This window comes from Pinus tabuliformis, chromosome 9 (assembly GCF_031772625.1).
Source record: "Pinus tabuliformis cultivar Carrire ecotype Pingquan chromosome 9, CPIR1, whole genome shotgun sequence".
Classification (NCBI taxonomy): domain Eukaryota; kingdom Viridiplantae; phylum Streptophyta; class Pinopsida; order Pinales; family Pinaceae; genus Pinus; species Pinus tabuliformis.
The window spans coordinates 224652919-224941276 of NC_142307.1; the positions used below are offsets into that span (position 1 = coordinate 224652919).

The 288358-nt window shown below is 36.4% G+C and overlaps 1 protein-coding gene, 3 long non-coding RNA genes and 4 pseudogenes across 5 annotated transcripts; 5 read left to right on the plus strand and 3 right to left on the minus strand.

The window, feature by feature from the left end:
• Positions 1-27486: 27486 nt before the first annotated feature.
• On the plus strand, positions 27487-35891 carry LOC149147984 (uncharacterized). Its single transcript, XR_016263121.1, has 4 exons — positions 27487-27990; positions 28303-28448; positions 35186-35266; positions 35708-35891. It is a non-coding gene; the product is annotated as an uncharacterized LOC149147984 (long non-coding RNA).
• Positions 35892-65797: 29906 nt separating this feature from the next.
• LOC149147985 (uncharacterized) lies at positions 65798-205651 on the plus strand. The gene is made up of 4 exons (XR_016263120.1): positions 65798-65930; positions 112648-112748; positions 113033-113118; positions 205411-205651. It is a non-coding gene; the product is annotated as an uncharacterized LOC149147985 (long non-coding RNA).
• A 1626-nt stretch (positions 205652-207277) lies between these two features.
• On the minus strand, positions 207278-210720 carry LOC149147986 (cinnamoyl-CoA reductase-like SNL6; annotated as a pseudogene). The gene is made up of 6 exons (XR_016262341.1): positions 209804-210720; positions 209382-209533; positions 209108-209308; positions 208065-208218; positions 207621-207813; positions 207278-207423 (listed from the first exon to the last, which is right to left on the minus strand). The product of XR_016262341.1 is annotated as a cinnamoyl-CoA reductase-like SNL6 (transcript).
• Positions 210721-211186: 466 nt separating this feature from the next.
• Positions 211187-223436, plus strand: LOC149147987 (U4/U6 small nuclear ribonucleoprotein Prp31 homolog pseudogene; annotated as a pseudogene).
• Positions 223437-224481: 1045 nt separating this feature from the next.
• LOC149147988 (U4/U6 small nuclear ribonucleoprotein Prp31 homolog pseudogene) lies at positions 224482-224958 on the plus strand (annotated as a pseudogene).
• Positions 224959-242152: 17194 nt separating this feature from the next.
• On the minus strand, positions 242153-242853 carry LOC149147989 (histone H1-like). The gene has a single exon (XM_089446152.1). It carries the CDS (start codon positions 242735-242737, stop codon positions 242201-242203), a length of 537 nt encoding a protein of 178 aa, XP_089302278.1. The 5' UTR covers positions 242738-242853; the 3' UTR covers positions 242153-242200.
• A 9633-nt stretch (positions 242854-252486) lies between these two features.
• LOC149147990 (pentatricopeptide repeat-containing protein At2g13600 pseudogene) lies at positions 252487-253800 on the plus strand (annotated as a pseudogene).
• A 13999-nt stretch (positions 253801-267799) lies between these two features.
• LOC149147991 (uncharacterized) lies at positions 267800-273079 on the minus strand. The gene is made up of 3 exons (XR_016262896.1): positions 272403-273079; positions 270115-270329; positions 267800-268917 (listed from the first exon to the last, which is right to left on the minus strand). It is a non-coding gene; the product is annotated as an uncharacterized LOC149147991 (long non-coding RNA).
• Positions 273080-288358: the final 15279 nt, after the last annotated feature.

The following is a 288358-nucleotide window of genomic DNA, read 5'->3' on the forward strand; positions in this document are numbered from 1 at the left end:
TTTATCAAGTGGATCAAAGCTTGTATTTCGGAACCCTGGATTGCACCCTTAGTAAATGGCAGAGCAGCGGATTTCTTCAAAGCTTCTAGAGGGCTGAGGCAGGGGTGCCCCCTCTCACCCCTTCTCTTTGTGCTGCAAGCCTCTGTCCTCAGCTTCTACCTAAACAAGAAACAACAAGATCAAGAATTAAATGGACTGTGCATAGCAAGAGGGACTAAGAGCATTAACCACGCCCTCTTCGCAGATGATACCATGCTACTAGGAAATGCAACTCAAATGTCTGCAAATAAATTCAAAGAAGTATTGGAGGACTATTGTCAAGCATCGGGCAGTGATCTAAACAGGGGTAAGTGCCATGTTTACTGCTGGAATATATCAGCTGTCGCTGCAAATACCATAGCCACCAGAAGAGCACAACAGGACCCCCCTTAGCGCTTCAATCATGAAAGTGGGGCCTCGAATAAGAGAAAACGCATACTTGATAACGGCAGGCAAATTAGGCTATGGCACGATAGCATCATGAGCAGACCTCCGTTGGTGAACTCAAACCTTAGGATCGAGCTGAAAGATTGGATGGACGCAGCTAATCTAATTACGCTCTGGGACATCTCAAACTGGAGTGGGGACTGTTGGTTTGGTGATGAGCCCCAAAAATGGATAATTATTTGGGCTCATTCAACCTCCTAATTCGACTTAATCCACCATTCTCGTTAGTTTATTGCATGTTCTTGATTATATTTATGCTAATAGAGTGAATTGGGTTAGTAATTATGCCAACAAGTCTAATGTGTGCTTTGTGTAGCCTTTTTGGTCAATCTGGAGACAAAATTGAAGGTTTTAATGAGCACTTGGCAGCCAAATTCGTGGGAGAACAAGGGAGAGGATTTGTAGGAAGGTGTCCCCTTCATTTATGGGCCCTTACCTCGAATTCTCCACCATCAGCTCGGAGTTCAAGGGCCACCAAATCAATTATCACAAGGGCAGCCAAGCAAGTCAAGTAGGACTGCTGTTAACTACAAGTTTTGGGCAGCCGAGTCCCTAAAGTTTAGGAGGATTGTTGGGGTCCTCAATTTGTATAAATAAGAAGGCTTAGGGCCTCATTTTGGTTAGCCAGTAGTTAGTCATTTTTGTATTCATTTTGTAGTCATTTTGTAGTTCGATTTTTAGGCAGTAGATTAGCTTTGCTTTCAACACATTTTCAAGTTCTCCTTGTGGACAGTTTTTGGAATGTAACGTTTCTTTTGGTCAATAAAGATGAATCCACCTTTGCACCAACTCTAAATCTCTCTTAGGAGGTTGTAGCTCTCGGGGTTGGGCCCATCTCAAGTGCCCAATACCTCCTTTGTTTACTTTCATGTGTCTTTGCTGCATTCTTAGAATAAAATCTGCTATTTAGATTTAAATATTGTGTTGTTGTTTAGGTTGCTTTTGATGATTAAAAAGGTTTTTCATGTTTAGATTTGCTTGATAGGTTAATCATAGGGAAGATATTCAGAAAAAGGCTACCAAACACCTTGGATCTCACCTCCCCCTCAGTGGAATCATGAGCTGGGACCAATGTGACTTCGCTGCCAACAAAAACGTTGTTTTGCTTTGCCACGCAATTCTTAGTGTTGGAATCCTCTTTTGTAGATGTTGATGTTAGTAGTGTTTAAATGATTCAGTTGATGATTTCTTAGTGGCATAAGTTAGTTCACGCATTTCATTTCGAATAAACTGCTGTTCATTTCCTTTTGTTGTTACTTAGGTCAGAATAGAGTAAAGTAACTAGGTCATAGGTTTTATAAGTGTTTGTTTGTTCAGTTTGAAAAACCACTTGGAGAGTACCTATTACTCGTCCTTACCTGCACATACTCCATCCAACCTTCCTGTTTCATCCCTCACTTAGAACCCTTACCTTACATTTGCCTCATTCGCTTACTTTGCCATGATTCTCATCTTCTTGTGCAACATCGTTTCATCCCTCCTTGAAAAAATCTCACCATCTGTGCCACTCCTCGACTCCATCCTCCAAGTCTTGAACTCCCCCACACCCCTATTTCACCTCCATACTCGTTCCTCCACCTTTTTCCTTCCATCCATTCTCCAAAATCCTCTTTTCAGAACATCCTGTAGAAAATTACAGAACATCCTGTAGAAATCTCTGAACATCCTGTAGAACCCCTGCAGACTTCCTGTAGAAGCTCACAAATGAGGTTTCTTGATAGCCAAACTTTGTGAAACTCTCTGGAAGGGTGTTAGGGACTCCTTAGACCCTCTATGAACCTTCTCAACCTTTTCCAAGCATTTCTCCTCCTTGATCCACCTCTGCACAGTAAAAAAATAGTTAATAGCACATGCATGATAACTCTAACAACTTATTCAGAAATACAAAAAGATGTTTTCTTCAGATAGAGGTAGTTTAGACCCATGTATTTTACCTTCATAGAAGTAATGGCATCTCTGTCAGTAGTTTGCATGCTCTCCTTTGCGTCAGTAGGACTAGCTGGTAGAATTAGGGTTTGCTAGGGTTTGCGTTTCTTTTTGGCTTTCAGTTTCTTTCCGCAAGTAGATTAGCTTCCTTTGAGTTAGCTTCAATCCATCAGTTAAAAAGCTTCTTCTAAGAGCTCATAGAAGTTGGCTTAAGCTCCTAGCGGACTTGTGCCAGCTGACCAAGTGGCAGTTGCGGCAAGAGCTAGTACTTGTGCATACAATGTTATAGACAATTTTGTGCCTTGCAGCATCAGGCATGAATTGTCAATAATACAAGGGATCCAAAGTCCCTAAACATGATGTTCCTACCCCTAGAGGAACAAGGTCAGCAAACCAACAGCTCTCAGATCAGTTCTCCACCTGAAAACACTCAAAAACAAGCAATCCTGAAATCAAAGCAGGTGCTCCACTAGGCTTCTGCGCTGAAACTCAACTCCTCCATGGTGTACCTGCGTTGCAAAGCAGGTAGAACAAAGGCCACCTGCGTTGAGGGAGATGGGACAAGTGGCACACTGAGTCATTACTCTGGAATCTTCCAAAAATGACACTTGGATCAGGGATTTCGCCTTGTGATGAGTCAGAGGCTCTGTTTCTCCAAGTGGAAGCAAGGTTCTCCAAGTGGACTCAAGAACTGAAGATCAACTGAAGAGAGAGAGGACACAAGGCAGCTACACATCAGTTGCAAGCTGACTCATCCTTTCTCAATTCATCTATATATTGAGCTCTCTCCTATGAGCTCAGGAGGCTGGAATTTTGTGCAAAGTAATGATATGCTGTTGGTTTCACTATAGAGCTATTGGGTGATTGCTTGAAGGAGGTGAAGAGGAGAAATTCTTTCTGCTGGGAGGTGTTGCTGGATTGGGGCCTTCAATGGTTGTAACCTTCTCAGAACTTTACTTCTTCATTAATAAAAGCTATTGAGGTTCTTCTATATGCACTTGTTTCAATGATGTTTTGTGATAATTGTATATTTGATTTATGCTAATCCGTGAATCAGTTATGATTGCATGCTTCTTGTAGTTCCCTTCTTTGTCATTTTGCAGGATCTCATTGTAGCTGGGCCGGCAAAAGAGCAAGGAGCTAGGAGCAAGCAGCGAAGAGAAGAGTTTGGATTCGACATTAAGCGCAAGGCAATGGTTAGTGCATTTCCTCATTCTCTCTTGCTTTCATAAAGAAGTAAACCTTAAGTAGTTTTCTTTACAGTTGTTGCTGAGGTACTATCACCCTTAGAGTGGGATAGGGTCATCCGAATCGGATACTTTTCCCTACAACAAAATGGCGACTCCGCTGGGGATCGTATCTATTTGATTGTTTGTAGTATTTTGCTATTCATTTCCTGAACAAAAGAGTACCAAATCGAAAAGCTTTTGACTATATCAAAAGCGAAGTAGAGGGCAGCTACTCTAGCTCATTTCTGAGCATGTTCATGATTTGAAGAGCTGATCTACAAGGATCCTTGTAAGCTCTTAGTGGTATATTTTCACCTTCCTTGTCATCCCTTAGTGTGTGCTTGACTGATAGCTTCTGATTTGAGCAAAAACTGTGCATTTTTGAGAAAATTGTGACCCGGAAACTGTGAAAACGTAGCTTTCGTTTTCCAAAGCAGGTAGTACACAGGCTACCTGCTTTGCAACGCAGGTCCTGAAGGGGCTACCTGCGCTGAGAGCCAGACTGGCTGTGCAGCACCTGCGTTGGCCCAATCTTGCCTAGTGCAGTTGGGGTTTCCTCCCTTTCTCTTGCCTGTTTTCACTATAGATTTTGCTGCTAGTTGTCAGTCTTGTGCCTGTTCTGAAACCAACCTTACTTGCCATCATTCCGCCTCTGTTATATAACGAAATTGTACTTGTTCTTTTGTATTTCTTACATCATTTACAATTTCCCGTAACGAAAGTGAACTAGTCTTGCTTTGGCCTCTTAGATCTGAACCTGTGTTAGGCATTTTGCTGGTCTAAAGAGTTAGCTTGTTTGCTGTCCATAGCTGGTTAGTCTTTTTACTTTCGTCATTATGGTTTGATTTCATGTATTTCCAGTGATTAAACAAGTAAATCTTAAGATGTCTTTTGATTTTGGACAAACTTGTTTGTTTTCGCTTTAAATCGAAATCAAAGTTATATAACAACTTTCTTTTTGTAATACATCAACATTAAGAAAGGAAAAAGAAAATACATGCATTGTGCATTTTGCATTTGAAAAAGTTTGCATGATGATTTAGGAGAAAGTGCATTAGTTTGTGCTGTATGAACTGTGTGAAAAGATTTGCCTTTCTTCTCCCTCAGTAGTTAAGATTTTCATCAGTCAAAAAGATTTGAAAAAGCTTACTTCTCATCTTAGGCTGCATTTAAGAATTTGTCATATACATCTCGTGGTGAACCTTGAAAGGCAAACTTTAAAAAGATCAACTTAAAATATACTGAATGAACCTAACAACGCATTGTAACATAACGCAAACATATAGAGGTCTAGGTAGAGACGTGTTCCGGCGTCGTTAAACATAGTGACTGTCGATCTCTACGAAGGTGGGTGATTCCTCCTGAGAGTCGGTGGCACTAATACGGACTTGTGCTCCCACGTACCGTTGCGTATATATTGGGAGACCCCTATAGGAACAAAGCCTTTATCCATAGGAAGCTGTGTCGGCCGCCCTACTGATCGCGATGCAGTGAACACATCATTCACGAAGATCGACCACCCGTACCGTAAAACGTATTCTGTGGTTTCGCGAAAGGTTTGGCACACCCTCTACCTAGATCTCCAGAGCAGTTTCTTTTGGCCCTTTTCAAACTCTATAACTGAAAAGGTCCAACCGAGCATTTGTCACTTCGGGCTCATTAATACATCGAAGGAGACTAGAGTCATCTTTAGCTTTTTCTCGACTCTTAAAACATGAAAAAGCAAGGTTATGTTTAAAAGCGTCTAATAAAATTCATTCAAATCGGAAACACAAATTTTCCCCTTTATATTTTAGTTGATCGAGTAATCCGCAATCGTGGAAGAAAGTCAATTGAATATCCGTCGTTCTCGGAGGTTTGCGAGTCAACCATCTTTGTCTCCGGAATCGAAAACAGTCTGGACAAAGCGAGCTCGTCGAACCAGTTCAAAATCTCCTTTAAAAGTTAGAACAAGTGTTCCAACGACATCTGAGATTCTGGTTACTCCAAACATTTCTGGAACCCCTGCCTCTATAGAAGAAGTTCAACCGCCGCAAAAGGATAGTAATATTGATCCTAGTCTGGGGGCAAATACTTGTATAACTGAACCAGTTCCATCTGTAACTGGACCAGAGAGTTTTGTTCCTCAAACATCTGTCGCTGTTGATACAACCCCTTCTTCGGCACCGGAAATCTATTACGGACCTGACGGTCTTCCTCTTCCACCTGGTCTGATTGCGATAGAGGAAATTATAGAGGAACCGCAAGTATCCACTCCAACTCATTTTGGAGTAGGGGTCACTCTATTTCCTGCTACAACAGAAGTTTGTCCATCACCAGTGGAAGTTCCTGTAGAATCACTAGGCAATCAATTGGATAGACTCAAAATGTCTGAACAACCGTCGACATCTAGGACTGTGTCAAATGACACGGCGACGGCAGAATTACTTGCTGCAAATCCAACAATGTTCGCCGGCATACCATCTGTCCCAACTAGCTCTCAGTCGCTAGAAGGAGTCCACCAAGGGACTATCTCGGCAGTATGGTCTGTTCCTGTTTGTTCCGGAGTAATGTCTAGTAACTCTTATGGTGAGACTCAACAAATTGACCCTTTTGGGAATCAATTTAGGCCATCCAGTCCTCCAGAACAATCAATTGCCTTGAGTTCTGGATTACCACCGTATGGGGGGCAGTATGCCCTTTCATTACCCCCTCCGAGAGGGTACCCATACGGGAGTTCTCAACCTTATTCAAGTTATGGTGGAATTGCAATGAGTAGTTGGGTACCTATGCTATCCCAGCCACCAAGAGTTGTATATTCTATGCAACAGTGTGTACCTGTGACGAACATCCCAACTACACGGGCTATTGTAACCGTGTCGCAAGTTCAAACGATGCTTGTTGTATGTCAACCTCAGATTTCTTAGGTTCTCATGCAACAGCCCCTTGACCCTGCGACCCAACCACAATCGCCTACTGGTGGGGCGACACAAGTACAATCGGGTACAATTAACCCACATCTTGGTCCAATGGTTAGTGTAGCGCAACAACCCATGGTATCGCAACCGTGGATAGTGCAATACCAACAGCCACAATTCCAACAAGTGTACCAAGGTTCTGAACAGCAAATCTTTGCGAATACTGGACAACCATATATCCAAAATGGTCAAAATCAACCAATTTATAGTGGTCAAGTCCATCAACCATATCAGTCATACCAACATCAACTCCATTATGCTGGTATGCAAAGACCAACTGTTCATGCGATTCCATCGTATCCTGGTTACGCTTCACCTAACTTGAATCAACAGTTACCATTCGTGGCGACTTTAGAGTTGCCTGATTTACATCGGTTAACCAATGATCCAATTGCTTACGCCCCTTGGTGGCCAGTGATTCCGCACAAACTTCCATCCGACATTCCTAAATTCAATGGAAATCCAGGCGAAGACCCGTCGAATCATGTGATGACATTTCATCTTTGGTGTTCGTCGAACACTTTAAATGACGATTCAGTAAGGCTTCGCCTCTTTCAGAGGACATTGACAGGTCTAGCGGCGAAATGGTATATAGAATTGCCAAGAGCTTCGTTCGACAATTTTAGCTCCCTTGCCATGACATTCTTAACACACTTTCAATTACCAATAAGGTATGAAACGGGAACAGAGATATTGACTAACTTCAAACAGACAACCGCAACTCATATATCAGATCATATACATGAGTGGTGACGTCGACGAAGAATGGTTAAAACATACGTTCCTGATCAGCTTTTAGCTGAGTGGTTTATAAAGTCGTTACTTCCAGCCATAACGGAAGATGTGGCAAAGGGGGGAGTCGTAACAGAAGAGCAGGTTATCGCTCGTGCACAATATTTGGACTTAGTATATACTCAGTCCGGCACGCTCTATGACAAAATACCAGACGCCCCTAGACCAGAATTTTCAATCCCTCCTCCTCCTAAATCAAATAGTAACTCTCATGCCGGCGATGGCGTGATTGGCACGGCAAACACGAATCCGAAAAGGACCAATCAAAAGAAGGCCCGTAAGGATTCGAATCAAAATGCACATGAAGAAGTTCTTGCTTCGGAAGTAAATGCCGTATCGACAGATAAGGGCAAAGAAACCAATCAACCAGGAAGCAAGAAGAAACAAAACAAAGGGAAGAAGAATAAACAAGGTGAGTCATCTCCTAAGAAAAATTCTTCAAACCCTCCTGGGAATAGGAAACGGTATCCATGTCAAATATGCGATGACAAAGATCACAACACTAAGGATTGCCCATTCAAAGCTGAGCTAAAGAGGTTCTTTAAAAGTCCTCATACCTCAACTGTGTCAAGTGATCAATTTCCTAACCCAGGTCAAAATCTGGTTGATAGTGGAAACGCTTCCCCGTCTCAAGTACTTATGTTGTCGATTTCGAAACAGCAAAATGATGCTTTGATTTCGACAAGGAACAAAGATTACGGGAATCCACAGGTGTCGAACGATAAAGGTAAAGATCAACCTAGCAGTTCGACAACAACTTCGGCAGAAGTTGTACCCCCCATCACGCATGAATTAACGATAAAACCGCCAAAGGGAGTAGTACACAAGTCGACATTTAATCCTCGTGCCAGAGCGGCACAACATTATAACATAGTAGAAGATTTGGCGCAATCGCCATCTGCTATGTCGACTCTTGAAGTACTACAACATTGCCCATCCCAAAGGCAGGCATTGTTATCAGCAATTGGTGGGGTGGATCCTAAAGATTCCAATCTGGTATCCTTTGATCACAAAGGGTATGATCCTCAGTTACCAGCTCAACTAGCTTTCCTCGTCCAAGTGAAAGCCCTCAACCAAACAGTTCATAGAACTATTATTGATGAGGGGGCATCGACATGTATTATGTCGATGAGTTGCTGGAAAAATTTAGGCTCTCCAACCTTATCGCGATCATCGACAACATTAAAAGCATTCGACGGAAGGATATATACCCCTTACGGTATCCTTAGTAACCTGAAAGTTGAACTAGGGGGAAAAACAGTAGAAATAGATGTTGAAGTCATTGATGGCAATCTTGACTATAACATCCTACTGGGAAGACCATGGATTTATGCCATGCAAGCCGTTGTGTCGACTTATTTTAGGAAGATCGCATTCCCCTTTGAAGGAGGGATTACAGTCGTCGATCAACAAAACTTCCTCCCTAATGGTTCACAAGTTACAGGAAGCGTTCCCATGATCCATGGCAGCGACCGGTCGATTCAAGATATTGGATTAGGTCTGTTGAAAGATCCCACTATGATGGGAACTTTCGCGCTACCACCTCCTATTTGCATAGGAAATGTACCATTTGTAGCAACATGCAATATGGTATCCACCTTGAAAGTCGCAGAAGACAGAGTCGCTATGGATCATGCAATGGTTTTGCCACCAACCCCATTGAAATATTGTAGCAATCAATGTTTCATGCATGGGAGGCGAGCCCAAATCAACGCTCGTCGAGCGTTTGGGTAGATAGATCTAGAGAATATGGTACCCCATTAGATCCTTGGTCGAAAGTACATGGGACTGACGAAGGAATCTTACAATCAATGATGATTGAGGGGGCACCATGGAATGATCACCACCATCGTTCCCTTCTTCCGGAATACGAAGAAGATACTCAGAAAGATCTTTACCACCCTTCAGTCTTTGAATTCCTAACAAATACTGTAAACACGGTGGATTCCGAGCGAAACCTATCAAATATTGAAGAGACTATAGCCATAAATATCTCGACAAAACCTGATGTTGTAGAGAATATTCATGTTGGCAAAGGTTGTTCCCCTTCAGAACTGGAAATATATAACGCTCTCTTTCGCGAATTTAGAGATGTCTTTGCTTGGTCGTATGATGAAATGCCAGGCATCGACTCGAGTATCATTGAGCATGAAATTAAAATGTATCCTGATGTCAAACCAGTAAGACAACGGCTTCGACAGGTTCATCCTAAGAAAGCCGCTGCCATTAAGGCAGAGGTTGAGAAACTTCTCCATGCTGGATTCATCTACCCGGTTCCTCTAACCGATTGGGTATCGAATATTGTCCCTGTTATGAAAAAACAAGGGACGATAAGAGTGTGCGTCGATTATAGGGATGTAAACCAAGCTTGTCCGAAGGACAACTACCCTACGCCCTTCATCGACCAGATAATTGATGAATGCGCCGGATGTGAAATCTTTTCCTTTATGGATGGATTTTCCGGGTATAATCAAATAAATATCCGTCCACAGGACCAGTCAAAGACTGCATTTATATGTCCGTGGGGCACATTCGCTTATCGAAAATTACCCTTTGGCTTGAAGAACGCAGGGGCGACTTTTCAGAGGGCTATGAATTATGCCTTCCATGACATCAAGAGCATTGTTCAACCATATCTCGACGATCTTCCGGCTCATTCGCGAAAGCGGACTGATCATCCGCAGCATTTAAGAGCGATATTTCTACGTTGCCGACACTACAAGATAAGACTCAACCCACACAAGTGTGTGTTTTGCGTCGGTTCTGGTCGTTTACTTGGCTTTGTAGTCTCTAAAGATGGGATTCGTCTCGACCCCTGTAAGGTTCAGGCAATCATCAATTTGCCTCCACCTTCGAATTTGCTTCAGATTTAGAAACTCCAAGGGAAAGCAAACTTTCTGAGGAGGTTCATTCCAAATTACGCAGAACTTGCTAAAGGTTATACACGTCTTTTGAAAAAAGATGTACCCTTTGATTGGGACCAGGTTGCGCAAGCTTCCTTTGACGCTTTGAAAGAGTCTCTAGTAAAAGCATCATTAATGTACGCCCCAGATTATCTTAGGGATTTTAACCTGTATCTAGCTGCAGCAGATACAACCATTGCGATGGTTTTAGTCCAAGAAGTCGATGGAGTTGAACATCCTGTATATTATTTAAGTAAAAACTTAAATGATACAGAAAGTAAATATTCTTACGTTGAAAAGCTAGCGCTTGCTGCTGTTCAAGCGGTACAGAGATTTCGACATTATATCCTCTTTAGGAAAACTACCATTCTGTCAGATTGCAACCCCATGACTTATATACTGTCGCGACAGTTGCTGGGGGGCAAGTATTCCAAATGGATAGCGATCCTTCAAGAGTTTGATCTGGAATTTGTGAAATCCAAGTCAAAGAAAGCTCTAGTATTCGTAGAATTATTATGCGATCTCCCATCATCGTCCAACGACGAAACTTCCAAGGAGTCAATCGTGGACGAGACTTTATTTCTGATATCTGCAAGCGATGAATGGTATGGAGATATAATTATCTATCTCCAAACCCAAAAGTTTCGGCCAGACACCTCACACTCCGAACAGAAACGTATACGATACCAAGCAAAAGACTACATGATTGTCGGTGATACTCTTTACCGTCGTGGTATCGATACCGTTCTGAGGAGGTGTCTCACCCATGAAGAAGCCGAAAAAGCCCTGAATGAGTGTCATTCAGGCGCGTGTGGGGGGCATCAATCAGGTTTCGCTACAGCCCAAAAGATATTAAGAGCAGGATATTTTTGGCCAACAATGTTCAAAGATTACATAATCGCAGTCCGAAGTTGTCATTCCTGCCAAATCTTTGATAGCAAAACCAGAAGACCACCCGCACCACTGCAACCAATAGTTGCGGTTGGGCCTTTCGCCAAATAGGGCATCAATTTCATGCAATGTAACCCCACCTCGACCGGGGGGCATGGGTATATTATAGTCGCAGTTGACTATTTTACCAAATGGGCCGAGGCAATGCCTACATTGGACAATACTGGTGAAACAGCTGCCCTATTCTTTTTCAATCATGTAGTCGCCAGGTTCGGCGTACCCCAGGCTATAGTTACAGATCATGGATCGCATTTCCGCAATCACATGATGGTCGAATTAGCTGCCAAACTAGGGCTATCTCACGACAGCTCTACTCCGTATTATCCACAAGCCAACGGACAAGTTGAAGCAATCAACAAGGTCCTGAAGCGTATGTTGCAGAGGATGATCGGAGTTCATAAAAGAAGATGGCACCTAATCCTGTATGCAGCCTTGTGGGCCTACCGAACCTCGGTAAGAAACGCGACCGGATTCACACCTTTCCAATTGGTGTACGGTCTAGAAGCAGTCTTACCGATCCAGTGTGAAATTTCGTCGCTTAAACTCGCAATTGATCTCCTCCCCGGAACTTCGGAAGAAGAGGCTCGTTTCTTGGAATTAATCCAATTGGACGAAACCCGTCGTGATGCCGCTTTGGCTAACGAAGCCCATAAGAAACGAGTCAAGGCTCAGTTCGACAAAAATGTCAAACCCCGTGTCTTCTCAGAAGGTGATTTGGTCTTGATTTATGACCAAGAATTCGATAAATTAGGAGCAGGTAAATTCAATTCCTTATGGATGGGCCCCTATATTGTTAAAATATTGTTAGCAAAAGGATCCTACGAGTTAATAGATTACGACGGAATTCCACTGGCGCAGCCCCGGAACGGGCTGTACCTCAAGCGTTACTATGCTTAAATAGTAACCTGCATGCTTTTGTTGTATTTTGTTTTCGCCAAAGTTCTTGTTCTGGTTGAGTGATTCCCCTTTTCATTCGTTGCAGATGTCAAACCTTATGGAGACATGTGTTGGATATGCCGACGGAGCGAGTCGTAGTTCGCGGAACCTATCCTCCGCAGCATGGGCCATTTTTGATCCAAGTGGCGAGTTAGTAAGTTTTAGAGGTGTATGTATTGGGCAATCAACGAATAACATCGCTGAGTATAGCGCGTTGATAGAACTACTCTCTGATGCCATCACACGAGGCATACGCCGACTAATTGTCAAGCTAGACTCACAACTCGTAATACTACAACTCAATGGTATATATTCTGTCCGTAATCCAGCTATTTATCGCATGTTCCTAAGAGTAAAGATCTTGGAAAGACGATTTGATTCAATTCAATATCAACATATTTCAAGAAATCTAAACACATTAACAGACTCATTGGCAAACTATGTGTTAGATAGACATTTGCAACATTTATAAAAGGACACGTCATAAAAAGTGTACATATGAATCATCCAAATCAACCAGAATGAGACTCGAAAATCAAAATATATATAAGTTGTTCATAAAGTTCATACATAATGTCCTGTAATCGAGACAAAATTTGGTCATGTGACCTAAAAACTCAAAAATTCTAGGGGGCACCCTAGCCTAGTGATGCTCCTGATAGTAAGCCACAGTCTGTGCTATCATGCGCAAAAGACAGGTCCATCGTCTAGGTACACCGATAGTATGCTGCTGCATCGGTAAAGGTAACTCGTCAATCTGTACATCCGGAAGACCACGGGTAAGGTTCTCAACCTGCCCCTGCACAGCTGTAAGGGTCTCAGTATCGCTAAGATCACGGATAATAACTCTCCGAGTAGGTTCCTCTGCCGGAGCAGCAACAGGTGGTCTCAGACGAGCCGCCGGACGAACAGGACCGACATCTGCAAGCACACATGAGTTCAATTAAAGTCTTGATAGAATAAAGCACAAGAACATTATAAATGAAAACAATGAACAGTAATATGGTTGAAATTCTTACCAGTAGCACCCCACTGAGCACCGTCTGGCAGTACCATATCCGGATCACCCCGGAAATCCATACCAACATATGGGTACTCGGAAAAAGCCATCTCCTGGCAATCAAACCACCTGAAGAAAGCGGCATTGAAAGAAATCTGGGATTGACCTGCATGTCTGGACATGTGATCAACCCATCGCTGCATACGTGGCTCGGTAGGAGAAGGCACTCCGAGATCAATGTACTGAGGTTGCATCAGAGGGATCTTCTCCAAGGCGAAGGCAGTCAGAATCGAACCAAAACCAAAGTTCTTCAGCTTCCCGTCCTTCACCTTGTTCAATTGATTTTTCATCTGAGTAAGCACCGCATCACTCCAGTTGAAGATCTTCGGTTGGAGACATTCCAAGGCGTGCTGCATATGAGACCTGTTGGCAACATGTAAAGATGCGCTGCCGGCCATCCTACCAAGAGTATACAGAATGGACCTGAGAGGCCTGCTAGTAACATCATGGATAACCACCTTGCCGTCTCTGCTCGGCTGGGACCCCTCCCTGCAGTACTGGCGGACATAATCTCTCACAGAATCATTCCCCCGAACTGTACCGGATAAAGAAATGGGGGCACCCCGCCTTGACAAGCCAGTCAAGAAATAAATATCTGTCACGGTCAATGGAATAGGTTTGTTCCTAATCTGGAACACTTGGTTAACAGGATCCCAAGCATCAAGCATATACTGCAGTAGAGAAATCTGTGCTCTCATGCTAGAGATACGGAAAAACTTCAGCAAACCACAGTCTCGTAATGCGCCCACCGTAACAGGATCATGAAGGGCAATCATCTTCTTCTTCATGTTCTCGTTCTCGCCATGTTAGGGCCATCTTGATCAAGAATCCCTGCAAAACAAACAAGAGAATGAGTCAGCTCCTGAAATTGATGAAAAACTGGCGAAAATCATCAAAATCTGTAAAAAATTGTTGATTTTATGCCCCAAAGCAGGTGCCCAGTGTACTACCTGCGTTGGGGGACAAGCTGCCTTCAAGCAGCTTGGATCCCAACGCAGTTTTCGAATGGGGAACCTGCGTTGATCAGAGGGCGCCCTGGCAAAACCCCAGAGGCTCAATAGAACAGCAAAACAGGCATAAAACAGGAAAATGAAACCATGAAAATGAAGAGCTAAGGTTTAGCTCCTACCTGGTCCAAACGACGCCGAAAATCGTCCGCAGAATCTCCCGGAATCAGCTGATGAAAATCGAGGGGAAAGAGGCTCCTCCAAAGCTCCAACAAGCAAAATGCAAATGAAATGATAAAATGAGAGGTAAAAACCCTTTTTATTTGCTTTCTTACGTAATTCGAGGTAAAGATTAATGTGTTAATCTCATTTTCAAGTAAATATTACTCATTTCTAACTAGTTTGTTGCAGCAATTTGAAAATGCAGTGCTATCAGTGAAAAAGAGAAACTAGTTGTGGTAAAAAATCAAAAGTAAACCCTATAATCGAGCAGTTTTAGCAATGTTCATGCTCGTTAAAAAATAAACGCAAGAATCGAGAAGTTTTAGCAATGTTCATGCTCGTTAAAAAATAAACATAAGTTGTGAGCAATCTTCCCCTAGAGTTCAAGCTCACCCAGAAAAAATGAACCAGTAAATAACCTTGGTAAATGTAACCTTTGACAGCCATATTAAAGCACTTGGTCGTGTTCTTGCAGTCTCACCTCCATCCGTTCATTTGGCCAATCATTCATCTCCATATGTTTGTTTACCCATTTTGAGGAACAGCTGCGAAGAGTGATTTCACTTAGCCATCCTTGTGACACTGCCGTGATTGGAAAATTCCAACCTGTACCTGGAATCTGCTGCTATCCTTGTTTATCACTCGTTCCTCAAAAGACGAGTCTTCTTTGAGCTCTTTTCACTGACTCGTAAAATATGAAAAGTTTGCCGAGTTTTGGCCTTCCAGCTCGTTAAAAGACCGGAAGAGTTATCCCTCCTCTAGATTTTAATCTTTTTGGACCTGAGGGATTATTGCACAAAAAGATCGAGCGCTTGTTTAGTTCGGCTCGTTAAAGCAATCGAAAATTCATCCCTTCTGTATTGTTTTATACTTTTTCAGACTTAAGGGATTAGATGACGAAAAAGGAATTTTGGAGTTGACTTTATGTACCTTTTCAGACTCTCTAAAAATGAAAAGGACCGAGTTATCCTTGTCGTTAGACTCGTTAAATTCATTAAATAGCGACAAACTTGTCTTTAGACGAGAACGAGTTTCCCTATCGCTAGGCTCGTTAAAACATAGCGATGGGCTTGCCCGAAGGGCAGGTTATAGAACAAGCATATGTTATCCTCCTCAAGCTTGATAAAAATAAAGAGGTACTGGTCAGCAATGACTGGGGAAAAATTGGGAGAACCTCACAGCTTTAATGGTAGCAAGTCGCTCTTGAACATGACACTTTGTCCTCCGTATCACATCGGGTTGGGTTGTTTCATTCACCGGTCTCATCACCATGGTCCTCGCCACACCATCCACATTTGGGGTAATGCTACCAATCCATCACATCAGTGTCGTTATATGTTCAAGAGATGTTGTTATGCAAAGAGTCAACCGTGTCCCATCCACTGCCATACATTGTCTTTCATCCATTTCATGACTGCCACCCTGAATCATACATCACAGTTTGTTTTCACCTCATCACAATCACTAGCTCCGTTCCGTGTCACTGATGTGGGATTCATTAAGGCCCTCCTTTGACGGATCGCTCCTTGTCGACATCAGCTCATTATCCAAGGAGTTGATCTAGGGACACCCCCTCAGTACTTTGAAGCTTGCATGCCTCAATGGCAAGTTTCTCACTTCCGGCGACAGGTATACATCAATGACCTTCGACCAGAAGATTTTGCATGGTGGTCGACGCCAAGTCCTTTATTCCCACCATGTGAATTGTACTGCCGTACCTTGAGGGTCATCATCCTTATCGGTGATTCCTCTCGCGCTTGTTAACGGTTTACATCATTGACCGGTAATCAAGCGATGTCTTTCCATGTTCGACTTCAAGAAATTCTCACATGGATCGACTTGTACATCGAGTGAAGATCGGAAGAGATTGAAGACCCCGGATCTAGTTTCATCCATCCGGGCTGCGATATATATTCAGGATATAAAGACATTTGATATGTACATCATTGCAGCAGATGATCATCCTTCTCAAAGAATGATAATTTCAGCAGAGAATTATTAGTCTATCATCAGACGATCGTCTGTGCTATGTACCAAAATGAATTTATAAAGCTGAGCATGGGAATGCCCGCCTCAGCTAGATCATGAAAAAGTATGAAAAATAATGTATTGTATTGTATCTTATTACAGGACACTTCTCGGCAGATTGAATGAACTTCGGATCCTCCTAATAAAGCATTTCACCCGATAAATGACCTCATACTTTAGGGGGCATCTGTTATAGACAATTTTGTGCCTTGCAGCATCAGGCATGAATTGTCAATAATCCAAGGGATCCAAAGTCCCTAAACATGATGTTCCTACCCCTAGAGGAACAAGGTCAGCAAACCAACAGCTCTCAGATCAGTTCTCCACCTGAAAACACTTAAAAACAAGCAATCCTGAAATCAAAGCAGGTGCTCCACTAGGCTTCTGCGCTGAAACTCAACTCCTCCATGGTGTACCTGCGTTGCAAAGCAGGTAGAACAAAGGCCACCTGCGTTGAGGGAGATGGGACAAGTGGCACACTGAGTCATTACTCTGGAATCTTCCAAAAATGACACTTGGATCAGGGATTTCGCCTTGTGATGAGTCAGAGGCTCTGTTTCTCCAAGTGGAAGCAAGGTTCTCCAAGTGGACTCAAGAACTGAAGATCAACTGAAGAGAGAGAGGACACAAGGCAGCTACACATCAGTTGCAAGCTGACTCATCCTTTCTCAATTCATCTATATATTGAGCTCTCTCCTATGAGCTCAGGAGGCTGGAATTTTGTGCAAAGTAATGATATGCTGTTGGTTTCACTATAGAGCTATTGGGTGATTGCTTGAAGGAGGTGAAGAGGAGAAATTCTTTCTGCTGGGAGGTGTTGCTGGATTGGGGCCTTCAATGGTTGTAACCTTCTCAGAACTTTACTTCTTCATTAATAAAAGCTATTGAGGTTCTTCTATATGCACTTGTTTCAATGATGTTTTGTGATAATTGTATATTTGATTTATGCTAATCCGTGAATCAGTTATGATTGCATGCTTCTTGTAGTTTCCTTCTTTGTCATTTTGCAGGATCTCATTGTAGCTGGGCCGGCAAAAGAGCAAGGAGCTAGGAGCAAGCAGCGAAGAGAAGAGTTTGGATTCGACATTAAGCGCAAGGCAACGGTTAGTGCATTTCCTCATTCGCTCTTGCTTTCATAAAGAAGTAAACCTTAAGTAGTTTTCTTTACAGTTGTTGCTGAGGTACTATCACCCTTAGAGTGGGATAGGGTCATCTGAATCGGATACTTTTCCCTACAACATACAACACTGTCGCTTCCAAGTTTGTTACGAACTACGGAGTTGATAAAAGTAAAGACGGGAGTCCCAGGAGTTGCAACATTATTACTGCAATACTGGAGCCCACCATCTGGCTGGAAGCAGATCAACGTTCCTCCTGCGCTGTAGCCAGATTTCGATGCGTTGCTAGAAATGTTGCATGGTGTGGCTCCTTTGCATGCAAAAAAGAAAGACACAAGAGGCTGGGGACCAAAACAAATTGGTTACACGGTGTCTCAAGGATACTCCAAATTCATGGAGAGGCCTCACGTGCCTCCTAATCCGGCGCCCTGGACAGGTATTTGGAACTCCCCTACCATTCCAAAAATCGATCATTTTTGCTGGTTACTATGTCATCAAAAAATTCTAACAGATGACAGACTCCAGAAGAGGGGATTCCTAGGACCATCACGATGCACATTATGTAAAGAAAGCCTGGAAACTGCACTTCACCTTTCGCTGGCGTGCAACTATACAGGACTGATCTGGCTCGAGCTTCTGGGATCATCGAAAATGCCCATCCTCCCCCACTCTGTCCAGGATTTGTTTGCTGGGTGGCTGGCCAGGTACCCAGGCCCAATCCCAAAAAATAAGACTGTCAAAGCAACATGGAATGCACTGCCAAAATTTATCAGTTGGCAGGTCTGGCTGGAGAGGAACAAAAGGATTTTTAGAGGCAAGGAACAACATTATAAAATTGTAGCAAATACAGTGAAAGGTCAAATAAGCGAATGGCTAAGAGACAAATGTGACGACACAAATTTAAATCAGCAGGACATAGAGTTTGGAGCAGCCCTCAACCTCATTTTTCAAAAATCGAAAGCTACAGCTATAAGTCTCAAAGACTGGCAAATAAGGAAAACTGAAGAAGAATTTAAATCTTGGTTGTCCAAGCAAACAATCCCCACCCTCTTCTTTGACGGGGCAGCCAAGGGAAACCCAGGAATGGCTGGAGCAGGAGGACGCATTATAAATCCAGCAGGAGCACCTATACATAGATTTGCATGGGGACTGGGTCACTCTTCAAGCATCCAAGCTGAAGCCATGGCTCTGTTCCAAGGGATTAAAATGCTCAAAGAACTGGGACACAAAGAAGCAGTTGTTATTGGAGATTCCCAGGTCATCATCAATGCAATGGTGAAGAACGCGAATCTAGCAGATCTTCGACTTGCAAGAGAAATTACAAGAATTAAAGACATGAAAAAGTTCCTAAATTTAGAATTCTGTCATATCTTAAGAAGAAAAAACAAAGAAGTAGACATAGAGGCAAACAAGGCAGTCCAGCTAGGTGTTGGAACTATCCTCAGAGATAATGAAATCTCCTGGGATCCAATTCCCTAATTTTCTATGTTTTACTGTTTTTTGGTAAACCAGTTTGTATGCATTCATAAGCTTGGGAAATCAGCAGCAAGAAGGCAAGTGAAAAATTGTAAAAAGAGGCGATTTATAAGCCTGTGCGACATGACTCTATGGTTGGAGAGATGCCAAGAAACTAGTTTCACCTTTTGTAACCGGAATTATGGCATTTTTCCAAACACTTAATGAAATCCCATAACCGTTTCTGTAAAAAAAAAGAAAAATATCTTAACAATGAATTTCACCAGAATTTCCTTGGGGAAGGAAGAATATATGATGAGAGATTAAGACTCAAGATGATGAGGCTCATGTGAAATTTAATGATGTACTTAGATGATTATACCTATGGTGTAAATGGTCAACTTCCTAGTTGAAAGAAGTGGAAATGATTATTGAAAAAGTAATTGGTATCTTGATGAAAACATAACACTAATAACACTGATGAGATAATATAGATCGTATATGGATGTTGAATAATCTTAATTCATAGTTGAAAGTTTGTAAAGTAAACGAAATTGATTTTTCTGATGAATCATGATAAGAATGCTTATAGAGTATTATTCTATATTCGATGAGTATTGAGATGTTTCTCATATTGATGATGATTCATTATGTGATGGTATGAGGGTGATCATGCACATGTGGTTCATATTTATATAGTTGTTACAATAGTGATGATGTATCCTTATGACGATGATATGCATAGGTATTATGATGTTACGTCAAGGTATATTGAAATATTCATTTACTACGTGATGATAGGTGTTTAATGTTGAATACTCATGATGGATATGATATGCATAACATGGCATAGGAATTATGATGCTATAATATGAGGTTTATTGACATGTGGTTCATTTATTATGTGAAGTCGTGATATATCTTTGATGTAAATATGTTGATGTTATAACTTATGATGGTATTTCATGAGGTGAAGCATGTGATAGTTGCATACAAATTTATGACATGCATGAGCATGCAGTTTGTTATTATTCACAATGTTGCAATTAACAATGATGAATGTTCTCATAATGACATGCAAGACTTGGCATGCGGATTATTTTCTATGATACTATGATGGTATAGCTAATGCATTGGTTGCATGTTGAGGTGTGATGATTCACAGGACTCCACAAATGGGCCGAGAGGGCCGGTTTATTTAATGATCTTATTCGAGCCCATATGCACGAGGGAGAATAAGTAACACCATATGGGCTGGGGAGAAACTCAATCAACACTACATATGCTAGTGGTTCCTTTGTCTTGTGTAGCTCTTGATGGATAGCTTTTGAAGGGCTATGGGACCATCTTGAGGAGGCCAAGTGCCTAATGTTCTATGCTAGGTGCCGGTTATTGGATTGGGATGCCGAAGTCTGGTGGGGGTGTAAGGACTTCGATGCCTGGGGCTGTGCGCCTTAGTAGTTGTGGAGGGAGTGGGCCAACCTTCCGAGATGCCCAGAGTCATTGAGTAAACCGGATGCCTGCCTTGGGGCAGATGAGGTCTGAGTCAAGCGTGAGCCTTGGGGCCAGCCTTGGACTAGGATACACCGGGGAGGCTTATGCCTAGTTCCGAAAGAGGGAAAAAGGACAAAGATTCCTTGAGAGTTTCCGGGTGTTGTGAAACTTTCGATGCCTGCTGGTTATACTAGTTCAACAGAGGGTGTAGGGCAAACATGAAGTAATAAATAACCATATGTAATGTCCTTTAATAATAAATAATAAATAATAAATAATAGATAATTCAACTTAACTTCGGGATGAAGTTCCTTAGTTGTGTAGACCACCTATGTACTTCAACAAAGTCTCAGGTGAGTCTAATAAAATTCCTAGAATCAAAGCTCTTTTCCTAAATTCTTAGGTGTAACCTTGTACACTTTGGCCTTTCAATTGGCGAAAAGTTTGCCAGCTCATCATGGCTTGCTGCATGTAAGCTAGTGGATAGAACTGCTTTTTGATTTTAGAAACAAATTTAATCAAGACAAAGAGAATCTTACCATGTTTCTTCATGTCAGTTTGTGTCCTGCCTTGCCACCATACCAAGGCAATGCCTCCAAGGCGTAGGCTGGCCAACTGAATCTTACTCTTGTCTGAGTCGATGCTTTGCACTCTCCAATAAACATCAATCTGTCTGATCTAATTATCCATCTTCTTTGCATTCAACTCTTCATCATATATTGGTAAATCAAATTTAACATCTAATTTAATCAAAGACGTCTTCTTTTTATGTTCAGGGCTATAAGGAGGTGTGAGAAAGTTTTCTTCTTTCCCTTTGCCTTTTGAGTGGTCATGGAGGAGAGATTCTTCTTCTCCTTTTTCTTTGGAGTGTGATGAATCTACATCTTTACCTTTCTTAAACTCCCTATAAATTTCCTCTACCATGGACCTCATGGCCAGGAAACTATCTATAAATTGGGGGTCTGGTCCCAAGGGACTTTATTCTGACATTTTCTTCTTAGGATAGACTCTTCCAATTTCTGAGTTAGTTTCGATCAACTCTCCTTCTCCTAATTTAAGCTTTAATCTAGTTAGCATTCAACAACAAAATCCAACACAAGCTTGTTTAACCTTAAACAACCTAGGAGCTCTAATACCACTTGATCGTAAATCACTCGTGAATGATTTCAGTTAATTAATGAAGGTATTACAGACTTATGTGATGGGGTGTGCCTATGTTATTTTATGCAATGGATCGATAAGATTGAGAAATGCACAGACACTGAAACTGTAAGAAAACACAGTAAGCAAACACATAAAACACAACAAGCTTAATAAAGAGTTCACCCAATCCTCCTGGGTTACATCTCCTGGTCCAGCCTTCAGTGGTGGCCTTTCTATTGTGTCTTAAAAAGCAGAGTTTTACAACAATGAGCTCAAATTGAGTCTCACTCAACAGATGATGATTAGTAGGACTGTACTTGGATCCCCCAAGTCTCTAAAGTACACAGAATCCCCTTACTGAAACTCAACCTCAACTGGTCTTAGTGGTATGAGTCCAATTTGGTACTCAATACCTGACAATTATACGCAGAAGAGTTGCTTGAACCTCTCAAGCCTTCCCTGGAGTTCACAAACTCTTGGACTCTCTCTGTCTCTATCTGCTCGATGCTGCCTTTGCTCTGCAGGTCAGCTTAACTTCTTTGTTCTCTGCAATTTTGCTTCTCTCTCTCTCTTTGCTCTCATTTCCTGCTTCCCCCTGCTTCCTCTGTCCGTTTGTGGCTTAAAGCCAATCTGCTCCCTGACTGTTCATTTCTACTTCCTGGCTCTCTGGATCTCCTACCTTTGTCCACTGGAATTCCCTTGCTCTACATCATCATCACTGTAACACTTCACAGAGAGGTGGCCACCTGTTTCCTCACGAACTGAGTGTTAGTTCTCTTTGAATGGTCGTTATTTCCATTGCTCCAAGATTGCCTGCGAAACTGTTTCCTTTGCCAACTCATCAGTCATGCTAGATCTCAAATCTTATTCGCCTCAGCCTATTTCCCTGTCGAATCCGATCATCCATTGGATTGCTTCTCCGCCATTGATCTGGGGCCTCCAGATCCTACGGTCTTTGTCCATATCGGGTGGGTAAGTAGCATGCCCTTTACCCGCGCGATGTGAGCGGTTTTCTCTCTCATCTGCTGGATGCGTGTCACCCGTTGTATGGCATCAGGCGGGACTCGGTCGAACCCGCTTACCGCTTGAGGTCCTTCCGATATCCTGCCGGTTTTAGCGCAGGGCCCGCCTTCTGACGAAATCGACGATTTCCGTATGGTTTTATACTTTCCTCGTGATCGAGCGCTCAGGGATTTCCTTCACTGAGGGGGACGCCCTGCGCGTATCAGAAACTGCCTCTATTTTTGGATTTGACCTCGGTTTGCCAATTTGCACCAGCGCACGATTACCATGGGCCAACGATTTGCGCACTTTGACCGAGGGTCCTTGTTGCTCCGTGCTGACCACAAATTGCCATTGTTCAGAGGTTATTTCTAATAAGCTCGACATCCATAGCACTTTGAAACTTCGATATGAGTTTTACAGAGTTCAAGGAATTGTAAGAGTGTTTGAGGATCCAATTCGGATCACAAAATCATGGTTTGCTAAAATGTGTAAGGTGGGTTTAGATTAATTGCGATTAAATTAATTTTTCATTCAATTAAAATATTCAATTTAAAAGTTCCAAAAATGCAACTAAGCTACACAACTTTACTCATTCAATTAAATTTTCAATTTAAAAATTTGTTTTTACTTTACAAAAATACTTTAAATTGAATATTGGTAAAAAGACATTGAAGAAACATTTAGCGTATAATCCTAATAATAAAAAAATAAATATAAATAAATGATAAAAAATAAAAAACTCTCTAAATTAAAAATTAAAATAATTATTACAAAACCTTATAATATTTAAAAAATAATATATATATATATATATATATATATATATATATATATATATATATAATTTTATTTTTAAAAATGAACATAACATTATTTTTCTTATTTTATATATATAATAAAAAAGAATATTTTTTATTAAAATTAAATTTCTTTTAAAATTTTATGTTTATATTTAAAACACATTGCTTTAAAACAACATTTATTATATTTAAAATTATAATATAAAAATAAAAAAAAATTATATTAAATTAATTTCATTTTTCATTTATTCTATTAAAAAAAACACTTCTAGATACTCTTTAACAGAAGGAAAATTAAAATTGAAAAAGCATACCATTAATCATATCATTAATTGATTATAGCAATTCTTGAAAAAGAATACCATTAATCATACCATTAATTGATTATAGCAATTCTAAACCGGCAATACAATTTCCTAATAGCATCTAGCTTAAATGACTTTCACTTTAATCTGATTAGGCTCGGAGAAATCTTTTTAAATAAAGAATAAAAAAGAAACCAATTGTTTGATTTAACTCTCATGATCAAATTATTAAAATTTATGGCATGTATTGCAAATAGCATCACGATAGATGGCAATATTAAACATGATTTATATTATTGTGAATAGCGGATTATGAGTTACAGGCGGAGTTACAATAAATGACCATATTCAAAATGATTTTACTACTCTCAAGAGCTCATTGTGAGTTACGAGTAGAGTTACGTGCGATGGGAGAAAACAGAAACCAGCACATTGAAATCAAAAGGATTTATGATCTTTTGAATTGGGTTATGATTATCTGCCTTCTACCTAAGTAATGGAAACCTCGAGAATCTCAAGATCTCGAGAATCAATACTCCAAAGCAAGGTTGGAATTTGGATTCTTCTTTACCCGTCATACAATTTTTTTTTACGTTTTAGGTCTTTCTGTTGCCCTTCAAGAAACGTTATGTTTAAAATTTTACCCTTCAAGGGTTATGTTTTGATAATAAATTAACCCTTCACTAATAAAGGTTTCATTAAACACACATATCTATCATAATAAAATTGACCATAACACACAAACAACTTATTGAATTCTCAATTTTGTTTGGAAATTGTATGGAACACTCACAATAAAATCTCCATAATTCTGAAATCAAGTGTCCCTTACTCATACATGCCACAAAATTTGTATATATGAGATATTACTAAGGATATCTTATGGGATGTATAAGGTGACCAACAAAGTAAAACTATAAGATGGACTATCCTCTGTATCCTCCCCACGATCATAATCACATGGAATCAATGTGGGTGTCCACCATAGAGAGTTTGTAGTGAATAAAGTGCAATGTATTAAAGTGTTTTAATATTTCATAAGTGGCAGTAGATGTCGTTCTTCATGAGCCATATCTTTCACAACTTTTAAGTGATATGTTGAGAGGCTCGATATATGGTGTAGATTGTAGTCGGAGTGACACTTCAACTATTCCACAGATGACATTGTGACATATGATAACTTTCATAAGTGAGTGGTGAGTCAGTGACATTATGTCAGGCCTCTGGCCCAAATAATCCAATAAAGGTGGATGACCAATACACTCATGGATAGCAAGTGGCAACAAGAAAGATGGTGGTCCAAATTTATTATGACAAGGAAATTTTAATGTTGTTTGCATAAGAGATATATGTGTATTCATTGGATTTCAAGGAAACTATTTGGACATGGATTCTAATCCAACTTCTCCTGATCAAATGAACGACATTCCTTCTAAGGAGTATGAAATAGATATGTTTTCTACCCCTTGTCCCTTCTAGGTGACGCCTATGAGAATTCAATCATACTAGATTGAGAATCTGATGAGATCTCATCATGAACAAGACATTTCAAACCAAGCCAAATTTGTTGTTTTGTGAGCATATATATACATATATATGAATGCCATTATTTGATATAAAGTCTTTGTAGACTAGATGCTTATTGATCACTTAGTTTTGTAGATATATATTTAAGGAAACTAGGTAATAACCTTTGTTGAATGGTCTCATATCCATTTTCCATAGTTGTTTTTCCTTAGGCTATAGGTGCTTTTGTGGAAGTTGTAAGTATCTTAATTCCTACTTTAATACAAATATGTTTTTCTTTCTATGTGTGTGCATATCAGAATTCACTCGGGAGCTCTCTTCAGTTGGCATGGTCCACTCACATGCACCATCAACAAGAAAATAAATCAATCAAAGGTGATAAGGGGCCTAAATAGATTTACCCATGGAAAATTGAAAGCTTGCAATATTAATGTCACAAAAAGAAAATAGAGAAAGACTAAGAATGTGAAGCCTAGGAATAAAAATATGCAAAATTGTTATCTATAAGTCTATAGTTTCTATTTGTAATAATTCCTAAAACATAAAAGAGCCAAAGAAAGGTCGTTTCTAGATGGTTTTATCAAAAATGGTTTCCAAGGCAAGATATCTACATTATTTTCATGTTTACAATTGAGTTCTTCAACAACGTTTCTACATTTATTAATTTTAATAAGTTAATAAATAGTTTCGAGTAATGTTTTAGATTCATTTCATTTTGATGGTCAAATTGTACAATTAACAAATTAGATTTTGGTTTATTTGAATGCTTAAGCCACTTAAAGTATTACAAGTATGTGTTTAAGTAACACCCGTGGTTGGTGATAGATAGAGTAAAACATAAACGACAATAATAGTTAAATATATACACATTTCTTACAAATTTTATAAAATAATTGTGTTTATAAATTGGAATTGTTGATATTTTCCTTTTTTAGTTCTAGAGTATGTCTTAAAATCGCTTTTGTTTGGCTAAGAGTTTGATTTCATGGAATGTAAGGAAATAGATTAGTAGCCCAAATTTATACATTAAAAAAAACTTAATTTAAACCATACAAAACTACAACTTCTTTAAAACATACGATACTTAATTCCAATCCAAAAAAATAATAATTAATATATATATATAGATAACACTTTTCAAAATTTAAATTATATATAATAAACGTTTTTTTAAATTTAAATTTTCATATTCACTCTAAACAAAACAAAATAATAATAAATATATCTATTAATTAAAAAAATCAAAACTAATATTTTTATAAAATTAATATAAAAAATAACACTTTTTCCAATATTAAATTAATAAAAAATTTAATTCTTTTAATAAATATTAAGTAAAATACATTACAAAAAGAGTCTTGTTTAAATTACATAAAATGTAAGCGAATTGATTTAAATAGAAATTTATCACAGTGGTGTTTAGTCTTCAAAATGTTGGAAGAGTTTATTTATCATAAAAACTGAGCTTCAATTTCAAATGTTAGATCATCACTTTCACTGAAGATCAAAAGCAACTCCTACTCAAAGTATAGAAACAATCATATCTCTATTTTTTTCTTCAAGGTCAAGACTTATAATCTATTCGAAGATCGGGAAGTTAGATCATCACTTTCACTGAAGATCAAAAGCAACTCCTACTCAAAGTATAGAAACAATCATATCTCTATTTTTTCTTCAAGGTCAAGACTTATAATCTATTCGAAGATCGGGAAGTTGCCATGGGCTTATGCCAAAACGCACAGAGTTGTCTTCCATACTAAGAGTCCTCTGGCTATACGCATTATACAACTCCACAAATTTTATGGTTATAACCGCAAGACTAGAATAATTAGAAGTTCCTATACTTATATTTATGAGATAAAATTACAATGCAAGTCACATCTGATAAGGGAAGCTTTTCAGAGTTCAAAATTAAGTGTCTTAGTAGCACTTGGTTTGAATTCCAATGTTTTGTAGTAGGTATTTTAAGATTTTGAAATCTGCAGACCAAGGTTCGAAATTAAAGTTTACTAGTCCATAAGATCATTATGGACTTATTAGAGTGTCTGTTCCAGGTTGAAGTGAGAAAATGTCAGTTCGTTAAATAAAATAATAACGTTTTAAAAAGAACCTGGACATCAAAACCTGGACATCAAAAATAAGTTCTGCAGCCTTCCAACCATGTCATGCTGGACGGTCATTTAAAAAATTTCAACGTTTGCCCGTCAAATTCCAACTCTGCTCCAAAGATGAACACATCAACCTGACAAACGCATTCCATGTGACCTGACAAATGCATTCCGTGTGTTCTGTCAAAATACCAAATTAGAGCAAAGAATACAGGTTGCCTGTTTTTGGGAAGAATACAGAGACGGTCTATAATTAGGCTGATAGGCTTAGGCGGATAGACTTTCAACTTCTTCGTCAACACTTTCATTTTTCTTCGGCAACACTTTCATTTTCATAGAAATAACTAAAAAATAGTTGCAGAAAATCTGTTGCACAGAAAACCTGAGAAACCGGGTTGCCAATGTCACTGTTGAATATCTCGGGCATCTGTGCGCGCCGGGGTCCTATAATAAATTCCAATTGATCAAAACATGCCGTGTGGGAATTCATGGGGTTTTCTGTTAACTTTCGGCAGATTTCTTCCGGCCCATGTCAATGGATTGCTTATATAAATTCATTCGTTGAAACCCTTTTCTTCATTCTTCAGGAGGCGTTAAGGTACGAGAGTAAATCCTCGCAGTTTTGGATGACTAAGTGGTGCCATTAATGTGGTTTAATGATCTATGAGACTAAAGGGTTTTAACAGTTGTTGGATAGTGAATTCTGGATGGTTATATAGTTTTTTAACCGATCTTATGGGCTTTTTGGGGTAATTTCAGGGTCCTGGGGTTCATCGCTTTCGAGGTTCTTTCTATGAATGGAGTGGCTTTATTTGCATGTGAATACCGTTTTGGGCAGTGGGATTTATGTTGTTATCATGGGTTTTTGGTTTTCTTGTTTTGTAATTGAATTCTGTTTTGTGCTTGGCAGATTGATTGGGGTTATCATATATTGTGAATTCTGGTAGAGGAGAATTGTCTGACTAACATTAAGTACCGAGAGAAAATTGTTGGGAAAGCAGCATCTCAAAGGTTGTCTCTGCAACAAAGCTGAGTCGCATCTTGCCTCAGGGATAGGTAGAAAGCATTCACCCTCTACCTCTGTTAACATATGTCTATGCTTGCACACATTGCTTGCAAAATTCATATTTTCTGATGTAGCTTTATGAAGCTCAAGTACCATATCTCTCAATTGCTTATCACGTTCTGATTTTTCATCTTGCCTCCTTGATAAATATTCCTTGCAATCAACCACCCAACCTGGAGGAGGAATCACCCAAGGAGGAATCACCTTGAAAAAGAGAACTGCAGCTGATGTGAAAATGCCCCTCACTCCGTAAGGCATAAAATCTGAGTAGTTTGATGTATTTGCATGCGTTAACCCGGCAATGATGATAAACACAAGGACCGCCACATGAACTACAGAGGCGATGGAGTTTATTCTAGATGTAACTTTGGTGCTCTTTATGGCAACAATGCCTGTTATGAAGAGGACGGCAACTGCTATGGGGTCCAAATCATTGAAATTATTAGCCAAATTTGTGTGAATGCGAAAAGCATTAGATTGGCGATTACAGAGTGTGGCGAAGTAGGGTGTCCATGACGTTGCAACTGCTGCTCCACCAATGATGTATTCTAATAGGATGTTGCCTGCCCCTATGAATGCCACAAAGTCTCCCAGTTCCACTCTGAGATAGGCAAATGAACCACCTGCAAAATCAACATAAGTAAATAATTGAAGGAATATAAGGTATTTGAGACGATAGCTGACAAACTTGCTGACTCATACTTCTACATTAGTGAGAACTACACTGATGGCTGAAACAGAGTATTATAAAAAAATCTCTCTTCAAAACAATGCCAAGAAACCAATATATATCATATGTCAGGAAACCAATATATATATTGAAGTGAATTTATATTAGATTGATAAAAATTTAATTCATAAGACTATGTAAAATTCTAATGATACAAAGTAGTCACAAGAGCTTAATTCAAAATCCAATGCATCTGGATATGGATCTTAATCATAATCAAAATACTAAACAAGAAATTCTACAAAACATCCCCAAAAATGAATACGTATTTCTGCTCCAGAAACCTCTTCTATGAAAAAATGATGAATTCTTACCTGCTCTGCAAACCTCTTGTATGAAAAAAGAGAGAAAACCAAAAAGGTAAAATTATCTAAAGAGTGATCCAAAGCAAGGAACACTACGTATAGATTTTCTCCAGCTAACCAAGACCTTAGTATGGCCAGATGAGCTTTTAAGCTATCCAGAAAAGTAATCAAATCCGTAACCACCCAAATATCTTATAGAATGATGAATATGCAGATATAGTAAGTGGCAGGCACAAGAAGAATTTTACATTGTCTGAATGAAAAATTACAGGGATGGAAAAGGCTCAGAGTCGTTAGGCAGTATTATGAAGCATGATAAGCAGAAGATGAACGAGAATCAGAAAGTGTGGAGCCCTTGAAAGACATTCCTGGAAAGATTCCTCAATATTTCAGAAAATATTGTCTTCATACTAGAGGCTGAGAATGATTACAGGGCCTTTTAGACAAAATCCCAACCCGAATAACCTGTAAGTTATCTTTGCTGATTGAAGACAAGCCAAATCTTGAAACTCATAAGTCCTTAAAAGCTTTTTCAGGTACATTAGGTCATTTGCCTACAATGTCTTTTCCCTGCTACTAAGCAAAAGTATTTTCTTGTACTTAGTTAAGAACAACTTGGTGGTAGAAAACAATTTGACTCTCAAAGGAACATAAAAGATATTTTTCCATCGATTCTGTGCTGTGTGCTCTGGCCAGGGATGGATAATCTGATTTTATACAGCAACATAGAATATTGATTCTGGGACAATGGACAGTCTGCATGGGTTACACCATATATGGTATAAAGCGAGATGAAGATATATATAGACGATGCATCCAGTTTTATTGAAGAAATTTATAATATTCTGAACATGTGAAATGATAATCAATCAAATACAACACCTATAAGTATTTTGCAGAGTTGGTTCAAGATACCTCAAGAAGAAACTCCACAGTAACTATGCTCATCATGAGAGGTATTAGGGTGGTTGACTTGAGAAAGAAAAACATATAATAGCATTTGTGTCTACCATGAAACAAAACACCAATAAGAGGACACAACAGCAACATGTATTCTGGGAGGGGGTAAGTTCAGTTCAATGCTTGAAGATGAGATGAACACTGCTGTCCTGAGTTTAACTCAGAGAAGCACTGGGATTCTATTAAGAAAACATCAAAGATATTTAGGGAAAGTTGGATTATGATATTTGGTGACTCATACTTCTACATTAGCGAGAACTACACTGATGGCTGAAACAGAGTATTATAAAAAAATCTCTCTTCAAAACAATGCCAAGAAACCAATATATATCATATGTCAGGAAACCAATATATATATTGAAGTGAATTTATATTAGATTGATAAAAAATTAATTCATAAGACTATGTAAAATTCTAATGATACAAAGTAGTCACAAGAGCTTAATTCAAAATCCAATGCATCTGGATATGGATCTTAATCATAATCAAAATACTAAACAAGAAATTCTACAAAACATCCCCAAAAATGAATACGTATTTCTGCTCCAGAAACCTCTTCTATGAAAAAATGATGAATTCTTACCTGCTCTGCAAACCTCTTGTATGAAAAAAGAGAGAAAACCAAAAAGGTAAAAGTATCTAAAGAGTGATCCAAAGCAAGGAACACTACGTATAGATTTTCTCCAGCTAACCAAGACCTTAGTATGGCCAGATGAGCTTTTAAGCTATCCAGAAAAGTAATCAAATCCGTAACCACCCAAATATCTTATATAATGATGAATATGCAGATATAGTAAGTGGCAGGCACAAGAAGAATTTTACATTGTCTGAATGAAAAATTACTGGGATGGAAAAGGCTCAGAGTCGTTAGGCAGTATTATGAAGCATGATAAGCAGAAGATGAACGAGAATCAGAAAGTGTGGAGCCCTTGAAAGACATCCCTGGAAAGATTCCTCAATATTTCAGAAAATATTGTCTTCATACTAGAGGCTGAGAATGATTACAGGGCCTTTTAGACAAAATCCCAACCCGAATAACCTGTAAGTTATCTTTGCTGATTGAAGACAAGCCAAATCTTGAAACTCATAAGTCCTTAAAAGCTTTTTCAGGTACATTAGGTCATTTGCCTACAATGTCTTTTCCCTGCTACTAAGCAAAAGTATTTTCTTGTACTTAGTTAAGAACAACTTGGTGGTAGAAAACAATTTGACTCTCAAAGGAACATAAAAGATATTTTTCCATCGATTCTGTGCTGTGTGCTCTGGCCAGGGATGGATAATCTGATTTTATACAGCAACATAGAATATTGATTCTGGGACAATGGACAGTATGCATGGGTTACACCATATATGGTATAAAGCGAGATGAAGATATATATAGACGATGCATCCAGTTTTATTGAAGAAATTTATAATATTCTGAACATGTGAAATGATAATCAATCAAATACAACACCTATAAGTATTTTGCAGAGTTGGTTCAAGATACCTCAAGAAGAAACTCCACAGTAACTATGCTCATCATGAGAGGTATTAGGGTGGTTGACTTGAGAAAGAAAAACATATAATAGCATTTGTGTCTACCATGAAACAAAACACCAATAAGAGGACACAACAGCAACATGTATTCTGGGAGGGGGTAAGTTCAGTTCAATGCTTGAAGATGAGATGAACACTGCTGTCCTGAGTTTAACTCAGAGAAGCACTGGGATTCTATTAAGAAAACATCAAAGATATTTAGGGAAAGTTGGATTATGATATTTGGTGACTCATACTTCTACATTAGCGAGAACTACACTGATGGCTGAAACAGAGTATTATAAAAAAATCTCTCTTCAAAACAATGCCAAGAAACCAATATATATCATATGTCAGGAAACCAATATATATATTGAAGTGAATTTATATTAGATTGATAAAAAATTAATTCATAAGACTATGTAAAATTCTAATGATACAAAGTAGTCACAAGAGCTTAATTCAAAATCCAATGCATCTGGATATGGATCTTAATCATAATCAAAATACTAAACAAGAAATTCTACAAAACATCCCCAAAAATGAATACGTATTTCTGCTCCAGAAACCTCTTCTATGAAAAAATGATGAATTCTTACCTGCTCTGCAAACCTCTTGTATGAAAAAAGAGAGAAAACCAAAAAGGTAAAAGTATCTAAAGAGTGATCCAAAGCAAGGAACACTACGTATAGATTTTCTCCAGCTAACCAAGACCTTAGTATGGCCAGATGAGCTTTTAAGCTATCCAGAAAAGTAATCAAATCCGTAACCACCCAAATATCTTATATAATGATGAATATGCAGATATAGTAAGTGGCAGGCACAAGAAGAATTTTACATTGTCTGAATGAAAAATTACTGGGATGGAAAAGGCTCAGAGTCGTTAGGCAGTATTATGAAGCATGATAAGCAGAAGATGAACGAGAATCAGAAAGTGTGGAGCCCTTGAAAGACATCCCTGGAAAGATTCCTCAATATTTCAGAAAATATTGTCTTCATACTAGAGGCTGAGAATGATTACAGGGCCTTTTAGACAAAATCCCAACCCGAATAACCTGTAAGTTATCTTTGCTGATTGAAGACAAGCCAAATCTTGAAACTCATAAGTCCTTAAAAGCTTTTTCAGGTACATTAGGTCATTTGCCTACAATGTCTTTTCCCTGCTACTAAGCAAAAGTATTTTCTTGTACTTAGTTAAGAACAACTTGGTGGTAGAAAACAATTTGACTCTCAAAGGAACATAAAAGATATTTTTCCATCGATTCTGTGCTGTGTGCTCTGGCCAGGGATGGATAATCTGATTTTATACAGCAACATAGAATATTGATTCTAAGACAATGGACAGTGTGCATGGGTTACACCATATATGGTATAAAGCGAGATGAAGATATATATAGACGATGCATCCAGTTTTATTGAAGAAATTTATAATATTCTGAACATGTGAAATGATAATCAATCAAATACAACACCTATAAGTATTTTGCAGAGTTGGTTCAAGATACCTCAAGAAGAAACTCCACAGTAACTATGCTCATCATGAGAGGTATTAGGGTGGTTGACTTGAGAAAAAAAAACATATAATAGCATTTGTGTCTACCATGAAACAAAACACCAATAAGAGGACACAACAGCAACATGTATTCTGGGAGGGGATAAGTTCAGTTCAATGCTTGAAGATGAGATGAACACTGCTGTCCTGTGTTTAACTCAGAGAAGCACTGGGATTCTATTAAGAAAACATCAAAGATATTTAGGGAAAGTTGGATTATGATATTTGGTGTACTCACTGTTTATGGGTAAATTGAATCACAACAACAGAACTCCACTGTTAGATGTGATTATTTTAAAAATAAATAACAGAACAGGAACATTTATTCCAGTAAAAATGGATTTGAGCTACATAAATAAATAACTGCCTATTTAATTATAACATAGCTTATAATTAGAATTAGTTGTGGTTAATATTATTGGGTGGTTGATGGATTGATGGAGTATCATTCAAGAACAAAGTATAACCTACGATGTTAGACACTTTGCAAGTATATTGTTCACACCAGAGACAACCATGTTGACATAGAATGGATTGATGGAGTAACCTAAGATGTTAGACACTTTGTAAGTAAATTGCTCACATCAGAGACAATCATGTAACATAAAATGGATGGACAGAGTATCATTCAAGAACAAGCTATATCCTAAGATGTTAGAATGTATATGGTTTCTGAAAAGAAAATTAATGTTACCATAAAAAGAATGACCACTTATAGTTCTGAAGTTTGAAACTACTTTACCTGGAGCCAATAACAGAAGACATGGCCTCCGAACCAGTTCGAATCAGCTTTGCAACTCCAAAATCTGCAACCGTTGCAGTCATGTCAGAATCAAGCAATATATTGCTAGGCTTAACATCTCTGTGTACAATGGCAGGACGGCAATCTTGATGAAGATAGCATAAGCCCAGAGCCTCAGGTTCCTGGATTCTTAGATACATGTGCTTCTTAAAACTCTGAACAATACAGATATATGAATTTCCACCATATCTGTCATTTGCAAATTTGTGCAACATTAAATATAAATCTAGGCTTCAACTTGGTGTTTTGAACTATGCTCTCAGGTTATTCAATCAGGCTTTGTTAACTTTGTCAGTGGTTTATCCTATGCTTTATGCCAAATTTTGTGCAACATTAAATATAAATCTAGGCTTCAACTTGGTGTTTTGAACTATGCTCTCATGTTATTCCATCAGGCTTTGATGTGCATATTTATATATCCCATGTAACGAAGTACATCCTTATATTCTAGCTATACTCTCAATTACAGAGTATAAGTAGGGTAAAATGTTTTTAAATATGAAGGTCTTACAACAAGGTGGCTGGAAGTTCTTGTAACGAGATCCAATCTTGTTAGCTTTGGAAGTAATTTGACTCATAAAATGTATTTATATATTTTACTTCTGAAATCACTATTTAAGTTTGCAAAGTTATGCATATTTTTTTTTTAGTGTGCAAAGTCATGCATATTCTATCTGTAAATTTGAATTGATAACTTTTGAATGATGCAACATATTTTTTTAACCATCAAATTATATTAAAAGATGATATTAAACTACTTGTTCTCGGATCATCTTCCACGTAGTTTAATCTCTGCTTTGTTATTGAATTTCTCCCTGCCTTTATCTGACAATATCCATTTTTTACTATGTGTGAAGCAGTTGCAAACTAATTTGTAGTTGCTGTTCAACTTTCAGCGTTGAAGGACATTTCTGGACGTTCTCTGTATTGCTTCAACTCCGGTAACAACCTTAATCTCCTTTCCGAGTTTTTGCTTCATTTCTATTTCATCCATGGACCATGATAGAAAATCCTCTTCCATCAATTGTACATTAGCCACTCAGCAACTATAGAGTCTTACTTGCAAGCAGAAAGTGTTTTTCATATATTTAACATTATGTATATTATAGAAGTAAAAGATCAGTCTTTTATCATATTGTTCAAGTTCCTTTGGAGACAATGCTTAATAGTAAGTGGGTATTATGTTAAACATTTTTTTTTGCTGGGGCACCCACATTTGCCTAGGATTTTATAGCATAAGAAAGCCTTTAAATCCCTGCAAAACCTTCCTTGCGAGGATTAGATTGTGTGGATTATGTTGGGTTTTCTTCTCGCAAAGACTATTAATTTGCATAGCAATGTGCAGCTTGTTTTGGTTACTCACACAACAATGTTAAATACAGATACTTTGCCTTGGCCTACTTTGTTTTGTCACTGGGCAATCCAACTTTCAGCGTTGACGGACATTTCTGGGCGTTTTCTATATTGCTTCATCTCTGGTAACAACCTTAATCTCCTTTCCGAGCTTTTGCTCCATTTCTATTTCATCCATGGGCCATGATACAAAATCCTCTTCCATCAATTGTACATTAGCCACTGAGCAACTAAAGAGTCTTATAAATTTCATTCAAAATTATTTTCCGATTGAAATGATTCAGTTATATATATGCTTTCTTGATAATTTAAGCTTTATTCCTTTGTGTTTAACTAATGCAAAGTGGTGCCATCGTGGCTGTCTTGTTTTTTAGTGTGTGTTGATATTATATTCCACTTGTCATTTTTTTTGTCATCCACACATTAAGAAAGCGGAAAACAAATACATGCATGTACATTTACATTTAGAATGTATGTGGTAATTGATTTAGGACTTTGCGTGTGCTCTTTGCTCTATGTTCAAACAGTTTCGCTTCTCTTTCCTTAGTAGCTAGGCTTTTCATTGCAAAAAAAAGAAAGTAAACGATTGTTTATCATCTTAGATTGCATATTTAGGAATTGTATCTGTACATCACGCGATCAACCTTAAAGGCAAACTTCTTAAGAAAGATCAACTGTAAAATACATTTCAATAAACATAAAAACGCTTTGGAACCTAACGCACACCATTTAGAAGTCTAGGCTAGAGATGTGTTCCGGCATCGTAAAACCTGGTAACTATCACTTTCATCGTAGGTTGGGTGATTCCTCCTCTTTGAAATGACAAGTGCCAATACGGACTTGTGCTCCCACGTACCGTCGAGTATATATTGGGAGACCACAGTAGGCTATATCCTTTATCCTTAGGAAGCCGTGTCTGCCGCCCCATCGATCGCAATGCACTGAACACAGCATTCGGGAAGATTGACTGCCGTACCATAAAAAGTATTCTGCAGTTTTGCGATTGGTTTGGTAATCCCCCTGTCTAGATATCCAGAGTAGTCACTTTCGTTCCTTTTCAGACTCCTTAAAAGAAAAGGACCATCTGAGCACTTGTCACTTCAGGCTCATTAAAATTCGAAGGCGACTAGAGTCATCTTTAGCTTTTTCTCGACTCTTAAAAAATGAAAAAGCAAATTGTGTCAAAGTGTCATAAAATTTATTTAAATCGGAATAACCTCACAGGGTATTCACTTTCATTCCTTTTCAGACTCCTTAAAAGAAAAGGACCATCTGAGCACTTGTCACTTCAGGCTCATTAAAAATCGAAGGCGACTAGAGTCATCTTTAGCTTTTTCTCGACTCTTAAAAAATGAAAAAGCAAATTGTGTCAAAGTGTCATAAAATTTATTTAAATCGGAATAACCTCACAGAGTAGTCACTTTCATTCCTTTTCAGACTCCTTAAAAGAAAAGGACCATCTGAGCACTTGTCACTTCAGGCTCATTAAAAATCGAAGGCGACTAGAGTCATCTTTAGCTTTTTCTCGACTCTTAAAAAATGAAAAAGCAACTTGTGTCAAAGTGTCATAAAATTTATTTAAATCGGAATAACCTCACTGTTCCCTCGTTGGTCTTAGGGTAAGAAAATGGAGTCCACCATTCAAGGATCTCCCCATGGAGGAATCCTGCTCCCTTTTCCTCTAGGGGAGATGTTGGTGCACCTCATATGGCTACATTGACCCTTCCAGGCCCAATCTCCGGTGCCACAGCTCGCCATCATCCCGGCTCACCAATCCTTCTGCCTTGCATGCCATTGTTGCGCAGCCATCTACATGCAATTGATAAAGGTTCTTGACTCAAACCCCTATCTTCTGGGTTTCTCCAGTTGTCTTACTGCGCAGGAAAGCCTTTCCCTTGCTGAGACAACATCATATCCCTTGTCTTCTAACATCGCCCCAGAGATAAGATTCTTCTTCAATCCCGGAACATGCATCACTTCCTTCAATACGAAGGGTTTACCAGACTCCCTCTCAAAGGAAATGGTACCTATACCGGTCGCACTGTATCTACCATCATCGCCCATCTCGATGTGCACTCCAAGGTCTTTCTCATCCAGATCAGAAAACAAATCTCGATCTCCTGTCATGTGAAAAGATGCACCACTATCCAAGAACCATATCGATCCCATCACACTTGATACCAAGCATGCAATCAGCGAAAAATCCAGCTCAAACTGTGAGGCTAAGGCCTCTCCTACTGCAGATCCAGCAGCTTGCTTATTTTTCTTCTTCTGCGGACAATTTGTGGCATAATGTCCGTGTTGGTGACAATGAAAGCACTTCACCTTGGACATGTCCTGCTTCTTGCCTTTCGCACCGGAATGAGAAGATTTCTTGTTCTTCCCCTTCTTTGCTTTGGCAGCCAAAGCGCAATTTTCTTCATCAGATGCCTTTGATGAAGATCCGTCCCTGGTATTCCATCAAACTCAAAAGTAACTGTGCAATCTCCAAGGAATGAATTGCTTCTGCATGCAAGAGATATCCTCCAGGGAATATTCCTGCAACTGATAGTACATTGTCCCATCACCTGATCTCAACTAGGTCTCTGACTGAACTGACATGCATGAGTTATTTATGAGAGAATATTTAGTTATTTGAAATGTAGCAGTTACATGCATGCATGCATTAACTAACTGAACTCACAATCAATTCCACAAACTGTTGGAACTAATCTAACTGGACTTAGCTCAGATAACTGAGCTAACTAATTACAACTCTAAGTACAACTCATCTCGATTTCCTTAATCAAGGGATAACTTCCTCAATCGATGGAGAAACTGTTGCATGTCTTCACATAGACTTCATGTTTAATTTCCTACAACTAATTAAATCAAGATGAATTAACTAATTATTCTACAAACAGCTGCTAAGATCAAATTCGAATTTTAATTCTCAATTTTAGTTCAGCGACTAACTAAAATTGGAATGTATCCCGAAATGCTATTTATAGCAGTGCTAATTTTAGCACTTCTATTTTTAGCATTTCTTGTTGCTATTTTCAACACCCCCTCTCAACAAGAAAGAGATTATCAGTAACCCCAATCTTGTCTCTATGGAACTCGAACTTTCATTTTGACAATGCCTTAGTCAAAATATCTGAATCCTGTTCCTCGGTCGAAACATACAACAACAACATGATCCTCTTCACCACACAGTCTTGAAGATGATGGTACAGGATATTAATGTGCTTGGACTTGTCATGAAAAACCGGATTTTGAGAGAGTTTGATACAACTATGATTATCACAGTAGATCACAGTTGGATCCATGCTCTGACCAAACAATCCCACTAGAATCTTCCGCATCCAAATGGCCCCACATGCTGCCTGACTAGCAGCCATGTATTCAACCACTACTGAGCTAAGTGCAATTGACCTCTAATTCCTGCTGTACTAGGAAACTACAGCTGAACCAAGGTTGAATATTCCTCAAGAAGTGCTCTTCCGGTCTGATGGACTCCCTGCCCAATCTGCATCTGTGAAGCCCTGAAGCTTCACTCCCTCTGTCCATCTCTACCACAATCCATACTGATATGTGCCTCTGAGGTATCTCAACACATGCTTCAATGCCTTCCAAAACAGCTTGGTAGGTTGAACCATAGCTTGACTAAGCTGGTTCACGGCAAAGCATAAGTCTCGTTGTGTGTTCATTAGATACATAAGTGAACCCACAAGCTGTCGCTAAATTGTAGCAGCTACTACCTCACCTGAAGTAGCATTCTCCTTCCTCCAGTTACCAGCTAGAGGAGTTTGCATGGGCTTGCACTTCTCCATGTGGAACCGCCTGAGTATTTCATTAGCATACTTGCCTTGAGACACAAAAACTTCCCCATCCTTCTGCCACACTTCCATGCCTAGAAAGTAGTGCATAAGACCAATTTCTTTCATCTCAAACTCTCTTGCAAGGTCCTCCTTGCAACTAATCATAACCTGTCAAAATAAGATCAAACAATGTAAACTTTGAAACGGGAACTATAAACTCAAAACAGGAACTCTGGCCAAAAAACCCCAAAAAAACATCAAAAACAGTGCTAAAAACGAAAAGTGTGTATACTGGAATGATGTTTTTTTTTTAGGTGTCAATTTTGAACGTGTTTTAAAAATGGCAGTGACTACGAAATTTACTACGAAATTTTTGTGCAAAATATAGCTTCAAAACAAAAGTGTTGATACTGGAATAATGATTTTATTTTTTAGGGTCAATTTTCAAACTTTTTAAAAAATGCTAATAAAACCAATTTTTTATGTCTCAAACAAAGTTAAATTTTAAGGAAAAAAACACATTAATGTTTCTGGTAGAATATCATTTTTCTTTCCTAAGTATAAATTTAACATATTTTCAACCACAACATGCTAGATACAAAAGAAATTGAAATTTTTTCAACTATAAAACTAAAAAAACATAACATTATGAACAAATTATATCACTGAATGAATTCAAAAGTCTTTATTTGTATACTGAATATTATACGTAATATTAAACCCAATATTATACGTAATATTAAACCCAATATTAAACCCAAGTGATTAGCATAGTCAAACATGGTTAATATTACTAGTTAATGTGGTTGAATAATTTTTTAATGTTGCATTGCAATGTAATATAACATTACGACAATGTTTGTGACATTGCAACAAGGTTTGTCACATTAGTTATATTTTTGTATCATTTCGATGTCACAATATTATTATTATTATTTTCTTTACCAATCAACTTTATTAATATTACTATTGTTATTATTAATTATTTTTAATGTAACAATTGATTATGAATAATCAAATATTAACATTAGGTAACTGTGGTTGACCATAGTTGACCATTTTAACCACATTGAACAATGTTCACTATCAAACTTTGTCAAACATGGTCGAACATAGTCAACCACATTAGTTACTGTGGTTAACTAATTTTGTAATGCGACATTGTGACATTGGATACATTATAATGTAAAGTAACATTGTGATGTTGTTTGTCACGTTGCAACATTGGATAGATTTATGTAGTATTCAAATGTCTTAACATGTTTGATTATTAATATTAATCAATAATATTAATAGGTGATTATGTTTGACCAAAGTTGAAGAGTGTTGACTATAAAACATACTTAAACATAATTTAACATAGTTGATCACATTAGTAAATGTGGTTGACTAATTTTGTAATGTCGCATTACGACATTAGATAATTTAAAATGTAATGTAACATTGCAATAATGTTTATCGCTTTTGTGACAATGTGGTTTGCCATATTGTGACATTGGATACATTTTTGTACCATTGTGACATCATAATATCAATATTAATGTCATCATTATTATTAGTCAGCTTTATTAATATTGATATTTTTATTGTAAACCCTAATATTACACCTAATATGATTAACATTGCCATTAAACCAAACACTATAAACCATGTTAACTATACTTGATAAAGTGGTTGACCATGGATGTTGAACAATGTTGACTATCAAACTTTGCCAAACATGGTTGAATGTAGTAAATCACATTAGTGAATGTAGTTAACTAAATTTCTATAACATGAAGATGTCATAACATGATTAATTATCAATTTTAATCAATAATATTAACAAGTGATTATGTTTGACCAAGTTAGAATAGTGTTGATTGTTAAACATAGTCAAACATAATTGAACATAGTCGATCACATTAGTAAATGTGGTTGACTGAATTTTTAATGTCACATTGTGACCTTGGATAAATATGCCAGTATGTCCTGAAGAGCATTGTGATTGGAGTTATGAAAAAAAGGCATAATAATACATTGTGAAAAATTGCTTAAATTTGTTCTAAATCCAATAAATATAAAATATGTTGAAAAGTAACCATGGATCTATTTGTCTACCATATACATAAGGTTGCTTCTAATAACTTTATTGATATAAATAATAATAAATTTGATTTTTTTTTAAAACATTATTTTTGATAATCCATAATTGTGTGTAATTTACTTTTACAATCTTCTAATTTATTTATTTAAAATATAGTTAACCAATCCACTTACTAATATTTATATATTATTTGTATTAGGTTAATTTAAAAGCAAAACTTGCGAAAAAGAAAGCCAGGTGGCTACACGATGCCCATGAAGAGAAACGATGGAAATATTGCATTGAAAGTTTGAAACGTGGTTTCATGCTATTTCCATGGATTTATTATATACATATGACAGTCTTGGCAAATCACGAGCTATTTCTGGAGTAGTAGTTTGGGCTTTCCATCTACGAATTTTCTGTGATAATGCACGCATCCATTCATTATGTGGCCGCTAAAAATCACATTTCTGGAATGAAATTGATGCTCATAATCGTACTCATAGAATGAAATGGCTCACATGATAGTTGAAATTAGTGCGAAGAAAAGTAAAAGCATAAGGTTCCCAAGACTGCTAGTCGGGACAGCCTGCAGGGCATTATGATTCAGCGGTCTGTAAATTTAATAAATCATTATTAGTAAGTTTACTATTAAATCTACAGCTCAACTAGTTATCAATTATAACGCCTAATAATACAATAAGCAAACTCTCTTGAAAAATCTTCAAACTCACTTTGTGAGTTTCAACAAATAAGCGTATGTAGACTTGAAACTGCTATGTGATTTTTTCAGATGAAAAGACAGTCAATTCTGGTAGTTCATGGCTTCTTTCTTACACACCATTTCTCAACAAAACAAATGTCGTATAAAAGCATTATTGCCATACTACGTTAGGTACTAATCAAGGACTCTTTTGTTTTTCACTCGTCGTATTTGTCATGATTGTGACCATCTGGTCATGTGTTCTTCCTTTTCCTTTCAATTGGTTATGATAAAGCACGCAAGTTTCAATGCCTTTACCAGGCAATTATTACAAATCTCATGGAAAGAAGATCGGGAAGTCACAAGGCATAGCAAAGTAGTATAATGATGACGTTTGCTATGCCTTGTGACTTCCCGATCTTCTTTCCATGAGCTTTGTAATAATTGCCTGGTAAAGGCATTGAAACTTGCGTGCTTTATCATAACCAATTGAAAGGAAAAGGAAGAACACATGACCAGATGGTCACAATCATGACAAATACGACGAGTGAAAAACAAAAGAGTCCTTGATTAGTACCTAACGTAGTATGACAATAATGCTTTTATACGGCATTTGTTTTGTTGAGAAATGGTGTCTAAGAAAGAAGCCATGAACTACCGGAATTGACTTTTCATCTGAAAAAATCACATAGCAGTTTCAGGTCTACATAGGCTTATTTGTTGAAACTCACACAGTGAGTTTGAAGATTTTTCAAGAGAGTTTGCTTATTGTATTATTAGGCATTATAATTGATAACTAGTTGAGCTGTAGATTTAATAGTAAACTTACTAATAATGATTTATTAAATTTACAGACCGCTGAATCATAATGCCCTGCAGACTGTCCCGACTAGTAGTCCTGGGAACACACTAATTTCATGTTCCATTTCATCGCCACGCTACGGGGATTCTCCCTAAACCTGTTTTTTTCTTTGTTTAAATTCTTATAGACTTTTATTTTATCATAACACCACGGCTGTTATATATTAATGTTTGTTGTGTGATTGCTCTTTACCTTCTGTACATCCAACCCGCCTCCCTTACTCTCTGCATCACAATTCCGCAATCCATCTCCCCGCTTCCCCTGCGGCAAGGCACAGAGATAACACATTCTCTGATTCTTTTTCTCCCACAACTACAAGAAAGCCATGGCAACGGTCACCACAGTAGCAGGCAATGCCACAATCAACCCAGTCATGGTGTTGATGAAGGAAGTTATTAACAAGGAGGATACTCGTCAGATTCTGCAAACTGACTTGACACGTATGGAGAGCTTACTACATATTGCCTTCTTTTTCGGATTTGAACAGAAAGAGACCCTGGAGATGGTGAAGATTTGGTTGCAGTTGCTGCAAAATTCGCTTACGGAGGCAAACGGCCTACTCGATCGCAGGGAGGGATCATGCCAAAGCTGTCTTGACAGTGTCATGTGCAATCCCAGGACACTCTCCGACGAGATAAGAGATTGGAAAGCAGTTTTTGATCATCTCTATGAAGTCTTTCAAACTGACTTTTTTCAGCACTTTGTTTTATCAGGTAACCTCATAAATAGCCATGCGGTCGCCCCAGTCACCGAACTGTTGAAGGATGTTATAGACAAGGAGGATAACTGTCAGATGCCGCAAACTGAGCTGAGGCTTATGGAAAGCCTTCTACAAGATATGGCCACCCTCTTCCGTGATGAGCCCGATATTGCCACTCTCTTCCATCGTCAAAAAGACGAGCTCCTGCAAATCATGAGGTTTCAATTGCTGCAAAGTTGTCTTACAGAGGCAAACGGCCTATTCGATCTCGATCCCACAACACACTCCCAAGAAATAAGAGAATGGCGCGCAGCGCCACCCCCGGGCCGCCCCGCCCCGCCCGATCGGCGGCGGGTCGATTCCCGAATCGACCCCCGGTCGGGCGGGGCGGGGCGGCCCCGGGGTGGCGCTGTGCGCGCACAGCGCCACCCGGGGCCGCCCCGCCCCGCCCGACCGGCGGGGGTCGATTCCGGGAAGCGCACAGCGCCACCCCGGGGTCGCCCCGCCCCGCCCGACCGGCGGCGGGTCGATTCCCGGAATCGACCCGCCACCGATCGGGCGGGGCGGGGCGGCCGGGGGGTGCCGCTGCCGGGGAGGGGGAGGGGTTTGTGCACGCGATTAGGCCACCAGGTAAGGATGATGTTGAAGATTGAATAATGTTGAGAGTCCATGAATCAGACTCGACTGAACCAAGAAACTTTAGAATAATGTTACAAATGTCAAATAACGTTAGAATAATGTTAAATTTTGCCTTAAATGTTGTGAGTACTCAATTTCAAAATCTAAATCATTCTCATTGAAATTTGGAATTAAGGAGATGTATTTTTGTATTTTTTAAAAGTATTTTTTTATTTTTATTAAATTGATATATTTATGGTAACATTGGAAACCAGATTCAGTGTAAAAGTTAATCTTTTTACTGATCAAGATTTGGTTATGCAAGACCGTATGTGATGGTATTAGTAAATTTTTAATGAAGTAAAAAAATAGTATGTTTATGGTTATATTGGAAATTAGGTTATAGTTACTAATTAAGATTTAGTTATGTAAGACAGTATGTGATGGTATTAGTAAATTTTTAGTGAAATAAAAAAATTATGAATCATATTAGGGGGTTTAGTTTATTGCCATCACAATCCAACTGACTTTCCCATTCTCTCGAAAAATGCCATTTGCATTTCTTGTTTTATTGGAAAGGTCCTTGTTGCTCTCATCAAGTAGACCGCCGAAACCAGTAAAACCAGTAAAGAAATTGATGGAATGGCATTCAAAAATTATGCAATTTCTGGAAATTTTGATAGGAATATTAAATTAGCACAGCCACTTAATAAGTGGTTGACATACCTCAGTGTTTATGAGAGAATAACTGAATTTCTTTGGAATATTATGGAATTTTATTGACAGTGCAGTGTGTCTGAGAAGACGACTGAATTTATTATAAATTTGTGGAATATTTTGAAATGAGAACCATATAAACAAAGTTAAAAATATGTTTTATTGTTTATCAAATTTCAAAATATTCTGAAAATATATAATTAAATAAAATGAAAAGTAATAAAAAATATATATTTTTCTCTCCAAATTAAGTTTATATATTGATGATATATTTTATAAAACATTATACTGTTTGATACAATAAAATGTGAAAAGTGAATAAGTTTGTCAATGATATAATGGATTTTGCAATAAGAAGAAGTTGATATCAAAATGGTGGAAGATACCAAAAGAATATATCAATATCTTATCTCAAAATTGAGATTTTTATTATTAGTCATTGATGAAGAGACATTTTTTTTATATCAACATCTTTGATATCTAATCACAAGATTAGAAATAAGAAAAATCATTCTGACGCCTACATAGTGAGGGGAGGATTATGTACTCATCAGAAATTTTATTTAAGAAACTGAAGAATCTTTTTCTATACATCTGCAAAGTTTTGAATATAAAATTTTTCACTTATGAAAATAAATGAAATGATACTTAAAAACTAATTTTCTTAAAAAATAAATATGTATTTTAATGGTTGTGAAATGTGTTGTATAAAGTTTTACGGAGATGTTATTGAATATGTTGTTTCATTGGGATATATATTGAGGTAAAAATGATATAATATATTAAGTGATATATAAAGTGTAAAGGATTTTTATATTGATAAATATAAAAAATGGAGTTCAAAATTAATGAAAACACATAAAAATATAAAAAATGTTAATTAAAAAAAGTATTTAAATTAGGAGTTTTTTAAATTGAAAAAGTGTAAAATTTGTATTAATAAAGAGTTAAATAATGTGATTTTTACAAATATTTTCCAATATATAATCAAATTACGAGTATGAATTAATACGTCATAGGTTCATTTAGTATAACCCAGTGATAATTGGTAATCACACCTACCATAAGTATGAGTATGGTAAACTAGAATATAGCTGTGATCCAAGCAATACCTATTAAACTTCACGAAATTCAAAGAATGAACACAAATATGCGATACAGTCGCATGCTACTGTTCTAGAATTACAACCTGCCTTATATCATCTGCCGTTGCAAACCATGGGTCTGAACCTTCAAAATTGGCCATTCAGTGTTTTCAAGGAGCCTGTGAACTTGTGGCCTTCAGTCTGGGGTAGGGGGTGGCCGGGGGTTGGGGGGGGGGGGGGGGGGGGGGGGTGGGTGGGGTGTGGGGGGTAGGGGGTAGGGGATGGGGGGTGTAGGGGGTAAGGGGGGGTGCGCGGGTAGGGGGTAAGGTGGGGACGGGGGGTAGGGGGTGGCCGGTGGGGACGGGCGGTAGGGCGTGGGCGGGGGTGAGGGGGGGGATTAGGGGTAGGGGGTTGGGGGGGGGGGGGGGTAAGGGGGGGTGGGGCACGGGTAGGGGGTAGGGGGTGGGCGGCGGCGGGGGGGGGGGGTAAGGGTAGGGGTTGGGGGCGGGGGGTGGGTGGGAGTAGGTTACGGGGGTGGGGGCTGGGGAAGGGTACAGTTGGGCGGGGGTTGGAGGGGTGGCCGCAGTGGTGAGGGGCGGCCGCGGGGAGGGGTTGGGGGGTGTAGGGGGTTTTTGGGGGGCGGGGCGCGGGAGTGTGGGGGGACGGTAGGGGGTAGGGTGAGGGAAGGGGAGGGGGAAGCTTAGGAAGCTTCGTTCAAACAGAAAATTCAGCTGAAAACAAACATCTAGCGTGGCATGCAAAGGATGGACCACGAAGAAATACAGAGTTGGCAAGCAAAACAAAGAGAAAACACAGATTTGATGGATGCAGGGAGTACAATAACTTGGTAATCATATCAAGGGATTTGTCATCATCATCATTTTTGGAGATTGGATCAGGCGTGTTACTTTAATTATTAATGTGTAGTGAATCCAGACAAGAGATCTCTCGTGAGAGGAATAAGTTAATGGGGCCGGGGCTTCAATGTAGTCGTCAGGGGGTTGTGGGGGGCGCATGGGTAGGGGCTCGCCCGTACTTGCCTAATTGTGCACTTAGTCTCATTATCCCTCACCTGACCTCCCGCTCGCCCATCGACCCGCCTGCCCGTTAGAGGTGGCTGGGCAATTCCGATTATACAAATAAAAAATTTATGGTATATTTTTGTTGTTAATTTAAGTTAATATGTTTTTTTCTTTACTAATTTATGTGTTTTTTTTTAGGAAAATGGCATCAAGGAAAATTTCTGTGAATCTTTCTGGACCAAAGAGTCTTAAAGGTGTATCTTCAAAAGACATTGGTGAACGAACTCCACCTGAGCTCATGCCTACAAATATTTCAAGTGCTTTAAGTGATAAGAAGCTAATCTCAGATTGGAAAAGTTCAAAAGAGGTGAAATTTCCATCAAGAGTCTGGTATGTGAAAGAAAGAGAGAGCACAACTGTGATTTTCACATTGATTTTTAAGTTAATTATTATTTTTTGAAAAAAAAGGTTGTTATTATTATTTTTTGACATGAAATTCATAAAAAAAACTATTATTTGACCATTTTTAGTTAATATTTTTGTATAAAAATTGTGATTTTGACATGTTAATTCTAGCAAAAAAATATCAAAACGTTTAGTTTTTTTGTTATATTTATGTTAAAAATGGTTATTTTTATGTCCATTATTAAAAAATGTTGTTTTTTAGAAACAATTATTTCATGTGGATCGAAAAATTAATTAAGGATGTATAAATATGTAGATTATCTAAAATTCAAACTATCGACTTTCTAATTTAAAAAAGCAAAACAATAAACCCCCCCCCCCCCAAAAAAAAAAATTAAGATAGAGAACAAGAAAATATGAATAAAATGACGACTTCAAAAACTATCTAATTTAGAAAATAATTTTTTACATTTCACACACTAGAAAATTAAAACTCAAAAAATAGGTCTTTTGAAAAAAGGGTGTGATGCAGAATACTCACTTTTTAAAATCAGCATGAAAATCACTACCATTATAAAACTTGATTTCATCCTTGAACATGAAAAAAAATTAAAGTTCCAAAAACCATGTTCTAAAAAAAACATGTGTATTCTGCATCACCACTTTTGAAAATCGGGTCATTTTTTTGCTATCTCTGCGAAACGGGTAACAGTATCAGTTCTCGTTTCAAAGTTTACATTGTTATCATCGACATAAAGAACAATGATCAATAGCTTACCTTCTACCATGATGTGGTAAAGGTTCGCATCTGCTTCACTCTTGGTGAAGCCCAACCCGATGAAATAGCTGTCGATCCTGGTGTACCAAGCACGGGGTGTTTGCTTCAGCCCATACAAAGCCCTCTTGATTCGGCACACATGCGACTCACGATCAAAGGTCTCGAAACCTTTTGGCTGCTCAATGTACACCTCTTCCTCAATCTTCCCATTGAGGAACGATGTGTTCACGTCCATCTGATGGTCTTCCAACCCATCTGAGCTGATAGTGCCAACATCAATCTGATAGATGGGTACCTTGCTACAAGAGCAAAAGTCTCATCATAGTCGATCCCCTCGACTGGGAGAAACCACGGGAAACAAACCTTGCCTTATGTTTCTCAAAACTGGCATCAACTACCTGCTTTACCTTGTAAAGCCATCTAGAACTCACCACTGACTTGTCCTGAGGTATTTGGACAACATCCCAAACATAGTTCTGAACGATGGAGTCATACTCCTCCACCATTGCATCAACCCAGACTGGTTGCTACACTGCCTCCTCGAATGAAGAAGGCTCGAACTCTACACACTCCCCAACTAGGGCCATGTAACTAGTGTACCGCTCAGGTGACCTACTCTGTATATGCTCAGAAGATGGTTGTCCCACATTCTCCCACGCATCCAACATCACCATGTCAGCTTCCCTTGAGCGTTTTTGCCCATCTCTGGAAGACTCAGCATGAGTGGATGTCTCCACTCCCCGATCCTTTGCATGCGGCTACTCCGCATCAATCTGAGGTTCCTCCTCCTTAGGAACTGAAAGTTCCTCCTCTGCATGCAACTTGAGTTCCCTCTCAAGTGATACTCGCATGGCTTTCTGCTCATCGAACTTCAGATCTCTGCGTACCACTGTCCTTTGACTAGTAGGCAGGAACACTCGATAGTTGTTGGGTGTATCAGTGTACCCCACAAGTATCCCCAACTCAGCTGTTGGATCTAGCTTCTTCCAGGCATCTTTGGTCACATGGCAATAAACCGATGATCTAAAGATCTGGAAGTGACTCACATCTGGTTGCTTCTCGGAAAAGGCCTCCATAGGTGTCTTCATTCCCAGTACACGGTGTGAGCTTCTGTTCTGCAAGTATAATGTTGTATTGCATGCCTCAGCCCACAAATGAAGTGGTAGGATTTGGTCATGTAACATCACTCGAGCTGCTCCCACAATCGATCTGTTCTTCCTTTTGGCCACCCCATTCTGTTGTGGGATATGGGTTGTCGTCAACTCCCATTTAATTCATTCTGCAACGTAGAAGTCCTTAAACTGTTGGGAGACATACTCTCCACCATCGTCGCTATGCAAGGCCTTTATTTTCTTTCCAGATTCTTTCTCTGCTAAGGCTTTAAACTCACAAAACCTCAAGAAGGTCTGATCCTTCTTTTGCATAAAGTAGATCCAACATCTACGAGAAAAATCATCAATAAAAATACATAGTACCTTTGTTTAGCGGTGGAGGCTGTAGAGAATGGTCCACAAACATCTGTGTGAATTCGCTCCAGGATTGCTGCAACTCTACTGTCCCGATCCTGAAAGGAATATTTCACATACTTACCCAAGGTACAACCTTTGCATGTATCCGTCTGCTCTAGTTTTCCTTGGGGAAGTTCGGTAGAAATCTGCTGCATGATCTTCAAGGCTCCATGGTGCAAGAGGCCCAATCTTCTATGCCATAGCTCGCAAACATCTTGGCTCTGCAGCAACTCAACTTTGGATCTCAATGCAACGTAATTGTCTACCTCCAACTTGTAGAGATTCTTAACTCGAATCCCAATCCTCTTGGTCTGTCTAGTGCCGATATGCCTCAGGAATACCTTTCCTTTACTAAAGACTACATCATAGCCCTTATCTTCTAGCATAGCAACGGACACAAGATTCTTCTTTAGACATGGTACATACTTTACATTAGTCAGGGTGAGAGGAGCTCCATGCTCCCCCTGAAACATAAGCGTACCTTCACCTGAAACATGGTACTTTCCATCATTTACCATCTCGATCCACATATGGAGATCCTTCTCCTCCAAGGTACTGAAAATATTATTGTCACCGAACATGTGGAATGAAGCTCCACTATCCAGGTACCAAACACATCCCACCATGGATGAAACCATGCATGTGATGAGAGAGAAATCCAACTCAAACTGTGAGGCCAGTGCCTCACTATCTGATCCCATGAGGATCCCTTCTAGGATTTCTTCTATGGATATTTTGTAGCATAATGGCCCACCTCATGAAAATGAAAGCATCGCACTTTTGATTTGTCAAACTTCTTCCCACCATGGGAAGAACTGTATTTGGAATGGGACGCCTTCCCTTTCCCTTTCCTCGCCTTACTTGCTAAGGCTAGATTTTCGTCATCGTCTTGATTTGATGAGGATCCATCTCTGGTGCTTCTTCTTATCTCCTCCTGCATCAGATCCGACCAAAGTCGTTCCCAATCTGGCAGTTTCTCTCTTCCATTTACCGAGTCTTGGTCGCTATGCCATCTCTTAGGAAGACCGAGGAGAGATAGACTCACCATGTCATCATCGACTGTCGTGATCCCTACACTTCCAAGCTCATCCCTGCAGGTGGTGAGCTTGTTCAGATATGTAGAGATCGTGCCACCCTTTTCAGACTTGATTTTTCGAAGCTTGTCTTTTAGCGCCATCTTCATCTGATCGCTGTTATTCTGAGATAGATCTTTCAATGTTTTCCACATTGAAAATGGTGTCTCCTTCCCATGGAGACTCGAGACTATGTGGTCTCGAACTCCCTCCAAAAGGATTCTCGTTGCTCTAACCACACATTTCTTCCATTCCGCCAATTTTGTAGCATTAGCTGTTGCTGGCTTGGGGGCTTCTTGATCAATGAAGTCCTTTAGACCATTATCCTCTAATACTGCTTCCATGCGATCCTTTCAGGCTATATAATTCGAGCTACCATCAAGGGCATACTCGAGTCTTAAACCGTTGAACGCCATTGGTGAAATTGAGATGTGATAAGAACTCAATTTCCATATTCAGGAACTTCAAACTTCAAACTTCTCCCTTCTTGTATATTGTTCTTCGCTTTAATCACCTTTGCTCTGATACCATGTAGAATTTCCCACTGTAGATCAACAGGTTATGCAATATACTAAAGCAAAATACAAGATCTACTTCTACAATAAACTTGCGGAAGCTTAATCGAATATGAGCAAGATCAAATAGAACACATATAACTGAGAATGAGAAAGAAATCACACATGAACACAGAAGAATACTCTGGGGAAAGCCTCAGCCTAAAACCCCGATCTTCAAGGATAATTTTAGGGGCGAATGTTCGCCCTTTGGCGAAATTAAGGGGTTTTAAATTTTTAGTGGGCGAATATTTTGTATCATAGTACATTTTTACAAATCACCTCAAATAGCCCACCTTATTTTAAGGGAGAGGGTAAAAAAGGTAAATTTAGCCCTTGAAATTAGGACTTACAACCTTCCATTCGCCCATTTTCAAGAATAGGTTTTATTTAAGTGAATCCATTCGCCCATTTTCATGAATAGGTTTTATTTAAGTGAATCCATTCGCCCATTTTCAAGAATAGGTTTTATTTAAGTGAATCCTATGGGCCAAATACCATATTTATAAAAGAGGTATGGTAAATTAATAAAAATATAAATAAATGAGAGGTATGGTAAACAAATAAAACATTTTTTATATTTACTCCATAAGTCACCTTATATACATGTAAGGATGTAAACAAATAAAAATATAAGTAAAGTGGAGGTATGGTAAATAAATAAAACGTCTTTTTATACTTACTCAAAAGGTATGGTAAATAAATAAAAATATAAATAAACTAGACGTATCGTAAATAGATAAAACCTCTTTTTATATTTAGTCCATAACCCTCGTTCTATTTATGAAGGCTCAAGAAAGAGGTTTTATTTAAGTGAATCCTATGGGCCAAATACGATATTTGTAAAAGAGGTATGGTAAATTAATAAAAATATAAATAAACAAGAGGTATGGTAAACAAATAAAACATTTTTTTATATTTACTCCATAAGTCACCTTATATTTACGAACACTCAAAAAATGGGTTATATTTAGGTGAAACCTATGGCCAAAATACTATGAGACAAATACCATGGACTAGATTGTTATTAATACCATGCAAAAAACCATTATTAACGCTAATATTAGAATTAATAAAAATAAAAATGGCACATGGTATTGACCCATGGTATTCACCAAAAGGGCACATGGTATTGACCCATGGTATTCACCTGGAATGTAGCCTATTTAAATGGGGGAATTAAACCAACATGTAGCCTATGCTAAGATTCACTAGGACTTTACAAAGTTTTATTATTTAGTGAAAGACTCGCCAAGATCTTACAATATTTTATAATTGAGTAAAATATTCGCCATGCCTGGTGAGAGATTCGCCAAACAATTATATATACATATTATATTATTGATAAAATCGCCTTCCATTTTTCCTATATACCATGGAGATTCGCCCATTTATTATATTTATAAATTTAGGGGGCGTTCTTAAAATTTTCCCTGCCGATCTTTGTAATATTACACAAAGCTTCAGCTCACAAGCCATCCAGCTCTCAGTAGAATCGAACAATACAGCTCATAGACTGAATAGACACAACATATGCCTTCCTCCATCCCTCCAAGCCTCCTATTTCCTTACACAATTTCTCTTGGGGTACAACGCTGCCACCTGTGTGAATTGGCCTCATCACACAACCATCAAACTCAAAATAACTGCACAATCTCCAAGATATGAATTCCTTCTGCATGAAAGAGATATCCTCCATGGAATATTCCTGCAACTGATAATACACTGTCCCATCACCTGATCTCAACTGGGTCTCTGACTAAACTGACATGCATGAGTTATTTATGAGAGAATATTCAGTTCTTTGAAGTGCATTACTTACATGCATGCATGCATTAACTAACTGAACTCACAATCAGTTCCACAAACTATTGGAACTAATCTAACTTGACTTAACCCAGATAACTGAGCTAACTAATTACAAATCAAAGTACAACTCATCCTGATCTCCTTAAGCAAGGGATAACTTCCTCAAACAATGGAGACACTGTTGCATGTCTTCATATAGACTTCATGTTTGATTTATTACAACTAATTAACTCAAGATGAATTAATTATTTTACAAACAACTGTTAAGATCAAATTCGAATTTTAACTCTCAATTTTAGTTTAGTGACTAACTAAAATTGGAATGTATCTCGAAATTCTATTTATAACAGTGCTATTTTTAGCATTTCTTGTTGCTATTTTCAACACAATATCGAGCTCCTACAAAGCAAGAAAATGGTGTGTAGTTTTTAAAAATTTGCATAAGTTTTGTTTGAAAAATCAGTTTGAAGTGATATGAGAGGCATATTGAAGCATAAATATTATTGTTTGATTCTAAAATGACATAAATAAATAAAATGGAAACACCTAGCAATCAACCGGAAAGCTCTAATGTGACGCATGAAGAAGAGGAAGAAATGCAACATGATATATCAAAATTAAGAGACCAAGTGCAACAAATTTTGCTCTCGCAAAGAGTAACCAAAAAATAAAATGGAAGATAATATGGATGGTTTGAAGAATGGTTTAAAATCATATATGGAAGATTTTAAGGATGAATTAAAAGTGGACATGGAAGGTTCAAAGGATGGTTTAAAAGAAAACATGGAAGTTTTGAAAGAAGGTTTGATAAAGTTTCTGTAAGAAATGCTTCCTAATGGAGAAAAGATATTAGATGAAACTCACGATGAGAACAAAAGAATTGTTAATCATGATTTCATAGACTCTAATATTGGATTGAAGACCCACCATATTCCAAATATTGATATGAGGAAGATCGATGGAAAGGATTCGGTAACATGGACACTACAGATGGAACAATATTTTGATTTCCATAATGTGCAACACACACAAAGTGTGCTCATTGCAACTTTATATTTAGAACCCAATCAGTTTGTATGGTATCGATGACTTTGTTCTCGTAAACCACCTGTCACTTGGTCAATTTTTACATAGGAAATGATAGCACATTATGAGGATACAAAGAGCAACACCTTCTTTAGCCAATTGATAAATCTAAGAAAAAAGAGGTTCAATGGTGGAGCACATTGATGACTTCCAAAAATTGAATAAATGATATTCCAGAGGATAATAACATTGATGTCTTCATAGGTAATTTAAATGATAACATGCAACATGAGGTTTTCCCTTGGAAACCTGATTAATTGGACAAGGCATTCAGGGTGGTAAGAAAAGTTGAAAGAAAAATTATGGCAATAAGGAAGTTTACCACTCAAAACTACAAAGATGAAAGTGTTGTTTCTCCTATCCTTCCACAAACTACAAGGTTGACACCTATTGATGGTGCTGGACCCACCAACATGTCAAGGGATCTCCCCAGTAAGATGTCCCAATTATACCTCAGATCGTTTGGTGTAGGAGTCCCAGCAGTTGTTCGTAAGGTAATGCCTTGACTGCAATGTCGCACAGAGGCAAGTAAGATGACTCTGTTAGTAGCAAGGGTGTGATTGCTGCAATGAGTCAAGGAAGGTGAATGAGAGGTTATGACACATAGGGGGTGAGATGAGTGCGCCCCTTGGAAACCGGTAGCAGTACTCGGCTGAGAAGGGAACACGTGATGGTCAAACCAACAACACATTTGCAACAAGATTCATATAATCACATACGAAGCAGTTCATACACAACTGAGTAAGTTAAACAACATACATTGTTAAGGAACTGGAGTAGTCCAACTACAATAACAACATATGCATGAAAATGTGTTGGCTCTTATTATATGAAGAAGTGTAATTCCCAATCATACAATACATCCATGTATACCTGCTAGCCCCAACATTGGAATGTTACAGCCACATCCGTGCAATGGAGAAGCCAAGGCGTGTTACAATAATGTCCAAGCTTTCTCCAAGATAGTCTTATCAAAAGTTTGGCTGACCAAAATCCTATACAATGAGTTATGAGGGACTATTTATAGCAAAGGGTGGGGTGACCCTTGACATTCCCCTTTGTGACAGTTCATCTACCCTCATGACTCTTCATCTACTCTATGACTGTTACATCCAACTGTTGACACTTGACTTACACTTGACATGACGTTACATTACAATGCACATGTACTCATGTGAGACAACATGGCTTGAGCAAGCCATGCAAGACATCACTCACACTTGGTCTGTTGTAATGAGATCAACTCTTTGGCATGCTTGTGATGGTGAAGGTGGTGAGCTGATGCCAAGCTTGGTCGTCCATGATGGTATGCATGCACCTCATGGTGACATCTTGTTGAAGCAAACTCTTGCCTCCGTTGCAACTGGTGCATTGGTTCGGATCCTTCATCCAACTTGTCTGTTAACATGCACATGGTCTTCTTGGGTGTGGTTGAGCCGGCAACACACTAATGTATAGTGTCCATGCTGATCTTCAAGTGTGTGTTGGTGGTCATGTGGATCAACTTGCTGAAGTACATGTTCAGCTCCAGTTGGACTTGCTTCTTGTCTTCGCCTTGGTGAGTGTGTTGAATGGGTTGTATTGCATGCCTGTGCACAATGACATGCATGCTAATGAATCTCTTGCATGTGATTAATAACACTGCTCACCATGTCTGCTTTATGTCAGCTGCTAGGATGGATCTTCAATTTGTACGGGCGCTGTTTCATCCGTGAGTGCATGTTGCTCCCACTGTTGTTCCTGTTTCTTCTGCTTCTTATTCGTATATCTATATAGCTTCATGTTCTTCCTTGAGTTGTTGCTTCAGCACATGCAACTCCTTCTTTGTTCCATTCTTTGTCTTCGTGCGATATTCATGTCGTCGTCACTGTTGTGGGGAAAAATGCCTATGCAGGACGATCCTATCCACCTAAGGTGTGACAGTGCCTTAGCAACAAACAGAAACAACCATTCTAGTATTCGTTCTTTATGAATTAAGAATGAAGAGAGATGGATGGACTAACCGGTGTCTTCCGTTTGTCCCTCGATCCGGTTTCTCTTCTCTTTGAGAGTTCCCAACTAGTTGCCTTCTCGCTCGCCCAGCTTCAACAGGTTCCTGCAAGATCACAAGAAGGGAACACTACTGAAAGACATAGATTCATATTCATAACTAGTTCAGGATTAGAAATAAACTAAACATACTAATGCAATCATACATCAAAGATACATCAATATATAGGAGAAACCAAGATAGCTTTATTGATGAATAACAAGGTTCAGGAGGAGATACAACCAAGAGAGTTCCAATCCAGCATCTACCTCCCAGCGAATGAAATCCTTTCTTCACCTCCCTTCAAAGCATTAAGCACCCAATGATTCCAATCTCAAACCAACAGCAATTCTTTGCAATAACAAAATTCCAGCCTCCTGGATCTCATGGAGGAGAGATCCATATATAGATGTTTGGAGAGAGGATGAGTCAGCTTGAGATCTGACTAGTGTCCTCTCCCTCTGTCAGTTCTTGCTTCCACTTGGAGACTAAGAGCCTCTTACTCATCACTTAGTCGAACTCATCAAGGCAACTGTCATGGAGGAAGATTCTGGAAGCTTCCACAGTCTTTACACCTCGCACAAAGGACCCTGCCATTTGTCATTTCCCGCTCAGCGCACCCTGGTAGTGCTTCCACCTGCGTTGCAACGCAACTAGTCAGTGTAGCCTCTGCATTTCAACGCAGGCAGCTAGTGGAGCCTCTGAATTGATTTTGAATTGACTTGTTTTTGAGCAGTTTCTGGTGTGAATTGCTATGGTTTGTTAGCCTTGTTCTTATAGGGGTAGGAACAACATGTTTAGGGACTTTGGATCCCTTAGATTATGGACATTTCATGCTTATAGCTGTAAGGCACAAAAATGTCTATAACAGTCACCTCATAGCCTGCGTCTCCAAAGTTGCTTTCATCATTAGTGGATCTGCTTGATCATGCAACTTTGTTCCGCCTCTGTGTTGTCAACAACCTTCCTCTTGCATTCATTGTATTCGCTGAATTCATTGCGTTCGCTGCGTTCGGTATGCTGCCTTCTGCTACTGTTCATGATGCTTCTCACTGTGATATCTTGATGTTTTTGTCTACGAACAACTTGATGTCTTCATGAGTAGGCAAGCTCATAGACATTTGATCGATTGCATCTCCAGGTGTGCTCTTAGCGGTTTCTTTGACTCTGCCCTCTTGGAAACCATTGCACCTACACTGCTTAGAGGCAGATGAACACCTGCAATACCTGGCGACATGGAAACACTAATGGCAAGCAATCTGTTAGTCGAAAACCAAAAGGAACTTGAGAACTGACTTGCAACAAACCTGTGTGACTGATCATGAAGGTTGGGAAATTTTGACCGGGAGGTCGGGAGTGCCCCACTTAAATCTTATCCTGCAAATTCTTTTAATGTTTACATTATCTGAAAATATTGAGAAATATTGGTCTCATATAAAATTCACGATTTCCATTATTCAAATTCCCCACTTACCTTCTCAAATTGAATATTAGGTAGGATATGGTCTCTTTCCATTATTTCAAATAATATATGTATTCATATCACATTCCCCAATGTACCCTCACATTTACTAGGGAGAAGATATGGTCCTCCCCATGTAATTACATCTCACATTCCACAATGTACCCTCACATTTACTTGGGAGAAGACATGGTCCTCTCCAACTCATTATCAATATATATATTCATTTCACATTCCCCAATGTACCCTCACATTTAGTAGGGTGAAAACATGGTCCTCTCCATGTAATTACATCTCACATTCCCCATTGTACTCTCACATTTACTTGGGAGAAGAAATAGTCCTCTCACATTGCACACAGGTCTAGGGTGAGTGGTTCACCTTCCCCCTTCCCTTGTGATACCCCATGACGGTTATGGATTCATTCCATGAATGATTCGAAAGAGAAAGTGCCTTGTTCAGCTTAAAATAGAGAAACATATTTGAAGCTGAAAGCCATTATGTTGTAATCTGAAAGAGGAAGAAAAAAAATGGGTAAAAAGTAATTTCAACAAGTAGATTGAATATAAATCTGGAAAAGGTAAAGGCTGTTCTTGAGTGGCCTTCTCCCAAAAATAACATAAGTGAAGAGCTGCCATAAATTTGTGAACCTCTACAAGAAGTTCATTAGAAATTTCAATGGCATTAGTGCACTATAACATATTGTACAAAAGGGAAAGTATTCATGGGCCAAAGCAGTTAAAAGAAGTTTTGAACGACTGAAAAAGAAGGTAACCAAAGCTCCAATCCAAACAGGTCTCCTTGTTGCAGTCCTATACATTTGTTGTGAAGCATCAAAGTGGAACAACAATGTCGTGGCCAATGCATCAAGTCAGAGGCATCATAGCTTAGTCACCATGAGAAATGGAGATAGTTGGTTTGAAGAAATGAAGGGTGAATATACTGCTAATCCACATTTCAGCAAGGTTTATAAGGATCTCAGTGCCTCAAGAAATAACTTATTTGAAGACTATGTATTGGCTGATGAGTTCCTATTTAAAGGTATCAGTTGTGCATTCCCAATGGATCTAGAAGGTAAGAGCTAATTTCAAAAATTGCACTCAGGAGGTTTAGTTGTACACTTGGAATGGATAAGACCGACCTATACTTTATTAAGTGAAGTTTTTTTTTTTTTGGCAAAAAAAAAGGTGAAATGCCAGTAAATTTGTTACTACTTGTCAAATTTGTCTGTTTGCTAAAGGAGGGAAGCAAAATATCAGGTTATATACACCCATACCTGTGCCTGAGAGACCATAAATAGATGCTTCGATTGAGATTGTCTTGGGGTTGCCACAAACTCATAGAGGTAATGACTCTATCTTTGTAATTGTGGATCAATTTTCTAAAAATGGCTCATTTCCTTCTACACAAGAAAACTAGTAATGGTAAAAATAAATAAATAAATAAAATAAATAAATAAATTTATTTTATTTTCAAAGAGATTGTGACCAAGATACTAAATTCCTTAGTCACTTTTGGAGGACCTTGTGGAAGAAATTGGACAACAAGTTACAATTCAGCTCAATATATCATTCCCAAACAGAGTCAAACAGAGGTAGTAAATAGAAGCTTGGGTAATATGTTAAAAAATCTAGCTTCTGAAAAGCCGAGGCAATGCGATCAAATTGGCACAAGCTCAATTTGCATACAACTCCAGTGCTAACAGATCTACACGTACATCTATTTTCCAAACTATTTATGGAGATAATCCCAAGGGGTAGGTAGATCTACCTGATTTGCCTGAGAGGATAACAACAATCAGGAAAGAGAATGTGTTTCATGAAATAAGAATGAGCTATAGTGCACTTTGGAAAGGAAAGGTACCCTAAGAAGAATTATAACAAGCTAAAACCTAAAAAGATTGGGCTTTGCCCAGTTTTCAGTCGAATCAATGACAATGCCTATCTTTTGAAGTTGACTGAAACTATAGATATTAATCACGTTTTCAATGTTACTAACATTCATCCTTTTCAAGTTGGAATAAAGGATACAGAGATTACCTAAGTACGTGAATTTAGTCAAAGTCTCAAGGTTCATATTTTAAAGCATTGGGGAGGATGATGCATTCCCAGGCCCAACAACTATGAGATATTTTAGAGATTGCTTGCCCACCAATTTATGCCAAAAATAATTTCGCTTCGCTGTCGAGGTAGATAAGATATTTCTTGAGCTTTCGTTTAGCTGCCAGGATATGTTTCTAGCCTTTTCCTCCATGCGCAACTGACAGATTTGTAGGAAATGATCGATGATTATAGCAAGCCTTGTTTTTCAAAAGAAAATTATTGAATATCTGTAGCATAGGACAAATAGCGCAGTTGGAGAATCTTATCCAGATTATGGACTGCATCATATTACGCATCTTTATTTATTTTATGAGTTCCTGAAGGAGAAAGAGTTTTTTTTTAGTATCCCAGGTAGTAGGAACAGGTCTGTAATTGGTAGCTTTCTTACGAAGAGAAAATAGCTGTAACTGAAATTTGTGTGCTTCTTAACCTCGCTAACTGTAACTGTCCCCAGTATATTGATGTATGTTGAGTGTCTTTACAGGTTTAAACTCACAATCTGGAGGGTTTTATGCTACTAGAACAGAGACATTATAGCAGAACTAATATACTTGGAAAATATTTAAAATAGAACTTAAACTTCCCTTCTGCATGCTTCGTTTAATGGATAAGGTATAAAGTTATTCGGTGTTGTGCCCTCCACCTGTGCAATGCAACTAAAAGTTTCACTAGATAAGACTTAAGTTTACAACCCAAATGTATGTCAATCACTTTCTCTAATGCACCTGCTGCAAACAACAGACAACTTTAACTAGCACTGGGAGTGTATGCACACCTCCACTCAAGCTTGTATAAACCTTTGATGTGCAAAGAACAGATCAGACAAAGGTGCCACTTCTCCATCACCATATGTACATCACATGCTGTCATGCAAAGTCCTGATGATGCATGAGACAACAAATGCAACATTGACTTCAAAGTATAAAGGCGACAACAATGAAGAAGTTGTGGGAAAAGTGGCTCACTGTAGGTAATGACCTCTTGCTTATAAGTTTCTTGGTAGCTACCCGAAAGTGCCAAAGGAAAAATCTCTTCTTCTGCTGTTACATATATCTCTCGAAAAAGATCTACAGGAGTAGCCCCTAACATGTGCCTTTCCGTTGGGTGTAAGCTACAAGAGAGTGCCTAAAGTAAGTTCCTTCAATACACAAGGATTTTGACATTCAGATTGAAGGCACTGATGAAAAGCGCACCCTCTTCTTGCTGCCATGATGATGAAGACCATTCTAGAGAGCACATGTGGCAGCATCCTTGTGTTGGTTTGCATCAATCTTCACAAATCAAATCCTCCCTGACAAATAAGTGTGCCTTCTTTGTGTTCTGGTATACCTACTTGAACTGTTCTCCAAGTTCCCTTCATCTATGGGCATAGGATAAGACAAAAATTTTAACATAGCAGTTTATATGAAGCTTAGATATACCAGTCCCATACCATTCCTCCTCGTTGCAAATGTGTCCCAATCTAAAAAAAATAAAAATAAAAATTGTAGTCAGTTCTATTTTATATACGAGGGTGGCTTTTAATTCTGTTGATAGTAGATTATCATTATTCTTATTTAAGATATAGTAGATTTTCCATTAGAATAGTAGGATTATCTTTCAGATAGTATATTTGTCATTCTTCATGGAGGAAGTCATAATAACAAATCTCGAGTCTGAGAAGTAAACGACTATGAAGCAGGGGAATTTAGATTTGGATATGTTGAAATATCTTATATGTCACATTAATGATTATTCTACGGGTGGTGGAATTTTCTAGTAAAAACATAGATTGAATACCATGGACTTGTGTAAGGCTTACTGTGATAGTTGTTTTTAATGATCTTAAATTAAATGAGAAGATCAATTCGTAGAGAGTTTGGGATTTTAAAATGGAAGCTTATTTAGTCAATAAAAGACTAGTGAAAATATTATAATACACTCTTACCCTTATTCTAGTGTTGAATAAAAATGCCGTGAAAAATAATGTGTCTCTAGTTTTGGATGAAAGGACCCTCAACTTTCTTTGCAACTTTTGTGGTCACTAGCCACTTGTGAAAGGAGTAGGCATCTATAGAGATGCGGTGCCATTGAGAAGGGAAATACTAATAGCAGCAGGGCAAGGGAAATTATTCCATTCGTTTAATTATTTCTCATTTGTTTGGTCATATTGTGAGTTGCATTATATATCATGAAATTGTATATATGAGATATGGCTACAGAAATATTGTGGGACATATAAGATGACTAACATAGTAAAAATTATAAAAAAAAAACTCTAGAATAGAGTAATTAACATGGTTTATGTTGTGATTTACATAATCTAATATATACTATTGGATCTAAAGATAAAGTATGCATTTTACCATATATATTTTAACATTGTTTTGGATAATGAGAAATATATTAATACCTTAAGATGCAGAAAGATTTGATCCCTTTTGGTAGAGTTAGAGTTAATATGGATCTAGACTAGTTTAATTCCCCCCTTTAAATAGTTTATATTCCACATGAATATCATGGGCAATACGTGGGGTTCTCATAAACTTTGAACTCGAAAACCACATAACTTGACCTAGTAAAGTTTACCTAACTACCCAACAAAAATCAATTAAAAAAATAATAACATAGAATTTTTATTTTAACATAGGGTTATTTTTATTTTTATTTCAAATTTACCTTAACTACCCAACAAAAATTGATTAAAAAGAAAATTAACTTCAAATTTTTATTACAACATAGTGTTATTTTTATTTTATTTTGAGTCAAAATGTTTACATAACATAGGACACAACAACATCTCTTACATACAAAGCTTGTTGGAGAGTGTCCCTCAACCCAATTAACAAGATTGAATACATAGTATTTAAACTTTTTAAAAATTAAAAGACTAAACTTACAGTAAATGAACATTGTGGATCTCTTAACATCATGTTATATGTTATAGAATTATGTTATGATTTATTTCTATATTATTAGATTCTAGAGAACAAACACTTATAAGTATTAAATGTGGTAAAAACATGCTATGATCAAATCCTTCCTTCTATTTATAACAAAATGTAAAAAAAATATTTCAAACTAATGTTTTGCATTATTTTCTGTAAGATAAAAATCTAATAGATAATAACAAAGAAAAAAAACCTTGTTGCATTTAAAAAAAACATGAAAATTTAGAAATCTTAAATTGAAACTCTCAATGCTTAGACATAATTTCTTATAAATTATCTCCAATTCTCAAGGTATCCAGTGATTGTGACAATTGTTCATCATAGAATATGAAGATTTAAAATGCATAATTTCATTCCACTATTTTTTTTTATAACCCAACTAAAAATTTCTAAATTTAAACACTTAAGAAAAATAAAACTACTAAAGTTAAAAATTAAATTATGCATTAAGGATTTTTTAAAACAAGTAAAGGTTTACATAAACCAAACATAGCAAATATCTGTTTTAATCCGTTGAAGGGCATAAGATTGAAATTATTAAAGAGTTAAGCGCATATTTTATATTAAAAAAAACTTCAATTTATTTATTTATTGATGATATGCATAATTAATCCGTTCCCACTTCCATATGAGACCGCCATGTAGGTACACCCTGACTTGATCAAAGATGAGCAATGGGATAACGTATGCGGTCGAATGACTAGGCATCCGAACTGTGTACACCTTATTCCGACGGCAAGGTAACTGGCACACTATAGGGCATTAAATGCCCGATTACATGCGTCTTCATTAGCTCTTTAATACGTGTGGGTGATAGATAAATAAAAAATACTTTTGTGCTTGTTAAAAAGCTAACAAGGAGGCATGTAGCAAGTCATTTAATGCCCTATAATATGCCTGTTAACTCTTGCCTTTATTCTACAACCACTTTTTTGACTGGTTATAAGAAAGAGATAATGCTTAAAACTTGTCGTAGAACTATTTTTAAATCATTACGTTCAAAATTTAAACTAAAATGTTTAGTAAATTATAATTTAATGGTAAAAATTATAATTTATTATAAGTTAATAATAATATAATCTTTTAATTATAATTCAAATATACTAAAAATAATTAATCATAATTTTTATTTATACCAGGAATAATAATAATCATTCATACTTTAATTACCATAACCCCCTCTCGCTAATCTCCACGACTCAAATATTACGATGCAATCACAAATGTTGGAAATGCCAGCGACCAAAAATGCCATGTGGGTATTAAATCTCGATGCAACGTCTTTTTTTCTGCATTTGGTATTGTCTTGATGAGCCTGCTGGTGCGTTCCATAATAGAAATGAACGAGGCAGACTATTACAAACAAATAAATTGTTGTTGGGATTTCACGTCGCATCGTAGCATGCCGAGAGGAGTAAAGAGCACCAAAAGGTGATTTCCTCAAAAGTTGCTCGTTCTGGGTTTGAAATGGTTGATTAGAGCTTCGCCACTGAGCTGTATCAGTGTCCTCGACGAGGTGTGCTCTCTTAAAGTCCTCGTTTGATGGTGATAAGGATGGGAGGGGATTCTTTAGATCTCAGAGAATAGCTTTTCTATGGAAATCAAGCGGCAAGGCTGTCTCTTTATCTTTTAATTTGTGCAGGGTTTTTTACCTATCCATCAGAAAGAGATCTATTTCTGTGAATTTTTGGAAATATACTCGTCTCTGCTCAGAACGGGGAAAAGGGTGCTGCGCGAAATCTTGGTACAGACGGAAACGTGGCGGGTGAAAACCTGAGAACTGGACGAGTTGCTACGTCGCCCCTCCGAGGATAGGATTGGAAGAACATAATTTGTATGGACGTCTTGATGTAAGGTATGACGGTTTTACCATACTATTTTGCTTCTTCTAGTCAAAATTGTATACCATAGTGTTTGCATTCCACGAATTGGCCTTCTATTCCGTTTGTGTCTGTCCTCTGAGTTTTTTTCCTAACAGGATTTAATTTTCGTCTTCACAAAATTTAGAGGATTCATGCTTTTCTGTAAAAATTTCACAAATTGCATGTCTTAAGTTCCCTATCTTCCCGATCTTTGAACCATCCATAGTCCATCATTTCTGGTTTTGGCTATCTGAAATTTGTATTATTTCCCGTCCATGCCAAGGTTTCAAGTTCAGATTAGGGAAATATTGGTGTAATTGCAATGGATGTTATTGCTGCTGCATGGTTTTCTAAATTATAGTCGGAACGATATGGAATACTGCTTCTTCGTTGTGTGTTTAGTATCCCTTTTCTGCATGAATCTTCCCTTCCTATCTCATTGCTGTTCTTGAATTGCATCTCTGGTTGTCATTTCCCGCCCGGCATGAATGTCACTGGTTTTCCCGGTGACCGGAATTAGTTTTCAGGCGTCGTGTTATTTTAAACTTTGTCGGGAAGGTGAACGCGTGTGGGATGTTACAGGCCACATGGGAGGCTATGGTCTTTGTCGCTTTTCCCAAACTGAGACCGCCAGAAAGTTTCGTCCCACTCCCTATTCTCATATCTGACATTTCTCTATCCTATTCAGGAAGTTTGTAGTGCGGATTGTATACGTGTTTCTCACAAATGCATATGGCGGTGTACTTGAACAATAAATAATTAATAGTCTGTCAGAAGATATATTGGAATTTAAATTATCATATCACTCCGTCCCTTAACATTTAATTATCCCTGTCAGCCTAATCTCATCACACATGTTTCCTATCGTCCGGATCAAAACATTCCCTTCTCGACATATCCTGGCTTTTCAAATAAGCTCTATTTAAATTTTAAAACTTTAAAATCACATTCATAATCTTCACCACGTAGTAACGAGGTCCCAGAACAAGTTCGCGTGGAACGGCTTCCCACCAAACGTCTCGCGTTCGATTCCTACGGGGGCTACAACATGGACGACAAGCGGCCGACTCCTGAAGCAGGTACCGGTACCCTTGGCCTGTAACATAACCTGTTCCCTCTGTTTTTACTGATTTTCCATTGCAAGAATTTCTGTTTCTTGTTACCCTTGGCCTGTGACATAACCTGTTCCCTCTGTTTTTACTGATTTTCCACTGCAAGAATTTATGTTTCTTGTTATTTGCGTTTAAATAATGCCGATTAGGAGTGCATTCCGTAGACAGTTGTGTTTACTGTCCATTAAAGCTTGCACATGAATTATGAAGGGAGGACTTCCAAATTCAGACGAAGTACTTTAAATCTAGTGAATTTAAAAAGATTTTTACTGATTTTCCATTGCAAGAATTTATGTTTCTTGTTATTTGCGTTTAAAAAATGCCGATTTGGTGTGTGCATTCCATAGACAGTTGTGTTTACTGCCCATTAAAGCTTGCAGATGAATTATGAAGGGAGGACTTCCAAATTCAGACGAAGTACTTTGAATCTTGCGAATTTAAAAAGATTTTTACTGATTTTCCATTGCAAGAATTTATGTTTCTTGTTACCCTTGGCCTGTAACATAACCTGTTCCCTCTATTTTTACTGATTTTTCATTGCAAGAATTTATGTTTCTTGTTTTTTGTGTTTAAATAATGCCAATTAGGGGTGTGCATTCCGTAGACAATTGTGTTTACTGTCCATTAAAGCTTGCAGATGAATTATGAAAGGAGGACTTCCAAATTCAGACGAAGTACTTTAAATCTTGCGAATTTAAAAAGATTAGTGCACAGTAGCTGCACATGTTTATTATTGATTATCTTTTCCATAGTTGCTCAGCCATGATTATAATAAGTTATTCATCTGGCCACCAGGTGTTAAGCCATTCTTAGCGCTCAGCCATGATTATAATAAGTTATTCATCTGGCCACCAGGTGTTAAGCCATTCTTAGCTAACCTATTTAGCTTCCAAAATTCTTTATGGGCCAAGGCAGGAGTAAAAAGTCTTCTATTATGCAGGAGGTTTCCATGAATTGATATCAAACTGTAGGGATCTAATGTTTCCATAATCTTCCCATGTAGTTAATAGGAGCCTTGTAAAGCATAGAATGTGTGGTAATTAGTAAATACAGATTTAACATGAACCTGGAAATATTTTTATGAGCCAATATTATTTAAATGTTTTGAATATTTATTTATTTTTTCTCTTCTGTTTTTTTGTTTGTTTTGTTTTATTTCCTTTGTTTCTTTATTTTTAGACTTCTAATTTTAATTTTTATTGGGTTCTTTATTTTCGTATGGTGTTCATTTTGAAATGAACACCATACAAAAAGGATACAAAGACTCGGAGTTTTGACACTGTCATTATTTAAATGTTTTGAATATTTATTTATTTTTTCTCTTCTGTTTTTTTGCTTGTTTTGTTTTATTTCCTATGTTTTTCTTTGTTTCTTTATTTTTAGACTTCTAATTTTTATTGGGTTCTTTATTTTTGTATGGTGTTCATTTTGAAATGAACACCATACAAATGGTGTTCATTTTGAAATGAACACCATACAAAAAGGATACAGAGACTCGGAGTTTTGACACGGTCATTTTAATGAGCATCATACACAGTATCAGAGTTTTGATTCAATATCATCCATTTCTGTACCCTTTTTTCTGCTGGAAAATATGATGATATTGAAAATATAAAAATCACCTGCACAAGTAAGAATTTTTGTATTTTCAATATAAATTATCTTTCTGCCCCAGTAAAAAACAATACAGGAAGAGATGATACTGAGTCAATATTTATTGGTCAAATTTCATAGGTAAACTAATCCATTACAAAATCAAAGCCATTCGAGCTGTCTACCATGTTTATTTCCATATGTATCCCAATGTCTACTGTAAAAATAAGACAAAAGCTAAGCATTACAAAATCAAAGCCATTCGAGCTGTCTACCATGTTTATTTCCATATGTATATCCCCAAGAGAACTCAGTAACAATTGGTGGGATGGTATCCCCATTTGAGCTGTCTACCATGTTTATATTTCCATATGTATCCCAATGTCTACTGTAAAAATAAGACAAAAGCTAAGCATTACAAAATCAAAGCCATTCGAGCTGTCTACCATGTTTATTTCCATATGTATATCCCCAAGAGAACCCAGTAACAATTGGTGGATGGTATCCCCATTCCAGCTGTCTACCATGTTTATATTTCCATATGTATCCCAATGTCTACTGTAAAAATAAGACAAAAGCATTACAAAATCAAAGGCAGCAAAGCAGTAACAAGGGGTGGGATGGTATCCCATTCTAGCTGTCTACCATGTTTATTTCCATATGTATCCCAATGTCCACCGTAAAAATCCGTAAAAATATGACAAAAGCAGTAACAATTGGTGCAATGGTATGGCCATTCGATGGTATCCCCATTCGAGCTGTCTACCATGTTTATTTCCATATGTATCCCTGTAAAAATAAGACAAAAGCATTACAAAATCAAAGGTAGCAAAGACTGGCCTGTCGGGAGAATCTTTGCCATGAGATTTTGAAATATTTTTGGAATTTTATGTTAATCAAATAATTATTTTGGTTTTTGTGATTTTAGAAATATTTTAAACTCTATTATAAATTAAATTTAATTAAAAAAATGATATTAAAAAATAAGATGAACCCATAAAATAGATTAAAAAAACAAATAAAATTCATGAACATGAAATTAACCCCCAAAACCATGCAAAGCTCACATTAGATGGAGATTAGAGTCCACTGCCCAGGAATTAATAAAGTGTTTGCATTTAGATGTATAAAGGTCATGACTAATGGTGTTTATAATACGTTCAATATAATATTGGATAATAATTATAATTTAATAGAAGTTATAATAAAAATAATATTTATTATTAAAATTATTAATTAATCAATTTATGTGTCATTTGAATTATTTATATAACAATTTGGTTCAGTTTAAGATATGTATAATTTAATAATAATTATAATTTAATAGAAGTTATAATAAAAATAATATTTATTATTAAAATTATTAATTAATCAATTAATGTGTCATTTGAATTATTTATATAACAATTTGGTTCAGTTTAAGATATGTATAATTTAATTTTAAGTAGAGTGTATAATTGAATTTGGAGGCTTATTTTAAAGTTTGTATGAGTGGATGTGTGAGTTTGTTGGTTGGTATGTGTTTTTTAAAATAAAATAAAAAATAAAAAATTATGTTTTAAACAGAAAAATAATGTTAACTATAATTAAAAAAGATGAGTAAGTTCTAAAGTAATTAGAAGTAAAAAATGTGTGAATAAGATGTTTAAATATTATATTTTCAAAAATATTTTAACAAAAAATTTAAATAAATGATTTGAATATCTATGTTAATTAATTTATATCCATATTAATTTTATATATATCTATATATAGAAAAAAGGGAGCAAGGTTAAAAATGTGGGAATAAGATGTTTAAATATATACTTTTCAAAAATATTTTAACAAAAAATTTAAATAAATGATTTGAATATCTATGTTAATTGATTTTTATCCATATCAATTTTATATATATCTATATATAGAAAAAAAGAATTTATATCCATATCAATTTTATATATATCTATATATAGGAAAAAAGAGCAAGGTTAAAAATTTTGTTTGATACTCTATTTAGCTTTTAAAAATACAATTTAAACAATAGAAAATAATACATTGTATTTTACACAAAAAAAAAGGTTAAAAATTTTGTTTGATACTCTATTTAGCTTTTAAAAATACAATTTAAACAATAGAAAATAATACATTGTATTTTACACAAAAAAAAATTTACACTCGAAAAAATTTGATCCGGCTCATATTAAATCCATACTTAAAATAAATCTGTACTAATTATTCGTAAAAATAATCTATTTTATTTAATATATACCTTTTTCCATATAAAATTAAAATTTTATATAAAAAATAATTTTAAAACTAATAAAGCGTATCGGCATAAATGCAAGCGATCGGCATAAATGCAAGCGATGGGCCCGAAAATAATCGTGCCTTACTACTGTAGTTCTCATCTCCCAGAGTGGAAAATGAAGTCACCTTCCACTTAGATGTTTTTATGCCCCTTATTATTTGTACATTTTTAGTAATTCGTTGATTTATACTTAGTTTTTATTCTGAATTATAAAAATCCATGGCCTCAAATTATGAAAAATACTATTGGTATTTTGTTTCGTGTCACTTTTTATGTGTAGTGTGTGAGAATTCTTTGAGATTTTTTTAAATATTTATTTTACATTCTTGAATATCGTCTATTCTTCAATATGGTGGAGAAATGACTTTGTATATTGAGATGGCATTTTTTATAAATGTATTATTTGTATTATTAGAGGACATTTTTTGTTATGAGATGAGATTTCATAATTGAATTATTTATTTTTTGAATTTTGTATATTAATGCAATAAATAGTAAAAATACTTTTATTATTAATTTTAACAAAATTATTTAAAAACAAATAAAAAATAGTTTATTGATATTATCTAATATAGAATAGAGAACCGAAAAAATTATTATTAAGAAAAACTATTCTAAATCTACAAAGGTAATGTTTAAAAATTGTTTTTATTTGTTTTATGGTTTATAGGAGCTAGATCTTTTTTCTTTAAGTTCATCATTGATGAGGCTACATCTTGATCATTTCCAAGAATAACACGCAAATAAGGTAGGGAATTGAACGGGTGACTTAACATGTGATGTATATCCAAGATCCAAGCTCCATCTTAACTTCATACAACTTTTTAAAATTATTTTTATTTAATGTTAAGACATCACCATTTTAGATCCATGTGTACATATCTTTCAAATACAACACAACAAAGATGAGGGAAACTTAAGATTGAAGATCAATCTCAATGTTAAAGAAGAAACCACCATGCCTCCAAAGGAAATGACCAAAAATTGTTTTTTTCAAAGAATTTTATTTATTTCAAGCTCCATTCGAGTGTCACATTAACTTTTAAAGGAAACAAAACTATTTAAAATATTGATTTAATGTCAAAATATCACCATATACTTTTCAAATACATTAGCAAAGATTAGGAAAACCCAGATGATTTTATCACTCTTGGCCTTAGATAAACTCATTGTCCATGTCTTGATCTTGAATTGAAAAAATAAAAATCCTAAACTCTAAACAATAGTAGACAAACAAAGAGGGCGTCAACATAAAAGCTGTCATAAAAGCTGTCTTGCCCCCTAGAGATTGCCCCCTAGAGATCTAGGGGAGGAGAGAATGAGTGTGCTCGGAAAGGCCAAATCCAAGAAAGCATAGTTCTATCCAAATCTACTCAATTAAATTAAAACAAACTTCATCAACATCGAGTAATGCATATTGTGGGGGTACTTGTAGCTTAATGCAACTAAGTGCTTCCAGTGATTTAATGAGCTCCCCAATCCCACGAAGCACAAGACGACACTAATGTTTAGTAGTAGCTGGCGCCCACTTTGAATGGGTGAGTGCAGTGTTGAGTGAGTTTCTTAGGAGAAAAACATCATGAAATATTTTGTAAAGCTTGATTAAACCCAAATAAATTTAATTTGCGTAGATACCTTCTTTAGAATCACCTAAATTTGAGTACTTAGAGGAAGGAGGAGTTAGATCAAGGTGGGTTGGTCCTTCCTCCAGATGTGCATAAACTACGTAGAGGGAAAGTTTCCAATTGTGATGGTACCTTTGGTGTTGGTTCTGCAACAATAACTTCCTCTTATCCATGGAAAGAGAACATGCTAAGGGTTATAACAATCTTCCTTCATACACTATCATTTTGCTAGAAGTCTCAGGGTGCTTGATGCCGTCAATGGCCACCTCCAACTTGCATGTTATCTACATGACATGTTTACTCCTACTACAAACATTGCATATTGTCTAGCTCCTTCTCGTTAGGACCATTTATTGTTGCTTAACATGTATCTAATTGGGAGGAGGCTCCCATGTTGCATCTCTTATTTTCTAAACAAATTTATTATTTGAAGCCTTGTCTAAATACAGACAATGGGAATACATAGCGATGGGTTCGTACGTCTCACTTTAATTATTATAAAATTCCTATGCTATCATTTTGCTAGAAGTCTCAGGGTGCTTGATGCCGTCAATGGCCACCTCCAACTTGCATGTTATCTACATGACATGTTTACTCCTACTACAGACATTGCATATTGTCTAGCTCCTTCTCGTTAGGACCATTTATTGTTGCTTAACGTGTATCTAATTGGGAGGAGGCTCCCATGTTGCATCTCTTATTTCCTAAACAAATTTGAAGCCTTGTCTAAATACAGACAATGGGAATACATAGCGATGGGTTCGTACGTCTCACTTTAATTATTATAAAATTCCTATGTCTACTAAATTATATTATTCATACTTTATCATGTATGGTGACTGTCACGATAAGTCCTTTTCTAGGAAAAAGTACTCCACTGATGTTACATGTCCCGTTTATGATGCCTCCATTACACTTTGGCGTTGGCGTTGTCTATTGAGGTACAAAATGAATTTGACGGGCAAATTACCTGTCAATGGGTGATTTGACCGTTATATATAGGTAAGAAATTTACAAAATCGTCAATTTTTTTGGTTAAAATTATAAACACTGGTGGCGAAAACTGTCAAATTTGATAAGGGAGTAGTCTATAATGCGACTTTTTGAGATTCCCGGTCGCCATTCTTAGGCTGATTCTCTGGCCGATGGGATGTCGCTGTCATCCCTTCCACCATAATTCCACCATAAATAAACATGGTATGCCGATGACCATATCCCTGCGTCTGAATACGGACGATGTCGATGACCATAGACCTGCGTGCGAATACAAAGGAGGCACTAATTATGGATGTGCATAGAGAAATTTTTTGTTGCCTCAGTCTCGGCCTTGATCGCAACCATCGCCACCAGAGAATTCGAATGTTAGGATGCAATATATAGAACGTACGCATTTAATGGCAGACAGATTTGAATTTTAATTTTGAGCTTGAATTTAAAATCCCGCCCAAAAAAAATCTAATTTCTATAACCATAACTAGTCAACCGATGTTCTTTCTTCAATTGCTATGGTGATGCCGGGAGGGTGCAGATTCTCCGGCCAATGGGACGTCGCTGTCATCCCTTCCACCATAAATAAACATGGTATGCCGATGACCATATCCCTGCATCCGAATACGGACGATGTTGATGACCATAGACCTGCGTGCGAATACGGACGAGGCACTAATTATGGATGTGCATAGAGGAATTTTCTGTCGCCTCAGTCTCGACCTTAATCGCAACCGTCGCCACTAGAGAGTTCGAATGTTAGGATGCAATATATAGAACATACGCATTTAATGGCAGACAGATTTGAATTTTAATTTTGAGCTTGAATTTAAAATCCCACCCATAAAAATCTAATTTCTATAACCATAACTAGTCAACTGATGTATTTTCTTCAATTGCTATGGTGATGCCGGGAGGGTGCAGCGAAAGGTTTCCATTCTCGCCCTCTGTACAAGTTTGGTATGAAAATCATGGAAGAGGCACGATTTGGACATCTCGTCTATGGTTTCGTTGCACACATTTACGCCATGCAGCAATAGGTAACTTAAATGTTCACTACTTGAGAAAGTTTATACAATGTGTACATGTCGATAGCGTTTGCAGATGCATTTTTTGTTTTTTATATTTGCAGAGATTTTCTTGCAAATGCATTTTTTGTTCTTTATATTTGCAGAGATTTTCTGGTTCTTTATATTTTTAGAAATAGGTTTTGAAGGTGTCTCTGGACTCAAGATATGTGTCATGAATGTATTACATGCTGCAAGTTTGCAGGTGGAGTTGGCATTCATGCAAGCACAACTGCCGAGCCATGTGTCAACGAGATCAGCATCGGCCTCCGCAATTTATCATGTCATGTTTGCTTCATCGTATAGGCAACATCTACATCAACCCCCTGCACCCTACCATATGATCCCCAAGCCATATAACCCTCGAGTCCTTAGTGTGAAGCAGGAGAACGCCTGTGGTTTCGCTAATTCCATGGATTGTGAATTTTACGTGTCTCCCAGTGATAATTCGTCGCCACAAATGGAGGTCCTCTAAAGATACAGAAATCTTGACAGAACTGGAGAAAATAGCGAAGAGTTGAAGGCTCTGGCCCGTGCTCTTCTTTTGAGAGGTTAATCTTTTCCAAATTTAGCAAACAATAATAATTTCATTGGGTCGTTGCCAAATTGCGTTAAGATACATTTGGATTTCCTTTGGTTTAGCTTTCTTATGGCAAAGGAACTACGAAGAGTGCCAATCTGGCGATGAATTTGGAGGAAGATACTTCGATGGTAGGTGGTTTTGTGTAAAAGGAATATGGATAGATGGCGACGAATTTGGAGGAAGATACTTTGACGGTAGTTAATTTTGTAAAAGGAATAGGGATAAAGGGAGTAAGTTTATAGGTAATGAAATGAAGGGATGTACATGTAAAGCCATATACCAACCATGCAAAGGAGCGGGAGATGGAATTACGCATTACGTTTGTGTAATATATTTTAACCCAATTAACATTTCGGTCTCTATCATCTTTCACGTCAGTTATTTATTCCTCTAATTCAATAGCATTCAAATATCTCTTTTTCTGTTTGTGCCCATTGAAATGAAATTATTGTCGTAGTTTGTTTGTTACAAGTTTTTTCATATTTTTTAATTAAATTTGTTAAAAATTATGGAGGGATTTTTGAATATTTTGTAGATATATTTTTCAGTTTAATTTGTTGAGAATTTGAAGAGATTTGTTGAAATCACAAATTTAAATTATAAATTTTTAGAAATGATGGTGAATATATATATATATATATATATATATATATATAAAAGATATTTTAAATAACAAAATATTACAATTAAAAAAAATTATTAAGCCACAACTAAAAACTCTAAAACTTATAATATTTACACAATACCAACCAAAATTTACTTTAAAAACCTCTGTCCAATAGATGGTCAATTTTCGTGGATAACTATAAAGTTAACTATTACCAAGCTATTAACTCTGTGGTTGACCCTTGGATGAACGAGAAAGAAAATCAATAATATAATCAATAAAATATTCCATGCATCTTCTATCAAACATAGATCGACCAATAGAAATTTAATGAATGGCTTTAAGCTCTGCTTGAAGATTTTGATTGATGGCTTTAAGCTCTCCTTATAGAGATTTTGTTGAGGTGTTTGTATGCCTAACCCAAGTTAAACACAATCAAACTCAACGTTGATTGGATTTAAGTGTCCTCTTTTTTTGTGCATATGTTTTGAATAAAAAACAAATCTATGAAAAAAAATTCATCTTTGGACAACAACTAATAAAATCAAATTCAATTAGACACTTCTTTGAATGTATTATGGAATTCAAATTTGATATTCATCCTGACATTTTTGAAAGATACAACCTATGTCGTTTTCAATATTACAGATATATTTATATGGTATAACTCTATAATATTTATATGGTATAACTATTTGAATTATGTTTGGCACTATGCAAATTGTCACAAAAAGTGTTGTAGTAAATTCAAATTATTTTCTAGATTATCATACAATAGTAAAACTATAAGTTGCATAGTCAAAATAGTTGATCTTTCTTCTCAAATCTACATTTGCTTTGTGTTTCCAATAAGTTTTGATCCAACACTAATCCCCTAAAGAAATTTGGTTATCTCTTCTTATAAAATCTACGGTTACCTTTTCTTATAAAATCTACATTTGTCTTGTATTTCTAATAAATTTTTATCTATCACTAATTCCCCCAAGGCAAATTGGTTTATCTCCTTATAAAATTTACATTTGCCTTTTGCTTTTAGTGAGTTGGTTGTAGTTTCCCTCGAACCTATTAACGGACTTCCAATTAGAGATCATGAAACTCAAGTAGAAGCGAGATTAGAATTCTCACGCACATTTTTGGAATTTTATTGTTTAGAAATGTAAAAGGTTTATATTTTATTGCATAGAAATGTAATAAGTTTATATTTTATTGCGTAGAAATATAAAAAGTTTATAGGAAATCTAAATAAGCCTATCTTAATGGATGAAGTTCCTTGGGATGTCCAAGAGATGCCTAATTGTAGGGCACCTGGCCCAGATGGCTTTACCATTGATTTTTTTTAAATCCTTTTAGGAAGTGGTCAAATAAGTTGTTTTTGAAGTTGTGGCAGACTACTGTGACTCAACCATTATCCTTAAATCTTTGACTCCACGTTTATCACTCTAATCTCGGAGGAGGAAAAATCTAGTACTCCAGAGAAGTTACGACCGATAGCCCTATGTAAGGTTGTATATAAGATTATATCGAAAGTTGTAGCCAACCACATTAAAATGGTTCTTCCTATCCTGATCTTAAAAAAATAGTATGGCTATGTTGAAGGCATGAAAATATTGGATAATGTTATCCATGACCATGAGATAACCCATTCATTTAAAAGTATGGGGAAGGAAGGAATGAATGTACAACTAGACCTATCTAAGGCATATATGATAAGGTCAGTTGGAAGTATATGGAAGCAATTTTAAATGCCTCTGGTTTTGATAATTGGTGGATCAGTTGGATCATGTCCTTGGTCACCTCCCCTAGTTTTTCAATTTTAGTATATGGAGCTCCTGCTAAACCCTTTCTTCTTTCTCGACGATTTCGTTAAGGGGACCATGTGTCCCACTTTTTGTTTCTTATAATAATGGAAGGTCTAAGATCTCGGACTGTTTTAAACAGTTTTTGCTTTTCCATAACATGTTTAACTCTGGTTTTGCATATATATCTCTGAGTCTGATCTCTTAAGCTGGTGGGGAACAACCAAAAAATTCTTCAGAAGATTTATTATCATTTCCAAACCATGCTCTGATTTTCGTTTCAGAATTGGTTCATGGTGGTGCGTGTTTGAGTTTTTCTGTTGCTGCATTGTATGTTCGGAAGTGTCTTCCTGAAGGTTGTCTCACAACAGGGGTCATCTGCTAGTGTTCATATTTTTCTGCTGCCGGAATTTTCTGGTTTTCCTTTTTCTGTTGGTGGAATTGCTAGGACATCTTCTCCTCTGGTCTCTGAATTAATGTCTGCAGCGACTTCCCTAATTTTTACTGATGATTTGTCCCGCATTTATCTCCATGTCAGTAGGGATGTTTCTGGTGTATGATGTATTGTGTCAATGGCAGACATTCCCTTAGGTTCCCTTTGAGCCATTCTTTTCCAGACTATCCTGTATTGCTTTCTCTGACTATTTTTGTTCTTTTTCCATTTTGATATAAAATCTGGATGTATTTGATTGTCAGCATATCTCCGAGGATCCAAATTTTCGGTTCTCGAAAATTAGTATCTGTCCTTCTGCGTGGACCTTCCATTAGACCAATCCGTGGTTTCGGCATTGGTTCGAGCAACCATTGAAGCGGAAAATGTACATGTAAGTCAGTGTGCTAAATCTGAATGGATGGCCAAGCTGGAAGCTGACATCATTCCTTCGTCTCAACAGGGACAATCCTCTAAGGGTGATGGTCCTGGTTCACGTCTGAAACATAGACCAAACTGGCCGGTTAAAACCTCCTCACTGCTTGATTCCATTAATCTTGATGGGCCTTTTTTTATTCCATAGAATAACAAGCCTGCAAAAGAGAGCTCTAGTGGGGTGCTGGTTTTTTCCGACCATGGAGGAGACACAAATTAGAGCCTGGATTTCTGCCAAATGGGCTCCTCTGATTAGTTACTCACCTATTATTGTCAGGCTTATGAACAACTGGTATAGTTTCCATTTTCTACGAGATCGTGACCTGGAATACATTTTCTCAAAGCTTAACTGGTTGATGCAAAAAAATGAGCATTTTAGCCATGATCGAGAAAAACTGCTGCAGGCTTTGCGACTGTATGGTGCTATTGAAATTGTGGTTTACGTTGATTTTCATACTATCTCTATCTCTGCTACTAACTCTGCTGCTTCTGGATCTACCACTTGATCATTTGTTGGATCAAGTGTTATGGACGTATTCGGATGACAAATTCAAAAATGTATATAAAATGTGAAAATAAGATGACAACTTGTATTCAATAATGTTTATTAAATTCATATATTCAATGAAAAACAAGTTTCGTGAATAACTTTTACAGTTTCTGATTCTCTCACAAGTGAGGGCGGACGTATTTGATGGTTGTTCAATAAAATAATTTAAATAATATATTTTTTTAATAAAAAAATAACTATTATAGAAAATAACTAAATATAATTGTTTTATATAGGTGGTACATTGATTTTAACCCCTTCACGAGCAAACAATTATATTATAATAGTTATTTTTATTAAAAAATATATTATATAAATTATTTCATTGAACCATCAAATACGTCCGCGCCCTCTTGTGAGGGAATAAAAAACTGTAAAAGGTATTCACGTAACTTGATTTTCATTGAATTCCCGAATTTAATAAACATTGAATACATGCTGTCATCTTATTTTCACATTTTATATACATTCTTGAATTTGTCATTCGAATGCGTCCATAATTCTGGATCCATCAAATGATCCAGTGGTAGATCAAGAAGCAGCAGAGCCAGTAGCAGAGATAGAGATAATGTGAAAATCAGCGTAAGCCACAATTTCAGTAGCCCCATACAGTCGCAAAACCTGCAAGGGTTTATTGAAAGTGAATAGACTGTGAGTGGCTTATTTCCATCTCTGTTCGTTTGTTCCTAAAGGTTGGTGGAATGCTGTGAGTTTTTAGTCAAAATGTAGACGTTAGCTTCTGACTGATGTATAGTTTTTTTCGCTTGTTGTTTGAAAGGAGACGCTATTAGCTAACCAAATTTCTTTGCTTTTCGATTGATCCACACTTTGTTGCCCAATCCATGCAGTGGGCTGCGTGTTTTATTGCAGTTCTTGAATTTGTCATCCGAATGCGTCCATAACTCTGCGTGTTTTATTGCAGTGCTTGAATTTGGACGCATTTGGATGACAAATTCAATCAAATATAATTGTTTTGTGGGGTGCTCCTGAGGGGGTTAAAATCAATGTACCACCTGTATAAAGCCAAAAAACTTAGATCATGAATCTGTTGCTTTGAAAAAATGTATTTCAAGTTACGATCTCATAGAAAATGGAAATTATACCAGTTGTTCTTATTGCAGTGCTTGAATTTGGACGCATTTGGATGACAAATTCAATCAAATATAATTGTTTTGTGGGGTGCTCCTGAGGGGGTTAAAATCAATGTACCACCTGTATAAAGCCAAAAAACTTAGATCCTGAATCTGTCGCTTTGAAAAAATGTATTTCAAGTTACGATCTCATAGAAAATGGAAATTATACCAGTTGTTCATAAGCCTGACAATGGTAAGTGAGTAATCAATCAGAGGAGCCCATTTGATAGAAATACAGGCTCTAATCTGTGTCTCCTCCATGGTTGGAAAAAACCAGCGCTTCATTAAATCTCTCGTTTACAAGTTTGTTATTCTATCGAATAAAAGAGACCCATCCAGGTTAATGGCATCAGGCGGTGATGAAGTTTTAACTGGCCGGTTTGGTCTATGTTTCGGACGTGGACCAGGACCATCACCATTGGATGATTGTTCCTGTTGAGACGAGGGAATGATGTCAGCATTCAGCTTGGCCATCCATTCAGATTTAGCAGACTGATTGACGTGTACATTTTTCGCTTCAATGGTTGCTCGAACCAATGCCGAAGCCACGAATTGGTCTGATGGAAAGTCCATGCAGGAGGACAGATACTAATTATCGAGAACCGAAAATTTGGATCCTCTAGAGATATGCTTACAATCAAGTACCTCCAAGGTTTATATCAAAAGGGAAAAGGAACAAAAATAGTCAGAGAAAGCAGTACTAGGGGAAAAATAGTCATTGAGAAAGCAGTGATGATAGTTCGGAAAAGAATGGGCTCAAAGGGAGAACTAGGGGAATGTCTGCCATTGACATAGGACATCATACAACAAAAACATCCCTACTGACATGGAGATAAATGCGGGACAAATCATCAGTGAAAAGTAGGGAAGTGGCTGCGGGCATTAATTCAGAGACCAGAGGAGATGTCCTAGCAATTCCACCAACAGAAAAAGGAAAACCAGAAAATTTTGAATTTTCTGGGAGCAGAAAAAGATGAACTCTAGCATATGACCCCTGTTGTGAGACAACCTACACGAAGACACTTCCGAACATACAAGAGACAAGATACCAAAGTTTATTGCATGTCTTTTATCTTAATGGGTTTTCTCCATCACCCCAAACAAACTAGATCTTCGATTGTTTTAAACAGTTTTTCCTTTTTTCCATAAAATGTTTAACTCTGGTTTTGCATATATATGTTTGAGTCTAATCTCTTACGCTGCTGGGGGACATCCAAAAAATTCTTCAGAACATTTATTATCATTTCCAAACCATTCTCTGATTTTCGTTTCAGAATTGGTTCATGGTGGTGCGTGTTTGAGTTTTTTTGTTGCTGCATTGTATGTTCGGAAGTGTCTTCCTGAAGGGTGTCTTACAACAGGGGTAATCTGTTAGAGTTCATCTTTTTCTGCTGTCGGAAAATTTTGAATTTTTTGGTTTTTCTTTTTCTGTTGGTGGAATTGCTAGGACATCTTCTCCTCTGGTCTCTGAATTAATGCCCGCAGCCAGTTCCCTACTTTTCACTGATGATTTATGCCCCGCATTTATCTCCATGTCAGTAGGGACGTTTCTGGTGTATGATGTCCTATGTCAATGACAGAAATTCCCCTAGTTCTCCCTTTGAGCCCATTGTTTTCCGGACTATCCTTTATTCCTTTCTCTGACTATTTTTGGTCATTTTCCCTTTTGATATAAAACTTGGAGGTACTTGATTTTCAGCGTATCTCCGGAGGATCCAAATTTTCAGTTCTCGAAAATTAGTATCTGTCCTTTTGCATGGACCTTCCTTCAGACCAATTCGTGGCTTCGGCATTGGTTCGAGCAACCATTGAAGCGGAAAATGTAAACGTCAGTCGGTCTGATAAATCTGAATGGATGGCCAAGCTGGATGATGACATCATTCCCTCGTCTCAACAGGAACAATCCTCCAATGGTGATGGTCCTGGTCCACGTCCTAAACATAGACCAAACTGGTCGGTTAAAACCTCCTCACCGCCTGATGCCATTAACCTGGATGGACATCTTTTATTTGATAGAATAATAAGTCGGAAAAAGAGAGCTTTAGTGGGGCGCTGTTTTTTTCCGACGATGGAGGAGACACAAATTAGAACCTGGATTTCTACCAAATGGGCTCCTCTGATTGGTTACTCACCTACCATTGTTAGGCTTATGAACAATTGGTATAGTTTCTATTTTCTACGAGTTCATGACCTAGAATACATTTTCTCAAAGCCATGTGTTCGGGATTGAAGTTTTTTGACTTTATAAGGATTGGTTTGATGGAAGGTCCATGCAGGAGGACAGATGACCCCTTTTGTGAGACAATCTTCAAGAAGACACTTCCGAACATACAAGAGGCAAGATACCAAAGTTTATTTCATGTCCCTATCTTAATGGGTTTTCTCCATCACCCCAAACAAACTAAATCTTGGACTGTTTTAAACAGTTTTTTCTTTTCCATGACATGTTTAACTCTGGTTTTGCATATATATTTCTGAGTCTGATCTCTTAAGCTGGTGGGGGACAACCAAAAAATTCTTCAGAAGATTTATTATCACTTCCAAACCATGCTTTGATTTTCGTTTCAGAATTGGTTCATGGTGGTGCGTGTTTGAGTTTTTCTGTTGCTGCATTGTATGTTCAGAAGTGTTTGCCTGAAGGTTGTCTCACAACAGGGGTCATCTGCTAGAGTTCATCTTTTTCTGTTGCCAGAAAATTTTGAATTTTCTGGTTTTCTTTTTTTTGTTGGTGGAATTGTTAGGACATCTTCTCTTCTGGTTTATGAATTAATGCCCACAGCCACTTCCCTACTTTTCACTGATGATTTATGCCCCGCATTTATCTCCACGTCAGTAGGGATGTTTCTGGTGTATGATGTCCTATGTCAATGGCAGACATTCCCGTAGTTCTCCCTTTGAGCCCATTCTCTTCTGGACTATCCTGTACTGCTCTCCCTGACTATTTTGGTCCTTTTCCCTTTTGATATAAAACCTGGAGGTATTTGATTGTCATCATATCTCCGGAGGATCCAAATTTTCGGTTCTCGAAAATTAGTATCTGTCCTCCTGCATGGACTTTCCATCAGAGCAATCTGTGGCTTCTGCATTGGTTCGAGCAACCATTGAAGCGGAAAATGTACACGTCAGTCAGTCAGATAAATCTGAATGGATGGCCAAGCTGGATGCTGACGTCATTCTCTCGTCTCAATATGGACAATCCTCCAAGGGTGATGGTCTACCAATGCTAAGAGCCACTAATCCTTCCCGGCTGCTGTTGGTGGTGCTGCTGGATCCACTGCTTCAACCGTATCTGGATCTGGCTCTCGATCTTGAACATCAGAATCTGGATCACGAATTGGCTCTTCCCGCTGCTCTACCTCTACCACTGCTACCCTTGTTTCTTCCTCTGCTTATGGTGGTGGATCGACTGCTCCTGGAACAAGGTAAACCGCTAATGGGTCTCGATCTGGATATGGGTAGACTACTGTCTCTCCTGCACCTACCTATGCTTCTGCTACCTAATATTGAGACAATCCTCCAAGGGTGATGGTCTTGGTCCACGTCCGAAACATAGACCAAACCTGCTGGTTAAAATCTCCTCACTGCTTGATGCCATTAACCTGGATGTGCCTCTTTTATTCGATAGAATAACAAGCTTGCAAAAGAGAGCTTTAGTGGGGCGCTGGGTTTTTTTCGACCATGGAAGAGACACAAATTAGAGCTTGGATTTCTGCCAAATGGGCTCCTCTGATTAGTTACTCACCTACCATTGTCAGGCTTATGAAAAACTGGTATAGTTTCCATTTTCTACGAGATCGTGGTACATTGGTTTTAACCCCCTCAGGAGCACCCCACAAAATAATTATATTTGGTTGAATTTGTCAACCGAATGCGTCCAAATTCAAGAACTGCAATAAAACACGTAGAGTTATGGACGCATTTGGATGACAAATTCAAGAACTGCAATAAAAGACGCAGCCCACTGCATGGATTGGGCAACAAAGGATGGATCAGCCGAATAGCAAAGGAACTTGGTCGGCTAATACCGCCTCCTTTCAAACAATCGACGAAAAAAACTATACACCAGTTAGAAGCTAACGTTTACATTTTGACTACAAACTCACAACATTCCACCAACCTTTAAGAACAAATGAACGGATGGGACTAAGCCACTCACAGGCTATTCACTTTCACTAAACCTCTTCTCTCTATTTCTGAGTTATTTGCCCTGCCTAACCAGATGAAGCAAAGGAAGGAGCATCTTAGTCATTATCGAGAAGAGATGTTGTAGGTTTTGCGACTGTATGGTGCTATTGAAATTGTGGCTTACTCTGTTTTTCACACTATCTCTATCTCAGCTAGTGGCTTTGCTTCTTCTGGATCTACTACTGGATCATTTGCTAGATTAAGAGTTATGAACGCATTAGGATGACAAATTAAGAATGTATATGAAATGTAAAAATAAGATGACAATTTGTATTCAATAATATTTATTAAATTCGGGTATTTAATGAAAAAAAGTTGTGTAAATAGCTTTACAGTTTTTGATTCTCTCACAAGGGGGCAATGACGTATTTCATGGTTCAATAAAATAATTTAAATAATATATATTTTTAATAAAAAATAACTATTATAAAAAATAACTAAATATAATTGTTTTATAGAGGTGGTACATTGGTTTTAACAATCTCAAGAGCAAACAATCATATTTTGTTGTTTTTTATAATAGTTATTTTTATTAAAAGAATATATTATTTAAATTATTTTATTGAACAACCATCAAATACATCCGCGCTCCCGTGTGAGGGAATAAAAACTGTAAAAGGTATTCACGTAACTTGTTTTTCATTGAATTTCCGAATTTAATAAACATTATTGAATACAGATTGTCATTTTATTTTCACATTTTATAAATTCTTGAATTTGTCATTTGAATGCGTCCATAACTCTTGATTCAGCAGTAGATACAGAAATAGCAAAGCCAAAGCCAGTAGCAGAGAGAGATAATGTGAAAATCAGCGTAAGCCACAATTTCAATAGCACCATACAGTCGCAAAGCTTGCACCAGTTCTTCTCGATCATGGCTAGGATGCTCCTTCCCTTGCTTCATCTGGTTAGGGGGGTAGATAGCTCTGAGACAGGGAGAAGGGGTTTAGTGAAAGTGAATAGATTGGGAGTGGGGTTAAAACCAATGTACCACCTGTATAAAGCCAAAAAACTTCAATCCCGAACCCATGGCTTTGAGAAAATGTATTTCAGGTCGCGATCTCGTAGAAAATGGAAACTATACGAGTGGTTCATAACCCTGACAATGGTAGATGACTAACCAATTAGAGGAGCCAATTTGGCAGAAATCTAGGCTCTAATTTGTCTCTTCCATGGTCGGAAAAAACAAGCGCCCCACTAAAGCTCTCTTATGCCGGCTTTTTATTCTATCGAATAAAAGATGCCCATCCAGGTTAATGGCATCAGTCGGTGAGGAGGTTTTCGGACGTGGCCTACGAGATCGTGACCTACAATACATTTTCTCAAAGCCATGGGCTTGGGATCGAAGTTTTTTGGCTTTATACAGGTGGTGCATTGGTTTTAACCCCCCCAGGAGCACTCCACAAAACAATTATGTTTAGTTGAATTTTTCATCCCAATGCGTCTAAATTCAAGAATTGCAATAAAACATGTAGAGTTATGAACGCATTCGGATGACAAATTCAAGAATTGCAATAAAACGCGGCCCACTGCATAGATTGGGCAACAAAGGTTGGATCAACCGAATAGCAAAGGAACTTGGTCGGCTAATAGCGCTTCTTTTCAAACAACCGATGAAAAAAACTATACACCAGTCAAAAGCTAACGTCTAATAAGAAGTTTGCATGCTACAAATATTTCCTAAATTTAATAATCACTCATATTCGAAATCCATAAACCACGTAAAACACAACTACATTCAATTTATTTATACTTTTATATTAATAGAAAATATATTTAATTAAAATATATTATAAAATATTTAAATTATTTTATAAGTATTATTTTTTAATTAACATTTTCAATGATATTAATTTATCATTCAACAAATCACTTGAATATAATATTTTATTGATAATTTTTTATTACATCAACAATATGTTGACTCAAAAAATAACTTCCTAAGTGCTCAATATGAATACACCAACATAGATCCATCTTAAGCACAAATCTAACATGAGCTTAAGAGGGATTAAATTTCTTCGGTGCAAACTTATTTTAGAGTGAAAGAAAACTATATGTAATTTTTCATTGTTTAAATTGTATTATTGAATGATATATATTTTCAAGTATATGTTAATATAAATTCATATTACTACACAACGTTTTCTTCCGAAAGAAAAAATATAAATTTTTAAGTATATGTTAATATAAATTCATATTAAAATATTTTATTCATAACCTACGTTAGATATTTTATTATGTACAACATAAAAAAAAATTACATTTTTTTCTTATATGTCTATACATAAATAGATGAAGTTGATATGGAATACTGCTTTTTTAATTTATTTAATTCTTTCTTCGTTGTTATTTTATGTGACTTTCTTTGTTGTTGTGTTTAGTATCTCCTTTCTGCATCAATTTTCCCTTCCTATCTCATTGTTGTTCTTGAATTGCATTTCTGGTTGTCATTTACCGCCCGACATGAATGTCATTGGATTTTCTGGTGACCGGAATTAGTTCTCAGGGGTCGTGTTATTTTAAACTTTGTCGGGAAGGTGAACGCGTGTGGGATGTTACAGGCCACACGAGAGGCTATGGTCTGTCACAAGATATATTGGAATTTAAATTAACACATCAGTCTTTCTCCTCGTGGCAGAGGGCTCCATCCTTAACATTTAATTATCCCTATCAACGTAATCTAATCACACATGTTTCCTATCGTCCGGATCAAAACATTCCCTTCCCGAAATATCCTCGCTTTACAAGTAAGCTTTATTTAAATTTTGAAACTTTAAAATCACATTCATAATCTTCACCACGTAGTAACGAGGTCCTAGTGTCACTGTGGAAAATGTATGGAAATGTATCATGTACCCACCAGGGTTTAAAATTGACGCTCGTTTGCCTGTTTTTTCTGGTTTTAGCTATACAATACAATTAATTTCTAAATAAACACATCATTGTTCATTGGTTAATTATTTAGAAAAACGTCAAATAATGGGTAGATAAAAAATCGGAAGTTTCAAATTTTATGTATATATTTTATATATTTATTTAAGTTAATTTCTAAATAAACACATCATTGTTCATTGGTTAATTATTTAGAAAAACGTCAAATAATGGGTAGATAAAAAATCGGAAGTTTCAAATTTTATGTATATATTTTATATATTTATTTAAGTCAGTCTAGCACTGGGAATCACATTAATGCCATTTTTCAAAATCTCTATGGATTGGTGGCTTTTTTAATACATGTTGCTGGAATTTTGAATGAAATTTATTGTCCGGAATCTCTTTGGAGTGTCGTGTTGATCGCTCCCGTCATTGTTCTTGTTTCCTTCTCCTTTTCCTCTCGCTGTGGTGTTTTGCATATCCTACTACAACTGTTGCATGCATTGGTTTATTCGGGTGGAAACCCTATGGTGGATGTTGGGGTTTCCTTCACGAACAACTTGGTTTTTGTTAATAGTTTTTGGCATGAGTGCATGGTTTTTGTTAATAGTTTTTGGCATGAGTGCATTGTTTTCATGTTGTTACCATTCAGAGAACTTGAGGACTCTGCACAGCCAATACACGGAAAATAGTTTTTCTGATCCATTTGTTACCCTGGTTCAAGATTTTCCATTGCATGTAAACTTTGTTGTCATCGAAGGATGCTATTAAGCAGGTAATGCTTCTATTTCCTTTTGTTGGCTACCAATTAGAACTCCAAATGTCTATAAAAGAAAATTTAAATGCCTTTTTTTTAACCACAATGGAAAACTCTGTTACTTTAGATGACCAGAGACAAGATACTAAAGTTTATTGCATGTCCCTCTCCCAATGGGTTTTCTCCATCACCCTAAACAAACTAGATCAAGGCCAATGTACACATTTTTTGCATTTTCAGTACTATTTTTATATTCAATTAAGTCCGAGGGAGGTGTTGTTTTGCACAATCGATTTTGAATTCAAAATATGTAGGTTAAAATTACCTCTATTTACTACATTTTCACTGGCGTTTCCCCTTTTCCCTAGATTTATGGAACACGGTGATGGATATTTTTAAAATTGGGGTTTCCTAGATGAATTTACAACTAATATTCCTCAATGTTTATTTCTTAGATGCAGAAGTAAAAATTAGCATGATTGGTGTAGATTAATAGGGGAATTTAGCAAAAATCACTTTGAGTAAATAAAAATAAAATCAACAAATCTTGGTTCTATATGGAGAAAAAACCTTATTCAATGTACATTGTATTAGTTTCGCCAAATAAATTTAACTTGCAAGAAATCTACGTTGTTCCGACCAGTGCAAGAAACCATGGGTTCTTATCCAAATCATGATTGTTTCTGGGAGTTCTTAATCCAAGTGCCTAATATGTCCAATCTTGCATAAAATGGCATAACGTGGAGAAAACACAGTAATTCATAGTTCTTTTTTAATTATCAATCTTAATATTAAGGGAAGCGGTAGCTAAAATAATGTGAAATCTGGGATATTTGCTACAAGGATAATTGTAGTTCATGAAGGATGCCAGCGAACATACCCGCTAAGCAAAAGAAACTAATTTGCATCGTGTTTCCATAGTACTTTTCGCCTCTGGTTGCTTTTTTTGAAAAATATTATGCAGGGTAAAAGTAAATATTAAAAGTCACACGAAGGGCGGTTTAAAAGTAAAACTGTCACAAAAAATATTCATTGATGGGTAGGGGGACTCGTCAAATTTAACCCCTAGAACCCACCATTTTACTCCATGGAAATTGCTGTCATGAAGGTACAAGATTTGCATGTGTCAACTTGCTCAATTTTACCTTTGGGACGCCGTGTAGATATCTGTTGCATTATTTTCAAAGCCCCATGATGCAAATGGTCCAACCGCCTATTCCACAACTCGCAAATGTCTTGGCTTTGCACCAATTCTGCTTTAGTACTCAATGCTGCACAATCATCTACCTCTAGTTTATAGAGATTATTCACCCGAATCCCTATCCTCTTGGTCTGACCCGTGGCTATGTGTCTTAGGGACGCCTTTCCTTTACTGAAGACAACATCGTAGCCTTTGTCCTCCAACATCACGACTGATACTAGGTTCTTCTTCAGTCCAGGCACATACATCACATCTGTCAAGGTGATAGGAGGTCCATGCTCCCTCTGAAAAGCAACTGTGCCTACTCCTGAAACACTATACCTTCCGTCGTCACCCATTTTTATGCGCATCTTCAGGTCTTTCTCCTCCAAGGAACTAAATAAACTTTTATCACCGGCCATGTGGAATGAAGCTCCACTATCAAGATACCAAACACAATCCATCATCGATGACACCATACGTGTGATGAGAGTAAAGTCCATTTCGAACTGAGAGGTTAATGCCTCACCTTCCGATCCTTCCCAGGATTCCTTCTTGGACTTCCTCGATGGGAAATTAGTCGCATAATGTCCCATCTCATGACAATTAAAGCATCTCACTTTAGACTTGTCACCCCTCTTCCCTCCATGAGAAAAATTCGATTTGGAATGGGAAGCCTCGCCCTTCCCTTTCCTTGCCTTGCTAAGGCCATATTTTCTTCATCATCATTCTTAGATGAAGAACCATCTTGTGTGCTCCTCCTGATCTCCTCTTGCATGAGATCCGACCACAGTCGTTCCCAATCCAACAGTTTCTCCCTTCCATTTACAGAGTCTTGATAGTTATTCCAGCTTTTTCGAAGGCCAAGGAGAGCAAGGCTCACCATATCATCATCGACAATAGTTATTCCCACGCTACTAAGCTCATTTCTACCGGTGGTGAGCTTGTTCAGATATGTGGAAATAGTATCGCCTTTCTCCATCTTGATTCTTCGAAGCTTATCCTTGAACGCCAATTTCCTTTGGTCGATATTGTTCTGGTAAAGGTCCTTCAATGTCTTCCACGTTTAAAATGGAGTATTCTTCCCATGGAGACTCGAGACAATATGCTCTCGAACTCCCTCAAGGATGATCCATCTCACCTTCGCCACACACTTCTTCCACTCGACCAACTCTTGTGCATTAGTTGAAGCTGACTTTTTGATATTTTGATCAATGAATTCCTTCAAGCCATTGTCTTCTAATACAACCTCCATTCTGTCTTTCTATGCTATGTAATTCGGGCTACCTTCTAAGGCATACCGGAGTCTCAAGCCATAGAATGCCATTGGCCAACCTTGAAGTATGATATGAATTCGATTTGCCCCTGCAATCCCAAACTTCAAACTTCGAATTCTCTTCTTAGTATACTATTCACATCTCCAATAAACTTGGCTCCAATACCATGTAGAATTTTCTCTGCAGATCTTGCTCTGATACCATGTAGAAAATCTGCTATAGGTTAACTCGATAATGCAATATAAATCAAAGCAGAATACTATAACCTACTAGTATCAATTTGTGGAAGCTTAAAGATCGAGCTGAATCGAGTTGAACAATATAACAAGAAGAAGAAGAATCAATGCACAATACACATGAAAATACTTTGGGGAAAGCCTCACCTAAAAACCCCACTATCTGTATTATCATACAAGGTGGAAATACATGGGAATTATAGAAAGCCTTAGCTCTTACAACTAGCCAGTTCTCAGTACAATCCTCACAGATGCTCACAGGCAACCCTGGCTTCTCACAAGCCTTCCTCTCTGCCCTCCAAGCTCCTATTTCCTTGCGTAGTTCCTCTGGGATGATCTCATTCAACCAAGTGGATGATCTCCTGATCTCACACATTGTCAGAACTGTGCAATCCTCAAGGAATTATTCTTCTGCATGCATGAGTTTTCTTTGTAGGAAAACACATGCAACTGATAGTACACTGTCTTTGACTTTAATCTTAACTGGGTCTTTCTCAGAATAGACATGCATGAGTTTCTGATGAGAGAATATTCAGTTAACTGGAGTACACTAATTGAGTGCATGCATGCATCAATTGATTGTTAACTCTCTATTAGTTCCTCAAACAATTTGGAACTAATTTAACTGGGCTTAACTCAGTAAACTGAGTTAACTAATTACAACTCAAATATAACTCAATTTTATCTCCTTAATTTAAGGCTTATCTCCTTAATTTAAGAGATAAATCTTGCATGACTTTAGAAAGACTTCTAACTTGAATTTATACAACTAATTAAGTCAAAATAACTTAATTAATTATTACCGAGTAGCTGTTAATACTAAATTCGATTTTAATTCACAATTTTAATTCAAGGACAAATTAAAATTGGAATATTCTTGTTGCCATATTTCCACGCAAGTGTTGGATATTTGGAGCATCATCCCCATGCATGGTCCTGTTGAAGCCTCGAAAATCGGGTCTACAACAAGGTGGATACCCACCCGGTTCGGACCTTGGTTAGCAGCTCCTTTTCCGTTTGGTATAGTGGGTCTGACTGGGGATATGGGACCAGTTTCCCAATTTGTGTGCGTGTTGAGAATTGATATTTCCTTCCCAATGATTTCTAAATAAAATGCTTTATTCTAAATCTAATGTAATTTTATTCTAATGAACAGAAATATTTAATTCTAAAACTAACCTGTGATTTAATCGTTATACGATCTAAAATAATTTCAAATTGCAATTGGTAATAAAAATCATTCAATTGCTATGAGAAAAGAATTAAATGAAGATAAACCATTTCGTATAAAAAGTTAGACGACACATTGTGAAAAACATATCGCATAGTAAGTTACTCATATATTAAGCATAAAATAGAATATCTATCACTGTAAAAAAGTGCCAAATGATAACTCAAGCATTCATATATAAATAACTGAACATGAATATCATTTTAACACATAAGCAAAAATCGTTTAGAGATAAAAGTATCATTTATAACTAGTTCTACTCATGAGCTTCAGCAATAATGATTTATTTCTTCTTAATCCAACATCTACTAAGAGTACAAAAGTGCAATTTCAGTAGTAGATATTAAACGCAGATACCAATAAATTTTGTTCCATTCATTCATCAAAACTTCCTCAGAGGGTGCAAAAGTGCATGTTTTGAATCTTATAAGGATCATATCACTTTCTATCAAATAGAGACAGGTTTAACTGATGCTATTCAAACAGGCATAGGTCAATTAAATGGTCTTACTATCGCACTCGGAGTTATGGATTTTCAGTTCATGGGAGGTAGTATGGGCTCTGTAGTAGGTGAGAAAATAACCCGTCTGATCGAGCGCGCTACCGCGGAATCTCTTCCATTAATTATGGTGTGTGCTTCCGGAGGAGCACGTATGCAAGAAGGAAGTTTTAGTTTAATGCAAATGGCTAGGACAAGTTTTTGACAAATTTTAGGACTTTTCTCTAAATGCATGAGAAGGGTTTAAATAATACTAGCTGAATCTAAAAATAATTTATTACAAAAATGTAGGATGCGGTTTAAACAACCATCCATATTTTAGGCAAAAATAAAGTAAAACTAAAACTAAAACTAAATCTAAAACTAAAATTGGCAACTAACTTTTTATGTATCTGTTCCTCGTAGTCGCAAGCGTTCATCATTTGCTTGAGGAGAGTTGGCTGGCCGACCTCCGACTTTCGTTGTCCTACGAAAACAGAATCTGCAAGTGCTGGTGCCATCTTTTCGGCAGAGTTAATGATACATTTGAGAGTCATGCACTCGCTGTGTGGTTTTACCAAATATGTCCAGTAAGAATCCCAATTCAACTTGGTTACCTTTTGATGGACTCTGCTTTTTCTTGAGCCTTTTGTGTCCAGTGTATCTGTAAATGTTGTACATTCGGTAAATATTTACATACCACTTGAGGATATCCTCGATAAATACCACTGGTTTTAGAGTTCATGTTTTGCCTTTCGCCTTTAGCACTTTTTCCTACAAATTTTCGGGCTTAGAGGCGATTGAGCGATTAGAGGATTTCGTTATCGAGGGGTTTTGCCCAGTGATGGCGCTAATCGCGCATCGAAAACTACCTTTGTTTCTCGATCCGGGTTTCCCTGGTGCGATTTTTGCTTGTTGCATGCTTTTTGTTAGAGGATATAAACCTTAAATTTTGTGGAAAGAACAACTCCATGGGTTCTTGGCTTTGAGTTTTAAATTGTCGGTCTGCTATCTCAGCATTATCCAATACCGATTTGACCATGTCTGTGTATGGAAGAATTTCAGGCCTCGCCGCTATCCGGTGCAAGGATGAACATGCTAGCTCTGTAATAGATGCCTCAAACGACCTGTGTGAGTCTGCAGTAGTTGAAACTTCCATTGATCTGGGATTTTCTTCCTCGAGTAGGTTGTCCATGCTTTCCCAAGTAGTAACATCGGCATCTTTGTTGCAAGTGGTGTCTGTGTACAAGGGCGTCATTTCTTTATCTTCAGAACTCAGAGCTTTACCCTTCTTTCCCTTAATATTCTGAACACTGCTATGTATATTTCTCTGATCTTTGCTCCTGCAGTTTACAAATGAGGGAAGAGTAATGATAAGAAAAAGGTGACGGGAAAGCTTTAAATGCCGAAAGCATATAAAATATATCACCCTACGTGAAATGGCTCTTCGATCAGATCAAAAGCATATTACATTAATGATTACCAACTAACTGACTAACTAACATTAACGCCCACAATTTGGGATCAGTTTATGGAATTTTTTTTTCGAATGACGAGCCGTATAGATCTGCGATAAGGCGATTTTGCGAGAAGGAACACTTGGGAAGCTTGCGTAGGAGGAAGGGGATGATGAAAATCAAAACCCAAGATAACAACCACCAAGAGACAATAGAAAGGAAGCTCGCAAAGAACCAAATGTAATATATAGTACGTAGAAAAAAAATCCAAGAGGCAATAAGAGGTGACACAATTAGGGAGGCTGGATGCCTAAAGATAGGAGAAGTAAAGGGAGGCCAGGGTGGAAAGTTGGAACCGACTTGAATAGAAGGGGGAGGGACCAAAAGAAAAGGTTTGGAGATGGAAGAAGATATAAGAAATTCCAAAAATTCAAGCCTTAATGTTTCCTAGTCATTGACCAACTTATAGGAGAGAAGATACAAAAAACCGAAATCATTTCTAAATTTCATGAGAACATTACCAAAACCATGGATATTTAAAGAGAGAATGGAGAAGGAGGCTAGGGCTTCACAGATCTACGACTATCTGTTTCTCGATGCAGTGAGACAAGGCCCCATCTCAAACACTGCTTTCGATACCTAGTGCAGAGATAGACTTCAGGATTACCTTGACTGCAAGGACTGATCCTCCCTCTCACCATTGTTTTCAGAGGATCGACACACTTGGTTGCCAAGTATGTATGAAAGTTGAGGGATCCTACAGGGAAATAATGCGCTGAAAAAATGAAGAACAACGAGGATTCATGGATATCAATATGGTGGGATTTTTTGAGTGGTATGTGGTTTGCAGAAACCCCAAAGTATCTGCCTCAACCTCACTCATCGCAGTGAAAGAAAATCATGCCCACAAATATGAAGAAGAAACCAAATACTCTTGGCACATCAAGGACGATGAGATGGAACAGATGCAAATATTGGGGAATTCCAAGAGAGGGTTTTCATTACCATAGAACCCCAGAGTGTTTTTAACCTGCACAACATCAATCGATCTAGATAGGGGAGGGTGGATGGTCTTCACTAGGCAATATTCCTCTGGATAAAAAATCTGATCTCACTCTCTCTCATTGGATCTTGCGATTTACTGAAGAAAGGGATCTTCAACAAACAAATTAATGCCAGATTTGCATACCTTCAATCAAACATAGACACTAAACCTATGAATGTGTTATAATCAATAGATCCTAACATGGGTTATACAAAATAGTATTATTGTACCTCTCAGCATCAGATCTGTGAATGTTATAGCAAAGGTGCACCATATATATCGTGGGAGGCGCGAGACGGGCGTGGTATTTCCCTTGATTCACACTAAGAAGTGAAGACAGACATAAGGTGTCAACCAATTGTAATTAATAAAAGACTCGATCTTGAAGATCAAATACCACATCCAACTGAGCAAACTTTGATCCAAATATTTATCAGAACATTGGAAGGGAAATCAGTTTGTATGAGAGTCTGGAATTGGGAGTGGATAAAAATGCTCAAACAAAAGATTCAAGACAAGATGAGTATCCCAACTAGCCTACAAAATCTAATATATGCAAGGAAAGTTATGGAAGAGGAATAAAAGTTGCAGGATTACGACATTGGTCTCCACTCAACCATCATCCTTAACATGAGACTTCCAGGAGGATGTATTGGAACCAACTCAAAAGGCCTAGCTTCATTCAAAGATGTAGTCAAGGGGAAGGTTAGCCACAAAATAACCATAACAGTCTCCCACTATTCCTAGTCTTTACATTGTGGAGAACATGACCCAAGTGCCAACCTTGACAATCAACTTGCTTGAGGTAAGTGAGATTCATTGCGATTTCCATACTAGAGAAGTTATATTTAGATTCAATGGTTTCTGACCCAAATCAGAGGCACTACATCAATGGATTTATTCTACTTCGATAGAAAACTGTGATATCCATTTATATTTTAAAGGTTTTTTCATTGTCAAGTTTGATACAACAAAAGACAAGGATTATGCATTAAACGAGGGACCTTGGTTTTGGGAAAATCGCGGGTCTATTCATGATACCATGGATCCCAGAATTTGACGCAAATACCATGGTAGTATCCAAAATTCCTGTGTGGGTAAGGTTACATAATCTACCACTTCCTTTCTTTCATCACAAAGTACAAGTAGGAATTGGAAATTCTCTGGGGAAATTTTTAAAGATAGATGCAAATCGATTCACGAAAGGAATTTTCACCTTTGCTAGAATCCGTGTAGAGGTAGAGCATAGTAAAGGATTACTTGATCGTATCTTGCTACTTCACAACAATCAGAAGTGGTCTTAATCCATTGACTATGAGAATAGGACCTTCTGTTTCCGTACATGTCTTCATATTGATCACCTACAAAGTGCCTTTCCTCAACTTAATAGGGAAAGAAAAGAGCGACAATCAAAAAGGCCAAAAGGATGGTAGTTTACAAAAACTCAGGAAGCAGAAAAAGAAGGATCAGAAACCATCGACAATATCACAAACATAAATGTACATAACACTTAGGAAACTGCACTAAAGGACGGGACCAAGCATAAATCCGCATTATTTCCACTGCCTGCGGAACAACAACAATAACAGATTGAGATGATAACATCTGAAAAAGAAGTAAGTGGTACCAAACAAAATCATGCATCATAAAGTTCAGACTCTGACAAAGAAACCCCAAGTGTAAAAGAGAATCAAATGACTATTGTATCATCCACGCCCAAGTCTAATGGTTGGCGGAAAGTGGAAAAAAAGAAAGGTAGGAAAGAGTAGAACAAGGCAACTCTTTGATGAGTTTTTTATTGATCTTGATTACCAGGATCTGTGTTTTTATGCATATGCTTCTTAACATCTACAATATGTATTTTTTTTTATGAAAATGAATAAAAGTGTGATTTTTTCCTTAGGAAAAAAAAACATTACCAAAACCATGTCGTCGTAGTTGTGTATTGATTGAAACAACTTCCTCTATAAGTCAAAATTTCATCTTTGCAGGAAGTTTTCTAGCAGATAAAACTATGTCTGGGGCAGGTTGGGTATCCCACCATCCCAAAACCACCTTAGTCCCTTTGTCCTCCAACCTCACCAACCCTTGCGAAGTTCTATCCACCAAAAACAACTCTACATATTGTTGTAGGATGAGTGCCATGAATGATATCGCAATGATTATTACCGTCACATGAATGATACTTTGATTATCACACATACCAAATGTCAACCAACACAATGCCAATAGCATAATCTTTAAGGTGTGGTGGGCCATTATATTTTCACTTCTATTATAGTATAGTTCCATTAAAACAATCTTAGGGGTATGCAGCCACATCCCCAGATCCATTGGCTAGGTGGGACATGGCAGCGTGTCCTCGTTCCTCCTAGTAAGTCACCCCCTTTGGGTAAAATGAGACAAAAATTATTATCTCATATATATTAATAAATTAAAAGAAAAAATATTTAAAAAAATTTAAAATTGATTTTTAATTTTTAAAATATTCGATTTAATATTTAACTTTTATATATAATAATAAACTTTAAAAATATTAATTTAATTTAACTATAGAGTAATTACGAAGCCAGATATTGGAGAACTCTGTGAAAACCCTAATGGCATCAACAATCACAATTGTTGCAACACTTTTCTGATTTACCCTGATACGAAATCTACAAGTCATTTCTTCGTTGACCACTTCTCTTCCCATGGGCCACCTTGCCATTGGATCCAAATCGTCGACCATTTATCCCAAATACTTGATCAATACTCTTCCCATGGGCCACCTTGCCATTGGATCCAAATCGTCGACCATTTATCCCAAATACTTGATCAATAATGGCGCTGAGGTTTTTCTTATCAGTCATCTTCTAAATACCCTAAAGTCTTCATTCGTCACCCTGTCTCTAGGATATTTTAGTGCCATTACCACATATATGTTAATCCGGGTGAATTTTTTTAATTTCCTTTACAGTGGGATTCTTCCCTCCTCCAAAGTGATGTAATCACTCACAATCCCTCAATTTTTTCAGTCTTCATGAGGCCGATCTCAAGGGTTACCCTCTATATGTATGTGAAATATGTGGACTTTGTCTCTACACTCGCAACCAAAATTGAATATCAAACATGAAACACATACATCTTAATGCAAATCCTATATGGGGGAAGGTAGCTTCAGGGAGGGAATTTTCTTAAAGATTACAGTATATCCAAGGATGCCTTAATATTCTTAGCTTGACAATTAAATGGAGGATCCAAAGTCTAGGATGCAACCTCTTCCTCTCAGACATGATCCTTTAAGGATATTTTAAAGGCAAGGCTCTTGCAACCGACTCCCAAAGATCTCTCAAGACCAACATTCATTGTTGAACAAGCAAAAGATATTCCAATTCTAGAGGTGGAAGACTCCCAATCCGCTCTTTCTTGCATGGACTCTGAGTGGAATGCGATAATTTGTAGCTTTAACGGGTTTTGGCCATCTGCTTCTACACTCCAGGAATGGGTACATCAAACTTCGTACTCGAATATGGAGCTATATATTTATTTTAAGGATTTCTTTATGGTTTATTTTCAAAATCAAGAGGATCGTTAAAGGATTTTTTTATTAAGATCCCTGTTTTTGGGGCATCTCTTCTTGCTTTCAACTCTCTATCCATGACAGTTCTAGCCACTCCAGTTTGGGTAAGACTTCCTAATATGCACATTCATTTGTTAAATTCAGATATCTTAGCTTATGTCAGAAACTCTCTTGGCTATTTTATTAGGATAGATACAAATAGGCTGAGGATAGGTATTGTAACCATTCCATGCATTTGTGTCGAAATAGGTCTCAACAAAGGTTGACCTGATAGAATCATCATAAATCGGAATAGTCTATCTTTTTCGTAATCGGTGGACTATGAAAACACAACTTTATGTTGTAGGTCCTGTCAACAGCTAAGTCATCTCTAGAATGCTTGCCATTTTTTTTCAAGGGCACTCTCACCCCCTTGATGCCAAGAAAAATAATAGAGGCTGGAAAGGCCCAAAAGTTACAAAAGTATCTAAGAATTCCTTACCTCACAAGCAAGGCAAATTGCAACATCAACAAGCTTCTATAGCCAAATGTTGTCCTTTGGCCCCAGCTCAACCCCACACAACACCATCTCATCCCTCAAATTATGGGGCCCCTCCCCCTCTGTTATAATCTCCCCACTCTCGTTGGGTTCCCTCAAATGGAAAAGAAAGAGACACAACCACGATCCTGATCTCATCCACAAATAGGCATAAACGTCTTCATGAATCAAATCACTTGGACAATGATAAGGAAGCAAACATTGTTGCAAAACCTAAAAAATGAGATTGACTCAAGGAAATGCAACCAATGATTCAACATGCACTTTTCTAAACTTTTTCATGAGATGGATTGATGTTTGTAAGAAGAAAGGAAGAAAAGGTCCTCAGAAAACCCCATGATCATTTTTGGCCTCAAAGACCAGATCTTTGTGTGTGTGTGTGTGTGTGTTTTCAATCTCAATTTGCTTGTCTTTATAGTTAGATTGGTTGGATTCCCTTGTGACCAACTAATATGTATTTCTCAACTTTTAAATCTCAGTGATTTGCATCAAAAGACAATAAGTGGTAGCTAGTGGGTTTAATTCCTAGTCCACTTGGGTTCTATTATTGAGATACATGTTAGCCTATGTAGCACATGTTGAAAATTGTGACGGTTAATTCCTATAAGCCCCAAAGAGCAGGAATTTTGAATATATTCATATTGAGGTGAATAGTAGTAGTTGGTTGTGATTATGCATTGTGTTAGTTTTTCTTTTAATATGATTTGGTTAGTATAAAACCTCACTATTTAAATCTTAACAATTCATACTTGACATGCATTGTGATTATACACTGTGTCACATACCCTAGAGATTGGTGACTGCTACGTTTATGGAATATTTGTACCAGGAAAATCCATGCAAAGGGATCACTACCTACTGGCTCAAACACAAAGCCTGACCCTGAGAGTGTCGAGAGAATTCAACCCATGAAATTTCAATAACAAAGGTGCTTAAACAATGGGGTCTCGACCAATTGAGCTAAGCTCGAGGTTATACGTTGTGTTATTCTTTCTGTTAACACGAATTGTGATTGCGTTGAGAGGCGTTCTCTAACCCATTATTGTAGAGATGTTGTAATGTAATGTCTTGTTTAACATTTTGACTTGTTCAAATTACACAAAAATAAAAATAAAAATAAAATAAAAAAGAAACATAAAACTAATAATTATAATTATCAATAAAACATGTTGACTAGGTCAAATTACATAAAAATAAAATAAAGTAAAACTCATAAAATTAATAATTATAATTAATAATTAAACAAATCTAGATCCATCTTAATTGTAGATATAACAAGCACGTAGAGGGATCAAATCTCTTGAGATGCAAACCTTTTTTAGAGTGAAAAGAGATTTTATCCCTGCCCTTGGTAGGTCTGGGGTTAAGATGGATTTAGGCTAGTTATACGTTGTGTTATTTTTTCTTTTAATATTACTTGAGTAGTATAAAAACCAACATATTTGTTGTTGATATGAACTTTGTACATTATTTTTTACTATTTTAGAAAAAAAGGATATTTTCTCGCAAATTAAATAAAATGAAAAAGTTGGATAGGATCATCTCATTAAATGTATAAGATGTAAAATTAGTTTAACAAACATTAGATCATTGATCTTGTCTCCCTTCGTTTTTATCATAAAAATAAAATATTAAAGAGTCACAATTAATCTCTTTCTTTCTTAATCATCATCATTGTTAGGTAATAATTTTTGAACAATTGATAAGGAAACAAATTCTTTGTTTAGAATATATTTTTAATTAAATTTAAACTGAAATAAAAATTATCAATTCATATATATATATATATATATATATATATATATATATATATATATATATATATATATACGCCTAGTCTAGTTTATAGATGAAATGATTTTTTTTCCGTAACATTTTTTGAGGTTAAATTTACCAAAATATGGCAGAGATTTTATGTTGTTTAATTTGTAGAATTCAAGTGCCCCATGGGTTTCTTAGAGTATTGAATCCATTCATGATTGCATTTTAAACGACAAATAATTGCAATCTTGCTTAAATTTATATTGTTGTGTTCTAGTGAGAAACCATGCCCTAAAAATGTTTCTACTTGGTGAAGAATTCGTCTTTCTTGGACGTAAGGAAATAGGTTAACGGCCCAAGACCCAGAGACATCGTGCCCAAGACCTAGAGACATCTCGTAAGAGTGAAAGCCTGGCGTGGTTTTCCTTGAATAAGGCTCAGTTATTCTAGGTGTAGTTTTCCTTGAATAAGGGTCAATGAGTGGGTTATTCCAAATGGTGTGGTTTTCTTTGAATAAAGGTGATGAGTCAACTTGCATTCAAAAATAGCAACCATAAATAATTGTTGTCCTCACTACCTGTTTAATAAACTAAGTTATGACAGATTTTACCACCCTGAAAAAAAAAATATTTTATTTATAAATTAAAATACACTTCTATATATATATAGTTATTTATTTATTTTATATTAAAAAATAAAATAATAAGTAACATTAATTAATTATAGAAGTTTTTCGTTGCATATCCCTATAAAATGTTGTACATTGAATTGAAACTTTAAGAACCGACTGCCTCATTAATGTCACGCCTTTTAAATTTTCACGTGGGTCACAATAATGATAGTTTAATATACTTTTGACACTAGATGGGTCTGGGTAACATTCTATCTCCATGAAAATTCAAAGATTTATTTATATGGCGTACTTGAAACCCCATGCCCATCAAAATATTAAAGAAGATGGCAGACCCCACAGAGCACCCGTTTGATTTCATAATTAACCTAACTAATTTTTTTGGTGGTGGCTAAACATGTTACTATGGATTTTTTACTTGGAATTTGTTGAAAATTTCGATTAATTTTTTTATGGTTTAAAATGGGTTTTTATTTTATATATAGATTTAACAACCTGAAATATGTCAGTCAAAAATTTTTCTTATGTGATTTCTACTTAAAGACTTTGCTTAACCTGAAATTTCTCTTATGTGATATCTACTTAAAGACTTTGCTTAACCTGAAATACCCTGGGACACTCAAATTGTGGAGAGTTTTTAATGAGATTCCAAAAAATTCTTCCTGGCTTATTTTGCGATCTAATTTGTCTGATAGGGATTCATTGAAATCACGAATTTGTCTAGAAACTGACAGTGTTTCATTGAAATCACAAGTTCGACAGGTGAACTTTTCACAAGTGCCCCAAGGGTTTTAATTTGTCGGATTCACAAGTGCCCCAAGGGTTTTAATTTGTCTAGAATCCAACCTGGATTCATTGAAATCACAAATTCGACATGTGAACTTTTCACAAGTACCCCAAGGGTTTTTGAGAGCGTTGAATCCATATCGCGAGTAAAAATCAAGGGTAAACAACACAAATCAAAATTTACCACAATTTTTTAGTGGCATTGCAGTGAGAAATATGTGTGAAACTGCAAAAAGTCTCACATATAGAAAACTTAGATTTTAATGAAATTAGACCTAAGAATATACACAAGTCGACAACATTTTTTTTTATAACATTTCATAAATAACATATTTGAAAAATAATTTACTATATTAAAAATATTTTAATTTAATTTCTCAACTTTAATATAGCTTATTTTCTGATGGTAGTTTAGAGTAATAAATTTATTTATGCGTTTGAAAACACATTTAAACAATTAAAGATCACAATCATGTCTAAAATTTTATTGTTACAGCTAAAAAGTAGAAGAGTTAAACAAAGCAAAAAAATGATAAAAATGCATATTTGATTAATTAAAAACATTGGAAATAGTTATCATAAACTTAACATGTCATAGGAGGTAATTGAATTTGAGTTGACACTATAACAAATTTCTCCATCCACCTGAGGTAATACACCCTATCACATTTATTCGCTGAGGCTCGAGAGGGTCGAGGATCACACCCTTTTAACTTATTACCAAAGCCTAACGTCGAGGGTTAGTGTCGAGAACTCAACCAACTCAACTAATCCTAGAGATTGTAACTCCAATTGAATTGTTTTTTTATATATTAATATAATGAATCTCTTATAATGTTTATACTTGACCTCCCATTAGCGAGGTGATTTAGCGACGGGAACTCGACCAATTGAGCTAACCCTAGAGGTTGTAACTCCAACTAAATTATCTTTTTATATATCAATATCATGTATATTTTTTACTGTTTATTAAAACAAATGAACAACACATATTATTTAATATTTCTTAGAATATTTTCATTTGATTGAATATTGTGAATTCTTGAAGATTCACTACATATCTACAATGAAAACATTTCTCTGAAACCCAAGCTGCAACCTGTCTTCAGTAATGACTTGAAGCTCAAGAGGGTATGCTCCTTCTCGCGTCATCTTGCTCTTGACATAAATTTCAATGCTCTAGTAGTAGCCTTCCCATATGTGCAAAAGGTCAGGCCTACCCAATTTCTGAAGAAATTAACCAATATTCCAAAGATATCAGTGAATGTGAATTAATCTCGAGCTATGGCCTTGGAATTGGCAAAACATGGTTTGATAGGACAATTTGCAACGATGTGGCCCTTCGATAGGTCCCTAAATCTATGGATCAATAGGAACTAATGCCCTCTAATCAAGGGACAATATTCAGTTTCTTTCTGGTATGGTCAAGGTTTTTTCACGTTTCTCTTTGAGGAAAAGGTAAATCGAGACCTCGTATTTTGCAACTAGCTATATTTTATGGGCGCCCAAGAGTATATCTAGATAGGTGGAGCTCATATTTCAACCTTGAGAATGATGTTTCTTCAATAGTTCTTGTATTGGTGAAGTTACCCCACTTTCCACTTCATTTATGAAATGAGGAAACATTTTAGAACATAGCAAATGCTTTAGGACAATATATTGATTGCGCCAAACCACAAAAAGGGACATTTGCATGTGCATGGATATGTGTTGAGATTGATTTAGATAAGAGCCTAGCTAAAGTAGTGTGTCTCAATCTATATGGTTGGACTTTCCTCCAACAGGTTTGATTATGATCAATTTCCTTTTTAAGTGCAAATCATGCCATGAATATACGTAATTCGACAGGAATTGCACAAAGTTAGAAAATAAACAAAAGCAACTTGAGGAGGGTGAAAAATGATAGCAACTAAAGTGAGAAGAGGTCCAAATTATCAAAATTCAATAGTGAAAGGCCCCTCCCTTGCCCAAAAAAAGAAACAAAGGTGTACGCTTCTTCCTTTAGTAATAATAAGGATCCAGGCCCTCAAGTTAATAGCTTTATAACACTGGAGAAGAAGGGAGAAGATGAAAATTAGATTAAGCAAAATGAGGAGATCCCCTAAGAACCATCCCCCTAAAAAAATGTTCATGATAGAATTGATGATATCTGGCAGTTGGAAGATGTGTCAATCAATGAAAGAATAGAAGATGAGGAGGAATCCAAAGAGGAGGTTTTCCACTCCCCTAAAAATCCAGGAAACCTATAGGGGTCCTTTTCCATTGGATCAACATATGAAAATTATAAAGGAGAGCGAGCCTCGCCAAGGAAATACATCTAAAAGAGTAAAGGAAAATCTAGATATTTAGAATCAGCAGGAAAACACAGACAAAGTGATGGGAACACAACAAATTCTAGAAGTAGATACGAAGAGGATAGAGGAATATTTGAAAATCAAGTGGACCAACCCCTACTCAAAGGGGGATTCCAAAGACCACCAACAAATGATGAAGATATTCTCCTAAAATTGTAGGGGATTAGGATCATAAAGGAAAATGTTAGAAGTTAAAATTCTATCTAAGAAAGAAAAACCCCTAATCGTCCTCCAAGAGATGAAAATGGGGGGGGGGCAGTAAATCTTTCGAGAAAGTGGAAATTTATAGTGAGGTTATGGGGCATTGGCTGTAAGCTTTCATGGGTCCTCATGAGTGTTTTATACTCTTTGGTCCACTATTGTTTTTCAACTAGTGTCAAAGCTCAAATATTTGCATTAGATAGAAGTTCACTTACTTCATATCCCTAGTCAAATGGTATATGGCATTATTAATGTTTATATGCCTTTGGTTTATCAAAACATTTTCTTTTAACTTTTAGAGATCAACTTTGATTAATCTTATGGAATATAAGTATAAGAATTGTAGTATTTATGGGAGGGACTTTAACACAATCCTTCACTCATGGTAAAATGTTGGGGGTAGTGCAATTCGAGATCCTTTCCAAGAGAAGTTAGAGGATCTCATTGCTACTCCAGCACTGATAGACATTAAACTAATCAATAATAATTACTTTGAGAAATAAATGAGTGGTGCCAAGTCATATTTTTATGAGGCTAGATATAAGATCGAGTTGGTGACATGCAAAAGTCTAAACCTTCCATATAAGTTGCGTAACTAGAGTATAATTTGATGTTGCAACATCTTGTCATTCAAATACAAAGCACAATCACTAGTATCAATAGGATCCAATTGACCAAGCTTGATTTTTTCTGTACCACACCTAAGAGGGTATGATTCAACGAATGCAAAAACATCAAAAGGATATCCATAGTCTTCTTAAATGAACATCTCATCATGGTATAATGTTAATACAATTGATACTATGATGAGCAATAGCCATCAAATGACCTTGATATGTCATTGTGTCACATAGAATAGAAATATGCATGTACTTCACATATGACCCATCAAAATATATCACAACTTGAAGCTCATCTAGAAGAACCTTCCTTACCACCTCAATTCAAATGGTTTGTTGTCATGATCTTTGATGTTTGGATCTAAACCAAAGGCTGCACAAAAGTGATGAACTTCCCTAATTTAGAATAGCATCCTGAACAAGAAGAGCTAATTCATGATTTTCTATCTTTGGTTCTACTTTTTTTCTTCTCCCAACTTGGTTAGGTTTTTTAGAGAACCTTTGTCCTTTGATTTTCCTAGGAACCCACGTCATACCACTTTTTTAGTCTCGTGTTATATGACCAAATATGTGACATTGATTACAATCTACATTGAACCTGAATGGTGGAGTAGCTAAATTGTAATAGCCATTGAGGATATTGTCTTTCCTGATAGCAATCTTCCTTCTAGGGTTTTGATGATAACCATTCCAATCATCCTTGCAATGTGCTTTACAATATCTAGCTTTGTGACAAAAAGTAGTGTAGGAATAACAATAGCCAATGAAAATCCTTATGTCCCTGAATGAGTAACATTCTCTTGATGATATTTTGGAATTGTTCTGCCTTGGAGGAGCCTCAGAATTATGCTAATCCTTACTGTTGCTTGCATTGTGTACGATTCCCTTGAAATTATCTTCATATCTTGGTGAAGTGGTTCTTCTAAACTCATATTTCTTTCTTTTACTGGTACTAGAGCTTTGAAGAATATGGCTCTCAGTTTTTACCTTGATTTTTATTTTAGGTGATTTAGATCTTTCATCATCTTTGCATGATGTCTTACCTATATAGACAAGACCTGATTTGTTGAATGGCGACCTTTGGAAACTGATGATGTTATATGATAGCTGAGAAAAATTCAAGTTCTTATTGAGATTGTCAATTTCATTTCTCATGGAAAAAATATCTTCTTCAAACCTCTCACAATCTTCTTCTTTCTTCATCAACTAGATCTTCATTACTTCTTTTGCTCTCTTTGCTTCCTATCACTGAACTTTTTGAACTTTTAGGGAGTTGACTTCTTCTTAATGTCTCTTTTCTTGTAAATGAAACTTTGCTTCAATCTTTCTAAAGTGCTTGGTTCTATCTTCTACTAGGAGCCTTAAGAGAATGACTTATTCCTTTGTATTGTCAAGGTCTTGATATTTCTTCTATTCAAGATTTGTTTTTTCTTTTGTTAATCTACTTATTTCTTTTAGAGTAGCCATTATTTCTCCTTCAAGGTTTATTTCAGCCTTCACTTCAATGTATTTTTCATCCTCATTGTTTTTGGTGCATTCATCCATCTCCTTTAGTCAATGGTCCTTGTTTTTTTCTTTATCTAGTTTTGCTTCAAAAATGACATGGCTAGATTTTTCATTGAGTTTTTGTAGTTTTTCCTGGTCTTTTAGCAAAAGAGCATTTCCCCACCTTACTTTTTACAAAATTTGATGGAATATTAAAGATTGCTTCCATTTCTTTTTTAGTGTATTCTTTGACTCCTTGGTAGTTGTTTCTTCTTTAACAACTGATTCTCATACCTCATATCCTAGGGCCATCAAATAGAACTCCATACTTTTTCTCCATAGTACATCATTCTTTCCATCAAACAAGGGCGCTTTGCTAACCTAATTGACTTTTGATTTCATGACAGAGTAGATATATTTAGAAGGTTTGGGGCCTTTTCTTCTTGACTTTTCCATTTGTGTTCATAGGATCTACCTTCTAGTTGTTAGGTTGCGCTTGAAGGTACTGTCTCTGATACCAATTGTTGGAAACATTGAGAGGGTGGCTGAATTAGTATTTCTTTCAAGTTTTGGATTATGTCAGTTAAGATATTTTCACAAATTACTCTGGAACAAATCACATAGAATAATAAAAAGTACTTTTATTAATAAAAATAGTGAGGAGTCCAATGCTCTACAATAATTTAGGCTTCAACTAATAAAAAAAATTCTAACTTATTTAAGGCCCCAACCCTGAATGAGGACCCTAATTCTAAAAAATCAACCCAAACTCCAACTTGGTCTCCATGACGCTCCAACCTCGTATGAGGACTCCAAACCTCCAAAGTCAATATAGGCTCCAACCTAATCTCAATGAGTCTCCAACCTCATATTAGGACTCCAATCCTCTAATTTAGGTTCCAACCTTTAATTGCTTCAGAATAAAACACTTTTCCAAAATCTTTTCACAACTGCTTCAATAGTTCTTCAAGAATTTGTTCCAAGAAACTCTTCAAGGTCCACACTTGTTTTATAGCTTCAATCCTTCTTCAAAAGTTTGCTCCAAGACTCTACAAATCTGCTTCTAAAACATAATTCAAATGTTTCTCTCACCTAATCCTCAAGATCTGCTCCAAATTTTCTCCCTGATTAGCTATAAGTATTTCCAAAAGATGCTACAATGATTGCTAAAAGAAAACCTTCCAAACGGTACTCCAAAGCTTCAGGATTAGTTCAAAGATCATCATAATTATCATCAAAGGCACCTTCAAATATGGTTCAAAGTAAGACACTTCAAATATTGCTTTCAAACGACAACTTACAAGATTGTTTTGAATCTCTATTAAGTCTAGTCCAAAGAAGGCTTCAATAATACCTCAAAACTTGCTTTAAAAACCTCCAATAATGTTGCTCTAGATTCTATTACAAGTGTTATTTAGGAGGCTCCTCAAGGTTTGTTCTCAAGTCACTTCAAAGAAAACTCAAAAACATTTTTGTAGAAGTATTTTTTGTGGAAATTTCTTCTTTGGTGGACATTTCTTCCTGGTTGGACGATGATCAATGTAAGTGTTGAGAATTTGGTGAAGTGCTAGAAAAAATGAAATTGAAAATGTGTTCATTGGAGCGATTATTTTTTGGATGATCTCCAAGTAATCAAGAAGAATAGGATTCAAGGCGATGAATATTGGTTGAATATACCTATCCTTTCTCTTTCCTAATGGACCAAAGATAAACATCTTTTGTTTGACCCTTATTCACAATAAAATTTCAGGAGCTAAAAAACTCATAAAAAAGGAATCTATGGACCTTCTTGGTAGCTCTTTTTTTCAAAATAGTAGTGAATCTATCAATAATCTATTTGTAGAGTGCAATTTTACAAAATTTTTTAAAATTGGAAACTAGGGCCAAACTCCATGTGGGTCGCCTTATGTATGGCAGCTGATATTTTTCCTAGATTCCTTTTGTCGAGAGATGTAGGATTGATCTAAAGATCATCCGATTCCGACCAACAGCTAAATGTCAAGGTCGACCAAAAGCTAAATGTGTGGCACACATGCTCAACAAATCATATAAGTACAAGTGAGGTTGATTCATTATCAACTCAACTCATCTCACTCATTCTTCTCTCTCTCTCTCTCCTTATCTTTGGGTTACACAAGGAGCAGCTCACAAGTGGGAAGAAGGAGGACGCAGAAGGGAAAGGAAGACACAGAAAGAAAGATGCAGAAGTTGTTGAAGGTCTCTTTGACTAGCGTTGATCAATCGTCGACTTTAGAAGAGTGTGGTTTTGGTGTGGTTGTCTCTCCTAGGCAGGATGCTAATTTTGGCACATAAACCAAGGGAATATGACCTTTGGTTTGACCAACGTTGACTGCCCTATTTTGGGGCAACATGTTGACTTTAGTCAACAACAGTTTGACTGTGTTTTTGGGGTTGTTTTGGAGGTCAATTTCATCTCGTTTAACTAAGTTTGACTTTGCTGATTTAGGGTTTGCTGCTGCTGATATAAAATTATAGAATTTTGATTTTGTACTATTTCTCTCTGGTGAACTATTGAAGATAAAAGAATATTTTATCAAAGGGTTTCCCGGCATTAGGGCTTTTCCCTGGCTAGCCGCAAAAATGATTATGCTAGAAAGTATGGTTGGCTAGAAACAAGTTATATTTCATGAAAAAATAAATCATCCTTAATTAATATATTTTTGTGCAATCTTATTGTTCCCAAAAAAATGTTGTTTGATGCCTCAAACTGCTTCTGGAAGGCTTCAAACCCAAATTTTCCAAATGGGGTTTCATTGAAAAAAATGGTATTGTGAGATGATTCCTCCACTTTCAAGCCTATGAAAGCATTGAGATGGATGAAAAAAATATAATTATCCAATATGGATCAACATCAAAGGATTGGCCAACATTTTTATTTATGTAAGCAAGATGAATGACGTAGGTGTAAAATAATGTTTGGAAAGGATACCTATAGGATGGGTCAAGGAGCAATGGTATTGTTGAGGGGAGTTTAGATTGGAAATTTGGATAAGTTATTGGTAAGAACTCTTAGGGATGGGTAAAATAGTTCCATTGTTATTGAGAGTGGAGTAGAATATTGAAAAACTCCTACATCTTCTAGAGAAATGACTATGTTGTGGCATCAAAGGCTAAGACATATCAAAGAGAAGGCCCTTTGATTATTACATAGTAATGGTATGGTTGAAGGCATGTCCAACTGCTTTCTAGATTTTGATTTTTGTGAAAATTATTTATGTGGGAAGCATAGTTTATTCATAAACTTCCATGGATATTCCAATGGAGAATTAGTCACAACAAATTTGATAGATTATACTAAAAAAAATGAAATCTACATTATTTCTCTTTAGATTTATGGATATGTAAATTATTTTTTATTGCTTATGCATGCAAATTATAATTATGCAAAAAAAGGAAAAAAAAACAAAAAACAAAATAAAAGCTCATAAACCATGATTTTACACAAAATATAACGTGGGAGACCCTTTTAGGAGAAAAATCTAGCTATAAGGTGAGGCCTCTCTGCTCTCTTTCTCTGAATATAAAATAGTTTTGAGTACAAAGAAGTAAGCCATGTGGCCCATGAGCTACTACATTGAAAAAATTCATTTTTTTGATCTTTCCTTGCCCCTCTTTGCTATTGTGCTCATTTGGAAGAAATGCACGCGAAAATAATGCCACCCATTTTCATCCTTGTGGCCTGATTATGACATAGTCGGATAACCTACTAGTGGTTAGGTTTGAAACCCTCGACTTTTAACCGGAGTTACAATATCGAATTTTCTATAGTTTTCTTCATCATAATCACATGTCTAGCCCCTTTTCCATGATTAATTGGGGTTATCGTGGCATCCTCTTGAATTATGGTGGTTAAAACAGGAAGGTCAACTTTTGAGTGGCATAACTTTTGCATACAGACTTTGATTGAGGTGATTCTTGTATTGTTGGAAAGGTATATATGATTAGAATAGGGAAAGAAGTTGAATCACTAAAGCAACAAATTTATACCCCAAAAAATTGTCAATTGATGCCTCAAAATGCTCTTGAACAGTTTCAGACACCAATTTGTCAAACTAGGTTGTACTGGTAAAAATGGTCCTATGAGGTTATTTGCCCACCTTTTCGACTATAAAATCATTTATATGGATGATAAACAATACCATAGTCCAATCCATATCAAGAATCGGGTAAGATTCTCCTGTAGTTCTATGGGGTCAAAGGGAACATTATAATTGGTGCACAATGATGTATCTAGACATGTGTTGGTTCCAGTATTAGGTAAATTTGTATACGATGTCTCATTTATAGATGAATTTGCAAGGAATACATGGGTTTATTCCTTGGGAAGAAATATGAAGTCTTTAACAAGTTCAAAGAGTTTAAAGCTCTTTTGGAAATTCAGACATATAAGAAAACTAGGGTTCTAAGGATAGATAAAGGTTGAGAAATTTATGGGTATGAATTCAAACGATTCTGTAAGAAGTGCAATATAGAAATACAAAAGACTACTCCATACACTCCTCATAAAAATGGAATTGTAGAAAGGATGAACAAGACATTGATAGAGGAAGCAAGGAGCATAGTGGCTCTGATACCACTTGATTTGAAATCACTCGTGAATGATCTCAGTTAATTAATGAAGGTATTACAGACTTATGCGATGGGGTGTGCCTATGTTATTTTATGCAACGGATCGATAAGATTGTGAAATGCACAAACATTGAAACTGTAAGAAAACACAGTAAGAAAACACATAAAACACAACAAGCTTAATAAAGAGTTCACCCAATCCTCCTGAGTTACATCTCTTGGTCCAACCTTCAGTGGTGGCCTTTCTATTGTGTCTTAAAAAGTAGAGTTTTACAACAATGAGCTCAAATTGAGTCTCACTCAACAGATGATGATCAGTAGGACTGTACTTGCATCCCCCAAGTCTCTAAAGTACACAGACTCCCCTTACTCAAACTCAACCTCAACTGGTCTTAGTGGTATGAGTCCAATTTGGTAGTCAATACTTGACAAGTATACGCAAAAGAGTTGCTTGAACCTCTCAAGCCTTCCCTGGTGTTCACAAACTCTTGAACTCTCTCTGTCTTTGTCTGCTTGATGCTACCTTTGCTCTGTAGGTCAGCTCAGTTTCTCTGTTCTTTGCAATTTGGCTTCTCTCTCTCTCTTTGCTCTCATTTCCTGCTTCCCCCTACTTCCTCTGTCCGTTTGTGGCTTAAAGCTAATCTGCTCCCTGACTGTTTGTTTCTGCTTCCCGGCTCTCTGGATCTCCTACCTCTGTCCACTGGAATTACCTTGCTCTACGTCATCATCATTGTAACGCTTCATAGAGAGGTGGCCACCTGTTTCCTCACAAACTAAGTGTCAGTTCTCTTTGAATGGTTGTTATTTCCATTGCTCCAAGATCGCCCGCGAAACTGTTTCCTATGCCAACTCATCAGTCATGCCAGATCTCAAATCTTATCCGCCGCAGCCTATTTCCCTGTCGAATCTGATCATCCATTGGATTGCTTCTCCGCCATTGATCTGGGGCCTCCAGATCCTACGGTTTTCGTCCATATCGGGTGGGTAAGTAGCATTCCCTTTACCTGCGCGATGTGAGCGGTTTTCTCTCTCATCTGCCGGACGCGTGTCACCCGTTGTATGGCATCAGGCGGGACTCGGTCGAACCCGCTTACCTCTTGAAGTCCTTCTGATATCCTGCCGGTTTTAGCGCAGGGCCCGCCTTTTGAGGAAATCGACGATTTCCGTATGGTTTTATACTTTCCTCATGACCAAGCGCTCAGAGCTTTCCTTCACTGAGGGGGATGCCCTGCGCGTATCAGAAACTGCCTCTATTTTTGGATTTGACCTCCAGTGTGCCAATTTGCACCAGCACGCGGTTACCATGGGCCAACGGTCTGCGCGCTTTGACCGAGGGTCCTTGTTGCTCCGTGCTGACCACAAATTGCCATTGTTTAGAGGTTATTTCTGATAAGCTCGACATCCATAGCACTTTCAAACTTCGGTATGAGTTTTACAGTGTTCAAGGAACTGTAAGAGTGTTTGAGGATCCAATTCGGATCACATGGTTTGCTAAAATGTGTAAGGTGGGTTTAGATTAATTGCAATTAAATTAAATTTTCATTCAATTAAAATATTTAATTTAAAAGTTTCAAAAATGCAATTAAGTTAAGTTAAACAGACTTTACTCATTCAAATAAATTTTCAATTTAAAAATTTGTTTTTACTTTACAAAAATACTTTAAATTGAATATTGGTAAAAAAAACATTTAGCTTATAACCATAATAATAAAAAAATAAATTTAAATAAATAATAAAAAATTAAAAACTCTCTAAATTAAAAATTAAATAATTAATACAAAACCTTATAATAATAATATACATATAATTTTATTTTTAATTTTTAAATATTTTTTTTAAATAGAACATAACATTATTTTTCTTATTTTATATATATAATAATATATATATATTTTTTTAATTAAATTGATTTTTAAATTTTATCTTTATATTTAAAAGACATTGCTTTAAAACTACATTTATTATATTTAAAAAAATTATAATAATAATTATTAAAATAAAAATAAAAACATTTATATTAAATTAATTTCATTTTTCATTTAACACTTCTAAATACTCTTTAACTGACTGAAAATTAAAATTGAAAAAGCTTACCATTAATTGATTATAGCAATTCTAAACCAGCAATACAATTTCCTAATAGCATTTAGTTTAAATTAACTCCCCTTAATTTAGGCTGCGAGAAATCTTTTTAAATAAAAAATAGAAAAGAAACCAATTGTTTTATTTAACTCTCATGATCAAATTATTAAAATTTATGGCATGTATTGCAAATAGCATCATGATAGATGGCAATATTAAAGATGATTTATGAACTATGTTGCCTATTTTGTTTTGCAGATGGTGTGGGAGCTGTGGGCGGAGCCGCGTGCTGAAAGCAACCAACCAGGTCGCCACAGCCATGTCTTCACATACAATCTCAGCCTATCAAAGCCCAGCAGGTATGTGAGAAGCTTATGCATGCTCTCCAGTTTTGTGAGAAGCTTATGCATGCTCTCCAGTTTTCTTCCACCTTGCACGCACCCTGGTAGGTCTTACCGCCCATGCACACCTGATGCTCGACGTGCTTCCTCTTAGCCACTTGTCAGCAAACGACTCTTTTCCTCTACATGTTCATCTATAGAATGACACGCTCAATTCCTTTTTCCTCCGGCCTCAAATCCATGAAGCTTCTATAAGACCTCATTTTGTGGTGGAGTTTTTAGCCAGCTTTTTGGACGCGCAGGGCTCGGGTGTCTTTTTGCGCTCTGGTTTTGGTCTTGCTGGAGGTACAAGGACGCACTCCCCTTGGCAGGCAGGCAGCTGGAAAAGGTCAGTCTTTCTATTCTCTTACAGTTTACAGTTTCTAAGTCTGGATATTTTTAGAAATTCATAAATGAGATGAAAGTCTGGGTGTTTTTAGAAATACATAAATGAGATGAAAGACTGGATAAAATTTAAGTTTTTTTTAGTCTCCGGAGTGAACTTTTACTTCTGAAGCAGAACAGACACACTGCTCTTTTATTTTTCTCCATCTCTATTTTGGCTCCTGGAATACTGTTTAAAGTTCGATCAATAGCATAGCAGTCACCGTTTATTTGGACTACTGAAGCACTCCCGGCTTGGCTTTATCCTAAAGAATATAATATGGGTGAAAATTATGAATTAAAACTCGGCTATCCTCAGTGTCTCTGATCAGAATTGGCCTTAGCCAGCATGTTTTAGATATCTGTTTAGAGTATGGTTTTAGTCAACATGTTCTGGGCAATAATTCACAAATTGAAGAAGTCTGTAGTGATCTACAAGCCCTGTTCAGATTTTCCTATTAAGATAGGTGAGTGGTGGTGCATTTTTGAATCTTATTGTTGCTGTATAGTCTGTCAAGATCCACAATCAAGCTGAAAATATGCAGGGTGCTAAATTCTATCACTGAATGCTTCGTAGAATCCTTCGTCAGGGCCGGTCCTGCCATAGCTCACAGAGCCTGCTCCTGAACTCTTACCACCTTTCCAGCATTACTGATTTTCCATTGCAAGAATTTATGTTTCTTGTTACGCTTGGCCTGTAACATAACCTGTTCCCTCTGTTTTTGCGATTTTCCATTGCAAGAATTTATGTTTCTTGTTATTTGCGTTTAAATAATGCGGATTAGGGGTGTGCATTCCGTAGGCAGTTGTGTTTACTGTCCATTAAAGCTTGCAGATGAATTATGAAGGGAGGACTTCCAAATTCAGAAGAAGTACTTTAAATCTTGCGAATTTAAAAAGATTAGTGCTAAGTAGCTGTACATGTTTATTATTGATTATCTTTTCCATAGTTGCTCAGCCATGATTATAACAAGTTATTCATCTGGCCACCAGGTGTTAAGCCATTCTTATGTAACCTATTTAGCTTCCAAAATCCTGTATGGGCCAAGGCAGGAGTAAAAAGTCTTCTATTATGCAGGAGGTTTCAAACCTCCAATGTAACCTATTTAGCTTCCAAAATCCTTTAAAGTCTTCTATTATGGAGGAGGTTTCCATGAATTGATATCAAACTTTAGCTTCCAAAATCCTTTAAAGTCTTCTATTATGGAGGAGGTTTCCATGAATTGATATCAAACTGTAGGGATCTAATGTTTCCATAATCTTCCAAACTGTAGGGATCTAATGTTTCCATAATCTTCCAAACTGTAGGGATCTAATGTTTCCATAATCTTCCCATCTAGTTAATAGAATGTGTGGTAATTAGTATAAATTTATTTTAAATACAGATTTAACATGAACTAAAAAACCCATGTAGTTAATAGAATGAATGTGTGGTAATTAGTATAAATTTATTTTAAATACAGATTTAACATGAACTAAAAAACCCATGTAATTAATAGAATGTGTGATAATTAGTATAAATTTATTTTAAATACAGATTTAACATGGACTAAAAAACCCATGTAGTTAATAGAATGTGTGGTAATTAGTATAAATTTATTTTAAATACAGATTTAACATGATGTGTGGTAATTAGTATAAATTTATTTTAAATACAGATTTAACATGTGGTAATTAGTATAAATTTATTTTAAATACAGATTTAACATGAACTAAAAAAACCCATGTAGTTAATAGAATGTGTGGTAATTAGTAGAAATTTATTTTAAATACAGATTTAACATGAACTAAAAAGGATCTGTAGAACTAAAAAGGAAGGATCTGCAGAACTAAAAGGGATTTAACATGTTGTGTGGTAATTAGTATAAATTTATTTTAAATACAGATTTAAAACATGTTGTGTGGTAATTAGTATAAATTTATTTTAAATACAGATTTAACATGTGGTAATTAGTATAAATTTATTTTAAATACAGATTTAACATGAACTAAAAAACCCATGTAGTTAATAGAATGTGTGGTAATTTGTAGAAATTTATTTTAAATACAGATTTAACATGAACTAAAAAGGATCTGTAGAACTAAAAAGGAGGAGGAAGGATCTGCACAACTAAAAGGGATCTGTAGAACTAACGACAATAGTAAACTTCACTCTCAGTTCGCAAGAATGCTGGGGTCAATGCACTTCCACGGACAAACTGGCTGACAAAATGCGAGGGGAGCTTCTAAAAAGAGACATGGTTGACATCATCCCGGATCCTATCGCCCCCACATGGGACAACGGCAGATTGGGTCATGCCTTCATTGCAAAGAGAATTGACCGCTTTCTGCGGTCGTCAGTCATCATTGAACAATGGGGGATGCCCATTGCCAAAACTGGAGACGCCACCACTTCTGATCATAAGCCCATCTCCCTGGAATGGGTGCGTGAACATCAAAGAAAGGGCTATTCTTTCAAGTTTAATTCAGTTTATCTACAGGACGAATCTTTTGCTGCCTTCGTCAAATCCAGCTGGGGTCATATCAATAATTCAGAGGAGGCTCCCTTCCTCACTTTTCGTGAAAAAATCAACAAGCTTCGGGAGGGAATCAAATCTTGGCAGATCAAGAAGAAGCAAACAGACTCACAGGATCTCAGCAATATCAACCTCGAAATAAATTTGATCTCTTCAACTATTCATCTTCATGGCCTCTCTCTTGACAAAAAGGTTCACCTTTGGTCTCTGGAAAAAAGGAAACAAGCTCTCCTCCTAAAAGAGGAAGCATCCTGGAGGTTGAAAAGCCGAGCTATATGGCTCACACAGGGCGACAGGAACACAAAGTTTTTCCATAATTTTGCAAGTGCCCGTAGAACGAGGAATGCGATATGGCGAATAGATGATAGCAGCGGAAACCCCCTCTACTCCCAGCTCGATATCTCCGCTGCGGCCACTTCTTTTTTCAGTGCCCAATATAAGCGTCAACATAATGACATCTATGACATGTTGTGGGCGGTTGACCATCTTCCGATTATGTTTGATGATGCTGCTAATGAAGATTTCCTTAAACCAATCTCAGAAGGGGAGCTTACAGACATAATAAAAAGTTTTAAAAAAGATAAGAGCCGGTGGAATTCTACACTCATTTTTATGATCTTTTCAAAAACGACCTCCTCAATATGGTGGACGCCTCTCGCCTGTCAGGGAGTATCAATAGCGCTCTCTCGGCCACCTTTATCGCATTGATTCCAAAAAAAGAAAAATCCTCATCTTTCGGGGATTTCAGGCCTATTGCCTTATGCAATGCACTTTACAAGATTATCTCCAAGCTCATTGCAGAGCGAATGAAAAAAACCCTCATCTTCAAGCGGTTCTCTCCCAACTCGCAGTCTATTGGGGCCACCTCTTCGTCCTCCCCAACAAAGTCATCAAGAATATGCAGTCAATCGCTGCAAATTTCCTGTGGGGTGGTCATTCTTATCAATCAAAAATACACCTTGCAAGAATGGATAATATTACAAAATCAAAGAAGAAAGGGGGATGGGGCCTTTTAAACATGAGGCTCTTTGGGAATGCGCTGATCTGCAAGTCTATGCACAGGGGCTTTTTCGGGAACAGCCCGTGGTCCGCTCTCATCAAGCAAAAGTATCTGAAAGGCCGGAACTTGGGACACTGGCTCAGAAGGTCATCTCTCGGGATCAGGCACGGTTCTCCTATATGAAGTATTTGAAAGGCCGGAACTTGGGACACTGGCTCAGAAGGTCATCTCTCGGGATCAGGCACGGTTCTCCTATATGGTGCAGCTTCAGAAAGAATCAACGGTTCTTTATGAACAATCTTAAATGGACATTTTTTTCAGGTTCATCTGTCCTCATTGCCTTTGACCCTACCTTATATGATCTAGAATCTCAGATCCCCCCGGCTCTCCTCACCTTCTTCCACTCTAGGGGTATTTTCACCTGGTCCAATCTCATTGATTCATGGTCCTCACTTGAGCCCATTTGGAAAACGGAACATCAACTTCATATCCCCCCCTCCACCCCTTTTGGTCCTCCGCCACCCTTTCTTTCTCCCGCCGGAGGATCCTACAACTTGGAACAAAGGACGAACTAATTTGGTCCCCGGACTCCTCCATCCACCCCATCACTGTCCGTCGTCTTTTTTCCGCCCTTTCATCTCATCTCCCCCCCCCTTAATCTCTATCCTCTCAATTTCTGGAAGGCCTCCTGCCCTCTTAAATCTATCCTTTTCGGCTGGCTCCTCTTCTACAACAGGAACCTTGCCTGGTATGTTCTCCAAAAGAAAGGGTGGCACGGTCCGAGTCGTTGTCATCTCTGCCTTGCCGAATTGGAAACGAACATCCACATGTTATTTCAATGCGCGACATCTTCAGCGATCTGGAACGAGCTATCCTCCTTTTTTGGTTTTCCCATTGGTATCTTTTCCACGGTCCCGGACTTTTTTTTCTGGTGGTCCTCTCAACGACCCACCTGGCTCGCTTTATTTCTCCTTTCTGTATGGCATATCTGGAAGTGGAGATGTCGTCGCGTCTTTCAGGATTCCAACTTGCTGCTGGTCTCCATCATCTCGCTATCTTTTCCACGGTCCCGGACTTTTTTTTCTGGTGGTCCTCTCAACGACCCACCTGGCTCGCTTTATTTCTCCTTTCTGTATGGCATATCTGGAAGTGGAGATGTCGTCGCGTCTTTCAGGATTCCAACTTGCTGCTGGTCTCCATCATCTCGCTGATTACAGGATCCATGCCTCTGGACTAGTGGACTAGCTTCCATCTGTCGCTGGCATCTCTATTTTCTTGCGCTACTGTTATTTTTCAGCACATTATGTTACTTGCAGGTTGTCATTGCTCTATTTTTTGCACATGCCGGCTCTATGCGACTGGCGTCTCTCTTCTGCCTGTCTACTCATTCTGAATCAATATGTCTCACTATGCTCTCATTCTGCTGATCCACAGATCGATTGTCATCACTCATCTTTGTTTTGATCATGACCTTTATGGCTTTCTATTGCTATGTATTTTTCAGAATATTATATGATCTTAATATAATCTATATAGATTTTTTTTCTCTGAAAAATATATAATGGATATCTCGAGTAGGCTCGGCGATGCGAAGAGACTCTTTCGGGAAAGGCTGGATCAAGTGGTAGCGGTCTCGGGCCTTGAAATATCGATCGACCATTTCGTCCATCGTTTCTTTTATGGCGGCCTTCATTTGAAGGGTCCGCAAGCTTAGGCCCCCACAATTTGAAGGAACGTAGTTGTAGAGTGAAATGTTAGGCTCGCCCCCTCCCATCCCCCCCTACCCCCCCTTCCTCCCCAGTTCTCTGGGCCTCATGATTCTGTGAGAAATTCATTGGCTCTTGCTCTACATTATATGTGTGAGAAATTGTGCCATCGGCTCTTGCTCTACATTATATGTGTCATTTCGACCAAGTTTCGGCACGGCGAAGCGCTTGAGTTCTAGGAACTTTGGGAGAAGCGCTCTCTCGGCGAAACAGCACTCCGTTAGAGCTAATGTCCTCTTAAGTGAGAGTCAGGATGGTAACTTTCTTTCCACCAGAGGGAGAAACTAAGATCAACTTCGAAATCAAGAATAAGTCTTTCTTTTTGATATGCCTCTAGGGAAACTAGGGAAACCCTAGATGGTGAGATCTAATTTTTTCACCTGGAAATTTTTATGAGCCAATATTATTTAAATGTTTTGAATATTAAATGTTTTGAATATTTATTTATTTATTTTCTCTTTTATTTTTTTTAATTGTTCTTTATTTTTGGACTTTTAATTTTAATTTTAATTTCAGTATACAAAACTGATAGTTCTGTTTTTGGACTTTTAATTTTAATTTTAATTTCAGTATACAAAACTGATACAGAGACTCAGAGTTCTGACAGGGTCATTTTAATGAGCATCATACAGAGGATCAGAGTTCTGATTCAGTATCATCCATTTCTGTACCTTTTTTCTGCTTGAAAATATCAAGAAAATATGATTGATAGTGAAAATATAAAAATCACTTGCACAAGTAAGAATTAAGAATTATTTAAATGTTTTAAATATTTATTTATTTTCTCTTCTATTTTTTTAATTGTTCTTTATTTTTGGACTTCTGATTTTAATTTTAATTTTTATGGTTCACCATACAAAACTGATACATAGACTCAGAGAGTTCTGACACGGTCATTTTAATGAGCATCGGATCAGAGTTCTGATTCAGTATCATCCATTTCTGTATCCATTTCTGTACCCTTCTGATTCAGTATCATCCATTTCTGTATCCATTTCTGTACCCTTCTGATTCAGTATCATCCATTTCTGTACCCTTTTTTCTGCTGGAAAATATGATTGATATTGAAAATATAAAAATCACCTGCACAAGTAAGAATTTTTGTATTTTCAATATAAATTTTGATTTATATTGAAAATATAAAAATCGCCTGCACAAGTAAGAATTTTTGTATTTTCAATATAATTTTTTTTTTTCAATAGGTAAACTAATCCCCAAGAAAATCTATTAATCCCCAAGAAAGTCAATATCTATTAGTCAAATTTCAAATTTCAATAGGTAAACTAATCCCCAAGAAAATCTTTCAAATTTCAATAGGTAAACTAATCCCCAAGAAAATCTTTCAAATTTCAATAGGTAAACTAATCCCCAAGAAAATCTATTAGTTAAGAAAATCTATTAGTTAAATTTCAATAGGTAAACTTTTTTCAATAGGTAAACTAATCCCCAAGAAAATTCAATAGGTAAACTAATCCCCAAGAAAATCTATTAGTTAAATTTCAATAGGTAAACTAATCCCCAAGAAAAAGCAGTAACAAGTAAACTAATCCCCAAGAAAACACAGTAAATCTATTAGTTAAATTTCAGTATGTAAACTAATCCCCAAGAAAACGCAGTAACAAGTAAACTAATCCCCAAGAAAACGCAAGTAAACTAATCCCCAAGAAAACACACTAAATCTATTAGTTAAATTTCAGTAGGTAAACTAATCCCCAAGAAAACGCAAGTAAACTAATCCCCAAGAAAACACACTAAATCTATTAGTTAAATTTCAGTAGGTAAACTAATCCCCAAGAAAACGCAAGTAAACTAATCCCCAAGAAAACGCACTAAATCTATTAGTTAAATTTCAGTAGGTAAACTAATCCCCAAGAAAACGCAGTAACAATTGGTGGGATGGTATCCCCATTCGAGCTGTCTACCATGTTTATTTCCATATGTATCCCAATGTCTACTCTAAAAATAAGAGAAAAGCATTACAAAATCAAAACGCAGTAACAAGTAAACTAATCCCCAAGAAAACGCAGTAACAATTGGTGGGATGGTATCCCCATTCGAGCTGTCTACCATGTTTATTTCCATATGTATCCCAATGTCTACTGTAAAAATAAGAGAAAAGCATTACAAAATCAAAGGCAGCAAACACATTTTGAAATATTTTTGGAATTTTATGTTGAATCAAATAATTATTTTGGTTTTTGTGATTTCAAAAATATTTTAAACTCTTATAAATTAAATTTAATTAAAAAATAAGATAAACCCATACAATAAATTAAAAACAAATAAAATTCATGAACATGAAATTAACCCTAATACAATAAATTAAAAACAAATAAAATTCATGAACATGAAATTAACCCCTAAAACCATGCAAAGCTCATCTAAGCTCTCATCTAAGCTCACGTTAGATGGAGATTAGAGTCCACTGCCCCAAGGAATTAATAAAGTGTTTTGCATTTAGATCTAACTAATGGTCTTAAATTTAATTAAAAAATAAGATGAACCCATACAATAGATTAAAAAACAAATAAAATTCATGAACATGAAATTAACCCCTAAAACCATGCAAAGCTCATCTAAGCTCACGTTAGATGGAGATTAGAGTCCACTTTCAATATAATATTGGATAATAATGAATTAATAAAGTGTTTGCATTTAGATCTATAAAGGTCATGACTAATGGTGTTTATAATACGTTCAATATAATATTGGATAATAATTATAATTTAATATATTTTATAATAAAAATAATATTTATTATTGAAATTATTAATTAATCAATTAATGTGTCGTTTGAATTATTTAGATAACAGTTTAAGATATGTATATTTTAATTTTAAGTAAAGTATATAATTGAATTTGGAGGCTTATCTCAAAGTTAGTCGTTTGAATTATTTAGATAACAGTTTAAGATATGTATAATTTAATTTTAAGTAAAGTATATAATTGAATTTGGAGGCTTATCTTAAAGTTAGTACCAGTGGATGTGTAAGTTTGTTGGTTGGTACGTGTTTTTTTAAAATAAAATTAAAAATTAAAAATTATTTTTTAAATAGAAAAATAATTTTTACCATAATTTAAAAAGATGAGTAAGTTCTAAAGTAATTAGAAGTAAAAAAATGTGTGAATAAGATGTTTAAATATTATATTTTTCAAAAATATTTTAACAAAAAATTTAAATAAATTATTTGAATATCGATGTTAATTAATTTATATCCATATCAATTCTATATATATCTATATAGAGGAGAGCAAGTTTAACAATTTTGAAGTAAAAAAATGTGTGAATAAGATGTTTAAATATTATATTTTTCAAAAATATTTTAACAAAAAATTTAAATAAATTATTTGAATATCGATGTTAATTAATTTATATCCATATCAATTCTATATATATCTATATAGAGGAGAGCAAGTTTAACAATTTTGTTTGATCCTATATATGGTCTATTTAGCTTTTAAAAATACAATTTAAACAATAAAAAATAATATAATTTAAATATGGTCTATTTAGCTTTTAAAAATACAATTTAAACAATAAAAAATAATATAATTTAAACAATAAAAAATAATAATACATTGTATTTTACACTATAAAAAAAATTACATTCGAAAAAATTTGATCCGGTTCATATTAAATCCATAATTAAAATAAATTTATACTAATTATTAGTAAAAATAACCTATTTTATTTAATATATACTTTTTCCCACCTAAAATTAAAATTGGATATAAAAAATAATTTTAAAACTAATAAAGCGTCTCGGCATAAATGCTTATTTGTATAAGCGATGGGCCCGAGAGTAATCAACAACAGATTGGAAAATACCGTTTAAATGGGTCCAGGTAAAGCTTTGATGGTGCCTTACTGTAGTTCTCATCTCCCAGAGTGGAAAATGATTTGTGAACGAGAAACATACATTGGGTACAAATTTGAAGTCACCTTCCACTTAGATGTTTTTATGCCCCTTATTATTTGTACATTTTTAGTAATTCGTTGATTTTTACTTAGTTTTTCATTCTCAATTATAAAAATCCATGGCCTCAAATTATGAAAAATACTATTGGTATTTTGTTTTGTTTGGTGTCACTTTTTATGTTTAGTGTGTGAGAATTCTTTGAAATTTTTTTAAATATTTATTTTCCATTCTTGAATATCGTCTATTCTTCAATATGGTGGAGAAATGACTTCAATATGGTGGAGAAATGACTTTGTACAATATGGTGGAGAAGAAATGACTTTGTTTGACTTTGTACACTATGGTGGAGAAATGACTTTGGAGAAATGACTTTGTATATTGAGATGGCATTTTTTATAGATACATTATTTGTATTATATTTATTTTTTGAATTTTTGTATATTAATGAAGTAAATAGTAAAAATACTTTAATTATTAATTTTAACAAAATTATTTAAAAACAAATAAAAAATAGTTTATATTTTTTGTTATGAGATGAGATTTCATAATTGAATTATTTATTTTTTGAATTTTTGTATATTAATGAAGTAAATAGTAAAAATACTTTAATTATTAATTTTAACAAAATTATTTAAAAACAAATAAAAAATAGTTTATATTTTTTGTTATGAGATGAGATTTCATAATTGAATTATTTATTTTTTGAATTTTTGTATATTAATGAAGTAAATAGTAAAAATACTTTTATTATTAATTTTAACAAAATTATTTAAAAACAAATAAAAAATAGTTTATCTATATTATATAATATATATTATATAATATAGAATAGAGAACAGGAAAAATTATTATTAAGAAAAACTATTCTAAATCTACAATTTATTTTTTAAATTTTTGTATATTATATAATATAGAATAAAGAACATGAAATAGATTTATTTTTTAAATTTTTGTATATTATATAATATAGAATAAAGAACATGAAAAATTATTATTAAGAAAAACTATTCTAAATCTACAATTTATTTTTTCAATTTTTGTATATTAATGAAGTAAATAGTAAAAATACTTTTATTATTAATTTCAACAAAATTATTTAAAAACAAATAAAAAATAGTTTATCTATATTATATAATATAGAATAGAGAACCGAAATTATTATTAAGAAATTTTTTTTTGTATATTATATAATATAGAATAAAGAACATGAAAAAATATTATTAAGAAAAACTATTCTAAATCTACAATTTATTTTTTCAATTTTTGTATATTAATGAAGTAAATAGTAAAAATACTTTTATTATTAATTTCAACAAAATTATTTAAAAACAAATAAAAAATAGTTTATCTATATTATATAATATAGAATAGAGAACCGAAATTATTATTAAGAAAAACTATTCTAAATCTACAAAGGTAATGATTAAAAATTGTTTTCTCAAAAAAGTTTTTATTTGTTTTATGGTTTATAGGAGCTAGATCCTTTTTTTTAAGTTCACCATAGATGATTAAAAATTGTTTTCTCAAAAAAGTTTTTATTTGTTTTATGGTTTATAGGAGCTAGATCCCAATGTGGAACTCCCTAAATAACATGTTCCTATCTGTATAGCTCTTTTTCCTATCATGTGTTGCCTTTATATTCTTCTTCATTACTTGCATTTCATGTTCCATGTTTGCCAACATGTCTTGTCCAATCAACACCCTGCTAATTGGATCACTCCAACTAATAGGAGTATTGCAACTCCACCCATACAATTCCTCAAACAAACACATCCTTAAGGATTCATAATATCCATTATTGTAAGTGAACTCTACCAGTGGAAGATATTCTTCCCACTTTCATTGTTGATGCATCATATACGTCCTCAACATGTCCTGCAATATCTTGTTGAGCTTCTATGTCTGTCCATCAGTCTGCGGATGATAAGTTGTACTGAAGGCCGACTCCATGCCCAAACCTACAAATAACTCCTTCCAAAACATGGAAATGAACTTTGCATCCCTACCTGACACAATCTTCTTCATAATACGATGCAATCTAACCACATCTTCATGAATACTTGTGCTACATCGTTGGCTCATAATGTAGACTTCACTGAGATGAAGTGTGCAATCTTTGTCAACTTGTCCACAATAACCCTGATGGAATCATGTTGTCTCACTGTCCTCGGCAAACCTGTCCATGGGAATTACTTCCCATTTCCACTCTGGAATCGCAATCGGCTGTAGCAGTCCACCTGGATGCTTACACTTTGCCTTCACACGTTGAAAATCAAAACACCTAGCCACAAACTGTGCTACATCTTTTTTCAAATTTGGCCAATAATAAAATCTCTTCATTGTTGTTAGTGTCTTCTGATAACCTGGGTGACCTGAATATGGTTTCGCATGAAACTCCCTCAAGATCACCTTCTTGACCTCACTACTATTTGGCACATATATCCTATCATTGAATCATACCAATCCATCTGTTATAAGGTAATAGAACACATCCTGTGCATCTGAACTTATGCCCCTACCACTACCAATACCTGTACCTACACATGTACCTGCATTTGTCCCTATATATGTACTACCACATGTACCTATAGTTGTATTGTCACCTATATCTATAACTATACTCTTCTGCAACTTGTGCATAATCTCCATATATATGACATCATGTTAACCTGCCTGCAAGATCCTATCCTATAAGTCCGTCCCATAGGAGCTCATAGCTGCCAAGTGACTATATCTGCCTGCTAAGAGCATCTGCCACCATGTTCTCTTTACCTTTGATATACCTGATCTCATAGTCTAACTCACTCATCGTAGGCAACCATCGAGCCTACCTACCATTCAGATTCGGTTGGTCAAATAGATATCGCAAACCACTGTGATCACTCATCAACACAAACCTCCTACCCAGAAGATAGTGCCTCCACATCTTCAATGCATGTATGATCGCTGCCAAATCAAGATCATGTGTGGGATAATTCTTCTCGGGCTTATTCAGTTTTCATGACTCATAGCATACCACTTTTCCATACTATATAAGGACTCCACCAAGTCATTTCTTGCAAGCATCTATGCATACTAAAAACTCTTTGTTTGGATCTGTAATCTTTAACACTGGTGCATGTGTCAATAACTGCTCAAAACTAGCCTCACACTCCTTTGTACATTCAAACTTCTTACCCTTTCTCTGCAATGATGTAATAGGATAAGCAATCTATGAGAAGTTCCTGATGAACCTCCTGTAATACCATGCCAACCCCATGAAATATCTCACCTCATCTACATTCGTAGGAGCTACCCACTCCATGATGGCCCTTCCTTTTTCTGGATCTACTGCAATGCCCTCCTTGGAGACAACGTGCCCTAAGTAATGTACCTCAGTCTGAAAGAAAGTACACTTGCTGAGCTTACCATACAACTGATGTTCTCTCAACAATCTCAACACTGCTGCTAAATGCTCGACATGCTCTTCCTCGTTTTTAGAATATACCAATATGTCATCAATGAACACAATAACAAACTTATCCAAATATAGACGCAACACACTATTCATCAAACACATAAATGTAATTGAGCATTAGTCAAATTGAATGGAACTACAACAAACTCATAATGTTTGTACCTGATACAAAAAGTTGTGTTGTAAATGTCCTCCTCTTTGATGCATAATTGATGATATCCAGATCTCAAATCAATCTTTGAGAATATTGCTGCTCCCTTCAACTGATTGAACAAGTCACCAATCCTCGGTAATGGATACATGTTCTTGATGGTTACTTTATTCGACTGCCTGTAGTCAATGCATAATCTAAGAGTATCATTTTTCTTCTTCACAAACAATATCGGTGTGCCCCATGGTGATACACTTGGCCTGATGTGTCCCTTGAACAACATTTTCCTTCAACTGTAGCTTCAACTCTCCCAACTCAAGTGTGCTCATCCTGTAAGGTGCTTTTGATGCCAGAGTTGCCCCTGGCACCAACTCAATAGAAAATTCTACCTCCATGTGAGGTGGAAACTCTGTAATGTCCTCATGAAATACATCCCTGAACTATTGTAGAATTGGGTATATGCTCAAAACATATGCATCCTCAACTTCCTTACCTTTTTCACTAGAAATATGCTCTGCAAATAACATACACCCTTTTTTGCGACTGCGCTTTGCTTGCATAACTGTCACCATCCTAATTTATCCAACTTTCTTCTTTCCTTGCAACACTCTTGGTTCCCCATTGTCATCCAAGCACTTAATAACTTTTTCCTAACAATCCACCTTGGTTCTATGCAAGTACAACCAATCCATACCCAACAACATATTGTATGATCTCAAGGGTATATGCTCAAAACATATGCATCCTCAACTTCCTTACCTTTTTCACTAGAAATATGCTCTGCAAATAACATACACCCTTTTTTGCGACTGCGCTTTGCTTGCATAACTGTCACCATCCTAATTTATCCAACTTTCTTCTTTCCTTGCAACACTCTTGGTTCCCCATTGTCATCCAAGCACTTAATAACTTTTTCCTAACAATCCACCTTGGTTCTATGCAAGTACAACCAATCCATACCCAACAACATATTGTATGATCTCAATGATAATACATTCAAATGTGTTGCAGTAAGCATACCATTCAAATCAAATGCACAAGCTCTTACCTAATGGTGAACTCACTTCTTTGTACCTGTAGCCAACTGCACTATCCAATATTTTGCATGCAATTCCTTACTCTAGCCACACTTATCCACCAAGTTAATACTAACATAGGTATAAGTGTCAATCAATATGGAAATAACTTAATCACAAAGCTTACCATCCATCTCAATGATAGATGCATGATGGTCTACCTGTTTGTTATCCAATGTTGCATAAATGCGAGGAATACTTTGACCAACATCCCCAACAGTCTATACGTCCTATGCACTATAGATCTGAGGCCTACCACCTTGATACTGTGGACAATCTCTCTGTGATGATCCCCTCCACAAGTCCAACATTGTACGAGCTCCTTATTCTGCTCCTCAGATCAATGTCCCTATCCTTTATTTTAATGCATTGAACTTAGATGGTGCATAATTCTCTTTATTATATGTACCTTGAGGCCTTGCTCACTTCTTGTCTCATTTTCCTTTGTTCTTTGCATTAACTTTCAAATTTGGCTTAGTCTCAAATTTGTGCTTCGATTGCTCATAACAATGCCTTAACTTTTGAATGGTTTCCTCCAATAATTTAGGCTCATCAAACTCAATCATGTATTTAAACTCTATTATGGTCAATGGCTCTCCTTCTAAAACTTTTCTTCCCTCTAGAGGCCTCAGACAGGGGGACCCACTATCTCCCTTTCTCTTCATCCTTGTGATGGAAGGACTGGGTCGATCTATCAAACATGCTAAAGAAGTCGGTAAGATCAAAGGTCTCCAACTTTCTGACAGGGGACAGGCTTGGACGCATCAATAGTTTGTGGATGACACCATGCCGCAAGGAATCCCCACCGTCAAAGAAGCTCATGCATTCAAACAGATCCTAAATGAATTTGCCAAGGCTTCAGGTATGGAAGTTAATCTCTCCAAATCTAAGCTTTTTTCTTCAATACTAATATTGCCATTCAAAGGAACATTGCTAAAATTCTGGGCTTTCAAAGAGATTCTCTCCCCTCAAAATATTTGGGGATTCCACTAACTGCTAAGCCTCTACACAAAAGCATCTGGGAACTGGTGATCAATAAACTGCAAGACAAAATAAGAAAATGGACGATGAGGTCCTTAAACCTGGCTGGCAGATTAGTGCTCACAAAGGTTGTTCTACAATCAATCCCAGTTTTTATGCTTTTTGCTCTCCCAGCTCCTAAAGGAGTCGTGCAGCTTTTCAAAAACATACAAAGAAACTTTATTTGGGGAAAGGGGGCAGAAAAGAAAAAATGGGCCTTGGTAGCCTGGGAAAAAATCTGCAAACCCAGAAATCATGGAGGCCTAGGACTAGATGATCCTGAAATTTTAAGCAAAGCTCTAGAGGCTAAATTATGGTGGCGATGGCTAAAAGAACCAAAGGCTCAGTGGGCTACAATTTGGAAAGAAAAATATGCCCGTTCATGGCCAAATGAGGATCATATAAGAATGGATGGTAATATTAAGGGATCACACATATGGAACAAGGCCTGGGACAATAGAGGTCTAGTCCAAGATAATGGCTTCTGGGAAATTAGAGAGGGAAACTTAGCTCTGTTTTGGGAGGACAGATGGCAACAGGAACCCATTCTTTTGAAAGAGGAATTGAAGGAACTTAAGGCAGAGGCAGATGCTAAAGGATTAACCAAAGTTAAGGATTTCTAGGATCAAACCAACAGTGTAGGAAAGTGGAGAAAATGGAGGAAATTTGATCTCAGGGATGACAACCCTTTAAAAGACAAAGCTAAAATGCTAATGCAAGAGTTAGATCAAAGGAAAATTCTAGTTTCAGAAGGGAATGACCAGCTAAGATGGGGCAATAACAATGAAGGCACCTTTAATCTTAAGGATGCTAAAATCATTCTCCTTGGTTTGGCTTCCTAGGCTCCAGACAAAGCATGGCAAAGACTTTGGAGGCAACAAGGTTGGATGAAAATTAAACTCTTCATGTGGCTAGTGACAATATTAGGAAAATGGGTGTTTTGGGGCCTTCCAAGTGCCACTTATGTGAAGCGCAAGAGGAAATAATGGAGCATCTTCTCAACAACTGCTCCTTTTCCTCCAAGTTGTGGGATTCTTTTGCCTCCATCTTCCAACAGGCGGATAGGGACCAAGGAAGCATCATCAACACCCTAAGCAAGTGGAGAAGCAATTGTACAAATAATGAAGTTCTTAGCATTGCTTGGGCTCTAACGCCAGGCTTCATCATCTGGAACACTTGGAAAGAAAGGAATAATATGATTTTCAAGGAGGAAAAACAACCGCCCCTTTACCTTTTTTATCAAATATTAAAATAGCTTCAAGAGACTGTGTGTTCTATTGTCCGAAATCTCCCTGAGAATCCTCCATCGGCTCCTGATTGGAGGATTCTCTGCTAGTTAGGATTACAGGGTTTTACTCCTCAGAGCCTGGGCGAGAAGAATCTCTTTAGAGACTCTGAGCTTGATTTTTGGCAACCTCCCCCCAAGGGTTTTTTGAAGTTCAATATTGACGGAGCCTCAAAGGGCAACCCGGGCACAGTGGGTCATGGCAGAGTTTTAAGGGATGAAAAAGGGAACATCCTGCTTATTTTCCATGGTCACCTTGGAAAAGCCACCAACAATTTGGCAAAAGTTCTAGCTATGGAACATTGTTTAGAATTCCTACTTCAAGATAATCGACACAATGTGATTGTTGAAGTTGATTCTGAGTTAATCATTAACTCAGCCAAGAGAATCAGCTGTGGTACGGCGCCGGAAAAAGTCATAAAGAATTGGAGGCTCATCCAGATCTTTCAACAGATCTACAACCACCAGCACTGGTTTGACGTGCGATCAGGAGCAGGGAGCCCTTAGCGCCCCCGTCAACCTTAACCTTTCGCCTCCGAGCGGATTTCCTTTTCCAAAGCGGTTTTGGGGTGATCACAAGCCCCACGAGCTGGAAGCAGTTTCACCTTCTTTGTAGTGATCCCATTCAGTGAATAACACGTGGCAATGGGACTGTTTGGAAAACCGACGTGATTGCATGTTAAAACGCAGCATGTGGGGTTGTGCGATTTTCATTTCCGTCGTTGGATCTATTGATTGAGATCAACGGTCAGGATTTTTCAAGCATTTTTGTGGGGCCGGGGTGTCGAGTTCAGTTAGCCATTCCTGGTTAGATGTTCATCTCCGTCGTTGGTTTAAGATGTGGATTGGACCACATCTTTTTTGGCATATTTAGTGAGTGTTGTTGCGGACAACTTTTCGTTAAGCTTTTGTCTGTACGATTTGGGTTGGTTTCCTTTCGGGTCTGTCGTTCATTTGTTTTGGGTTATAAGTTCGTACCATTGGTAGATAGCACCTTGGTTTTGTGTCCACTCTGTGCATGAGTGGTTGTAAATTATGTAAGTTATTTTTTGAATTAATGCTATAGAAAGTTCGTCTCTTGCACCAGCTAAAAAAAAAGAAGTATCTTCACCCATAGGACCATGCAAGGGATGAAGATATTGGTGTAGCGTTAAAACTACAGCCAAGTTGAGTTAAAGGTTTGCTAGGTTTGCTCAAAAAGCCATTTAGGACAGTGGAAATAATTTTGGCAACAAAAGTTGACTGCAGGACCATCATAGCAAAGATAAAGAATAGTAACTATCGGAATGGAAAAACCCACTGATAGATGATGTCATGTTAGCCATTAAGGCCAAACTAAAAAGACTTGCGCCAGAGATGGTGTAAGAATTTCATCGGAAGATTATATTTCTGTTTTGAATCAGAAGGTTCATAACTTTCCAACAAAGAGAGCGTGATGCAGAAGCATATCCAATTTCTTCTTAGAGCAGGATGAATCATGGTTACCAAGTTCAAACTTTGAAAAGTCTCTTGGTTTCAAGCGGGAGAGATATAGAAAAGTTCATGATTTCAAAAAAGGCTCAGAAAGAGTTTAGGAAATATGGAACATATAAAATTTTACATATTACTCAGAAATTCAAATAAAACAGAAAATGCATAAACATTTTTTTTTTTTTTCAGAGAGAAAAAGCAGTATAGATTATATTAAGGATATATAAAGATCAAATATACATAGGAGTTCAAAATCCTCAGCCATAATAAACAGAATCATTATGAATAGGGAAAAACAGATTCCCCAAATAAGTTCTGTAGAAACTGTCCAGAAATGTAACATAAAAGTTCTGTGGAAACCATCCAGATAGTGGCATATAGATTTTACATAATGCAACGCATTGCTGGAACATAAAGAGAAAGATAGATAGGGGAACAAAGAGCTTTAGGAGAGCCCGCTTAGTCCAGAGAAGGCATGAACCCCGAAATTGTAGTCAAGATGGAATCAAGTGGCAGACAACAGCCCTGAAAAATACGACCATTCCGCCACTTCTAGAAATGCCAGCAGGTGAGGATGAAAAGAGCAAAATGCATAAACATACACAATCATAAAATAATAATTCAAAATGCAGACATACATAAATCTCAGTGGCATTGTTGTCAATTGGTTCTACCTCCGGCAGTTGAGAGGAAGAAGAGTTATCCTTCCTAACCAGGTTCAAATCACGACTGCGATATGTTTACACTTTGTGAGCCATGAGAATCTCACCCTTGCCTACGGGCTTTCAGGGTGGGGTGCATAGTCTCAGTAACCTAATTACCTTTGCTAGATTCGGAGAATCGAATTCGGAGTCTGGCCAAACTCAGTAACTATAGAATGAATCTAGGGGATACATGCAATCAAGTGGTGATTTATAGAAGACTCGGATCAAAATTTCCTGCAATAGTGTGCATGGTTGGATTCATCGTTCTTTGTTTAGTACAAACAAAACAAGTTCAAAATACTCTAGTCTGATGAACTTGGAAATTAAGAGTGCTCACCCCAGAAGAATACAAGGATGCGTTAACTCCTCGAAAACGGCACCAAATTAGTACACGTGGTATTAGCATTGGTGCATGCTACATCACGTTAACTGAACCATTCCACGGATATTGAACTCGTAACCAGAAAATGACTCGCGCTTAATAGCAAATATGCATTGACCAAGATGAAGTATCATCAAATCCCATCATAAAAATAAGGAATGGCAGAGGAGTTCACATATCATTTTCACTCAAATTAAACCGGATTACTACAATTGATTTTCCACAGGCGTTCAAGATAGCCAGCTGTGAGAATGCACTTTAAAGGTACTGGACATAGATGAAGAGAAAAGTGAAGACTAGACAAATCTGTGGTGAGGTAAAGAGATGATTTTACATTCGAATAATATGCAGACAGAGATCGAATCTGGGTCTGAAAATAGCGTTCACACATCAAATTTTACGAAAAGATAGAGCATTGGAATCAATTCAAATACCTTTCTTCCTGTGATTGGCTTGTCTGGGGAAGAAGAAGATGTCGTGTGGACATGAAATCCAATCGCCCATTGAAAATATGGGCTGCCTTTGGTCGATTATCTAGGGGGTTTTAAAATAGGGTTCGTGGGATTTTGACTGTGACTATCGATACGACCTTTTTGCAGTATATTTCGGAAACGCTTTGCGTGGTCACTCATTAGTCTTTTTCTTTCTTTCCTTTTTTTTTTTTGTTATATTCTATGTGTGGTCACTTATTAGTCTTTTTTTTTCTTTCCTCTTTCTTCTTTTTTAGGGTTTGTTTAGAAGACTTAGCATTTATTGTGAAGCTTCACAAAAAAGGGCCGAATACATCAAGCAGATGAAGAAGCAATCTGTCCCATAGGCTATCTTTAGCCTCGTGGACGTTAAAATAATTTCTTTCTTTCTTTCTTATTATTATCGGGTAGATTGTGGATAATTTTTTCATATTTTATGAAGCTTTGATTTCTGTTTTTTTTGATAGAAAGTTAGTTGTGGGATTTTAAATATAAGTGGATTTTTATTTGAATATTTTATTTTAAGTGTTAGTTTATTTTATATAATGACATAAATAGAATTGGTATGGTTTATAAATAAAAATTGTGCAGAGTTGTTTTATAGTTTAGTATATAAAAGAGATGAGTTACTAAAATATTAAAATAATAAATTAAAAATAGTAATAACAAAGGAAATTAATGTTGGTTATAATTAAAATATTTTAATTCTTTAATTTTATACAGTCGTATAAAATAATTCGAAGTAAAAATAATAATACTTTGTACCTTAATTTTACATAAAAATAATAATAAGTTGTAGCTTAATTTTCATAAAAATAATAATAATAATAGTAATTAAAATACGTCGGTTTACATTTTAATTTAACATCATTTTATATAAAGGTATAAAGTAAAAATAACAATAATTTACCTTTTAATATTCAGAAGAAATATTTCAATACCAAGGTTGAACAAAAGATTTTAACATGAAACATATATAGAGAGAAAAATTGAGAGAATTCTTATCCTATTAATAGTTGCTTTCTAATTCAATGTATGAGGGATATTTGTAATTCTTTCAATGTTTAATATGGATTTGATCCCTCTTTTCTCTTGGTAGATGTGGAGTTAAGATGGATCTAAACTAATATATATATGGATTTAATTTAATTTTAAATAATTTAATATTGATGCCTTCTTTTTCTTTTAATATTTAATAGATTTAAGATTAAGATGAATTTATATCAATAGTTTTAATTTTCTTTGGAATTGACTTTCAGATTAATCACATCATTATTATTTGTTAAACGTTTTGAACCCTCTAATGTGATTCATCCTCACGACCAAGATTAAAAAAAATCGATCTATCCTTAAGATTAAATAGCAAAGATGCATTAGCCATTTAAAAATATAAATTATTTTAATCAACATAAGAAAGTTAAGAGATAAGATAATATAAGATAATTATATTTATGTCCAACTATTGACCACAAAGTAGGTCAAAGGGACTATTGAGTACAATGATGTCCATACAATGCAGGAGAACCAAACGGTCTCCTATAAAAAAATACAATGCATGAATATAAAAGGTACAATGCAGAAACATAAAAGATACAATGCATGGAATGTTATGGGGGAGAAGAACCAAGAATCCTCAGACCCATCTCTCTTAACATCTGAGATTGATGAAGAACACTAAAGAAAACTCCACAAACCCTGTTGGCCCGATGAAGGGTCGGTGGAAAGTGTGGAATGTCCACTAAATCGTTGCTTGGGGGATTTTGTGCATTGATGAGGTTTGGAGGACCTAGTGTATCTCCCAGGAACGGATCTGAGATGGATTCGTTGTTGAAATATTGTGTGGTAGGGTGAGGTCCCACAGATCCTCACTGATCTAGATTTTGGATATGAACTAATATCAATCGGTCTCTTGGTGTCCTTGTCTGAAGGTAGTACCTTGAAAAATGTCATGATCCTCTATCTGCAGTCTGGTCTTATAGGAGGCTGAAGAATATGGGCTTAAAACCTGAGACCCTCCTGCATAGATGGGGTCAAACATCTCTGATAGGGATACCTAAAAAATTCGGCGAGGGTCTGACAATCTCTAAACAAGCAATGAAACCTTCCCTTGATCTCGTAGTAGACAGGGCATCCAACAATGAAGTGCACCTCAGTCTCCACTTCCTATAAATGGCATACCTTGTAGATTCTGTTTGGTCTATCAATCCAGTGGTCCGTCTCTACCCGAAGTATATGAGAACCTACTATGAACTAGCCTATAGGAATGTGAAGAGTGTGCATCTAGTGGAAAAATGTATATTAGGGTCAAACAATGAGCCAATCTCGCAACCTCAATAGGTGCTCAACGTAGAAGGCCATATTTGGGTGACCCAGGTGACCTGGATGAAACGCATGTAGATGTCCTTCCTGGTGATCTTATTCAAATCCTATCTCGTAGGTAAAAGGTGACCAAGGGCATCTAAGGAATATCAGAAAGGAGGGAGATGATCCAACTGAATGCCCATTGACTCTAAGAGATCTGAAACTCCTGTAAACCAACATGTAACTCGACCTAAGGGAGTAGAATGGGCAATAGTCTATTAGTGTCTATTGAAGGTATGCAACATGGGGACTCGGATGCAAAATTAAATTATGCATCCAATGAGAGTTTTTCCATGAAATTTAAGTAAAATCATAGCGAGATAAGTTGAACATACAAGTTGAAAAAGTAGTTTTTCCTTTTTTTCCCTCAAAAACTTGACGAGGTAATCTAATCTTATTTTATTATTTCCACTATCATTTTATATAATCTTAGGAGGTCCCTTTTAGACCTCAAAACTTCTCTAATTGGGGGTTGGCGCTCCTTCCATGCCCTAACTTGTCCTTTTGGCCGACCACACTTCGTCTTGACTAAGACTAGGTTTCGAACTCTTCCAGGCTAAGTTTCACGTTGAATTTATTTTGTGGCTTGATGATCACCAACCTCTCAGAATTTGCAAATGTTGTTCCTATTCTTTTTCTTAGCCATAAATTCTTTTCAACATTTAATGAATATTAACTAAGTGGTTTCACGTGCAACTCCGTAACAGTGTGGATGATTCACGCTTAATTCCCAAACTAAACCATTCATTTCAAAGTGGTTCTACATGAATAAAACCATTCAAATAATTGGTACTTTGACCTCATAAACACAAATGGAAACAAAATGTAATTACAAAGGAAAATCTCCAGAGCTTCTAACACATCTAGGAGTACTCCATTCTCTCAATTTTCTCTCATCCAAATCGATGCTCGTTTTGTGTGTGGGGTTTGTGATCCCAAGTTGGACTCACACAAATGATTTACATTAAATTAAAGACCACAACATATCGGGAGAGAACTCTTCCAGACATCATAATAACCTCACATAATTTTTCCAGATCTTGCACCTCTTTGCCAAGTTCTAAAACACAAATAAACAAAGGAAATAGTGGCACAGAGAAACTAAATTAATTTTCTATTGCGCAAAAGAACAACATGTTCAGGGGGTTCGTTGCACTGACTTCTACTCTATCTTAGCTATGTTCCTCAAGTTTTTCTCTCTTATGTCTACCATGAGAGTCTCCCTACTCTCCTCTCCCCAAGAGCTCTCTATTGAATTCTCTATATTGAATAAAAGCAAACACAATATATCTTGACAACATTAACGAGTGGCACACCTACCCCAATAATCTAAACTTCCTAATTCCTAAATTTGACACTTGTTACAATTTGCAAAGACCCACTTGGCCCAAAACACCAATTCATAAAAACAACCTAACAACTATTTTCTAAAGTTTTACACTAAAATTCTTAAATTTATATTTTATACAAATTTACATTAAGCAATTTCTATGATCCTTTTGAGTCAAAGCAAAATGGATTGGCCCTAATTGAATCACCTCCATCCTATAACTTTTTAAGGGACATTTTTTTATATAGTACTCTCTAAATGAAAATTTATATTCAATCAAGTTTATGTGATAAGTAATTCATCTAAAACTTTTAGAATAATGATCATTTACTATTGTAACATGGAAATATATAAAATAATAATAAGACTAAACATGATACAATTTCCCTTCTTTATTGTAGCATGGAAATATATAGAATAGTAATAAGACTAAACATGATACAATTTTTATTTCTTATGGTTAATATCATCAAAATTATTTCTTATTGTGAACATCATAAAAAAATTAGACTATTTTGAATTATTAACAAGATCATTTAAAATTAAATTTAAATTTAAATGTAATCTTTATTTTTCAATTCTATCAATTTTATGTTTTTTTTTTCAAATTTTTACATAAAAAATTATCACTTTCCTAAACTTAACATTATAACAATTTGATTTTTTATTTTTAACATAATCTCAATCCAAGTAGATAAAAAATATCAGTTTTCCAAACCAAACATTATGAGATTTATCAGTTTTCCAAACTAAACATTATAAGATTTCGACTTTTTACTTTCTAACATCATTTGAAATTATAATTTTGAAGTATGAAAATCATTATTTTGAATTTAAAATTAGATTTCAACCCTTCACAATTTTGCAATAGTAATTATTATTTATAATTTTAACAATATATATGATTTTTTTAATATTTTAAATAAAAAAATATTGTTTTCTCTTTGGGTATTACTATCTGCACTTTTGTTCGTTTAAATAATTTTTTTTGAGATTTCATTAATAAAAATGTTAATTTTTTTCTTTTATAATTTGAAATAGCTAAAACATAAAATTTATAACATGTTTAAATTGCAATACATTTTTTTAATAAATAATACTATTATGTTAAAACATAAAATTTATAACATGTTTAAATTGCAATACATTTTTTTAATAAATAATACTATTATGTTAAGACTTATGATAATTTAGTATAAGGTAGATGTGTAGGCGTTAGATGTTAGATGTGTAGGTGATAGATGTGAAATATGTAAGAGTTAAATATGTGAATATTTTTTAAATATTGGGTTCATCAGTATACATTTGTTGTTATGTAAACATTTTTATTTCATCAAATTACATTTAAAAAATAATAATAATTTATAATTAAAATAAAATTGAGATTAAATAGTAAATTTATGGGAGGTTTTTGGGCTCCAAGTCTTCACAATCCATGGTTTTACCTATGGTATTCTTTTCTAATGTTCAAATGACATTATATTAAAAAAAAAAATGAAATAATAAATTAATGGTTAATAATTAAAATAAAATTGAGATAAAATAGTAAATTTATGGATGGAAGCTTTTGGGCTCTAGTTTTTATCAACCCATGATTTTTCCCTTGGTATTCTTCTCTAATATAGCTTATTTAAAAGTATTCTTCGCTAATGTGAGGCATTCCTTACAATAAAAGATTTTAGCTAGATCAAAATAAATCCTAATTTCCACAACAAATATCATAACCCTGAGCAATTTTCTTATTGAATTTGGCAAAGGAAACCACTCCATAATGTCACATTACACAAAGACTTTATAGCTTTGTAGTTACATGTATTCCATATATTACTTAGGAAAAACAACCTTTCTCACTTTGTTACATAGCCTTCAAAGATTAGATTTTTCCACGTTATTTTGTATGTTATTCATTTTATTTTATATGGTTGAAATTTTACTCTTGAGTGTGAAGAGAAACACAAGCATAAAAAAAAATATGGTACACACAATCCTACATTTTGTTTAATTTTTTTTGTTCACATTAAAATTCATTGGAGTTGTTGAGTATAGACTGTGTACCATTATTTTTAACTTCCACATCAAAATTCGCTCAAATATGTCTATTCATAACAACTTAGTTTGGATACAATTGTTATTGCGTTTTATTTAGGAGATCTAATGATAGCATAAAAAATAAAATTAAACTAAGGATAGCTAATATTCTCAACTAATGCAAATACAAAGGCATATATTTTTATAAGGTTTTATGGTATAGTAGAGAAGCTTATTAGGTCTTATAGTCTAACAAAAAAGCTTCAAGTATATTGTCTTAGCTACAAAGGTTATATATATATATATTCATCTTAACTCTGGATTTATTAAGCACCGAGAGCTCAAATCTTTCGAGGTGCAAACATCTCCTCAAATTTTGCACTAAAAAAAGATATGCATTATGAAAGATTTGATCCGTCCATAATTAAAATGGATTTAAACTAATTTTTAAAATTAAAAAAATTAATTAAAAATTAAAAATTATCTCTAACTCAAACATAACTTAATAATATATTTAAATTATAACACACTCTCTTTTATAAATAATATTAATTAGATCAAAAAAAATAAAACTCTATCTCTAATATTTAATAATATAAACCCATCTTACTTTTTTTCCTTTCATATTATTATAATAAAATTGGTTTTCAATGTATTATTCTTACTTTTTTTCCATATTATTATAATAAAATTGGTTTTCAATGTATTATATTATGTTGATATCATAACTCTATTCTTACTTTTTTTCCATATTATTATAATAAAATTGGTTTTCAATGTATTATATTATGTTGATATCATAACTCTATTTATAAATAGGATTTTAATTTTAATGATTTTTATTATTATTATTATTATTTTAATTTAAAATATAAATAAAAAATAAATTTTATTTTCAAATTTTATAAACATATACTATTATTATTTTCAAATATATATATATATATATATATATATATATATATATATATATTTCCATTTATACATTTTGATTTAGCCCAAACAACCTTGTAAATATAAATATAAGGATTCGATTCTATTGGATATCTGTACAGCATGGCTAACTCTGCTTTGCAAGCATTGCATTGGCTTTTTCATCTTAAATTCATCGTTTAGGATATATTCAAATACTCCAAACCTATTTATATCTCCGGTATTTTAATTTTTAAGGTTTTAATTTTTGGATCTAACTAACTTACCACATGAAAGCCATTCTAAATCTTTATACTCTATTTTCACGCTGATTTTTTTAATTTTTTTTATCCTAACTAAGGAAGGACATAAACGGGATTAGGTTTTTCTTTTTAATTTTTGGATCCTAACGAACTTAGGACATAAATGCGATTAAATTTTTCTTTTTAATTTTTGGATCCTAACTAACTTGGGACATAAACGCGATTAGATTTTTTTTCGGGATCTTAACTAACTTAGGTCATAAACGCGATTCTCAATCTTTATATTCTATTTTCATGCCGATAAGGAATGTGTGATATTTTAGAAATCTTTTTATTATAAATATTAAAGGTATATAATATGTTTGGTTATAATAATTGAATGGAAAATGTTGCTTTTAAATTTGTGAAATTATTTTAAATAAATATTTGTGGTTATTTATATGAAATTATTTTAAATTTTAAATATTCTTACTAATTTTATTGCTACAACTATATTTTTTTGTTTTATCTCTCTTTTAAACCTTTCTACATGAAATTATTTTAAATAAATATTTGTGGTTATTTATAGGAAATTATTTTAAATTTTAAATATTCTTACTAATTTTATTGCTACAACTATATTTTTTTGTTTTATCTCTCTTTTAAACCTTTCTACATGGATCAATGATTTGCTTTATAATTAATTAAATAAAAAGTCAACCATAAATGGGTGATTTTAACTTTATGACTTAGTTAAATATAAATTCAACCATAAATATACTATTTATATATATATATAACTAAATGAACAATGGCTTAGCTTAATGTTTATTATTATTTTTTTATTAAGTTTGGCAGGTCCATCTTATTTTCTATTATATAATAAGCAAGTTTACATCACACAGATTAATCAGGTGGCCTCAACTTGCCCCGAGGGGAAACCAAGTCTGTTGGCCACCAGTCAACGTTATAAGCCATCCAAAAACAATGGCTTAGCTTAATGTTTATTATTATTTTTTTATTAAGTTTGGCAGGTCCATCTTATTTTCTATTATATAATAAGCAAGTTTACATCACACAGATTAATCAGGTGGCCTCAACTTGCCCCGAGGGGAAACCAAGTCTGTTGGCCACCAGTCAACGTTATAAGCCATCCAAAAACAATACTGTCTTAATCTTTCCAACTAGGCTAGATACATCTCTATCTCATGTCCATACACTACATAACTGTAAAAACTGATATTTGCAACATGAAAATTAAAAGCTAACCACTTAAGACAAAATTATGCATGGGTATGAGTTTAATCCCTCTGATTCTCCGAGGTAGATGCAACGTGAGTTGGATCCTTGGTTGATGCGTACGACTCCAGAATGCAAGGGATGTGGCAGTCGATTTTGTCCAGCCTAATATCATGTTTATGAAATTGGAATAGAATTTTCTCCCTATAGTGCCACCGCCATACCCACGGATATATGCTCCATCGCCTTACCTAGTAAACTCTTCATTAACCAGTACAAGTACAATTTTTGCTTGAACTACGTGATTCTCCGACGGGGGTTACCTGGATCTAGAACTAGAGTCCTCCAATTATCCATCTCTTCCTCCTACTCACTTCCTTGTTTTACCTACTCTTCCCATTCTTCTTGCAATTTTCAAATGCCAACATTCGTCCCCCCACGGTAAGTCTCCATTGCTTCAATGATGAGGTTTTCTACTGATTTCTAGCCCTTGCGTGTTTTCGACGTGCTCGGTCCCTTATCTTTCTGCGGAGTCGGATCTCTCCTACCACTCCCACAACCTCTCGCAGTACGAGCCATGACCTGTTTTCCAGAACACCGATGACACCCAAAATAAGTTAGAATAAAACATAGAATTTTCGTAATATACCACCTTTCTTATTCATGATTCTTCTCTCCACCATTTCTCACTGCATTCGTTCTGGGGTAGGTCGAAGCCCTCAACTCCCAGAGGGGAGGTCCTTGTCCCTCACCCCTTGGCTCGCCTTTGTTCCCTTCCCCCTTACTAGTGTTTGTGTGCAGGTCATCCATCCCCGGCTCAAGCCGAGCCCGCAGACCCTCCTTGATTCTAACAACACGCCTGTGATAGTTCCAGTTCCTTGCTCCCTCAGCCAAAAGATAAGTGGCTTTGCCTCTCAGATCCCCCTGATTGGGTTTACACTCAGAATTTCTGGCCTCGCCATCATTCCCGTAAGGTTTCCAACTGCCTCAACAGTTGCTTTGCAAGCCACAGGCGTGGTTGCGTCCCCACCCCCTACCATCTGCTTCCCCCTACCCCTCTCTACAAACCTATGCCCCTCGTGAATTGTGGTGCGACTATCAAGCTTTCCCTCGACCTTATTTACAAAATGCAGAGCTTCCCAACCTCGCAGCAAGCGTTTCCCCCCCAAAAATAATGGGTTTTACCCATTTGGCAGAAGGTATAGACACAAAACCAGGCTATGGCAAGCAACTGTCTCCCCCATTGCCACAAACAGCGTTCTATTCCCCAAATTTTCAGACTATTCCCCACCTTTCCCCCAGCAAGCGTTTCCCCCCAAAAATCATGGGTTTTACCCATTTGGCAGAAGGTATAGACACAAAACCAGGCTATGGCAAGCAACTGTTTCCCCCATTGCCACAAACAACGTTCTATTCCCCAAATTTTCAGACTATTCCCCACCTTTCCCACAGCAAAACCCCAACCAGAACATAATTGCAATGTTGAAGCAAAGCCGAATTACATACCCGGAGTCTGCAAGCGTCCGGCTTTGGCCTAGGTTCCTCCCATTCCAGCGTCCTCCCATTGCATTGTCTCGCCACCATTCACGACAAGCTTTCATTCTAGTGATGCACGTCGAATAACCTCTCCTGCCACTATACCCAGCCTTATCTCTTGTCCCGCCACCTTGCCCACTTCCCCAGCATGCATTCATGCCAAGGGTCACCGCACGCCCTACCTTGATCATGTGGGGGATGACAGTATTAAGTGCCCAGGTACTAAACATGACTACACCCAGGTTGTCCCAACTGGCGGCCCACATCCCGATCGGGTTAGCTTTATGTTCATTATTGAATGAATGAGTTAGTTAAATAAAAATTCAACAATAAATATACCTAGCTTACAGAGTCAGATTTTTTGGAAGTTTTTCTGGTGGGTTTTTCTGGTCTAATTTCCTAAATTCAAGCAGGAATCTATTGACATCACAAGCTTGATAGTAACCTTTGCACAATCGAAGTGTCCTAAGATTTTTTCACTGTGTTGAATCTATATATTATATTTTGACTTTGCTTTATGAATACATTATTTTCAATTTAAAAATAAGTTCAACTTTTTATGATTTTGCAATGTTTACTATTATCATTTACAATTCATTCTTTTAAAATTTCAAATGAAAAAATATTAATTTCTCTTCCACTATTATTAGTTACAATTTTATTATCTTAAATATTTTTTTAAGCTTGGTTTATAAAAGGGTTATTTTCCTTTTCAATGCTTTTAAATGGCTAGGTCACAAAATTCACAACAGATTTAAATTACCATATGAGCTTGCTTATAAATAATGCTAAGTAAATTTTTTAAAATGATATATTTAATATTAATAAAAAATATTAATCTGTAAATTTTATTATGACCTTTTCATATTATTATTGGAGTAGTCATGGTATAGCTTATCCTCTCCCCTTTTTGGTATGTACATTGATAAGCTAGAAGAGTGTTTGTATGCACATTAATAAGCTAGAAGAGTGTTTGGAAGATGATGGTTGTATTGACCCTACATTCACTCGTATGGTCATAACTCTTTTCTCTTATGTTGCTAATGTTGTTCTTTTGGCAAAAAACCATTACCATCATGGCAAACAACTTAGAATCCTCCAAAATTTCTACTCAAAGAATGGTATGATTGTAAACACTGGAAAGGCTAAATTCATTATAATTAAATCCAAAAATATCACCTATGATAATTTTAGTTAGAATAAGAGTTCCTTCGAGGAAGTTCCTTCATACAAATATATGGAATTGACATCCATATAAGTTCATTTGAAACTATAACATTCAGAAAAAGATAAATGGAGGTTGGAAAGGTAATGACGGGTTTGAAAACAATTGGGTCTTTGGATTTGCAATAAAATACCTCTTCTTTGAGAGTCTTGTTACTCCTATTATTTTATATGGATGTGAGAATATGCAATCATGAGCATGATTGGTATAAGAAGAAGTTGTACAACATGGATGCCAAGATGTTTCTTAAAAGTGCTTTTAACTCTAGTAAAAAACACCACACTTTCAACTCAAATGAAAGGCATAAGGATGATCGGCCTTGATTGAACAATTCCATGAAAGCATGAGTATCACTGGTATAAGAAGAAATTGTAAAAACATGGATGTCAAGATGTTTCTTAAAATTGCTTCTAACTTTAGTGAAAAACCTCAAGGTTTTGACTGAAATGAAGATAGAACATTGAGGAATAAAGGTAGAAATCATCTTGAAAAATTCAAATAATATTAAAAATATTATTTTTTCCATATTTAGGGAGAAATTGTGGGGAATTAAAGAGTTGAAGGAAAAACAAAACTATAATATTATAAGGAGGAGACCGACCCCAATATTGAAAACCAAAATTATCTCTTTCTTCACTAGTGTTAAGAAGAAAATGAACACTTTCGTGAGTAGAATTGATTCTCATGAGCTTCATAGTGAAATTGGGCTCCCAAAACATCATGCGACGAAGGACACGGGAGGAAGGACTTTTTCACTTGTGGAATCTTAGGAGGGTTGAAGGTGAAAATCACTTTCTCTTAGATTGTCCATCATACATTCACACTAGATTTTCCAAATATTTGTCACACTACCAAACTTCTTAACTCTTTAACTCAATGAAATTATGGTAATTTGGGAGAGCTTTTCTCACTTCTTTTTTAGCATAATATTTAATCTCCTACTTCCATAAAGTCCTATAAACTATATAAATCTTAATACACGTTAATCATCATTATCAAATATCTGTAAATATATTATATTAACAGCGTAAATAATTTTTTTATTTTAATATTCTTCTACTTTTAAATATTATTTCATTTTACCTTCTATATATTTAAAATAAAAGTGAATTAATCTTTTTTTTTTTTGTTTTCTTAATTTTCTATTTCTTAAAATTAAATAAAATACTTCAAAACAAATTTTATCCACAAATTAAAAATATTTAAAATTATAGAATTTTTTAAATTAGATTTATTAAAATTAAATAAAATATACACTAAAATTTTATTATCAAATAAAATTATAATTTCCAAATCAGAAAGAAAGAAAATAATAATAATAATAATAATAATAATTAAATTTATACCATTTTGAATTAATTTTTAAACAACCATCTAAATATAAATATAAAGATTTCATTCGATAACCCATACAACACGGGTAAGGCGGTGTCATTCACGTTGAGCATCTGTTTATCCTTCTTTCACCGATTTATAAGCACACTGAATACCTGACATTCCAAAACGCCCGCTTTGCATGAAACCTTGCATTAGCCGATGCATCATAATTTGCAATATGGTTAGAGTCTGATCACAACAAGCAATATGGATAATCAATGAAATTTTACCAAAAAAACTTCTAGAAGTTAATAAATATCATTAAAGCTTAGAAAAAATATAATAATAATAATGAAAAATCTATTTTCCAATAAAAATTAATGAATAGTAAGAGAGAAAGATTAAAACAATATATGTGTTCATAATAAATATACAACCATATATATAATTAAAAATAAAGAAATAATGGATGAAATTAATTAATTCATATAAATATATATCCATGTATTAATAAATAAATGTATATTTATATATTTCATTCATTGATTCATATAAATATGTATAAATAAATGTATATTTATATATTTCATTCATTGATTCATATAAATATGTATTTATGTATTAATAAATAAATATATATTTGTGATGTTTTATTGTCTAAAATGTCATTTTCATTGTATAAATGGATTAGGAATTTTGAAAAAAAAAATGAAGCATTAAATTGTGAAGAATTTATCACTCAAAATTGTGATTTTAACAAATCAAGTTAGATTATGACTAAATTCCATAAAAAAATATGCTAAAAGAACTCCAAAATTTATAACAAGTATTTGTTAAAAAAATTAAATTACTCAAATAAAATATCAAAACAAATCCAAATCTTTCTGACTTATGAGTAATTAACTAATTTCTGTGTTGTCTTCCACGTAACAACTTATTTGTAATTTTTGAATTCTGTTTTCACTGTTATTGCTACGAAACTCACCACTAAGTAAGCAAATGTAATTTGTCCAAAGAATTAAGAATTTGTAATTTGACTTTCCCTAAACTTACAAATACTCTCAAAGAATTAAGACGTTCACAATGGCTTGACATTTTTCTATTCAGTTTCGTTGATGAACAGACCTTGAATAAAGACGATATTGCTTCAAAATAATTGAAGTCCCATATTACAACCCCAGTTGTTAGATGCAGCAGTTGTGTAGGCATAGTGATTCCTCAATCATAATGCTCATTCGCCATTTAATTTTAGAAGTGCCCATGGTCCAATATTTAAAAAGGGCCTAAGATAATTAGAACTTCCAAATTTATTTATATGCATATTTTTTTTCTAAAGGATATTATTATTTCATAATATAAATAATTTTCGTGATTATGTGATATTCATTAGATACAAAGAAATTGGAAGAGCAATTATGGCACATAGATCATACACGGCACTAATTTGTATATGTTATTTTTAAAAACAAATTACAAGCCACATAAATAGTGTGTATGAGATTCAACAAATTCCAAACAAGGAGAATATTGTTGGGAAAATTTCTCAACAAATTTTAACAACCAACCAACTTAATCTATCAATTTATTAATGTAAGTTGTATTTGTAAGTCGCCCCTTTAATGGTTACATTACATCATTACGAAGATTAAAATACAAAAATGAAAAATTACAATTCACATGTCACATTTGTCTCACTGGTCTATAAATTACAAGCCACATAAATAGTGTGTATGAGATTCAACAAATTCCAAACAAGGAGAATATTGTTGGGAAAATCTCTCAACAAAACAACCAACCAACTTAATCTATCAATTTATTAATGTAAGTTGTATTTGTAAGTCGCCACTTTAATGGTTACATTACATCATTACGAAGATTAACATACAAAAATGAAAAATTACAATTCACATGTCACATTTGTCTCATATAAAATACATTATCTATAAAATTAAATTTATACAATGATTTATTTCTTAAACAACCTCTAAATACAGAAATTCCACTGGATAACGTGTACAACACGACTAAGGCGCCATTCACGTTGAGTATCCGTTCATCTAGACATTCCAAAATGTCCCCAGATGTCCGCCACTTTGAACGAAGCGATGTATTGGCCGTGCATCATATTTTCAATGTGAATGATATTTTTTTATTTTAATTTAATTTTTGGATCTTAGCGTATTACACAAACACAATTCTCAATCTCCACGTCTTAATTTTATGCAAATAGACATGCTTATGATCTTTTTAATTATAAATATGGGAAATTTATTTTTTATTAAGAATATTATAAATGTTATATTTCCAAGTGTTAAGATTTAATTGAAAAAGTTGTTATTAAATTATGCAGATAGACATGCTTAAGATGTTTTTAATTATAAATATGAAAAATTTATTTTTTATTAAGAATATTATAAATGTAATATTTCCAAGTGTTAAGATTTAATTGAAAAAATTGTTATTCGCTTATTTACATTTAACAAATATTTATACACATTTATATTAATACAAGATTTTTCTTTTTGGTTATATACATAGTTTTCAATCTTATGATTTAGATTATTGCCAACCTATTGTCACAACGGTTTTTTCTCAGTTATCTACATTCATCAATATATCAACAATAGAATTAATTAATAATTCAACCATAAAATACCCACCTGAGCTTATATACATACAACTAGTTATATTGTATGTGTGGATTTACCAATTATGTTTATCACTGAATGAATGGATGACAACTGGATGAAATATTCGCACTTTAACGCGTCAGATATTTTCAAATCCTCGTCATCTTTTTAAACTTTTCTGTCTAAAAAGGCGCCCCTATTTTTATTTTTATTTGTTTTGGTTTCTGTATCCTAACTAACTAACTAACTGAGTACACTAAGGCGAAAAGGGATTACGGCATAAAAATCCAGCAACTAAAAAATAAAAATAGAAATAGAAAAAGAGGCGCCTTTTTCACATAAAAGTTTAAAAAGATTCGGAGGATTTGAAAATATCCAACGCGTAAAAAACAACATTAAGTATCGCTATTATGTTTTCCGAAAACTAGAGTATAAATATTCCATAGACTGCGAATATTCCATCCAACTGTGATCCACACATAATGCATTCAATTATGAACATAATTTGCAGACCCACACATATAATACCTCTAGTTGTGTGTATATACATATCACGTGGGTATTTTATGGTTGAATTATTATTTAATTATCTTATTTATGTAACTTAATATATTAATGAATGTAGAAAAACAATAAAACCACTATGACAATAGGTTGGTAATAATCTAAATCATAAGATTGAAAATTGTGTACATAATAAAAAAAATCCATAAATGTGGAAAAATATTTATTAATTGTAAATAAATTTAATTACAATCATTTCAATTAAATCTCAGCACTTGAAAATATTACATACATATTTATAATATTAGTAATAAAAAATAAATTTCCGATATTAAAAATTTTCTAAATCATAAGATTGAAAATTGTGTACATAGTAAAAAAAATCCATAAATGTGGGAAAATATTTATTAATTGTAAATAAATTTAATTACAATCCTTTCAATTAAATCTCAGCACTTGAAAATATTACATACATATTTATAATATTAGTAATAAAAAATAAATTTCCGATATTAAAAATTAAAAAAATTATAAGGATGCATATCTGCTTAAAATTAAAAGGTGAAGATTGAGAATTGCGTTTATGTAGTACGATACTTAAGATCAAAAAAAAAATTGAAAAAAACAAAAATACCAACTGTTTTTTTGGGAGGAAAATATCTTTTGCGTTGAATTTATGATGTAACGGCCAACGCAACACTTTGTGCAAAGCGGAGGACATTTGGGTACGTTTTGAGATGTTGGGATGAATGGATGATCAACGTGAATGGCGCCTTAGCCGTCCTGTACACGTTATCTAGTGGAATCTTTGTATTTAGTGGTGGTTTAGAAAGTACATCAAAATTGATAAGAAATTAAAAAAATTAAAAATTAAAGAAATTATCTAACTAAATTTCAATAGTTTTAACTAAGTTAATTAACCATTTAAAGTATATAATTGTGACTTTGATTTTGCAATCAAATTGTATAAGATAATACTCAACTCAAATGCTCCTCGTTAAATATACTGAACAAATACCTATGTTTTGAGACAATTTTATTCTTACTTCACTTCTATCTCTTAGTATATGGAATTTGGAAATAATGTTTACATTAGTAAATTGATAGATTAGGTTGGTTGGTTATTGAAATATATTGAGAGATTTTCTCAATAAGATTCTCCTTGTTTGGAATTCGTTGGATCCCCTGAGCACTATTTATGTGGCTTGTAATTTGACTTTGAAGGTAATATATACAAATTATTTTTGTTTAGCTTTGGGCTAGTGTTTGGAGACTGTGTGGATCTATGCTTTGTGAGGTCCAAATCATGGTAATAGTGTTGTGCTAAAAGGGGGGGAGGATAATAGAAGGTCTGGTGGAGATTCTCAAAGAATCCATGCACCTAATGGCTAACATTTTTGTCATTTTCAAGACTACTATAACTTCCTGCATCAAGTTTGTTTGTTGCCACCTAGATTTTTTTGAGATGTGTGCAATTTTTTATTCTATTTGTAAAAGGTGAAGAACCAATAAATGAACAAACTAGTATGATGTAAATTGTGGTTCTCCTTAGGTGCTAAGAGAACATATTGCTAGTTTTATTGTGTGAGTTTGTTATATGTTGATGGGTCTTGTTGTGCTTTAGGCTTCAAGAGCGTCATTTATAGGTTATGTTATGAGATTCATGTGTGTAGAAAGGTTGCTTGAATAATTTACTTTTGGATACAGTCCAATATCGATATTGTCCTTCTGGAGATTGAGTTCTCGTTAATTATACAAAATTCACCAAATATTGTTAGAGATTATGTTTTAAATTAGTTGAATATCGATATTGTCCTTCTGGAGATCGAGTTCTCGTTAATTATACAAAATTCACCAAATATTGTTAAAGATTATGTTTTAAATTAGTTGAATGAGAAGCTCGAAGATTGTGGTGGTGAAAAGATTGTTTTCTCTGAGATTTCAGAGTGGAGACAAGTGCCAAGGAAGACCAGTGAGACAAATGTGACATGTGAATTGTAATTTTTCATTTTTGTATTTTGGTCTTTGTAATGAAGTAGTGTAACCATTAAAGGGGCCACTTACAAATATAACTTACATTAATAAATTGATAGATTAAGTTGGTTGGTTGTTAAAATTTGTTGAGAGATTTTCTCAACAATATTCTCCTTGTTTGGAATTTGTTGAATCTCATACACACTATTTATGTGGCTTGTAATTTGTTTTTAAAAGTAACATATACAAATTATTTTCGTGTATAATATGTGTGCCATAATTGTTCTTCCAATTTCTTTGTATGTAATGAATATAACATAATCACGAAAACTATTTATATTATGAAAGAATAATATCCTTTAGAAAAAAAATATGCATATAAATAAATTTGGAAGTTCTGATTATCTTAGGCCCTTTTTTAATATTGGACCATGGGCATTTCTAATAATAAATGGAGAATGGGCATTATGATTGAGGAATCACTATGCCTACACAGCTGCTGCATCTAACAACTGGAGTTGTAATATGGGACTTCAATTATTTTGAAGCAATATCTTCTTTATTCATGGTCTGTACATCAAGGAAACTGAATAGAAAAATGTCAAGCCATTGTGAACGTCTTAATTCTTTGGGAATATTTGTAAGTTTAGGGAAAGTCAAATTACAAATTCTTAATTTTTTGGACAAATTATATTTGCTTTCTTAGTGGTGAAAACAGAATTCAAAAATTACAAATAAGTTGTTACGTGGAAGAAAACACACACAGAAATTAGTTAATTACTCATAAGTCAGAAAGATTTGGATTTGTTTTGATATTTTATTTGAATAATTTAATTTTTTTTAGCAAATACTTGTTATAAGTTCTGGAATTTTTTTAGCATTTTTTTTTTTTTAATGGAATTTAGTCATAATATCATAATCTAACTTGATTAGTTGAAATCACAAATTATATTTGCTTTCTTAGTGGTGAGTTTCGTAGCAATAACGGTGAAAACAGAATTCAAAAATTACAAATAAGTTGTTACGTGGAAGAAAACACACACAGAAATTAGTTAATTACTCATAAGTCAGAAAGATTTGGATTTGTTTTGATATTTTATTTGAATAATTTAATTTTTTTTTAGCAAATACTTGTTATAAGTTTTGGAATTTTTTTAGCATTTTTTTTTTATGGAATTTAGTCATAATATCATAATCTAACTTGATTAGTTGAAATCACAAATTTAAGTGATAAATTCTTCACAATTTAATGCTTAAAGTTTTTTTTCAAAATTCCTAATCCATTTATACAATGAAAATAACATTTGAGATAACAAAACATCACAAATATATATTTTCATATATAAATATACATATATATTTATTAATACATAAATATATATTTATATGAATTAGTGAATGAAATATATAAATATACATTTATTTATTAATACATGGATATATATTTATATGAATTAATTAATTTCATCCATTATTTCTTTATTTTTAATTATATATATGATTGTTTATTTATTATGAACATATATATTGTTTTAATCTTTCTCTCTTACTATTCATTAATTTTTATTGGAAAATAGATTTTTCATTATTATTATTATTATATTTTTTTAACCTTTAATAATATTTATTAACTTTTAAAAGTTTTTTTTGGGTAAAATTTCATTGATTATCCATATTGCTGTTGTGATCAGACTCTAACCACAATGAAAATTATGATGCATCGGCTAATGCAAGGTTCCGTGCAAAGCAGGCATTTTGGAATGTCAGGTATTCAGTGTGCTTATAAATTGGTGAAAGAGGGATGAACGGAGCACCGCCTTACTCGTGTTGTACGGGTTATCGAATGGAATCTTTATATTTATATTTAGATGGTTATTTAAAAATTAATTCAAAAGGGTATAAATTTAAATATTTTTTTTTTTAAATTTAAATTTTATTTTATTTATTATTTCTGATTTGGAAATTATAATTTTATTTTTATTGGAAAATAGATTTTTCATTATTATTATTATTATATTTTTTTAACCTTTAATAATATTTATTAACTTTTAAAAGTTTTTTTTGGGTAAAATTTCATTGATTATCCATATTGCTGTTGTGATCAGACTCTAACCACAATGAAAATTATGATGCATCGGCTAATGCAAGGTTCCGTGCAAAGCAGGCATTTTGGAATGTCAGGTATTCAGTGTGCTTATAAATTGGTGAAAGAGGGATGAACGGAGCACCGCCTTACTCGTGTTGTACGGGTTATCGAATGGAATCTTTATATTTATATTTAGATGGTTATTTAAAAATTAATTCAAAAGGGTATAAATTTAAATATTTTTTTTTTTAAATTTAAATTTTATTTTATTTATTATTTCTGATTTGGAAATTATAATTTTATTTGATAATAAAATTTTAGTGTAAAATATTTAATTTAATTTTAATAAATATAATTTAAAAAATTCTATAATTTTAAATATTTTTAATGTGTTGATAAAATTTGTTTGGAAGTATTTTATTTAATTTTAAGAAATAGAAAATTAAAAATAAATTAAAGTAAAACTTTAAAAAATAAAAAAAGATTAATTTGCTTTTATTTTGAATATATAGAAAGTAAAATGAAATAATATTTAAAAGTAGAAGAATATTAAAATTAAAAAAATAAAAAAATTTATGTTGTTAATATAATATATTTACAGATATTTGATAATGATTATTAAAGTGTATTAAGATTTATATAGTTTATAGGACTTTATGGAAGTAGGAAATTAAATATTATGCTAAAAAAGAAGTGAAGCTCTCCCAAATTACCATAATTTCATTGAGTTCAAAAGTTAAGAAGTTTGGTAGTGTGACAAATATTTGAAAAATCTAGTGTGAATGTAAGATGGACAATCTAAGAGAAAGTGCTTTTCATCTTCAACCCTCCTAAGATTCCACAAGTGAAAAAGTCCTTCCTCCCATGTCCTTCTTCACATGATGCTTTTGGAGCCCAATTTCACTATGAAGCTCATGAGAATCAATTCTACTCACGAAAGTGTTCATTTTCTTCTTAACACTAGTGAAGACAGAGATAATTTTGGTTTTCAATATTGGGGTTGGTCTCCTCCTTATAATATTATAGTTTCGTTTTTCCTTCCACTCTTTAATTCCCCACAATTTCTCCCTAAATATGGAAAAAATAATATTTTTAATATTATTTGAATTTTGCAAGATGATTTCTACCTTTATTCCTCAATGTTCTATCTTCATCTGAGTCAAAACGTTGAGGTTTTTTACTATAGTTAGAAGCAATTTTAAGAAACATCTTGACATCCATGTTGTACAATTTCTTCTTATACCAGTGATACTCATGCTTTCATGGATTTGTTCAATCAAGGCCGATCATCCTTATGCCTTTCATTTGAGTTGAAAGTGTGGTGTTTTTTACTAGAGTTAGGAGCACTTTTAAGAAACATCTTGGCATCCATGTTGTACAACTTCTTCTTATACCAATCATACTCATGATTGCATATTCTCACATCCATATAAAATAATAGGAGTAACAAGACTCTCAAAGAAGAGGTATTTTATTGCAAATCCAAAGACCCAATTGTTTTCAAGCCTGTCATTACCTTTCCAACCTCCATTTATCTTTTTCTGAATGTTATAGTTTCAAATGAACTTATATGGATGTCAATTCCATATATTTGTATGAAGGAACTTCCTCGAAGGAACTCTTATTCTAACTAAAATTATCATAGGTGATATTTTTGGATTTAATTATAATGAATTTAGCCTTTCCAGTGTTTACAATCATACCATTCTTTGAGTAGAAATTTTGGAGGATTCTAAGTTGTTTGCCATGATGGTAATGGTTTTTTGCCAAAAGAACAACATTAGCAACATAAGAGAAAAGAGTTATGACCATACGAGTGAATGTAGGGTCAATACAACCATCATCTTCCAAACACTCTTCTAGCTTATTAATGTGCATACAAACACTCTTCTAGCTTATCAATGTACATACCAAAAAGGGGAGAGGATAAGCTATACCATGACTACTCCAATAATAATATGAAAAGGTCATAATAAAATTTACAGATTAATATTTTTTATTAATATTAAATATATCATTTCTAAAAATTTAATTAGCATTATTAATAAGCAAGCTCATATGGTAATTTAAATCTGTTGTGAATTTTGTGAGTTAGCCATTTAAAAGCATTGAAAAGGAAAATAACCCTTTTATAAACCAAGCTTAAAAAAATATTTAAGATAATAAAATTGTAACTAATAATAGTGGAAGAGAAATTAATATTTTTTCATTTGAAATTTTAAAAGAATGAATTGTAAATGATAATAGTAAACATTGCAAAATCATAAAAAGTTGAACTTATTTTTAAATTAAAAATAATGTATTCATAAAGCAAAGTCAAAATATAATATATAGATTCAACACAGTGAAAAACCCTTAGGATACTTCGATTGTGCAAAGGTTACTATCAAGCTTGTGATGTCAATAGATTGCTGCTTGAATTTAGGAAATTAGACCAGAAAAACCCACCAGAAAAACTTCCAAAAAATCCGACTCTTTAAGCTAGGTATATTTATTGTTGAATTTTTATTTAACTAACTCATTCATTCAATAATGAACATAAAGCTAACCCGATCGGGATGTGGGCCACCAGTTGGGACAACCTGGGTGTAGTCATCTTTAGTACCTGGGCACTTAATACTGTCGTCCCCCACATGATCAAGGTAGGGGTGCGGTGACCCTTGGCATGAATGCACGCTGGGGAAGTGGGCAAGGTGAGGTTATTCGACGTGCATCACTAGAATGAAATCTTGTGGCGAATGGTGGCGAGACAATGCAATGGGAGGACGCTGGAATGGGAGGAACCTAGGCCAAAGACGGACGCTTGCAGACTCCGGGTATGTAATTCGGCTTTGCTTCAACATTGCAATTATGTTCTGGTTGGGGTTTTTCTGGGGGAAAGGTGGGGAATAGTCTGAAAATTTGGGGAATAGAACACTATTTGTGGCAATGGGGGAGACAGTTGCTTGCCATAGCCTGGTTTTGTGTCTATACCTTCTGCCAAGTGGGTAAAACCCATGATTGCTGGGGGGAAAATGCTTGCTGCGAGGTTGGGAAGCTCTGCATTCTGTAAATAAGGTCGAGGGAAAGATTGATAGTGGCACCACAATTCACTAGGGGCATAGGTTTGTAGAGAGGGGTAGGGGGAAGCAGATGGTAGGGGGTGGGGACGCAACCACGCCTGTGGCTTGCAAAGCAATTGTTGAGGCAGTTGGAAACCTTAAGGGAATGATGGCGAGGCCAGAAATTCTGAGTGGAAACCCAGTCAGGGGGATCTGAGAGGCAAAGCCACTTATCTTTGGGCCGAGGGAGCAAGGAACTAGAACTATCACAGGCGTGTTGCTAGAATCAAGGAGGGTCTGCGGGCTTGGCTTGAGCCGGGGAGGGATGACCTGCACACAAACACTAGTAAGGGGGAAGGGAACAAAGGCGAGCCAAGGGGTGAGGGACAAGGACCTCCCCTTTGGGAGTTGAGGGCTTCGACCTACCCCAGCACGAAATGGTGGAGAGAAGAATCATGAATAGGAAAGGTGGTATATTACGAAAATTCTATGTTTTATTCTAACTTATTTTGTGTGTCATCAGTGTTCTAGAAAATAGGTCATGGCTCGTACTGCGAGAGGTTGTGGGAGTGGTAGGAGAGATCCGACTCCCTGGAAAGATAAGGGGCCAAGCACGTCGAAAACACGCAAGGGCTAGAAATCAGTAGAAAACCTCATCATTGAAGCAATGGAGACTTACCGTGGGGGGACGAATGTTGGCATTCGAAAATTGAAAGAAGAATGGGAAGAGGAGGTAAAACAAGGAAGTGAGTAGGAGGAAGAGATGGATAATTGGAGGACTCTAGTTCTAGATCCAGGTAACACCCGTGGGAGAATCATGTAGTTCAAGCAAAAAATATACTTGTACTTGTTAATGAAGAGTTTACTAGGTAAGGTGACAATTAAGTTTGTCTCTGTTTATTAATCAATGCCAAGATTCCACCAAGGTATGATATATTTTCTTATTCAATGCCCTGTTGTGCTTTGGCTTCTTCTAGTTCAATTCAGAGGACGTTGTACCTGGGCTGAACCAAGCTTATGCCCTTCTTGGACAGGGATTCTCAGATCATTCGCTGGCGTCAAAGGGGTTGGAGTCTTAGACTGAGTCTCCTTCCTAAAATTGGTTTGACATTTCCCTCTCCTACCCAACTCTTCCATTGTTAATAGGCAGGTATGCTAATCAGAGTCAGTGAAGAGGAATGGGAATGGCAGGCGCCACTGTACTCTCTGGTGCTTTCTAGACAATGGTACAAGTTACTTATCATCTAACAGGACATTGACCATACAGTTAAGAGCAATTGCTCTGCAATATTGTGTAATAAGCTAGGGTAATTTTATGCTACGGTTCTGTCGGACTTTAACAAATTTTCTTCTAGTACATAAATTAATTCAACATCAGTGACATCCTCTGCTATAAATAGTGCTAATTGTTATAATAAACTGGAACAGAGCAATAAGTTTTTCACAACAATTAATGTTTCAGTCCAACGTATTATTTGTATATTCACACCAATAAAACACAAAATTACAATGTGTTCCATGTTCAGTAACCTGAAACGATTTGTCTAATCCTTGATGAGGTATGAGTATGTTAGGTTAATGCACATACTCAGACTGCAGATGCCAAGCAAATACTTAATACAACCAGGAATCAAGAAAAAACCAGGAAAATGAGAGAGAATGGGATCAAAAAACCCATTTTTGAGAGCACTAACCTGGAACCTGCGCAAACAATTTCTGCATAGGAAAACAGAGCTGTACCTACCATAAAAAACCCATAAGAAAACAGTGGACTAAAATTAAAACGTTGGAAGCAAAATGAGAGAGAATGGGATCAAAAAACCCATTTTTGAGAGCGTTGACCTGAAAATTGAGCAGGAACAGTTTCTGAACAGTAAAACGGAGGTGTAAAAAGTGTATACTTGAGCACCTGAGTGAACAATTTCTGAACAGTAAAACGGAGGTGTAAATAGTGTATACTGAATAACAGAGGGCTAGGTCGTGCACAACAGATTGCACAGCAAAAACGGGACACATTATTGCAGCAGTAAGTGGAAGAGCACAAAAACATTATTGCAGAGGGCGTGGAAGAGAACAGGAAGAGCAGAAAACGGACAGATATGGTGGAAGAAAACAGGAAGTTCTCCGAAATTGCTGAGAAGAAACAGAAATTGCACGACACATGTGAACAATTTGCCCACTGAATGTGCATGCCAGCCATCAAGCTTAGAAACAAAAGGGCGACGAAAGGCTCACTCAAAGGAAGGCCTATCGGCCTAATAAGGTGGGTTAATTATAAATTGTAGGCTCAATTAAAACATTGAGACCTCAAATAGAGGGCTGACACATGGCCTCAGACAACTAGTCCAACATTGATAACTGATAAGTACAATAAGGTGGGTTAATTATCAATATGTAGGCTCAATAAAAACACTGAGACCTCAAATAGAGGGCTGACACATGGCCTCAAGTGTATATTAGCCATAATCTCAACAACAATAAGTGTACCCTTACTGCTGTTGTACCTGGTCACTGACTGTGCCGTGCTACTCTAGAGAAGACTGCTAGAGCAAAACAAGGTCAAAATTAAAAAAAAAATCAATCTAACTATATTCTATTTCATTCCATGGTTTGTCATAAACCTGCAACAGTTAAGCATGTTAAGTGGAACTACAAGATTGACAGAGACTTCCCAAGTACCCAGATTATTAGTTCATTATACTTTAAACATATTTGAACGGTTCGTGTAATTATAATGGTATTTGCAGTTACAAATGCATTGTTGCAATCAAAATTAGATGGTAAAGAGTCACGAGATTGATAACCCAAAAAATGACATGCACTGTCTAATTTCTGAGCTGTGTATGTCCCTTCTGCAAAACAGAACAATCGTTAATGTTACAATACTTTTGCTAGAATATCATACAAGAATCTAGATTTGTTAGATTATATACAAACTTATTTAGTTCAATAAAAACAACTCTAAAATCGAGACCATGGTAAAAGCTCAAGGTCCTGAAAATATTGGAGGCTTAGATCCCTAGACTACTGGAGTGCATCAAACATATTTTGTTCTAACTCTTAACCAATAAATGGTATCGCACATAGATCATTACAGTACGCCACTTTCTCAAGTATTGTGCAAGGGAAGATAGAACATCAAACCTTCTGCTTCCCTGGCTCCTCAACTAATTTTGCCAGAAATTTTTCAGTTTCTATTTGAGTATCCAGCAAAAAGGAAAATTTTAGTCTATGTGCATAACAAAATGACTATGCCAACACTTTAAATTTGATACAGAACTTTGAGGAAGCAATCAAAATATTTTGATTAGTTTCTTCTCCTAAACTCATATGAACTTTGGAATCATATCATGTAATATCAACTACATATAACAACTGATGACACTTCAAGAAACATCAAATCTTTGAGATCAATCTCCCATTACAGAAATACACTCAAACTTACATTGAAGTTTCTTATGAAAAATTATAAATGCCTGACTTACATAAAATGTTAATGGGGATTATGTCATTCAAAATTTTATTGGCACTATAACTAATATCAAACATTTGGATTTAATTGACACTACCTTTCTAAAAACATTAAGCATACAAAATATGTTTATTTCTGTTTAAATGATTGAATTTAAACATGATAATGAGAAACCAGAGAACAAAATCTAAACAGTTGGTCTTATAAGACATTACTCGTTTGTTCCTAACTGAAAGACTACCTTACTAGTTGATTGGGACCTTACTGTCTGTAAGGACCCTACATAGATTTTGGCTTAAGGCCTTGAAGACACAGTGTTAACCAGAAGCTTGTTTATGCCATGTACAGTTTATGCTGGGCAATGAAGAGTTTGATAAGTGATAGCAGCAACTCTCATTTTTTTACCATTCATCACACAAAAGCCAATTGAATTGTCTATCAACTGTTTCTTTTCACCATCCAATTCCCTGGTATAGCTCAAAATTTCTGAGCAATTGTGTGGGCCCAACTACAGCCCCTAAAATAACAAAGGGTCAATCCTTCCTTCCTGTTGTTAAGTGTTCCATATGCATAACAGTTGTGAAACATATGTTTTATAAAGCATACATGCACCAAAAGGTTTGTCAATCTGGAAGCTGACTTTCAGATGCAAGTCCCCACGTTGATGTAATAGTATCCTCTGGGCTCCCACACTAGGATACTAACATTATCGATGATGAAATCATCTTTTCCTTGCATTTATTATCTATGGGCTGTTGCATGCTATCTTACCACATTGACATGTCGATGTGTTGAAGGGCCTCCTATTCACTAAACCACCAATGATAGTCAGCCCCATAATCACATGAAACAACCATTTGTCAATTGCCATCCATAAGACCAGTACTGCCATAAAAACTACAAATGATTGGCTGTAAGAAGAAAAAATGAGAGTGCTGCCCCGAGGGAGGGCACGAACCCGCAGAATAACCCCCTTGTATCTGCTGAAAAAACACATATATTCTAGTAAATTTTGTTTTACTTGTCCTTATACAATCGTTTCACAGAATACAGCGTAGAACAAACAGTAAACTAAATAAAACTTGTAATTTAAATAATAATGGGAGATTGCCCTTAAAAAATATTTTCTTGTTTAATGCCTGAAAGAAGTGGGAAGTAATGAATTAACTCAAAACAATGCTTCGAAGAGATGACCTATAGTATCTCCAATGCAAATTATTGCAGCAATGATGATTTCCATCTTGCTCAAATTCACATTCTCCCATTTCAAAACGGGCTATTCATACAATCTCGAGCCAAGTGGCTAGTCTAGCAATACTTATTGCAGGCCTTATCATTAGGACAGTCTGGCATAATATGCCCAGGCAAATAACACTTCTTGCAGAGTGTGTATTTTATAAGTCCTACCTCGTGAGTAGAACATTCCTTTGCCATGTGACCTGTTTTACCACAAATGTTACAGACAGGCTCATTGCGGCAATCAGCAACAAGATGACCAAGCTTCTTGCAATTCCTGCATAATTTCTCTTTTGGACACTTCGATGCAATGGGACTGACCCTGAAAATGTCTTCTGGTGTTAAACCTGAATTCTTTGTTATCATGCCTACTCCAACCATTATAGCACATTACACATAGACACATAGACATTTCCCCACCAAGACATGCAATACCTGCACTTTCCAAACAAAACGATAGTAGACTACCCCTGCTGCCATGGAAGTGATCCCAACACTAGAAGCAATCACAGGAAACAAATATTGGTTGAATTAGGTTTGTGATGGTAGCCATGTAACTGTAATATGACAAGACATAATGCTAATTGACCTAGAGTCTGTAAGAAAAGAGCATCAATCTGTTCAAGGTACACATTACTCTGAAACGCTTGATTAGCTTCCCAAGTACCCAGTTTATTAGCTCATTATACTTTAAACACATTTGAATGGTTTGTGTAATTATAATGGTATTTTCACTTACAAATGCATTGTTGCAATCATGGTAAAGAGTCACGAGATTGATAACCCAAAAAATGACACGCATTGTCTAATTTCTGAGCTGTGCATATGCAAAACAGAACAATCGTTAATGTTACAATACTTTTGCTAGAATATCAGACAAGAATCTAGATTTGTTAATTATATACAAACTTATTCAGTTCAATAAAAACAACTCTAAAATCAAGACCATGGTAAAAGCTCAAGGTCTTGAAAATATTGGAGGCTTAAATCCCTAGACTACTGGAGTGCATCAAACATATGTTGTTCTAACTCTTAACCATTAAATGGCATCCCACATATATTATTACAGTATGCCACTTTCTCAAGTATTATACAACGTAAGAGAAAACATCAAACCTTCTGCTTCCCTGGCTCCTCAACTAATTTTCCTAGAAATTTTTCAGTTTCTATTTGAGTATCCAGCAAAAAGGAAAAGTTTAGTCCATGTGCATAACAAAATGACTATGCCAAGACTTTAAATTTGATACAGAACTCTGAGGAAGCAATCAAAATCTTTTGATTAGTTTCTTCTTCTAAACTCATATGAACTTTCGAATCATATCATGTAATATCTATTATCAACTACATATAACAACTGATGACATGTTGGGTCCCTATAATACTAGTGATTACCCCATTACTATTGTAGTTATACCCCTTATTTATATTGTTGTGCCACTATTACCCCCATATTGTTATTTCTGTGCCCCTTAGAATCCCTCTATTGTTATTTTTGTGGCTTTATATTATTATTGTTAGGTCCGTTGGATTATATTGTGACTCCTTAGACTCCTATATATAGAAAGGAGGTTTTGTCATTTGTATCATCCAAGAATTGTTAATTTATGTAATGTAAAGGAGGTTTCCCCCTCGAAAACGCTGAATTCTAAGGTGTGGATCTCTCTTTTCTATCTTTTTGTGAGCTGGTTTTATAACATTTGGTATCAGAGCTTTGGAATCTAGGGTTTTGCTGCTCCAAACAGGCCATCGTGGCATTTTCGCTATAACTTTTTTTCTTCTGTGACGTTTCAGAAGTCGCAAATAAAACCCATTTGAGAAGAACTGGCGCTGAACCTTGGGTCCGAATTTCAGAGCTTTTCGCGCGATATTTTCGGAGCTATGATCTGAGGAAGTTGGCTTTTTTGCAGACTCCTGAATTACATTCAAAACAGGTGACCTGGGGAAAATCGTCATAACTCTCTCTCTGAGGATCGGATTGAAATTTCGTAGAAAGGTACAGAAAGAGGACGGATTGTAGTTTCTTGTATGTGTGTTTCAGATTCAAATGTTGAAACAGTGACTCGTGGCACGTCGTACAAGTTCGCTCTACTGAACTAGTCTGAAAGCAAGTCACTGTGGGAAATTTCACATAACTCTTCCTTGGAGAATCCAATTTGGCTCAGACTTGTGGCATTGGAAAGAGGACACAGAAGGCTACTACAGGTAGCAATTTCAGAATTGGATGATTCGAAATTACAGAGGTACATCAGATTCAATATCCGGCTTATATAAAGTGAAAAAAGGTGTGTATTTTTTTTTAATTTTTTGTGTAAGCTTGGTTTAACGGAATTCAAAGGGCATAGTAAAGCATTATTATCGGTAACTGATGCCCCGAGGAAAGAAAATGCAAACACCTAGTAAGGAACCTGAAAGCTCTAGCATGACCCATGAAGAAGAGGAATAAATTCTACATGATATATCAAAATTACAAGAACAAGTGCAACAAATGTCACGCTCACAAAAGCTAACAGAAGCTAAGATAAGTGGCGTGGAATCTAAGATAAATGGTGTGGAATCTAAGATAAAGGGCATGGAAGATAAGATGGATGATTCGAAGACAGATTTGAAGAGAGACATGGGAGATTTGAAGATAGATATGAAGCCAGACATGGAAGAATTGAAGAAGTTGCTACAAGAAAGTGTCACTAATGGTGAAAAGGTAGTAAAGGAAACTCATGATGAGAACAAAAGAAATGTTAATCATGATACCATAGATGCTAATGTTAGATCGAAGACTCACCATGTTCCAAAAATCGATAGGAGGAAGTTTGATGGCAAGGATCTCGCCACATGGATATTACAGATGGAGCAATTCTTCGATCTCAATAATGTGCAAAACACACAAAAGGTACGTATGGCAACTTTATATTTGGAACCAAATCAGTTTGTATGGTATCAATGGCTTTGTTCTCGTAAACAATTTATCACTTGGGCAATTTTTACGGAAGAATTGATAGCACATTATGAGGATACAAAAAGCAACACTTTTTTTAGCTAATTGGTAAGTCTCAAACAAAAGGGTTCAATAATGGAGCACATTGAGGAGTTCCAAAAATTGAACATAAGGGTAAAAGATATTCCAGAGGAGCATAGGATTGATGTGTTCATAGGGTCTTTAAAGGATAATATCCAACATGATGTGTGCCTTTGGGAACCTGATTCATTAGAGAAGGCATTCAAGTTAGCAAGAAAAATGGAAAGCAAAATTATGGCAACTAGGAAGCATACCATTCACAACTATAAAGACGGAAGTGTTGTTGCCCATAGTCTTCCACAACCTACAAGGTTGACACCGCAACAATTGGAAGAAAAAAGAGCAAAAGGGCTTTGTTACAATTGTGATAGCAAATACACAAAAGGTCATAAGTGTGCTGAGAAGAAATTATTCTACATAGATTGTGAAGAGGAAGAAGAAAAGGAGCAAGAAAGGTCAAAAGAAGAGGATATATTCCAGGGGCAAAGCCTATATGAAGAACAAATAAATCCGACCATATCTTGTAATGCATTGGCGGGAATTACCACTCCTCAAACCATCAAGATAGAAGGACAAATCAAGAAGAAAAAGGTAATAGTGTTGATTGATTCAAGAAGCACCCACAATTTTATTCATTGTAGGGTAGCAAAAGAATTGAATTGCTTCCTATATCCAGCACCAGAGTGTCAAGTGATTTTTTTTTCCGGGGGAAAAAGCAACTTTTTATTAAGATAATAAAAGTTTAGAATCGATGATTCTTAAGCCTCGCTGGGCTCATTGATACATATACAGCTCAACCCGTAGGGAGCATTTTTGCTGATTGTAGCCTGAGGGAGTCTTCCTCCCGAGAGGAGGATGTAGATCCAAAATAACAAAATAAAACTAGAGTTTTCCGGAGTCTCCAAAAAGGAAAACCACTCCATAAACAGTCAAAAGAAAAGTCTACCGACAGTATGGATGTTACAAAAATATAATATGAAAGGTCTGTGTGCTGTGTGCGGACAGCCGAGGAAAAGAAAAACTTCTAAGGAGGAATATATACAATATATAAAGAAAAACAGTGTATAGATATAAACTATAAAGGAGCCGACACAAATGGAGCGGATCAAAAACTGATGTTATAGCTGCTGATTATAAGGAGGCTGGTCAGTTCTGAAAGACTGTCCCTGATGTATCTCTTCTATCGCCCAGTTGTCCGGATCCTGTTGTAGACCAGCCTTAGATAGCTGATCTGCTTCTTCATTCCTTTCCCTGTAGATATGGCATAATGAAAACCTGTTAAAGAAAGTCTTCAGATATAAAATCACTTCAACAATTGTCATCAAAATTTGATTTTGGCAAGCAGCTAAACCATTGATCCAATTTATAACATTAAGAGAGTCCCCAAATAACTGTATAGAGTTGATGCTTTTGTGATGTAGCCAGCATAATAAGAGACGTAAAGAAGAGAGTTCTGCAAAATTGTTTGTTCCTGTACCCAGCCCAACCGAGGCTTTTAGGATATGTTCTGAATTTATATGAATGCTCAAGCCTGCGCCAGCCCGATTGTTTTGAGAGGCTCCGTCGAAGAAACCACAAGGGATATCCTCCTTAATTATGAAGTTATTTTGTTTTGTTCTGGTTTTTTTTTCTTCAGGGGGAGGCAGAGCGGAATAAATGGCTGTGATATTAGAGGCAATGACAGAGGACGGAGTGTTTTGGTCTTGGAACAAACTCTTATTTCTCGCGAACCACACACCCCAGCAGAAGATGATAGGCAGATTCCTCATATTCCCTTCCGGATAAGTTTGCCACCACTTCCTCCAGGAGTCGCCCAACGGCTCATTTCCCCACTGTGCAATAACCTTGAGAAAACCAGTGACCTCCTCCCAAATCTTTCTCGAGAAAGGACAGGTGGTGAATAGATGATTTGTTGTTTCCTCATCTGACTTGCACAGGGGACAACGCCCTGGACCAGCTAAAAACCTAGATTGTAGGATTTCCCATGTTGGAGCCTTCCTTCTTAGGATACACCAGAGAAAGAGCTTAGATTTTGCAGGGCTTTTGAGTTTCCATAAAGCTTTGGACCACCAATCCGGTACTCCCCAATCTTTCTTTCCCAAGAGAAAAGAATATCCCTCCTTTGGAGAATATCCCCCCGTTTTGCTGTGAGCCCACATTAACCTGTCAGGTTCCTCCCTTATCCTAACATTGGATCGTTTTAGTTCTTTGATGAAACCTGTCCATTCATTCTTCCATCTAACATTTAACCCTAGTTCTTCATCATTCTTCCAGGCCTGTCCCCAAATAGATGTCTGCGCAATTCTAGCCACCTGATTTAATGAGGTGATATCTTTGGACTCAAGATGTTGGAGGAGCCCTGGCGATAAGGCGTAAGCTTCATTACACCCGACCCAAGGGTCTCTGCCAATCCTTAATTGTCTGCCATCTCCCACTTTCCATGCTAACCCCTGCTCAATCACTGAGAATGCATCCACCGTGGCCTTCCAAATTACCGAAGAGTTTTTTGTCTTCTTGTTCTGGCTCCGTATCCAATCTTCCAAGGGCGTTGGGTCAATGTACTTCCTTTTAACCACCCTTGTCCATAGGTTTTCTAAAGTTATGAGTCTCCAACCTGACTTTGTTGCTAACGAAGTGCTGAACTCGGGAAGTCTTTTTATCCCCCAACCTCCCCACTCTTTTGATCTGGCCACTTTGTCCCATGCCACCCACGGTAGACCGGAGGAGTCCTGAGAGCTTGCCCAAAGAAATCTGCAACAAATTCTTCTAATTTTCTCCATTACTCCTTTAGGAATCCAAGTAAGAGCAGCCCAGTAAACAGGAATGGCTAGCAAGACCGATTTGATGAGTGTTAACCTACCTGCTCTGGACAGCCATCTATAGCTCCAATGTGAGATTCTAGCTTCAATTTTTGCTATAATCCAGTTCGAATCTTCTTTTCTGTAAGCATCTGGTTTTAGCCAAAAGCCCAGATATTTGAAAGGAACATCCAATGATTGGCTAGGAAAAGGAAAAAGTTCGGCCAGAAGACTCCTTTCCCTTCTATCCACATCTGCCAAACAAACTTGTGATTTCACAGAATTTATCTGCATTCCAGATGCTTTTAAAAAAAGATCAAAAATGCATTTTATCTCCTTTAATTCGCTGTAATTACCATTTGTAAAGATCAATATATCATCAACGAAAAGGAGATGAGTGATATAGAGATTTATTGCTACCTCTATACCTTTTACCTTGTCCTCGGTTCTGGCTTTATGAATCAGTCTGCTAAGGCCTTCAGCCACTAGGAGAAACAGAAGAGGAGATAAAGGACACCCTTGTCTGAGGCCTCTCTGGCTAGAGAAAAAGGAAGAGGCAGCTCCATTGACCAAAACTGCAAAGCTGACATTTGTAATACATCCCATGATCCAGCTGACAAACGGATAGTTGAAACCCACATGAGTAAGAAGCATTCGTAGATAGAGCCAGCTTATCCTATCAAATGCTTTGGAGAGGTCAATTTTGAGAACAGCACCTTTCTTTTTCTTTACTTTGACACTATGGATTGCCTCCTGAGCAACCCCAATTGCTTCATGGATTTGTCTGCCATCCAGGAACCCAAATTGTTCCATAGATATGTTCCTTGCCAAGATTGGAGCTAATATGAGGGAAATAACCTTTGAAATAATCTTATAAATGCAGTTGCACAATGAAATTGGTCTGAAATCTTCAAAACTTTCCGTGTCAAGTGATGATTGCAAATGGAGGAACAATAAATTGTTCCGGGAAGTGCCATAATATCAAGCTATCCATGGGAGAATATGTATTGACTAGCCCAATGCTTTCCATTCCAATGGGAGGTGTTGATGTTGTACTAGGAGTCCAATGGCTACAATCCTTGGGTACAATAGCTTTTAATTTTCAAGAACTTTTCATGAAATTTTCTGTGGAAGGAAAGGAAGTTGAATTAAGGGGTATTGCAGGGAAACCAGGAAAGATAATCAGCTCTAATGGCATGACAAAGCTTCTAAAAAAGGAGCAAAGAGGTGTCATTGCACAATTATGTTCGCTAGATGTTTCCACATTGGAATCATCTATTTCTCCAGATCTCCAAAAAGTCCTGGACAATCATTCCAAGGTATTTGAGACTCCCAAAGGTCTCCCACCTATGCGCGATCATGATCATGCTATTCATCTGATTCCAGGAAGTGTTCCTCCAAACATCAGGCCGTACAGATATCCATATGGCCAAAAAAGTGAAATTGAACGTATGGTTGCAGAAATGCTAGAGGCTGGTATAATTCAACCGAGTCAAAGTTCTTTCTCAGCTCCAGTAGTATTGGTGCACAAGAAGGATGGATCATGGCGCATGTGTCCAGATTATAGGGAGCTCAACAAGCTCACTATTAAAGATAAGTTCCCCATTCCTGTCATTGATGAATTACTAGATGAATTGCATGGATCAATTTACTTCACCAAGTTGGATCTCCGTTCAGGATATCATCAAATCAGAATGAAGATTGAAGACATTCCGAAAACGACATTTAGAACTCATGAGGGTCATTATGAATTTTTAGTCATGCCTTTTGGCCTTACCAATGCACCTTCAACATTTCAAGGTTTGATGAATTCAATTTTCAAACCATTCCTTAGAAAATTTGTGTTAGTATTTTTTGATGATATACTAATCTACAACAAGTCTTGGAAGGAGCATGTTGAACATGTTGACAAGGTGCTACAACTATTGGAGGAGAAACAATTATATGCAAAAAGATCCAAATGTTTCTTTGGAGTCCAGGAGGTGGAATATTTGGGTCATATTGTATCTCATGAAGGAGTTAAGGTAGACCCTAACAAAATTAAAGCCATTAAGGAATGGAAAATTCCCACATCCATAAAGCATCTGCGAGGAAGATTATTGAAGAAAGATTCATTTTCATGGACTCCGGAAGCAACAAAGGCCTTTAAACATCTTAAAGAGGCAATGTGCCAAGCACCGGTCTTAGCTACACCGGACTTCACAAAAACCTTTATTGTGGAATGTGATGCTTCAGGAAATGGAATTGGTGTTGTTTTAATGCAAGATGAAAGACCCATTGCTTTTGAAAGTCGTCCAATCAAGGGAAAGTTTTTAAAGAAAGCTATTTATGAGAAGGAAATGTTGGCAATACTCCATGCACTTAAGAAATGGCGACCCTACCTAATGGGAAGACACTTCAAGGTAAAAACGGATCATGATAGCCTTAAATACTTTTTAGAACAAAGATTATCCTCTGAAGAGCAACAAAAGTGGGTCACAAAGATGTTGGGTTATGACTTTGAAATCATCTACAAAAAAGGGAAGCAAAATGTGGTGGCAGATGCACTCTCAAGAAAGGATGAGGATATGGAAGCATTGTTGTGTGCCATCTCTATTATCCAACCAGATTGGATAAACAAAGCAAAGGAGGAATGGAAGAATGACGAAGAAGTGTGGGCACTTATTCGAAAGCTACAACAAGATTCCAATACTTCTCATACATTTAGCTGTCAAAATGATTCGTTATGGTACAAACATCGCTTATACCTTTGTAAGAATTCCCAGCTAAAACAAAAGATTCTTATGGAATTGCACACTTCTCCCTTAGGAGGGCACTCGGGATTTTTAAAAACTTACCACAGGGTTAAGAAGGAATTTTTTTGGGATGGCCTTAAATCAGATATTCAAAAGTTTGTGGCGGAATGTTTGGTTTGCCAACAAAATAAAGTTGAAACAATTAAGACACCGGGTCTATTACAACCTTTATCCATTCCAAGCCAACGTTGGGAGGAGGTTTCAATGGATTTTGTCACAGGTTTACCAAAGTCTGAGGGAAATAGTGTCATCATGGTGGTAGTTGACAGACTTACCAAGTATGCACACTTTTGTGCATTATCACATCCATTTAAAGCCAGTACAGTTCTACTGCATTTATGGAAGCAGTTCAAAAGCTACATGGAAACCCAAAGATTATTGTAAGTGACAGAGATCCCATTTTCACTGGAAATTTTTGGACAAAATTATTTTCTTGTCTTGGTACTCAGTTATCTCATAGCTCATCTTATCATCCTCAATCTGATGGGCAAACTGAGATAGTAAACAAATGTTTGGAAGGATATCTTCGTTGCTTTGTATCTGATAAACAGACACAATGGGTCAAATGGTTGCCTCTGGCTGAATGGTGGTATAACACTTCCTTCCATACAGCAACAAAAATGACCCCATTTATGGCACTTTATGGGTACCAACCACCATCAATCACATCATATTTAAGAGAAAATTCTAAGGTTCAGGCAGTGGAACACCACATCGAACATCAACAACAAGTCCTCCAACTCTTAAAGGATAACCTCGTGTTGGCACAAAATAGAATGAAACAACAGGCAGATCAACATCGCAGTGAAAGAAGTTTTGATGTAGGTGATTGGGTATTCCTACGGCTACAACCATATAAGCAAATGTCCCTAAAGCAAGCTAAGAAGGATAATAAATTATCACCAAAGTATTATGGTCTGTACAAGGTGTTGGAAAAGATTGGTACTATGGTATACAAATTGGAGCTTCCTGCAGCTTCTCGATTGCACCCAGTTTTCCATGTTTCATGTTTAAAGAAGGTTATAGGTGACAAGCTCCCAGTTCAAACAATATTGCCAGAACTTGATGAGGAAGGAAAAATTATATTGGAACCGGAAGCAGTCACAGAAACAAGAACTCGACAGCTGCGAAATCGATCAATTTCAGAGTATCTTATCAAGTGGAAGAACTTATCCGTTGAAGATTCCACATGGGAGGATGAGAATTTTATGCAGAAGTATCCAGAACTGCTCAAGTGTTGAGGACAACACTTTTTTGAAGGAGAGGGGCATGTTGGGTCCCTATAATACTAGTGATTACCCTATTACTATTGTAGTTATACCCCTTATTTATATTGTTGTGCCCCTATTACCCCCATATTGTTATTTCTGTGCCCCTTAGAATCCCTCTATTGTTATTTTTGTGGCTTTATATTATTATTGTTAGGTCGGCTGGATTATATTGTGACTCCTTAGAGTCCTATATATAGAAAGGAGGTTTTGTCATTTGTATCATCCAAGAATTGTTCATTTATGTAATGTAAAGGAGGTTGCCCCCTCGAAAAGGCTAAATTCTATGGCGTGGATCTCTCTTTTCTATCTTTTTGTGAGCTGGTTTCATAACATGACACTTCAAGAAACATCAAATATTTGAAATCAATCTCCCACAATAGAAATACACTCAAACTTACATTGAAGTTTCTTATGAAAAATCAAACTACATTGAAGTTTCCTATGAAAAATTATAAATCCCTGACATAAAATTTTAATGGGGATTATGTTATGAAAAATTATAAATCCCTGACATAAAATTTTAATGGGGATTATGTCATACAAAATTTTATTGGCTTTGGATTTAATTGAAACTACCTTTCTAAAGGCAAGCATTTGGATTTAATTGAAACTACGTTTCTAAAGGCAAGCATTTGGATTTAATTGAAACTAACTATCTAAAGGCAAGCATTTCGATTTAATTGAAACTACCTTTCTAAAGGAAGGCATTTGGATTTAATTGAAACTATCTCTCTAAAGGCATCCAATGCCAGATTGCCAAGGCCTATCTAGCCACAAACAAGATAGCAGTGGCCTTCCTCAAACGTGCCCTCCTCTTGCTAAGAAAGGGCCTCGAGGGATTTGGATTGGGTATCTTATTTAATAAAGCCACTAAATAGATAGATGTGGCCTTCCTCAAATGCACCCTCATAGCAGTGGCCTCCCTCAAACGTGCCATCCTCCTGCTGAGAAAGGGCCTCCTGGGATTTGGATTGGGTATCTGTTGTTACCAGTGTTGTTACTACTGGTGCTGTCGGTGCTGTTGTTGCTGAACTACACCCCCTCCTCCTCTTGCTCCTCTAACCGTAAAAGCTGCACACAGTTTTTCCTTCATTTGGAATGGATATTCTATATACCCATCTGGATAGACATTACCTTAGATTGTAAAAGCAGCAAAGGAACTGGTAGAAGTTGCAGGCGACACATTATTTCTGGTGGTGTCTCTGTCCACAGATGCCCCCAATTTCAGAGCGGTTTGTCCTCCACAGCCCATTATAATTATTCCCATACAACACCTGAAAACCCTTTGATCTCTGCAACGCTTCAACAAGTGAGATTTCTTAAGAGAAGCACGAGCCCCATGGCAGGAAATTTATTCAGAGACCCACGAAGGAGTTATGAATATGTCTGCAACCTTTCATTAAATGAGATTTCTTCAGAGAAGCACGAGCCCCATGGCAGGAAATTTCTTCAAAGCCCCACAAAGGATTTATGAAAACTGAATAATATTGAAACGGAATGATGGACAATAACATGGTGACATCGTTTTCAATTATTTAACGGTGAATAACAAATCCACCAATGATGACAAGGGAGTTGTTTTCAAAGGGAAACGCCTTATGGATTATAAGATTCAAAATGATTTACCTCACAAAAAAAATCTTGTAATAATATAAATATGGACAAATATTTATTAAATGTAAATAAGTGAATAAATTTAATCATCACCTTTTCAATTTAATCATCACATTTTGCAAGAACATAACCTCCTCGATTCCTCAATGGTCTAGCCAACTTTGAGCAACCTTATGCCACCTTCGTTTAAATTGAAAGTGGGGGTTTTGATTAGAATAAATTTTAAAAACCTCTTGAAATCTAATACAATGGACATTTGATTATCACATTTGATTATCATTGGTTCTTGTGGCACTCTCCAATATATTTCTGGATTCTTCTAAGTAATATTTTTTCACATGGAACATTGGATAATGCTTTGTACTTGGCTTTAGTGGATGATGGTGAAATAGTATGTTGTTTTTTGTTGCTCCACAAGATGGCGCCAGATCCTATATTGAACACATTTCCAAAAGTGGACCTCCTATCCTCTGGATTTCCAACCCAATCTCAATCAATATGACTTGTTCACTCAACATTATAATAATTAGTATATTCAATCCCAAAATTAATAGTTTCATTGAAATAATAAAGGACCCTCTTTGCAACACTTCATTGGAAAACTGGAAATTGGAAAACCCTTCCTAAACCTGGTTAGTTTCAGATTTACTCATTCAAGCAGTTGCAGAATTTCAAGGAAATTCTACAGTAAGGATTAAAACAATGCAAGTGAAATGACTCAATAGATTTTGCATTCAATCGAAAGGAGGCACAAGAAAACCTTCACAGCCAAAGTAGACATATCCAAAAAAAATCACAAAATCAACAAGACAAATCTTCATCTACTTCTCATGTAGGTTGAATTCTCTTCCTCCCTTATTAACTAGATAGAGACTTGTAACGATTCTATTTCATATGCAATTCTAACAGATGGCTTGACCACTCAATTTTTTTCCATCTCCTCTGCCTCCTCCTCTTGCTTTTGCTCAACTAAGGTTTAATAAAACTAATACTTGATAGACTCAGTTCAAGGACCATAAGAGGCATCAAGATAGTAGCAGGGGTGAAAACAGCACATTTAATGACTACATACAACCTCTTGTAGTTTGGTAATGGTTCTGTGGTAGAAATAAAGGTATGTATGACCATAAAATATGTTTTGCAATGCAACTAGGATGAAATTTGAGGAAATCCTACATGTACTTCAACAGAGTTAATCAAATGCACTGAAAGATAGTGCTTGGATATCCAAGATTCGTTGTTCAACCATTTCAGGACAATTTAATGTAAATGGAATTCTATTCGAAGCCAATATTGTTTTTGACTTTTGAGCAAAATGCAACCATGAATCTAGCCAAGGGAGGATGAAAGCTTTAACATCAAAGCACAACCTTTGGCAACGCATCTTGTATTACAAATACATATATACCAAGAAAATAGAGGAATGGGTGTGATTCCCTAGCAAACACACCAGGGGAGGCTCAAGCTTGAAGAAGACCCTCATTGAGTCACTCGACATTATTGGTAATTACCTTTACTAGAAAACCAAAAACATCAAATTAATTCATCTAGGTAAGCACAAAGGAATATGGAAGGAAACAACGTACAAAATGACCATAATCCTACATTACTCAGGGTTTGACATCTTGAGTTCATCTCAAATGTTGTTATTGCATTAACCTAACCATTCATGGACTAGATTTGGCTCAACAAAGATGAAATGAGATTCACAAGAGAGACAACAAATCAACGAATCATTTTCAGAGTTTCACTAGTAAAAACGAGTATCAAGTTAGGGATGAGAAGGATATACTTCTCTCAAGTTCCAATTTAGTCAAGGACTCTTGTACCTCTTGATACACTGCCATATATACCAAAGAAATTTATAACACAATCACAACCCGTCCAAAACAAAAGGTAAGAAATAGGTCCCACAAGGACTTGTATCATGCTAGTATCAAGAGAAGGAGCAATCATGTAATCAAGGTTATTTCTTTGCCAAAATTGATATGAAAACATAAGATATCCACCATCAAATTCATTACATTTTGTATATTGAAATAAAAGAAGGATGGATGTAGGATTATGCTTTGAGGAGAAAATCTCGAAGAACACAAATTTCATCCAACAGGGAAACATATGCATGATGACAAAAGGAAGATGATTGACAAGAATTTATAAATAACATGGGGAAACAAGGCTAGTTGCTCAACTTGATGCTTGGGATTAGCCACAAAGTATCTGCCCATGCTATCAACAAATCATATCAGGCTAGGTGCTTTGTGTGGTTCCAAGTATCATACACAAAGGATTTGTCCATGCTATATAAACAAACCACATGTTTAGTGCCATGTGGAAAAAGCATATGATAGGACCAAGATTTTATTATATTTGATGCTAACTTTAGGCAGTTGTTACCAGTTATTGTCACAAAATAACTAAAATGCCCACTACGTAATGGAAATTGTTGCCATATCCATGCCATGCCAAGTGAAAAATTAAACTTAAAAGAGGAATTTCAATTTGAATAGGGCACACATCAAATCCACAAGTTGATCAATCTCAATTTCAATATGATCTAGTTGTAATGGGGAATCGAGCTTGAAAAAGGAATTTTAATTCATTGACACAACCATACCCAAAAATATATAAATATTCTATGCATTCCTTATATACATATGATATAGCATTCAACATACAAGAGTTTTCGTGGTAACTCATTGTGTGATAATTTTGAGATAAAATGTTACCTCCACAGAACATGGGCAATGGGGATAGGAACTCACTACCTAATCACAAACTATCGACACCCATTTCTTTCTTTATACATTTGTCTCTCTTGAGCCAAATTCTAGGGCGTAAGGAGACTGCTTCAAGCACAAAGCACAAACTGTCGATTGATATAGGGACTTCATTGAAAAATATTTCCCTCTTGTTCCATAACCTTCTTTTCTCCTAGCCTATGTGTTTCCTTTGCATTCTGGCCCCGACGGGTATAAGGAGGATTTCTTAAGTCCCACTCCCACTAGCAGCTTGTCCATTTTTTCCAATTTGTCCTAAAACTTATGGACCAATCAAATGCAACCCATTTTTCCTTTGTCCGTTTTTTTTTTTGTTGGTTAGCTTGTTAGCCTTTGTTTTCATGTTTCTTTCATGGTCTTGTAGACAACTCACCTCAACACCACTTGCCCCATTTCTTGACACCAGTTAATCTTTCGTTCCATTTATCCCTTGAGCAAAGTCCATCTCAACCCTAGAATCTGTTGTCCCTTTTCCTTGTGTGCCTGTGTTTTCTTTCTGAATATTACACATTTATAAATGGACGGTCTTGTAGACAACTCACCTCAACACCACTTGCCCCATTTCTTGACACCAGTTAATCTTTCGTTCCATTTATCCCTTGAGCAAAGTCCATCTCAACCCTAGAATCTGTTGTCCCTTTTCCTTGTGTGCCTGTGTTTTCTTTCTGAATATTACACATTTATAAATGGACGGAACTATATACATTAAGTATATGCCGAATCACGATAAAAAACGTGTGACCTTGTTTCCACAAACGTTTCACACAACTTCATCGAATCAGACTACAACATTAAATGATGCACATACATCCATTCCTCTGTGCCGCATAAAATGGATGGACATATACACACTGTTTATATACCAAATCCCGATATAAAAAACGTTTGCACCTTGTTTCTCTAAACGCCTTACACAAACCCATCGAATCAGACAAAAAAATTGCGATATTCTGAAATAGACAAAATCTTAGACTAAATATGTACTCCTATTCTCAATACAAAGACCTCATAAGATTTACAATACAACCTATCCCACAAGAGTAAACTGACTTCATTACAACGGAAAAAAACATTAAAAAGCCCTCTCGACAGAAAGCTCTTAAACAAAGACAAAAAATATAACTTTGAAAGATCATTACATCCTAAGATAGCATTGTTTCCATGTAATATCCACGAATTCGAAACAAAATAGATCAAACTTCAAAACTTTAACAGTCGAGGGTTTCCAACACAAGCCATCCGCGCAACGTTAAGATAAATCTCGGCTAAAAAACTGATCCTGGACAAATATCTTAACACAAGATCCCGCAATAAGTGCCCCCGCAACAGTCATGAGATTTAAATTCCTCAGCCGAAGAAAAAGCAACTGACATTAAAAGAAGAAGAATAGCAAAATGAAAATAGGGCATGCACTTACCTGGTGTATTAGCCACTAAAGCCCCAAATTCTCGAAGCTTGGAACCAGGTATAGAGCCTCTGAGAGCAGTGATGTTGTGTTGTGTTTGGCCACTTCTTGCGACTGTACGTTTATAGGAGGGAAGGCGTAATAGGAATGAATGGAGGGCGCCGATAAAGGGTGGATCCCTTTATCCGCGCCCTCCATTCATTCCTATTACGCCTTCCCTCCTATAAACGTACAGTCGCGAGAAGTGGCCAAGCACAGCATAACATCACTGCTCTCAGAGGCCTTATACCTAGTTCCAATAACATGCACCATGTCTATAGTCCCGATCCCCCGGCTAATTCCAAGCGACTCGACCGCCTTCCTATTCCGGTAGGGTAATAGCTTGTTGTACTTGATGCTGTTAATAAAGGTTGGAGACAAGACTCCCCTGACTCCTTTAGTGCATATGTAATTAACGCAGGTACATTTTCACTCATGCGTTCAATATTTCAAATTGAGCACTCCAGCTAGAAAATTTTGATTTTTTTTTTAAAAGAGCTTATAGTGGGTGGGATGGATTACTACCGCTGAACAACGTGAGAGTAAGCGGAAGTTGTTGTTCATGCAACGGAGTTTCTCAGATGTGCGCAAAATTGAAGACGCTTCCGAGGCTTCCGCCAAGATTAACTTCAGCGGAAAGTCACTAATAACTTCCATAGAAAGCTCAGATTCGGTTTGGATCTATATATGAAAGCATTTTGAAGGGTATGGCTACCAGCCCATCGAGGATGGAAATATTGGTTTCCATGCAAGGGAGGCCTGCGCAAGTGTGTTTGGTAGATAGTGAAGATGTTCTCAACGCGCTCATACTCATGCATTCAAACTGACTCATGTTTTTAGTAATAGTATACCTGTCATTGCCTTGCCACTGCAAGAGTCATCCATGTGCAAGACATCCGGTAGAGGCAGATTTTGTTTTTTTGTATTGGAATTACTTGCTTGTTAGTGTTTGATAAAGGTGAATAGAGTGCTTTTGTTGCCATGAATAGGGAAGTTCCATCTAATGGAAAAAGTGGGTCTAGAAATAATTTTGAATACTCCAATGATCCAAGTAACTTTGCCGGAGGTAACTAATCTACACTCTATCTATCCACAAATGCTGTTATATGTAGATTTAATGTGTTCTGGCCGAAATCCGACGCCCTGCATCAATGGATTCTCACAACATGGTCACTTGACTGTGAAATTCACCTATGCTCAAAAGGGTTTTTCATAGTTAGATTCAACACAGAACAAGAACGTGACAATATTATCAATCAAGGACCTTGGTTTTGGGGCAATGTTGTCCTCTTCACCACCCCCTGGTTTTCTGATTTTATTGCAAATACTATAAAATCTCAACAATGCATGTTTGGGTGAGGTTACATAACCTCCCTCTACACTTCTAGCATCACAAATTTTTAATAGCCATTGGAAATTCCTTGGGGAAATTCCTAAAAATACATAGAGATAGAGTTAACCAGGGAATTTTCACATTTGCCAAAATATATGTAGAAGTGGACCTGAGTCAGGGGCTACCTGATCACATGAACTATAATAATACACTGAGGACACAACCGCTTGACTATGAAAATACAGCATTCAGATGTCGTAGCTGCATGCAAACAGGGCATCTTCAAAACACCTGTCCATTGACTAGGAAGGACCCCAAAGGGAATAATAAACAACAAAAGAAGCGCAAAGGATGGCAGCATACCGATTGGCGGGAAGAAGAGGACAAGCAGGCAGAACCTACAGGGAACCAATCAGAACCTGACATACAAATGGGACAGAAATACACACAGGAAGAAAATATGCCAGATACACATTTGGGGCCTGACAATATGAAATAGCAACAAGATTTTCAGCTAGAAGTAAGCGGCACCAAACGAACTCATGGATCTGAAGGATCGGAATCTGACAAAAAAGACTAATAAACACAATGGGAAACCAGCTTGCTATAACTATACCCACTTCCAACTCTGAAGGTTGGCGAAGGGTGGAGAAGAAGAAGGGCAGGAAAGTATAGGCCAGCAGAGATTTTTTTTTCTATATTGTAATCTCTGTTCTCCTGTGATTACAGGGACATCGAGCTACATATGCTTAATGCATCTACAAAATGTAATTTTTTCATATGAATAAATTTACGAATTTTTCCACTGGTAAATAAAAAAATAAAAAAATAAAAAGAAAAGAAAAGAAGAAGAAGAAGAAGAAGAAGAATGGTTTTAATGTGATATGTTCATTGTTTAAGACATTGATGCTTGATTTGATATTGGAATTGTTTAGTATGAAGCAACGAGTTATATTGATTAATGATAAATTTGCATTCGGTGTGGTTGGAGTGCAAACTTGCTCGCTAATCAATACATTCAAAATCTCCTCGATTTCTTTAACATATGTATGCTTTCAAACTCACTACGTTATATGTATGATTTCAAACTCGCTACGTTAGAGTCCTTTATATATTAATATTCTTTCACACACTACGTGTTAACGATTTTTAAATCATATTTTTATTTTTTTTGCAATAATGGATAACTTTTAAATTGAATTTTAATTTGAATTGTTACTGTATATTTGTTCTTAAAAGAAATAAAAAGATTTTGTTTTTAAAGAAGAGAAGTATACATGCTAGGTTGAACTCCAACCATTTATCTAGATTTTTTTTTTTTTTTTTTTTGAAAGACCAAGATATTATTTGATGATAAAAAGAGATAAATAAATAAATTAGGATTGTACTTTTATACAAATTACAGTGAGAAATTACACCAGAATCTGAAATCTAAGATAGACATATCCTCCCATACAAACAACATAGATATAGCCAAAATCTACATCCTGATATCAAAGACTTCGATTATGGAGCCATCACAAAACATTTTTGAGTAGTTTATCTGTTGTGTGGTGGTTGTGTGTTGAGTTCTTTGACAATGGATTTAAAAGAGAGTCAATCAAAAGACATCATAGATTTTGAATGATTTGTAGAAGAAGCCTAAAGTCAAATGCTTAATCATGATTTGAAAACTAGTTTATTCGGTTATTAGTTGAGAATCACCAAAAATTTAGACTTCTCTTCTTTTTTTTTTTTTTTTTTCACTACCTCCATTAATAACCAAAACCCAAAATCTTCACCTTACTGTTAGTTCCTTTGCCATAAAGTTCTCTAACCTGAATTAGACTAATTTTGCTTTAAAAAAGACATCTCCTTAACAAACACCATCAAAATACTCCATCGAACAACAAAATCTATATTCACGACAACTAGCCATCTAGACTTTCTATATCTTAATAAGCAAATTGAGCTTTTGGATCTTTAAACTTACTTCATATTCCCTAACCTTTTTGCAAAGGGAATTATTATTTTATGGTTATAAATATTATTGGTTAAATTCTTTTGTGTTTTTTAAACTTATTATTTTAAATAAAATTTAAATTTTTGAATAATGTAAATAAAAATGTGAAAATATATTTATATTTATATTCTAGGAAAGAAAGTTATTTATAATTAGGAGTGAAAAATAAATATTATTAATTAGATTTTATTCTTATTTTTCAGATTTAATATTTTGCTCAGTCATTTTAGATTAAATTTTCATCTTTTAATAATGTAAATAAGAATATGGAAATATATTTATATATCACGGAAGGAATATATTTATATTTAAGATTGAAAGAAATAAAAATGAAATATATATAATTCAGATTTGAAATTTGGGGTTGCCAAAAAATTTATTATTGTATTTGACCATTCAATTTAAATGTAAAATATTGAAAATGACATTGGATAAATTGCAAAATTTTATTAAAAACATATATTAACATAGTCCATCCATAATTAGCATCTAAACACTGTGACACATGTCATGGTATCAATTTAATTTAACTACAGATCTAGCAAGTGTAGAGAGGGATAAAATTATATGAGGCACAAACCTCTAAAAGAATAAAATTATATGAGGCACAAACCTCTAAAAGAGGGATAAAATTTCATGAGGCACAAACCTCTTTTTAAAGTACACAATTTAAACATGAAATTCCAATAAATTTTTTATGGAATTTACACTCGATTGTAATATCAACTTGGCATTGATGTTTTATAATACTTTTAATCAAATTAATCAAATATGTATATTCGTTTTATTTTTTCTATATGGTATTTTAATTTAGAGAATATTTTATTTTTAATTTAATAGGAGCATAAAAATCATAAAATTATTATTATTATTATAATAAGTTAAATATATATGCATTTAAATAAATATGTAACAAAACATTTTAAGGATTAAATCTCATTTTATCATGGAGATTTTTAATTTGTAAATAGGTTTTTTTAGAATACCATGACTTTTTGACATTTTAATTTAATTAAAAGGAAAAAAAAATGGAATAACTACTTTGAATATAGATTCCAACTTTTGATTTGTGAATATTGCTAAGAATATTTCATAGAGATTAAATTCTTACAATTTAACTCACAATTATTGATATTTAAAAAGAATTTCTCAAAATCCTATTCCAAAATAAACAAATCTACTCATATAATTTGTATAAAGAAGCCAAAACATAAGACATAAATTTGTAATAGATTTTTAAATAAAATATCATTCCCAACATGGAGGTTAAATGTAGAAAAAGAATTCTTAACAAATTAAAAATTATATGTTTCAAGTTATATGAGATTTTCGTCCACTAAAAATTTAAAATCCCTTAATTTGGCCTAAGGGAGAACATTCGCCCCTAAAATTTTCCATGGTCTTCTTTTTTTTTTAATTATAAGCTTCACACGCAAGGTGGATCCGTCGGTGGAGTGAGAAGAAGAAACAATCGTGGCTTTGGGGTGCACCGCCTTGAAGGGCTACGGGCTAGAGTAAGCGCCAGGTGTTGGGATTCCCATATGCTCCGTTGCAATAATAAGTAGAATCTTAGAATCAGACAGACGAACCATTCAAATCTTGGTATAATGAAGGGGGCATCGTCGATATCTCCTTCCACGAAGATGAGTAAAGCCAGTGAGTTTTTCAATCTCCCAAATTGCAGGCATCCTCATATCATGCCCTTGCACAAATCTTGGATGGCTATGCTCGCTACCACCAGAATTCGTGACCCATAGATGATTAAGTCAGGCACAGATTTTTGAAATTTCTGCATAGTTTTTTCCATATTGCATTCCCTTCGCATTTCAATTTTTTGAATTTGTCGCGAGATCTAACCTTGCTCCTCACCTGTTTCATTTCAATTTTTAAAAATTCGCAGTGACTAACCAAGTTTGAAATATAATGGGAAGCAACATTGTCATTCAATTCATGTTCCACCAACTTTCTATTCACATTAACAAAAGATGCAGAGTGTCAGATCAGTGTAAGTCGGAGTGGTGTTGTGTGCGGACATTGGAGTGATGGATCTGATCGGAAAGTGAATGCTAATGAAATATGGTGGAAAGGTGACGCTAAACTTAGTTAAAAACCATTTACGGAGAAAAACCATTCTCGACTTTGGCGTGTGAGAATCTCCATGGGTATCAGATATTGTTGCTTTGTTATGGAACCAACAATCCAGCACAAAGATCCATTGTCATAAAAAAAAACGCAGTCAGGTACTTTGCCACCAAAATTGTGTATACAAGTCCAAGCTTTAAGTGGCATTGAAAACCAATGATCTCATGGATGAATAATATTACCAGGAAGTGATAGGAATGAGGAAGTGACATTGCAAACCACACATTAAGAAACAAAATTAACTCTGCAAATTTATCTATAGAATTGGGATGAGAACGATTGTTCAATTGTCAAATGGCTGCAGCGATTTGTGTGTGGAGGGAATGGTGAGAATGGATCCAAACAATCCACCAATGCCCAACCAGGGACTCCTCGTCCTGCTGTTCCCAACCAAGGACTCCTCGTCTTGCTCTCCGCCGTCTCCATCTCCATCCTCCATGGGCTGGTAGACATACCCTTCAAAATGCATTCCTATATAGATCCGAACCGAATTAGAGATTTCTGCTGAAGTTATCAGCGACTTTCTGCTGAAGTTAATCTTGGCGGAAGCCTCGGCATCGTCTTCAATTTTGAGCACATCTGAGCAATTCCATTGCATGAACAACTCCATCCGCTTACTTTCGCAGTGTTCAATGGTAGTAATCCATCCCATTCTTGCAGTGCTCATCGATAGTAATCTATCCCACCCACTATAAGTTCATTGAAAAAAATCAAAATTTTTTGGCGGGAGTGCTCAGTTCGAAATATTGAACGCGTGAGTGAAAGTGCCTGCATTAATTACATCTGCACTAAAAGAGTCAGGGCAGACTTGTCTTGAACCTGCATTAACTGCATCAAGCACAACGAGCTGTTAATAGGAAGGCTAGCAGAGGAATCGAGACTATACACATGGTGCATGTTATGGGCATGGTATGGTGGAGCTACTATCGAGTGCATTAAATTCCTGATAGCAGGTTGGTTAGCTTTTGCCCTTTTTCTTCGGTTGAGGAATTATATCTCATCACTATTGCGGGGGCGCTTGCTGCAGGATTCTATGTTAAGATATTTTAATAAAGATTTTATTGGTGAAAGGTAAAATTTTAAACATAATGTTTTTTGACTGGTTGTATAAAAACCCAAAACGTTTAAAAGAAATTGTATGACGGGTAAAAAAAATCCAATTTCCAACCCTCGATACACCCATACATATAATACAACTAGTTGTTTTTATATACATCTCGGGTGAGTATTTTATTGTTCAATTTCTATTTAATTATCTTACTCATAATTAATTTATGGTGATAAGCAAGAAAACAACTATGACAAGAGGGTTGGCAATGATCTAAATCATAGAATTGAAAATTACATACAAGTAAAAAGATTACATACATATAATATTTGTTATAGAAAAATTACATAAAAATAGAATATAAAGATTTGGAAATGGGTTAGTTAGATAGAACCAAAATACTTTCTGCGTTTAAAATGATTTGGAAGATTTGAAAATTATCATGCAAACCCCACATTTTGGGATGTCACGTATTTAGCGTGGATTTTCGGAAAACGCTCAACGTGAATGGTGCCGCCTTACCCGTGCTGTAAGATTTATCCAATGGACGTTTTGGAATGCCAGGTATTCACCATGGATTTCCGGAAATGGAGATGAACCGATCCTCAACGTGAATGGCGCCGCCTTACCCGTGGTGTAAGCGTTATCCAATGCAGTGCAAAACTTTAAAAAAATTGAAAAAGATTAATTCATTTTTATTTTAAATATATAAAAGGTAAAATGAAATAATATTTAAAGATAGAAAAATATTAAAATTAAAAATTTATTTACAAATTATGTTAGGATGCTAATACAATATATTTATAGAACTCATTTAATTATTTTGATAATAATGATTAAAGTGCATTAAGAGTTATATGGTCTAAAGGACTTTATGCAAATAGGATATTAAATATTATGTCTAAAAAAGAAGTGGGAGAACCTCTCCTAAATCATCATAATTTTGTTGAGTTAAAAAGTCAAGAAGTTTGGTAGTGTGACACATATTTAGAAAATTAAATGAGTGTGAATTTAAGATGGACAATATAAAAGAAAGTGTTTTTTAACTCTCCTAGGATTGCACAAGCCACAAAGTCAAGACAAAGAGATAATTTTGGTTTAGATACTGAGTTGGTCACTTCTTTATATTATTATAGTCTTATTTTTCTCCCTATTTACATTCATATCATTATTGGAGTAGAAATTTTGGAGAATTCTAAGTTGTTTTCCATAATCGTAATGGTTCTTTGTCAAAAGAACAACATCATCAACTTAAAAAAAAAGAGTTATGACCATACAAGTGAGTGTAAGGTCAATGCAACCTTTATCCTCCAAATATTCTTCTAGCTTATTAATATACATACCCAAAAATGAAAGATAAAATATACCATGACTTGACTCCAATAATAACATGAAAAAGTCATGAACAAAATTTATGTAGATTAACATTCTTTTATTAATATTAGCGATATCAATTTCTTTTAATTAAATTGGCATTATTTATAAGGAAGTTTGAATGGTAATTTAAATATGTTATGAATTTTGTGAAAAGGAAAAAATCCTCTTTTTTAATTAAATCTTTAAAAAAATAATTAAGATAATATAAATAAAATTGTAATAACATGAATACATGGAAGTGAAGGTCATTTTCAACTAAGAATATAGTTGAAGATGAGCTAAGATGGAGAACGAGAGGAATGGAGGCAGAGGCGATGAGGGTTAGGGTTTGAGGTTGAACCACTGCGAGCAGATCGAAATCGAAGACCAGGTGCAGGGGAGGCCTGCTCCTCTTGCACTTGACCAAATCATAGATTGTAGATACGGGCGAAGGGTAGGAGGCAAAAAACTAGGGGATCTGATGGTGAAATGGAAACTGAAGCGGGGAGGGGAGAGATCCCCTCCTACAAAAACATAGCAGCAGGGGAGTCAAATAGAAACGGAGCGCAAAGCGGTTTAGGGAAAAAAAACAGAGATACTCCGGTAATGGGAGCCCGATGTCAAGCGGGATTAAGCGGTAAGTGTCTCCCAAGGGCATCGAAAAAACCCAGGTTTGTAATTCCGAACAATAAACTCGAGGATTTGTCCAAATGGATATAGTAGAGGTGGAACCTAAGGGGCATATAGATTTAAAATTGGGGGCAAAGGGTTTTTTCACAGTCATATTCTCTAATCTGGAAGATAAGGAAAGGATTTTTGAGGGAGGAACCTACTTTATACACAATGCTGGTCTATTCCTGCGGCACTGGGAGGACTGCTAACCCAGACAAGGAAAAAATGTTAGCAACACCCATTTGGATCAGACTTTTTGGACTACCAATGGAGTTTTGGGACCTAGAGATCCTAAAAGGAATAGGCAATACAATTGGGACATTTGTTAAAGTAGCTCAAACCACCAAAAGAGGGAGATACACATCCTATGCAAGATATCTATATACATGAATATAATAGAGCCGCTTCCGGAGTTCATAGAGTTAGAATACCATGATGAGGTTTGGCAGCAACCAGTGGATTACGAACACATCCCATTTCGCTGTAGAATATGCCATGAATATGGCCGCCTCTTCAAACAATGCCCCTTAAATACCGCAGAGGAATCAACTGAAAAGAAAGAAGAAGAGAAGAAGGCAACATAGGCAACTGGAGGGACGAACGAGGGATTTAAAGAAGTGCCCACCAGAAGGAAATCTGAAAAAGGATCGCCCCTGCTGCAACCACTCGTCAAAACAGCGCCATTGGAAAATTAAAACAAGTTTAAGGCCCTTCAGGAAGAGGAAATGGAGATGGAAAAGGAAGATAGTGATGATGAACCTATGGAATTATCAAAAGAAACAAAGGAACATGACACAATTCAGATAAACATGGAACAAGGAGGGGTAGAGGATAACACGGACTTTGCTAAAAGACCAAATCCAAATGGAGGTAAATCCTCAAAAAGACAGAGGAAGCGAAGAGGAACCAATAATGAGGAGACTGTTACAGGAATGGAGATATCTAGATGAGAGATTTATACCAGAAGAACAAAAGCAATTATATAAAGAGATGTTCCAAAAATACAAGGAGAAGGTAGGAGTACTTTTGGCAAGTCAACCAGAACAACTAGGAGTGCAAGGAACTCAAAGTATTAGAATGGGCAGTACTAGAAAAGGAGGAAGGAAACGTGGTAGGCGCCCAATGAGTGGGACCATCCAAGTGGTAGGGGAGATGCTGGTGAATTCAGGAAGATTTATACCTCTCTCAGAGGTATTTCAACAACTGTCAAAAATATTAAAATGATAATCACAAGCTGGAATATCAGAGGTCTCAATAGCAGGGGAAAACAAAGGTATCTGAGGGATAAGTTGAAAAAAGATAAACCCAGTATAATGATAATTCAAGAAACTAAGATTAGTACTGAGAAAATGGAAGAAATAATGAAAAGATTCAATACTCACTATGAGATAATGGGTCAGGATGTGGCAGGCAGTGCAGGAGGTCTAGCAGTCCTATGGAATCCTAAGGAAGTTCAATTCGAAAATTGGGTTAACTTCCCTCGAATTCTTTCCGGAACTTTTAGAATGATAGGTTCGTCGGAATGGTTAATCCTTAAAGGGGTATATGGCCCGCATTTATCAAGTGAGCGCAAAAGCTTTCTTCAAAATATGGGAACAATTTGAAGACTGTTCCCAGATATGCCATGGATTGTAGGAGGGGACTTTAACATGATTACAACCATAACGGAAAAACGAGGAGGATTGAGAAGAACAGAGCAAGACATGGAAGCCTTTGGTGACATGATATCGGAGCAAAGACTAGTTGATATTCCCATAATAAACGGGATCCATACATGGAACAATAGAAGAGGGGGCAAAAATAAAATTGCTTTGAGATTGGACAGATTTTTAATATCGGAGCAAGTCATAAATAGAGATATATTCATAGAAATAATGATCCTTCCAGCAATGGGCTCAGACCACTGGCCAATCAGGCTAGAAATTGACATTAAAACGAGCCCAAAAAGATGCCCTTTCAGGTTTGAAGCATTCTGACTTAGGAATCTGCAGTTCATGCCAAAGGTAGAGGAGTGGTGGACCTAGAGCCAATGAAGAGGATGAAGCAAGATGCAAACTTTCTAGCTAAAACTAAAAGAACTTAGAGAAAAAATAAAAAAATGGAACAAATATGAATTCGGGAATATATTCATGGAGCAACAACGTTTAGAACAAAAAATGAGAGTACTGCAACAAGAAATTATAACAGAAGGAAGAAGTGAGGAAAGAAGCAGAGAAGAGGGCATAGTGATAAGCCAAATTGAGGAACGAAGAAAACAGGAAGAGATATTATGGAAGCAAAAGTCTCGAATAAACTGGCTTCGTGAAGGAGAAAGGAATACAAAGTTCTTCCACCAAGTCATGATCCAGCACCGACAAAGGAATATAATATTTTCCATCAAAAATGAGAAAGGGCAACATCTAACCCAGCATAAAGAAATATAATAGGCTCTAGTCGGACACTTTAAACACATCCTTACTGAACCCCAAGTGAATAACGAAGAAGCTATAGGAAGGATATGCAACGAAATCCCAAGAATGATCACCAGGGTCCAGAATTTAGCTCTGATGAGGGCAACTACCCTGGAGGAAGTGGAGGAAATAGTGAAAGGGATGAAAAGAAATAAAGCTCCAGAACCAGATGGATTTATAGTGGAATTTTACCAAGTAGGCTGGCACTTCCTAAGGCAAGATATCCTGGAGGTGGTAGAGGAATCATGTAGACACTAGAAGGTATGGCCTGGCCTAAACTCAACCCTTTTATCTCCTATTCCTAAATCTGCTCATTCAGAAACGGCTCAAGGTTTTCGTCCTATTGCTCTTTGTAATGTAATATATAAGATTATTGCTACTCTAATGGCTAACAGATTGAAACCAATTCTATCTAGTATTATCTCCCCGGAACATACTGGGTTTGTGGAAGGGAGACAAATTCTAGATGGCCTAGTGGTATCTCAGGAAGTGGTTCATTCTTTGAAACAAAAAAGGAAATGGGAATGGTGATAAAATTGGATCTTTCAAAGGCGTATGACCGTCTAAATTGGAATTGCCTTAAAACAATTTTAATGGCATTTGGCTTTTGCAATAGATGGGTAAACTAGATCTATGATATGATATCCATCCCTAGTTTCTCCATTCTCTTAAATGGATCACCAACTTCAACTTTCAATGCCACAAGAGGATTGCAACAGGGGGATCCTTTATCCCCATTATTGTTCATCATAGCAGCGGAAGGACTGGGACGATACCTCAAAAACGAACTGAGGGAGAGAAAAATCAAAGGATTAAGGCCATGGGGAAACAACTTACCAGTTACTCATCAGCAATTCGTTGATGACATTATGCTTTTTTGTGCTGTCTCACTAAGAGAAGTTAAAATGGTTAAATGGATTTTTGGATTCTGGACCTCTTTATGGAAGCATCAGGCACAAAAATTAACAAAGACAAATCATGCACATTCCTCTTCAATACACCAGATGCGGTCAAAGCCCACCTAACCAACATTCTGGGTTTTCGCTCTGGAGAATTACCTACAAAATACTTGGGAAATCAATTAGCTTTAAATCCGTTGAGGACAACAAATTGGTAGCAAACCATTGAGAAACTCAAGAACAAACTGGCTAATTGGTCCTTCCGATCTCTGAATATAGCGGGAAGACTAGTGCTTCTTAAATCAGTTCTTCAAGCAATTCCTATCTACCCTCTCTCGGCAATGGCAGTCCCTAAAGGAGTATGCACAAAAATGACGAATATATTCAGAAAATTCATTTGGGGAGGACCAAAGCAACAAAAGAAATGGGCTTTAATATCATGTAAGGGCCTCATAAAAAATAAAAAGGAAGGGGGACTAGGTCTCAGAGACCCGTATAATTTGAACCAAGTTCTAGGAGCGAAGCTGTGGTGGAGATGGATGAGGGGTGGAGAGGATCTATGGAAAAAGATATGGACCCAAAAATACAATATGCCCTCAAATACTGAAGGAATTCTTAGACTGGAGGAAGTTCCAGGAGGATCCATAATATGGGACATGATTAGTCAAAACAAAGATATTATAGGCAAACATGCATTCTGGGAAATAAGGAATGGAAATGCAGCTAAATTTTGGGAGGAACCCTGGCAGAAAAGAGAGAGAATGATAGAAATACAAGACATGAAAAATAAATATTAGAAGGCTACAGCGGAGGGGTTAAATTATGTTGGTGAATACTGGAAGGAAGAAAGGCAATATGAGACGTGGCGAACCTGGTAGAAGCTGGAAGAATGGGATAGCAACATTAATCCTGAACATAAATCTCTATTTGTAAAGGAAAGGGAATCAAGAAGAATTAAAATCAGAACAGACCCAGATATACTTCGATGGGGTAGATCCACAAAGGGAACTTTTACGGTAAGGGAAGCCTATTATCTAACCACCTGACAGGAGCAGACGAAGATACACTGATGTGGAAACAAATATGGCAGAACAATTGGTGGCCAAAGGTAACCTTGTTCATTTGGTTAGTAGGAAAATGACGAATTTTGACTTGGGATCAGATACAAAAGTGAGGATTCCATGGACCTTCCAGATGTAGCCTTTGTAAACAGGATAAAGAAACGTAAGAACATCTCTTGAACTCATGCCCTGTTGCCCAGTAGCAATGGGAAGAAATCAGGAACCTTTTTTGGAGGACAAACAGGGATCCTCATGACATTAAACAAACCATTTACCAATGGGGGAGAGGTCAATTCTCAAGCCCAGTGGTTAAGAGAGCGTGGAGTATAGCAATGGGGTTTAATACATGGCTAATATGGAAAGAGAGAAACCAAAGAATATTTCAAGACAAAGACAACCCTCCAGAGATGATTTGGAAGCGAACCCAAAAATTTATAAGGGAAACTATCCTAGCGGAAGCCTGGGCGCAAGAAGACTGGAAAACAACCTCAGAAGAAGGTCGAATCCTAACAAGTCTAAAACTAGAACAAGGCATGGCTTATCCTCAAAAGCAAAAAAATCAGAGCTTCATAACTAGAGCTCAACCAAGTTCAAATGTCCTCGCGAAGACTTCATCAAACCAAATTTTGATGGGGCATCTAAAGGAAACTCGGGGCCAGCAGGGTTGGGTGGCATTTTTAGAGATAATCAAGGATGGACCAGATGGGTTTGTGCTGATCGGGGAGGTATAATGAGCAATAACGAAGCTAAATTAATGGCAGTCTACCAAGGCATCAGAATAGCAATCCGAAACGGGTATACCAAGTTGGAAATTGAAGGAGATTGGAACCTAGTAATAGAGATGCTTAGAAAATTGAATAACGGTAAGGATTGGGAACAGGTAGCGAAGAGTTGGAGGACGGCCGGACTAATTCAGGACCTGGTAGAAATAATGAAACGCATTGACTACAAGATCATCAACCATGTTAGAAGGGATGGTAATAAGGCCGCGGATTTCCTAGCTAACTGGGGTTGCAATGAACAAGATGGAAAGGTAGACAATATATGGGCAATTCATTTGGAAAAGTCACGATGGAAGACCTTCAATTTAATCATTACTTAGGATAATGATGAGATTACAGGTTCAAGATAAAGGTTACAGATGGTCCCTAATCGGGGTGGACGAGGTGGCGACGTGTGAAAATATGATGAAGGAAGGAAGATGGCAATGCAAGCCACCACTCAACATAATAATTCCACAGGATGTTGGGGTGGCCTGCAGGCATGGTAGAATCTCGAGGTATGGAGGCGACAGGGAAGTGGAGGAAGAAGTAGGAAGGAACAGTGGCGATCGGACGATGGGACGTCGGGTAGGTGGCATAAGCTTAATAAGGGTAGGAGAGGGCAAAACCAAAGTTAGCATGCTGCAAAGGAAGGAGACGAAGGGAGCTCGAGGCAGTCTGGAGTTCTCTACAACTTGTCATAGAACGTGGTATGTATTTGTAAAACCATTCCTTGCCTTCTTTGCAATCTCCAGCAATATTAAGGAAAAGGGAAGGGGGTTAGTCGTTGCAGAAGGTAAACGAAGGGAAAGGGACGTAGAATGCTCCCCTGTTATTAGTAGTCAGAAGATAGAGGGCGGGAGAATGAGAAAAGCTGGGGTAGAATCCAGCAAGGCAGGGTGTTGGGCAGGTCAAGACAAATTCATGCAAGGATCAGGGTTAGATACTGATCAGGGACAATTGGAGACGGAAAAACAGATGTTTTGGGAGGAAGAGAAGACACTCGAAAACATTTACCAATTTCATTCCAGGAGAGGAGGGTCGGAGAAGGCCAATTTTTTTTGAAAAAGAGCAGCAAGTGGAGGGCACGAATTTGGAAAAGAAAGCCAAGGAGCCTGGAGCCTGGAGGCGAGGAACTCACAGAGAATGCATCTTTCGTCTGTATGTTAGAGACGAGGCCGGAAAACCATGAGACATATGGTGCAAGAAGCTAAAAAATCCTACAACGAAGGAACTGACGCAGATATCCGCAGGATTATTCAAGAATTAGAAGCAAATGCAATGCAGGAAGACTCGGAACCAGAGATGGAAGACTGGGGCAACCTTATTCCTGACTCGGGCAAAACCAGGGGACGCCTGTCCTTATACAAGCAGGCTTTACATGTATATTGGGTGTTGAAGAGATATCTTGCAAAGGCAATGGAGCAGGTTGCAGTGGAAATGGCAAAGATGGTTCAGGGTATACCCAATTTAAGGCGAGAAATGAAAATCTCCAAATCACTATGCTCATGCAGGACAGTAAGTTGGAGGAAATTCAACAACAGCTGAAGAAGCTTGCTCCAGCAACAAGAGATGAAGACACTCCTCCTGAAATCAGGTTAGATTAACCTTTCTAGTTGTTCCAATGGTTTTCTTTGTTAGTTATTTGAGAACAATCTCCCCTCTTTCTGTTTATAGTTTCTAATGACGGTAGGTGTTGAGCCCTGAAACTACATCTCTTCTACACACTTTCCTAGACTTTTTCCCCTCAGCAGTACCTCATAAGCTATCAAACATCATTACATATTGATTCTAAAGTAACATTTAAGTGGTTTTCTAACTATGTTTTGTGTTTGTTGTTTGACTTAGATTTTGCTCATTAGCTGCGGAATGCTGCCACTTCTCGCAGTTGATTCAACTTTCCACAGTTGTTTTTGTTAATCTCTAGGTTACAGGTGTCATCAAGCAAAACGAGGCACGTGGGCAAGTTAGGAATGATCTGGACATGGATCAGGTCCTATTGGTTTAGCCAAATTCGCAGAGGAACCCCTTGGTCAAACGGTGGTCAAACGAAGAGTTCTACGGCAAGCAGGACTCTGTTTTCAAACAAGTGAAGTATTCGGAACCGTTTCGAGATCCATGGGTTCATTTTGACAACTGTAGACTGCCCCCACGACTCAAATCCAATAACCACTTTTGATAGACTGGATGATCTTGACAACCATCATGCTGAGCTTACGGATGTTGTCTTTTTACATGTCCTTAGTTGAAGATGTTTCATAGGAAAACAGTTATGTAATCTCCCTTATAAATTACGCGTTTCAACACACATAGAACTAGTTAGTTTTTGCTGTCGTTTTGCTGTTAGTCATTGTACTGTGCCGTGAACTAGTCCTGCTGCTATAACGAGAGGATTCTTCCTCTGTTTGCAATATAACAAGACTCAGTTTTATATGATTGTGTGAGCGTAATTCCAAACTGATAGTGTGTTGACTAAGGCTGTGCAGACGGCCCCTGCTGGCTGAGGTTTTGTTTTCTTTATTTCTGTAGAGTTTTTATGTGTTGTTTCCTTATTTCCATTGCACATATTTCATAGTTTATCCACCTATGTATATTTCCCTAGTTATGATGTTAATATTTCATTCCTGTACATGATTTTTCAAGCATTGTATATTGTTGCTAACACTAATCAGTGTGTGTGTTTCAAGATAGGCTAGGCCTAGGCATTTTCATTCAATTTTTGCAATAACTAGTGACATGAGATTAGCCTCTATGCTGACTTTGCTTTTCTTAGTTTTTTTTTTTCAATTTCAGTTATGCTTTGATTTTAGTCTTATTTACTTGCTTTGTTAGCTAGTTTAGATATCAAATTCCTCATATCATTGACGTTATCTCCAAAGCCATAGCTTAACCCCGAAAAGACTACCTGGCGAGCTATATGACTATGAATGATGTGATTTGATTTTAGTTTTATTTTTCTGCAATTAGATATCGAATTCCTCATATCATTGACGTTATCTCCAAAGCCATAGCTTAACCCCGAAAAGACTACTTGACGAGCTATCAGACTATGAATGATGTGATTTGATTTTAGTTTTATTTTCTGCAATTAGATATCAATTTCTCATGTTATGACGTTATCTCCAAAGCCATAGCTTAACCCCGAAAAGACTACTTTGCAAGCTATCGGACTATAAATGAAGTGAATTGATTTTACTTTTATTAGTTTGCAATTTTTGACTTGTTTGAGTGCAGTAGCTTAACTTATTTTTTCTGTATTTAGATGAGCAGTAGGGATAGTGATTTCATGATCAGTAGTTCATCATTTGTTTGATTTCAATAGCAGTACATTTCCATTCTTGTTTAAGTGTTAGTTTCATTACATAGCAGCACATTTCCGTTCTTTTTTAAGTGTCAGTTTCATTACTGGTATGTTTTGAGATCCTCTGAAGTGTTAAGCCCTGGAAATCATCATAAAGGACATAATTGCCTTAAAATCTATATCCATACTTACCTTCTAAAGTATTCTTAAAACTCAGGAATAGGATTTCCATTCACATTAGGAGATAAACGAAGATAAAACCCCCAAAACAAAACAAAAATTGAAAACAATAAAAAGTAAGAAAGAGGTTGTCTTGCACATATAATGCACCACACTTCATTATTTTATGAATCCCAGATTGATAATTAATGTAGCAATTTAGGACATACTAAATTGGCTAAACATTTTGGCGCCGTTGCCGGGGAAGTGTAACTAGGTAGCCGATCTCTTACATAAAAAAAAAAAAAAAGGAAAAGAAGGGAAAAATTGATAACTTCTTGAAGTATGCTCTCCTCTTGCACCTAGTGTGATCTGGAGGATTAGAAAAGAGAATTATTAGTTCAATAATTTCTTGATTATGCTCTCTTCTTGCACCTAGTGTGATATGGAAGATCAGAAAGAGAATTATTAGCCCGACTTGAAAGAAAGATAAAAATTTAAAAAATGACATGCATAGAGCAAAAGATTCTAGGGGAAGGTTTATAGCCAGAACCAAGAGTTCGATTTTCACAACTCCAGCTACTTCAAGGCATAGACAAGATTGACCTCTATCTACTCCCAGCCTTAGGATTCCTGGAATTCAAGGAGTAGCAGCTGAATTAGGAGATTCTCCCACTATCTAATAAATATGATCTAGGAGAAGAACCTTTCTTCACTTCTACAGGGGAACATATTGTAATCAAAGAAGTAGAATCACTTGAAGAAGAAGAAAAGGGAGAAACTCTCTCTCATCCACCCTTGGTAAAAGAACCAGAAGACTCTGAGGAAACTTCCATGACGGAGGAAGTAGTAGATGGATTTGGAGGAGCGGGTAGAGGTAGAGGAAGAGTAAATTATGGAGGCAACAATGATGGAGGTAGAGGTAATAATGGAGGAAATAGGGAAGGAGATAACTCATTTGGGTTCCCTATAGCTAATGAGGAAACTCATACAACAATGAAAAACATTTCACCATCTGTCCTCCCAAACTTTTATGGGTTGCGAAGTGAGGATTCTGAAACATTTCTATTTGAGTTTGAAGTCTATTGCCGAACTTATGACTATATGGAAGACTCTCAAAAACTCAAACTGTTTCCTTCAACATTGAAGGGAGTTGCTTTGAAATGGTTCATGGGATTAGTCACTCAATCTATTAGGAATTGGAATGGTATGAAACACATATTTTTGGATAGATACCTGGACTATTGTATGCCCACCAATCATAAAGATGAGGTATTCAAAATGATGTAAAAAGAAGATGAAAACTTGGAGGATTTACTTGAAAGATTTCAATACAACTTAAAGAGAGCAAAAATGAGTAATTTAGACGAGGAAACCTTGAAAGCCCTTGTATTGAAAGCCACTAGAGATGAATGGATAGATATTTTAAACATGATGGGGCAGGGAGACATTTCTCAACTTCCACTTCGTGACATAGCAGAACTATGTGTCCATCTCTTGAGGGGAAAATATAAAACGAGAAAAGGGCTTAGAGATCCTTCTCTTATTAGAGCAAACAAATCTGTAACTGGATCAGTAAGTAGGGCAGAGATTGGCAATCTGCTTGATGAGTTCAAAACTGATATTCTAGGGAGCCTTAGTGAACAACTAGACACCCTTAAAATACAAAACAAGCAAAAAGCAGAAGCTTATGCCTTGGCCATCTTTTGTCCAAAATGTAGGAAGAAACATGCTCTAAGGGAATGCCCCTTGGATGCAAAATTTGTAGAAACATGTATGATTTGCTCAGAAAGTCACGAGACCAAGGATTGTCCTTCAATTCTTGGGCTCAAAGTTGTCTTTCAAGAAGATCCAAATTCAGTAGGGTCCCTTTGTTTTGTTTCAAGAAGACCTTGGCAGGGGCAACAAAATCAAGCATTTAACAACCCTATGAACTTTCAGCTTCCGCCAAATTGGAATTCTTGGAAAAAACCTTGGCCCCAACCTCAAAATTCATATCAATCATGGGCACAAAGGATGCAAAATCCTTATGGGAGATTTCCTCAATTTTATCAATATCCTCCATCTTTTCAAAATCAACAAACTCCACAACTTCCAAGTCAAAATCCACAACTTTCATTGCCATTTCCACAATAACGACCTTCTCAACAAAATCCAAATCCTCAACTCTTGCTTCTATTTCAACAAAAGACAAATCAACTACCAGCTCAGCCATTGCCAAATCCTAACAATAAAAATCCTCAGAATGCTTACATGGTAGAAGGACAACAATTTCCTACCTATATGATTGTTCCTCTTAATGATGTACAACCCAGATCTGGTAAAGTTTTAGAAAAACCTTCTATAGATGTTCAAGAGCAAGATACCTCTGAGGAGGATTCTCTTAAAGTCAATAAAGGTTCTGAGGAAGCATCTCTTCAAAACCCAAACATTCAAAAAGAAAAAGAAAAAGAGTCAACCCCCACAACTCCTATAGTTGAGCAACCTGCATCTTCATCCACACCTCCTTTCCCTGAAAGATTACAAATTGACAAAGGGGTGGAAAAACAAATCTTGTTGCCTAACTATGATTTTCTAGATGAATCAAAGAATGCCTCTATCAAGATTCCCTTGCTACAAGCCATTAGAGAGATTCTTATTCTAGCAAAAGCAATAAAAGAGTTGAGTCTCAAAAGACCAAGAAGGAAACCAAGAGATACAAGAAGAATCCACCTGGTAGCAAAAATTGTAGGTATCATGATGGGAAAAATTACCATGCAGAAATATGTGGATCCAGGTAGTCCAATTGTCAAGACACATATAAATGGGATAGAAATTCTAAATACTTTGGTTGACTTAGGGGCTGCTATAAACATTATGAGCAGACAGACTATGGAACAACTTAAACTTCCTAATCTTCTTTTTACACCTACCTTACTGCAACTTGCAGATAGATCAATAATCAAACCAGATGGTGTATTAGAAGATATTCCAGTATCCTTAGATTCTTGGGAATATCTAGTAGATTTCATGATTTTGACCCCCAAGAGTAATTTAGGAGGGCACCCACTCATCTTAGGAAGACCTTGGCTAGCCACAGCTGATGCTTTCATTAGTTGTAGATCTGGGGATATGTACATTTCTGGTGGTAGTTCGACAAAGAAATTCAATTTGTATCCTCCAGCAAAAGCAATTACAAAATTAGGAGACAATGAATGGGTCGATGATGAAGACATTATACAACCTGTCTTTACTATTTTCTGAAATTAGTGAAGATAGTCAAATTCTGAACACATTAGAAAATTTTGAAACATCTTCAGAATATGACCACACACAATTTCAGTTAGATTCTGATATTGAGTATTTATCATCAAGACAAATGTCTCTTTACTCTATGGAAGAGTTCGGTAGTTCTACCATTGAGATTTTTCCAGGTAAAACATTGAATATCAACAAAAATTTGGAAAAGTCACAACAGGAAGAACTAACCAAAATCTTGCAAAAACATTCTACTGCATTTGCATGGGAGTATACTGATATGAAAGGTATTGACCCTAAGACTTGCATCCATCATATCTATATCGAGGAAAACAATAGACCAATCAGACAACCTCAGAGAAGGATGAATCCAAATCTTAGAGAGATAGTGAAAGAAGAGCTCCAAAAACTACTCAATGTAAACTTCATTTACCCAATTTCATATAATCGATGGGTTTCTCCTTTGGTTATAGTACCTAAAAAGAATGGTAAATGGAGGGTATGCATTGATTACAGGGAATTGAATAAAGCAACTTTAAAGGATCATATTTCAGGGGATGGGATTACTGACGGTATTGTTTTAGGACATCATATTTCAGGGGATGGGATTAAAGTTGATAGATCAAAAGTTGAAGTCATCTTCGAGTTAACTATTCCAAATTGTCAAAAAGATGTTAGAAGTTTTCTGGGATTTACTGGATATTATAGAAGATTTATAGAAAACTTCACCAAAATAGCATCTCCACTTTTCAAACTGCTTACAAAAGACTGTAAATTCAAATGGGATCCTAATTGCCAATCAACATTTGAAATTTTGAAAACATGAATATCTGAAGCACCTATCTTGAGAGGACCAAATTGGAAACTTCCTTTTCATATTTCTATAGACGCTTCAGATACAACTCTAGGAGCTGTGTTGGGACAAAAAGATTTAGTTTCTTATGCCATTTACTATACCAATAAAAATTTAACTCCCACTGAGTTGAACTATACTGTGACTGAAAAATAGTTCTTATCTATGGTTCATGCAATCAATAAGTTCAAACATTATATAACAGGCTATGAAACTTTTATTCATACTGATCATTCTGCAATTAGATATCTAATGAACAAACCCATTACTAATGGCAGAGTTACAATGTGGCTCTTACTTTTACAGTAATTCAATATTACTATGTTAGATAGACCAGGGAAACAAAATACAGTAGCTGATTTCTTGTCTAGGATTCAGAATACTAAAGAAGATTCTCCTGTAGAGGACAAGTTTCCTGATGAATATTTATTTGCAGTAATTACTAAGACCCCTTGGTATGTAGATATAGCTAACTATTTGGTTACATCGAAACTACCTCCACAATTATTTCTTGGTGAAAGAAGAAATATTATTCAGGAGAGTTCAAAATATTCATGGATTTCTAACGAATTGTTTAAAACAGAGCCAAATCTTGTGATCAGAATATGTGTTAGGGAAGATGAAATACCTGACATTCTCAAAGCATGTCATGATGAACCATGCGACGAACACTTTGCTGACAAAATGATAGCGTATAAAATCCTCTCCTTAGGATATTATTGGCCATCCCTCTTCAAAGATGCAAAACAATATGTCAAAAGGTGTGACAGCTGCCAAAGAGTAGCGAAACCTACCCTCTCAAATGAAATGCCATTGCAGCCACAGGTACTCATCGAACCCTTTGAAAAATGGGCTTTAGACTTCATTGGACCTATTAACCCACCATCTAAACAAAGAAAGTATATATTGGTTTGTACTGATTATTTCACTAAATGGGTAGAAGCCAAAGCACTATTTTCTGCTACTAAGCATTCAGTTGTTAGTTTTCTTTATGAGGATATTTTTACTCGCTTTGGTGTTCCAAGAGAAATTGTGATAGATCAGGGAGGTCAATTCACAACCAAACCGGTGGAGAAGCTGATGGAACAATACAAGGTCAAGCACATAAAATCTACTCCTTACCATCCGCAAGAAAATGGTCAAGTGGAATCTACAAACAAAGTTATTGAAGGCATCATTACCAAGACTATTCATCTGCACATAAGAGATTGGATAGAAAGGCTTCCCGAAGCCTTATGGGCCTACAGAACTACATGGAGGAATACAACATGACATTCTCCCTATGAGCTTGTTTATGGGAAAGAAGTCCTGCTTCCTATTGAGTTGCAAATTAATACTTTCAAGATGACAGTTCAGTTGGGAATGGATCTATCAGAAGCCCAAAAGCATAGAATGGAGCAGTTGAATGAACTAGATGAGATCAGACAAGAGGCAATCCTAAGAACTGATCTAGTTCAATATCAAAGAGCTGAGTGGCATGACAAATACATCAAGGAGAAAAAGATTCAAGAATGAGATTGGACATTTTTGATTCCAAGTTCAAAGATTTCAAAGGTAAATTTCAGACTCATTGGCTTGGGCCATATGAGATCAACAAGGTCTTTAGCAATGGAGCAGTAAGAATCAAAACCATTGATGAATACCAAACTCCTCTTGTCAAAGGAGGAATTTGTCAAAATCTTTTACGATAATTCTGCAATAAGGTTGGTGAAGAAGAATCCTTCTTCTCCACCAGCCTAGTCCTTGTCATTTTCTGTTTAAAAAAAAGAAAAAAAAAAGTATAAGCCTGAAAACCAATCACTGATTAGCAGTCTTATATAGAAAATACAGGGTGAAAATCAAAACCTTCTGACGCCCTATATTTTCCCAAAAAAAAGTCTCTCTCCCATTTCATAGTTTCATGTCATTTCACTTCATTTCACTCCATTTCGCTTCATTTCACTTTCAGTCATATGATCATTGTGTCAGTTTCCGCAGCTGAATCATGTTTCCGTAGCTAAAAACTGATTCCGCAGCTGATTGTTGATTTCCAAGCTAACACTCTGTTATTCAACATTGACAGTCAGATGTTAGCCAAATAATAATAAGAAACAAATGTAGGTATGACAAAGGAAATATTTTGAAGATATAAAGCACCTAAAAGCATCAACAAGAAGCAGCCAATCAAAGGTCAGTGGACAGAAGTGGTAAATTTCTAAGGTATGAGCAAAGCTCATTTCAAATAGCATTTTAAAGCACATTTTATATAGTTATGAAACCATCGGCTCCATTATATGTAATGATTCGCCTTGATAGCTTTCATAACCACTCCATAGCCTTTACATAATTCCACCACGAACCTTGCATTAATTTTAACGGCCTCATGATCCGTCTCCAAATTTAACTCGTGTTTGATTGTACTTTGACACTCCACCTGTTAAACTGGGTAATTATGGGGAGGTAATCGATTTGATCACAACTCTTTCCTGCCGCACAAATTCCGCAGCCATTTTGTGAGCATGCCAACGTCTATTCTGCAGCCATCTAGTTCAAAGCTCTGCCGAGCTCACTCTATTTCCATACTGTCCCATTGGAGTTGTATTTGCCCTATTCACATAAACTTGCGCTTTGTGAACTCATTCTCGCTATCTATTCTCTCTTCTTCCGTTTCTCGTAGTCCTTCTCCATCTCCCGCTAACACAACCATTTCACCTCTGTTAGCCCATTACTCACAGTCCATCAGTCACATACGTATTTTTAAGGCAGAGGAAAGAGTGGGCCTACCAGTGCGAACAGAGCCGGACGGGCCTAACTTCATGGAGGGTTACCCACAATTGAAAATTGTATTAAAGAAGGCACGGTGGCTTCAATTCATCCAGAAATTCAGAGGTCACAACAAGGAGGTTACAAAGACATTTGCAAGGTCTTTTGATGGCGTGGAAGTTGAGGTCGGAGACCTTAAATTCTCAGTCATGGAAGCATCTATCGGGGCAGCAAAAGAACTCTCACAAGAAGGGGAGCGGTGGTTCAAAAAAAATAAAATTGATGAGAAATCCTGGAGGATTATGTTGTGTAACCCAGGTATGGATATCACTGTCTTCAAACGTGGAATCCCTGTTTCTACTCTAGAGGAAAAGTGGACTAGTTCATTATTGATAATCCAGAAGTTTATTACATGTGAAGGACGGTTTGGGTCCATGTACATGTACCACACCCGACTGTTAATGAATTTTCTAGAAAATCAGACTATCAATTTGCCCTATTTTCTGTTGAATAGCCTGAAAAAGATGTCCACAATTGTACAAAAGAACTTGGATGACATAGAGCCCCACCTATACCATCACGGCCTTGTCAAAATTTGAATTGAAAAACAGTTGAAGGAAAGAAAAGATACCTGGGAACAATTTTTGATTCGAAACTTCTTTCACGACCCACCTGAAACTACTGAAAGTAGCTCAGCAAGGAAGAGTAGGAGAAAGAAAACAAGTGTGAATATTCAAGACACTCCTACTAACATAGTTAAAGAATTTCAAGCAACAAGAGTTCAAGCAACCAAGGAATTTCCATAGTTTTCAGGGCAAAAACATTGCCTCTTTAGAGATTTGGATCTTGATAGTATAAGATATTTGTCAAATATTTTATAGTAGGTCCTTGGAACTTGTTTTAAACCATAAAGAGATGTAATCAACCTAAATACCAAATGCTCCTTAACTTGTAACCTGGAACCCCTGTGTGTAGCGTACCAAGTACCCTTTCTACTCCATTGAGGTTACGGGTATCTTTCCAAGTACACACACAGTCTCCTTTTTATAAAGAGTAAGGGATGCATCTAAGCTCATGTCATTGCTTTTACATCAATACCTATAGCAGTCATGAAAACAAATTGAAGAGATATAATTCCATTCTCCATTATACCTGGTAGACTTCCCTGGTCAGTCAGAGCTGTCCAGAATGGCTACAGTCCAAAATGAAGCCTGAGGTTTCAACTTATTGAACTGATAGCCCATAGCTATCATTCCAGTGCAAAGACTCAGAGTGGATTTGTGTTTCATAAGTGGATTTTGCTTTGAAAGTTGTCTGAGGAACATTGCATCGAAGCCAAGGTCACCTATAGACTTATAGACTCTGGAGCTAAGTATTGGCATGAGCTAGACTGGCCCATACACCAGGTGATCACCTCTACAAATGCAGGCTCCCATAAAACCATGAACCCTGAAGAAAGTTCACCTAAAGCCCTTCAATGCAGTTAGGGACGAAAGTGACCTCAAGTGGAACTTAAAGGGATAGGGTATGGTCCGACCAAACAATTGAATACAAACTTAATAACAAAGGCACAGGTCTAGAATGCCTAATACAGGGCCTCAAATGGTTTTTACATAGCTCTGACATGTGACCTTGGGCTTACAATGGTGTGAATGCTGCACTGAATAGTATATGAACCCCAACTAACAAGTGGGATAATAGAACCCAGCCAGATTCTAACTTGTGATCTAAGGCCTCATTGTTGGCAACATGTCTTGGGCAGATGGTTGAACTAATTGAGCAACCCTCGGGGCTATTTGCTCTTGTAGTCCTACAGCATATGCTCAAACACTTCAATCTTTTATTTATTCTTAAAAGAATTGAGGATCTTTTAAAGTAGTCTTAGTGTCTTCTTTTAAAGTAGTCTTAGTGTCTTCTTTTAAAGTCAACTCTGCCCTAGAGTAACTATGACGTTGGGGAATCCAAAAAGGTGCACCAGTGGCATTTAGACAAGGGATAATGGTGGCCAATGCATTCTACATGCCTGTTGATACGCTGAATGTTTCTCTTATTCATGCTTCTAAAGTGCAATGCCTATGTTGACATATGTGGAAGATGTGGTGATTAACTTTTATTTTAATTTATATAAATGCTTTTCTGGTCAAGGCACAATGACTTCAATATTGTACTATTTCATACACAGAAGGATTGTAGCATCCATAGTCATCAATGTGCCAACATTTTTTTACATTCACTTATAGCAATGCGCAGAGGTTTTAATGATATACTTTCAAGGTATAGGCAACATGCGATTCGCTGCAGACCAGGAAGGGTTGTTTTAGAAAACATAACTTAGTTTATGTAGAAGAAAGCAATAAATATTTATGGAGAAGTCACTGGGGAATTCAATTTGTTTAATAATATGACAACATCTCCAGGAAAGCACCTCCATGAGCAATTCACAATGGAATGGGCATACTACAAAGACGATTGTTGATTTTTTTTCTATGAAAAGGGAAAACTCAATGCCTGTTATTTCAGACGTAATGTACAGATCTCACCACATGAACAATTGACAATTTTTATCCCATTAAAAAAGGTGTTCAATATTTTATATTTCAAATTTTAATAAGTTTACAAATAAAAACTGGGCTTTAAAATACCCATCTCAGTCTAATGTCTTTTGAGGATCAGACATCAGACCATAGATTGGGCCTTACCCATGTTTGATAAGGCTGACTTTTACAAGTACTAAATTCTGTATATGGACTTTAATATTTAGAGTAGCAAAAATACAGATGATAAGTTTTAAAATTTTGTTAAATTATCCAAACTGGAACCATCTGAAGCAGGCTTGAGAAATCCTGCTCTAATGCATTCAGCTTAGCTGCCTGAAGAAAAACTGCTGCTACTGCTTTCGTATTCTCATTTACAATTATGATCTTCTCATGGTAAGTGTGGACTATCTCAAAATCTCCAAAATGTCCTTAGTTTCTGCTGGAGAATAATTACCTGTAAGCTTCAATGTACGAACAGTTTCCAGTTTCCCATTACACTACCGATCTGAAGGTTCCCCTAATGAGCCAACTGAATCATACTTTGTTGTTGGTGATCTTTACAGATGCTTATTATTGCTAACACTTCTATCATTAACTTTTACCATTCAAGTGTGGTACCCATGGATGCTCTTCATTTTTTGACAACAGTTTGAAATTCTAAAGAGTAATTATAAAAGGAATGGTTGATCTAGATCTGATTAAGATGAAATTCGAAAACAATGGAAGCTCATGCATAGACCGCTACAAAGCATGAATAAACTAGGCGCAGATATGCGAAAGTAATATTCAGTAATATATAGCTAAACTGAGAAGAATGTCTTCCTATGGCTTGTGTAACTGTTAAAGATATCTTTCAAATCATTTTCATATAGAAATATCGGTGGAAAATTTTCCAAATTGTCCATTAAATTACCTGGAATGGGTTATGTGCACAGTGGAGTAAGAGGCTAGACAGAGTTTGTAACTACCCCCATACCATCAGGACGCTCTCTGGAGTTCCTAAACCTGACCTCTGCCCCATGAATTGCTGTTATGATAAGGAGTGTAAACTCCGCCATATACCTCTTACCATTGTCTTGCTCTGTCATAAATACCCAGAATTCCTTTCCATAAGAAGATGTGAGCTTCGTGAAGACCTCTTCCATTCACCTAAGGCCCTTGGATGCACCCCTTTCCCTAGACAAATTGTTGTCCCACCTGATATAGATCCTTGGTGCATGTAACTCCCTTGTGATATCCCTAGGCAACGACTAGTTCACATCACCTCTTCTCCCATTCTATTGTCATATATTTTCTCACGTGGTGGCATTAGGAGAGTTGTCAACTTTATAAGTACTAGGCTGTATGCTGATGAGGAAGACTTGCAGGTTGAGTTCCTCAAGCATGGTATTCACTCTCTCAACTTTCACATTGCTGATTTCTTTAATCATGTTGTATTTTTAGGTCCCATTTTAATGTCCATATGATTTTCAAATCTGAAGCTGCTTCAAATTAATTATAGGACCATCACGATTGGACAATTTTTCCAAGATTTATTCTACAATCTTGCATTTGCGACTATCAAAATCCAGATGAGCTTGAGTAGAATTACCTTCAGGCCAGAGGATAGGCAATATTCAATGTAGAGAGTCTTAGACCATTGATCATGTCTTTGCACTTAATGTTGTCAGTTAAGAGGCCTACCATCTCTATTAAAAAATCTCATGTTATTTTGTGGACTTTCAATAGATGTTTGATTTGGTCGTAAGAAAGGCCTTGTTTCAGAGGTTGCATGACATGGGCATATCAGAAACCCATTTGGTTGCCATCATAAGGTTTTGACTCTTGAGTTGGTTCTTGGTTGTCTTTGCACCCCCCACAGCCTCCTAGACTTCATCAGAAGCACTATAGGGTTCAAATAGAGGTGCTCAATCTCTATGTCCAATCTCATTGAATCTTTTTCAAATTTTGCATTGATGTGTTGGAATCCTTTTTTTGAGAGCACCTAGAGGATGGGGATGGTTGTCTTCTACACCATATCTTGATCTTCTTGTGTCTATTTGTCAATGATGCGATCCTCTTGGCCTCCTTGCTAGAGGGGTTGCAAAGATACGTTGAAGCCATATCCAATTTTTGTGATCTTTGAAAGTTGATATTTAACATTAGTAAGATGAAGATTATGATTTTCAATGCATCAAAAAATGCTCTTTTGAATGATCACTTCCTCTTTTGAGGAGAAGATATCATGATCATGGGGTCAATTCTTAGGGACTCAATTCAGTTTGAGATGTGCTTTCTAGCCTCAACTTAGCAAGGGATATGGCTCCCTTGCTACTTGAGAGTAGTGTTTTTAATCATGGCTTGTTTGGTCTTGGACTTGGTTGAGTTACCTCCTAATCAAGTCAACTTGAGATTGTACCACTTTGGTGACACATTTTTGATGTTTGAAAAAATGAATTAAAAAAACAAAACCTAATTCCTAGCACCCTAAACCATAGGGTGACACATTTTTAAATGAAAAAATCAAATAAAAAAACTAAAACCTAATTTCTAGCACCTTAAGCTCTACATTTGGAGTTTTGGAGTTTGTTAACCAGATTCTTGTATCTCATTCCAAGACATGTTAAAGTTAAAATTGCCCTTATTTAATTCTCTCATGAAATTTAATTCTCTCATGAAATTGGAGAGCTGAAATCTGTGTTTAAAGTTTTGTACTTTCAACCTTTTACTAGTACCCTAAGCCCTACATTTGGAGTTTGGGAGCAATGTTGAAGAGTTGTGATTTAGAGTGAGCTTGGAGCTTGTTTGACATTTCTCTTGGGCAGTTTGTGGTAGATTCCATCTTCAAGCATGTTGGAGTTGTAAACCGGATTCTTGTGTCCACTGCTCATTAATCTCATTCCATGCTAAAGTTAAATTTGTCCTTATTTAATTCTCCCATCTTCAAGCATGTTGGAGTTGTAAACCGGATTCTTGTGTCCACTGCTCATTAATCTCATTCCATGCTAAAGTTAAATTTGTCCTTATTTAATTCTCCCACGAAATTGGAGGTCTGAAATCTGTGTTTTAAGTTTTGTACTTTCAACCTTTTACTAGTTTTAAGTTTGGAATTTGAACTTTGCATATTAAAATAGGGTTTGCGATGTTGCGTATTTGAATTGGTAGATTTCTTTCCATTTAAATTTTACCAAGGCCCCAAGAGTCAAAAGCAGTAATGGAGGAGATGTATTGCAGATATTGCACGAAACACAAAGTTTTTTTTGGGGGGCGGGGGGGCGCAAGGAAAAAAGAGATAAATGCCAAAATAGGGAGAAAGAGTAATGCCAAAATAGGGATAAAGAGTCAACTTACCACAACCAAATTCTGGTGTTGAATTTAAAGGATCTTCCTCTCTCCCTTCTAACAATTTTAGGGTCTCCTTTCTTTATGTTCCTCCTCACCATGAAAGTGAACGGTGAACCAAGAGAAAAGGAACATTCAAAATTATTTTGCACCTTGCCACACATTTGCCAATGCCTCTTAACAAGGCCACCTTACCATTGGAAGAAGCAGTATGAAGATGTTGCTTTGAATACATAGGTAGATAGTGGTATGATGTAGATATTCCATTCAATGCTACTCACTCACCTTATTACCAACCTAATAAAATCATGACTGCAGATTGATTATGAAACCATAACGGAAGACAACTTGAAGGAGGATCAGCAAGTATACTCTATGAGGGAAAAATTTATATTTTCTGAAGAGAAAACAGACTCAGCAAAGCCTAGCAGTGGTGTCGTTGTGGTGTCGTTGTTGCAAGCTTCATCAAGCTTCATCAAAGCCCCTGCGTAAAATTGGTATCATCACCAAAGTGCAATATGCAACGCAGTGTAAGGTTCATGATTCATAATTATCAAAAGAGTGCTGTAATAACATATGTACTGCCCTGACAGTGACCTTTTCAGGTCGTAAACCAATTCTAATGACAAATTTCATTAGTTGTTTTAAAACGAACATTCACACTATAATGTATGTAAAGTCACAATAATGAGTTACAAGTCTTACGTTTTCATTTGTCAAGATTGACCATATAATATTATGGTATGTGGTAAATAAATTTTTTATGAACTTTTATTAGTTAGTAGATGTGTGACAGAGAATATCTCTAGAGTTTTTCTTAATCAGGACACTTCCCACAAAACTGGCATATATAAAACCAATTGCAAACACGAGAGAAGCATTTAAAAGCGAGAAGAATCACTTTTTATGAACTTCTATTAGTTAGTAGATGTGTGACAGAGAATATCTGTAGAGTTTTTCTTAATCAAGACACTTCCCACAAAACTGGCATATATAAAGCCAATTGCAAACACGAGAGAAGAATTTAAAAGCGAGAAGAATCACTTTTCCACTTATTACAATCCTATATACAAGTGGGAATTTCTGTGGAGTCAGGACACTTCCCACAAAACTGGCATACATAAACCACTCCTTTGAACTTTAACCAGCTACAACATATTAAATCATTAAAACAGGATATAAAAATTATTTGTTTAGCGTTTTTTTCCTTTTATAATGATAATCCACCATTTTACAAATGTCAGTGATTTATTCAAATAAATTATTAGTTGATCCAAATGCATTTGGCAGAAATGGAAATCTACTCTTTCCTGCCAGATGTTTGTGGATTATTCAGATAAATGGTTCAAGGATTTTTACATAATAATCCAATTAATTAAAAATAATCTTTTCTGCTTCTTTAAAAATAAAAACACACTCAAATATATATAAATATTAAAACAAAAAAAAACAAAAACATCATTAAAATGATGGCTGCAAATATAAGCAAAAGGCCTTACGTAACAAATTTTCACATATAAACCAACATTACACATTCCATTCATTCATAACACAACTCATGATAAGGGAGAGTGCAAGCTATGTTAAGGAAGAGTGTAACTGCCCATAATGGTAAAACAAACAGGAGGAACTTTCATAATGATAAAACAATTCCAGAGTGTGAGGTATCCACTTTTTATTCACACACCAAACAGCCCATCAACAAAGTTTGCTTGCACTTCTTTTTTTTTGTAAGCTGGGGTGGGACTCTCCGATTTACATGTCCATTATGTACCCCTCTACGGGGGAGGGGTAGCCCAAGATTTGAACCCAAGAATTCCGGTTCGGTGAGACTTCATTTCCACGGCCCTCGCCGCTTGAGCTACCCCATGTGGACAAGTTTGCTTGCACTTTTGCAAGAAAGCAGGAAATAGATTTTACTTCAGCAATTAACAAAAAAAAATGCGCATGGTTGAAAGCCTTAGTGACAGGCTAAAACTTCATTGCTGGTCGTTATGGAAATCGAGTTAGGGCTGTTGCCAACTATCAAATGAAGGTTGAGACTTTAATGCTCGTCGTGAAGAAAATCGACTTATTGCCAACATTCCAACGAACCTAAAAGGGAAAATTACATTACATTATGTACAAAAATGGATATAGTTTGAACATGTAAACTCCCCAAGTTTTCTTGTGCCCCTCATTGATGGCTGCTGTTAAGCTATAACATGGGGAAAAGCTCCCCCCTTCCCTTACAGTTCGCTGCTTAGGGTTGCACGGTTTCCATATCCAACCATTAATCCAGTCAGCTTCTTATTACTCAGACGCTCTTGGCAAACCGTCGAGTCTTCAAATCTGTTACCAAATTATGAAAAAAATCAAATAAATAATGAATTCATGACTATCTTTGGACAGTATCTATGTATGATTAATTTCATTGTGACATAATAGCTAAGATAAAATATCATTAGGTAAGCAAACCCATTTCAAATCTTGAAGATACAGAATCTTCAGTGATTTTAATATCTGAAGAATAATTAATTGCTCTGTACCTATCAGGGAACGGTATCAGGTGTTGCAAACTCTGTGCTAAATTGACAGCATCTTCTGCATTACTGACTATTTGATTGAAACATATATATCTCCCATAGGCAGATGGATCTTCATAAGCACATATATGTGCATCCGCTAGAAACCTTATGTCTACACTAGCTAAAGTGCCCTTCTCATACATTTGTGCAGCCCCTGCAATCACAAAGACCTCCACCTGTAAATAAACTAGCTTATGTACTGTGTATTGCACTTACAGAGATTAAATCCTTTTTGAATATTCCATATTTATATGTGCTGCCCCTGTGCTACAAGGACTCGCAATTGTAAGCAAACTAAATTATATATTGCACCTCTATGGATTAGATCCTCTCCAAGGGATTACTATACCATATTTGTACGTTCTAGAGCAGAGTCTATTTGATATGCAGATCTCTCACCCTCACCTTTAAGATATGCAATGGTAGATCCTGAGCTTTTGTATGTGATACCAGGTCCCACAATCAGAGATGAGTTGATTGTCACCATATTCAACCCCCTGTCCATGGCCATCGCCCATGCAGCCTTCTCTGATAGTGTCTTGGCTAATGCGTACCACAACTGTGAACAGGAAATATTGTATAATTAGAACAGAATACCACAGATCACTTCAAGGTTTGGAATACTGTTATTAAACTGGGCAGGCTTTGAACTTTATAATCTTTGAGAAACTCCCAAAGTTTATACATATACCCCGTGAAAAAATGATGAATACCTCACCCCAATACATATAGTTTCTCTCTGTAAAATATATATATACTTAGCACAAAGCCATTTTAGCCCTGCTCTAATATGCACCAAAGATTTAGAAATGGTTGCATATGTAGATTCTCTCTTATTTGATGCATTTATAGCCTGGGCAACTTCAAAAGGGCGAAAATGAATTGCATATGGATTGTTGCATATAGAGAAGATAGATGCACTCTATTGTCTAGAATGTGTTATCACTTCAGCAATCTTAAGAGGCAAAAGATCAATTGGATATGGATTATTGCAGGGTTATCTGCAATATGTAGCATGTATTATCATTTGAGCAATTTCAAAAAGCCAAAATCTAATTGGATATGGGGACTTAGAGAAGCAAGATACACTGTATAGCCGAGTAGAATGTGTTATGATGTTGAATAAACTAAAATATGACCCTGGATAAACTAAAATAGGGCCACTTTGGAAGGAGCAATTATGTCTCTCCTCACCCAGATTCAATTCCCACTAGTGACATGTTGAGCTGATATCAAATATATTACTATCATGGCTTCCATCCTATTGCTGACTGGAATTGTAAAACTGTAAATGCACACTTTTAAGTTACTTATTAGATTTAATAGATTAAGTAACTAATCTGATCAAAGCAAATCTAGATGCAACATTGCAAACTTCTGAGTTACTTACTTAGATTGCATAACCAAAACCTAACTTTTTGACATATACAATAATCACACATACAGACCTTCAATTTCCTGCAAAGATTTGCATCACTCCAATGCCTCTCATCAAGGGCATTAACCTTGTAGTCTCCATCTTCTCTCCAAATTGCTGCAGCCACAGAAGAAGTGAACACAACTTTCTCAATGGTCTCAGTCTGAGCACACGCTTCCAGTGCATTGTGGGCTGCTTGTACTTCAATTTCCTGTATTACACAAGTTCACATCTATCAAATATTCAACCCTCCAATACAGATACCAAAATGCCCACATCTTTAATTCAAAGGTTCACTAACTTACATCATAACCTGCAGCACTCTGAGGGTGTTCAAAGGTATAGAACAGACCAGAACAACCCTTGAGCGCATCAGTAATGCTGTGATAATCCAAGACATCTGCATAGAAGATCTGCAATCGATCCCCATGCAATTTTCTGAGAGACTCAACTTCGCCTGCCACCATTTAAAATCATCAATGAAGAATGCCAACATACTATAAGTTCAATCAAAAAGAAATGTGAAAACCTTCATCTCAATTTCAAAGTGACTGGGAATTCAAAATAGGGATGGAATGGGGCAACTTCCCTATTTTTATCCTTAGGGTTTTGAAAACAAAAACACATCAAGCTTGGTTTAAAATCTTAGATTCATAGAGATTCATCTTAACCTGAAATTTATCAAGAAACTAGAAAATCTTGTTCTCTTTTCAATAAATAAACATACCAGCGTCTCTCTGCACAGTGGCATGCACTGAATAGCCTCGTTGCAGAAGGCCCTGAACAATCCACAAGCCTACATAACTGGACGCATCCATGACACAGACGACCTTGCCATTACCCTCAGAGGGGTCCAGACCAGAAGGAAACACCGACATGGTTGCTATTTCCACAAACTTACTTCTGTCCTCTCGTTATTGATTTTGAAATTTTCCCCAATTGCAACGCTGCTCCTCCTCCTCCTAGCACTGCACGAACAACTCTGTGACCTGGAATGAAGGCCAGGGAGGGGCTTTAAAAGGGAAGATCTAACAATTAGGAATGAGTTGGGGATCGTCGACATGTTTAATGCGTGTCGTAGGTGCAGGTGGGAGGCTTAAAGAAGGACCGGTGAGCAATGCAGGAGTTCATTCAATTTGGCTTAGGGTTCCGTATGGGTTCCGTGGCGACTATGCATTGCAATCTTGGTCAGGGTCTTTCATACAATTGCAACAGGGTTATGATTATGCATTGCAGCGTGGGTGAGAATTAGCTGTTCCAGAAACCTATCGGAGTATATTGCAATCTTGGTCAGGTTCTTTCATACAATTGCAACAGGGTTATGATTATGCATTGCAGCGCGCTGTTGACAATTCGAATTGGAACCGGAATAAGGAGCACCCCGAAACATTACACCGCGGCTACAATACCTCGTCCCCGACCAGAGTAGTTTGTCAGGGGATGTCAGGCCCCATTCCCTGCGATCCGAATCCGATTTTTCTTAAATATAAAGAAAAGGCGGGCCCTGGGTTAGCTGAAATGGTCATTTTTGCAGATGTTTTCGGCCTAGTCTACCTAGGCGGTAGAGTGGCCTGTTTTCCGTTATCGACCGGAAAATCGTCCGGCTCAGGCCACTGGGAATGTCTCCATCCTACGCCACCCTCTGAGCTCCGCCACCCTCCTTCTCCGCTTCTCCGCCACTGCGCGAGGAGATGACTTCTGTGTGGCGGCCTATTTATAGGAGTGGATCCATTCAAGACATCATTAAGAAAAATAAAGCTCTGTGCTCAAGCGGCTTCAGAGAGAGTTATCAAATACATCCTCGTGCCCAAGCTGCTTCAGAGAGAGTAATCAAATACATCCTCGTGCGCCAAGCTGTTTCAAAGTGTAGAGTCGGGTATCTGGAATCCAGAATTCGTCGACATTTTGTTGGTATTGTTGAGCTCATCATAAAGGTTTTTAATTTACACATAATGTTTTTTTCAGAGAAAATTTACAGATAATGTTGATTCCAGTTTCTGTAGCTCATTATGTTCATGATTTTCCGTCCACAACACCTTGCTTTAATTGATAGTTGAGTTGGAATTAGATAAATGCATTTTTCGGGTAATAAATTGTGTCAACTGTTGTTATGGCAAATCAATTCACCATGTCATCAATTGCTGATGGCGAATCAACCCAATTAGGCATCCGGCGCCATTCCGCGGCCACGACTCGCTTGGGCTCCACGGTAGTACTCGATGTCCCGGAGAATGAAACAGTGGCCGATGTTATTCAAGGTGTGGAGTATTGGGATCGACTAGGTGTGGTGTATTGGGATCGACAGATTTCCGAGGTAAAAGTCGACTACTACAACCATGGTGATTATATATACAAGACATTTACTATTTCTGTCGGTTTCTGGCATTGATTATGAGTGCCATGCTTTCTTGCGCAAGGCAAATAAAGGAGTCAGTTGGGTGTGATGGGTGGTGGAATAGGCATCTTCGGTCTGCAACCTAGGAGAGTTTCCTGGAGTGCTAACAGATCCCTTAACAAATTTACAGTTGCATCTCTAATATAAATCGGTGACCCTAAGATTTCTATGTGATTTCTCCGAATGATCTTGGCTTAAATCATAAATCACAAAGGTATCCAATCTAAGCAAAGTTGGTTATATTTGCTTTCCCTAATAACAATTACTTATAAAAAGTTAAAATAATAATTTTTTTAGTTAATTGATTAAAAAAAATAGTTTTTTTTTTTTTTTTAATTTAAATTTAAATTTAAAAATATGTATTAATAGTTTAATTGGTTGTATTTTAAAATTATTTTATAAAATATATATATTAATGTAAATGAAAATATTTTTAACAAATTATATATTACTTATAAAAATAAAATAAAAAAATAAAAAACTTTATAATTTTATTAAAAAAATAAAATATAGATAATTGCATTAAATATATTAATACTTAGAAATTTAAAAGAAACCATGTTACATAGATAATTACATTAAATATATTAATATTTAGAAGTTTAAAAGAAACCATGTTATAAATTAACTATGCGCCATAAAGATAGTTTCCTCTCAAGCCACTTGCTAACATTCAATGCCCTAAAAGTGCATTAAGGATAGTGGCCTCTTAGGGCAGGTGCATTATTGGGTGATTGGGTCAATTCATATTTAATATACCAAGATCTAGAACTATAAGTATTGAGTCATAGGGATTATGACTTCAAGTATCAATGACTAGGTTCAAAACAATAATTAAGAAATTAGTATGGAGAGGTTGTTGCTAGCAAGTTGAAATTACCAACTATACAAAATAATAAGAAAAATGATTTCATATTCCTCAACAAAGATGTATGGAATAAAATCACAAGAAAATTTATTTATTTTTAAGTAAATTAATGGTTACTTACTTTTTTGAAGAACTTGTTAGTTTTTGTGAAGATATGTTAAAAACAACATATGGTAGTTCTTCTCTTGAAAAGGAACTTGTTAGTTTTTGTGCATACATGTCCAAAAAAAGTAATCTATGTTTTCAAAATTAAAGACCCATTAATCTACCTATTATGTAAATTGAATTATTTAATGTAAATTAAATGATAAATAATTCAAATGACAATCTTATTTCTATTTGTTGAAATCTTTCCAATGATATATTCTTTGAAGTTATAAATGATAACGTTATATTTTCACTTACTAAATTTCAGTCAAATACATTTTTATATTCATATGTAATTATTGTGAAGATAGCTTTATGTTTTCAATGATGAAGAACACGTTTTCAAGGAACATATGAAATGCACCATAATTAATTAAAATTTCAAAAGAAAATGAAGGTGTAATGTAATGGTCCACTCCATTAAGAATTAATGACAAATTCTATTAAAACCTGGCATTTTTTATTTAAAATTAGAAAGGAAAAGATGAAACATACTATTTAAATTAATGTGAAATAAAAGATGTAATATTAGATTATGCTCTAATATATATTATAAAGTGTACATCAATGAAATTGAATTTAACATATCAAACATTTCTAATATCTAAATAATTTAGCACAAATCAATATAACAATTACATCACATATTATTCATTCATAATAGAGTCTAATCTTTGTTGTTAATTTTTTTTACAAATATTTATTTATTTGCAATAATTTCACGATCGTAATGCACCATTTTAAACAAATTAAAAGATAACCTCTTAATAAAATCTCTATGTAAACTATACTTTCCGTTTCTTAAAGGTATAATACTACATAAATTCAACATATACCTAAACATTATTATCACTTAAGTCATTTAATCTTTTTAATGGAAATCATTTAATTAACCATAAAAATTAATATTATTAAAAATTTTGAACACTCCTCGATCAAGGTGTTGGAAGTAGTGTCAATCGAGGAGGAGGGGATGGGTGAGCCCACCACCTCACTTCCTTCCATCACATTTAAGTGGGGTGGATGGTGTGGCTATCCCACCCCATGTAGCTACACATGTTAACCAGTTTTCATTCCTTTCACATTAATATGGAAACTTGTATTTTGTTTGCAAGCTCTTGCTTGGGTAGCCTCAACTCTACGCCCTTTTTTGGCTCCTATGACATTCCCTTGCTACAGGTGGGATATTTCCTCCACAACATTCACTTTATGGAGTCGAAATTTGTTTGTCACGACCCTATGTTCTACGATAATATGTGTGCCTTGTCTCTGATACAAGGAGAAGATATCTCCCATGGCGCCAGTTCTGTGAGAAATTTATGACATGATGTTGTTGGCTCATGGGAAACTGGTGTTTAGTTCATGCACATATTGCCAACCATTCACGTGAGAAGCAAGGTAACAACGACCAAGGAGGTGATCCCTTAGACATTGGCAAAGAGGATAACAGAGGAGAGAACAAGGGTGAGAGGCAGCTAACAAAGATTTATCCTTTGCTTAAAGAATTTTCAACCATGGTAGGTCGGTCGTTACAGGGTAATTTGTTTTCTGTCCAAATTATATAGCTCTTTCTATAGAAAATCGGATGTAGGTTAACCCAATAATGCAATATAAGTCAAAGCATAATACTATAACCTACTTCTATTATCAATTTTGTGGAAGCTTAAATATCGAGATAAACAAAATAACCACAAGAAGAAGAATCAATGGTACAATACACATGAAAATACTTTGGGGAAAGCCTCAGCTAAAAACCCCACTATTTGTATTATCGTACAAGGTGGAAATACAGAGGAATTATACAATGCCTTAGCTCTCAGTACAATCCTCACAGATGCTCACAGGCAATCCAGGTTTCTCTCAAGCCTTCCTCTATGCCCCCCAAGTTCCTATTTTCTTGCGTTGTTCCTATGGGATGATTTACCTACAACCAAGTGGAACACTCTGATCTCACGCACTGTCAGAACTACGTAATCCTAAAGGAATGATTCATTGACTGCATGCATGAGCTTTCTTTATAAGAAAACACATGCAACTGATAGTACACTTTCCTTGTCTTTAATCTCAACTAGGTCTTTCTCATAATATACATGCATGCGTTTCTAATGAGGGAATCTTCCTTAACTGGAGTACACTAGTTGAGTGCATGCATGCATCAATTAATTGTTAACTCTCTATTAGTTCCTCAAACAGTTTGGAACTAATTTAACTGGACTTAACTCAGTAAACTGAGTTAACTAATTACAACTCAAATATAACTCAATATTAGCTCCTTAATTTAAGGGCTAACTCTTGCATGACTTTAGAAAGACTTCTAACTTGAATTTCTCCAAATAATTAATTCAAAATGAATTAATTAATTATTTCCAAGTAGTTGTTAAGGCTAAAATTGATTTTAATTGACAATTTAATTCAAGAATAAATTAAATTGGAATATTCTTGTTGCCACATTTCAGCACTCCCTCTCAACAAGAAAGGGATTATCTAGCACCCCGATCTTGTTTCTATGGAACTCGAATATACACTTTGATAATGCCTTTGTCTAAATGTTAGCATCTTTATCCTCTGTCGAAATATACTGGAGCAACATGATCCTCCCATCATCATCAGCTTGCTTTACCTTTTTTAGTTCTTGGTACTCACAATTGACTTGTTCTCTGGCCTCGGAACCACATCCCAAACACTGTTACGAACTACAGAGTCATACTCCTCCACCATAGCATCAACCCAAATCAGTTGTTGCACTGCTTCCTCAAAGGAATATGGCTTGGTCTCAACACATTCCCCAGCAAGGGCCATGTATCCAGTGTACCTCTTACGTGACCTCCTCTATTTGCGCTAAGAAGATGGTGTTCCCACATTTTCTCTCACATTCTCCAACAATCTGTCAGCTTCTCTTGTGCGCTTCCATCCATCTGTGGAAGACTCTGCTTGAGTGGATGTCTATACTCTTGGAACCTCTGCATGCGGCTGCTCCGCATCAGTCTGAGGCTCCTCCTCCTTAGGAATCAACATTTCCTCCATAGCCTGTAGTTGAAGCTCCCTCTCAAGGGAAATTCGCATGGCCTTCTACTCATAAAACTTGAGATCTTTTCGAACTACTATCCTCTGACTGGTAGGCAAGTACACCCGATACTTGTGAGGTGTATTAATGTACCTCACGAATTTGAGATCAGAAGCGGTTGAGTTTTGAGCTGGTGGAATTCAAATTTGCAGCAGTGTTTTCTTGGTGTCAAATTTGAAATGTCTTTGAACGGATTGCGATTGGAGTATGCCCTTGAAGGCAGCTCGAATTATATTGCATGGAATGACAGGATGGAGGAGGTGTTAGATAACAATGGGTTGAAGAAGTTCATAGAGGTTGAGGTCCCAAATCCTACTAATGCTGCTCACGTTGAGGTTTGGCAAAAGAAGATAGCAAAGTGTCGCAGGATTCTGTTGGAGGGTGTGAAGGATCACATTGTATCCAGTCTGCATGGAAAGGCTTCTCCATACTTGATGTGGAAAGCGTTGACAGATTTATTACAAAGCAAGAGCGACCAGAGGAAGTTGGCGCTAAAGGATAAACTCAGAAACATTAAGTGTGAGAATGGAGACAGTATGCCCAAGTATCTCAAGAAGCACACCCAATGCCGGGATGAGCTGGGAAGTGTGGGGGTGACTGTCGATGATGAGGACTTGGTGAGCTTGGCTCTCCTTGGTCTTCCGAAGAGTTGGCATTCCTATCAAGACTCTGTCAATGGTTGGGAGAAATTTCCAGGATGGGAGAGACTTTGGTCTGATCTTGTGCAATAGGAGATCAGGCGGAATACCAGGGACGGATCTTCATCAAAGGCATCTGATGAATAAAATTGCGCTTTGGTTGTCAAAGCAAATAAGGGGAAGGAGAAGGGTTCTCTTTCTGAATCCAGTTCTTAGAATGATGGGAAGAAAGTTGACAAATCGAAAGTGCGATGCTTTCGTTGTCATGAGGTGGGCCATTATGCTGCAAATTGTCCACGGAGGAAATCCAAGAAGGGATTCGGGGAAGGATCTGAAGGTGAGGCACTTGCTTCATAGTTTGAGTTGGATTTCACACTCTTCGCATGCATGGTTTCATCCATGGTGGGAAGTGGTTGGTTTCTTGACAGTGGAGCTTCTTTCCACATGACCGGTGACAAGACTTTGTTCAGTACTTTGGAGGAGAAAGATCTCCAAATACTCATAGCGATGGGTAATGATAAGAAGTATAGTGTCTCAGGTGTAGGCACAGTTATTTTTAAGAGGGCGCATGGAGCTCGCCTTACCTCGATCGATGTCAAGTATGTACCAGGACTGAAGAGAAACTTGGTGTCGATCGCGATGCTGGAAGACAGAGGCTATGATGTAGTCTTTAGTAAGGAAAAGGTTTTCCTTAAACACATCATCACTAGACAGGTGAAGCAGATTGGTTCACGGGTCAAGAACCTTTATGCTCTTGAGGTTCAAGATGCATGCAAAGCCTTGAGTAGCGAGGCAACTGATGGAGACTTGGTGGTTGAGAGGGAGCGTATATTACCTCTCAACATGCAGAACCAGAAGAAGTCTCAGACAATTGTGGAGGAGCCACGATTGGTGCAGCAGCTTTAGGAGGTTGTGGAGCAGCCACAACAAGGGAAGCTGAGAGGAGATCGAGTAGAGACATCTACTCATGTAGAGACCTCCAGTAGGGGGAAACTTTGAGTGAGGTGGGATGATGGATCACATGCAGCCATACCTCCAGATAGGAGGTGGGGTGATGTGGATTGATCGTCCCAAGGAGGAGGGGCAGGATCCTTGAGGTACCCAACCTCTTGGATGAGACCTTGCTACGGGAGCCCCGATGTGGAGTAGCAGGAACTGACTGATTCAGTAGAGATAGATGCGGATGGAGCAGCAGAGAGAGCGACAGTGTAGGGAATCCTAGGACGGCGCATAGCTAGTAGGTTGCATCAATGCGAGAGGCACAAGTGTTTTGCACAGTGCTAGGTGGCACAGAGAGGTGTGCAATGGTGCGAGATGCATGGAGATGTTGCAGTAGCGTAGATGTCAGAGAGGGAGCACTTGTTAGCAGCAGGTAGAGCTTCAGCATCAGAGTATGTTTCTAGCCCAACAGAGTGGTCAGTTGGGAGTGTTTTTGTTCCAAGCGTTGTTGGAGCAAGTGGACCGGACAAATGTGTTGCATGCAGAAAATTCCAGAGTTGCAGGATAGGGGTTGCAGATAATCCATATCTTGTTGAGAGGGAGTGTTGAAAATGCAACAAGATGATGGAACTTAGTGAAAAGAAGTCGCCTTCACTAAGTGTGCCCGCAGGCTATTTTTGGCGCAAAGTCTATTTTTAGACATATGGATCATGGTCTATGAGTTGCAGGATGCTATTTTTGGATGATTATTCATGTTGGTAAAAATAGATGGACTTCCATTTTTAGACATATGGGCGGAGTCTATTTTTAGACTGCCAGGCTAAAAATAGAACATTCAAATATTATTAACTATTAATAATATCTGGACTATAAACATTATCTTATCCTCTTGGATAACTTCAGTTCAAGCTACGGATGTGGCACATGCAACTGCCAAAAGGAAATACTCTTTTCTTATGGGTTAGTTGAGCTATTGCATCATGGACTTTAGTTAGAACTCAAGTGATTGAGTTTGGTGGAGTTGATTGAGGAGTTGATGGAGTTGTGTTCAGTTTGACTTGGTTGAACTAGTTGTATTTAGTCTAACTGCAGAATACACTAGTGATGAGTGATGTGAATTAATTATTAATTAATTCACTAATTATTAACTCATAAAGCAACTAAAGAATACATCAATTAACTTAGTGCATGGGCAGTTCAGTGGAGACAAGTGTTAGAGGTGGGTGAAAGGGTGAGTCTGCTATCAGTTGTGACTATAGCTATGCATGAGAAGGGAAAGTTTTTAAGCAAAGCTATTTATGAGAAGGAAATGTTGGTAATACTCCATGAACTTAAGAAATGGTGACCCTACCTAATGGGAAGACACTTCAAGGTGAAAACGGATCATGATAGCCTTAAGTACTTTATAGAACAAATATTATCCTCTTAAGAGAAACAAAAGTGGGTCACAAAGATGTTGGATTATGACTTTGAAATCATCTACAAAAAAGGGAAGCAAAATGTGGTGGCAGATGCACTCTCAAGAAAGGATGAGGATGTGGAAGCATTGTTGTGCACCATTTCTATTATCCAAACAGATTGGATAAACAAAGCAAGGGAGGAATGGAAGAATGACGAAGAAGTGTGAGCACTTATTCGAAAGTTACAACAAGATTCCAATACGTCTGATACATTTAGCTGGCAAAATGATTCGTTATGGTACAAAGATCGCGTATACCTCTGTAGGAATTCCCAACTAAAACAAAAGATTCTTATGGAATTTCACACTTCTCCCTTAGGAGGGTACTCAGGATTTTTAAAAACTTACCATAGGCTTAAGAAGGAATTTTTTTGGGATGGCCTTAAATCAGATATTCAAAAGTTTGTGGCGGAATGTTTAGTTTGCCAACAAAATAAAGTTGAAACAATTAAGACACCGGGTTTACTACAACCTTTATCCATTCCAAGCCAACATTGGGAGGAGGTCTCAATGGATTTTATCACAGGTTTACCCAAGTCTGAGGGAAAGAGTATCATCATGGTGGTACTTGACATACTTACCAAGTATGCACACTTTTGTGCACTATCACATCCATTTAAAGCCAGTATAGTTTCTAATGCATTTATGGAAACAATTCAAAAGCTACATGGAAACCCAAAGATTATTGTATGTGACAAAGATCCCATTTTCACTTGAAATTTTTGGACATAATTATTTTCTTGTCTTGGTACTCAGTTAGCTCATAGCTCATCTTATCATCCTCAATCTGATGGGCAAACTGAGATGGTAAACAAATGTTTGGAAGGATATCTTCGTTGCTTTGTATCTGATAAACAGACAAAATGAGTCAAATGGTTACCTATGGCTGGATGGTGGTATAACACTTCCTTCCATACAGCATCAAAAATGACCCCATTTATGGCACTTTATGGGTATCAACCACCATCCATCACATCATATTTAAGAGAAATTCTAAGGTTCAGGCATTGGAACATCACATCGAACATCAACAACAAGTCCTCCAACTCTTAAAGGATAACCACGTGTTGGAACATAATAGAATGAAACAACAGGCAGATCAACATCACAGTGAAAGAAGTTTTGATGTAGGTGATTGGGTATTCCTACGGCTACAACCATATAAGCAAATGTCCCTCAAGCAAGCTAAGAAGGATAATAAATTATCACCAAAGTATTATGGTTCGTACAAGGTGTTGCAAAAGATTGGTACTATGGCATACAAATTGGAGCTTCCTGCAGCTTCTCGATTGCACCCAATTTTCCATGTTTCATGTTTAAAGAAGGTTATAGGCGACATGCTCCCAGTTCAAACAATATTTCTAGAACTTGACGAGGAAGGAAAAATTATATTGGAACTGGAAGCAGTCACAGAAACAAGAACTCGACAACTACGAAATCGATCAATTTCAGAGTATCTTATCAAGTGGAAGAACTTATCCACTGAAAATTCCACATGTGAGGATGAGAATTTTATGCAGAAGTATCCATAACTACTCAAGCGTTGAGGACAACACTTTTTTGAAGGAGAGGGGCATGTTGGGTCCCTATAATACTAGTGATTACCCCATTACTATTGTAGTTATATCCCTTATTAATATTGTTGTGCACCTATTGCCCCCATATTGTTATTACTGTGCCCCATAGAATCCCTCTATTGTTATTTTTGTGGCTTTATATTATTATTGTTAGGTCGGCTGGATTATATTTTGACTCCTTAGACTCCTATATATAGAAAGGATGTTTTGTCATTTGAATCATCCAAGAATTGTTCACTTATGTAATGTAAAGGAGGTTGCCCCCTCGAAGAGGCTGAATTCTAAGGCGTTGATCTATCTTTTCTATCTTTTCTTGAGCTCGTTTCATAACAATTATCTATTAGACACTGTAAGTACCACCATCCAGCACAGAAATTGCTATCTGGAACCAACGGCCCAATCTAAACAAGATAAAACTTGTATTCTGAACCCATAATAAAGTGAAGCAAAACAAAAATGCAGTAATACACTCTTCCAAATAAAAATTGTATATAGTTTGATCAAATATTCAACATCTGCATAATAGAGTTTTTTAAGACTGCAATTCAAATACACTATAACCCATGACAGCTATAATGAAAGTTCAAAATAAGATCAAGTTATGGTATTCATGCTTTGGTAAAGACCTAGCAGTCCTCTGATTATTTTAAACCCTTTATCAGATACTGTGCCCTCTGATGTTCTTTTCTTTTGACTAAGGAGGTCAATCACTGAAAGCTCTAGTTTGCTAATATTGAATTTTCTAACCTAGAACATGCTAAGGAATCCCGTCACAAGTATTTACCATGTGTGAGATGAACAAGAACTAACTATTAGTGCATGGAAACCATTAATACGATTTATATATTAAGCAATGAGAGGTAATTGAAAAGAAGTTAAAACATTTAAAACGGTCTTGTTAATGCTTGACAACATATAACAAAGAAGTTCACTGGGTCATTGGAAAAAACCCAACAAACTTTGTGAGGCAAAGTTGTCAAGTTTGACTTGGCTACTGAATATAGGCAAGCACAAAAATATTTAAAAAAAAATCACACTTTGTGTTTAAAAAATAACTTTTGTGGCTTTACAGAGAGGCAAGCAGGTTTTCCTGACTGGGCAATGAGTCAAACTCATTAACAACCCTTCAGACACCAGCACGTACTCACTGTTCAAACAGTTCCTGCAAAGTCAAAATTGCTTTGAATCACGAAGGCCTTCAAACAGCGGGCCAGGTTTGACCCGCAACACCACGCTAAACTCAACAGGTCTGTTAAAACTGTTTGTTACAGTAGATTGAGATCAATAAATTAAATCTAGAAATTTGAAGGGCTAAAACAGAATATTTGTTTCTGCCATGATCGCTGCTACATAATTTCTGCTGGAATAAGGATCACAGGTATTAATCCTACAACTAGACTTCTATGAGTAAATGTTCATTGTTATGTGTAACATGGAAACAAATTGCCAAAATGACGGCCTTCACACGAGTACACAGAAGGTTATCAATTCAGATTGCTATGACATGACTATACTAACATACTCTAAACAATTTGATATGTGGATAGCTTCAAGGATGTCTCAGCCAACCCCTGGCACAGGTTCTCAGAGCATTGTCAACCTAATATGTAATGTAACTCTGCTTCATCTTCTATATCAGAATCCCTGTGGAGAGAGGGCTTCCATCATGGGAATTCAATGTGTTCCATTCTGAATTCTGACTGAAATGATATTATGGTTTTTAGTAGAAGGGGCATTTGAAGATGTGTAGCAAATTATGTTTACTACATTCCATCTTAATTGTCTGTAGTCTGCAGCAACAATGCTTTGATCTCCTCTGTTGTAACATCTTCCCCAGTTGATTGTTGATCACAGTGTGGAAAATAATAGAGTTAGACTAGGAGCTATTGCAATTTAATGGGTAATCAATTGAAACATTACATTACCTCTGCTCCAAATACATCTAGTGAAAATCCATTGAGGCGACTTAAGATTGCCTTCTTAATATCAAGACCAAGTCCATCCATAGCCTCGATTGGGATAGAAGCAATACTGACTTATTGGAACAGAACATGTGAATGTTTAGGACCTTCCCTTCTCTTCTACTTACCTCTGCCTGCATTTCCAAGGAGAGGATATCAAAAGGGATTCTCTTTTTCAACCAATCACCATTGATTAGATGGTTACCTAAAAGAACTCACAAAGAAACCACCAATGACCGAGAAGCCTTGAAGCTTGAAAACAGAAAGATATTGGGTGGCAACTATGACATTCCAATGTGATCAACAATAGAAGATTTATAAAATTTTATGAAGGGTAATATGAAAACTTGAACTTGCTAATTGACAGAATTTCATCTAAGTCACAATGGTCTACCAGTGGGCCTGTCTAACCCCAACAAATGTGGCCAAGTCTTTTCTTATAAAATGGTCTCACCTTGTTCACCACACATCTAGCTATGCCTATGCACTTCTTGCCTTCATTAAACCACCAACTCCAACTTCACCTCAATTTCTACATTTTCCATTAATACAATTATCTCACATGTATTGTTGTCACATGCCAATCTAAAGTTGTCTCATGCATTATGGGCATGCAATCACTACCACACCAAATAATTTCATACTCAACTAACTTATATGAGTCTTGTGCCAACAAACTCCAACCATAATGCCCCCCAAACCCCTTGTCACACCAACAACCCAAATGCAACACCTAATCCAATGTATCTCACCTAGTTAAGCAATTAATTCATGACAAGATAAGTAGAACCATCGTAAGTCATTACACTCATGGTTATCCCTTTACTCATGGTTGAAGTTTCCCAAGTTAGAATCTCTTGTACACCATCAAATTGATTATGCTCCAGTTGTAAAGAAAATTGGAAATGAGATCGAATTAACTCTGGTTGATCTTGAGGGTCTTTTACCTTCAACAACCATTATGGTTGTTTCTATCACTGCATCTACCACTAGTGGTAAGCCTCTATCAAAAGAAAAGTTGCAAAAGACTTTAGATGCATGTAATGGAGCGATTGCACTTGATGCAACAAAAAAGAAGGTTTTGGATTTTGTTGAGAGTAGGATGGGATACATTTCCCCCAATTTCTCTACTATTGCAGGGAGTGTGGTTGCAGCGAAATTGATGGGTACTGCAGGGGGTCTCTCTTCACTGGCCAAAATGTCAGCTTGTAATGTGCAGCTTCTAGGTGCAAAGAAAAATAATTTGGCAAGATTTTCAACAACAACTTCACAGTTTCGTGTTGGATACCTTGAACAAACGGAGATTTTCTAGAGCACGCCACCTGCTTTGAGAATGCATGCATGTCGATTGTTAGTTTCTAATTTTTTTTCCATGAAACAGATGATCCAGAGACTTTGCATTTCCAGTTTCTTTAAACTTAACAGTTCAGGTACATAACTCGTGGACTGCAATGAGAAGATATATGACACCCGAAAGTGGATCTAAACTTTGTAGCTAGATACTCCCAATAGGAATCTACTTACCTCTGCCTGCATTTCCAGGGAGAGGATATCAAAAGGAATTCTCTTTTTCAACCAATCACCATTGGTTAGATGGTTATCTAAAAGAACTCACAAAGAAACCACCAATGACAGAGAATCCTTGAAGCTTGAAAACAGAAAGAGATTGGTTGGCAACTATGACATTCCAATGTGATTAAGAATAGAAGATTTGCAAAATTTTATGAAGGGTAATATGAAAAACTTGAACTTGTTGATTGACAAAATTTCATCTAAGTCACAATGGTCTACCATTGGGCCTGTCTAACCCAAACAAATGTGGCCAAGGCTTTTCTTACAAAATGGTCTCACCTTGGTCACCACACATCTAGCTATGTCTATGCACTTCTTGCCTTCATTAAACCACCAACTCCAACTTCACCTCAATTTCTACATTTTCCATTAATGCAATTATCTCACAGGTATTGTTGTCACATGCCAATCTAAAGTTGTCTCATGCATTATGGGCATGAAATCACTACCACACCAAATAATGTCATACTCAACTAACTTATATGAGTCTTGTGCCAACAAACTCCAACCATAATGCCCCCCAAACCCCTTGTCACACCAACAACCCAAATGCAACACCTCATCCAATATATCTCACCTACTTAAGAAATTAATTCATGACAACATAAGTAGAACCATCATAAGTCGTTACACTCATGGTTATCCCTTTACTCATGGTTGAAGTTTCCCGAGTTAGAATCTCTTGTACACCATCCAATTGATTATGGTCAGTTGAAAAGAAAATTAGAAATTAGATTGATTTAACTCTGGTTGATCTTGAGGGTCTTTTACCTTTGGCAATCATTATGGTTGTTTCTGTCACTGCATCTACCACTAGTGGTAAGCCTCTATTAGAAGAAAACTTGCAAAAGGCTTTAGATGCATGTGATAGAGAACTTGCACTTGATGCAACAAAAAAGAAGGTTTTGGATTTTGTTGAGAGTAGGATGGGATACATTGCCCCCAATTTATCTGTTATTGAAACGAGTGGGGTTGCAGTGAAATTGATGGGTACTGCAGGGGGTCTCTCTTCACTGGCTAAAATGCCAGCTTGTAATGTGCAGCTTCTTGGTGCAAAGAAAAATAATTTGGCAGGATTTTCAACAACGACTTCACAGTTTCATGTTGGATACCTTGAACAAACAGAGATTTTCCAGAGCACGCCACCTGCTTTGAGAATGCATGCATGTCGATTGTTAGTTGCTAATTTTTTTTCCATGAAACAGTTGAACCAAAGACTTTGCATTTCCAGTTTCTTTAAACTTAACAGTTCAGGTATATAACTTGTGGGCTGCAATGAGAAGATATATGACACCCAAAATTGGATCTAAACTTTGTAGCTAGATACTCCCAATAGGAATCTCCTAGAAAATCACCTTAACAAGTGACAAACTCCTTTTGTTCGTTGAATTTAAAGCAAAGTGGCCACTTCTTAGGATCAAACTCCTCTACTTGATTTGGAACAAAAGAAATGAAGCACTTCGTAGCAAGGCACAAACTGAACATTTTTTTATAGTTATGTCTGTACTCTGATCTATGTAAATATTTACTTGCAGAACACTGTCCAAATCCAAAAGGTTGAAATGAAAGTGGCAGACTTGTGCAACAAGGAGCCCCCTAATCACTCTATTTTCCCCTTAGCTTATTCTAGGCAATCGCAATGCTTAGAATCAAGGCACGAACATTGGGTTTGCTGGGTTGTTCAACAAAGAAGGACATGAGAAGAATGGCATCACAGTTAGCCTCCTTGCTTCGACAACGCACTGAAAAGTTCCTTCAACTAGTTCTCACTTTTTTTGAAGCCAAGAAACACCCAATCCCAAACAAGGGAAATATGGATGGGAACCTTTGTACCATACCTTGAACAAGTCATTGTGAGAGAATCACCAAATCAAATATCAACAATTTTAGATGTACCTATTTGAATGCTTAATTTTGATTTCCTAAGTCTTGCTATCATACTTTTTATTTGTGTTCATCTTCATCGATGTCATTGTCTACTTTTGGAAACTATTTTAAACAATTGAACACACATGCTTTCCCTTTTATCAAATAACACTTGGAATGTTTCTTGTGCTAATCCAATTGCTTTGAGCTCGATTATTTAACACAGATTCTGCTTTGCAGAACACTGTCCAATAGCTTGTTTTAGTATAGACACATGAATTTTATTTTAGAAAATACCACAAAAAAACTCCATCCTAAAGAAATATGACCACTGATATTATATGTTTATCTAGCCATTTTGATATTTTATCAAAGTGTTGGTTTACACACTGTGGTAGGTGACTGTTTGAGCTTTTATCTACAAATAGGAAGATACAATGAACATATATGCCAAAGAGACTTCAATATAACACAAATAACATAAAATCCATATGGTAGAAAGATTTTTGAACATGCCAAGATCACTTTTATTAAAGATAAAAATACACATACCACTGATAACCCATGGGGCAACCAACAATTGTGGGATAGATTGAGAAATATCAGCGAGCAAATAAGAGATATATGACTACATATAAGTGTTGCTTTAATTAAGATAAAATATCAATAATATCAGCACCTTCCACATGGGCAATGCATACATAGGAGTATGCATATGTCACCTTCAAATGTTTGAATTTGCCCAGAAATTATGTACAGGTCCAGCAACTCGTTTTAGTATAGACACATGAATTTTATTTTAGAAAATACCACAAAAGAACTCCATTTTGAAGAAATATGAGCATGCACAGCAATAACCATTAATAAATGTATTGGTAAAGTTGATTTATTTTTAAACCAAAAACAAAAAAAGTGTTGTCAAAGAGACACATCTTCAAGTCTACATATACCATACATATCAGCTACTTCCCTTTTATATAAGAAGTGCTTCAGGTGCAAGAGGCATTGCAGTCTTTGTTGTATATAATGATTTATTGCATTCTGTCATGTGAAATTGTCATTAAAAAAAAGTGTTGGAATTTTACCCAATGAAGAAAGAGAAGACAAGCTCATAATCAAATATGAAAGTACTCGATTATTGGACCATTGAAACACTTTATTTATATAGAAAATATGAAGTACATGTACATACTTGCAACTTATCACAAGTTGGAACAATTTCAAACCCTAGCCAGCGAAACCAAGAAAACCCTAACAACCAACTCCTCATATATAAGAATCACACCTAACAAAAGCTGGTCACTACACCAAGAATCCTCAACAACCTAGCATCATCAACTGCAATGAAATTCATGACACGAATGCTGGTATGTGGGAGATTAAAGAAGAAGAAGCTGAATTTTCTCTCACAACTTGTTTGAGAAGCCTACAAGTTGGTTAACCTTTATGTCTTTTCCTCAGCCCTGCTGGTTTATTCTGTGTCCTGGTTCAATATGCAAACATTCAGACACCATATTAACAATGGCAACAACAACCACTACACAATTTAAGAGCAAACTAAGAGCATAAACATGGAAACAAACCTGGAAAATCACCAATTTGGATGTTGTCAATGAGTCAATAATGTTTAGATGGAGGTTGATCCATTGAAGAAGTTTTTGTATCTATAAGATAACAATGCAATTTCCATCAGACCAAATAATATCATGTGAATTAATACAGGCATCAAAATACAAACTATATCAATTAGGGATCCCATTAAATGCACCTTGACTCATGTGATCAATAGAGTGATGGTGCTTCTGTCTACATGCTTCAAGTGAAGGCACAATATGGGGATGGTGCACCCCTACAAATATTCAAAGACTACATTAACAACATCAACAACAACCAGTGCACACAGATAAGAGAAAAGGCATAACAGAAAACCTGGAAAATGACCAATTTGGGTGTGTCAATGAGCCAATCATGTTTGAATGGAGGGAGATCCATTGAAGAAGCTATTGTATCTATAACATAACAATGTAATTTCCATAAGAGAAAATAATATGATGTTAATTTATAGAGGCATCAGAATACAAACTACATTAATTAGGTGTCCCGTCAAATGCACCTTCACTGATGTGATAAATAGAGGGATGATGCTTTTGTCTATGTGCTTCAAGTGAAGGCACATTATTGGGATGGTGCACCCCTGCAAACATTCAAACACTACATTAACAACATCAACAACAACCAGTGCACACAGATAAGAGAAACAACATAGCAACAAACCTAGAAAATGACCAATTTGCGAGTTGTCAATGAGCCAATCATGTTCGCATGGAGGGAGACCATTGAAGAAGCTATTGTATCTGTAACATAACAATGTAATTTCCATCAATGCAAATAATATGATATTAATTTATAGAGGCATCATAATACAAACTACATCATTAGGTGTCCCATCAAATGCACCTTGATTGATGTGATAAATAGAGGGATGGTGCACCCCTGCAAACATTCAAACACTACATTAGCAACATCAATAACAACCAGTGCACATAGTTAAGAGAAAAAGCATAGCAACAAACCCGGCAAATCACCAATTTGGAAGTTGTCAATGACCCAATCATGTTCGGAAGGAGGACGATCCATTGAAGAAGATGTTGTATCTGTAAGATAACAATGTAATTTCCATCAGAGCAAATAATATGATGGTAATTTGTAGAGGCCTCATAATACAGACGACATCATTAGGTGTCCCATCAAATTCACCTTGACTCATGTGATAAATAAAGCGATGGTTCTTCTGTCTACGTGCTTCAAGTGAAGGCACAATATTTGGATGGTGCACCCCTGCAAACATTCAAACACTACATTAACAACATCAACAACAACCAATGCACATAGTTAAGAGAAAACACATATCATCTAATCTCTCTATAGAACTTACTTGGGACAGTAGAGGATGCATTGTTAGAGCGAGGATGACCACGCTTGTTGAGGTGTTGAAATTGAAATGGTTCATCTTCAAATGCAAGGACATTCAAATCAATATCCAAGCTGGCATTTTTTTGCTTCTTTTATTTTTATTTTTAGGACTAAGGAAACTCTTCTTCCTCTACAAAGATGACTCATAAGCACCCAACCCAAGGGTGAAGTCATAATCCATAATATGAAGATCATTAACATCATCCACAATTTTTTTAGCCAAATCAATCAATTGTTTCGTCTTGCTCACAGTAGAACGAGGACTATTCCAAAACAGGTCTAGATAGCCAAACAACTCCTCTCTCAACAAATTAAGGTCTTCAACATTTTCATCATCCATAATAGTTGTGCTAGTATCTGCATCAAGGTTTGGTGCCTCTATACCCATCTCAGGAGGGGAATTCAATGTATTAGGTGTGGTATCAAGATCCAATAAAGGGTCTAAATCAATTAAGGAGGAATGTAACCAATATACCTTTATGGCATGCTTGCAAATGTTTCCACGAATAGACCATGGGCAATCACAAGTGATTAAATTTGTGTGATGCCATATGATAAGATATTTCTTATTAGGTTTACTTTGACTCCTCACCCAATAAGCGTGAGATATGCTCTCATGAGGCCTGCAATCACTGTCTGGAATTCTTCTAGCCTTTTCCATTGATGATTCAAGTTGCATCTCTTTCTTGTGGTTGTTCAAATATCCTTCTTTTTTGAGAATTTCCTTAAATCGATAACATGGCTCAACATTTTTTATTAGAGTATAGAATAGCCAATCCATCCTACGAGAACATTTATTTTGTCTATCACATAGAAAGGTTGTGTTGAGATAACCGTGATATGACTCCACAACATTATTTGTCTCCTGATTTGCATGAGTAAAATCTTAGCAGCCTTTAACCCACATCCCTAAATGTAAAAATCAAACTAATAAATATATCTTCTTGTTTAAAAAAAAAAAAACGTATCAACTAAAAAAAATAGTATGGGAACTTACGCATCTTTTCACCAGCAACCCAATTCTTGTGGAAATAGTCCAAAAACCTCTCCTCGGTTGCAAATTTGGTGAAAAAACCATTGATTACATTATCCACTTCATCATTAGAAACATTTTTCATGATATAACCAAGTTCATTGAACATCTCTTTCGCTTTTTCTGAACTCTTGGCCAACCGATTAACATTCTTTAGCCATGCCCTCCTTAGATGCCAAATACACAATATCACTTCACATCTGGTGATTCTCCTACCAAACTTAATTCATTTTAAGTGAGAAATATTTAAAATGAATGCAACTTGCAATGTCAACTAAGAATATTGATGTTACCTCAAAGCAATGATTTCAGCCAATGCATCATCAACCATAAAGGCATTGACCTTCCAGTGAGGACGAAGCTAAAAACACTTATGCATGAGGTTCTCCAACCATACCACTATATCTTGTGATGTATTACGTGACATCACCACCCATGCGACTGGAACCTCACTTTTTTGCTCATCAAACACTGCAAGCATGCACAATTGATACTGTCATATAAAAAAATGAAGTTAATTTTAAGTCAATAATCATATTGAATCAGTATAACCAAAATGATTCATTAAAGCTACCATTGCAAAAATACTCACTCCATATTTACTTGTACTGAATGTTGAGTCCATGGCTATCAAGTTATTATGGGATAACTTGACCATAGTTTCCAACATCCATTTTGTTTGTATTCAAAGGATAAAAGGGATCTCTCCACCATTGGGCTTCTCGTAGAAGAAGAAATCATTATGGTGTTTTTAATACCAGAGATTCACACTCATTTCATCTTTGTTATGCAGTTGGTAATTTTCTTTTGTCAGACGATTATAGATGTTTACAATATCTTTTCTGTGTAAGAAAAAATCCCTAACCCGAGCTGTGGCATGTATGTCAACATTTTTCTTAATATGCATTTCACAAACAGAGTCAATTGGCACTTGAAGGAAAAAACAACTTTCTAAATAAGAAATCATGTCCCTTGAAATTCTTGGCTTCCTCTAAGGACCATCATGTTAAAATTAGCAACTAGGGCCAAACTCCATGTTGGTCATATTATTTATGGCAGCTGATATTTTTATTAGATCCCTCTCATTGAGATGTGTAGGATTGATCTAAAGATCATCCAATTACGATAAGTATTTATGAACTTATGAATTTATTTATGTTATGGACAAATTCTTAAGTCGACCAACAATTTATGTAGGCTCAGAAGCCCAACAGTCATGTCTATTCAACCTCTATGTTTTAGTATAAATAGAAGAGGACTTCAAGTCATTTCGACACACACTTGGATCTCTTCCTTTTTCTACTTGTCTTTGGGTTTTAGTAGGAGGAGAGATCCTAAGGAAAAGCCGGAAAAGATGGAACTGCTGGAAAAGCCAAAAAAGTCGGAATTGCCAAAAAAGCCAGAAAAGATGGAACTGTCGCGACTGCCGAAAAAGCCAGAAAATCCAGAACTACCGGAAAAGTCAAAACTGGCATAAAAGCCGAAACTGCCGAAAAATCCGAAAACGCTGAAAAAGCCGGAAATGCTGGAAAAACCGGAAATGCTGAAAAGCCGGAAATACCAGAAAAGCCAGAAATAATGGAAAAGCCAAAAAAGCCAGAAATGCCGGAACTGTCGGAACTGCCAGAAAAGCCGGAAAAGCCAGAACTACTAGGAACTGTCGAAACAACCAGAGCATCTGTCTCCGAAGGAAGGCAGCATGATGCATGAGATTATGGGCAGCATAATAAGCAGCATGATGATATGAGCATGGGCAGCATAATGATGCATGATGATACGAGTATGGAAAACATGATGTATGAGATCATGAGCAGCATAATAAGTAGCATGATGTATGAGATCATGGGAAGCATAATAAGAAGCATGATGATATGAGCATGGGCAGCATAATGATGCATGATGATATGAGCATGGGCAGCATAATGATGAATGAGATCAGGAGCATGGGTAGCTTGATGATGAATAAGACCATGGAAGATGCAACATGATGAGCAGCATTAAGATGAGAGCAGCTCAGTCATCAAGGTTCAACACATGTGACAGTACAACAAGGTGTCACACAGTAATGTGCAGCAAATAGACGAGATGCAACACTATGATAGGTGAACGAGTCACCTTAAAGAATCAGTTGAAGCAATATGTCTTCAACTGATCTCATGCTGATATCAAAAGTCAAAGTGATTGACTTCTATTGTAAATGTATTATCTCTCTCACTTTCTCTACTGAACTTTGAAGAACATAAAAGAAGAATTGATCAAGGGTTTCCCCACATTGTGGGGTTTGTCCCTGGCTAGCGCCACATCTTGTGTCCTCTTGTCTTGGCTTGTTTTCTGTGATTTATATTTATGTTCTATCTGCAGTTTACTTTATGCTGATGTGATTGCTAATGTGGAAAAGAAATTGAAATAAATTGCTCTAACATAGAACATACCTAAAATTAACATGGTATCAAAGTTGAGGTGAAGACAATGCCCAAGCAAGAGTGAAAGAGAAATCACCAAAGACAATAGGGAGAAGAGAAAAGGATCAATGAGTTCCAGATCTCTCTTCTAAGTTCGCTGAGGGTGAAGTGGAAGCAGAGAATATTATCAGAATGGCACAGCGGAAGATCACTTCATTGGGAATTTTAGATCTAGGGGTGGAAGGAAAGGCAGATACCTTGGTTGCAATAAGTTCGGACATCATGCAAAGGAGTGTCCGAATAGCAGAGACACATATCTTGATGAAGATAACAATCATTCCAGGGACATCTTCAATGATCAGAGGAATGATAAGTAATGCAGGTTATGAAGGAAATGGTCAACTCTTCAAAAAAAGCGAGGAACCCCAGAATCTCTTTTATGTACCTGATCGTAAGAAGAACTAGGTGTCCATCTCGGAAATGGAAGTTTAAGGTTTCAGGGTGGCACTCATCGACGAAAAGGTACATGTCCGAAAATAGATTTTTCAAAGATGTTTTAGAGTTAAGGGTTATATCAAGTCCACTGGGGACCATGTCCATTGACTCAACACCAGAGGTCGATGAGTCAGATGGTGACCAGGATGCCTGAATTCAAAAAGAGCATGAAGGTACATGTTTGAGATGTACCAAAGGAAAATCTTACAAGGGGACCATTCCCCTCATGTAGCAGGTCCACAGGTTTGGAAAAACCCGTGGAGTTTGAGATTCATGAATGGGAATCTCATGTATACAGGTGGAAGAAATCCCTCTATGGCTTGAAGCAAAACACCCCGAGCGTAGTATGAGAGGATTGATAGTTGTTTGATGAAGCTGAGATTCACTAGGAGTGAAACTGATCCAAACCATTACCCGAAGGTTGTGGATGATAGACCTCTCATACTGGCAACTCATAAGGACGACCTATTTCTGACAGGTACGGACCCTCTCATTTATAGAAGTAAGAGGGAGTTGGATTCCGAATGTGGAATGATAAACTGCAAGCATGTGACTTCCTCGAGGATATTAACTTTCAGAAGTTATATGGTAGTGATGTCGGACCAGATTTGGGAAATGCCTCTCAGTTTCATAAACTCAATCACGTTGATGTTCTTGGTGAACTCCGAACATATGTTTTGCAGTTAGCATGGTGAGCTCATATTTGGTTGAGCCTCATTGGATTGGTGCCAAGAATCCTCTGAGATATCTTTGAGGCTCAATCTCTCATGGATTGAGATACACTGCCGGAAATATGAAAACTGCATGGTTATTCGAATGCTAACTGGGCAAGCAGTGTGGAGGATCACTAGAGCACTTCCCAGTGCTGGTTTTCTTTGGATTCTGCTTTGATATCATGGATGAGCAGGAAGTAGAAATCGGTTGTTATAAGTACCGCCGAGACCGGATAATAACTACGAGTGTGACCTCGTATGAAGTTGCTTGGTTGTGGAAACTCTTTAGTGAGTACACATGATGAATACCACTATGATTCTCTGTGACAACTAGAGGTGGGATTCGATTATTAAGGAATCTTGTATTCAATGATTGCTCCAACAGATAGACATCAAATACTGCCTTATCTGGGATATGGTAAGTCGATGAGCAAGGAGGCTCCATCGCATTGAGATGATGTACAGGTCGCTACACTTTGTCAGAGCCCCGAGGAAAGATCAAATTTGTGATTTTCCCGAATGACTTGGATTCGTCGAGAGACCTTGTAAAAGGGTCCTGCATGTTGCATACATTGAGCTCTGGGAGCTCTGGGGGCTTGCGGTTCTTACTAGAGCAACAAAGGACCACAGGGTGACTCACCCTCCCCTGGTGGTGTGCATTGGGACAGGATGACTCGCTCTCCTGTGGACATGATGATTCGCTCTCCTGTGGACAAGATGATTCGCTCTCTTGTGGAACATGATGATTCACTCTCTTGTGGGATAGGATGATTTGCTCTCCTGCAGACAAGATGATTCGCTCTCATGTGGGACAAGATGATTCACTCTCCTGTGTAGCAGGATGATTAATTCTCCTGTGAGGTTTGGATGATGTGTTCTCCATGACAATTGTGTAGCAGGATGATTAAGTCTCCTGTGAGGTCTGGATGATGTGTTCTCCATGACGATTGTGTAGCAGGATGATTAGTTCTCCTGCGATGTCTGGATGATGTGTTCTCCATGACGATTCTATAGCAGGATGATTAGTTCTCTTGTGAGGTCTGGATGATGTGTTCTCCATGACGATTGTGTGGCAGGATGATTAGTTCTCCTATGAGGCCTGGATGATGTGTTCTCCATGGAAATTGTGTAGCAGGATGATTAGTTCTCCTATGAGGACAGGATTGATTAAGTTCTCTTGTCAAGGCATCCTACCCATGCAGTCTGGGACTCATGGGAAGTACCTCTCATCTGATCAAGGAGCAGGGAAATGAGGATAGGGACCATAGTAGTACCGATGGATGCATCGCTGTATCTACCATACTCCCTATGCTAGGATGACCTTCATTGATCTGGGATCAATGATACTGGTTTGGGACCAGTGGTAGGAGTTGTACCCACTATGACACTGACTTCGTGTTGGTTGAGGACTGGTCTGGGACCAGTGGTACATACTCTGAAACTGACTTCGAGTCAGTAGAGTACTGGTCTCGGACCAGTGGTAGGAGTTGTACCTACTATGACACTGACTTCAGGTCGGTCGAGGACTAGTCTGGAACCAGTGGTACACACTCTGAGACTGACTTCGGGTTAGTGGAGAATGGTATGACACATTCTCGATCAATTCTTCTTCTTCATGGTTCAGCAAAGCTAAGTTAAGCAGAGCAGAGCTAGCAAAGCTGAGCAAAGCTGAGCAGAGAAAAGCAGAGCTAGCAGAGCTGAGCAGGGCACTGATGGCAGAGATAGTACAGTTGGACATATGGATCAGCGGATGGAGTTCTCCATAGTTGAGAAGGAGTGTTAAAATTGGAAACTAGGGCCAAACTCCATGTGGGTCATATTATTTATGGCAGCTAATATTTTTATTGGATCCCTCTCATTGAGAGGTGTAGGATTGACCTAAAGATCATCCGATTCTGATAAGTATTTATGAAGTTATTAATTTATTTATATTATGGACAAATTGTTAAGTCAGCCAGTAACTTATGTAGGCTCAGAAGCCCAATAGTCATGTCTATTCAACCTCTACGTTTTAGTATAAATAGAAGAGGACTTCAAGTCATTTCGACACACACTTGGATCTCTTCCTCTCTCTACTTGTCTTTGGGTTTTAGTAGGAGGAGAGATCCTAAGGAAAAGTCGGAAAAGTTGGAACAGTCGGAACTGCCGAAAAAGTTGGAACTGCCAGAAAAGCTGTAACTGCCGGAAAAGTCGTAACTGCCGAAACTGCCGGAAAAGCCAGAAAAGTTGGATCTGCCGAATTGCCGGAAAAGTCAGAATCGCTAGAAATACCTGAAAAAGTCGAAAATACCGGAAAACCAGAAAATGTTGGAACTGTCGGAACTGCCAGAAAAGTCGGAACTACAGGGAACTGTAGAAACAGCGTGAGCATCTGTCTCCAAAGGAAGGCAACATGATGTATGATATCATGGGCAACATAATAAGCAGCATGATGATATGAGCATGGGCAACGTAATGATGCATGATGATATGAGTATGGGCAGCATGATGTATGAGATCATCGATAGTGTAATAGGCAGCATGATGTATGAGATCATGGGCAGCATAATAAGCAGCATGATGATATGAGCATGGGCATCATAATGATGCATGATGATATGAGCATGGGCAGCATAATGGTGAATGAAATCATGAGCATGGGCAGTTTGATGATGAATAAGACCATGGAAGATGCAGCATGATGAGCAGCATTAAGATGAGAGTAGCTTAGTCATCAAGGTTCAACACAGGTGACAGTACAGCAAGATGTCACATGGTAATGTGCAGCAAATAGACGAGATGCAGCACTATGATAGGTGAACGAGTCACCTTAGAGAATCAGTTGATGCAATATGTCTTCAACTGATCTCATGCCAATATCAAAAGTCAAAGTGATTGACTTCTATTGTAAATGTACTATCTCTCTCACTTTCTCTGTTGAACTTTGAAGAACTTAAAAGAGTTGATCAAGGGTCTCCCCACATTGTGGCGTTTGTCCCTGGCTAGTGCCACATCTTGTGTCCTCTTGTCTTGGCTTGTCTTCTGCGATTTATATATATGTTCTATCTGCAGTGTACTTTATGTTGATGTGATTGCTAATGTGGAAAAGAAATTGAAATAAATTGCTCTAGCATAGAACATACCTAAAATTAACACATCATCACCTAAAGTGTCGTGTTTGCCATGACAAGGCCATCCTTGCCCATCTTCATGATCATACATGTTGTATGTCATTATTGCAACATCGGGATCTTGAACCATGACCTTTATAATAAAATGGCATTGACAACCCTTTTTTTGACAATTGAACGCCTTGGTTTTGTTTTCCATTCTTCTCTTTTGTCCTCTGGGCCATATGAGCAAGTATAACTACAAAATAAATTTTGAAATGTCAACACATATGACAAATGATAGAGCATTGTTAATATCAAGATGTAAACAAGGCTTTTCTAAAATACTTACAGTTCCCATAGTAAGGCAGCACTAGGCATTGAGCTTGGAGTTTTGCTTTTTCAACGCTGGAAGGAACATGAAGCATCTGGATTCGATTCCTCTGCTTGAATAAAATCATTAATTCTTAGTTTAGGAATTTTTGCAACACGGTCAATATTCATGTTCGTCTTGTATACTTCAAACCAAACTAAATCTTTACTAGAAAATATGATTTTCTCTTTAGGGTCTTGCACCTTAAGGCCCATAATAGTCTTCCATTTCTTTTCCATGTTGTCTCAATGTCTACAAAAAGTGTGGAAACATATTAGGAAGTTGAATCTAAAAACTGAAGTATTAAAAGAGAATAAATTGTTGCATTTACAAGTAGACTATTGTCGTGGGTCCCCTTCATTGAAAAATATGGAAGAAAGAAGGTGAAATGTCAAAAGAAAATATTCTACACTATTTATTGAGCTAGGACCCCACATTCTTCTAGTTTGTAGTACAAAAACAGCAATGACAAAGCTCACCGCCCCGTGGAAATGATGTTGTGAACGTTGTACAAATTTGACAATGTAACTGTGGGCCTCATGTTGTCATATGATATGATATGTGAATCTCCAAAAAGTCGTATATCATCACGCAAGAATTTAATGAACAACCAAGTGTTTGAATGACACTTGTCCACGGAGCTGCCAAATGTTTCCAAGGAAATTTCAAACTCTGGAGTAGAACTGCTAAGTTCACAAGTGTCAAATGGTTGTCCAGGTGTGAGTTGATCAATATGATAGCCCAATACACAACGGTTCCAAGATTACTTATCTAACGCCATAATTTTTCAAATTTGTGCCAACAAATTTGCAAGAATGTATACAGAAAAATTATCAAATCAAAACAGGAATTTGATGATTTGGCCTCATATAGAGAAGCTAGATGCTAAATGATTGTCACTGAAACAATAATCAGGTATTGTGTGCTAAAGTTTCAATAATTTTATCTTTGTGTAATATTTCATATATAGAGAGATTTCTCACATAATAGGTGAGATAATTATCTAAGTAAGAAATTCAGGAAGCAGACAAGGGTTTCGAGGGAATCTACATAGGGCACCAGGGATAGAGAAACATTGCATACAAACAATGAATGCTCAATTCTTGAAGTTCTCCAATTTAGAAGGGATTCACATTAAAAAGAACAATAAACATCACATTTTAGGCCAGCCAACTCTTTAGGACAAGCAGTGACAAACAATGCTCAATATTCTTAAAAAAATGGTCTTAGTACCCCTACTCAAAGGATTCAGTGTGACCTTCAAAGAACTAGTCAAGTGAAGAAAAAATTGTAAATTCATAGTTGGTTTTATTTTTGTACTTATTTCTTATTTTTCAGTTGGTGGAGTTCTTGCAACTCTTTTAATTATCATCACAGTTTTTTGGGTTAAATTTACATATGGAGTATATTTTCATGTTAATGGTTCACTCGCAAATTGGATTAATCTTCCTTTCACATTTTTTGAAGGAGATGGGTGCAAGTTCATGTTAACAAGAGATCGGTTGGCATCAATTTGCAAGTTTTCTCTATTATTTACTATCTGAAACTGATAGAATTCAAGTCTTGATATTTGTTAGCTTTGTTGGAGTAAGAATAAAGGATATTGAATCAGTAGTCAAAGGATTCAATTGGCAGAGTATTATGAGGCAGAAATTTGTTTCCATATATGAAGGAAAGAAATCAACCAACAAAAGTCAAATCCAACAATTTTAGGGTAATGTAAATATATGTGGCAAAATTGGGGCATTTTATGGAAAAGAAATAATAGATTGAAGATTTATTTGAATTCAAAGGTATGAAGATCAACAATTAAGGGAGAGATGGAGAGAAATGGCAGAAATCCCAATTTTCAAGGCAAAAAATTAATCATTATCTCAACTAATACCTAATTCGAAGACTTCAACAGTTCTATAAATCTTGCAAAGACAATTCTATTTTAGTACACATTTAAAATATAAATCACACACTAGAAATTTCATGTTGCTTTGCATGGTAGATGAATTACTTCAGCATGACTCTTGCCAAGATGAATGAGAAAGTAATGCATTGCATTAAAAAGGGCAGAGCTAGTTGCATACATTGCAAGAGAATTGGTGTAGAGTTCAGCTTGGGCCATAACGAATGACAACGTCGTGAAATTGTGTTCTATGCTAAAGTGCTCATGCAGTTTATGGATTTGAAAGAAACTCTTTATAATGATTTAGTACCATAAATAATGGATGAAACTGTTAATTATTAGTTGTTATGTAATCAGCTGAGTAATGAGTGTATTAATCAGCTGAGTAATTGCATGGACTTCGAGTTACAGCTCCACAAAATGCCAGAGAAAGAGAAAATATGTTATTACAAAACAAAAATGCTCTGTTACTGGGAATACAGGCTTGCATTTACTCTTTTGCCTTTAGTCTGAGCAACTCGCATAAGAGATACCTTAAAAACATTAGAAACTTCTATACATCATGATAAATAGAATTTTGTGTAGCTGTAGAATAAATTTTGGATGCAAACTTTCCTGACCTTTAATGGCGGAAAATTTGGACGTTCAAACCTCACGAAGATGATGGCGGAGTAGTTATTCTGATTTGAGCAAATGTGGAGGAACTCAACATGAAGTAATTCTTCTGACTTGAGCAAATGCAACGGAAATTCTGGGTACAGGCAGAGTAGCAGGGGATGCAGTGCCGCGGAGGAAAATTCAAATGGAGTTGGCGCGGTGAAGCATGGTGAAGAGTTGGTGTGGTGAAGCATGGTGAAGTTAATGCTGGGAGTTGGCAGTGACTACACGAAGTTAATGGAGGTGGGAGCCGGCATCCAGGGACAGTGACGGAGGTAACAGACTTCACGTTCTAGCAAGGTGATAGAGATGGAGGTGAGGGAAAAGCCGGTTGGGTGATTGGCCGAAATAATGTGCTTTTCGGATGATTGGAATCTCTGAAAAGTCGCATTATAGACTACTCCTTTAATAATAACCTCCCTACCTGGGTTCCAATTGTTATTGCGACATGAAACATTGACATCAGATGACGCAACCATATGTAACATGATGTAAATGATGGGATTAATATGAACCACGCTTCTTCCAGGAGTCACACCCCTTTTAAAAAACTACAGGAATGCTTCCCTGCAGTCAATATTACAACAAAAACCCTCTTGAACTTTATGTATAATGTCTATGTATGCAACCTAGCCATTATTTAGCTCATTATGTCCTAGCAAAACTATTTTGAAGGCTAGATTCATATCTACTAGTTATATCTCAGAGGTTAAGTGCTTTTGAAGGCTAGATTCAGATCTACTAGTTATATCTCAGAGGTTAAGTGCTTACCCATTTTGGATGAGTGCCTTGGATGGTTAGTTGAATTTCCATTGATAAGCTTGTCAAAAAATGGAAAGATTTTTGAACAACTAAAAGAGAAATTAAGCAAACTTGAAGTTGGAAGTTGTATCCTTCTTCCCTCAAAAGACCATTAAAATTAAAAAAAAAAAGTTTAATTGATTATGAAAGGATCCAATCTAACTTCCATAATATTACTGAGTATAGATTCATGGTGTAGATTCAAAGTTAGTCAGTGATTTTAGTTATATCTATATCAATGCGTTTGTAAACCACAATAACATAACCTTTGTTCACTAGCAGTCAAATTGTACAAGATGGCATTCATTCTATTTCAAAGGCTCCTTGCTAAACACAGTGCTCAAAGAACTGTTACAATACATTCCTATATTTTGACACTTTCATTCTCAATATTACTTCAGTTTCTCAGTATATGCAGCGTGCATGAGATAGTAAAGAAAGAAGATTGTTTACATTCTGAGAGAATGATATCTTTTGATAAATTTGAAAGTTAGAAATATATTATGCTGGACCATGGGAACTTCTAATGAAAACTGAAGAATGTCCATGATGATTGAGGAATTGCTATGTCTACAAGGTTGTTGCATCTAACACCTGGTGCTGTTACCTAGGACTAGAAACGTTACTTTGAAGCAATATTGACTTTTATTCACCATCTGTCCATCATGGAAACTGAATAGAAAAATGTGAAGTAAATCCATTATCATCTTTGGGAGTATTTGTAATTGTAATTGACACTTGTTTCTGCCTAAAAAGGTTAAAGACTGAAAAATACATTTGCTTTCCCTATGGTGAGTTTACCAGGAATAATAGTTAAACACAATTCAAAAATAACAAATAAGTTGCTACGTTTCGAAAAAACACATAGAAATTTGTCAATTACCTACCAATCAGAAAGATTTGGCTTTGTGCTGGTATCTTATTTAATAAAATAAAGTAGGAATAATTTAGATTTTTTAAATCAGTAATTTTTTTGGAGTTTTGGGTATTTATTTTTCAATAGAATTTAGTTATTATCTGACTTGATTGATTTATTAAAACTATAAATTTGAATTCTTCATATTATAATACTTCAAGGCTTTTTGGAATGCTGAATATATATTTACAATTAATACAACATTTACAACAACAAAACATCTAAATTTAACATAAAAATGGTTTTATCGGATTCCAACTAAAAATTCTAAAATATAAAATAAACGCTTTATTCTTCCACTGCCATCTTTTTCAAACTATGACTCCCAGTGATAGTTTTCTAACATAAGAAACACGGGGATTCCAACTGTAAGTGCCTTTTTTATGTTTTCCGAAATCTGAGTTTAAGGATTCCATAGACTGTGGATATTCTATCCATCTGCGATCAAACAGAGTTAGAGCTTCTTCATATGAACAACCACAACAATGTTTCTCTGCTATCAACCTTGCAAAGACCCTGCCATTTTCAAGCGCATAAGCTAGCACATTAGCGAATTATATCAAATTGAAAAGGATCTAGTAGACTAACTTCTTCATATGAAGGACTACAGGAATGATTCTCTGCAATCAACATTGCAAGCGAAACCCTCCCTAGTTTTGTGGATTATGTCTTATGCATGCAACCCTGCCATTATTTAGCCCATTGTATCCCACTGAATGGATCTTGTAGATAGGCTTCAGATCTAATAGCTATGTGTCAGAGACTAAGTGCTTACCCAGTTTGGATCAATGCCTTGGATGATTACTTGAATTTCCATCGATACACTTTTCAAAAGATAGAAAGGTTTTTGAAAAACAAAAACAGATATTAGGCTTTCAAAAGATAGAAAGGTTTTTGAACAACAAAGACAGAGATTAGGTGAAATTTTCAACCTCTAGAAGTTGGAAGTTGTAACCTTCTTCCCTGAGGTTTTTCAACATGATTTCAGAAGTCTCATTACAAAATAAACCTAGTTAAGAAACATTTGAGGATGCTTTGCTCTGCCATGTTTTAAAGATTTAGTTTACATAATTAATTATAATACACAAATATTTATAATATAACAAAAGAACAAAACGTATTTTGTTTTCTGAAAAATATTTGAAGCACTTAAATTATGTAAATTTCAAATTGCACTTATAAATACAACCAATTCCTGTCACACTATCCAAATAATTTCTAGATTCCCATTACAACCAATTCCTGTCACATTAATTTACAGTTACAAATATAACCGCCCCATCTCATTTCTAGGCCTTTTTTCCAGCAGGCACAACTTTCTTTGGCTTCAGAGGATCTGCTCTCTTTAAAGCCTTGGCAAGCTTCTTGGCAACAACAAGCTTCCCAGCAGGAGTTTCTTTCTTCACAGTTGCCCCCTTCTTTACAGGCGTTGTTGCCTTCTTTACCTTTTCAGTGGACGCTGCAGGCTTTGGCTTAGAGACCTTAAGAACCTCAGTTACTTTGGCAGGGATTTTAGCAGGCTTCGGGACCTTCTTGGACCTAGACGCTACCTTGGGCTTAGCTGCAGGCTTACTGACCACGGCCTTTGGCTTCAGATGCTTGGCGGCCTTCGGCTTCACCGACTTCTTCAACTCCTCCGAAAGTTTGAAAGAGTTCTTGACCTTGGTAAGCTTGCCAGATCTGGCAAGATTTCTCAGCTGAACTGTTAGAAGCTTCTTGAAATTCGCAGGGAGTTTGGACTGGTATTTGTTGCCCATATAGGCTGCTATGGCATAATGGCTAGACCCGGTCCTCTCCTTCAAAGAAGTAATCGCTTCCGTGATCATCTGCAAAATAAAAATGAAAAAATTAAGACTCCCGCTCTGAAAATATAATGTGAGAAGAAAAAACCAGAATTGACACCTGAAGATATGTAGAATGGACCCTTGTCAATGATATCTTTGAATTTTAGTTTCTAATTTATTTGAAATTTAAAATATAGTAACACTAAGCTGTTATACCCGCAAAAAGCCAAAGCAGCAAGAAGCGAAAGAAACAAAAACACTTATCACAAGAAAAGCAGGATAAAGAGAAACCATAGCTCATTCAATCATTTCACGCGGGTCTGGCCCGACTGTGTTATGGCTTCTCTTTATCTTGATTTTTTTGTGATAGGTGTTTTCGCTGCTTCAGTCATTTCGCGCGCGTCTGGCCTGACTGACCTATGGCTTCTCTTTATCGTGCTTTTCTTGTGATAAGTGTTTTTGTTGCTTTGGCTTTTTGCGGGTATAACAGTTTAGTGTTCTTACTGTATTTTAAATTCAAAGAAATCAGAAACTAAAATTCAAAAAATATCATTGACAAGGATCAATTCTACATATCTTCAGGTGTCAATTCTTAGCCTCTGGTTTTTCCTTCTCACATTATATTTTCAGAGTGGGAGTCTTGATTTTTTCTTTTCTATTTTTCAGATGATCACGGACGCGATTACTTCTTTAAGAAGAGGACCGGGTCTAGCCATTATGCCATATCAGCCTATATGGGCAACAAATACCAGTCCAAATTCCCTGCGAATTTCAAGAAACTTTTAACACTAGCTGAGAAATCTTGCCAGATCTGGCAAGCTTACCAAGGTCAAGAACTCTTTCAAACTTTCAGAAGAGTTGAATAATTTGGTTAAGCCGAAGGCCGCCAAGCATATGAAGCCAAAGGCCCTGGTCTGTAAGCCTGCAGCTAAGCCCAAGGTAGCTCTAGGTCCAAGAAGGTCCCGAAGCCTGCTTCTTGTTGCTTTGGCTTTGGCTTCTTGCTGCTTTAGCTTCTTGCTGAGGAATTGCCCGAAAAGTTATGGAAATTCTGGTCATATTTGGAGAAAATCCGACAAGGATTTTTGTAATTCCAAATTATAGTCGTTAAACTTCAAAATTTTAGGTGTCTCAGACATTTTTGATGGTTCTGAATCCATTTCTACCATCAAAAACACAATTCAAACATTGTCTCTACAAAAAAATTTGAAATTTTTTTACCCCGATTCCAGCCACTTTTGGCTGTCAGGGCAATTCCTCTACATCTAATGACGACTCCTTTTGTTTTTACTGCTTTGGCTTTTTGTGCAAGTAACAAACAACAGACTAAGCAAGAATGAATCAAAAATTAGCTATCAAACATAAATTTTCATTTATAATATGGAAATAACTCGATAAATTTAATCACAAGCCTTTTCATTAAATCAGAACAATTAAAATAATACGTAAATGCATATAATATTTCAAATAAAAGAATTTTAAAATTCCCCGATATAAACTTTGCCGATGTGGATAATATACAGAAACTAGAAAAGATAAAAATAAAAATAGGGGTGCCTTTCAGACAGAAAAGTTTAAAAAGATTACAAAGTTTTGAAAATATTTGACGCATCAACAACAACTGTAAGTACCGCTATTATGATTTATGAAAACTCGAGTATATGGTTTCCATAAACTACGAATATTCCATCCAGTTCTGATCTACACATATAATAGCGCTATATATATATATATATATATATATATAATAGGTGGGTATTTTATTGTTGAATTATTAGTTAATTATATTAATTATATAAGTTGATATATTGATGAACGTAGATAAGAAATCACTGTGACAATAGATTAGCAATAATCTAAACTAGCGTTTGTACCAGATGTTGCAAAGGAAACGTCGTAAGGCATAAATTGAGAAACAATTGTGACATGGGAATGGGAAAATCTAAATAAGATGCAGAGATGTAGCGGAAATGTAATTCTAAAGCTGTATAGCCTGAAGTTGATTTAGGGTGGCTAAGACTATATTTTTTATTAATTATTGAATTAATATTGCATATAAATCTCATAAAATTCAACCAACTTACAATTCAGGGCTCTGATCTCTAAGTTTGACTTTGGGTTATTAACATGATGATGCCTTCTCTCAACCACTAAACCACAGGCCAACAAACAGAAGACTACAAAATGTTACGATCATTATTTTTCTAGAATCATTTTGTGAACTTACAATTCAAGTCTTTGAACTCTAAGTTTGACTATGGGTCATTAACATGGTGATGCCCTGTCTCAACCACTAAACCACAGGCCAGATTATATTCTATTTTGTTCCAGTTCAATCCATTCTAACTCTCCAGGATTTGCCAAAATAATGTTTGTGAACTTCTCACTTTACATGTGTTTCAGATGCTCCACCTCTCACGGTTGAACTTTCTGACCCTCAAAATGTCTTCTGCTCAGGCTTGGGTTTTGAAAGTCAAATCGCACATAAACATTTCTAATAACCATTCAAAAATCATTTTGCTTTGCAGCTTAAAAATTGTTTATAATCTCCATGTGTAATCAGGAAAGTTGGATATCTTTTCATAGAAGTGAAGATTGCATTGACCTTCTGTCTTCAATCCATCATCAATTTATGACCATTTCCTACAAATTCCATGTACAGTTTGAGCTAGATGATGAAGAGTTTGATAAGTGATAGCAGCAGCTCTCATTTTTTTCACCATTCATCATGCAAAAGCCAATTGAATTGTCTATCAACTGTTTCTTTTCACCATCCAATCCCCCGGGATAGCTCAAAATTTCTGAGCAATTGTGTGGGCCCAACTACAGCCCCTCCAATAACAAAGGGTCCATCCTTCCTTCCTGTTGTTAAGTGTTCCATATGCATAACAGTTGTGAAACAGATGTTTTATAAAGCATACCTGCACCGAAAGCTTTGCCAATCTGAAAGCTGACTTTCAGATCATTACCAAGGATCATATTACCTACTATTGTTTTTGGAATGTTTTCAGTGTGATCACCATGTCAACAAAGAATGAATGAACCAGACAACAAAATCTAAACAGTTGGTCCCATAAGACATTACTGGGCTGGTCCTGACTGAAAGACTACCTTATTGGTCGATTGGGACCTTCCTATCTTTAAGGACCCTACATATATTTTAGCTTAAGGCCTTGAAGATAGTGTTAACCAGAAGCTTGTTTATGCCATGTACAGTTTAAGCTGGGCAATGAAGAGTTTGATAAGTGATAGCAGCAACTCTCATTTTTTTACCATTCATCACGCAAAAGCCAATTGAATTTTCTATCAACTGTTTCTTTTCACCATCCAATCCCCCGGTATAGCTCAAAATTTCCGAGCAATTGTGTGGACCCAACTACAGCCCCTCAAATAACAAAGGGTCGATCCTTCCTTCCTGTTGTTAAGTGTTCCATATGCATAACAATTGTGAAACATATGTTTTATAAATCATACCAGCACCGAAAGGTTTGCCAACCTGGAAGCTGGCTTTCAGATGCAAGTCCCCATGTTGATGTGATAGCATCCTCCCACACTAGGATACTAACATTACCGATGATTTCAATGCTATGCCTTGTGAAATCATATTTTCCTTGCAGTTATTATCTATGGGCTGTTGCATGCTAGCTTACCACATTGACATGTCGATGTGTTGAAGGGCCTCCTGTTGATTAGCCCACTAATGATAGTCGGCCCCATAAGCACAAGAAACAACCATTTAGCGATTTCCATCCATAAGACCAGTACTGCCATAAAAACTACAAATGATTGGCTGCAAGAAGAAAAAATTAGAGTGGTGCCCTGAGGGAGGGCACAAACGCACAGAATAACCCCTTGTATTTGTTGAAAAAGGCCAACAAACAGCCAAGAACGGAGGGCACTGGAGGCTGGAGGAAATGAGGATAAAAAAACTTTAAAAACAATTTGTTATGCAAAATAGAATGATGAAACCTAGTTTCATGCCTAAAATTTACCCTAGCTTCAGACCTGGAACAACTCTGAAACAATACAGAATAGAGAAAAAAGAGTCCACAGTAGCTATGATACCATGTTGAGATTATAAGATAGTGGATTTACAATGAAACATTCAATAAACCCTAATCCATTGCAACAGAAAAATATGACAGCACTTCAATAATGAGCACAATATATATGAACCCATACAATGTGCTTGAATGAGAAATTCAACACAAGAAAGCATGATCACTGTCAAAACACAAGTATTCAAGAGAGGGGCACTAATAGTAAGATTACCCCTAGGTCTTTTATCAAATAAAAACTTGTGATTAATTTACAAATGAGGATGGTGTACACTGTATATATACAATATTACACCTAAAGTTCCTTTCAGGTTTAGAGTGCTAGCCCCCAGATGATGAGATGACTAGGCCAACATAGTCAAACATTGATAACTGATAAGTACAATAAGGTGGGTTAATTATCAATATGTAGGCTCAATAAAAACACTCAGACCTCAAATAGAGGGTTGACACATGGCATCAAGTGTATATTAGCCATAATCTCAATAGCAATAAGTGTGCCCTTAATACTATTGTACAGATTTGCTGTTGTACTTGGTCACTGACTGTGCCCTGCTACACTAGAGAAGACTGCCAGAGCAAAACAAGGTAAAAATTTTAAAAAAACAATCTAATTATATTCTATTTTATTCCACTTCAAGCCATTCTAACTCTGCAGGATTTATGAACATAATGTTTGGAAACTTTGCAGGGTTGTCCTGCAGCCAATCAATTAACATGTGTTTCAGATGCTCCACCTCCCACAATTGAACTTGTTGACCATCAAAATGTCTTCTGGTGAGACTTGCATTTTGAAAGTCCTGTACCTGGTCACTGACTGCGCCCTGCTACTCTAGAGAAGACTGCCAGAGCTAAACAAGTAAAAATTTAACAAAATCAATCAAATTATATTCTATTTTATTCCACTTCAAGACATTCTAACTCTCCAGGATTTACAAACATAATGTTTGGGAACTTTGCAGGGTTGTCCTGCAGCCAATCACTTAACATGTGCTTCAGATGCTCCACCTCCCACGATTGAACTTGCTGACCTTGAAAATGTCTTCTGGTCTTAAACCTAAATTCTTTGTTATCATGCCTACTCCAACCATTATAGCACATTGCACATAGACACATAGACATTTGCCCACCAAGATATGCAATACCTGCACTTTCCAAACGAAACTATAGTAGATTACCCATGTTGCCATGGAAGTGATCCCGACACTAGAAGCAATCACAGGAAACAAATATGCATATCATTCAACCTTCTTCCTGCATCTTTTCTCAGACACCTTTTTTCGGCTTTCATTTATTTTCATTAACTCAAATGCTAACTTTGACTACAAGGGCTCATCAATATTTTCCTTCTCATCTTTCTCTAGGCCTTTCTCTGTTGCTATTTATTGAGATCCTTCACTCAATGCCATGTTGCACAATGACAAGCTTTCTACACAATAATATTAAGCAATCTTAATACTAGCAAGACCAAGGCTAGGAATGTCTTGTCTAGGAAATGGTTCAGTCCAGAAAAAATCCAACGCAGTTTGTTCAGGTATAATTGCATGGTAGGGGAATTTATTTAACCTCGTGGTCCATGACAAAAATGAATTCATCACCAATGTTGTCAGAAGAAACCAACCCCACGTAACTCCCTCCTAATGCTCGTTCCTTCCTTCCTTCCTTGATTACATAATTTACAGATAAACTCTTCTCAAGTCTATAATCCTTGCATGGCTGGAATTATTCATAATGGTTTTACAATAATGAAAGTATTCATTGTACTGGCATTACAAATGGACGATGCATGGTTTGTCACAAACCTGCAACTGTTAAGCATGTTATGTGGAACTACAAGATTGATAGAGACTTTTTGATATGGCTTGTTGTTGAGTACAGGCTTCTCTTTGTTGCAGCTCTTTGTTATTAAATGGTTCCTTTTGGGGACAAATAGATAATCTCCAGGGACAAAAACCATGGGAAACCAAATCAAACTAACATACAGCTCCTTATGGAAACAACGGTGCAGAACAACCTTCTAATCCAATCCATTTTGGAGAAGTTTCAATTAATAGAATGGAGTTGGCTATGCAAATCTCTAATATGATTGAAAATTTTAGGGATGATGTAGATGCATTGAGATCAGACACAAAATGGACATGCAATTGTGTGGGCCCAACTACAACCCCTAAAATAGCAAAGGGTCAATCCTTCCTTCCTGTTGTTAAATGTTCCATATGCATAACAGTTGTGAAACATATGTTTTATAAGGCATACCTGCACCGAAAGGTTTGCCAATCTGGAAGCTGACTTTCAGATGCAAGTCCCCATGTTGATGTGATAGCATCCTCCCACACTAGGATACTAACATTACCGATGATTTCAGTGCTATGCCTTGTGAAATCATCTTTTCCTTGCATTTATTATCTATGGGCCATTGCATGCTATCTTACCCCATAAGCACAGGAAACAACCATTTGCCAATTGGAATCCATAAGACCAGTACTGCCATAAAAACTACAAATGATTGGCTGCAAGAAGAAAAAATGAGAGTGCTGCCCTGAGGGAGGGCACAAACCCGCAGAATAACCCCTTGTATTTGCTGAAAAAGGCCAACAAACAGCCAAGAAAGGAGGGCACTGAAGGAAATGAGGATAAAAAACCTTTAAAACCAGTTTGTTATGCAAAATAGAATGATGAAACCTAGTTTCATACCTAAAATTCACCCTATCTTCAAACCTGGAACAACCCTGAAACAATACAAAATAGAGAAAGAAGAGTCCGCAGTAGCTCTGATACCATGTTGAGATTATAAGATAGTGGATTTACAGTGAAACATTCAATAAACCCTAATCTAGTGAACAGAAAACTATGCCAGTGCTTCAATAATGAGCACAATATATATGAACCCATATCATGTGCTTGAAAGAGAAATTCAACACAAAAAAGGATGATCACTGTCAAAACACAAGTATTGAAGACAAGGGCACTATAAGTAAGATTACCCCTAGGTCTTTTATCAAATAAAAACTTGAGTGATTAATTTACAAATGAGGAAGATGGTGTACACTGTATATATACAATATTATACCTAAAGCTCCATTCAGGTTTAGAGTGCTAGCCCCTAGATGATGAGGTGACTAGTCCAACATAGTCAAACATTGATAACTGATAAGTACAACTAGCAATTGTCCCAAAAGGTACAAAGAGAGGCCGATAGGATTATTAAATTAGAGTTGTTGAATTTCTCTAAAAGAGATATTGGTTCAAGCCTACAAGGAGCAAAGAGATTTGATGTTTGGAGTTCTATGCTATTTGGACATCATATTTCTTTAAATACAACCTAATTTTTTAGAAAAATTCAAGCCAATAGTTCTGCCATGTAGACATACACTTAAATCGCTACTGGACTTATGATATTGACAAATTCAAAGTAAACTGGTATACAAGAGAAAGTACCAAGCTAAACCACAAGTTACACATCTTCGGACCTGAAAAACGTACGTAACAATGGTCTAGCAAATCAATAGCGATGTCATAATTGCTTTTCCTTCCACATACATACAATTGCTCCAAAGGCAAGGACAAGAAAATTTTCAGCTCTAGTGAGCACCAGTGGGTCACTAAAACGAGTGACCACAAGAAGAGACACAATTGTATTAATCCAAAGAAAATACAAAGTTGTTAATTAGAATTCTATTGTCAAACACTATTGTTCTCATAAGTAGTGTTTGTTATCACATGCGTTTACAGTAGCTATTCAAGTTTCAATTTTATTAGATCAGTTAGAACTTGTTTTGGTTCACAATCAATATCTGCTATTCAACTATATGTGTTTTATGTTTTGCAGATAACATAAAGAACAAAATGGTAAATCTCATCCTCTCATCAATAATCACTATTAAGTTGTTTACATATTCTACTCTTCAGTGAGCCAATGAAGTGTAATTAAGATGGCCATCATTCCAATGTCAGCCAATGGAGTGTAATTTAGATGACCATCATTCCATTTCGAGTTACAGTGAGAAATATTATGTAAAATATTATATTGATAATAAAATGCATATAGAACCTAAGGACGTTGCCATTGTCCTAACTCAATAATCATAAACTCATCCGATAGAGATCAACCACAAGAATAATGTCAAGCTCTATCATCCAACAATAAGTTTTTCTTTTCAATTAACAAGCTACAAGTTCTTCGGCTGTCGCATAAAATATAAATTCAGGAGTTAAAGACACTAGGGCCATTATAGCTAAATATGCACCAAGGTTTACTGCTTCACCTGACCAGAATGCAAAAAGAAATGCTACAACGCAGTAGCAATGGATTCTTCAGCTAAAATTGGCCAGACTTTGATTAATTCACATAAACGTCGAACGATATCAATTGTTCAAAAGTTTTAAACAACCAAAGAAACACAGCATATACATTTAGTTTTTGATCCTTTTTGTGTTCGAAAAAACAGGACAACTTTTGTAAAAGTCCCAACGCGCTCACCAAAAGACAAGAAATGTGCAAATGATTAAATTAGTTACTGAGGTGTGATGAAATGCCTTAAAAAGTGCTTATAGACTTTAACTATATTTATTAAGGACCCCAAGAAAACATAATTTTTAAAATATGCTTATCTGTGAGATTTGTTTTGATTTATCTACTTATTTCTACAAACCCCAAGGCATTTCATTGAAAGACAATATGCAGGACATACATACAATTGATTAATGATGTATGTACAGCATTAATGATGCTTATTCTAACAGGTCCCTGATAGTAGTCCTTTGCCCCAACTGGAATTTGCAGAGCAAAAGGTTTTGCACCTACGTTTGTTATTATCATGTTCTTGTTCTCTAAAAGTTTGCTCCAAGTAGATCCATTTTGTAAAAAAAATGGAGTGGATTCTCTCTGTTGCTAACGTTGGAAACCTATAGTTGGTGCACGTGTTCTTTATGTGGAACTAGTTTCAATTCTTAACTTTATCTTCTTTAGAGCTGAAAAACTATTACAAATTACGCGGGGCTAAGGTATCCCACATATTTGTTCTATTTATCCCAAATTATGGCCATAAGCAAACCTATCTTATCTCATAGAACAAGAAAAGAGGTTGTGCCAAAGTGACCTCTTTGTATTGCTAACATGAGAAGAGTGTTTCTGTGTGTCTCTCTATTTTCTTCAGCTTAATTTACTTTCTACTAAGACAATGAATCTCAGGGAATTGAAGTGTGCAAAACTAGCATTCATTAACACGGGGCTATGACATTTCTGTTTTTAACCGTGAAGGAATTCATCCTGGTCATTTGTTGTCCTTAACATAAATGATTAAGGTAGTAAGTGTCTACATTGTTTGACATGCATACCCATATTGTATTTGGTATTTCTTCCTATAAATAGAATGGAGATGTTCAATGCACTGTTCTTTAATGTACCATTTATACCTTTTATTTATTATATATAATTTTGATATATTCTTATTGGTATCTCCACGCATCTTATAAAATACAAAGTGGTGAAAAATGTGCCATACAAGGATGATTTTACTGATGTGTGTTTTCTTGATACTGATAATTGATGGCAGATGTTCACACTACTGCCGGAGATGCCAAATAAGGGCTCCGTTTTGTAATGAAGTCTTTGACTGTAGGAATTGTCATAATGAGGCCAAAGTATGCTTGTTTTTCTTTACTTCATTCGTAGCTATTTCAAGTTCAACGGTTGTGTTTGGTTTATATACTTTTAAAATAGAACTGGAACAGGGTATGCAGATACATGGTTACATAATAAGAAATGGATTTGAATCTGATATTGTTGTGGGCACTGCAATTATAAACATGTATGCCAAATGTGGATATGTTAGCATTGCCCACAAATTGCTTGAAAGAATGCCCAAACAAGATGTTGTTTCATGGACTACAATAATTGCCGGTTATTCTCAAAATGACCATTCCCATGAAGCCTTGGCAGTGTTCAATAAAATGCAAGTTCAGGGTATTAAACCCAATTCAGTTACCATAATTAGTGTTCTGCCTGCATGTGCCAATTTACTAGCTCTAGAACAAGGCAAGCAGATCCATGGTTATGCAATCCGAAGTGGATTTGAACCTAATATTGTTGTGGGCACGGCTCTTGTTGACATGTATGCCAAATGTGGGAATGTTGACATTGCCCACAAATTGCTTGAAAGGATGCCTAAACAGGATGTTGTATCATGCATGCGCAGATTTATTGGCTCTGGAACAAGGTAAGCGATCCCTGGTTATGCAATACGAAATGGATTTGGATCTGATGTTGTTGTGGTTAATGGACTTGTTAACCTGTATTCTAGATGTGGTAATGTTAAAGTTGCCCACAAATTGCTTGAAAAAATGCCGAAACAGACTGTTGTGCCATGGACTGCATTAATTGCTGGTTATACCCAAAATGGCCACCCACAAGAAGCCTTGGCATTCTTCAACAAAATGCAAGTCCATGGTATAAAACCTAACTTAATCACCATAGTTAGTGTTCTTCCTGCATGTGCCAATTTATTAGTTCTAGAACATGGTAAACAGATCCACTGTTACGCAATAAGAAGTGGATTTGAATCTGATGTTGTTGTGGGCACTGCACTTATAGACATGTATGCCAAATGTGGGAATGTTAACATTGCCTACAAATTGTTTGAAAGAAGGCCTAGAAAAAACGTTGTGTCATGGAATACAATGATTATGGCATATGGAATTCATGGATATGGTGAGGATGCTCTGTCTCTTTTTTCCCAAATGCAAGAGACAGGAACAAAGCCGGATCATATCACCTTCACTGCTATTTTGACTACCTGCTCTCATGCAGGGTTGGTCGACCAGGGTCGCCGATACTTTCAGTGCATGATACCAGATTATGGACTTTCACCTGTGCTGGAGCACTATGCATGCTTGGTTGATCTTCTTGGGTGTGCAGGGCATCTAGATGAAGCTCATGACATTATCAGAAAGATGCCATTTGAGGCCAATGCAGATGTGTGGGGAGCATTGCTTGGGGCATGCAGAATTCACTGCAATATTGAGCTTGGAGACAGAGTAGCTCAGCTTTAGCTTATATAGAACAATGCACTTCTTGTACAGGTCATGAAAAGATAAAAATAATGTTGTTTTTTCCTTGGAAACAACTTTAGCTTCATATAGTACCATTGTTCTAGTAGTAAATGGAAGCAATTATTAGGTGAGTCTGCAGAACATAGAAAAGAACAAGAAGACATTTTACAGGAAAGCATGACAATAAGCAGAGGGGTACCAATACCATATAAAACCTTTAATAGAGTACCAAGAACATGTCTTTGAAGGCATAAAAGTTGTATAAAAGCAAGTGAAACTTTTTCAACGGGGGAAAACACCACTGATGAGTGAACTGAACATTAGAAGCATGACTGTTGCATTTCACTTTAACATATGGTCTACACATAGAGATGTGTTTGGTAGGTTATAACTAAACATATATACAATGAAAGTATTCGTTGGCTTCTAAACATATGTACAATAAAAGCATTCTATCACATATAGATGTAATTGACAATGAGATGTGTTTGGTAGGTTATAGCTAAACATATATACAATGAAAGTATTCGTTGGCTTCTAAACATATGTACAATAAAAGCATTCTATCACATATAGATGTAATTGAAAATGAGCAGCTAATCATATATGCATGATGGGCCATGGCATCGGCAACACCAATTAGTGTTTATTGTGGTGCCAAACTGTGCGAGTTGTTCCTGCAATTGATGCCGCATTTTCCTGTGTGCATCCCTTTCATGGATGTGAATTGTTATCTTAAGTATTTTTCTTATTTTCTTTAACAACTCAATGGTTGGGCGCAAACGGTAAAGAGGCAATGATTGTTGGGGCAAGATCCTTGTTTGCATATCTTGTAATGTAAGTTCTTGTTGCTGAATTTCTTGGCAATACTCATACAACATTCGTAGGTAGCCTGTATCCATACCTGTTGCCATCCAAAAAGGAAACATTGTAAGTGACAATGGATGTGTTTGACGATTTTGTTTGAATATTTCAAATAAAATAAACAATTCCAAACGAATATAAAACCATATGAGGGTAAATGTAATAGCAAGCAAATGTATGTGAAATTTGGTTATGTAGTGAGTGGTGTTTACCATGTGGGTTATTCTGGAAGACAGGTTGTATGATTGGCTAGAGTGTATTCTCCTAAATAGATTTTGATGCAAGCAATGATTCGTCTTGCTGTCTACGCTTAAGATATGGATTCTTGTGCATTTGTGCAATGTGTGAGAATGGGAATGTTGGATTGATGTGAATGTTTGCCAATGACCGCACTCTTGAAATTGCAGTGAATGTTAGCCCTTGGCGTTCTTTGGTGCCGATGTCTACTGTTGCTTTGTCTAATGTCATTCCTTGTGACTTGTGTATTGTTAAAGCCCATGCCAGTTGAAGTGGTATCTGACGGCGTGTACCCCTTGTGATGGGAGAAATGGGTACATATATTGGGTGTGAAATGTCCCATGGTGTTCCTTTGTATTGTCTAAAGCCGACAACAACGAAGGATGGTAATTCTGGGGGCTTTGAGCCAATTGAATAAAATATTGAGATGACCTTCCGAAGTGCGCCATTGACGAGGCCTGCATTTACCCATAAGTTGCTGGTGAGCATAACTTTTTGTTCATTGCATAAGAGAACTTTTGTAGGAAAATGTTCATATTCTGTTGTAGTAGGAGTTATCTGCCTTTGTTGTTCTGCAGAGCAAAGCGCTACTGTGATTTTCAATCTTTTAAGCATTTTCCTATTATGCAAGACAACTGAGTTGTTTGTTGCATATAGGTGCATGGATTCTTCAAATGTGCGTTTCTCTTCATGTGTAAGAGACGAACTTGTTCTTGACATTAGGTGTTGCCAATCTTCAAGTGTAGATATTCCATTTCTGAGATTTGCAAATATTTGTCGGAAAGCAACTTGGGATGGGCTAGCTCCTTGTTGACAGAAAACAGTTGTTATGAATATGTCGAAGCTGCGCCAAAGTGCAGTGCCACGTGATGTCCCAGCATATAAAGGAATGCCTTTTACAGGTGTTAGCTAGCCTAAATATCCAACAAGGATAATTTAGCGATTACCAAATGGTGCATTGCGGTGAAGAGGGAATGCCTCTCTTAGACGATCGTCAATGCGAGAAAACATTTTTGGACCAATGAAGCTCATTTCATCAATGAGAATGTATTCTACATGACGGAGTTGCTCTTGCAGTTGTAGGAGTGGTTGGCCTTCGAGAGGATGCATTGTTTGGATAGGGATACGAAGGGCAGAGTGAATTGTGAGGGCATTTATGTTGAAAGCTGCAACGCCGGTTGGTGCAAGTAACAACAAAGGGTTTTTGTTTGCTAGTGAGTTTTCCACAAATGCTTGGTGCAGGAATTTAATCAAATGGGATTTTCCTGTCCCAGTTGTTCCTTGTATGATGATTTTGCGTGGGGGTTTTGGCAAAGGGGTTTTAAAGTGTGAAAAAATAGTGGTAAAAGCTATGTTTTGGGTAGGAGATAATGTGCGATCTTGGGAAAGGTTGGGAAAAGAATGATGTTGGTTTTGAATGGTTGAGTGGTTGAATTCAATGAAATTTATGGCAGTTTCTTGCAAGTGGGGAGGGATAGTATTATGTGACCAATTGTGGTTGGCATCGAAGTCGCAATAGCCAATCATGTCGAGGTCATCAATTGCAATATTGTAACCTGGGTGCAGCTGCGAGAGGATTTGCCATTCATTCATCTGCATGGAATCAGAAGGGGTGTGCGGGGTAGTTTGATCTTCAGTATGTGGAGTTTGTGGGTTCTCAATTTCTCAATGGACATGCCATGGTGTATATGTACCCTTTTTTTGCTCCCAGTGTGCAATAATTTCTGCATCAGTTGAACCAATATCATTGGGGAGTGTTCGAAAGGGGAAATACAATAGTAATTCACTCCAGCAAAAGGTGGCATAAGAAGGATCATCAGAGGAAGGAATGACATTTTAACGAGGCAAGACATGTACAATCATTGGAGGGAATATGTGTTTCCATTGGTTTCTTCTCCGCTGGGCAGAATATGACCACGAGCATGTAGCTTCAAGGAGGGGCAGTGATTCTAATGAGACAAGCCTGTTCATATATGCAGGGATAAAGTTTGGTGTCGAACCGAGATTCTCAGTATCTTGTGAAACAAATTTGAAAACAACCCTGTTGACATTCAAAGAACGAAATGTACGGCTGCAGAGAGAGAGAGGTAGCTTTTGTAACATATGGCATATTTCTTGTGCACCAATGTCTCTATCTGCAATGGTTTTTGTAAGGAGTTTTCGGATGACAGCAACAGTAGGTGCTTCTGGAATGGCACTTTGTGATAGCCGTGATAGCATTTGACGATAGCTCTCAGATCTTGTTTCTGCTTTTGCTGCATACTTTGAAATATATTTCAACACAGCATGGCGAGAAAGGACTGGTTGGCAATCAACATTTGCTCTCCAAATAGAGAGTAGATCGACATTGTGAATATTCAATCTCTCATCATTGCGAGCAGGGACGTAGGTTTTATGACCTTTATCATCAATGAAAAGTGAAGAAGTTGACTTCAACTCCCACGTACTCCATATCGGTAGCTAAGTACATTGTCTTTCTTGCGAAGACAAGAAGATTCATCACACTTTGTATGACGTTGAACGTAGTTGACGAGCTTTGTATAGTCTTCAAACTGACTGGACGTGAATATTGATGCTGTGTCAAGAAGACATGGGTTATGAATTGTTGATTGGTGAAGCGGAATATTTCGGTGTTCTGCCTGACGTGGATTCCAAGTAGTTACGTAGTGGTCGAAATATTTATGTGCATTAGCAACTTCTAATGCATTGTCCCAGTCAAGTGTGTCCATGTTTGGTGCATTTTGCAGCCAAAGGAAGCCATGAATGTGTGCGGATCCTCTATGTTGCCATTCGTATCTGAATATAATACGAAGGTTAGATTTGGTTAATACATATATATGCAATGAATAAAATTAATGTAGAGGGAAATGGATATTAAATAATACCTGCACCAGTAGTCTACCGCATGGAAGCCTTTTTCCAGGATTTCTTCAAGGAAAATTGTAAATCTGCAATGCATATATTGGGCTGTTAGGTGTGGGTTTTTAATTATGTTTTGAATTTTCCATTGGAAGTGGTTGACTGAATTGGAAGGAACACTGGTAGGCATGATCGTGTGCAAGTCATGCCATTTAGTATCAACTGCGCTGAGAGTGAAAAAGAATGTCGGGCTTCCTATTTGCGTGATCATGTCAGTCAGCTCAGATCATCGTTTGTTCCGGAAAGACCGTGTTCCTCGTAGGGCTGAACTAAACCGCATTATTTTCTCTGGCAATCTTGAATCTGGAGAGTCATGAAGACACTGGCGTAGGTCTGAAACCGTTGTTGGCAAGTTGTTCTCAATGTACTTCTTGATGAAAACACTAAAAGTTACTTGGCTACGGTGGCGCATTAGAATGTTATAAAGATAGTAGCGGAATCTTGGGTAAATCGGTTATCATGGTAGTGCAACAAGTGTAAAGCATATTCATGCATCTCAACTTTTGTAAGTCTTGGTTGCATGATCATTGCAATGCCTGTAGGGAAGAGTGTGGGGAATGCCATGGCAAAGAGGCCGATGGAGTTGTATTCATTTATAGCAATTAAAGATATTGGAGGCCAATCGATAGAGCTTGTTGAATTTGAATGGTTCAAGTGCAAATAGTTACAAATGTGCTCAAGCTGAGTGCATGAATTTGGGAGTACTGGAATGAAAGAAGAGGGTTGGATTTCTAATGGAGGTAGCATGACATCAGTATCATAAGTATAATCAGGAGTGGTTTGATGGGGTTCAAAAGAGGAGGTGGTTACGTTATCGAGAAGAGAAGAAATATCTATAGGGTGATCTGGTAGCGCAAAAATTGCAGATGAATTGAATTGAACATCACAGTAGTGAGGGTCATTTTTTATTTTGTATTCAAGGGCTGCAAGGACACGTGATTTGCAAACGAAGAATTCGTAAGCCTTTTTAGATGGATTTTGCCTTTTCACAATGAGGATGTCTAAGTCCGAAAGCATTCGGGGTAAGTATTTGGCAATAGTGGTGATGTCTTGAGGGAAGCTAATTGTATGGCCACTATATTTGTATTGACCACCACGGGCATGAGTGACTTGTAGAATGGGGTTGACACATGCAATGAGAATTTCTTCAACTTGTGTTAACTGTTGAAGGACATAGGGTTGTTCTCCAGGATTCATGTTGTTCAGTTCAGAAAAACAATTGGTAGATTTAGATGATGCACAATGAAAACAAGAAATTCTACCATGGAAAAGCTTTGTTTTCATTCCTGGTATGCTTCCTTGCATATTGTTAAAACATGCATGGTAGAAAGTCCATCAATCCTTTCTCGAAAGTGACAGTGTTCTTCATTAAGGGGAGGGTTATATTGGATTTGATGAATGTGAGATGGGTTGGTTTGTATAGTTGGGAGAGCATTTGAGGTGGGAAGGGATGTAGAGGAAACAGTAGAGTTGTTGCGGTTTTCATAAAGTAGCCGTCGTCGTGCATTTATTCTATCCTTTTGTTGTGCATAAAGAAGACGTCGCCGCTCGTTTGTCTGCATTTTGATTGTTTTTGGCATATCTAAACAAGTACAAATAATTATTGTTAGTTTTCATAGACGAGTAGTGCATGTTTGGAGAATGTATTACAAGTTTTAGAATTAACTTTTTTTATTTGAACATAGAATTAATTTTTTTTTATTTCAACATTGGTGAAGGTAGGTAGATTAGGTAAAAGGAAAAACATGCAATTAGGAGTACTATAAAATCATATGTTATTTTGGCATCTATTATTGAGAGGAGAGAAGCAAGATAAACACTATTTTGCACCCTTCTTCTTCAATTTTTTTTTGACAAGTTTGAACGATAACATGAATAGATTAGCAAGCAAGAGATCAATGTATAGCATGTAGACGACGAATGGGAAACGTATGTGGTAACTCTTTACAAATGTTGATATCTATATTATGTAAAATGAAAAGGGTAAACATACATATTTTGGAATAACTGGAAGAGAGTATTTGCAGCGACAGCGACAGTCTGCATCATAATAACATGGGTGTATAATTTACAACAATATGAAAAAATGAGTTGTGCGGAAATGTTTTTTTATGTACAAAAATTAGTGCTAAAAGAGACCCTAAAAAACATTTCAAAGGCGGCGAACAATAGGTCGTTTTGAAGTGGACATTGCTTGAATGTCAGTGAGTGCTTCCTTACATGCAGATTCATATTGAATTTCTTCTGAATTGATCAGTATTGGTTGCAACCGCTGAACAACGTTGAAGTAATCTGCTTTAATGGAAAGTGTTAGCAGGAAGTGGCGTCCTGAAATTCGACCACAAATTTCCTACAAATCAGTTGGTTCGATAGAAAGAAGGAACAGGTCTTTTGCCGTGATGCCCATGAGCTCGTTCCCTGCATCATTGAAAGTTGTGACGTTCTGTAGGTGCCCGGTGTGGTCATGTAGCTCAATTTTAATTTTGTAATGGTAGTCACATTCTCGGAAGTCACCGTTACATTTTGTACAATGCCAAAGATTATTAGAATGCTCCACAACCTTCTTCATGAATTGTTTTCCATTGAAATCTAATGGACATGCTAGAAACTAGAAGTCGTCCATATGAAGAGCAGTGATTGTTGCTCGAACTGAAACCCATATTTCTTTATCGGAGGTTTGCTTACCAGCAATTTCATGAAACGTCTTTCGTGGTAGGGCACGTTTCAAAGCAACACCATAGTTTCTACTCAAAGATGGAGAAGAAGAGCTATAACATGTTCCATGGAACCATGCATGTAGTTGGTGAGTTTCTTCAACTTGTGGATTTATGATGAGAGTGCTTGTTGATATTGTCTCTATTGTGGTGCCATTAAATTCAGATACACGACCTCCTTTGATTGCAAGGATTGGTGGGTTTTCGAAAGAGTAGAATTCAGAAATATTTTGTCCTATATAGTCACAATGGTCTCCCCATAATGTTACATGAATGCTAAAATCCGACTTGTCTTTTAATATGAGTGTTTTCCTTAATGTTTCACTTCCGTCTTTTCGTCGAATTGTTGATGCAGGTGAAGTGGAGGTAACAACACCAATGACATCCACATTCGTATTTGGACTTGCACTTTTTATTTCACCAATAGTCTTGAAGTGAAAGCTCTGGTAAGGAAACGTTGGATCATCTATGGGACATGGATTGATAGTGGAAGCAACAAACAAGTAAATTTCCCATTTGTTCTTGAGGTGGTTGTAGTTTGGATTTGCTTCTTTCACTGTGCCATTTGAAACAATGTATAGCTGCCCAACTTGAATTAGATTGTAAAGAGATTCGGCCAATTCAGCAAATGCAGAAAGGTGGATCTCTTCCTTATCACAATTGATAAGGTCAAATCCAAAAACTTTTCCTGAGCCTCGCACATCGTTGTAAGTCGTCAATGATGTTTTTGCATATGCCCTACCTTGGATTGACCAATATTTGCGGTAAGGACTGAATGTCGTGAATGAAATTGTTGTAGTTGTTGTCGTAGTTGGTGGAGTAACTACAGAGGGCAAGGTATCTTCTGCTGATAAAGAGCTAAATTGGGATGTACCTGCCTTTACATGTAGTAGCGTCGATGAGTCCTTCGTCAATGTTGCTGAGCGCATCACAACTTCAAGCTCAACCACTCGGATGGACCTTATGTAAACAAATGAGAAATGAATTAATGAAGATTCCATTTTCCTTTTTGTAATGCAAGAAGCATTTAGAAGGAAAAAAATAAAAGAGGGTAACTTCAAATGGTGGGCCTTACGAGGATTTTTGAAGCACTGTGCAAGCTACATTTTAAAGCAGAATTATCGAGCCAATTTGGATGTCTCCAGATACAACCTGTGGGCTATATGCGGATGGTAGCAAAGTCTTGTGTTGATGTGTTCCATCAGATAGAGTAATGTGGAAGTGTGAGGATGTTGTTTTTAATGAGGTAACAGAACCAACATCGATTATCTGAAGTAGTGGTTGAATCTCAGTGGAACCATTCAGCAACAGAGGAATGGCATTCATTGTCAAGGTTGTCTCCATAATATTAACAGGAGGATTCTTTTTCCCGTGATAGTAGTACCTGCAATTCATCAATTTCACCACAACACAAAATTCTAGTAAAAGAAGATGTGATGTGAATGCGGAATCTAATCTAACAAGGCTAACTTTTGATGGTGAAACAATAATAAGGGCACAACCTAGATGGGGAGGAGAACAACCTCTCATATTAACCACCCAAGGTAGACCACATTAACAAAATGCCTGTTAATAAGATTCGGTGACAAGGTACATATTGTGCAAATTTGGAAGTACCTCAAGCGACTCAAAGATCCTTATAGTCTTACAGTACCTTTAAAACATGTATGAAATAGGAACATTTTCCAGCCATGCCTAATACTGATCCTTTCAGCAATATTCTGTTCGCACATGATATGCGATCCTTGTAGGAAAAATCCACATGTTTCTTACACAATGTAAAATCCATTAAGAGATGTGTTTCAATCAAGGCATTTGCCATGTATTTCACTCACTTAATTTACCCTTTGCAGGCCTCTTTTAAAGGCTGACTGGACTCCTTATGGCTTTGTAATGATATTTTATAAGTGGTTCATATTAGTAGGCCTTGGAGGCATCGACATAAAGTGCCCACATTTAGGGCAGGCAGTGTGAGACCCATCACTTGGAAGCAGTGTGCTTCTTTTGTGAATATTGTGCATAATTCATGATATTTTAACTATTTTCTGAACAATCCACAAATTGTACTCACTGTGCTTGTGCAGTTTTTCACATTATAGGGAATCACTTTCATTAATCTGCTCTAAAACTATTAGGAAATTTGTTGGAGAATATTCAATGGTGTCCTCAGGGCCATTGAACATATGTTGAATAGTAGCCATTGCATATGACAAACACGCTATTCAAACACTATGTATAGCTTTCAATAAATTTGTGAGTCTGATGCATGAAACGGTAGAGCTATTGAATCTGAAAGTTCTCACATTCCTTCAGTCCAGGCATCTAGAAGAGCTATCTGGGGCCAAGCTCATGTTTGTAATAAGAGCCACTAGAAGAGCTATCTGGGTCCTCCCTCTTGTCAGAAACAGGACCCTGAAAACAACATCCAGACCATAACAACAATCAGATTCCATCAGACACACAACTGTGGCCAAATTGCAGACTATCATGGGCAGTTTCTATATATTTGCAGCCTCACCAACCCATCTAAATGCAATGATCTGCAAAAAGAGGAGTAATTCAATTCCCATTCCCTTTTCGTACAAAGTTACAAAGAGCCAAATGGAATATGATGTGCAAGTGGAAAGAATGTGGGCAGTTTCGATATAATTTTAGCCTCACCAACCCATGTAATTTCATGGACTGCAAGGAAAGAAATTTATGTTCCTCCTACTCTGATTCACTGTTTAAAGGACAAATTACACAGGATTGATAATCTTGAAGCAAATGTCCTCCAAACAAGAGGGCTTGCAAGTGTAATACAACATATAGTTTATCACTTGATCCATCGCACCCAAAAGTGAATTCATCAATATCACGACATGACCCTTCCACGTGATCAACAGCCATGAATAATTATATGTACCAACGCCCCCTGCATGTCCCATCCCCATCAATCTGTATTGAAATAGGCTCTCAACCAAGGCCAAGCTCATGTTTGTAATAAAGGCCACTAGAAGAGCTATCTGGGTCCTTCCTCTTATCAGAAACAAGGCCCTAAAAACTACATCCAGACCATAACAACAATCAGATTCCATAGACACACAATTGTGGCCAGGTTGCAGACTATCATGGCATGTGCAAACACAATTGAATAAAGAATTGCCCCACAAACAGCAGCCCCAATCATCCATACTGTAGGCAATCCCAGTACAGATACCCCATTAATGATTGCAGACATTAACACAAACATTAGGGCATTGAATCCTAGGATCAACAGACAGACCCAGATATATGTCACCACAAAGGCGTTTCCAGAGCTTGGGCAGCTTTTTAATCAACCTCTGTCATGAAGGCCTATTGCCTGCATAAATAGAGGCAACTGTATGGGCCACTGCTGCTCTTGCCCACATTGAAAATGTGACTAGAAATGGCAGGCAGAGAGCATAAGAAATCATGGTCTCGGAGAGCTTGTGATATATGAGTTTGGTGAGATGGGCATCATGATCATCATATGAGAATAAACCCAGTGCTTGGATTTGTTGTGAGATTTTGGCTACAAGGAGGCGATCGAGAAGGGCTTGGGAGAGAACAATTACAGAAGAAACCGGGTATAAAAGTAGAAAGGCAATTGAAGTGAAGAAGGAAAGATGGTTCACAACAATCACTACAGACTCCTTGAAGATACCCACTAAACTCAAGAGGAAGAAATCCTCCAAATTCCTTTGCTTTTTCCGAGCCATGGCAATCCCAGAAGTGATACACAGTTACTTTAATCTTCCAAACCATAACACCTGATAGAACCTACAGTAATCTCCACTCTGTGAACCCCTTAGCAGTCTGTGTGTATGGGTGCCAGAAATAGCAATGTCAATACAACTGAAAGAGAACTGATTTGAATTGTGAGAGCGTGTGGGAATCCAAGAGCCTTCCTAATGAAGATGAGTTTCGTCTTGGCATTGATTAAGAAACAGAGACAAACTTAATTGTCATAACCCACCTGTTTTTGAGGCAACAGGCTATCACTTTGCTGTCTGTGAGGAAATTAGTGTGGTAGATTAGACAGCCGCATTGTGTAAGCGCTAATACCCAAAGAAAATATCCATTAAGCTAAGGGAAAGGATAACGTAAACATACAAAGACATCAAACAATGCTAGCGTGAGAAAGGACACTAATGAGGACCTGTGCAATGAAGTGTACCTACAGGATAAAGCTTTAGGACGGTATTACGTGTAAAGCCATAGTTGGACAAGAAGGGGATTATTGATCATGTGGAATAAAATCTCAATACAAGGATATGACTATTCTAGAATTTTGATAGACATGAGCAAAGCTAACTGATCTTTAAGCGAAATCAACTGATTTTTGATGGACATGAGCAAAGTCAACTGTTTGACTTTGATCATATCAATCATATCAGGTATTCCACTATAATAAGATAGCTTGCCATCACATATATAACAACTACAAGTCAGATATGGTACACAAGGCAGGACACTGAAACCACTGATGTTGTTTGTATCAGAGCAAGAGAAAAATGACATAAATGCATTGTATGATTTTGCACCCGGTATAGCTAGGTAATCCGAAGCTAGCTCTAGAAGTGGGTACGGATATCAACTAATGAGAAACAGAATCTTGTGAGTAAGAATGCTTATCATAGCAGAAAGCATTGTAATCTGGTAAGGGTTCTCCTTTCTTTATGGGGTAATGTAAAAGAGTAGTTCTTATGGAAGAGTTCAGCAATTTCTTAGGTCAATTTATAAAATTTCATAAGACCAACGAGGAGAGTAAAATCTTCAATTGCACCTGAACATGCGTAGAACAGTCAAGAAAGGTATGCCTCATAGGGTTGACCTAAATTTGAAAGGATCTCAATGAACCCAGCCAGATGACTATGGAAGTACAATCTTCAAATGCAGACTCTGCCAAGATGCAGGCCGTCTAATGACTGCCTGCACAAGAAAGGTACAGCAAGTGGAAGGACATTGAGAGCCATAATAGATCTCCCATAGATGGCCTGCAGTGGGATTCAAAAAGTTGAGAGGACGAATTTGTGAAAAAAAGAAATGAAGAAAACCACAGAACATCAAGATCCCTTTGCCAAATCCTCAACATTGGAAAGTGGATACAAAAATCGATTCAAACAAGGAGCAAAAAGCAATGTCTGTTTGGTGGTTTTGTTTTAGCAGAATAGACATGCCTCATACATGGCTTCTAAGCCAAAGGAAGCCATACTATGCAGTGCAGCTCCTCAGGACATGTTTCTTAAAACTTCCATTAGAGAAAAAGCATCAAGCAAACAGAAGTGAACTGCTTCAAATAAATAGAAGGAAAAGAGTGCTACCTTGGAGACATGTTCCAGAGTGACTGCTTGAGGAAAAATGGGAATCCTAAGCTTGATGGAGACAAGAACATCACTACCCTTGAGTGGAAGACACCTCCCTGGCTCACCGAATTTGGGGGTCAGTATTTCATTAGCAAGAGGGTGAAGGTTGTTCAAGGAAAATATCCTTCTGGATATCTCTCTCCAAGACAGAGATAACTTATTGCCAGGGTAATATCCTTCAGAATGATATAAAAGCTTTCCTCCACCACTGGCTACTGCATAATCCACTCTCCCTATTCCATCAGCCGAATGTTTCTCAATCTCTGCTTCAACCATCTTCTGTACGGCGGCATGGAAATCGCTGAAACTAATGGCAGACTTCCTATCTGCAACTGCACCCTTTTCATTCATAAGAGCATTTATAAGATCCATGGCATCTGTGACAGTAAGAAGACCATTTCATCGTAACTACACGGATATTTCTTCCAAATGATCGAGATAAAATATTGTGATATGCACTGACCTGAGTTGCTTGGAGAATCTGAATGTCATTTCTGCCGCAGAATTACAATAACGCGTGTAAAACAGGGAAACACTATTAAAACAAATTAATACGATAGTTGTCCCTAAGTACCTTGGACATTTGTCGTTAACTGGGTATTTAACTCTGTTTATTGTATTTAAATCACATTTCCACTTGTTAAACACCATCCATTCATACACCCGACATATAATGGAAAGGGCGTACACCTGGGTTGTTGCATGGCAACTCCCCTTCTGCCACACACTTTCTACCACATGTTGGCCACATGGAGTAAGGTGGGTAGCCTTCTTGGGTTTTAGTGAATGATCCAAATTACTCGAGGTAATCAAATGGTTATCCCTAGACATTCAAACCCTAACCCTTCATGAAGCACCCGACATTCATAGTTTTATGCGATCGGCGATAGATTTTATGGAATTGGAAGGGCTTGAGTTTCTCTTGAAAATCTCTTGTTCAGAAGTCTTGCAAGGTGCAAAAAGCACAAATTCAACAGCAAAGTGATAGCCTATTGCCTCAAAAACAGGTCGGTTATGACAATTAAGTTTGTCTCTGTTTATTAATCAATGCCAAGATTCCACCAAGGTATGATATGTTTTCTTATTCAATGCCCTGTTGTGCTTTGGCTTCTTCTAGTTCAATTCAGAGGACGTTGTACCTGGGCTGAACCAAGCTTATGCCCTTCTTGCACTGGAATTCTCAGATCATTCGCTGGCATCAAAGGGGTTGGAGTCTTAGACTGAGTCTCCTTCCCAAAATTGGTTTGGCATTTCCCTCTCCTACCCAACTCTTCCATTGTTAACAAGCAGGTATGCTAATCAGAGTCAGTGAAGAGAAATGGGAATGGCAAGCGCCATTGTACTCTCTGGTTCTTTCTAGACAATGGTACAAGTTACTTATCATCTAACAGGACATTGACCATACAGCTAAGAGCAATTGCTCTGCAATATTGTGTAATAAGCTAGGGTAATTTTATGCTACGGTTCTGTAGGACTTTAACAAATTTTCTTCTAGTACATAAATTAATTCAACATCAGTGACATCCTCTGCTATAAATAGTGCCAATTGTTATAATAAACTGGAACAGAGCAATACGTTTTTCACAACAATTAATGTTTCAGTTCAACGTATTATTTGTATATTCACACCAATAAAACACAAAATTACAATGCGTTCCATGTTCAGTAACCTGAAACGATTTGTCTAATCCTTGATGAGGTATGAGTATGTTAGGTTAATGCACATACTCAGACTGCAGATGCCAAGCAAATACTTAATACAACCAGGAATCAAGAAAAAACCAGGAAAATGAGAGAGAATGGGATCAAAAAACCCATTTTTGATAGCACTAACCTGGAACCTGCGCAAACAATTTCTGCACAGGAAAGCACAGCTGTACCTGGCATAAAAAACCCATAAGAAAACACTGGACTAAAATTAAAACGTTGGAAGCAAAATGAGAGAGAATGGGATCAAAAAACCCATTTTTGAGAGCGCTGACCTGAAAATTGAGCAGGAACAATTTCTTAACAGTAAAACGGAGGTGTAAACAGTGTATACTTGAGCACCTGAGTGAACAATTTCTGAACAGTAAAACGGAGGTGTAAACAGTGTATACTGATAACAGAGGGCTAGGTCGTGCACAACAGATTGCACAGCGAAAACTTGACACATAATTGCAGCAGTAAGAGGAAGAGCACAAAAACATTATTGCAGAGGGCGTGGAAGAGAACAGGAAGAGCAGAAAATGGACAGATATGGTGGAAGAAAACAGGAAATTCTCAGAAATTGTTGAGAAGAAACAGAAATTGCATGACACATGTGAACAATTTGCCCACCGAATCCCTGCTGAATGTGCATGCCAGCCATCAATCTTAGAAACAAAAGGACGATGAAAGGCTCACTCAAAGGAAGACCTATCGGCCTAATAAGGTGGGTTAATTATAAATATGTAGGCTCAATTAAAACACTGAGACCTCAAATAGAGGGCTGACACATGGCCTCAGACAACTAGTCCAACATAGTCAAACATTGATAACTGATAAGTACAATAAGGTGGGTTAATTATCAATATGTAGGCTCAATAAAAACACTGAGACCTCAAATAGAGGGCTGACACATGGCCTCAAGTGTATATTAGCCATAATCTCAACAGCAATAAGTGTACCCTTACTGCTGTTGTACCTGGTCACTGACTGTGCCGTGCTACTCTAGAGAAGACTGCCAGAGCAAAACAAGGTCAAAATTAAAAAAAAAAATCAATCTAATTATATTCTATTTTATTCCATGGTTTGTCACAAACCTGCAACAGTTAAGCATGTTATGTGGAACTACAAGATTGACAGAGACTTCCCAAGTACCCAGATTATTAGGTCATTATACTTTAAACAGATTTGAACGGTTCATGTAATTATAATGGTATTTGCACTTACAAATGCATTGTTGCAATCAAAATTAGATGGTAAAGAGTCACGAGATTGATAACTCAAAAAATGACATGCACTGTCTAATTTCTGAGCTGTGTATGTCCCTTCTGCAAAACAGAACAATCTTTAATGTTACAATACTTTTGCTAGAATATATACAAACTTATTTAGTTCAATAAAAACAACTCTAAAATCGAGACCATGGTAAAAGCTCAAGGTCCTGAAAATATTGGAGGCTTAGATCCCTAGACTACTGGAGTGCATCAAACATATGTTGTTCTAACTCTTAACCAATAAATGGCATCGCACATAGATCATTACAGTACGCCACTTTCTCAAGTATTGTACAAGGGAAGAGAGAACATCAAACCTTCTGCTTCCCTGGCTCCTCAACTAATTTTGCTAGAAATTTTTCAGTTTCTGTTTGAGTATCCAGCAAAAAGGTAAATTTTAGTCTATGTGCATAACAAAATGACTATGCCAACACTTTAAATTTGATATAGAACTTTGAGGAAGCAATCAAAATCTTTTGATTAGTTTCTTCTCCTAAACTCATATGAACTTTGGAATCATATCATGTAATATCAACTACATATAACAACTTATGACACTTCAAGAAACATCAAATCTTTGAGATCAATCTCCCACTACAGAAATACACTCAAACTTACATTGAAGTTTCTTATGAAAAATTATAAATGCCTGACTTACATAAAATTTTAAAGGGGATTATGTCATTCAAAATTTTATTGGCACTATACGTAATATCAAACATATGGATTTAATTGACACTACCTTTCTAAAAACATTAAGCATACAAAATATGTTTATTTCTGTTTAAATGGTTGAATTTAAACATGATAATGAGAAACCAGAGAACAAAATTTAAACAGTTGGTCCTATAAGACATTACTCGTTTGTTCCTAACTGAAAGACTACCTTACTAATTGATTGGGACCTTACTGTCTGTAAGAACCCTACATAGATTTTGGCTTGAGGCCTTGAAGACACAGTGTTAACCAGAAGCTTGTTGATGCCATGTACAGTTTATGCTGGGCAATGAAGAGTTTGATAAGTGATAGCAGCAACTCTCATTTTTTTACCATTCATCACACAAAAGCCAATTGAATTGTCTATCAATTGTTTCTTTTCACCATCCAATTCCCTGGTATAGCTCAAAATTTCTGAGCAATTGTGTGGGCCCAACTACAGCCCCTAAAATAACAAAGGGTCAATCCTTCCTTCCTGTTGTTAAGTGTTCCATATGCATAACAGTTGTGAAACATATGTTTTATAAATCATACCTGCACCGAAAGGTTTGTCAATCTGGAAGTTGACTTTCAGATGCAAGTCCCCACGTTGATGTAATAGTATCCTCCGGGCTCCCACACTAGGATACTAACATTATCGATGATTTCAGTGCTATGCCTTGTGAAATCATTTTTTCCTTGCATTTATTATCTATGGGTTGTTGCATGCTATCTTACCACATTGACATGTCGATGTGTTGAAGGGCCTCCTATTCATTAAACCACCAATGATAGTCAGCCCCATAAGCACATGAAACAACCATTTGTCAATTTCCATCCATAAGACCAGTACTGCCATAAAAACTACAAATGATTGGCTATAAGAAGAAAAAATGAGAGTGCTGCCCTGAGGGAGGGCACGAACCCGTAGAATAACCCCCTTGTATCTGCTGAAAAAACACATATATTCTGGTAAATTTTGTTTTACTTGTCCTTATACAATCGCTTCACAGAATACAACATAGAACAAACAGTAAACTAAATAAAACTTGTAATTTAAATAATAATGGGAGATTACCCTTAAAAAATATTTTCTTGTTTAATGCCTGAAAGAAGTGGGAAGTAATGAATTAACTCAAAACAATGCTTCGAAGAGATGACCTGTAGTATCTCCAATGCAAATTATTGCAGCAATAATGATTTCCATCTTGCTCAAATTCACATTCTCCCATTGCAAAACGGGCTATTCATACAATCTCGAGCCAAGTGGCTAGTCTGGCGATAGTTATTGCAGGCCTTATCATTAGGACAGTTTGGCATAATATGCCCAGGAAAATAACACTTCTTGCAGAGTGTGTATTTTAGAAGTCCTACCTCGTGAGCAGAACATTCCTTTGCGATGTGACATGTTTTACCACAAATGTTATAGACAGGCTCATTGCGGCAATCAGCAACAAGATGACCAAGCTGCTTGCAATTCCTGCATAATTTCTCTTTTGGACATTTCGATGCAATGGGACTGACCCTGAAAATGCCTTCTGGTGTTAAACCTGAATTCTTTGTTATCATGCCTACTCCAACCATTATAGCACATTACACATAGACACATAGACATTTCCCCACCTAGACATGCAATACCTGCACTTTCCAAACAAAACGATAGTAGACTACCCCTGCTGCCATGGAAGTGATCCCAACACTAGAGTCTAGAAGCAATCACAGGAAACAAATATTGGTTGAATTAGGTTTGTGATGGTAGCCATGTAACTGTAATATGACAAGACATAATGCTAACTAGTGTCTGTAAGAAAAGAGCATCAATCTGTTCAAGGTACACATTACTCTGAAACGCTTGATTAGCTTCCCAAGTACCCAATTTATTAGCTCATTATACTTTAAACACATTTGAATGGTTCGTGTAATTATAATGGTATTTGCATTTACAAATGCATTGTTGCAATCAAAATTAGATGGTAAAGAGTCACGAGATTGATAACCCAAAAAATGACATGCATTGTCTAATTTCTGAGCTGTGCATATGCAAAACAGAACAATCGTTAATGTTACAATACTTTTGCTAGAATATCAGACAAGAATCTAGATTTGTTAATTATATACAAACTTATTTAGTTCAATAAAAACAACTCTAAAATCAAGACCATGGTAAAAGCTCAAGGTCCTGAAAATATTGGAGGCTTAAATCCCTAGACTACTGGAGTGCATCAAACATATGTTGTTCTAACTCTTAACCAATAAATGGCATCCCACATAGATTATTACAGTATGCCACTTTCTCAAGTATTATACAACGTAAGAGAGAACATCAAACCTTCTGCTTCCCTGGCTCCTCAACTAATTTTCCTAGAAATTTTTCAGTTTCTATTTGAGTATCCAGCAAAAAGGAAAAGTTTAGTCCATGTGCATAACAAAATGACTATGCCAAGACTTTAAATTTGATACAGAACTCTGAGGAAGCAATCAAAATCTTTTGATTAGTTTCTTCTTCTAAACTCATATGAACTTTCGAATCATATCATGTAATATCTATTATCAACTATATATAACAACTGATGACACTTCAAGAAACATCAAATATTTGAAATCAATCTCCCACTATAGAAATACACTCAAACTTACATTGAAGTTTCTTATGAAAAATCAAACTACATTGAAGTTTCCTATGAAAAATTATAAATCCCTGACATAAAATTTTAATGGGGATTATGTCATACAAAATTTTATTGGCTTTGGATTTAATTGAAACTACCTTTCTAAAGGCAAGCATTTGGATTTAATTGAAACTACCTTTCTAAAGGCAAGCATTTGGATTTAATTGAAACTACCTCTCTAAAGGCCTCCAATGCCAGATTGCCAGGGCCTATCTAGCCACAAACAAGATAGCAGTGGCCTTCCTCAAACATGCCCTCCTCTTGCTAAGAAAGGGCCTCCAAGGATTTGGATTGGGTATCTTATTTAATAAAGCCACTAACTAGATAAATGTGGCCTTCCTCAAATGCACCCTCATAGCAGTGGCCTCCCTCAAACGTGCCATCCTCCTGCTGAGAAAGGGCCTCCTGGGATTTGGATTGGGTATCTGTTGTTATCGGTGTTGTTACTACTGGTGTTTCTGGTGCTGTTGTTGATGAACTGCACCCCCTCCTCCTCTTGCTCCTCTAACCGTAAAAGCTGCACACAGTTTTTCCTTCATTTGGAATGGATATTCTACATACCCATCTGGATAGAGCTTACCTTAGATTGTAAAAGCAGCAAAGGAAGTTGCAGGTGACACATTATTTCTGGTGGTGTCTCTGTCCACAGATGCCCCCAATTTCAGAGCGGTTTGTCCTACATAGCCCATTATAATTATTCCCATACAACACTCGAAAACCCTTTGATCTCTGCAACCCTTCAACAAGTGAGATTTCTTAAGAGAAGCACGAGCCCCAAGGCAGGAAATTTATTCAGAGACCCACGAAGGAGTTATGAATATGTCTGCAACCTTTCAATAAATGAGATTTCTTCAGAGAAGCACGAGAAATTTCTTCAAAGCCCCACGAAGGATTTATGAAAACTGAATAATATTGAAACGGAATGACAGAAAATAACATGGTGACACCGTTTTTAATTATTTAACGGTGAATAACAAATCCACCAATGATGACAAGGGAGTTGTTTTCAAAGGGAACGCCTTATGGATTATAAGATTCAAAATGATGTACCTAACAAAAAAAAATCTTGTAATAACATAAATATGGACAAATATTTATTAAATGTAAATAAGTGAATAAATTTAATCATCACCTTTTCAATTTAATCATCACATTTTGCAAGAACATAACCTCCTCTATTCATCAATGGTCTAGCCAACTTTGAGCAACCTTATGCCACCTTCGTTTAAATTGAAAGTGGGGGATTTGATTAGAATCAATTTTAAAAACCTCTTGGCATCTAATTCAATGGACATTTGATTATCACATTTGATTATCATTGGTTCTTGTGGCACTCTCCAATATCTTTCTAGATTCTTCTAAGTAATATTTTTTCACATGCAACATTGGATAATGCTTTGTACTTGGCTTTAGTGGATGATGGTGAAATAGTATGTTGTTTTTTGTTGCTCCACAAGATGGCGCCAGATCCTATATTGAACACATTTCCAAAATTGGACCTCCTATCCTCTGGATTTCCAACCCAATCTCAATCAATATGACTTGTTCACTCAACATTATAATAATTAGTATATTCAATCTCAAAATTAATAGTTTCATTGAAATAATAAAGGACCCTCTTTGCAACACTTCATTGGAACCCTTCCTAAACCTGGTTAGTTTCAGATTTACTCATTCAAGCAGTTGCAGAATTTCAAGGAAATTCTACAATAAGGATTAAAACAATGCAAGTGAAATGACTCAATAGATTTTGCATTCAATCGAAAGGAGGCACAAGAAAACCTTCATAGCCAAAGTAGACATATCCAAAAAAAATCACAAAAGCAACAAGACAAATCTTCATCTACTTCTCATGTAGGTTGAATTCTCTTCCTCCCTTATTAACTAGATAGAGACTTGTAACGATTCTATTTCATATGCAATTCTAACAAATGGCTTGACCACTCAATTTTTTTCCATCGCCTCTGCCTCCTCCTCTTGCTTTTGCTCAACTAAGGTTTAACAAAACTAATACTTGATAGACTCAGTTCAAGGACCATAAGAGGCATCAAGATAGTAGCAGGGGTGAAAACATCACATTTAACGACTACATACAACCTCTTGTAGTTTGGTAATGGTTCTGTGGTAGAAATAAAGGTATATATGACCATAAAATATGTTTTGCAATGCAACTAGGATGAAATTTGAGGAAATCCTACATGTACTTCAACAGAGTTAATCAAATGCACTGAAAGATAGTGCTTGGATATCCAAGATTCATTATTCAACCATTTCAGGATAATTTAATGTAAATGGAATTCTATTCGAAGCCAATATTGTTTTTGACTTTTGAGCAAAATGCAACCATGAATCTAGCCAAGGGAGGATGAAAGCTTTAACATCAAAGCACGACCTTTGGCAACACATCTTGTATTACAAATACATATATACCAAGAAAATAGAGGAATGGGTGTGATTCCCTAGCAAGCACACCAGGGGAGGCTCAAGCTTGAAGAAGACCCTCATTGAGTCACTCGACATTATTGGTAATTACCTTTACTAGAAAACCAAAAACATCAAATTAATTCAGCTAGGTAAGCACAAAGGAATAGGGAAGGAAACAACGTACAAAATGACCATAATCCTACATTACTCAGGATTTGACATCTTGAGTTCATCTCAAATGTTGTTATTGCATTAACCTAACCATTCATAGACTAGATTTGGCTCAACAAAGATGATATGAGATTCACAAGAGAGACAACAAATCAACGAATCATTTTCAGAGTTTCACTAGTAAAAACGAGTATCAAGTTAGGGATGAGAAGGATATACTTCTCTCAAGTTCCAATTCAGTCAAGGACTCTTGTACCTCTTGATACAATGCCATATATACCAAAGAAATTTATAACACAATCGCAACCCGTCCAAAACAAAGGGTAAGAAATAGGTCCCACAAGGACTTGTATCATGCTAGTATCAAGAGAAGGAGCAATCATGTAATCAAGGTTATTTCTTTGCCAAAATTGATATGAAAACATAACAAGATATCCATCATCAAATTCATTACATTTTGTATATTGAAATAAAAGAAGGATGGATGTAGGATTATGCTTTGAGGAGAAAATCTCGAAGAACACAAATTTCATCCAACAGGGAAACGTATGCATGATGACAAAAGGAAGATGATTGACAAGAATTTATAAATAACATGGGGAAACAAGGCTAGTTCTCAACTTGATGCTTGGGATTAGCCACAAAGTATCTGCCCATGCTATCAACAAATCACATCAGGCTAGGTGCTTTGTGTGGTTCCGAGTATCATACACAAAGGATTTGTCCATGCTATAAACAAACCACATGTTTAGTGCCATGTGGAAAAAGCATATGATAGGACCAAGATTTTATTATATTTGATGCTAACTTTAGGCAGTTGTTACCAGTTATTGTCACAAAATAACTAAAATGCCCACTACGTATTGGAAATTGTTGCCATATCCATGCCATGCCAAGTGAAACTACCAACCAAATCAAATGAAAAAATATTTGAAACTTAATTTCAATACGACTCAGTTGAAGTGAAAAATCAAACTTGAAAGAGGAATTTCAATTTGAATAGGGCACACATCAAATCCACAAGTTGATCAATCTCAATTTCAATATGATCTAGTTGTAATGGGGAATCGAGCTTGAAAAAGGAATTTAAATTCACTGACACAACCATACCCAGAAATATATAAATATTCTATGCATTCCTTATATACATATGATAGAGCATTCAACATACAAGAGTTTCCGTGGTAAGTCATTGTGTGATAATTCCGAGATAAAATGTTACCTCCACAGAACATGGGCAATGGGGATAGGAACTCACTACCTAATCACAAACTATCGACACCCATTTCTTTCTTTATACATTTGTCTCTCTTGAGCCAAATTCTAGGGCGTAAGGAGACTGTTTCAAGCAAAAAGCCCAAACTGTCGATTGATCTAGGGACTTCATTGAAAAATATTTCCCTCTTGTTCCATAACCTTCTTTTCTCCTAGCCTATGTGTTTCCTTTGCATTCTGGCCCCGACAGGTATAAGGAGGATTTCTTAAGTCCCACTCCCACTAGCAGCTTGTCCATTTTTGCCAATCTGTCCTAAAACTTATGGACCAATCAAATGCAACCCATTTTTCCTTTGTCCATTTTTTTTTGTTGGTTAGCTTGTTAGCCTTTGTTTTCATGTTTCTTTCATTGTCTTGTAGACAACTCACCTCAATACCACTTGCCCCATTTCTTGATACCAGTTAATCTTTCTTTCCATTTATCCCTTGAGAAAAGTCCATCTCAACCCTAGAATCTTTTGTCCCTTTTCCCTGTGTGCCTGTGTTTTCTTTCTGAATATTATACATTTATAAATGGACGGAAGTATACACATTAAGTATATGCCGAATCGCGATAAAAAATGTGTGACCTTGTTTCCACAAACGTTTCACACAACTTCATCGAATCAGGCTATAACATTAAATGATGCACATACATCCATTCCTCTGTGCCGCATAAAATGGATGGACATATACACACTGTTTATATACCAAATTCCGATATAAAAAACGTTTGCACCTTGTTTCTCTGAACTCTTTACACAAACCCATAGAATCAAACAAAAAAATTGCGATATTCTCAAATAGACAAAATCTTAGACTAAATATGTACTCCAATTCCCAATACAAAGACCTCATAAGATTTACAATACAACCTATCCCACAAGAGTAAACTGACTTCATTACAACGGAAAAAGAACATTAAAATGGCCCTCTCGACAGAAAGCTCTTAAACAAAGACAAAAAATATAACTTTGAAAGATCATTACAGAATCCTAAGATAGCATTCTTTCCATGTAATATCCACCCATTCGAAACAAAACAGATCAAACTTCAAAACTTTAACAGCCTAGGGTTTCCAACACAAGCCATCCGTGCAACGTTAAGATAAATCTTGGCTAAAAAACTGATCCTGGACAAACATCTTAACACAAGATCCCGCAACAAGCGCCCCCGCAACAGTCATGAGATTTAAATTCCTCAGCCGAAGAAAAAGCAACTGGCATTAAATGAAGAAGAATAGCAAAATGAAAATGGGGCATGCACTTACCTCGTGTATTAGCCACTAAAGCCCCAAATTCTCGAAGCTTGGAACCAGGTATAGAGCCTCTGAGAGCAGTGATGTTGTGCTGTATTTGACCACTTCTCGCGACTGTACGTTTATAGGAGGGAAGGCGTAATAGGAATGAATGGAGGGCGCGGATAAAGGGTGGATCCCTTTATCCGCGCCCTCCATTCATTCCTATTACGCCTTCCCTCCTATAAACGTACAGTCGCGAGAAGTGGCCAAGCACAGCATAACATCACTGCTCTCAGAGGCCTTATACCTAGTTCCAATAACATGCACCATGTCTATAGTCCCGATTCCCCGGCTAATTCCAGGCGACTCGACCGCCTTCCTATTCCGGCAGGGTAACAACTTGTTGTACTTGATGCAGTTAATACAGGTTGTAGACAAGACTCCCCTGAGTCCTTTAGTGCAGATGTAATTAACGCAGGTACATTTTCACTCACGCGTTCAATATTTCAAACTGAGCACTCCAGCTAGAAAATTTTGAATTTTTTTTGAAAAGAGCTTATAGTGGGTGGGATGGATTACTACCGCTGAACACTGCGAGAGTAAGCGGAAGTTGTTGTTCATGCAACGAAGTTTCTTAGATGTGCTCAAAATTGAAGACGCTGCCGAGGCTTCCGCCAAGATTAACTTCAGCGGAAAGTCACTAATAACTTCAATAGCTCAGATTTGGTTTGGATCTATATATGAAAGAATTTTGAAGGGTATGGCTACCAGCCCATCGAGGATGGAAATATTGGTTTCCATGCAAGGTAGGCCTGCGCAAGTGTGTTTGGCAGATAGTGAAGATGTTCTCAACGCGCTCATACTCATGCATTCAAACTGACTCATGTTTTTAGTAATAGTATACCTGTCATTGCCTTGCCACTGCAAGAATCATCCATGTGCAAGACATCCGGTAGAGGCAGATTTTGTTTTTTGTATTGGAATTACTTGCTTGTTAGTGTTTGATAAAGGTGAATAGAGTTCTTTTGTTGCCATGAATAGGGAAGTTCGATCTAATGGAAAAAGTGGGTCCAGAAATAATTTTGAATACTCCAATGATCCAAGTAACTTTGCCGGAGGTAACTAATCTACACTCTATCTATCCACAAACGCTGTTATATATAGATTTAATGGGTTCTGGCCGAAATCCGACGCCCTGCATCAATGGATTCTCACAACATGGTCACTTGACTGTGAAATTCACCTATGATCAAAAGGTTTTTTCATAGTTAGATTCAACACAGAACAAGAACGTGACAATATTATCAATCAAGGACCTTGGTTTTGGGGCAATGCTGTCCTCTTCAACACCTCCTGGTTTTCTGATTTTATTGCAAATACTATAAAATCTCAACAATGCATGTTTGGGTGAGGCTACATAACCTCCCTCTACACTTCTAGCATCACAAATTTTTAATAGCCATTGGAAATTCCTTGGGGAAATTCCTAAAAATACATAGAGATAGAGTTAACGAGGGAATTTTCACATTTGCCAGAATATATGTAGAAGTGGACCTGAGTCAGGGGCTACCTGATCACATTACATTGAACTATAATAATACACTGAGGACACAACCGCTTGACTATGAAAATACAGCATTCAGATGTTGTAGCTGCATGCAAACAGGGCATCTTCAAAACACCTGTCCACTGACTAGGAAGGACCCCAAAGGGAATAAGAAACAACAAAAGAAGCCCAAAGGATGGCAACATACCAATTGGCAGGAAGAAGAGGACAAGCAGGCAGAACCTACAGGGAACCAATCAAAACCTGACATACAAATGGGACAGAAATGCACACAGGAAGAAAATATGCCAGATACACATTTGGGGCCTGACAATATGAAATAGCAACAAGATTTTCAGCTAGAAGTAAGTGGCACCAAACGAACTCATGGATCTGAATGATCGGAATCTGACAAAAAAGACTAATAAACACAATGGGAAACCAGCTTGCTATAACTATACCCACTTCCAACTCTGAAGGTTGGCGAAGGGTGGAGAAGAAGAAGGGAAGGAAAGTATAGGCCAGCAGGGATTTTTTTTTCTATATTGTAATCTCTGTTCTCCTGTGATTACATGGACATCGATCTACATATGCTTAATGCATCTACAAAATGTAATTTTTTCATATGAATAAAATTACAACTTTTTCCACTGGTAAATAAATAAATAATAAAATAAAAAAAATAAAAAATAAAAAGAAGAAGAAGAAGAAGCAGAAGAATGGTTTTAATGTGATATGTTCATTGTTTAAGACATTGATGCTTGATTTGATATTGGAATTGTTTAGTATGAAGCAACGAGTTATATTGATTAATAATAAATTTGCATTCGGTGTGGTTGGAGTGCAAACTTGCTCGCTAATCAATACATTCAAAATCTCCTCGATTTCTTTAACATATGTATGCTTTCAAACTCACTACGTTGTATGTATGCTTTCAAACTCGCTACGTTAGAGTCCTTTATATATTAATATTCTTTCACACAATACCTGTTAACGATTTTTAAATCATATTTTTATTTTTTATTTTTTATTTTTTTTGCAATAATGGATAACTTTTAAATTGAATTTTAATTTGAATTGTTACTGTATATTTGTTCTTAAAAGAAAGAAAAAGCTTTTGTTTTTAAAGAAGAGAAGTATACATGCTAGGTTGAACCCCAACCATTTATCTAGATTTTTTTTTTTTTTCTTTTTTTTTATAAGAAAGACCAAGATATTATTTGATGATAAAAAGAGATAAATAAATAAATTAGGATTGTACTTTTATACAAATTACAGTGAGAAATTACACCATAATCTGAAATCTAAGATAGACATATCCTGTCATACAAACAACATAGATATAGCCAAAATCTACATCCTGATATCAAAGACTTCGATTATGGAGCAATCACAAACTTTTCAATAACTGAATGTTCCAACAAAGAGCTCCAAAACATTTTTGAATAGTTTATCTGTTGTGTGGTGGTTGTGCGTTGAGTTCTTTGACAATGGATTTAAAAGAGAGTCAATCAAAAGACATCATAGATTTTGAATGATTTGTAGAAGAAGCCTAAAGTCAAATGCTTAATCATGATTTGAAAACTAGTTTATTTGGTTATTAGTTGAGAATCACCAAAAATCTAGTCTTCTCTTTTTTTTTCACTACCTCCATTAATAACCAAAACCCAAAAAGACATCTCCTTAACAAACACCATCAAAATACTCCATCGAACAACAAAATCTATATTCACGACAACTAGCCATCTAGACTTTCTATATCTTAATAAGCAAATTGAGATTTTTGGTCTTTAAATTTACTTCATATTCCCTAACCTTTTTGCAAAGGGAATTATTATTTTATGGTTATATATATTATTGGTTAAATTCTTTTGTGTTTTTTAAATTTATTATTTTAAATAAAATTTAAATTTTTGAATAATGTAAATAAAAATGTGAAAATATATTTATATTTATATTCTAGGAAAGAAAGATATTTATAATTAGGAGTGAAAAATAAATATTATTAATTAGATTTTATTCTTATTTTTCAGATTTAATATTTTACTCAGTGATTTTAGATTAAATTTTCATCTTTTAATAATGTAAATAAGAATATGAAAATATATTTATATATCAGGGAAGGAATATATTTATATTTAAGATTGAAAGAAATAAAAATGAAATATATATAATTCAGATTTGAAATTTGGGGTTGCCAAAAATTTTATTATTGTATTTGACCATTCAATTTAAATGTAAAAGATTGAAAATGGCATTGGATAAATTGCAAAATTTTATTAAAAACATATATTAACATAGTCCACCCATAATTAGCATCTAAACACTGTGACACATGTCATGGTATCAATTTAATTTAACTACAGATCTAGCAAGTGTAGAGAGGGATAAAATTATATGAGGCACAAACTTCTAAAAGAATAAAATTATATGAGGCACAAACCTCTAAAAGAGGGATAAAATTTCATGAGGCACAAACCTCTTTTTAAAGTACACAATTTAAACATGAAATTCCAATAAATGTTTGATGGAATTTACACTCTATTGTAATATCAACTTGGCATTGATGTTTTATAATACTTTTAATCAAATATGTATATTCGTTTTATTTTTTCTATATCGTATTTTAATTTAGAGAATATTTTATTTTTAATTTAATAGGAGCATAAAAATCATAAAATTATTATTATTATTATTATAAGTTAAATATATATGCATTTAAATAAATATGTAACAAAACATTTTAAGGATTAAATCTCACTTTATCATGGAGATTTTTAATTTGTAAATAGGTTTTGTTAGAATACCATGACCTTTTGACATTTTAATTTAATTAAAAGGAAAAAAAATGGAATAACTACTTTGAATATAGATTCCAACTTTTGATTTGTGAATATTGCTAAGAATATTTCATAGAGATTAAATTCTTACAATTTAACTCACAATTATTGATATTTAAAAAGAATTTCTCAAAATCCTATTCCAAAATAAACAAATCTACTCATATAATTTGTATAAAGAAGCCAAAACATAAGACATAAATTTGTAATAGATTTTTAAATAAAATATCATTCCCAACATGGAGGTTAAATGTAGAAAAAGAATTCTTAACAAATTAAAAATTATATGTTTCAAGTTATATGAGATTTTACGAGCTCTTTTTACTGAATAAAATTGATGGGTTTTGCATTTTTTTTAATATTTACCAGATAAACAACGTCATTAGATGCACCCACTAACTTGATCTAATAGGACTCATGCAAGCCCCTGCCTAACATGCATTTATTTTTTTGGTTCTCGTTTTGAGGGAAGCCTATGAAGAACTCACCAAATCTGACCACATAGTATGGTTAACTCGTGAAATTTGCTAAAAGAAAGTTCAAGCTCCCTTGTAATGGTAAGGTAGTACAAGGGTTAGTGTTGCATGCATTTTAGGGTAACTTTTTTTACTATGGAAGAAACACTAGCCAATTACCCAGAGGACCCCCTAGAGGGAAAATTCATTTTCACCTCACGTAAAACTAGTCCTCGAGGTGAGCAACAACCCCCTTAGTGGTTCAGAAACAATGGATTCATCGATGTTGCACTTTCCTCTCCAAGGAAGTGTTTTGGACGGTCAATTTCTGATAGGAACATGCTCAAAATTCCTATTGGAGGATGTTGTTGGACTGGTTCTTCCCTCAGACACCTCAAACCGTGAAGGTGGTCAATTCGCAGTTCCCTTCCATGCCTCCCCTTATGGTAATACTTAATCTACCTCTTTCTTTTCTTTGTATGAAGGTGCAACTCCTTTCCAGAATTTTGGGGTCTTCTTTGAAAATAACATTTGAATTGATCCTGGTATCCTCAATCATACAAGCCACCACTTGATTTGGTCCTTTTGAGAACATACATTGCCTATGAGTTTCTCTCCTCGATCATCCCTTTATCCCCTCTTCATTGAATCTAGAAGGCTTCCCATTTTGATGCAGGGGCATCATTTAAAATTTTTATTTTGTCTTGTTGACTTCTAGAAAGTCTAGGTTGTTTGAGTGAGTGGTGAGTTTTGTGTGTAATAATGGCCTCACTGTCAAGTGGAGCTTGAGATCATCCGAAGGGTTGAGTGTTAGAAAATTATATATTACAGATCAATCGCATAAAATATATTACAGAACTATAAACACAGAAAACACATAAAACAAGAGAGACACAAATATACCTGGTTCATCCAATTTGGGCTACGTCCATGGGAAACAGCCAGTCCTTTCTTTTATATTATCCAACAAACTGAAGAGATACAACCTACAACAAATCCACTGTAATTCCGTCTTCTCTCACAATCTCCTCTCTCTTTCTCACTCAAAATACAAATCTACGTAGATGCAATACAATTCCCTCATATATAGCGAGGGGTTGCTTTCTAGGGAAAAAAACCCTAAATTAAACATAAATTCTACCATTAGATCTCCACCTAATGAACGACCCAGATTGAATCCAAAATTACAACATTTTGCAAGGAAATTTTACATCTATTTTTAGCTTCGGGGGTGCTGCCCCTGATCCCCCGCCCAGGGGAGGGGCTCCTGAAGATCACTGCCAGCCCCCTTGGACCTCCCTTGTAGCACAAATATTACAGGCAGCATTGTCACCACATTACGAACTGGGGTCCAATGCGGCGATACCTTTGAATAAAGAAGATAATCAGGCTCCACACCCAACAATCTCCCACTTGGAGACTGAGTATAGCAACTCCACCGCTGCTTCATTTGATAGACAATGACTCCATTTTGGACCTGGCTATTTCTCATATTCTTCATCATACTTGAAGAACATTTGAAACTGAGCAGAATCTCAATTTCAAGGATTCTAGCTAGTGTGTATCTTTTCCAGCTTCAACTACCCATCTTCCAACACTGACCGTATGAAATGATACTTGAGATGCATGTGTTTTGTCTTGGAATGAAATGCAGGGTTGTTTGCAAGATGTATGGCACTGTGGTTGTCACTGTATAACCTGCCCAACTCCTGCTTCTTACCCAATTCATCTAGAAACCTTTGTAACCAAATCATTTCTTTACTAGCCTTTGTATCAACAACATACTTTGCTTCCGTTGTTGAGAGTGCAACAACACTTTGTAGTTTTGATACCCAATTGACAATTATTCCACCAACAGTAAACACATACCTTGTTGTGCTCCTCCTATTATCTCTATCACCCACCATATATGCATCAACATATCCCTGTAGAGCAATGTTTGAACCACCAAAGCATAATGCTTGATTTGTGGTACCTATCAAATACCTAGAGAATCCACTTCACTGCCATCCAATGTTCTTTTCCTGGATTTTTCATGTACCTTCTTACAACTCCCATTGCATGTGCAATATCAGGCCTTGTGCAGGCCATTGCATACATTAAGCTTCCAACTGCTGATGCATATGGAACTTTAGACATATAAGCCATTTCTTCCTAAGTCTTGGGACACACCTCCTTACTTATTTTGAAATGGCTAGCCAAAGGTATACTAACTGGTTTTGCATTTTTTATATTAACTCTTTTCAACATCTTTTCTATGTACTCACTCCGAGACAATGTTAATTTTTTATTCTTCCTGTCTCTAGTTATTCTCATACCAAGAATTTGTTTTGCAGCACGCAAATCCTTCATTGCAAATGAGTTCGCCAATTTTCTTTTGAGCACATTTATTTCTTACATGTTAGAACCTGCAACAAGCATGCCATCTACATACAATAACAATATGATAGTTTCCATCATTTTCCTTTTGAGATAAACACAATGATTAGAGTGACATCTAGTATAACCTTATTCAGAGATAAACCTGTCAAATTTTAGATACCACTACCTTGGAGCCTGTTTAAGCCATAAAAGCTCTTCTTCAACCTGGATACCCGTTTCTCCTTCCCTTTTATCTCATATCCTTGTGGTTGCTGCATATATGTCTCTTCCTCCAAATCCCCATGGAGAAAGGTTGTCTTTACATCTAACTACTCAAGATGCAAATCTTCAGCTGCTACTAGACTTAAAATAGTTTGATTGAAGTCATTTTAACAACAGAAGAAAATATATCATCATATTCTATACCCTTTTTCTGTGCAAACCCTTTCACCACAAGTCTAGATTTATACCTTTTTCTACCTTCATCTTCTTCCTTCAACCTGTAAACCCATTTATTCTGCAACACTTTTTTACCTCCAGGCAACCTGACTAAGTTCCAAGTCTGGTTTATGTGCTAAGGAGTCCATCTCTTCTTTCATGGTTTGCTCCCACTTCTTCTTGGTTTCTATCTGCACTTCTTCTTCATAACATTCTGGTTCACCAGAATCAGTCACCAATACATAATATAATGAATGAGAGTATCGTTCAGGGGGTCTACTTATCCGGGTAGATCTTCTAACACCACTTTCAGACGTTTGAGGTTCTTGTTGTTGTTATGGTTGTTGTTGTTGTTCTGGCTATTGATCATTATGATTTTCAAGCACCTTCACTTTTTCTGTGATCTCATCAAGCACTGTGTATTCTATGTTTTCTTTTTCCTGCATTTGATCCTTATATAAAACCTTTTCATTGAATATAACATCTCTACTCCTAATGATTTTGTGTTTTTCATAATCATAAAAGCGATAACCAAAATCATTAACACCATATCCAATAAAGATACATTTCTTTGATTTTACCTCAAGCTTTGTTCTATTTTCTTTATTAATGTGGACAAAGACTGCACAACCAAAAGTCTTTAAAAATGAGTAGTTTACCTTTTTACTTGCCCATGCCTCCTCTGGAATACCACCATCCAAGGAACTTGAAGGCCCTCTATTTATTAGATAAACAATAGTATCTACATCATCTACCCAGAATTATAAAGGCAATCCTACATACAATCTCATGCACCTTACACGCTCCATGATTGTCTTGTTCATCCTTTCTGACACACCACACTTGTGGTGTTCCCGGAACTGTCTTCTCTCCGTGAATTCCATTCTCTGAGTAGTACGTATCAAATTCTTTGCTGCAATATTCACCTCCATTGTCTGATCTGAGACACTTCAAACTTTTTCCTGTCTCATTTTCAACCAAAGCTTTCCATTTCTTGAAAGTACCAAATACATCAGATTTATTTCGAATACAATAAATCCAGGTTTTCCTGGTTGCATCATCAATAAAAGTAACATAATAACGAGATCCACCGAGAGATGATACCTGAGCAGGTCCTCATACATTTGTATGCACAAGCTCTAATTTTTCGCTCTTCTTCTCTTTCTCAACTCCAAGGAATCTGACTCTCTTCTGTTTTCCATACACACAATTCTCATAGAGTTTTAAATCAACATTCTTCAAACCCGGAAACAAATTTCTTGAGTCAAGAATCTGCATCCCCTTCTCACTCATGTGCCCAAGCCTATGATGCCACAATGCCATATCTTCTCATATAGAGGTTAAAGCATTAACAAAATTAGAAATACCATTGCATAAATACAATGTACCAACCTTTTCTCCTTTTCCTATTACCAAGACTTCTTTAGTGACCTTCCAGGTTTTATCTATAAAAGTTAGCTAAACAAATCTTGGTACTATTGGCCCTTTTGGCAACAGTCCATGGAGGGCGAACTGAGGTCTCACCCGAAGTAGTATGAGAGTGTTAGGCCCCTATACTACTAGTGTAACCCCTTATTGTTATTAGTACAACCCACTTATTATATTGATGTACCCATGTAGTGCCCATATTGTTACTATTGTGCCACATAGAAGCCCACTATTTTTACTGTTGTGCCCTACAATATTATTGTTATGTAGGCTTTGATTGTATTGGGACCACTTAGACTCCTATATATAAAAGGAGGTATTTTCATTTGTATCATCCAAGAATTGTTCATTTATGTAATGTAAAGGAGGTTTCCCCCTCGAAGAGGCTGAATTCTAAGGCGTTGATCTTTCTTTTCTATCTTTTCTTGAGCTGGTTTTATAACATTTGGTATCAGAGCTTTGGATTCTAGGGTTTCGCTGCTCCAAACAGGTCATCGTGGAATTTTCGCTATAACTTTTTTCCTGTGACGTTTCAGAAGTCGCAAAAAAAACCCATTTGAGAAGAAATCGTGTTGAACCTTGGGTCCGAATTTCAGAGCTTTTCGCGTGATATTTTCGGAGATATGATCTGAGGAAGTTGGTCTTTTTGCAGACTCCTGAATTACACTCAAAACAGGTGACCTGGGGAAAATCGTCATAACTTTCTTTCTGAGCATCGGATTGAAATTTCGTAAGAAGGTACAGAAAGAGGACAGACTGTAGTTTTATTTTATATATTTTTCAGAGTCAAAGGTGGAAACAGTGACACGTGGCACTTCATACAAGTTCGCTCTTCTGAACTAGTCTATAATCAGGTCACTGCGGGAGATTGTGCATAACTCTTTCTTGGAGAATTCAATTTGGATCAGACTAGTGGCATTGGAAAGAGGACATAGAAGGATACTACAGGTCAAAAGTTCAGAACTGGATGATTCGAAATTACAGAGATACATCAGATTCAATATCAGGCTTCTACAAAGAAAAAAAATGTGTGTAGTTTTTTTTTTTAATTTTTGCATAAGCTTGGTTTGAAGGAATTCAAAGGGCATAGTAAAACATTATTATCGGTAACTGATGCCCCAAGGAAAGAAAATGAAAACACCTAGTAAGGAACCTGAAAGCTCTAGCATGACTCATGAAGAAGAGGAAGAAATGCTACATGATATATCAAAACTACAAGAACAAGTGCAACAAATGTCACGCTCACAAAAGCTAACAGATGCTAAGATAAGTGGCGTGGAATCTAAGATAAAGGGCATGGAAGCTAAGATGGATGGCATGGAAGCTAAGGTGATTGGAATGGACGGTAAAATTGATGGCATGGATGATAAGATGGATGAATTGAAGATAAATATGAATAAGTTGCTACAAGAAATGGTCACTAAGGGTGAAAGAAATGTTAATCATGATTCCATAGGCTCTAATGTTGGATCGAAGACTCACCATGTTCCAAAGGAAACTCATGATGAGAACAAAAGAAATGTTAATCATGATTCCATAGACTCTAATGTTGGATCGAAGACTCACCATGTTCCAAAAATTGATATGAGGAAGTTTGATGGCAAGGATCCTGCCACATGGATATTACAGATGGAGCAATTCTTCGATCTCAATAATGTGAAAAACACACAAAAGGTACGTATGGAAACTTTATATTTGGAACCAAATCAGTTTGTATGGTATCAATGGCTTTGTTCTCGTAAACAGTTTATCACTTGGGCAATTTTTACGGAAGAATTGATAGGACATTATGAGGATACAAAAAGCAACACTTTTTTTAGCCAATTGATAAGTCTGAAACAAAAGGGTTCAATAATGGAGCACATTGAGGAGTTCCAAAAATTGAACATAAGGGTAAAAGATATTCCAGAGGAGCATAGGATTGATGTGTTCATAGGGTCTTTAAAGGATAATATCCAACATGATGTGCGCCT

What these genes read in the sequence shown, in the direction of transcription:
- LOC149147989 (XM_089446152.1), bottom strand. Translation starts at nt 242,737, where the DNA reads ATGATCACGGAAGCGATTACTTCTTTGAAGGAGAGGACCGGGTCTAGC.